The sequence below is a fragment of the Nycticebus coucang genome, chromosome 2 (genome assembly GCF_027406575.1).
Source record: "Nycticebus coucang isolate mNycCou1 chromosome 2, mNycCou1.pri, whole genome shotgun sequence".
NCBI lineage: Eukaryota > Metazoa > Chordata > Mammalia > Primates > Lorisidae > Nycticebus > Nycticebus coucang.
Window position 1 is genome coordinate 24,172,506 of NC_069781.1, and position 243,928 is coordinate 24,416,433.

Genomic DNA, 243,928 nt, shown 5'->3' on the forward strand with positions numbered 1-243,928 from the left:
CTCTGAGAAGTCTTTGGGAAAAGCATGAGGTCTGGAGTCCCAGAGATGGTGAGTGAACCCCAGCTCTACCACCTGTGGCTGTGTGCTCCTGGGTAACCTTTCCACAACTGTGAGTTCAGCAGTAAAATGGGCCTGGTACCTTTCTCTAGAGATTCCAGTGCCACTCAATAAGCACAAATAACAGCTATTGAATTCCCAGTCCAGGTCGAGCACCAGGAGAGTATTTTACATCATCACTGGCTTTTCACACAAATGGAGTGTGTCCCCCACCAGAGAACAGATTTTGGAATTAAGAGCCCAAAGATCCACCAAAACAGAGAGAAGGATGCTGAAAAGAAAGCAAGCCAAAAAAAAGTCCCAAATCTCAAATGTTAATCACCAACTCCACAGTTCTTCTGCCTTAAGGGCTTTGGAAGAACTGTGAGTTCAAGGGTATGGCTTTGTCACAGAGATCCCTTCTCCCCCAGACATCCTCCCTTCAACAATATTGAATGAATGCCAGCCCTTCACCTGACTCAAAAATGGGGAAGCTGAGGCACAGAGAGATTCCTGCTATCACTGAATTTATAGTCTGTATTAATGAAGGTTCACCAGAGTAAAAACCCATAGGAGATACACACACCCACACACACACACACAGTGCCAAAAATGCATACATATTTTTAAAAAGGAAAACACTGTATGAAAATTGTAATACTCGAGTCATATTTGACTTCTGCAATTATAAGAGATACAAGATACAATATACAAGATAACAAAGTTATCAGTATTGAATATCACAGTTTTAATACAGTGTTTTCCTTTCTTGAAATGTGCACACTGTTTTTGGCATCCTCTACATAAAAATGCATAACATTATACATGTGTAAAGGCATTTATTATAAAGAATTGGTTCACGCATTATGGAGGCTGACAAGTCCTAAGATGTGCAGTCAGCAAATTGGAGAGAGAGGAGGGCTAAGGGGCTGATGGTGTAGTTTTTGTTCAAGTCCAAAGGCTGAGAATCAGGACAGCCAAAAATGTACGTTCCTGTTTGAAGGCCAGCAGGCTCAAGAACCAAGAATTAATGTTTAATTTTGAGTCCAAAGGCAGGAAAAGACTGATGCCCTAGCTTAAGGCAATCAGGCAAAAGGAGGCCCCTCTGACAGGCAGGAGGGTCAGCCTCTTTGTTCTGTGCAGGCTTTCAACTGATTGGACAAGGCCCACCACATCAGGGAGGTCCACCTGCTTTACTCTGTCTACTCATTCAAATATTCACCTCATCCAGAAACAGCCTCACAGACACACCCCAAATAAAGTTCGACCAAATATCTGGGCACCCTGTGGCCCAGTCCAGTCAACACATAAAATTAACCACATAACCTAATAGGGAAGGCAGAAATTGAAGAAGTAAATACAAGCGCAGTGAGATTTAAGAGATTAGAAGGATAAATCCATGTACTCACAGCAAGCAGTCCTTGCCTGGGGTGGAAATACTTTGTGCTTTAATGGTAGAAAGATAGATAAATACTGAGAGGGGGTTCCAGCACTATGACTAGGTGAAGGAGGCATTTTTAGAGCTAGAGGATTTTGTGCCCCCTAAATCACGGTGACAATTGCAGCACCAGTAAAGTGACTCCGTGACACATGCTGCTTTAGTCCTGTAACTCCCATCTCCATCTGAGTCTCCCTCCATGACCACTGTGGCAGGGGAGACAGAAACCATAGGAGTGCTCTGGAGTGACACTGCCACAGCCTGAGAGTTCCACAAGATGCTTGGAGGGCAGAGCACTAATCTTATGATTTCCCACCAAATTAAAAATTCTTATAGGAAGGGAAATTTGGCTTATAGTGTCCCTGTCTGTTAAAGATCAATGAAAGTCAATGGGAATAAGTGACTGGGCATGAGTTTTGCTAGCCCCTGGCTTTAGTTTTAAACATATTGCCAGGTATCTTTCTAATCTTTTTTTTTTAAGTTAATTCATTTGATCCTCATAACAATGCTATAAGGGAAATATTATTATTTCTATTCCTCTTTTACAGATAAAACACAAAGGAGTCAAATAACTTCCCCAAGTTCACACAGCTAGTAACTGGCAGAGGCCAGCTCAGAGCCTGACAGCTTCACCCAGGGTCTATGTGTTGACACTAACCTGGTGTCAGACCTGGGTTTGTCCAACCAAAATGTCAGTGTTTGTGTCTAAATGGTCAGCCAGATGACCTGTGTCCTCCAGAACATCCTCTGTGAGGGGACTTCTGTAACAGATTGTGTTAATCATTTGACAGTCCAAATTCACTAGCCATACATTTCCTTATGTGTCAGCCCAGTGCTAAACATATGAATATGTGAGGGAGGTTTCTGCCTTCACGGACTCCACAGATACCTGAATTCCACACCTCCACATTCCTTTCATTGGCTAACCCACTCCTTCCACTTTAAATGCACTGTGTTCATTTGCTTAATGAGCTACAGTAGGATGACCCCATCACAGGCTCAATTGCTCAATTTTGCATTTGAGCACCCACTGCAGTTTCACTGCTAACAAAAATGGGCCCAAGGTCATCTTGGTAAAGGGTAAAACAATATTTGTTCTTGATTTTGAACAAGGGAGGGGATTAAAGCTGCCTGTCCCAGCCGTGCCCAGCAGAGCTTATGAGAAGGTGACTTTTCCATTAAAAGCCCAGCTCATGTTTTATGTATTTCTAAAGAGCCACAATTTGAACTTAATTTCTCTGTTAAGACAAGAACCCCAAAGTTAGTATTTAAAATGTCACAGGCAGCCAGAGGCCTTGATGGGTCTTGGAGGGCTGGACAACTTATACTGAGAAGTAATAAAATTGACAACGAGTGAATTCAAGGCCCAGGAAGTTGCCCCAAGAGTTCAAGAATAGAAAATTGAAACCAAACAATGAATAAATCTTAGGAAAGTTGTTGGCAGAGCTTTAAAGAAAGGAAGTCGGTAAATAGGCTGAGTTTAAACTTTGAGTCCACATGATGAGGGTTAGTTAAAGAAAGTGACCTCAGGTTGGCAGTGAATTGTGGAGGGCGATTATGTGTACAAAGTGGGCACCTCGCCACGGTGGCTCATTTAAAGCAGTATCCTTATTTACCAACTTATTTACCAATTGACACTCAGAACAGGGAGGGAGGGACTTCCCTTGGGACCCAGAGCTAGCAAGTTACAAAGCTAGAATTTGAACTCAAGTCTGTCTGGATTCACATATGTGTAGGGCTCAGAACAGGGCTGGGCCCCACACATAAAGCACTTTAGCTATGCTGGCTACATCATCATCATCTTTATATTTCTTTTTTTTTTTCATTTATTTCAAAGCATAAAGACAAGCCCCGCTTTCTTTACCATGTGTCTCAGAGATGCAATCTCTTCAGAGACTCTTCATGGTGTTACCTGAAATTTAACTCAAGTTGACATGTTGCAAAAGTGGATCATGTTAGAAACTATTAGCCATAATTGACTAATTCCCATACCTACTGCTGGCCCCAAACACCATATGTAGTAGTAGATTTTTTTTTTTTTTTGCAGTTTTTGGCCGGTGCTGGGTTTGAACCTGCCACCTCCAACATATGGGGCTGGCGCCCTACTCTTTTGAGTCACAGGCGCCACCCAGTAGTAGCTGTTAATACCCATCTTATCTTGTGATTTGCTTTCTTCCCTGTCAGTAAACAGATCCCTGCTCACTGTTCATAATAGTTGCTCAGCAATCCATCCAACAGCTATGTAACAGTTTATTTAACCATTCTCTTGTATTGTTGGACCCTGGTTCTTTTTAGTTTTTCACTATGAAAAACGCTGCTGCCCTGAGCATCCTGGTACACCAACCTCATATGCTTATTCTATAGGAATTCTACAGAATAAAATGTCCCACAGAAACTGAATTTCTGCAGGATAGATTCCTAGAAGTGCGATTCATGGTCAAGGGTAGACCTATTTAAAATTTTGATAGTTAATGCCAAGTTGCCCTCCCCAAAAGTCCTATTTACACTTTTGCCAACAATATTACAGATTTACCATTTTCCTTCATCCTCTGTAGTATGAGTAGTATCAATCTTTTTAATGTTTTTACCAGATAGGTAGAAAATAGCTATTATTTAATTTATGCTTATTCCATTATTAATGAAGTTGAACATCTTTTTTATATATTTATTGGCATATAAAATTATATTTTATATGTATTTCTTCTTCTGAGAATTACCTCTTCATATCATGTACAAATTTTATTGAGTTTTTGTCTTTTTCTTATTTATTTGAAAGCATAGTTAATACCTTATGAATACTAACCTTTGGTTTGTTATATAGGTTGCAAATATTTTCTCCTAGTATATTATATGTCTTCTTTGTTTATTGTTTATTTCCCCAAGTAGAGTTTTAAATTTGGGGGACAACCAATCTGTCAGTCTTTCCCTTTGTGGCTTCTGGGATCTAGTACATTTTAAAAGGCCCTCCCTTCCTTATCCTATAATTATGAAAATATTTTTCTATATGGAAATTTTGTTATTTTATCTTTTACATTTATGTCTTTAATCCATCTGGAACTTGTTTGTGGTATGAGAAAAGGTCTAGCTGTATTTATTTCAAAAAGGTATAGCCAGTTGAACCAGCCTCATTACTGAAAATTTGCCCTTTCTGCCCTGATCTTAAAATTTCACTTTTATCATATACTGAATTCCCACATAGACCTGAGTCTGTTCTTAGTTTCCCTCATCCAATGGTTCTCAAACTTGACTACACATTAGCATAGCCTGGGGAGATTTAAAAATTCCTCACACCGAAGTCACACCCCAGACTAATTAAATCAGGATCTCTGGGCGTGCGACCAAGTTGACACTATTTTTTAATTCCCCAACATTGGAGCATTAGTGCCTTAATGCAGTGGTTCTGATCTTGGTATCCATCAAAATCGCCCAGAGAAACGCGGTTGACATTCAGAGGCTCAGGCCCTATTCTCCCCCAGTGAGCCTGGCCTTCTCTGGTGGTGTCTCAGGTGATTGTGACACACCAATGTCTGATAGCCACTGCTCTGATCTGGTAGGCACCCCCAGAGAAGTGCAATTCCACAAGCAACCCCTCTGCTCCACCAGCAACCAAAGGCATCTGAATCCTGAATCTCAGGGCTAAGGGTTAGGGGGTTGAGATCTGTTTGTGATCCCCCAGTGGCTTGACAGTTCAACCTGGCCTGAAGGCTCCAAAAACACCAGGCTGCCTCCTTCCGACCCAGTCTGCCTGGGACCTTCCTTCCCTTAAAACTCGAGGCAAGTCTCTTGAGGTCACCATCTGCTGCACCTGCTTTAGAAGGGAGCCCCTGACACTTGCAGCCACCTTAAGCCATGCAGTGGGCAATTTTGCACCGCATATCATTTCTTCCTCTAACCAGCCTAATCATTGCCACCCCTCCCGTGAATTTCTTCTGTAACCGATCATTTCTCTGACTCCACTCAATGGTGTACACACCAGGGCACAGAAGGCAGGCCCACTCTGCTTTGTCAGCTCTGTTGTTTTCTTTACTTTAAGCCTCTACACCCCCATAGCAATTCTCTTTCATGCTTTTTCACACAAATCATCACTTCCACCCTGCAGCTGCTCATGCTTCTCCTTTCGGCATAGCCCCCTCGCCCACCCTTAGCCTTCCACAGCTAAACAGAGTCCTGGTCTCCCCTGGAACAGCTGGCTCTCAACCTTAGCTGCACATTGGAACCACCTGGGGAGAATTATAAAAATCCTAAAGCCTAAGCCCTGCCCTAGACCAATGAACACAGCACCTCGGGGAGGGACCTGGATTCTGAAGCTCTGCGGGTGACACCAGAGTGTGGCCAGGGGTGGGAACCACTTCATTCTGAGCCAAGCCCAAATGCTGCTGTTCTGTGAAGTGGTCTCCAATTTCATGGGCTCCCACCCTAACATACACACACACCACAATTATTCTCTTGTAAATAAAAATTCTACCTTTATTTGTTCTTTCTAGAAAAGGTAATATATTCAAAATATAAAAGGTAGAAAGAATAGAGAGAAAAGTCCTCCTTCCCCCAATCCTCCCCCAGCTGTCCTGCCCAGAGGGGAAGGTTCAGCAGAACCAGAGCCTCTGCCCTTTGACAACACCAAGACTGAGGGACCTGGCAAGGCCTGGGGTCACACAGGCCTGGGTTTGAATCCGCTTCTGCCATTGGCTTTGCATTTGATGTGGGACTAGTCATTTTACCTCTGATCCTGTTTCCTTATACACGACCAGCTTCTGGGAATTATGCAAGAGTGTTAAAGAGATCGTTTGGTTCCCTATGGCAGCCTAGCAAACTGCCCCAACATTTAGCAGCTTATAAAAATAATTTTATATGTTCATGATTCTGTGGGTTAGGGGGTTAGGCCTGGGTGGTTCTGGTCTGCAAGGTGTCTCCTAGGGTCATTCTCCTGCTTGGTGAATGGGCTAGACTAGAAGGTTCAACCAGTCAGCTTCACTGATGCAACTGACGTATTGGGGATCCTCTCCATGGCCTCTTGCCTCAAGATAGCTTGGGCTTCCTGACAGCATGGTCTCTGGTGGTCAGATGTAGACGGTCCTCCTCGTAGGGTTTATTCATGGCAGCAAAGTGGACATTCGACCGGTCTCTTACGGTCCAGTCTCAAAAGTTACACAGTCAACACAGATTCAAGAGGAGGGGAAATATACACCTACTCTTGAAGGGAAAGTGGTGTGGTCACATTGCAAAAGAGCATGGGGGATGGGATATTGTGGCAGGCACCTTGGAAACATGATCCACCTGAAGAGGAATGAATACAAAGTGCCTAGGACATAGCGGGTGCCCAACAGGTGTTCATTTCTATCTTTCTTCTTAGCACACAGGTTTTTTTTTTCCTTTTACTGTAGTTCCATGTTTGTAATATCTCATAAGTTCCTCCCTAGCACCTGGCCAAGAACATGGCACAGGAGAGATGGCCAGCAAATGTTTATATCGCATCTCAGAGGTGGCCATGAGACCAGCCTTCATCCGGTCTTGTGAGTCCCAGTGGGCTGGACGCCTAAAACACCCAGTCGGGAGATTCTCCCTCCCTGATCCCCATGCTCTTACTCAGCGGTCCCTCTGATCTGCTGCATCTACAACCTGAAATGTCCTCCTCTCTCCTGATACTGTAGTGCCTTCATGTCCAAATCCTTGCCCCCATGAAACAAATGTAGCTGTGCCGCGGAAGCCTTCCTCTATGTCCTAAGCAGGAGAGAAAGCACTTACTGTGTCCTGGGCACTGTGGCAGACACTGGGTATGCTCAGGCCCAGGGACGGCGAGGGGCCAGGAGGAGCGGCCAGGAGGTAGAAGACGGGAGAGAAGCATCAAAGGGCTCCCACCTCGACAGCCACTGAGTGAGGGAGAAGGGATGTGGTGACCAGATTAAGTAAGGTCCCAAATGAGCCAGGCAAAAAGGAGCCATTATAGGCATTTTTAAGAAAAGGGGGCCATAATTAGACCTGCAGGAAGTTGTGTAGGCACCAGATGGACAGAGAGCAAAGAAAAGACGTTTCATCATGCGCCATCTTGGTGCTCAGAGTTCTGAAACCTGGAGAATCAGAGCAAAGCTATCTAGACCACATCCCCCTCTGTGGTGAAGACAGGGAGACAGGCCTGGCAGGGGAAGGGGACTGCCCACGGTGGTGGCCAGCGGCCTTTGGTTGTATAGCTGCATTCCAGAGAATCCGTCTGGGAGGCAGGTGTCTGACATTGAGCAGCGTCTGGGCAGCAGAGGAGTAATGATTGATAGGTCTGAGGCATGCATCCACATTATTATTGAAATTTATACTCGTCCCATTATTATTGAAATTTATACTCATCCCACCGATCAAAGAATCTCAGAGCCATGTGTCTCATTTAGTATTCACAGCTGTTTCAACTGGGCAACCGACAGTCTGGGCCCTGGATTGACAAAGCTAAAATCTGGGGGCACCTTCCAGGAAGCAAATTCTGGACATGAATTCCCCACCTAGAAACTGTCCTCTGCTGCTCATTTGCATGTTACTTGGGCATGCAAGTGTCTACTGTTCCTGAGCCCTGTTCCAGGAGGATGAGCCAGGTTGTGGAGAAGACAATCCAGCTCAGACCCTAACGCGACCTAGAAGGTTCCAGTTCCCTTTGATGATCCGTTGGGTCATTCACTGGTTAGCAGATATTTTTGGATGCCTCCTATTCTCCAGGCACTGTGGTCAGTGCTAAGGATACGCAAAACCACAATACATTGGACTCTCCTCTTTTGCAGCTTATTGAATACAAAGTGCAATGAAAGGAATAGACTTTAAAGCAACAAATTTTTAAAAGCAAAATAAAAATAAATATAGCTTGTAAAGGTGCCACGGAAGGAATAAACACGGTGCTGTGAGAGGCACCAGGTGAGAGGTGGTTTGGGAGTGTCATTTAGGAAAAGCTCTCAAGGCCTAAGGCATGCTAGCCACCAGGCTAGGCCTTTGTGCTCCACTTCATAAAGTTGATCCAAAATCACAAAGGAAGAAAAGTGACATATACAACCAGGAGCCCAGACAGGTATAAACATCAACAATTCTGCAGACCACTGGGTTCTGTCTCCATAAACTCAGGCATTATCTCTACAATGTTCCAACTCCATTACTTTCTAGCTGTAGGGCCTAAGACAAGGTGCCTCAGTTTCCTCATCTGCATGATGACGGTAATAATAAGAGCCTCTTCAGATGGTCCATCTAATCTGTGAGCATTGGTGATTAGAACATATAAGTGCTCAGCATGTGTGTGGCGCTGAGTCCTAGCTATTAGTACACCTCATATCTCAGATGGGGTCCCCACTGACGGGGCTTTGAGGGTCTGCTATGTGGAGTTGGCTGAGGGCAGAGGGTTCCAGAAGGAGGCCCTGTCTTGGTTTGGGTTCCCCTAGAAGCAAGCCTAAGGCAGGGATTTTGCACAAGTTTATTTGGGAGGGTAGAAAGGCACCTTAGGAAGCGAGGAAGTGAGAGAAAGGAGGAAGCCTACTAAGGGCGCCTTATCAAGCCCATCAGTGCTGTTGGTAACTGGTGACTAATCTCCCTGGAAAACTCTGGAGCTGGCCTAGGACACAGCCTTAAATTTACCTCGTCAAAGAGCAAGGGAGCTGCACTGTTTACATCCCTGCTCCCCTCAGTTATTGAGTGAGGGACATGGTGGTGGAACAGGGAACCCTAATTTTCAGCAAGGCTGGCAGCCAGAGTAGGCCCTGTGTCCTCAGAAAACCCTCAGGTAAGCAAAGTTCCTGGAAGTCAGGCATGTCCACTGCAGGGTCAAGGTGAGGTCAAGGTGAGGAGATGCAGAGGGATTCAACAGGGCTAGGAGCAGCAAACAGTCAGGCCAGCAGGGCAGCGGGTCAGCAACCTCCAAGGGCTGATGAAAAGCAGTAGGAGAGGCTGTCATGCTGACCCAAGTCAAGGGGGGCCTTGAATGCTGAGGAATTAGTACTTCATTCTGAGAGCAGGAGGCAGCCCTCGGCGGTGTATGAGGAGGCGGAGACATCACCTCTGGATAGGGCTATGCCACAGGTAGGAAACAACCAAATCATGAAGTGTGGATCTAACCCATCCTCAAGTATCTCTGGAATATTCCAGGCTAGCTCTGCTAAGCCTCACTCCATAGCCCAAACCTGATTAAAAGGTGGGGCCAGCCTGAAAGTTTCCTAAAGACACAAACTCTAATAGCAGCTCAGAAAGAATACTCTAAGTAGTCATCCATGTGGGGAGTATTATCCCCGGGGACCTTCTCAACCAACAGCTGGGTCATTCACTAGACCCCAAGAGTGTCCACAACTATCCAGAGCCAGGGTATGCAAGACCAGGGTGGCGCTAAGTTCTTTGGTGCTGCAGTCCAAGGACTTTCCCTGGAGGGTCTTCTTCTCTGCCCCTCACCAGTGCCTCTTCTGAACAAGTGTCAAATATTAAAGACTGTCATTTGAAAGATTGGCCATTCTGCTGGCATCCCCCCAGTATCCATGTGTCTCACCCTGTCCTGGCACTGCAGATGAGAGACCTATGGGAAGACGAGCTGCAGGCCCCATGCTGGTGTGTTCACTGCCTGTCCAGTGTTCTTGATCACCTGGCAGGATGCAGGTATCATCTCCATTATCCAGAGGTGCAAATTCAGACCAGGAAAGGTTAGACATTTGTCCCAGAAGCAAAGCTGGGATTATAAATGGAGGGCCTTCAATACTCGAGAAAAAGAAGTCAAGTGTCAAGATGACGCCATCAGAGCTGGGAGCCCCTGCAGAAGGAGGCGCTGATATCAGAAGGGTCTTAAGGTTTTAAAGGAAGGGAAGGAAATGTACCCAGAAGTTAAACAACTTTTGAACATTTGTGACACCACAATTTATAGATGAGACACCAAGTTGAGACAAAGGAAGGAAAAGACAAACCACACGGGCTGTAATGCACATGAATCTTCCCACCCAGAAGAAAATGCAGAATGCCCACGCTGTTATTAAAAGCAATGTTTGCTGACATGAGTAAATCAGCTGGGAAAGAGCGATAAAAGGGGCAGCCAGGTGGACGAGGACTGGGCTCGTTTGTCTGGAATGTACAGGTTCCTGGGCACCCCTGCCGAGCTCCAGGAGACAAGAAAAGGGAGCCTGTGGTCAATGCTGGATGTCTGTGTATGCGTGCGGATGTGTGTGCCTGTGTGTGTATATGCATGTGAAAGCACCGTGCTTGTGCATGTATATATGTCTGTGTGTGGGGACGTGTGTATGCATGTGAATGTGAGTGTGCCTGTGTTTGTGCTAACACATGCCCCATGAACGTGTGTACTGTTTATCCACGAGCTTATCTCCGTGTGCATTTGTATGATTGTGTGCATGTCTGTGAGTGCTCATTGTGTTTGTGTGCACACGCATACGTTTGTGAGCTCCTGCTCATATGCATGTATGGACACAAGCATGTGTGTGTCTGGAGAAACTGGCTGCCACATTGGTCTTCCCTGCCCCTGCCAATGTGGGTGACAGATCAGTGTGCAGGGGCGGCACACACAGTTCATTAGCCTGAATTCTGAGCTACTCTGGCTCATGGCCGGGGTGAAGTCAGGCCTACACACTTGGGTTCATGCCCAGGTTACTCGCTGTCTGATTCCCCCAAGAAATGAAGAGTTTAAGACCAGGGATTGAGAGTGGAGCTCCATTTCTTGCTAGCAGAGTTGGAGTTTCTTTCCTTCTCTTGTTGATCTTTTTTTTTTGTGGTTTTTGGCTGGGGCTGGGTTTGAACCCGCCACCTCCGGCATATGGGACCGGCGCCCTACTCACTGAGCCACAGGCGCCGCCCCTCTTGTTGATCTTTTCTGCTCATAACTCCTGGCCCACCTCATTCCCAGCTCTGCTGCCTTATTCCAGCGCCCGCCCTGCCCTCCCTTGAGCTCCAGGAGTCGTTCCCCGCTCCCTGGAGCCTTTGCCCATTCTCCTCCATGGTGAAGCGCTCGTTCACTACATACTTCTTCCTCTGCCCCCTTCCTCCTCTCCAGGAGAAGTAGCAGAAAGTCCCAAACATTACTCCCCCTGCTCACACCACAGGCCTCAGACATCACCTGCCGGATACTTCCCGCTCACCCATAACTTTCATTCAAACAGCTTCACTGAGCTACAATGCAGAAATCCCATGCAATTCACCCATTTATAGTACAATTTGTCTGGTGTGGTGGCTCACATCTGCTATCCTAGCATTCTGGGAGGCTGAGGCAGGTAGATCCCTTGACCTCAGGAGTTAGAAGCCAGCATGAGCAAGAGCAAGAGACCCCATCTCTACTAAAAATAGAAAAAGTAGGTGAGCACTGTGGCAGGTGCCTGTAGTCCCAGCTACTCGGGAAGCTGAGGCAGGAGGATCACTTAAACCCAAGAGTTTGAGGTTGCTATAAGCTAGCTGAGGCCACGGTACTCTACCCCGGGGCAACAGAGCAAAATTATCTCAAAAAAATATGTACAATTTAATGATTTTGGAAAATTCACAGGGCTGTGCTAGCATCACCATAATCTAATTTTAGAACATTTTTACTTCATCCCAAAGAAACTCCATAACCACTAACAGTCACCCCCTATTCTCCTCCCCGCAGCCATGAAACTTTGTTCTGTCTCTATAGATTTGCCTATTGTGGACATGTCATATAAATGGAATCATACAGTGGGTAGTCTTTTGTGATAGCCTTCTTTCATTTAGAATAGCATTTTCAAAGTTCATCCATCTTGTAGCATCTATCAGCACTTTATTTTTTTTTTCATTGCAGAGTAACATTCTATTGAATGAATATGCAACATTTTATTTATTCGTTCATTTGACAAATGGTGTGGCTGTGTTTATTCACATTTTGGCTATTATAAATAGTGCCATTTGTTTACAAGTTTTTGTGTGGACATGTATTTTTATTTATCTTGGGTATATACCTAGGAGTAGAATTTCTGAGTCATAGGGTAACTCTGTTCAGCTCTTTGAGAAACTGCCAAACTGGTGTCCCCAGCTAGCAATGATGAGCAATGATATCATATTTCTATGAGCAATGATATCATATTAAATTAAATTGAAAGGCTCAAGGAAGAATCACCCAAACAAGGCTGCCGAGTTTCCAGGCCTCAATGTCTCTACCGCACTCCTCTGAGGTTGCCGGCCAGGCCAGTTCACTGAAGGAACTCAATGCATTTTCTACACAGTAACAACAGGAAGGAAGTAGCAGAAAAGTGCTCTGATAGCACCTAAGCCTGTGTCTTGCCTTAAGTACCAAAACCCTCTTAGATTAGATAATCCACAAGATGATTTTTATGGGCAATCTGCTCACTGTCCCTGTGAATGGCTCTTCTCTTAGAGGGCCATTTCTGCTATGGGGTTTGATGAGATAACATCTTAGTTAATCCATTTTGTTGTTGGGCTCTGCTGAAACTTCTCCCTTAATCTTCATTATCTCTTCCCATGTGCTTTTGTTGGGAGGGCCTCAGCACAGTTCTAAGAAGAGGAGATAATGTTTAGAGAGCTCAGAGCTTTGTCTGTTTGGGGGCTGGATCGGCTGTTTCATAACTGGACTCTCAGGTTCCTGATCACAGGAAAATCCCTTAGCCTGACAAGTCTTTGCTTTGTGTTGTCTGTGACAAATTTGTGGGATCCTCCTGGCCAAGAAAAGGACAAAAATTCAACTATTTGTCTACCACAGAGCAGAAATACGCATTTCTAAATTTTATTTATTTATTTATTTTTAAATTTTGAGACAGAGTCTCACTATGTCGCCCTTGGTGGAGTGCCATGGTGTCATAGCTCACAGCAACCTCAAACTCTTGGGCTTGAGTGATTCTCTTGCCTCAGCCTCCCAAGTAGCTGGGACTACAGGCACCCACCTGGTTGTTGTAGTTGTTGTTGTTGTTTTTAGCAGGCCCAGGCCGGATTCAAACCCCCCAGCCCCAGTATATGTGGCCTGGTGCCCAAACCACTGAGATATAGGAGCTGAGCCAGCATTTCTAAATTTTAATAGTAATTAGAGTAGCTTGGCCTGAGACTGCAGACAGCGTTCATCCTGCAGACCACCTCTGCCCCTGTGCCCAGGGAGAGGGAGAATCATTTAGCCTACCATGGCTGGGGACAAAGGAGGACCTCTCTGCTGGCAGAGAAAGCACTCCGCCAGGAATCAGGAGACTGCGTCATGCCCCAGTGAGCAGGTCATGCCAAACTCTAAATGGCAGATTTGGCTTGGGTGGCCTTGAGCACTAAGCTGACTTTGGGACTCATGCACACTTGGGCAATAGCAATTACTTGGTGGTGAAGTGATTGAGAAATTTAGTTCCTGCTTCCTCAGGACCAAATGGCAAATGAGTGCATTCTGCTCAACACTTTAACAAAGAAAATGTCACTATTTGGGTAAATAGAAAAAATGTGGCCAGTGAAGCAATGTAATTAGCCTAAAGTTACTAGTAACTGACTCCCCAAGCCCACCCCCTGCAGCTCAGGGGCAGCCAAGCTGTGACAGGCATTTGTCTTCTCCAAAAGGTGGGGACAGAGGCTCCGGGAAGTCACATGGGAAGTCACGTGGTTCCGGCTAGGTCTCCCTGGCTTGCAGTGGCTCAGCAAGGCCTTGGCCATCCAGGCAGCAGGGACCACAGACATAGGGGGTGCCACAGCTTGTCCTGGGCTCCAGGAAGAGTACCTTTTGTCTAGCAAGTGACAAATCAAGAGAAAATTCAGGCTTTGCAGTGATGAAAAGGGAAATGTTCAATTTGCTAGTCAAAAGCATTTCTCTATTTAGAGATAAGAATAAATTTGAGTCTTTGTTATGAGTGATTAATGCATTACAGCGCAGGGCCTCCCTGAGGTCTCTGTCCCTACTCTGTGATCTAGGGAGTGTACCTGGCTCTAGCGACCAGCTGATACCTGAACTCCATCTTGCCTGATCTCATTGCCAGTGCCACTGCTGGGTGATTGTTGGGGTGTTTTTTAAGTTTTAAGGAAAGTGTGGCATAGAGGAAGCATTTGTTTGTGTATGTTACACTTCACAGTGTCTGGGGTTATCTCAGTAGGTCAGAGAAATGGGACAACCTTTGAATGAAGTAGCAGTCTAACCAATGTTGCATGCAAAGCACTGGTGTAGGGGGGTGTCAGAAAACCAGGCCCTGAGCCTAGCTCGTTTGCCTCTTCCTCTGCAAACCTTTCAAGTGAATTTAATAATTTTGGGGGCACAATGTGGTGGCTTACACCTATAATCCTAGCACTTTGGGAGGCCAAGGTGGATGGATTGCCTGAGCTCAGGAGTCCGAGACCAGCCTGAACAACCAGCCCATCTCTTAAAATAGCTGGGCGTTGTAGCCAGCACCTGTAGTCCCAGCTACTCCAGAGGCTCAGGCAAAAGAATTGCTTGAGCCCAAGAGTTTGAGGCTGCTGTAAGCTATGATGCCACAGCACTCTACTAAGATCAACAAAGAGAGACTCTATCAAAAATAAATAAATAGATAAAATAAAATAAAATAAAAAGAATTTTTCACTGTTAGGGAACTTGCTAGCCATGGAAGCTAAGTGAGTCTCAGTTCTTGGGATAATTTCAACTGATGGGCAGTGATTCTCTAGAATGCTGAATGGAGACACATTCTGAGGACAACAAGGGGTAAGCGGGAGCCCCTGATTGACTGTTCATGTCTGCCAGGGGCCCAGCAGCAGGAAGTGGCAGCATCCTAATGTAAAATGGGATATGAAGATATAAATAATAATAACAATCAACAACTCCCAGAGGCTGTCTGGCCTGTGGTAGCCTGGAGGAGGCAGCAGCAATGAGAAGGAGACTCATGGGTGAATGCATATTCATTCATTCATTCCTACACTCAGCATTCCCAGCTTTGTTAGTTCATCTGGGACACATACCGAAGGGTCTTTTAAGATCTAGGTACTAGCACCAAGTCAGTCTTCCCTGACCCCTCCTTTGTCAGAGCTCCCAGAAAAAAGTTGGCCTTTTGGGAAAATTAGATGTGCTACAGCATTTAAAGTTCATTTGGCCAGCCACCTGATTACCAGCATGTGGGGAAATCAGACTTTGGGAAGGTAGGAGTTTGCAGGGGCACCCCTAAATGCCAGTTACTCGGGAGGGACTTTGCACAATCATCTCTAAGCCTTGCCATTACCCCACAAGGTAGATGCTACCTTCAGAACTAGGCTCTGAGCGATGAGGTATTGACATCAGAAATAAACAGGGAGGCAGACTTCAAACCTACTCTGTCTGACTCCAAGACCTGGGAACTCTGCTCTGCTCTGCTCTGCAGAGCCAGCAGGAGCCCAGGGTTCTGCCTACTTTCTTGCACAGTCAAGACAGGGGACCTCAAACTACAGCTCAGAGCTGGTCCGGTCCTAGGCATCTCTGCTTGTCCTGAAGTTACACTTTATCCTCAGGGGGAAAGTCTGGAAAGGAGGTAGGAGCTGAAACCAACAGAAGAGCTACAAGGGGATGCCAGCTTGCTTGTCACCGTCAAGCAGCAGCAGAGGGAGTCTGCAGGCATGGACTTGGCTACTTGTCAGCTGCGCACCTGAGGGAAAGGCACCCAGAGCCCTGGACCTCATTGGCCCCACTTGCAAAATGAGGTGATTGTAACAGCAGTCACTCCTCTGGGGCTGCTCAAGACAGGGGAACTCAGCATGTGGGGAAACCAGACTTTGGGACCTAAGAACTTCACACATTTCAACACATTGAATTCTAAAACCACTCACAGTTGGGCCCACAAACACCATCCCCACTTCACGTAAGGGGAAACTGAGGCACAGGAAAGCTGAGTGATTCTCTCAATGTCATTCGCAGGTGGCTTGACTCCAAAGCCTGTCACTTCAGCACATGTGAAGAGGGCAAAGTGAGCTCCCCCAACACCACACATATCAAAGGCATAACCTTGTTTGCAAAATGGTTTTGACAAACATTCATTCATTCCCTGGGTCAGTACTATTATGAGTCGTTATAGCTTTCTAAAGAGGAAACAGACCAGAGCGACCAGAGAAGTGAGGTTAAGGCCACGCACGAGCTCACCGGCCCGCGCTCCCCCTCCAGGGTCCCCGCGGGTGTGGGCAGGAGGAGAGCGGGCATTTGGGATGAGAGTGAGGCCCGCCCAGCCGGAGTGTGGAGTGTGCGGGCTGCAGTGTGCGCTCCTCCCCCCACCGCTGTCCCCACCACCAATGTCCCCACCACCGCTGCCCCTCCTCCCCCCGCACCCAGGCCGCAGCGGCCGCTCCGCTCACGCGGAAGCGCTGACTCCGCAGATCACCGGCCTCCGTGCCCTGGAGCACTGGGCTCCCGCTGCCTGGAAACGTCCCCACTTACACTCGCCCGCGGCGGCCAGGCTGGGCCCCTCCGGGAGCGTTTACAGGGAGCGGGAGAGATCACGGGCGGAGGGCGGAGAGGGAGGAGGGGGCCGAGGACCCGGCACAGAATTAAGAGAAGCCAAGAAAGTGCCAAGATCCTCGTGTGGGTGGCTCGAACGAAGCAATTAACTCCCGAACCACCAAGGTGTCTACCCCTGCCTACCCGCCCGTTGGACCTCACCAAGCAGCCAGCAACTCCCCAAACTGGGGAACAGAGAGAGGAGGAAGGAGAGAGCCGGGAGAAAGGGCGCCGGGCGGCCTCGGGTCCCATCCCACCCTGCTGGGGAGAAGCCGAGGCCCCAGGAAGAAGGAGAGACCCAGGGATCCTCACTCCCAGAAGAGGGGGTTACCCCTTTCTTCAACAGGTGGTGCCAGGCCAGCACCCACACTCCCTCCTCCCTCCTCCTCCCCCCTTCCCTCTCTCTCCCCCTTCCCTCTCTCTCCCTCCTTCCCTCTCTCTCCCTCCTTCCTCTTCCCTTGTCCCTCCCTAGCAGCATTTACTGAGGACCCAAGAATTATCAGGATAAATCTGGTCTCCGTCTTTGAGAAGTTCCCAGTTTTCCCACTAGAATGGCTCCTGTTTCAGTTCTGGGTAGCCCCAGAGGGGTGTCCTGTGGCTTTACCAGGTGGGGGCTGGAAGGAGCAGGAGAGAATGGGCCTGTGCCTCCCCAGGCCCCCTAAGAGGTCTGGCTTCCAACCTCAGCCCAGCAAAGGCAAGTGGCTCCCCTGAAGTCCTGTTCTTCTCAACTACAATGGCTCCCAAGGTCTGGGAGAGCCGGGCTCCGGAGGGCCTCCAATTCCTGGCTGCACTTTCACTTTTAGTCTTATCTACTCTGCAGTAGGTAACTTCCACGGTCTCTTGACGCCAGGCATTTGCACCTGCTGGACCCCCCAGTGCCCTCCAACATGACCGAGAATTGGAGAGAAGATGTTAAAGGATCCACTCACACCGGGAACAGGAAGGCCTTGTCAGGGTCTGGCCACTTTACCAGGGGCCTTTTAAACCCAGCCTCGGGATCCTGGGTGTCAGGAGAGTTCCAGGGCTGCCTTTTTTCTCCCAAACAACCCGCTTCCCAGGCCCACCTGGCAGGAACTTTGGGCTCCTCTGGAGGAATGGGGAGGGAGAGAGGAGAGAGATTTTGAAAGTAAATAAAAAGGAAACTTGCCACCGTCTCCCTGGCCTTTTCAATTTATTAGGAAGTGTTATTACACAAATTATCCATGTTCAATATAGTGTTATGATGCAAAAAGAACAAAGAGGGGAGAGAAAAGCCACCCACTATCCTCAGCACCCCCAGAGATTAAAAAAACCGAGGTTGAGTGGTGTGGAGCCTTCCAGAGTTTTTTTATGCATGTACACGTGTGTGGTGAGTGTGCCTTTCACTCCAGGAACTCCAGATACAAGATATACCACATCATCTTATCTTCCTAGAATCAAAACTAAATCTTACTCCAGCTTGTCTCACCCCCAGTTAGGTATCTTTGAGATTTGCAGCCGCACGCTGCTGCTGCCTCCTTAGTCGTGGGGAAATCTCTCTCTGCCTTCACTCTGGTTCATTGCTCAGAATGCCTATCAAATTTTGAGTTCTTAATCTTTTCCCCCAAACCCTAAGTCTTCCCTTTCTCAGTAAATGGTTTCTCTAGCTGCCCAGTTGCTCAAGCAAGAAACAGGGGACTCATCCTCTGTTCCTCCCTCTCTTTTCTTCTTCACATCCAAACATCACCACATCCTGTGTCTGAACCCAAAACCAGGCCTGCAGGCTGTCCCTCTCACTCTCCGTCTCTGCAGCTGCAACCAACAGGGTCTCAGACACACTAAATCAGTCCTGATGCTCCTGTGCCAGCCTGTGAGATTCTTCCCATTGCTCCAGGATGGACCCTGATCCTTTCATGCCCATGTGGTGGGGCCTCCTTCCAAGGTGCATCGTACATCACCCTCCCTTCAAATACAGGTGCCTCTGCTGGTCACAACATCCCCACCTGTGCTGCCCCCTCTGCCTGAAACACCCATCTCCTTCCTTCCCTTTCCCCTGTGTGTTGTTTAGCTCCCAAGGGAGCTGCCCTCTGTTCCCCAAACGTCCAGCCTTCCCTCATCTAGTTTGTCACTTCATACCTACCCTGTCTGGCACTTGATTATGTTGTGTCTGAGGGCAGAGACCCCACTGGCCTGTGCTCACTGCTCTATCTGGGTGGCACTGGGCAAATGACTTAACTTATCTGAGCCCCAGCTTTCTCATCTCTAAGATGGGGAGAGTGATACCCTCTTCCCAGGGTATTGTGGATCTTAAAAGAGATGACATGTGCAATCCACGGGGCCTAGCACAGAGCAGGCTGCCAGTGTTTGCTGAATGAATGAATGAGTGAGCAAATGAATGGATTCCCAGAAGTCTGAAACTGAACAGCTATAATTTACTCATACCTTGACCTAATGCCCCTTAATTCCTATTTCTCTCCTCCACCTTCAATCCATCAGGGAATCCTCTGGGCTTCAACACCAAAATATGCCCCAAATTTGTCCTCTTAATTTCTACCACCCAACCCTGGACAATGCCCCGCGTCACTTGTCACAGCAACGGCTCCCAGCTATTCCCCCCACCTCCTCTCTTGCATGCCCATATAAATTATTCTCCACACAGATAAGAAGAACAGTTCCAAACCCCTCTGAAATATGCAAAATCATATTCTGCTGTGAGGCTGCTTAAAGCTCCCCCACAGGCTTCCCACTGTGGTTCAAATAGCAGCTGCTTCCTGGTGGCTTCCAGAGCCCCACAGGTTCTTAAGCCGCCCCTTCTCTGGCTGTCTCACTCCCTGGACTACCATGTGACACTGCTTCAGCCACCCTGGCCTTTCACCTTCTTCACTGTGAGAAACTCACTCCTACCCCAGGGCCTTGGCACTTGCCCTTTCTCCCCCCAAAGACTCCTCCTTCATTGCTCATGGGGGGGTTTTGCTCCCTTGGCTCCCTGCCCGACTGCAGAGCTTCAACAGGCTAGGGCACTGTAGGTGCTCAGGGCAGGTTTGTCAAATAACTGAAAGGACCTCCACATGCCTCTGCATCTTGTACATCTGTTTGGAGCCACAGTATAGACCCAGATGTGTTATTTTCCCTTGTTAATTACTGCAGAGTAATTATACTAAGAAGTGTAAGTACAGCATGCATTAATGGGGGAAAAGAGAACAGATTCCACACGCTAGCTCATGAAACACGTGAACACTTGAACCAGAGAGGGGCCTCCTCACAGCCCGCTGGAATTCTGGAGTGGGTCATTTGCCCTCCTGAGTTACAGCATGAGTCCCAGCTAGCCTAGCTTTTCACGACTTCTCTGAAAATCACCCCCAGGCCTGTCCCTGCCTCAGTCGAGGCAGTGGTGGGACTGAAGGGAGCCTGGAGCCCTTCTTGGGTTAAAATCTGTATTTCCGTGTGTTTCTGAAGAGCAAGATGACATTGGGCAGATGACCCGAACCCTTTTAGGGTTAAAGTATTGATTCTGTGTGTTTTTGAAGAGTTGGGTCGCATTGAACAGATGACAACTTCATTTTATTTTATTTTAAATTTCAGATTAATATGAGGGTACATATGGTTAGGTTACATAATTTGTTTTTGTACCATCAAAGTCCATGATGCAGGTGTTATCTTTTGCCCAGGAAGTGGGCCATATACCTGTGCAATGTGCCCCTTGGGCGGGAACTTCCCCAACCCTTTTCCCCCTCCTCCCTACTTGAAATTAATTTTTTCTCTTATATGAGCATGTAGTTGTTAATCTACTAGTTTCAATTTAGTACTGAGTACATATGATGCTTGTTTTTCCATTCTTGTTATTCTTTGCTTAGGAGAATTCTCCAAATCTGTCCAGGTTGTTTCAAAATATAAAAAAATCTCCATATCTTTTATGACTGAATAGTATTCCATGGTACACATACACCACAATTTATTAATCCATTCATGTGTCGAAGGGCACTTAGATTATTTTCCCATCTTCGCAACTGTGGACTGTGCTGCTATAAATATTCGAGTGCAAATGTTCTTATGGTAAAATGTTTTTGTTTCTTTTTGGTAGATACCTAATGAGGGGATTGCAGGATCAAATGGAAGGACTACTTTTAGTTCTTTGAGGAATCTCCATACTTCTTTCCATAGAGGTTGTACTAGTTTGCAGAGATGACTCAACTTCTCTTAGCCCCGGTTTTCCTATCTGTAAAATGAGGAGAGTGATACCACCTTGCTAGGCTGTTGAGGATCCTAAAAGAGATGACCTATTAATGGTATCAGCCAGGTTGATTCCCTACTTGTTCTTACCAGTGTCATAGAGAAAAGGCATGCTCCTTGCCCGCCCACCACAGGACTCACGTGACTCCTCCCAGGAGGAATGGTGCAAGGCTGTCCATTCATTGCTTTGCTTCCTCTACTTTGACAAAACAGGTTGATCATGACCAGGCTGGTGAAAATGTCTGTACTACGGTTGCTGCAGACCCTGAGTTTCAAAAACGAGGTGCAGTTGGCAGAGCGGGGGTGCTGCATCTTCACTAGGGGGCTGCACAGCTGCAGCAGGCGGTTTGCATCTCTGCCATCTGCAGCCACATCCGCAGCCACACCCGCACAAGGACACAAATGGATGTCAGGTGCACCCCCCTAAGCAAAGACAGAACCATAAATACCCACAGGGGTGGGCACCACAGAAAGAACTGGCCTTGGGAGGCTCAGATGACATGAGGAGGACAAGAGTCTAGTGTAAACTGTGAGATGCTGGACTCCGGCTCGTCGCTGATATTCTAGAATCTGCCCATTGGTCATTTGAAGCCACCAGGAGGTGGATCTACGGCTTAAGTTTTGCCTTCCGGATGACCCTGAATCGCCCTCTTGTGGTCATCAGCGGTAGCGGCAGTTTCCAACTTGCTCAGCCTTTGCCAGATGGAGCTTTGCTTTGCTGCTTTTTTTCTTTCTTCTCAAGTATTCTTTAATTCAATGCCACATTTCTTAAGAACATGATACCCCCAATACCTCTTTTCTGTTTTCCAAAGTGTTGAAAGATAAAGATCCAATCTCATTATGGATCTTACCTTTAAAAAATTAAATATTAATTTTCCCTTTTAAATATCATTATAGGAAATTTTGAACACCAAGGAGCACAAACATGACAGTAAAACTCCAGAGTTAGCTTTCTACTTCAACATCGCAGGCAGCAGGAGTAAGGAATGTGGTCTTCCTGGTTCTGTAGGTGTTGCTCTAGAAAGAATAGGAGAATTTCCACAAAACATTTTGATAATTTGAGCTTAATTATGAATTTGTGAAGGAGGGTGGGCATCTGGGAGCAGGAACTGAATTGGATCAAGCTGAAGATGTTTTTTGAGACCCTCTTTTTCTTCCATCTGAGACCCCTGTACAGTTAGCACAGTGGATAGAATGAGCTCTGCTACATTGGGCTCATTTATAAAAATTCATCTCTTGGGTGGCGCCTGTGGCTCAAAGGAGTAGGGCACTGATCCCATATGCCAGAGGTGGTGGGTTCAAACCCAGCCCCGGCCAAAAACTGGAAAAAAAAAAAATCATCTCTTCATTCATTCAACAATGCTTACTGGCCATCTACTTTGGGCCAGACCTTGTACTGGCACCCACAGATACAGAGAAGACTAAGCCATGATCCCTGCCACTTAGAACTCATGGTCTAGATTGTACACAGACAAACAGGTGTTTACCAAGCATGCTTTGATGGGGGGAAGCAGAGGAGTCTGTGGGAAGCTGGAGGCTATTCCTTGACCCATCACTTCTTAGTTACATGACCTGGGACAAGCCACATCCCATCTCTGAACTTCACTTTCCCCATCTGTAAAGTAGCACTTACCTCATCGAATTATGGTGATGATTGAACCAACAGAAAAGCATGTGCTTTTAAAACATATGGTTTCTCTCCATTCATATGAAATTCTTTCTTTGACTCTGAAGACCAAATTTGACCATGATCCCCTATGAAAGTCTGGATGCCTGCTGGACTTTTGGGAAGATAATGAAATGTTATATGTGATCAATGCCAGAAAGTGTTCTAGAGATCATCCAGCTGAGTCCCCTTATTTTGGAGAAGAGAAATCTGGGGCTTAGAGAATGGAGGGTCATACAGCAGATCCAGAGAGGCTCTAGGCTGGTCATTAATATTGCAGTCCCTGCAGGGAGACCCGCTGCACTTGAATTCAAGACTCTACTACTTGCTGACTTGAATAAGTTAATTCAGCTCTCCATACCTCACTGCCTTCATCTCTAAAATGGACATAATAACAAGCTCCTTTCTAGGATGTGTGTGAGGACTACATCAACTGACTCCCAATCCAGTGCTCAGTCTACTTCACCTAGAATTTATATAGCTTGGAATTTTAGAAAAGCAATTCTTCATTCTGAATCTCCATATTTTTGCCTCCAGAATTCATGGGTCAAGACTTGGCTCAAGTTCTTCCTGAAACCTAAAGGCCTCTTTGTAAAAACCTTGGCCAAGAGGAAATAAAGTTCCTATTCCAAGCATCAAAGAAATAAATTATGATCAAAGAGAGTTAAGACTGGTACATTGCCAACCACCCCTCCCTCAGATGCTCTATATCAATTCAATGGCAAGGGTCATATTTAAGAAAAGAGGGTACTTCTTGGTCACTAATAATCCATTGCCTCTCTTGGCATGACCAAGATGAATTATAATGGTTTAAGGTCAAAACCAAAATACCAACAATTGCATCAAAACATCAGATTAAATAAAAATAAAAATAAGCAAACATCAGAATAAGTTAGCATCGGGGTGAACTCTTGCTAATGGTTGCCTCCCCCCAAGCATTTCTTCTTTTCCTTAAAAAGTAGCTATTTGCTCAGAAGCCTTTCAGGGGTCACCCAAATAAAAAAGAAATCCCTAGAGATTGGTTGCAAACTCCAGTTTATCCATTTCTCTTTCAATATCACAATGGAAAATCACCAAAGCCACATGGAGACCTATAATGATTTTCTGTACACTCATGTAAACAAAAGAACATACAATTTCCCTTTTCTACCCAGTCGAGCGTTTTATTTTTTTATTTTTCCAGTTTAGGGAAAATGTTAAAATCATTTGGGGGTTGTCGAAATGTCTTGAAATCAAAGCTGCACTATTAAAGAAAGAAGCCAGTGGAAAGGGCTGTGTTTATGAAGCTGGTTGTTATTATTCATTATAAGGTTTCTGTGTTTTCAGGAAACAAGAGCAAGAGGAAAGGAGAAGTGGAAAATTCCAGAAAGGGAAGGATGCCAGGCTGTCATAGAGGTCGGGAGCACCCCTTTCAGGCTGATAAGACAGCCTATGCTCTTGAATGATAAATTCATAGATTATTTTCAAGAATCGCTCTCAACTGTATAATCCTGTGCTTGTGACAGGCCATGGCAGGCAGCAGAAAGAATGCAGCTTTTTGTTCCGACAAACTAAGGTCTCAGTCTGACTCTGGCCAGAGTCATTTGCCAGGCAAGTGGCCCTGGGTGAGAGGTTTCACCTCACTGAGCCTCCGTTTCCTTAGCAGCAAAATGTAATGCTTATTATTGCAATAATATTTGAAAGCACCTAAAATAGGGGAGACTTACAGGTGACACTGTCCCTCCTCATTTTACTGCTGTCAACATTCTCTGACAAAGAGTATTCCATTTGATCCTCTAAACCTCCAGAACTGAAATCCATGTCCCTACTTCACAAGTAAAGAGCTTTTAGGCTTATAATGACAATTCACTTCTTAGTTAAGAGTGTGGGTGTTTTGTGGGGAACAGTGAGACCTGAGTTCAAGTTCAGCTCCACCAACTGCCAACATCATATGGATGATTTTGCTTCCTTATACCTCAGGTTCATGCTTTGTGCTTTAACCCCTTGCCCACCGGCCTGGTCCCTGTATTAGCAACACCCCAAGATATTGCAAGCTCTTTGCAGATTCCAGATAGCAAAGATAGTCCCCATACTTCAAGGTCAGACAAGGGGACATCAGAGCAGCCAAGGATGTCCACAGTGTAAATCCCTCGGTAGGTGTAATCAAGAAAGCAGACAACCTCCCCAGGACAGATGCGTTGGCTGTATGTTCTTAAAGTGCCTTTCCCCCTAAAGTGTCACTTTTTTTCCCATGTTCCAATTTTCGTCTTTTCCCAAGGGACTGCACAGCTGGGGAGGCTCAGGCCAGACTTGGGGAGAGGTCATGGGACGTGACCCCTGTGGTCAAGGGTGTGACGTCTCCGCAAGATGCCAGCCTGGGTGACCCGTGGAGAGCATGGGAGCTCCCGGCTCTTTATCTCAAGCATCTCTACTCGTTTCAGCCGCCCAAATCCTAGGGTTCTAAAGCCAGGTCTGGCCTTAAAGAAAGAAGAAAGCAAAAGCAGGTGGGGGAAGGAAAGGAGGGAGAACACGAGTCAAGGAGAAAGCGTGTGAAGAGCTCTGTGCAGTGAGTCAGGAGACCTTGGCTCCAGCACCAGCTCTGCCTGGTAACCTTAAATAGAGTCTCAGTTTCCCCATATACACAAGAAGAGATTGGATGATGTTAGTGTTTCTCCAAGTCTATCTCACAATGTCAGTTCTGTAAGTGCCCCTCAAAACCAGAATTCCCAGGGTCCGATAACACTAGAAAACAAGGCATGCCTTACCCACTTTGGGCGATGCCCATTAGAGTCTTAAAGGTTCTCAGAAGTACTGTCTGGAAGAGAAAACTCTTCAACCTCCTTGCTAACTACAGGGTGTCCCAAAAGTCACTCCTTAAGTTGCCATACATAGGGAAATGGGAAATTATAGTTAAATGTCCCTTTATTTAGAAAATATTCATTACAAAATATTCTCTACATGTTGGCCAGCTCTTTGTAAAAGTCTGTAATGAATATTTTCTACATAAAGGTACATTTAGCCACAATCTCCCATTTTCCCTATGTTTGGAAATTTTATGGGCAATTTTTTTGGACAACCCTGTTTAAATCCCAAGCAGGGATTTTTGTTTATTTTGTTCCCCGATGTGCTTGCAGTGTTTAGAACACTGGTACATAATAAATATTCAATGAATGCATGTTGGATGAGTGAATAAGTGAACTTCCTTTACCCAGCGTTTCTGAGACTTATATCATGGGACCTTCCTCTATTGCTCAGAGCAGCCCTAGACATCCCAGAAATGTGGCCCTCAGAGGCGCATGCTGGCTGGAGTTCTCAGGTCTGTCTGATTCTCTATCCTGAGCCTTCAGCTCCGAAGCCCTTCGGCCGTGCGCACATCAGGCCTGGGGTCTGGACAAGCTCACAGGGCACTCAGATGCCCAATAGTTGAATGGCGTCCCAGCTCTTCTTTCAGGGTTTTTCACTTCGGCCTTGAAATGCTTTTGTGGTTCTGAAGACAAAGGGGTAAGGGTGCCTCAAACAGGGGGAGATTTAGAACATCCAGCCCCTCCCCAGGACACAAGATTTCAACCACAACCCTGCTCACACCAGAGCGCATGGGACAATGTGGGACATCGTGGGACATTGTGGGACACGTCACTCCCACCCACCCGTCTGCTCAGCTACTGCAGTAGACAGAGGGCTCTGGGCTCTGCATGCTCAACATTCTCTCCTCCCACTTGTTTTGGTTCTTGTCTATACAGCCCGGATAGAGTGGCTGTCACCATTGACACCTCTGCCTGCCCCTCCAAGAGCCAGAGGCAATAGCAGAAGGCCCAGGCTGGTCAGTAAGGACACCCCATTGCCCTCAATGCAGAGATGTGTTTAGGGGATGGGCACCTGGTCCAAGCAAAAGCAGCCAGAGGTTTCCCTGGGATCAACCCAGGGAATTTGAGAAAGAAACATTCTCTTCCCACTGGATTTGCTGAACTGGGAAGATACAGATCTTGGGCCGCCCACACTTCCTTACCTGCCACTTTCCCAGCACAGAGCTGAGCAGACCCCTGTGCTAGAGAGAAATATCCAGATGACATCCTGAGCCCTGCCATCAGCCGCTTCCACCCGCATCTCCCAAGTACGTGAATGTGGTGGCCAGCTGCCTCTGCCTGCATTTCTAGTCTCTTTGCTCTGGCCAGTTTCTCTACAAAGGCTGAAACTGCTCAAAGATCGGTTTTCTAAGCCCTGATGAAGGGAAAGGTGGCCCTGTGAGCCAGGCCAGCCAAGGAGACCACAGCAGACCGACTGTTGCAGGACCACCACACACCACTCCCCGTCCATCCACTCCCCGTGAGCCTTGCCTTTGCAGCTCCTCCCCACGAGAGGTGAGGCCTATTTCTCCATTTTTAATCTGAGCTGACCTCATGACTTTGGACCAATGGAAAGTGGAGGAAGTGATATTGTACTAGGCCTGCACCTAGGTCTCAGGAGCCTTTGTGTGTTTTTATTCCGTCTCTTGGAACTCTGTGTAGCTATCACATGAACAAGCTGGTGCTAGCCTGCCGGAGACAAGGAGACAGAAGATGCCCCCACCCAGGCTGACAGCCCCCGATGCCAGACAGATGAGTGGGGCCACTCTAGAAATTAGCCAGTCCCAACAGACCCACCAGCTGACCACAGAAACACGACTGAGCCAGCCAAGATCAGCCATGCCTGGCTCAGATGGGCAGACCTCCCAAGCTGCCCCACAGGCTCATGAGCTACAATACGTGCTGGTTGTTTTCAGTCACTAAGTTTGGGGATGATTTGTCACACAGAAAGATAACTGATAGAGAAATATAATCAGAGCTGTGCCGGTGGTACATCCTTCTATTTTCTCATTTCTGTTTTTTTTTCTCCCTGTGAGTAGGGAATTGTGGGACACATCACTCCCACCCACCCGTCTGCTCAGCAGGGAATTTCCAGCATCGTGCAACCCCCAGGCATCACCTGGGGTTATAGGACAGAAAGAAAGGAGAGATTGTCCCGTTCTCACTCCTGCCCAGGACTGCCCACCTCTGAACATCCTGGGAGACAAATAAAACCTTTACTTATACCAACTTTACTCAGAATTTGTCTTATCTGTGTAGCCAAACACATTTCTGATACAGTTAGTCAATAAATTACCTTGCTTATTTAAGCCAGTTTGAATTGGATTTATAATCTTAACTGAAAACAGCTCCCATTGTGTGTTCCTGTTCATCATCCTTTTTTTAGTAGCTTTATAAAATGTAGTTTTATAAAGCACCATATTTATAAAACGTAATTTTTCATGGTTTTTCTGATTTCCCCTTAGGCCACAGAAAAAGGGACCTCATTGGTTTTGGGTCATAGAGAGAAAAATCAAGAGGCGATGTCGGGGTGTCTGCAGTTTAATGGCTGCACACTTGGGAATATTCCCAGGGAGAAAAGTAGCAGGTGTTATCAAGAGAGACCTGAAAGGTGTCGGACAGCTGCCTGGGTACCCCGTTTCTTAAGGCAGTGGCGGTGCTGCTTACCAAGGGCAATGCCTGGCCGTCCCCTTTGAGGGAATAATAGAGATTTGCACAGAAAGATCTGCTTTGCAAACACAATACTATTTCATTAATCATCTAGTCTTGAATTCATCTCTGGGAAACTTCCCCTATATGGCCCACAGGAGGAGTTCAGAAAACATCTGTCAGGGCTCGGTGCCTGTAGCCCAGTGGTTACAGTGCCAGCCACATACACTGAAGGTGGCAGGTTTGAACCCAGCCCGGGCCAGCTAAAAAACAATGTTGTGGTGGGCCAGCTACATGGGAGGCTGAAGCAAGAGAATTGCTTAGGCCCAAGAGTTGGAGGTTGCTGTGAGCTGTGACTCCATGGCACTCTACTGAGGCCGACATAGTGAGACTCTTCTCAAAAAGAAAACAACAGAAAATGTCTATCAGGTGAAGAAGGACAGGAGAGTTGAGTTGGGATGGATGATATTATTCTTTCTCTCTCCTCCTCCCTCTCTAACCCACCCCCCACCAAGGATTTGTGACACTCCCTCTACATTGTTCCATCTTCTCCTCCTTCTTAGGAGCCCTGAGAAGCAGGATGAGCCCCCTTCCCTGTCACTAGCTAATTCCCCCATGCTCCTGGGAGCCAAAATGACTCACCAAACAAAGATTTATCAGATGCCCACACTGTGCCCAGCTGTGAGCTAAACACAGGAGGATGTGCTGGAACAAGGCACAGACCCTGCCTTAGAGGAGCCCAGATGTGTAGGCAGACGACTGCAAGGCGGTGACGAGCTCCTCAGTAGAGGGACACACAGTGGCTATCTAGGGGAGCAGCACCACACTGCACAGGGACAGTCTCCCAGAGTAAGCAATGCTTGGTAAGTCTTTGAGTTCAGAGGACTGTATGAGAAAGAAGCTCATCTAAAAGGAAGAAATACTGCACACAAAGACCCATGTCCAGAAAGCAGCTCTGTGACCCAGGGGCTCCATGTGATCCTGAATGGCTGGGAAGAGGGTGTGAGGAGAGAGTAGCCTTATAGGGGCTGGATGGGGGGCTGAGTGGGGCAAGCTGACACAAGTCCCACGAGTAGCCATAAAGGGAGGCCAGGCCAGGCACAGTGACTCACACCTATAATCCCAGCACTTGGAAAGGCCCAAGCATGATAATCATTCAAGGCCAGGAGTTTGGGACCAGCCTGGGCAACACAGTGAGACCCTACTTGGGAGACTGAGGCAGGTTTCTGTAAGCCATGATGACGCCTCTGCACTCTAGCCCAGGCAAGGGTTCGGGACTATGTCTCAAAAACACACACACACAAGAAAATAAAGAGAGACCATCTTATGTCTACAGCAAAACCCCAGGGAAGGACTCTGATTGGCCCACTTTGGCTTCTACACCCATCCTGGGGCAGGGGGAGAAGGAATAGTTTTCAAACTTGGCTAAATTTGAGAATCACCTGGGATATTCTTTAAAATCTCAATGTTCAAGCTGCGTCCCAGACCAATTAAATCCAAAATGTTTGGGGATGCCCTGCCTGAACCACATAAAGGAAGGAAGGGGCAGTCCCCAGAAACAAGGATTTAGGGTGGGCGTGGTGGCTCACACCTGGAGGCCGAGGTGGGAGGATTATGTGAGGCTAGGAGTTTCAGACCAGCCTTGGGCAACATAGCCAGATTCCATCTCTTAAAAAATAATAATAATAAGTAAAAATTAGTAAGAGGTAGTGGCAGGTGCCAGTAGTCCCAGCTACTCAGGAGGCTGAAGCAGGAGGATGACTTGAGTCCAGGAGTTGGAGTGAGCTGTGACCTCTCTGCCACACTCCAGCCTAGGTGACAGGGTGAGACTCTGTCTAACTAACTAAAAACTAACTAACTAACTAACTAAATAAATAAATAAATAAATGGAATGAGGGGCTGGGAAGGAAGGCCGGGTGAACACAAAACAACAGGAACAACAACAGACTGGCTTCACCAGGAAATCCCTCTGGGATGGTCCAGCTGAGACAATTGTAGGAACAGAGCCGAGAAGACCGATCCCTGGTGAGGGGTACAGCGATCCTGCCATGAGGGCCTTCGCAAAGCTCGGAGTCTAGATCACTCAAGAGGAGGCCTGGGCACCTCTTCCTGCCCTGGGGTGGCTGGCCTGCAGAGTGGAGCCCAGGAGAAGGTGGCAGCCACTGGGAGCCCACACTCGGCCCTACCCTCCTGTGACACCATGCTGCTCCCTCCTGGCCGCCACCTCCCTGCCCTTGAATAAGGCCTTTTGTGGCAGCAGCCTCTGACCTTCGCTGACCTGGCTGGGCCCACTCTCTATGGGACTGGGTCAGCACAGAGTCCCCTGGAAGGAGGGAGACTCAAGATACCTCACTCCCACTCTCCAAGATAGTGACCCAGCTGGAATCTTAGATGAGCGGAAAAGAACAAATTGGAAAGAGAAAAGAGAAGAAAAACCAAGCGAATGCATTGGGAAAAAATTATAAATTCTGTCATTGGAAGAAGGTAACAGTCATACCATTCACTAGTATGGCAGCACTGGCAGGTCGAGGGCCACAGGTACCCTTACTAGAGGTGAAAAAGGGTGAAACCAGTAAACTGCCAGGCCTCACACTGAGGCCACAGCTGGTGTGGTGGAGCAGCCCTGGTCACACGGAGACCCTGCAGCAGCATCGGAGGGCTCAGTCCTTACTGTGCTGGGGTCCTGGGATCTCCCTGCCTGGGCTTTAACGATCTTGCTGGGCTGAGGGAACAGATCCTTTGGTGATGCGCTCCCGGACATTATTTGTTACTTAAACCAACTGTTTGGTATCTCATTTTATTAATCCTCAGAAATGGGTCTCTTGATGATACAAGTTATAATTAGCCAGAGAGAGCGGGCGTGAGAACCCTGTGTTGTCGGAGCGTTCTGTCTTTTTTCTAGCAGATCTAAAAAGGTCATCATGTGTGGCAATCAAGAGACACAAAAGGCTGCTTTGAGGGGACTTACAGAGAAAACAATTACCTTGGAGATGAATCTGGGCCTCTGAAAACGGGCACACAGCAGCAGTGAGGGATCTTCCTCCCGCCTGTGTCACCAGTGTTCATTGGACTCCCTTGTCCACAACCTTAGGCTTCATTTTTGTGTTCTTAAAAAGTCTCAGCTTCAGATCAAGATCTAGAATTCAGCAGCCCACGCTGGTGCCCAGTATGGGATCTTTCTCTGTGCACAGTGAACCTTGGCTTTGTGGACTCACAGACCTGAGGCCCTAAACCATAGGAACCGAATTCACCGACAATGACCTTTCTGTTCCTTTGAAAGACAAGATACCTTCCAAGAAGTCCATTTGTTCCCCTAGAGTGACACAAGGTATGGCCCTTCACACACACACAACACACACTTGTTTTCTTGTGATTTGCTCACTTATTAATCCATCTGTTCAACAACTCCAGTCATGCACCACATCACAATGTTTTGGTCAACAATGAACCACACACACAACAGTAGCTCCATAATATGTTAATGCCATATTTTCACTGTGCCTTTTCTATATTTATTTTTTAATCTTTTTCTTTTTTTTTTTTTTTTTGAGACAGAATCGCTCTGTTGCCCAGGCTAGAGTGCCATGGCCTCAGCCTAGCTCACAGCAACCTCAAACTCCTGGGCTCAAATGATCCTCCTGCCTCAGCCTTCCAAGTAGCTGGGATTACAGATGCCTACCAAACCCCCCCAATAATTTTTCTGTTTTTAGTAGAGATAGAGGTCTCACTCTTGCTGAGGCTGGTCTTCAACTCCTGAGTTCAAGTGATTCTCCAGCCTTGGCCTCCCAGAGTGGTAGGATTATAGGCACGAACCCCTGTACCTGGTCACCTTTGCTATATTTGGATACACAAATACTTACCATTATATTAGAGTTGCTACAGAATTCAGCACAGTAACATACTATGCTGGCTTGTAGCCTAGAAGCCATAGGCTCGAACATCTAGCCCAGGTGTGTACTAGGCTACACCATCTCGGTTTCTGCAAGTGCACCCTATGTTTCCACGACAGGGAAATTGCCTAAGGATGCATTTTTCAGAACATATCCCCACTGATAAATATCATGTGACTGTTTTATGAGCACTGGCAATGAGCCAGGGGCTGTGCCAGGTACTGGGGATCCAGCAAGGAGCAAGACAGACTTGGGCCTTCCCTCCCTTGGGCCTTGACACTGACAGTTCAGTGGGGAAGACACGGATGAAAGAAGGAGTCGCAGCTGTGATGACCGCTGTGAAAAGTGAGCACAGCAATGGGGAAGAATGTAGACTAGAGGGGACGGTCAGAGTGTCCAGGGCCCCTAAGGAAACGTGAGCTGTAAGCTGAGCCCTCCAAGATGAGAAAGAGAACATGGGAGAGCATGCCAGGCTGAGCAAACAGCACGTGACCCAACTGAGGCTGGCATGTGAGAGGAACAGCTTCTCTCAGCTGAACCACAGACTCAAGGGGGAAGAGCAGACAGAAGAAACCAACAGGGGCCAGATTTTGTGGGGCGTTGTAAGCATGGGCTCTTTGTCTTCATCCTGAAAAAGACAGGGGACCAAGAAAGCATTTATAAATACACACACAAACACAAATACACATACGTATATATACATATTTTGAGACAGAGCCTCACTCTGTCCCCCTAGGTAGAGTGCCAGGACATCATAGCTCACGGCAACCTCAAACTCCTGGGCTCAAGCAATCCTCCTGCCCCGGCCTTCCAACTAGCTGGGACTACAGGCACCCAGAACAATGTCCAGCTAATTTTTCTATTTTTAGTAGAAATGGGGTCTTGCTCTTGCTCAGGCTGGTGTTGAACTTCTAAGCTCAAGCAACCCACCTGCCTTGGCCTCCCAGAGTGCTAGGATTACAGAAGTGAGCCACCGCACCCAACATCTCATGAAAGCATTTTTGAGGAAGAAACACCATGGGTCTTGCTTTTTCCCTTTAGTTCCAAGAGAGCAGATGAAATACAGGGAGTGGATGCAGAGGGACCCCAGCACTGAAACTGATTCTTTGCAGATATTCAGGCTATTTTAGGCTATTCAAATACTTCCGATTAGAATAAAAGAGCTGAGTCACAAAATATCAATCATGAAAAGTGGAGAAGCATTACACAAATTTAAGGAATTCTCTGATAACATTTCACATGGACCAAAAGGAAATGCATTAGTCAGGAGGTCACCTGGTATAACAAACAAAACACCGTGAAACTTTAGTTTGCTTGTGTAACCATCCAACAGGTGTTTCTGGTTACAAAGCTCTCCTGGGTGGCTGTCCTCCAAGTGGTGACACAGGGATCCAGGTTCCTTCTAGGGGGGGCTCTCTAGATCCTCTGCATCGAGCCAGCAGAGGATGTAAGAACAGGGAGAATCACTTGAGCAGGTTTTTACGGATCAGGCCTGGGAGTGAGTAGGTCTCTTATGGCCACATTCTACTGGCCAGAACCCAATGGCATGATGGCGTGGAGAAATACAGGCTAACTGGAGGTCCAGGAGGAAAAGGGAAGTGATTTGGGGGAAACTATCCAGTCTCTGCCGCTGAGGAGCTGGCACTGGAACACAGAGTCCCAAGAGAGGAAAAGTCATTTGCTTGTTGTTACCCATCAGGTTGGTGACAGCAAGGAGACCAGAATCCTAAAATCTTGATTCTCAGGTCTATCTGTCACTCTCCCCTTTCTGTAGTTCACATACTTGACATTCTCATCAATGTATGGAGGCTTCATGCTGCTCTGATATATAAAGAAATAGAAGATCAGTCCAGCGAGCTCTTAGTAGGGCCTGCTGTTGGAACTGGTAGGAGGGTGAGAAACATTTCTGTCTTCACGTGGCGCGCGGTTCCCCAGGCAAAGGGCAGTACGTGCAGGGACATGGAGAGTGGAAAAGAAATGGTCTCGCCCCTTAGCGGAAAGCTGTGAGCCTCAGGGACAGGTGGGATTTCTGCATTTGTTTCAGTTTTGTTGTTTTCCCCTTGTTATCAGACTCAGGTGAGTAGAGCAAAGGTCCCTGTCACCTCTGCTCCCAGCACATTCACTGTTGAACTATGTTAGCCTCTTTTCCTAGGATTGGGGTTTTTTATTTTTTAATTTTTTTTCCTTCTTGATCTCTGATTCCCTCTCCTATTCCCTTCCCCCGTAGGTATCCTGGCTGATGCATTTGATATACGTTCTAAAATATGCATGAATCCTTATAAAACGCATTGTGCTATTCTGTGTATATATGTTTTTAAATAACATGACTAATTCTAGGCTGTAGCTCTCAGTCTGGTTCTTTCTCTCACTCAGCACCAAGGTATGTTCAGGGGCCTGTAACAGTTGCCCATAACTGGGCACCATCTCACATCGTGTGTAGCCACATTTTTCTCACTTTTCTCACCCAGGTGGCCTCAAAGTCCCTGATGTCCAAACTACACTGCTCCATGGTTTCGTGGGGGTTTCTTTTGTCCTCTGTGAGACATCTCTGAGCTAGACATCAGAAGGCATCTTGCTGGATCATGGGTAAATATTTAATTTTCTTTAACCATGCCAGGGCCCTATATTCTAAACGGCACCTGTAAGAAAACTGGGAAAAGTGCCCCTTCCAAGTGCCCTGTAGACCCATCACTTGGCTGGCAAGTGGTGATTTGTGTTGATTAGAAGAGGGTTTAGAATTTGTTTGGAACAATAATAACAATCAACAGAGACAGAAGACCTTTTTTTTTTTCTTTTCTTTTCTCTCTCTCTCTCTTTTTTTTTTTTTAGAGACAAGGTCTTGTTTTAGTGCCTACACTGGAGTGCAATGGCATAATTATAGCTCACTGTAATCTTTAACTCCTGCATTCAAATGATCCTCCCACCTCAGCCTCCTGAGTAGCTGGGACTATAAGCACACACCACTGTGACCAGCTAAGTTTTAAATTTTTGCAGAGATAAGAGTCTTGCTATGTTTTCCAGGCGGGTCTCAAACTCCCTTGCCTTGGCCTCCCAAAGTATAGGGATTACAGGTGTGAGCCACCATGCCCAGCCAACACAAAAGACTTTTGTGACTAAATGTGGAGGATTTCTCTCTACCAACAAACAAGCAATCAATTTTGCAGCAGATACCAGCTAGATATCCTCCAATTCAATTAAATTCTGATCCCATCTTTTGGGAGATAGCGTCAGATCCCAGAGGCTGAGGTCTCAGTCCTCAAGACTGAGACTATCCCTCTTCTGATACCAATCTCAAGTCCAGGCCTCCAGAAATTCTGACCAACTGACTTTAAGTTGGGCTACTCTAACCCCCTATTTGGGTTCAATTAATTTGCTGGAGCAGCTCACAGAACTCAGGGAAACACGTTTACCTGTTCATTATAAAGGATATTACAAAAAATACAAGGGAAGAGAGGCACAGGGTGAGGTAGGGGAAGGGGTGTGGAGCTTCCATGCCCTCCCCAGGCATGCCGCCCTGCAGGGACCTCCCTGTGTTCAGCCATCCTGAACACCATCCTCTTGGGCCTTTTATTGAGACACCATTGACAGGTGTGAGGGAAACCATGTAGAAACATGATTGGACAAAAAGGGCATGATCTAAACCCAGCAAGGCCTGTCTGTTCAGATTTTCCTGGCCCCTCTCTGTAGGATTCTTTCCTCCAGGGCATGGGGCAGGACCCTCTCTGACACGAGGGTCTTGTGACCCACTCACCGTCAGATTAGAGTTCTGCCTTGGGCACATGAACAGAGAGCAGGAGAAGGTCAGAGAGGAAAACTTTGTTTACCATAATAAAGGCTGCAGGAGTTATGAGCCAGGAGCCATTGAGGAAAATCTACAAACATATACACGTAATATGTAGTATCCCATTACCACTTCCTCCAGGCACACCACCTCCTAGGCCAGGGCACAAGGCTTGTCATTGGAGGACTCACTGGCTTTGAGTAGCCCCTTGACCCCTCCATCAGCTACCCTTGTGCACTGTCCTCAGCTCCCACCTGCAGGGCCCAGGCAGGAGTTCCCTTCTCCTGAACCACTTCAGAGGTTTAGAAGGAGGTTTCTAGGTGTTGCTTTAATTTTATGTCCTGGATTTTGAGCACGTCTGTGCCTCTCCTCAGGTACTAGTTAGCCATTTGATCTTCTTTTCCCTCTGTTAACCCCCCAGTCAGATCCTTTGACCATTTGTATTGAGTTTCCTAGGGGGTTGTTTCCTACTGATTTGAAGGTGTTCTTTGTGTATTGTAGCTAGCAATCCCTTTCTGTGTCAGGCACAGTACGTCTTCTCCCAGCTTGACTTCTGTTTGCCTACTTCATGTCTGTGCTCTCTTCCACTGAACAGAACTCCTTAATCTTTTTTTTTTTTGACAGTTAATTCATGTATTCTATTTATTTCTTTTTTCTTTCAAATTAATATAAGGGTACAAATTTTTAGATTACATCGTTCTCACTTCCAAGGTAAAGTTCCAATTGTAAAAGAACCCCTCATGGGGAGGGGGGTATACACCTGAATTGAGCCCAGTAGGTGAGAGCCTGCCTGCCAAATGCCCTCCCTCCTGCTGCCAATCATCCTCCCCACTCCCCCGTCCCCCTCACCTCCCCCAACCCTGTATTAGACTATATTTGTGGTTTATTGTTCATATGAACATGTCATTGTTTATATATTGGTTTTATATTGAGTACATTGGATATTTACTTTTACACTTTTATGATACTTTACTAAGAAAAATGTGTTTCAACTCTATCCAATTACATGGATGGAGCTGAAACATATTCTTCTTAGTAAAGTGTCTCAAGAATGGAAGCAAAAGTACCCAATGTACTCACCCTTATTATGAAACTAATGTAGGACCTTCACATGAAAGCTATAACCCAGTTACAACCTAAGAATAGGGAGAAGGGGGAAAGGGAGGGGAGGGAGGGAGGAGGATTGGTGGGATCACACCTGCGGTGCATCTTACAAGGGTATATGTGAATCCTAGTAAATGTGGAATGTAAAGGTCTTAGCAAAATAACTAAGAAAATGCTACAAAAACTATGCTAACTAGTGTGATGAAAATGTGTCAAATGATCTATGAACCAAGTGTATGGTGCCCCATGATCATACTAATGTACACAGCTATGATTTAATAAAAATAAATAAATAAATAAAAAACTCTATCCAAGGAGACGTAAAAGATGTAAAGTCTCTGTCTTTTTCATGGCCTAATAGTATTCCATGGTATACATATACCACAATTTGTTGATCCATTCATGGGTTGATGGGCCAGAAATCCTTAATCTTGATGTCACCAAATATAACAATTTTTTTCCCCTCATTGTCTGTGCCTTTTCAGTCTTAATCAGGAAGGTTTTTCCTACCCATTATGTGTTATGCCCAGTTTCTCCCATTCCCTTTGGAGTTTTAACTTCATCTCTTTGATCCATCTGGATTGTGAGAGGCCAGGTGAACTCCAGCTGCCTTTTCTCCTAGCAGTGGGCCAGTGTCACTGAGGGATCTGTTCTTTCCCCTTTGCTTTGTAGTACCTTCTCTACCACAAACTACTATCATGTCCCCAAGCACACACAAGCCTCATTTTGAACCACTGTCTGTTTTCTTTTGTATGAAAAGAAGACATACCACGATGGCTCTGTGGTATGTCTCAGCATCTGATACAATAGGTCCATGCTTTAAAAGATTGAAATGGGCTCAGCGCCTGTAGCACAGTGGTTACAGCACCAGCCACATATACCTAAGGTGGCGGTTTCAAACCTGGCCCGAGCCAGCTAAACAACAATGACAACTGCAACAAAAAATAGCCAGGCATTGTGGCAGGTGCCTGTAGTCCCAGCTACTCAGGAGGCTGAGGCAAGAGAATCCCTTAAGCCCAAGAGTTGGAGGTTGCCGTGAGCTGTGATGCTACAGCACTCTACTGGGGGCAGTAAAGTGAGACTCTGTCTCCAAAATAAATAAATAAATAAATAAAAGATTGAAATGGAGAAGGGCACCCCAGGTAGAGAGTATAGGACATGAGGTGCGACCTCAGACCTTCTGCCCCTAACTCCTCACTCAGCTAGCTCCTTCTTACCCTTCAGACCGTCACCTAAACATCCCCTCCTCGGAGAAGCTGGCCCTGCCCGCCCCCACGTCCGGTGTTCACATTATTCCCTATCGTAGCATTACACTCACTTCCATATATAACACACACAATTTGTATTTTAAGATGTGCTTGCTTATTTATGATCTATTTAACTCACCAATCCCTTCCAGCAAACTCTCCAAGGGCCCAGAAAGCCTGTCCATCTTAAATAGCATCCGGCACAACACCAGGCCCACAACGAGAGTTAGCGTAGGCTCTGGGCTAAGCCCTTCAGATGTGCTGGCTTATCTACCTCCCATACCAGTCCTATGAGATAGGTAATATTATTCTTTCCATTTTATAGATGGGGAAACTGGGGCAACAGAGAGGTTAAGCAACTTGCTTAACACCACACAGCTGAAAAGTAGATGAGCTTGGATTTGAACTGGGACGCTCTGGCTCTAGAGTTTATGCTCCTATTCACTTGCTGTGTCACCTCTCCGTACATCGCAGAGTACACAGTGAATGAATGAAAGAATGAATAAATGCAGGGGAAAGGGAGGGTGGTGGGTCAGATAATTACAACAGCATTAACAAGCACATTTGAGCACAGCTTCTTTTTCCAAGTTATTATGCTCCTAATAAGAGTTATTTTTTTCTCTAAGATGATGATTTTCATAAATTATGGAAAATTCGTTGCCTATTGCCTTTTATGTTATAGCCTGGGGTAGAGGATGAGGGGATGAGGAATGACTTTTTAAATTCCTTCACATTGAGTTAAAGAATGCTCTAAGACAAGCCCGCATGCAGAATCTATAATTAATTATTATTCACACTTAATACGGTTAGATAATGTGAACAAATACTTTCCATTAATTTATGTGGCTGATTCCTCATCATTTTCCCATAGGTATAGTTCACTGATTTCTCAAGTTATTAAAAATTAAAATTCATATTAGGGAGTTGGAAGAGCCTGGTGTCCCTCTACCTATTTTTAGTCTAAAGTCACAAACTGAGAGGGGGGAGTTCGATGCAACTGCTTCCTTTGGAAAATTCTGAACTAAAATAGGTAGGCACATCTACTCTTGTATTTGTTAATTCCTCAAAGGTTGATTGAGGACAGTTGATTGGCAACAATCTTGCACCATGTGCATGGGGGCGTACAGAGAAGACCAGAGGGTCTCTGTCCCCAGTGGGCTCAAAAAGTACACCAGGAACCTGCTGGGAAAGTGCTGTGGAGAAAGCTGGGGGGAAGGGTGCAGGAGTGGCTCCATCTGAACTGACCCTTGAAGGACAAGTGTAAGTTGGACATCTGGGGAAGGGAGGGGCATTCCAGGGAGCGGCAACAGCATGTGCAAAGCACAGGAGACAGGAAGGGGCTAGGCAGGTCCTGGAAGGCCAGATACCCACCATGGGCACACGCACAGAAGTGAGGGGGAGGATGCTGGGCAGGAGGCAGAGCGCAGCGTAAGAAAGTATTAATGCAAAAGGGAGAGGACAGTACTTTCCAGAAGCCTGCATATAGGAATCTGAACACTGGAATTATCACAGGAACTTAAAGCTCATTGAGACCAACTCACCCATTATAAAGGTAAGAGAACTGAGGCCCACCTGCTTTAAAAACAAAAGCAAAAACCTTAAATTCAAATAAATTCATCGCTGCTAAGGTCTTGGAGGCTAGTCCCCTCCACATGGCAGGGACACTTATCTTCCAGTTCCTGGACATAACTCTTAGAGAGGACTCTCAAGAGGTGTGACATTGTAGAGATGAGCCCAACACTCATTCCACTGCCCAGGCCACCAGCAGGCTCTGCAGGCAGTGCTTTTCAGATCAGAAAATCACAGGTGCCCTAGTGCTTACAACGCAACTGGAGCCACTCCTGATTTGCATATTCTGCATAACTTTGCATAAAGCATTGACAAGTCTCAGAGCCTGTAAAATAAAATTAATTAGAGCAGTGTCTTGCCCTGGTATCCAGACTTTGCATCTGGGAGGAAGGGAGGGGCATCTTTGTCCTTTTACAGCTCACTGAGTACAGCTGTGGGGGCTGGTGTGGGAGAGAGCAAGAAAGAACAGTAGGGCTTGGAGTCAGGCTGGGTTCAAGCCCAACTGTGCTACTTCTCATCTGTGTCACCTTGAACAAACCAAGTCACTCTCTGAAACTCAGTAAGAGGCCACCTATCCTAAATACACAAACGAGTAAGCAGAGTCATGTCCGTTAGTGTGCCCACCATGCCTCCCACAATGGCCAACACAGATTTAACACTCAGCAAATATTTAGGCATGTGGGTCCGATCTAGCTGCAGCAAAATTTCTGCAGCACCTAATAAATGATGCCAGAAAATTCTGATAATAATAGTTCTAAACAAATTTCTTGCCTATACCTGCCAGAACAGGAAATGACCTTTATCCCTAAAACAGAAGGGAAATCCCAGGTCCCCAGAAAACCTTCCACTGAAGAGTTAGTGGAATCAGAACCTTTTTGCTGAAGATAAAATCCAACCCAGTGAGAAAACGGAAGCCCAAGGGAGGGAAGTTAAAATCAGGGGCTACAGCCTGGGTTTCTCCACTCCCTGCTGGAGTTCTCACAACTGCCCTGTGTAGACACCTGGATATAGGACACCGTTTCCTGTTCCGGCAGTCCTTGGGATACCAGCCCTGTAAGGATAAGTCTAGCTGGAGGTTCCGAAGATCAATGCTGCTTCCAATACTCTCTCCCTGCGGCAAACTCACGACATATTTTTTCACAAGTAATAATTAGCGACAGAAATATCTGACCTACTTACAACTCCACAAATACACACATTTGGCTGCTTGCACATTAGCTCCGAGGCTGTCAGGAGGAGCCTGTTTGGGAATAGCTTTTTTTAACCTGGTTAAATGACACTTCCGCAGTGGGCAGTGTGGGATGTTAATTTCTGCCCACCTCACCTTGCGGAGGCTGGCACTGCCCTCTTCCCCAGTCCTTCCTCCTCCCCTTCCAGGTGGCTTTCAGGCCCTAGAGCTGGTGATTATTTTTACATTCAGTTCTCAGGAGCAGAGGGACACTGGGTTGTCTTTGGAAAGATAGATCATTTCAGATTTCTTAAAGCAACTTATGCAATTGGGTGGATTGGAGGGTTTTTTAAATGCTAATAGAAAAAAGGATAGATGAGTAAAGCGTCCAGTTGTATAATGTCAGTTCCACCTTTGCATTTCCTAGACACACCTTCCAAGTTTCAGCTGGAACCTCCTGCTCATCACCTCTGTTCATCTCTATATCATCCCAGAAGGCCCCTCCCTTCCCTCTGCCCTCACCGGCTTTCCTAGATTCTAAAATGTTTTTAATAAAAGTAAACTATACAGGAAGTGTGGTCCTAGGGCAGGGCAGGGACAGGCAAAGCTGAAAGGACCTCGGTCAGTCAATCAGAACATTTTGGAGCAGCCTGTGGAGGCTGTGGTCCCTTCTCATCTCTTCTCCCAGAACCCCGACACCGATTATGGTGCTGCCTGCTAGTGGCAGCACAGTGCAGGTTGACAGGGGAGCACAGGCCCCTTTGTTTCGTGTCAGGAGCATTTCTGGAGCCCTGGAGGCTGGGTGAGTCAGCCTTGTCCCTGCAGGGCTGTGTAAGGCTCTGTGCTGCCAGGGCCTCAGATGTGCCTGAAAAAAATAGGATTCGGGAAATGTGTAGGGAATGAATTGACAAAAGAATGTGTCGAAGTACGGGAGAGGGGGAAGGAGATCTCATCCAGTGGGTGGGTGGGGGGGCATTGGGAAGGGTTCATGGAAGACATGCACCTGTGTCCCATCTTAGTCTCTTCCAAGCAGGGACAGGGTGGTGGGGGGAGGCCCCTGCAGCCCCAGTGAGCAAACTGTGTAAAAGCCCAGAGGTCTGTGGAGAACACCAAGCACCCCGGAAGCCACGTAGAGTTCAAGTGCAGTATGGAGACTCAGGTCAGAGAGGAGGACATGATGAGATGGAAGGGAGCTTGGGGAACATAAGGGATTCTGGGTCTAACACGAGGGCACACTGGAGTTGATAAATTGCCTTCAGAAGGGAGTCACACAATTCTGTTCCCAATACAAAGCACTATCTGGATGAGAAAAAACTGGACAATATTCACAATTCCCCGACTCCCATTCCCTGGCCCAGGGCCTGTGCCACCCAGGACAGAGGTCCGTCTCTAACCTTCAAAAGGTGCACAAGAGTGGAAGAAAGAGAACACTGGTAATGACACCACACTTCTGAGAGGTCATGTTAGGGCAGGAGAAGGAAATGGCCACAGTAGCTCCCTTAGTGGTGGAGGGTGGGGGGCTCCTGACAGTGCTAAGAATACAAGAAGCAGACATTGGAGGCGGGAGGAAGGTACAGAAGACAAAGTTTTACTATATGGAGACTTGCAGAGAAATCAAAGTTTGGCCACTATCTGCAAACAACAACTTAACCCCTGCTACAGGGTGGGAGGAGTTGATCAGGGAGGAAGAGAAGACAGAGCCATGGTCTGGCCTCACCTGGAGATGAGTAAGAAGGAGCAAACCAGATCGACGCTCTCTGTGAATGAAGAGGAGGCAGCCCCAGAGATGAGCCCCCACAGGTGGCCCAGGCATCCCCAGCAGAGGGCAAGCGGGCAGGGAACCGACAGGAAGCAGGAGATGTGTGGAGAGGCTGAGCCGGGGAAGGGCGGCAAGGACTCCAGCAGCACAGGGCAGGCCCCGAGCCCACACTGGTGGCGGCGGCACTCGACAGAAGGGACACCGCAGAACACTGAACTGGTGATGTGGAGGAAGAGCACAGAGGAAAAAGACACATGTGTAAAAATGATGTTTGATAATAAGATCCATTTGGGGACATGGGGAACAAAGGAGAGACAATGAATGAAAAAATGGTGTTCAAGAATGAGAACGCAGAACGAACGCAACAAGTTGTGATCAAAGAGGCAGCGCGGAAAGTATTCTGAGCTGCAGAAGGAAATGTGTATACGGATCAAAAAGGACAAATTAAAAAGAAAAGGAAAAGTCCTAACACATCATCCAGGCAGAAAAGGCAGCTATATGCCAAGGAAGCAGGGAGGAAGCGGTGGAGAATGAAAGTGGACACGTGTCCGTGCAACCCGAAATATGCACATGAGAATCACACTCACCCCCAGCTTACTATGTCCCAGGCAAGAACTAAGGATGTCATACATCAGCTCACTCAATCCTCCACACAGCTCTGGGAGACAGGCGGTATAACTGTCATCTCTACTAATAATAGATCAAGCTGAGCCCCAGAGAAGTTAAGCAATCTGCCCCATGTCACACAGCTGATGACAGAGCTGTTATTTGGCCATAGGCTGTCTGGGACTAGAATTTATGCTCTTCCAAACTACTTCACTACACAGCCATTATCAGATGACAATGAGACAGCATCTAAAAAGTTGGAAAAATGTTGTAAAGCAGGAATTCTAAACTCAGCCAACTGACCGTTTAGGTCAGAAAGCAGACACAAGTTATTCACAGGTATGTAAGGGCTCAGAAAATATACTACCTCTGTGCCTCTTTAAAAAAAAAATTACTTGAAGTTCTCCAACCTATTGGGGGATGAGACAAAATTAAGGGCACAAACATGGAGAAATCATGATACAAAAAAGGGACTGGCTGCAGGCACAAAGATTAGTCAAAATAGAAGTCTGAGTGATTGCTGTAAACCTGGCCACAATACAGACTAGAAAATAGTCAAAATACAGCATATCATCATAAGGGTAGTTATGTAACAAAAGGCCAAAAATCTTCTAATTATAACCTGGACCCCAAACCCTAGATAATATCAACAGAGTTTAAGAAGAAAAGAAGGAGAAAGCTCAAAATATATAAATGACTAGAGAACACTGTTGGAAGATTTAATGGTCTTCACTGGTCAAATAAACCCAGAATATATATTTTCCAAAATGTAGCATTAGCAAATATAAAATAAAAGTAAACATGATCTTTCTGCATTTCAAAAATGCAAGCAGACAGACAGACAAGCCCACATGCACAGGGGTGAGCAAGTTGTTCCATGCGTTGGAACAAAACTGGGCAGAGTTCTTTGTGAAGGAACTTCAGGGTTTCTGTCTCAAGGACTGTACGCCAGTTGCCCCCAACATCTTAGCAAATTCACTCCTGCATTTAAATAGGCTGCACCCTCTCCAGGTAGCAGAACCCCCCAGAACCTCTGTGACTTCCATTTAAATTGGTAAAAACAAAGAGGCAAAATAGCATGAAAGATGAATACCATCTTTCCTTTAATCCCCTCTGGGGCCAGGTGCAGTGGCTCATTCCTGTCATCCCAGCACTCTGAGAGGTTGAGGCAGGTGGATCAGTTGAGCTCAGGAGTTCAAGACCCACTCGACCAAGAGCAAGACCCTACCGCCTCTACTAAAAAAACAGAAAAACTAGCTGGGCTTGTGGCCAGTGCCTATAGTCCTAGCTACTTGGGAGGCTGAGGCAAAAGGATGACTTGAGCCCAAGAGTTTGAGGTTGCTGTGAGCTATGACACCATAGCACTCTACCCCAAGGTGACAAAGTGAGACTCTTTCTCAAAAAAAAAAAAAAAAAAAAAAGAATCCCCTCTGGGGGTAGGAATTTGCTAACTCCACTTCTCCTGGGCGTGGTGGGCTTGCCATGCCTGTCCACATTGGTATGTGGCCAGCTGCACACATTCTGATTCTTCTTGACATATGACCTTGGCACCCGCATGAGGAAAACCCTCACACCCAGGGGCCTCAGAGCTGATGCCCTTGAAGGAGGTCCTTAAAGGTGGCAAGATCACTGCAATGCCATCTCCCTACGCCCGTCCCTACAGAAGCCATCCTCCATTCATGGTCTTCAAGTCACCTGTGACAAAGATGCTTGGTTTGGCCAAACTTCACTCAGCCTTTTGAAGCTTCTTCCACACCCTACTGTGTACTTCCTTGTAAAATCCAGTTTTCACAAAAGAAACCTGCTAAGTTGGTTTAGCCAGAACCCCACATCCTTGATAACTGATCATCCTCAATATCTGATCATGTTCCTCATCCTTCCCCTTCCTCCAGGTGATGTCCCATCACCCTGGCCCGTAGGTCAGTTTAGCCAGAATTCCCCTCACCTGGGGTTTCCTCTTAGTAAATTTCCATCCACCCTGCTCCTCAGCTGTACAGTCCCACCTGCCCATACAGTCTCTGGGTCGAGCGCAATTTCTCTCCCCCATTGCAGTACTCCTTGTACTATCTCAAGAGTCCTGAATAAAGGCTTACTGAGCTTTAACAGCTGTCATTGAATCATTTCTTCTTCAACCCTCTACATGAGAATCAGCTGGACGCTGACGCCCCAGCCTGAAATACACAGAGTCAGAATCTCAGATGGGTCTGCCTAGAAATCTACATTTTAAACAATCCTCTCCCCCCAATTTTTACGCCTTATCAGGTTTGAGACCTGATGGTGGTAAAAAGAAGGTCTAGAAGCTCTGTTTTTTGGCAAAGCCCATATCCCTTGATGGGAATAGAATACTTCTCCACTCCTCAGTGGAGTGCCGTGGTGGGAGTCTCTGTTTAAGGGGAAGGCAACTGTGGGAGCAAAGCACAGGTAACGGCCCGAGAGTTATTCTGCCCCTACCTCCTCAGGAGGCCTTTCCCCACCCCTCCCTGGCAAGACCATCCACATACCGTGGCCTGTCTGCTGCCCACAACCAACCTCAGGAGCAGACAGTGGTGTCATTCATTCCCATTCCAGGCACCCCATCACCAGAAAATACCCCTCCCCTTCCACTGCCCTATTACTAGGATGACATTAGGGGACACTGTCCAAGCCAGAGGGGTTTCCTGGGACGTGGACTGTCAGAGCTTAAACTGGAAAAATCCAGTGAACGAGCCCTCCCTGCCTCCACTTCCCCCCTTTTCCCTCTCCTCCTGGCTCTCTCTCCCCCATTCTCTTCTTCCAGCTCACATTCACTAAGCACTGTCTGCACCAGGGGCCATGCGAGCTGCCCAAACACGGAGCAGAGTGGTCAGCGTCTGTCCTCACGCTGTGGGGTCCCCACAGAGCAAACAGCTTTGTGAGGCCTGAAGGTGAGTACAGCAGAGCAGGGTAGGAAGGCTTAATGGAGCAATGGGAGGAGGGGAGAGGTGGGCCCCACTCTGCTCCAGACCCCACTAGTCACTCATGGCACCTGGCAAAGCTACTGCCCTATTCCAGGGGGTGACAAAGCTGGGAGATGGCCCCGAGTTTCCAGGAGCCCTAGGGATGCAGCCCTGGGGCCTCAGATGGGACTAGAACCGGAGACTGGCCTCAGCTGCAGACTAATGCCATCTGAGAAACGACCACAAGGTGGCAGCAGAGGACTGGTGGCGTCTCACTCTGCCCTGAGTCCACAGGCACCCACAGAGCGCTGGAGGTGGCTATGGCCACAGCCATAGACAGTGGTCAATCTGTGTGCCACATCTGGAGGCTACATGGTCACCACCCCGATGAAGGGCAGAGGTCAGAGTCAAGGTGTCAGAAGCGCATGTGTGCATACGTGAATGGGCACTGTGTATTTAAGCAAGTGTGTGCACGTGTGTGCGTGCATGTCGTGTGTGAATTGTGGTCATGTGTGTATTTGTACATATATGTACGTGTGTATGTGGACTCTCCAGCCTCCGCCATCCTGCCCTCTGAGCGTCTTTCTCCGGAGCCGAGGAAGCCGGGACAAAGGATACCGGAGCCGCTGATTCGGTCAAGCAGCTGCCCACAGCCAGCAACACCGCGCCTGGAAGGCCCACAGGCACTGAGCTCCTGTGCGCTAAGGCGGGTGCAGGGGACAACCAGAGGGAGAAGGTGGTGAGCATTAGGGAGAAGCCTGAGGCAGGGAGGGCCCAGGATACTGCTTTTTTACTGCAGGGAGTTGGGGAAGACCTCAGTGTCTGGGTGAAGATGAATGTGGAGCAGAGACAGGAAGGAAGGGAAGCTCCAGGCGACAGTCATGGAGAGGGTGGCACAGGCACTCCTGTGATGGAACTGGGCTTGGGGCAGCCAAGCAACAGCAAGGAATGGGTGAAGTGGAGGGAACTGGAGGGACCAAAGTGTTGAGGGGGCACCATGATTCTGAAGCCTACCCTCAATTCTGTTGCCTCTGCCCTCCCCGGGACCTGATTGTCTGCAACAAACCCCCACTTTCTCTGTCAGGTCCCTCCACCCCACCACACCCCAGTCCATCTCCTCCTCTAAAGACAAATGTTCTTCCAAAGCCCAGATCTGACCATGGGCCCCTCTCCCACAAATGGTGCAGCTCCCCTGCCTGGGTGACAAGCCCTGAAACTCACAGTCCTCACAGCCTCACCTGCCCCTCTGCTTCTGCTCCTCCCACCGAATTATACATCTAATCCTGCTCAACCCTCCGGGCCCACCTTACCCCTCACCTCTTCCCAGAAGCCCCCCTGCCCTCTGAGCCTCCTTCAGCACAGCCCTGTGGCTTGGTTCTGTTCCCACTGCCAGCCAGCCCCTCAGGATTCCTTATGGGCAGGGGCCATCCATGCCACACTCTCCTGGGCATTCTTTCCAGCTTGTGGGACAGGAAGCTACTCAGCCACCTCGGGTGGTTTAGGGACAGGAGACTGCCCAGGATGGGCTCTGCTGATCTTTCTTGGCTGAGTGGGAGGAGAGGGGTGCACTGTGTTTGTGGCCACCCTCCCTGAAGCCCTGGATGTCAAAACTTCTAAATTTTGTCTGACAGTATTAAGAAGACAGGCTCTGGAGCCAAACTGGGTTCAAGTCCTGGTTCCCCCTCCCAGTAGCTAAGTGACTTCGGGGGAGTTGCCTCACTTCTTGGTGCTCTGTTTCCCGATCAGCAAACTGGGTAACAATAGGGTTGTTGTGAGGATAAAACAACATATATGTAAAAAGCACTGCATTTAGCAGCAACTGGCACAAATTTGGGGGTTCTGCAGTTATTAGCTGTGATTATTATTACCAGGTTCAAATCCAGCTGCATCTCTGCGATCAGTTAACATCTGAGTCAGGAATGAAGGAGATGAGCCACTCAATTTCCTTCATGGAGGGGAGAAGCGCCCGAGGCTGTTATCTTAGAAGTGGACACCAGGGGGAAGAACAGGGCTGTGTTTCTCAGGCCCCACTTAACCCTAGTGGAGGGTGTCCCACCACCAGCAGGGAGAGGGAGACAGGTTGGACACCTTTAAAAGCCACCCTCCTGCTGGGCGCCAGGGAAGCTGTAGGCTCTCATCCTGCAGACACACCTCACTCATTCCTCCTCCACCCCCGAAAGGAACCAGATTGCCACTTTCGTGATGCACAGACCCAGCAGGGAGACAGTCTCTGAAACAGTAATTAAAGGAGGGTGTTTTGTGCAGAAGGCAGCATGCAAAATTCAGTGAGCCTGAACACTGAGGCTGAGTTAACCAGGTGAAGAGGGAGATGGCGAGAGCTGCCACCCCCAGAAAGAGTCTGTTCAAAGGCCCTGAGGCAGGAAAGCGTAGCACTGCTTAATCTTTAGCCAGAACGCACACAGTGAGACACAACTGCCTTGGCTAGAGCCCAGCTCTCTGATTCCCCACCCAGGCTCTGTCACTCATGGCTCATTTCCCTTCCAACAAGCTTCAGCTCTGATGTAGCAGCAGCTGGGCCAGAGGCAGAGGAATTTTGGCTCTGACACTGCTTGACCCAACTTCCCCAGAGTATGAGCTGATAAGACATTTTAATTTTGATGTCTAGACTAGGACAATGACCAAATGTCCCACAGCAGATGCGGCTGATATTGGGGGAAGTGAGGGGGCTCTCTCTGTTATCCCATTTCAGTGGCCTTCAGCCAGGGGAAGGGGCCTCCTGGGGGCCAGCAGAGCTGAGCACAGAGGCTCCTAACAGGGTGAGGGCATTGGCTGGTAGTCAGAGACGCCTGGAAAGTTCCACTTAAGACTGACCCTCATCTGGATGAGCATTCCAGGGAGCTTTAGCCTGGGACAGGGCCACCCTGCTTTGTCAGTCAGAATAGATGTTATACTGGAAGCAACACAACTCCTAAATCCAGCAGGCTTGGAACTACGAGATTTATTTCTCACTCATGCGGAGTCCACAGCAGATACAGGGAGGACCTCCATGCTGGCTTGGCAGGACCCTTCAAGTCAGAAAGAGAGCAAGGGAGAAAGTGGAGCAGATGCAATTAAATGCTTCTACCTGGCGGCCAGCAGTAACAGACACAGCCATGCAAAGCTCGAGGTGGTGGTTTGGTGCATCCATCACACGTGCCGGAGGTGGCCCAGGAATATGAGTGGTGGAACAAACAGTCAGGGATGCCTGGGAAGCTACAGTCGGGGCCAGCCCTCATTAGCTGGATGTTCCAAAAACATTGCCGGACAACCTGCCCTGGACAGTTGCCTTATTCACTGAGCACTTATTATCTACCTGGCGCTCCATGGGTGTTCTGAAATTTAATCCCCACAACAGTGCTGTGAGGTGGGTACTAATGTTCTCCCTCAGTTTACAGATGAGGAGACTGAAGCATGAAAATGTTTAAGTGATCTGGTTAAATCCACATGACAGGTAAATGCCAGAGTAAGACATCATACCAGCCATCGAACCTGCAAACCTGTGCCCCCAGCCACCAAAAGAATATTGAGAAAGACTGGGCTGCTCAACAAAGGCCCAGAGGCAGGAAGGTGAGCCAGGGTGTGGGCAGAAAGAGGGAGGCAGCTTCCATGATAAAGTGAGGCTCTGAGGGGTGGGTGGGGAAGAAGGTATTTAGGACCTTTTGGGGTCTATTTTTTGAACTGTGATGTAAGTTCAGCCTTTGTGTCACAGACTGGCTTTTCAGGGCCTTTTTCTTTTACAGTTATTTGCACAATTTTTAATCTGGAAGATTTTCTCACACATAGACTAGTTCAAAGGACACCTGTCACTGAGTTCTACCGTCAGGATCTTATGTGCCTGCCCCATCTCTCTCTGACACACATGCACATTCTCTCTGCTCTTTTGCCAAACCATCTAAAAGTAAGCTAGGCCCAGTGCGGTGGCTCACGCCTACAATCCTAGCACTCTGGAAGGCTGAGGCGGGAAGATTTCTTCAGGGCAAGAGTTTGAGACCAGCTTGAGCAATCGTGAGACCCCATTTCTATAAGAAATAGAAAAATGAGCCATGTGTGGTGGTGCACCTGTAGTCTCAGCTACTCAGGAGGCCAAGGCAGGAGGATGGTTGAGCCCAAGAATTTGAGGTTGCAGTGAGGGACGGTGACATCACTGTACTCTAGCCAGGGTGGCAGAATGAGACCCTGTATCAGGATAAATAAATGTGTGTGTGTGTAAGCCAAGGATATCATAATACTTCACCCCCAAATACTTCCACCACATTCTCTCAGGAGAATCCTACACCAGTGCCGCATACAAATGACAACTGACATTGATGAGGCAACATCACCCAACACACAATCCAGGCCCACATCCCCCAGCTGGCCCCAAGCATGCTCTATTGTGGCAGCACCAACCCTTTTTGGCACCAGGGATCAGTTTCACAGAACACAGTTTTTTTCACAGACTGGGACAGGGCAGGGGGATGGTTTCCAGCATGAGTCTGCAAGCAATTGATTTATTAGGGTCTCTGTACAGTCAAATGTCTCTGCTAATGATAATCTGTCTTTGCAGCCGCTCCCAGCGCCAGCATCACCGTCTTGGCTCCACCTCCGATCCTGGTGAGCATGCGCACTTTATGGTAGGGTTCTCTCTCCCGTGAGAGTCTAAGGCTGGGGAGACTCAGAGCTCAGGTGGGGATGTGAACAAGAGGGAGCAGCTGTAAATATAGATGAAGCTTCCGCTGCTCACCTCCTGCTGTAAGGCTGGTTCCTAACAGGCCACAGACTGGTGCTGGTCCATGGCCTGGGGGACGGGTACTGCAGCCCTACGGATCTATATTTTCCCAGCCCGGGACCCCATCCAGCGTCATACATGGCATTTGTCTGTTGTGTCTCCTCCTTTCTATTCCTCATGAGACTAAATCCTTGGAGAATCTGGTCCAGATGTCCTACAGAATGTCGCACGGGGTTCCCAGGTTAGCTTCCAGTAGAGCATTTCCAGCAAGAGCAGCATATCCCACAGCCCAGGACAAGACCCAACCTGACTGCTGTGAGCTCCTCCACCTTCAAAACACATTCCCCAATTTAGGGAACATCCTGTTCCCCCCAACAACTCAACTTGCACCCTCCCATACATTCATGAGTCTCCCCTGAATCACATTACGCTGAGGATATGGAATGTTGATTTTCTCCTTTAGACAGATAAGGAGAGGAACCTGGTTCCCTTGATGCTATGTCCCTCCCTGGGACAGCCCGACGGGGATTTGAGAAGTCTGTGAAGTTGGTGAAGCAGGGATCTTAAGGTCATTGTCACACCTGCCTAAGGACTTGTGGGGCAGAGACAAACTTGTCCACAGCTGCGGAGGTTTAGAAGGGCAGCTAGGAGTTCACAGCTGCAGCTCACATTTGTCCGTTTCACCTGGGTGAGCGGCTTGTGCATCACCCAATCCTCATCTGTGTCCAGGGCTTTCATCTGAAAGGCTTTTCACTTCAACCACCTCCTCCGTGGGGCCTGCTGGTCAGGGAGTATGGCCACCCCCATTACACAGATGAGATGAGGCCCAGAGAAGCAAGGCAACTGATCCGAGATCACCTGGCTCATAAATTGTTGCCAGAAGCATCACTCAGACTCAGGTGTTCTGACTTCTGGACCAATGAGTCTTCCTCCTGGCCTGTCCCATAAGTCTCATCCCTTCCCCCATGAGGAGGGAGGCATCCTTCCAGTAGGATCAGCAGGATGTGGGGTGCTTTCAGGGCCAGGGGTCCCCTCAAGTGTTGCCGGGGCAGAGAAGAATGGTTCTACTTGGCTGCTCTGGGAAAGCCAGAGCTTCAGGAAAGGAGACTTTTCTGTGCCAGGGGCTGGTGAGAGGAAGGGGAGGCTCTTGGGACCAGGCAGCCTCAAAGAGGCCCACTTCCAGGGCTTGTGGGCCACCTGGGCTGGGGGGCAGCCTGTTCATAGCCTAGGGGGTAGGGAGCAGGAGAGCCTTGACATGGAGTCAGGTCTCAGCCCAGGAGAGACTTGCTCACAGTCAGTGCTAACCTGGGGGGAGGCAAGATGCCTGATTAAGCAGTAAGCTTCCCGTCAGGGAGCCATCCAAGCCCAGGCTACTGGGCCTCACTCTCTACTAGGTATGTTGCAGGCATCCAACAGGCCAGGAATAGTGTCAAACCTCAGAAGCCCATTCCAACAGGCAGGCAAAGCAAGTTTCAATGCTTTCACCTTTGCCCTCACTTTTGGCTCCTTCAAGAGGGGTGGTGGAGAACCCCCAGGCTGAAGCTATGTCTGCCGTCCCTGTGGAGTCTGGCAGAGAACCATGGGTCTCCCAGGGAGGAGATGACCACAGAGGTAGAAATCAGGAAACTTCTCTCCATCCCCACAGCATTGATCCATGGATGCTGTGTGTCTTTAAGCAAATCACTTCACTTCTCTGAGCTGTCCATTCCCTTCCAGACAGAATATTGCTCTTCCTACCCCAAAGGGCTTTGGACACCTTCCAGAAATGGACAATCCATGAGACTTTCAAAGTATATTTTCTGCCGTCCTAGACCTGAGGATACTATCATCCCCATATTCCAGACGGAAAAACAGAGGCCTGTAGAGGGGAAGCCACTTGCCCACAGTCACAATGTATATCAGAGGCAGATTCAGGACTTGAATCCATGGCTCCCAATCCCAGTTCGGAGCTGTCTCTCTCTCAAAAGACCCCACAAGCAGGATGACTATAGAAAAGCAGGCTTCTCTCTTCCCTCGGGAAGTCACCTTTACCAGTAAATGGGGAAGGAGCCTCAACAGGTGGACCCTCTCTGTCTTTCCTCTTCCTAGAATGGTGGGGGTTTCTTTTCCAGAAATCCTCATGGCTCTAAGGTCCACATTCAGGCAAGACAAGATGCCTACATGTACCCTGCCAAAGGAAGGATGAGGACCCTACCCAGGTCTGCCCCAGTCGTCATACCCTAACTGGTATAGCGCGTCCTGGTTCACAAAGTGCTAGGTGACCTCAGGCAAGTCTTCCCCTGCCTGGGCCTCAGATTCCCCATCCATAAGTTGTATCAGAGGTTGAGTGTCAATCCTAACTACCATTGGCCTGAGCCTGCTCTAGCATACACAACAAAAATGAAGGCTTGATTTCTTTCTTAAACCAAACAGATTAAAATATTCTGGTTCAAGGCAGTGTCATCTGAGTTCAGCCCCAACACAGCTCTAACAATGGAGCATCCTTCCCAAGCCTGAGGGCTCCAGATGGAGAGGCTCCTCTGGGCACCGGGCCAGAGGCGCCAGGGCACATCAACTTCCACTCAGTGTCCCCGGCCAGCTGCTCTGCCAAGGACTTGGCCCACAGCCTCGCAGGCTCTCAAGGGTCTGGAGAGACTGCTGGGTCCCATTATGGGGGAAACAAAGGCCCCTGGCAGGGCAAACACTTGTAGCTCACACATGTCTCTCCCACCCCTACACTAGTAGTCAGGCCTGCTCTCGGCCTGGAGTGGTTTGTACAGATCCTGCAAGAGCAGGGAGGAGAGGGAAGCTGGCCGGAGGTGTGGCCGGCCAGAGCTGCTGCAATGCTAGGCGGTGCTAGAGGGCAACAGCTTCTGACAGCCCTGAGTTTGAATCCTCACTCCCCTTGGTGGTATGACTTCACACACAGCCCTTGCTCTCTCTGGTTCCTCATCTATGAAATGGGATGAGGATGTCACCAAGTCACACAAGCATTAAGTGCACTATGTCTTGCATGTGGTACGTGCCAAGTAAATAGTAGTTGCTGTTAACATTGTTATTATTACTACTACTATTACAGACATCAGCATGGGGAGAGGGAAAAGTCCCAGTTGGATACCTCGCTACCAACGCATGGAGCCACATGGTGATCTGGGCAGGTCTCTAGACGCCCCTATAGCTACAACAGAGAGGGATGGAGCTGGAATTCCATTGGGACTAGGTGGGTGGAACAGACCTAAGAGGTGTGACTGGGGTCCAGGGCCCTTCTTGTCATGCCCCATTGAGCTGCCTCAGCCCAGCTATACCCCACAGCGGTTCAAGGCCAGAGTTCTGATACTCTAGAAGTCTTCCCTCAGCAGGGTGGTTATAAAATCTATTTAAGAGCAAAGGGCAGTAGAGCAAGACCTTGTGCATCCCCTGGGGCAGAATGGCCCAACCTTCTCTAACCAGGGCAGTGTGACTTCCCAGCAAGGGAATGCCTCTAGGTCAGCAAGCTTTCAGCAAGCCTTGGGAACTTCGCTCCTAATGGGAAGGGCACCCTCAGGGTCATAGAGTGCCTCAGGAGACAGGCCGGCCTGGGAGCTGGTTTCTACAGACCCTATTTCTGAGTGTGGCAATATAGGGAAAGGGTACTGACCACTCAGAGGCACAGAGTCCTTCCTCTGTCTTCAAGAACATGGCCATGAGAATTTGTTGGCTGATACACAAATATTTGCTGAGTACTTACTTTGTTCCCCCAAACAGACAGCATCCAAAGAAGCAGAGCTGTGCTGTTGCCCCTGGAATGGTCATGAAAACAGGGAGGTGGCAGAAAAGGAGAAGGCCCTAAATAGAAAAGGGGGGCAGAGACGAAGATACCCCAAGTTTTCTCCTTCCCCCGTGTCCAGACCTTTTGCCCAGTGACCTTGAAGTTGGTTCTTCTCACTAAGGAGGCAGAGTCTATTTTCCACCCTTGGATCTGGCTTGTCTTGCTTCGGCAGCAGGATGTTAGGAGACTTGATCCAAGAAAAGGTCGAAAACGTGCTTTAGGACTCTACCTGCTCCTTTGGGTTCCTGCCTTCACCTCAGCAAGCCTGCTGGAGAGGGAGGGACATGGAGAATGAGCCAGGTTGTCTAAGCCATCCAAGCTAAGGCCAATCTGGACCAAGCAACAGCCCATCAACCACAACAAGTGAAGAAGCCCAGTCAGGATCAGCAGAACCACCTGGCTGACCCACAGCTGGCTGCAAATACACGAATGGGCCCACCAAGATCAGTTTCACCCAAGAGGAAAGAAATCCACTGCCCAACCCCAATCTCCCACATCCACACACCATGCCTCTGACCCTGCCAGTCACCTCCCGGTTCAATCTCCTTTCTACCCATTTCTAACACTGAATGAAAAATCTGCCTCCCTCCTCTACACCAATTTCCTGATCAGACTTTCACCCCTAGCGCTCAGGGTCGACTCTGGCTTAACTGTGATTGTTTGTCTTAAACGTCTTCCTAAGTAACCACCCACCACCTGTAGCCTCCACCCAGCCACCAGAGGGATCTTCCTGGTCAAGCCACCTCCTGTCTCTGTTCAGAAATATTCTATGGCTCCCCCATTGCCTTCAGAATAAAGCACAAACATACTACTCCGGTATTCAGGGGGCTCCATGATTAGGCCACCTCTCCAGCTTGAAGCTTTGTAGTTGGGCTGTCTGGGATCCAGATTCCAACTCCACTCTAATTGTGTTACAGGAAGCAATTCCCTTGACTCTCAATTCCCACCTCCTCATAGCTAAAATGGGTACAACAATAGGGACCACTTCATCTGGATTTGGTAAGAGATGACTCACCTGCCTGTTCAGTACCAGGCTTGAAAGAAGCTCTCAGCAGATGGCTACCCTGTGGCTGCTGTCTGCCCTGCTGGGGTGAGTTCTGGTGAGACAGCTCTCTGGGGCATCCCTCCCTCCCAACACAGAGATTTTGTTTCTATAGAAGACAGGGATTTTAGATTTCATGAGTCATGGAGTTTGTGAATGTTTTATCCATGCATACACATCGTAACCTACTTGTAAACCAGACTATATCCAGTGAAGATAAGACCTGTTCACTTGCCCAATCAGTGGTCTCAAAACCAGGCCTGCCGCTCACATGCCTAGGCACTCTCCTCCATAAGATCATTTTATTCCATGGGTCTCATGGCCCTTTCCTGCCCTGGGCCCTTGAGTAGAACCACCTTATCCACTCTGCAACTGAAGCAAATCCCTTAGTTAGTTGAGGAATCCTCTGAATGGCCTTCTGAATCAGGGAGAGCACCATTCTATCTCTGACAAGTTTGTTATATAAGTAGTTACTTCTACATTCAATTTGTAAGAGATCTAAACCCCAAAGATTGAAGCCCTCTAGTCCTAACTTCTGATTAAAAGCCTGATTAAAAGGGCCATTCAAAATATTCTCAGTTAACTAAAACATCTGCTTCAAGATGATTTTGTGATCCTGCTTCTCTTGATTAAAAAAACTAATTAAGTTTTGCCTTATCAAATACCTTATTACATCTGAATCATCTGATTTTTCTCATAATATGCATGTTACTTCTCATGTAATAAAAAACAATGAAACTGATTTAAACAATGAGTTAAGGATCTGTAAGTCCTAAGCAATGCTATCAACCAACTGGACTTAGTTGACATTTAAAGAACACTTCACCCAGCAGTAGCAGAATACACATTTTCCAAGTGCACGTGAAGCATTCACTAAGACAGACCATATGTGGGGCCATAAAAAAGTCTCAGCTTGGGCGGCACCTGTGGCTCAGTGGGTAGGGCGCCAGCCCCATATACCAAGGTGGCGGGTTCGAATCCAGCCCCGGCCAAAAACTGCAAAAAAAAGTCTCAGCTAATTTAAAAAGACCCAAATCATGCAGAGTATGATCTCTGACCACAGCAGAATTAAATTTGAAATCAGTAACAGTAACAGATATTTTGAAAATCTCTAAATATTTGGAAATTAAATAAATAATTCTAAGTAACACATGGGTCAAAGAAGATATCACAGGACAAATCAGATAACATTTTGACCTAAATGAAAGTGAAAGAACAATATGTTAAAATGAGTGAGATGCAGGTAAAAGCATGCTTAAAGGGACATTTATACCTTTAAATGTTTATATTAGAAAAAAGGTATATTTAAAATGAATGATCTAAGCTTCCACCGAAAAAATCTTGAAAAAGAGCAAATAAATGCAAAGGAAAGAGAAGGGAAGAAATATTATTGAACAGCAATCAATGAACTAAAAGAGCAAAACTCACCTCCTGGTGCTCGCCACAGGCTTGTTCTCACACTGACTGTAACTAAAGAGGAGGCAGAGTAAGCCTGCCCTACATATACCTGAGCCCAGGCCCCATGCCTGGTCTGTATTGTGAATGGGGGAACATGGGGAAAAAATTAAAAATAAAAGAGCAAAACTCAATGAAGTAAATCAATAAAATTAAAAGATAAGTTTTTGGAAAATAATTAATACATCTCTAACCAAACTGATCAAGAATAAAATAAGGCCGGGTTCCAGCATTCTGGGAGGCCGAGGCGGGTGGATTGCCTGCACTCAGGAGTTCAAGATTAACCCGAGCAAGCGTAAGAACCCCAGGTGTTGTGGCGGGCGTCTGTAGTCCCACCTACTCTGGAGGCTTAGGCAAGAAGATCACTTGAACCCAGGAGTTTGAGGTTGCTGTGAGCTGTGACACCATGACACTCTACCAAGGACAACAAAGTGAGACTTTGTCTCAATAATAAATTAATTAAATAAGACACAATTACCAATATTGTGGCTTCAAAAGAGGCATCTCTACAGATTCTAATGGGATACTAAGATGTCATATTTTTTTAACCCCTTGCTTCCAGTTTTATTAATCAACAGGAATCTAGGCACTGAAAAGTCCCAAACACTTTTTTCCCCAGGATTATGAGCAATTGTAGCAACCAGCCAAATGTGTTAGCCTAAGGAATGCTGAGCATTATCTGTGTGAGTGGGGCTCAGCGTGGGTAGTGCATTACCAGGAGCAGCACAGCGGCTACATAACCTCCAGGCTGGGAGGGCGCCACTGCTGCTCTGTCGGCCTGTTTCAGACAGGATCTGGCCATCCACAGGCCCGAGGGGTTGGAGTATTGCAAACAGATGACGCCGTGTTCCACAGATCATAGTATGAAGTGACTTAATAGATAAGGTGTAAGCACAGCATTTGAAGACAACTCCTCCAGTCCTGTTATTAAATTCTTAAGAACTTAAAGCTTTGAAGGATTGAGAAATGCTCAAGAATGTTTTTGTAAGAAGGGTGGAATGTGTCAAAGACACAAGAGCTCTTTGTAGATTCTGACTGGCTCACTTTGTCCCCAAGTTCATCTTAGACCTCAAGCAGATCCGAGACATGAGACAAAGACACTGGACTTCTGTCAGGGGCAAAAACTTCTGGTAGTAGCTCTTGGTGACGTCAATCGTCAGCTCCTGAGGTACATTCCAGGAGCTCCCCTGAGGAGAGTGCTGGGCACACTGAGAAGACAGTGAACGGTGGGACCACAGTTTCTGGAGGTAATACTGTGTTGTCAAGAATTTTGCAGCTGTCTTTTAACACACACCGGCCCCCCATTTGCTGAATTTCTTGAATGCTGGCCTGATGGTGCTAGGAGTCTTCACAGTACAGTGGTACCCTAAGTTTGCCAGATCCCCTCAGATAATACAGTCATTCATCACAATGGTCTTGACACTAAGAACGATGTTCTGGCTCCCACACAATACTGACTGGCAACTAACTTTGTTCTCAGATGCTGTCTCGATGTACTCAGGACTTGTTGTGCAATAGGTCACCCAACTCCATGGGTGCCACTTCCTTTCGGCACCGAAGGATCCTGTCAGAGTCTATGCAATAGGAGATGTCATAAGCAACTTTGTGCCAATAAGATTGACAATTCAGATCCAATGAAAAAAATTTCTTGAAAGACAGAAATTACCAAAACTAACTTATTGTAGGTGCTTGCCACCTGGAAGAAAGACTCGGACCCCACTTCAGGTATAAATCAGGTGGTGATTTATACCCCACTTCAGGTATAAATCAGGTGGTGATTCTGAAATAAATAAATAAATAAAATGTCTGAAGAAAACAAAGGAGAAAATCTTGGCTGGGTGTGGTGGCTCACGCCTATAATCCTAGTACTCTGGGAAGCTGAGGCAGGAGAATCACTTGAGCTCAGAAGTTTAAGACCAGCCTAGGCAACACCCCTGTTTCTACTTAAAATAGAAAAAAATAGCCTGGCATGATGGTGCACACCTGTAGTCCCAGCTACTTGGAAGCTGAGGAAGGAGAATCACCTGAGCCCAGGAGTTTGAGATTGCAGTGAGCTATGATAATGCCATGTTACTCCAGGCCCAGTGACAGAGCAAGATTCTGTTTCCAAAAAAAACAAGGAAGGAAGGAATTGTTTCACCATGGATTAGGCAAAAATAAAAAATAGATCTGACACAAAATTCACTAACTGTAAAATAAAAACTCTGTAAGCTAACTTCATCAAAACTGAAAATTCTGCTCTTTAAAGACATTGCTAAGAAAATGAAAAGGCAAGCTACTGACTAGGAGAAAACATCCACAGGACAAGAGTCACAAGATTCTAATAGAGGACTTGTCTCCAGAATGTATAAAGAACTCCCTGTACTCAACAATAAGAAGACAATTTGATATGAAATATATTTGAATAGACACTTCATCAAAAAGATGCACAAATAACCAATAAGTACATAAAATGCTTGATATCATTCCTCGTTAGACAGATGCAAATAAAAATGACAATGAGAGGGCAGCGCCTGTGGCTCAGTGAGTAAGGTATGCCGAGGGTGGCGGGTTCAGTATGCCGAGGGTGGCGGGTTCAAACCCGGCCCCGGCCAAACTGCAACAAAACAAACAAAAAAAATAGCCGGGCATTGTGGCGGGCGCCTGTAGTCCCAGCTGCTCGGGAGGCTGAGGCAAGAGAATCACATAAGCCCAAGAGTTAGAGGTTGCTGTGAGCCGTGTGATGCCACGGCACTCTACCCGAGGGTGGTACAATGAGACTCTGTCTCTACAAAAAAAAAAAAAAAAATGACAATGAGATGCCAGCACACACACAGCCCAGAAGGGCTAAAATTGAAACACCTGACAGCATCAAGTGCAGACAGGATGTGGCAACTGGAACTCTTCACAGATTGTTGGTGAGAATGTAAAATGATTCTTTGAAAACAGGTTGGCTGTTGTTTATAAACTTGAGGATATACTTACTTACCACATGATCCAGCAGTGCTGCCGCTAAGTATTTCCCCTACAGCAATGAAAACGTGTCCACAAGAAGACTTGTACATGAATGTTCACAGTAGCTTGGTTCATCATACAGTACCCACAAACTGGAAATAACCTAACTTCAATCAACCAATGACTGTACAAACAAACTGGGATGGTACATCACAATCAAAATTAACAAACTACTGATACACACGTGGGTAAGTCTCAAAAATACTGTCCTGAGTAAAAGAAGCCAGACACAAAATACTATATGCTGTATGATGTCAGTTATCTGAAACTCTAGAAAAGGCAAGTTGAGTCTATTGTGATACAAAGCAGATCAATACTGACAAAGGCCCGGAGCGGGAGGGTCCGGAGGGAATTTTCAGAGGTGATAGTAATGTTCTATATTTTGATCATGGTGGTGATTACACAGATGTGACATTTGAAGGGTGAATATGGGTTGTTGAGGAATGGTGCGTGGGAGAGGGCAAGGGGGCAGCACTCTGTGAAGGTCCTTAAAAGGGTAGGAGACTGGTCATGTTCCTCTTACCAGCAGCTGAAAGATCACATGGCCAAGTCCAGAGAACCAGTGAGGAAGGGCATAAAATAGAAACATGGAGAGCTGGAAGAGGTTATCTGACCCCTAATCCTTTACTGGGTTTTGAAGGGTGGGTAGGAGTTCATCAGGCAAAATTATGAAATCCTTGCATGCTTGGAATTGCACATCTTGCTTACCTATGCCTAGTACATGAGTAGTGCTCAGTAAATACATGCTGATTTCTCCTGGAAAGTGAAAAGCCAGAGAATAGAAGAAGAATGTAAAGGCTATAAAACCGAAGCCACTGGCCTTGACCTCAGAGAAATGAGGGTGCAGCTGGAGGAGAGAGTTTCCTTAGCATCCTGGTTTCTTTCTCATCTGTCAGCAGCTTTAGTGGCCCAGTGAAGTCACCAACAGAGGGAGGAGGCAGCTGGAAAGGTCAGCTCCAAGAGACAAGCCATCTGCTTGTGGTCGCAGCTGACAGTGTTGCCTGGCCACCACCACCATGAGCCTGGCTTGCACCATGTTGGCCACCCCCCCACCCCAAACCCCAGGGTCCCATGAGGGTGACAGCAGCAGGGCCTGGGGATGCTGGAGCCAGATGCAATCAGAGTGGGCAGCCGCGGCTGCAGTGGCTTCGGAATCTGGTTGTTAGTGGGCGACTAAGGGAGCCGCGCTGTCTCCCCTGTGTTTACTTGGCTCCACTGAGGGGCTGGAAATTTGATCTCCGTGGGGACTGGGCCCTGGTTAGCCCCTGCCTAGAATCTGATGGAGCCTTGGCCTCTCAGAGCTGCTCAGAGGCCATCCTGTTATCTGGGGAAACTGAGGCCTGGGAGCATGCAGAGAGGGGCTTGACCAATCATAAACTAAATAATAGGAGCTTCCATTTATGGGTGCTTCTGATGTGCCAAGCATTGGGCCAAATGCTTCACACAGAAATCCCTGCAAGGAAAGTATTATTCTTGTTTAACAGTAGGAGCAACTGAGGCTCAGAGAGGGCTAATAATTTTCCCAAAGGCACACAGAGCTGGAGCCAGTTTGGAGTACAGATCTGCCTGATTTGAAAGCCCAAGTCCCCAGCCACGCTGCCACCATGCCTCTGAGGACAGTGCTCAGTGCATGGCTCAACAACGTCGGTCCCTAGGGAACCACCCTTCCATGGCCAATCCTAGAATAGAGACATCTGTCCTCACCTTCCTTGACCACCTCAGCCCCTGACCACCTTCCCACAGAAAGCCTTAACCACCCGTTCCCTCTTGGAGCCCACTTTCCTCCAGCCCCTGCAGCCTTGCCTGGAGCTCCCACTGCCTTGGGTCTGGGATTTTGAGCTCCCAACTGCAGGAATTCCTTTTCTAAACTGGCTGTAGAGAGTATCTGCCTAGCCTCTGGGTGTGGCCTATTGTCCCTGGAACCTCTACCACGTAGCACCGTTGTCGGCACAGAGAAAGAATGAGAAAAGTATGGGTATCTGTGGCACAGTGGGGAAAACCATGTGGCCCTGGGTAATGGACATGGCCTCTCTGAGCCCACAGCCCCCTCCACAAAAGAGGGGTATTGACTGCTATTTTCTCCTGCATTCCGTGATCTCATGCATGTGAGGGGTTTGGCTCCCAGCATGAGTTCAATATTATGTCTTGGATTTGAACTTTGACTTTTATTTGGGCTTTTGACTCTAGTTTTCAGATTCTTTCTTCCATGTACTACAGATGTCTGAGGAATGGAAACCAGGCACCCACTGCCAAGATGCCCTGCGCAGCCCAGGAAGATGGCCAGCGCCTACTTCATTGTTGATCTGAAACCTCACCTTCTCCTTACTTCTTTCTCCCTTTCTGTTCACAGTGTGCAGAATTCTCTAAGCCTCGTTAAACCTGTTTACAACTTCAGGCCAAATCCCTCTCAGAGTAAAGGGACCCAAGTGACCGCTTTATCTGGTTGAACTAAGTGTTTAACCTTAATGGCTCTTGATATAATTCCAGCCTATTTTCCCACACTCAGTCCGGAGGTATGGGTGGGAGCAGCTCTTCCCTCGGAGAGGTCACGTGCCCTGAGCAGGAAGAAAGCACCACCCTCCCCACCCCCGAAACCCTTCCCCCCCGACCCCCCCACCCCACCCCCGGCAACTGAGGAATGTCCCTGGTACCTTTCCTACAGGAAATTTCTGCACTCAATTGTTTTCCTCGTCTTTGATGCAATTATGCTTCTTTGGACCACTCATTCGCCCACAAGTCCTTTTAGGGAAATGCTCCTGAGTCTTCCCAGCTTGGGGAATTCCTAGGAACTCGAGTCAGACTTCCAAGACCCTCCATACTGGGCAGGAATGAGCCTAGCACAGGCCCTTCTTGGACAGATGGCAGGGAGAGAGGGTCACCCAGTGAGTTGGTAGCACCAGATTCCTGATGCATTGTCTGTGGCTCCCAGGCCACTGGGCCCACCTGTGGGGCCCTTGTTCCCCTGTCTGCCATGGCAGGGTCCCCTCTGGCCAGTCCCAGAGAACAGAAGAGTCAGGCCTTCTGGTAAAGAATGTCGGGGACCCAGTAGTCACCCAGACCTCCCTGTCACCTTCCTTCGGAAGTTTTGTGCCCATGTTCTGTGTCACTGCAAATTTGAGTCTAGATTGTTCCCGTAGTGTGGCTTAACCATCAGGGCAGGGGTCTTAGGGAAGGAAGGAAAGCATTGCTGACTCAGCACACGCTCTCTCTGCTCTGTCCTTCACACACTCTCAAACACACACACACACAGATGAGCACACCTCACCTTGTATGTTGTTGAGGGTCTGCCAGCTTTCTTAGCAATCCCCAGCCTTCAAACCCCATGACCCACACCTAGAAGCTCACCAGTAATCGCCACAACCCTTCCCAAAACCTAAAACTGCATCACAGGGTTGAATCGTAGAGAGCCAGAGACCATCTGTACTCCTGCCCAGAGCAAAAATCCTCTTCCGGTCTGCCTACGGATGGGGAGCTCATTACCTCTCAAGGCAGCCTATTCTCCCATCAGACAGCTCTGCAGGCTTCCTAAAGCAGCAGAAGGTTGGGTGGTAGGAGAGACTCGACTTCAAATCTGGCTCAGCGCTTAGTAGCTGTGTGGCCTCAGGCAAGCCGCTTTCCTTCTCTGATCCTCTGTTTCTCTGGCTGTGCAGTGGGAAGTAGAATATTTGCCTTGTGAGCATTAGGTGAGAGACATTTGTGAAACCCAAATGCCAGCTGCAGTCTCCCTACCCCAGAGAAGGTGGAGCATGTTGACCCTGGCAACCTCTCACGGAAAGGGAGAGTTGGGCTCAGCCTCCTTTAGGCACGATCTGAAGCTTTTACGTTACTCCCATTTCACAGAGGAGGAAGCTGACACTTAGAGGAGTGTGTGTGACTTGCCAAGGCCACACCCACCAGTAAAAGGCAGGGCTGAGATTGGACTCAGAAGCCCAAAACCAAACTGGGAACCTGGTAGGTTGGCCACTGGAACTCATGGCCTCATCAAACCTACCATGGGGGAAATGTTGCATTAACACCAGAACATTGTTATCATTATTAGCAGTAAAGCCACACGCCCCTCACTCAGCCCTGAGATTTCACTGTGGGGCTCTAGCCTCCTTGTGGTCTCTCTGCTCCTCACTGATGCCACCCTGCGGAGTCGCCCAACTGCCACCTGTCCTGCTGTGGGTCATCTTAGTGGCCCCTTCCTCAGTTACTGTTCTCCCAGGACACATACGGGTGTGTGTAGACTGAACTGGTGATGGAAACTGCAAAACACACTTTACCCTGAACGTTTGCATCTCTTGGTTTTCAACCTGCTTTTCTGCCCAACCCCATACTTCCAGAAACTTTCCTCTGTTCACTAGGCCTCATAGGGCCCCCCTTCCAAGGGCCCAGTACTCAGCCATGCCCTCCTCCCCAACTCCACCCCACACTCCCTTTCTTTCCCCCAGCTCCAGGGTCTCTCTGTCTGTCAGGGTGGGAATTCTGCTCCCTCCATCCCTTAATCCCAAACCTTCCCACAGTTACCCACATCCAGGGGCCTTCCAGGGAGCCAGCCCCACCCTCTGACAGGGCAGGGGAGCTTTTAGAGGCTTCTTCATTCTCGGGCACTGTACACGGTCTTTGGTAGACTCAAGTGATTATAGCTACATTAGCAAAAGAAAATTCTTCCTCAGATCAAGTAGCAATAAGCTCTTTTCCAGTACCAATCCTACAATATCAAAAGTCATAGACCTCAGAAATGGTCCCACCCAGAATTTCCCGGTGAGGCACAACTGGCCCTCATTATGTAGGACTATCCTAAGCTTCGCAGGACACTTAGAATCCCTGGCTTCCCAGCATTAAATGCCAATAGCACCCCACTTTTAGCATCATGACAACCTAAAATGACACCTATTTCCAAAGTTCCCCATCTCTCACATACACACACTCCTTCACAGACCACGAATACACACACACACACACACACACACACACACGCGCGCGCACACACAATGGGTGGAGAACCAATCCTCTCTCTGTATACATGGGCTCATGAGGTGAGGCCCAGAGAGGCAAAGGTCTCTGCCTGAGGTCACACAGCAAGTGAGGTTGGAAGGCCTGGCTGGGGACTTGGGGAAAAACTCTCCCAGTGGGAAGCTGAGGCTATCTAGGAACCAGGGGACAAGGGCCTCTCTCAATCCAGACTTCTGCAATTACCTAAGTCTCCTGGCAAGGACCAGCAGGAAGCCAGATACCAGCAGAGCAAACCTCAGCCTCTCATGTTTTGAGGACTCGGCAGATTCTGTGCCTGGTTACCAGTAAACCAGAAACACCAGCATTAAGTGAGGTGTAAAGCAGAGTGCTGCCCGAGAAAAGCTGGGCCAGCAGACTGAGCCCTGACAAATCTCTGGGGAGGAAGCAGCCCTTCCCAGAGCCCAGGACCCCTCCAGCCTGGCTGTGCAGATTCCTGCTGTCAGCTGCTCAGAGATGAAGGATTAGGGGACAGGAGGGGGGATTCCCAGAACCCAAAACCTCAGTGTGCCAGCAAGCCCGTGCCTCTCAGATGTAGGACCCACCAGGCCAAACACCCGGGTCCAGTCCCACCCAGAGACACAGTGCAGGCATATGGAGGGAGGTGGCCCTGGGAAGAGGAGGCTCAAGAAGGAAGGTGTGAACCTTGACTATATCTCCTACTGTGCACAGAGCACTTCTACTCATCTCTGCACATTAATCCTTACAGAGTGCAAACCACAGCATCCCCATTTCACAGATGAGGAAATGGAGGCTCAGAAAGGCAGACTTGTCCCTTACCACTGTGTGACCAAGGACATGCAGCCTAACCTCTCTGGGCTTCAGTTTCTCATTCTGGATCATCTGAAGGATAAGGCCCGACTCTAGGATGTTTTTAAGGCTAAATGAGGGAAATCTTTGTTGTAGTAGCCCAATGCCTGGCTCATAGCAGGCACAGAAATAAAACTATTAGAACAGTGGTTCTCAACCTTCCTAATACTTCCTAATGCCGCAACCCTTTAATACAGTTCCTCATATTGTGGTGACCGCCAACCATAAAATTATTTCTGTTGCTACTTCATAACTGTAATTTTGCTACTGTTATGAATCATAATGTAAATATCTGAAGTGCAGGATGTATTTTCATTGTTACAAAGGGGTTGCGACCCACAGGTTGAGAACCGCTGTATTAGAACCAACAGGTTGAATAGCCAAACAAGTGATGTAATCAAAACAACTTAATTTTGTGCCCACTATCTCTTTAAAATGTAGTCAATGGAGCAACTCCATGCGGGGTGGGGTTCGGGGGAGGCGGGAGGGGTTTTGTTCAGTCTTAGTAATGACAATTCCTTTAAGTTGCAAACACAGTCTGAGGCAATCAGGAGACTACCCAGACCCATGAAGAATTTTCTGGTCCAGAAATAGAGACAACAGTCAGCTCCTTCTATCCCCACCCCTCCCACCCACCGCGTGCCCCAGACCCCCTACTCCAAGGTGCAGTTTCAACCCAGCCAGGATTTGAGCAGCCGAGAAGAGGTGAAGGGAGACACAGGAGAGTTCTTTCTCAGGTCATTTTTAAAATCAAGACAAATGTGGCATTTCTCCCCCACCCTACACACACATACATCCTAATACTGTACTTTTAAAAAATTATGGTATGGAGAACAGATACCATAACTAAGTTATACACCCTGTGTTTTCCCTTTACTAAACCATGAGCACTTTTTTCTATCATTGGTCATGCTTTTATTTGGGGGGGATACGGTTCACATGACACAAAATTTATTGCTTTACATTGCACAATTCAGTGGCTCTTAGTAAATCCTCTGCGTTGCCCAACTATTCCAGAACATTCTCATCAACCCCAAAAGAAACCTCATACTTGTTACTAGTCAGTCCAAATTCTCCTTCCTTCCACCTCCTGGTGACCAATAATCTCCTTTCTATGTATGTGGATTTTCCATCTGGATTGATCATATAAATAGAATCTTATAATATGTGGCTGTTCACTTAGCGTAATGTTTTCAAGGTCAGTAGCATGAATCGGTACTTCATGCCTTTTTCTGGCTGAATAATACTCATTATATGAATAGATCACCTTTTATTTAGTCATCACAGTTGATCAAATTTGAGTTGTTTCTACTTTTTGGAAATCGTGAATAATGAGCAGTGAGTATCCATGCACAAGTTTTCATGGGAACATATTTTTACTTATCTTAGATCTATACTTAGGAGGGGAATTTCTGGGCTGTATAATAATTCAGCTTTTTGAGGAACTGCTAGACTGTTTTCCACAGTGGTTGAACCATTTTACATTCCTACCAGCAATGTCTGAGGATTCCAGTTTCTCCACATCCTCACCAACGCCGGTTATTTTGTCTCTCTTTCTCCCTCTTTTTTAAATTATAGCCATCCTATGAGTGTGAAGAGGTACCTCCTGGTGGATTTGATTTGCATTTCCCTAAGGATTAATGCTGTCGGTCATAAATATGCTTTCACATTGTGAGTTTAATGGCCATACAAATTCCGCTGTCGATCCCTATAAGGTATTTTTAAATAGGCTATTTTTGAAAATTCAAGTTTCCATTTTTTCTAATTCACTCATACATAGAAGCCTCTGTATATTATAATCATCTCTGATTTAACAACATTAATTGACTTAGTCAACAGCTCTCCATCAAGGCAGACTATTGTATAGTGCCAAACAAAACAAAATAGATCCAATCCCTGCCCTCCTAGTTAGTGTATGCAGCCTAGTGATTCATTAAACCATCAGGCAAATAAGTCTGTCGTTAGAAAGGCTGAGGAGCAGTAACATAATGATGAGTAGCAAGAAAATGCAAGAGGGGGGTGTCATTCAGAGTGGATGGCTGCGCAAGGCTGAGAGAGGAGGAGGAGCCAGCCAGGGCTTTGGGTAGGAGATGGGGAAGAACATCCAAACAGAGGGAACAGCATGTGCAAAGCCCTTGAGGAACTAACAGAGGCACATACACCCCCACTTCCATGGGGGAAAGATGGGCCAGTGATTTAATCAGTCACAATGAAACTACTGTAAAGATCCCTAACCAACAGGTTTGGAGAGCTTCTGGGCTGGTGCACACAGGGACTCGCTGGCAGAGCACGGCAACTCTGTGCAAACCCTTCTTACCTTGTCCTTTGCATCTCTTCCCTCTGGTTGCTCTGAGTTGTATCCTTTAAATAAACCAATAATATTAATAGTGAGTAGAGCCCTTCCCTGAGCTGTGTGAGTTGTTTTAGTGAATTATCTCCAGGAGGGGTTGTGGGAACCTCCAAATTCATAGCTAGTTGGTCAGATGGACTTATGACGGCAGCTATAGTGAGGGCAATCTTGTGAGACCGCATGCCAACTGTAGGGTGGCTGTGCTATCTCCCAGAGCTAGTGTGACCAAGTGAATTGACTTCCCCAACTAGTACTGGAGAATCAGAGCTCATTTAATCCATGGCCCTTCCTGGTGGGGGACTTCCAAACCCATCAAGTCCTCCCTTTGGGATATGCAAAGAAAAGCAAGAGAAGCTGGGCCTACAGAAGCCACGAGCTCACGGAGCCTCAGGGCAGGAGGACCAGGGGAGACAGAGGCCCTGGGGCGCAGAAGACACAAGACAGGAGAAGGTGGAGGAGATGACATGGCAGAGGAAGAGGAGGAGGGGAGGGGAGCAGAGGAAGCGACTGGGAAAGCAAAGTAACCTGAGTCTGAAAAACTCTCCACACCTCCAAGAAACTTCCCAGGCTCTGAGCACCTGGCCGGGCCACAGTGGAGATTCTGTTTCCCTCATTTCCTCTTGTGCCTGCTTGCTGGAAGTGACCTAGAGTACCTCCACTCCTTACATGCATCCCACACTCCAGGCACATGGATCTGGGCCGGGCTCACAAGTCCCCAGCCCCATTTTGCAGAGAGGGGACCTCGAAGCAGGAGAAAATCTGTAGAAAGTCTCTGGAAAAGCCCCAGCCAGAGCACTTAGGGCTCTGAGCAAAATCTGCATCCTCTCTGGGTCTCAGCTTCCTCACCTGTAAAAGTAGGTGACTTTTGCTTCTCATCTCAACATGCATATTCGGCAAATCTGTGACACGAGAGGCAAAAATCATGATTGTCATTTGTTTGAAAAACACATCAACCTTTTAAGATAATCAGTGCAATTTTATTTTTAAAATAGGAAAGGAAAAACTTCACAAAACCGGGATATTTGAAATGCTGGCCTCTGAGGGCTAGGGGCGGGGAGAGGTTGAGTCACGCGTCATCTGTCACATATCCACCTCTATGCCAAGAGGACATCTTCCATCTAAAATTACAGAGCCCCAAACTTAGATCTCTCAACATTCCAAAATGTCACAAGAGTCTAAAAGACTCTAGGTTTAAAGAATCCAAAAGTTCTAAAATTTCCAAGATTTCAATAGATCCCCCAAAGCTCTAAAGTTTCCCAGATTCTCAAATTTCCACAGGCCTCAGCTTCCCAAAATCTACAAGCCCCATATGCCAGGCTTGAGAAGCCTAAAGCACAGGGTCACCCATTGTTACCATCTGCTTTTTCTCAGCTGGAGGATTAGACCCTCCCTGGTAGGCACTCTTTCTTCCAGGGTCAAGAAAGAGGGCACTGTCTTCTGAGTTCAGAGTAGTCCCCATGTCCAGGAGCCTGAGAGGTCCTTGAGTGGAATAGCTCAGACTTAACCTTCTCCCTGCCCCTGGGCCCCTAATACTCTCAGAAGGATGCTGCTATCTGGGGCCCTGAACCCCAAGTCCCACCTTGTCATTCTTTCCCAGGGGCTCTAGTGGGGGTGGGGAAGTAGCACCCAAATAGCAGGGTGGCCTGGAAAGGATGTTTTCAGGGCAGCGGTCTGGTCAGGTTCAAGGCACCCATGGGTGGCCTAAGTTCCTGCCCCCCACTGCTTCCGCACCTGGCAGCTACACTCAGGTCACATCCCAGGGATGCCACTCATCAGCTCCGTCCACAGGAGCCACAGGCACCCCCATGACTTCTGCCTGCCTCAGCCTCTCCTGTCCTGGACCTGCTTGTCCAACCACCCACCCCAAGCCACATCCTCCACCGCATGCCCCATCAGTGTGTCTACAGCTCAGCCTCAGCTCAGGTTCTGCTGCCCCCTGAGCTGGGCCTGCAGTTCCTGTCTCTGATCCTCAGGAGATGACCATACCATGAGTCTCGGGAGAGAAGACAGATGGCTGAGGCCAGCCACCCCCTGCCAAGTCAGGGCTCCTCCCCAGGGGGCTGCCATGTGACACCAGGTGGAGGGGAGTAGACTTTGAAGGTGGAACAGACCCAGAGTCAAAATTTAACTTTATATCCCCTGCTGTGAATTCCAGAAAAGTCCATTTCCTACACTGTAAGGAGAGACTTTAGCTCCTACCCTACTCAATAGTAGGGGAATTAGGTGACTTTAGCTCCTACCCTACTCACTCTGCTGGCTCCTTACCTGTTAGAGGACCCATCAAATGTGTACCCCCACTCCCAGCCCCCTTGGCCCTTCCCCACAATCCCCCTAACCTGGGTGCTTCTCCCCTGGGGCAGCAGCACAGAGGGAGTTACCGAAGCACATGGGTGGAGAGTCAGGGACTAGCTTTAGCACAAATGCTAATTGTGGGTCCCAGAATGGCCCTCCCTGGCCCCATTCATGAAAGTGTATTTTTAGCCTGGGCCTGGCTGCCTGCGGTCTCAGTGGGGATGGCCAGGCCATGTGTCATGTCTGAGTGATCATGGACTCACTCTGCCCAGAAAACAAGCCCACAGGGGCCCGCTGCTAGATCCCATGGCTGCCACTGCCTATGGGAAGAGATTGGAGGTGGTCAGATAGGAAGCTTCAATCTTCTCACTCCCAAGGGGCACTGGCATGCCTTGGAAATGATAGTAATAATTAATACACATTGAGCATTTACTTGGTCCCAGGCACTGTTCTGACTTTGCAGGCATTAACTAATTTAATTCTTACTATTATTATCCCATTGCACAGATAAGAAAACTGAGGCTGGAACAGTTAATTAACCTCCAGCACAGGGATTTGAAGTCAGGCAGTCAAGATCCAGAGTCCATGCTCTTCCCGCCTAGTCACTTGGAATCTAAACCATGGGTGGACAGTTCCAACTTCCAGTGGGTCCTCCTACCTCTGGCCTTAGAGCCTGTGCCCACTCTCAGCCCATAGAGTTTTTTGAGATTGCAGAGTACTTCCAGTCCCCTCCTACTCTGGAGGTGAGGAAATTGAGGCCTAGAAAGGGGTAAATAAAGTTATGGAACTATTTAGTTCTAAGTCCCAAGCCATAACTCATCCCACTAAATGACTCCATGGGACAAGTTCGTCTTGTTACCACCCCACCTCCTCAGCTCCCTGCTCAGCTTAGCTTGCTTTAGAGCAAAGAGACCCTGGAAACAGATTGGAGTCTTGCTCCTGACTTGCTCTGTGATCTTGGGCACGTCACCTCACTTCTCTGAGCCTTAGTTTTCTCCTCTGTAAAATGAGTCTGATTGGACTAATCTTCATAAGGCTGTGTGGTGGGTATAAATTGCCCGGGGATTCAACAAAGGTGGGTTTCCCTATCTTGGGCTCCTCAGACTATTAATTAATTCCCCACTGTGGATAAGACCCACAGTGGGGAATTATACACCTGCCCAGGGTTACTCCTGGAAATGGAAGATCTAATGGTGGAGTTGTAGACACGGTGAGCTGCTGGGAAGACATTTGGAGCAAATCATGCTGTGCCTGCCTCTACCTAGTCTTCAGATTCCAAGAACTTGGCAGAAAGAGAGAGAAGGGAGACAGAACCTGTCCATCCTGAGCCAGGTGCTGGAGTAAGAAGTAGAATAGCCATGCCAGGCGGCGCCTGTGGCTCAAGGAGTAGGGCGCCGGTCCCATATGCCACAGGTGGCGGGTTCAAACCCAGCCCCGGCCAAAAACCACAAAAAAAAAAAAAAAAAAAAAGAATAGCCATGGCAGAGCACAAGGCCAGCTTAGTCACCTTGTGGGTGACCTTGGGTCCATCTCTACCCCAACCCCCAATTCCTTAGGCCTCAATCTCCCAAATGCAGGGAGAAGATAAGGCTCCTTCCTGCTCTCCTGCCCTGAATTCTATGACTTGATTAGGTCTCCCCCCTACCCCCACACATACCCTGAAGACTCCCTCCAGGGCCTGGCTTCTAGACTCACTCTGGGCTTGCCCAAGGCCCACGAGGATGGCTCCTTCTGATGGCCTCAGCCCCTGAGTCACCTCGATTTAAGTTCAGCTCCCCACAGGTGAGCTTCTCCAGTTCTGAATGCCAGTTGCAAATTTCCTGGCAGAAAATCTGATTGGCCCAAGTGGCATGAGGTGGCCAGTGGGCTGGATCATTTGTCATGCATCATGAGTCACGTGTCAGGTACCACGTGTCATCCATGGGCGTGGGCTGGAGCAGCTCCTCAAAGAACCAGGTGAGATGAGGAGGAAACGAAAGCATCTCTAATGCAGAAACAAAATGAGTTCACCCACAATGCAAATTAGATACATGGAAAGATATATCTACACTTATTCCCTATTTATCCAGAAAGCTATCAGGAAGCATCTGGTACTAGGCTGAATATTAGAAAGAAAAAAAATGACCCCCTACTCCCAGCTGCTAAAGTAAATCTCAAAAGACCATGCCCTTGACTCTTTAGAGAATCTTCTCGTTCATTGTTAATTCTTACACGTGTGAAGCATACAGTTCTGATACATGTGAGTTATTGGTTTTCCATTACAAGGGAGTTGTGATGACATGCTGAGAAGTTACGACTGACGTCTTGTGAGGAAGAAATCTTTAAAAATGTAAAAATACAAGAGAGCAAAACTTTTAGAAGCAGACACAAGATTAATCAGCCTGGAGGGACATTCAGTGTAGGGGTACAGTGACCACACAGGAGTCCCTAAAAGCATCAATGCTGAAGCTCCCTCTGACAACCCTTGGCACAGATAATGAGTAAAATGTTCACTTTCCCCACCCTCATTTAAGATAGTATAAATAAGTAACACATTGGGAAGGATTTCCATTTTTAAAAAAAGAAAGGTTTTAAGTTTTTAACAGAAAAAAAATAGACCTCATCTGGAAAATGCATTCTTGTGGAATAAGGCACTATAAATGATGTATGACTATACATCGGTTTACAAGCCAGTCCAACAAAAATAATAAATGGCACAATTTTGAAAGCCATCTCTGTAACTAGCAGCTAGAATTTCATCACTGGAGGAATAAAGCGCTTTAACAGTGACTTCAGCTGGATGAAGGACCTCCGGGAACCTGCCAAGAGCTTGAAAGCAGATAATTTTCAGGAGCAATGCCCAGCCCCTGCCCACCATGTGATTTTACCCTCTTGCCTTAAGCGAGACCCTGACACTTGGTTACTGGTGGGTGGAAGGCAGGAGACTCTGCAGAACTATAATGAGTTCAACTTGGGGAAGGGAGAGGGGCAATTCACAGTCCTTGGCCCAAAAGTTACACATATCCAAATCACTTGAAAGTTTATAAAAACCTCAGGAGGTCTGGGAAAGGCATCAGGAATATGCATTTTAACATCTCCTCAAGTGGTTCTGATGCAGGCATTCATGAACCCCATGTTGAGACACATAGTTTCCCCCACTTTGCAGATGGGGAGAGCAAGTCCCAGAGAGGAAAAGAGCAACCGCGCAAAGTCACAGAGCAAGTCAAAAGCCGAGCTGGCCACTGGCCTTTCCAGGGCTTTTTTCCACCAAATTCCTTCTGCCCACGGACTGCCTCCTGGGGCTCACATTCCAAGGAGCCATGTAACAGGAAAGGAAATGTCAGCTGTGCCTGTTCCGATGTTCGAGGGCCCATTGTAACGACGGGTTCCGCCAGACACAGCCCGCAGAGCTCAGTGGCCAAGCTCCATGAGCCTGGTTTTTCCAGATGGGATCAGGGATGGGATTACAAAAGCCAGCATTTATTTTTATTTCCCCAAGAAAATAAATTGGCAGTTTTGCTCCAAGAAAAGTGGTGAGAGGAAGCAGTCAGTATTCCTAGCCAGAAGGAGCTCCTGGGCCTTTTCCAGGCCCTCACGGCCCCCTCCAGGCCTGCCTTAACATCCTGAAGGTGTCTGACATGAAGTCAGATCCTCAGACAAAGCGTCCCCTGGGCTTCAGACTCTGGAACCCTCTCCCGCCTGCGGTGGATAACAGGTCCCATAAGCAAAAGCTTTTGGAGACATCTGAAGACATTTTTGGTGGTTAGAACTTGGGAGGGGTGCTACTGGCATCTAGTGGGTAGAGGAGGCCAGGGATGCCACTTAAACATCCCTCACTGCACGGGGCAGCCCCCACAACAAAACTTCTCAGCCCAAAATGTCAATAGTGTTGAGATTGGAAAACCCTGAACTATGGGCGAGTGGCTGCAGAGATTGGGAGTCTAGGTCAGACTCTAAATGCTGTGTGAGCATGGGCAGGGCCCCCTCTCTCCCTCTCTGGGCCTCAGACTCCCATCTGTACAAGGAGGAGTCAGGAGAGGCTTCCTGGAGTCTCTGCAGCTTTGATCATTTCAGGCTGGGGAGTCCAGGAGGCCTGAGACAATGCCCCACCTTACACCTCAGACACAGCTGTGGGAGGGGAGGGGTCTACCCAGGCCCCCTGCCTGCAGGGTGGACAAGCTCTCTCAAGCCCCTCCTGCAACGCACCATATCTGGAACTCCTGCTCCACCAGGAACGGAAAAACCATTATCCGCCGATGACATCACCTTGCAAAAATGCAGGACAGCGGTGGTTGCCAGGCAGAACTCCAGGGAAGGGGCAGGAAGAAAGGACTGAGAGCATGCCAACCACTGGGGCCAGTACCTTCACGAGGCTCAGCACAATTCTCAGCACAGTTTCTGGACTTCGGAGCTCCCGTCCCTGCTCTAAGAGACCACCCCCGGCTACAGCTCAGCACCCCTCCCATTGGAACAGTCAAGATCTTCAAAGTCAAGCCTCAAAGGGCTTCTGGTCTTCCAGGGGCACAAAAGAGATCTCCTGGTGCGAGGAGCCCAGAATTGGGGTCTGGAGGCACCCTGTTCCACCGATCCACAGAGGCCACCAAGGCCACCAGTATGCTTGGAACGAGGCTCTTCTCCTGAGAAGGCCAGTCGTGCATCCTGCCCACCAACCCAGCTTCTTTCTTGGTCTAGAGTTGGCCAGAGCACCCTGAGCCGGCAGAGTGCTGGCAAAGAGCAGGCCAGTGGGACCTACTGTATTGGATGTATGAGAATGACCCACAGGGGCCACTGTTCCATCTGTGGGCTCCCCAGAGACAAGGGGACCAAAAACGATCAGCTCTGGTGAGCAGAGTGTACTCAGACTGTGCTGGAAGGAGCCCTGGTACGGCAGCCAGGACACCTGGGTTCTAGTCCAAGGCATGAGTCTGGGCCTCAGCTTTTCCTCCTGGACAATGAGCTGTTTGGTCCAGAGAGTCTGTGAGGGCTCTTTCAACTCTAGGATTTGGTGGCTCACATGGGGCCAGAACTTGGAGGAGCTGGCTGTCTTTAGCAGGTAACAATTCCCAGTCCTGTCCCCACTCCCATCAAGAACAGAGTCACCTTTCAGCTCAGTTGCTTTCTAGATGGAAGAAGGAGGCAGATGGACCTTGGCCAAGCTCAGGGGAGGAGCTGGCACTGTGGCTAAAAAAGCATTTCCCCTCTTAGTGCTCCCTCACTGAGCACTGCCTGGCAATGGTGTTGTCTGATGGTTAGAACATTCAGCCTCGCATCACCCAGATCAGAGTTCAGCTCTCCAAGCTGTGCCATACATGATCCTCAGTTTCCATAAGTATAAAATGGAGTCTGCAACAGACACTTCTCTGTGGGTTTTTTCTATTTGACACCCCACTGTTCATTCTTACCCCTCCCTGCCCTGTTCTGTGCCCCAGGAGGCTGGGCTCACCCAGGCAGGAAAGCAGAAGGCAGCAGGAAGAAAGAGAGAGGTCAGGAACCCTTCCCGCTCCCTCTGCTGGGCCACAGTTCTGGCTGTGGCTGTGTCCCTGTCCCAGGGTCCCCAGTCCTGGCCAGACAGCCCCTATTCTGCAGCTTCTGCTCTGAGGTTCTGATACCCAGTGCTTACAACTCTTGCCTCCAGGCCTAAAAGTGCTTACAACTTCCTGCTTTCACTAGTTTCTCGTGCATCATCATCCCTCGGGGGTCCTTTACCCTGCAGCCACGCCTCAGTAAAAAGTCCCTTCAGGCTGGGTGCACTGGCTCCCACCTGTAATCCCAACACTCGAGAAGGATCACTTGAGGCCAAGAGTTCAAGACCAGCCTGGGTAAATAGCAAGACCCTGTCTTTACAAAAATTAGAAGCATTAGGTGGGTGTGATGACATGCAGCTGTGGGCCCAGCTGCTCAGGAGGCTGAGGGGGGAGGATTGTTCAAAGCCGGGAGTATGAAGTTGGAGTGATCTGGCAACAGAGTGATGAGACCCTGTCTTTAAAGAAAAAAAAAGTCCCTTTATTATTTCTCCAAAGATGATTTACAAATGGCCAACAAGCACAAGAAAATTGGTCAGCGTCATTAATCATTAGAGAAATGCACATTGTAACCACGATGAAATAGCACCTCACACCCATGCGGATGGCTACTATCCAGAAAACAGAACATTACAACAATATGGAGAAACTGTTGGAGGGACTGTAAAATAAATGGTGCAGCGGCTATGGAAAACATATTAAATAGAATCACCATACAGTCTGGCAATCCCGCTTCTGGGTATAGATCCAAAACATTTGAAAGCAGGGTCTGGAAGACATGTTTACACCCCTCCCCCCGCCCCAAGTCGTGCAGCATTATTCCAGGTGACCATTACTCCACAAGAGGTGCAAGCAACCCATGTGTCTGTCAACTGATGGAGGGGTAAAGAAAACGGGCCGTCCTGTCACGTGCTACAACACAAATGAATCTTCAGCGCATTGTTTAAGTGAAATAAGTCAGTCACAAAAAGACGAATGCCGGCTGATTCCACCTAGATGAGTTAGCTGGAGTTGCACAGACAGAAACACAGAAAGTACAATGGGAGCTGCCAGGGCCCGGGAGAAGAACGGGGAGCTGTTTACTGGGCACAGAGTCTCAGTTTTGCAAGAAACTGAGAATATATTTACAATGTAAATATATTTAATACTATAGAACTGTACGCTTAAAATGGTTAAAGAACGAACCGAATCGTATCTTTTGAATATGTGCCATCCATGTACGCCACATATACCTTAATAAAGCTGGTTCTTTCCTTCAAGTCCCTTCATTCATTCTCTTTGAGAAAGAGAGGTGATGGTTTCTAAACTTATCTGCACATTAGAATCTTCTGGGATCTTTTTAAAATTTCCCAAACCCAGGCCACACCCCAGAGCAATCAAACCACAGCCCCTGGGGTGGGACCCAGGCACCAAGTCATGTAGATATTCCCCAGGTGATTCCAAGACAAATTTGACACCTACTGAATAAAATCCCGTGACTGGGCCATGCGTTTCTCATAGGAGTCTATATAATGAACTGCTTCTTAGGTGTATCTTGACGATTAAAAGGCATAAGCAATGCAAAGCTTTCCGTACACCTGCAGCACTTAGTCAGCGCTCAGGAAATGGTACTGAAAGCCGCTGTGGTTGTTATCAGTTTTTCTCGGCCCCAGGCTGCTGTGGGGCTCAGAGAGGCTACAGAGGGGACTAGGACCAAGCAGGAGTCAGGCAGATGCAGATGGCAGGCAGGCGGGGAACAGGCTGGGGCAGAGCAAGGGGGTACCCCTCATGACAGAGGGGCCTTATGGGGGCCAATATCACGAGCTGCCGAGGGCGGGGAGGGTGGCAGATCCACCTCCATGCCAGGAGGCTCCTGCTTCCGGGGACTGCAGCTGGCACCACTCAGTGGCACCAGGGCCAGGGGCAGAATCTGTCTGGGAAGCAACGTGGCCAGCAAAATGGCCACACATGTCACATAAGGATGTTTAGCTCATTGGCCATTGCAGGGCTATTTTTCAATTTTCAGGGGTGCCCAAGCCCCCTGTCCCAACCTCTCCTCTGGGCTCCCTGGTCTCAGGCAGCTACTGGATGTCCCCTACACTTACCTCTAAGTGTCTGCCCTGGTACCCACTCACCTTGCTGGGCTGGCTGGGCTGGTGGGGGCGGGGGGCAAGGGCAGGGGGCACAGGCCTTTAGGGAGCTGCCCAAGCAGGGAGACGTTCCCTGCCTCAGTTGCTGCATGGAAGGTGTGGAAAGGCCCTCACTGGGGCTGCCTGAAGAAGGGACGCTCCCCCGGCCAGCAAAGGATTCTGGATGAGGAGATGGGTGCTGGTCCAGCCTGCATTGTCTGCCCAGGCCGCGTGTCCATTCCATACACATTTCCTAGGCACCCACTCTGTGCCTGGCCTGGGGCCCTGGGATCCCACAGTGAATGAGACGCTGTCACATGGCTCCAGTCTGGTTGGAGGGAGCAGGAGTGTGGCAGGAAGGACAGGGTGCCCACGGCAGAGCAGCCAGAGGCTCTAAGGGGGCACATCCCGGCTCTACTTGGTAGTCTAGCTGGTAAGCTGCTGGTCTGGTGGGGGGGGGGCATCAATCCACCTCTCAGGCCCCAGTTTTATCTTCTGCAAAAATGAGTGACAAGCCCACCCCTACCGAGCTGCTGCAAGAGGAAATGAGATGAGATGCCTCGAGGAGCTCCCACCTGGCGCTGCTTACAGCTCCTGCCCCAGGTAGGAAGAGCAGGCTCCCTCTTCCCTGCGGCAAGACCGATGGAAGAGGCAGCTCTCAGGCAGCTCTCGGAACAGAATTGTTGCCAGAGGCTAGCCCCAGGGGGCCCCAAGAACTACAAATCCACACCAGGAAATCTACCTTCAGAGCCTGGAGCCTGGGTATCCTGTCCTGGCCTTGTTGGCTGTTGGAGTGCTGGTGGTAGTGAGCAATCTCTTCCCCTCTCTGGAGTCCAGAGTCCCTGTACAACAGGGCACCTGGACAACGACAAGCCCTGCAGCACTGACATTCCAGGGAAAGGGAAAGATCTCTGCAGGAGGGGAACTAAAGCCATAGAAGGACAGTCTGTTCATGTGCACACATGTCCACAGCAGAGTGACAACTAGAAGCCAGTGCCCTGACTGCACACCCCAGGTCCTCTCCACGCTCTCCTCCAAAGGCTTGTGCTATGGTGGGAGGAACCAGGGCACTGGGAAGCCCAGTTAGAAGGTATGGTTCCTTCTTTAAGGAACTCCCCAACAAAGCTCTCAGTTCCAGCTCTCCAAACATCCTCCAAGCAGCCCAGCTCCAAACTCCCATGCTCAAGCACCTCCCTTGGCTCCCCATCACCCAATGAACATCTCAACCAGTATCCAGGGTCCCAATCTACCTCCTCAGCTGATCTTGCTCTGTTTCCCCACCTTTGCCTTCCAATCTGGTCACCATTTAGCACACAGTGACCACTGTCCCCATCTCCAGGCCTTTGCTGATTTGGATTCCTCCTCCTAGAAGGCCATTCTTCTTTAAGGCCATCCAGATGTCACTTGCTCCAGGAAACCTTCCTGCTCCCCAGATCAGACATGGCCTCTCCCTGCTCTAGGCTACAAGAGGACTCTCAGGCCGACTCTGGGTATCTCACGCAACCATCTGTCTTCCACAAGATGGGGAGGTATCTGGCAGCGGAGTCCAAGTCACACCCACCTCTTGTGAGCTTCTCATCCTCAGCAACAAGAATTAAAACAAGAAGAGCCAAATGACCCTGGTGCACCAAGCTCACACCAGGATGAACAAACAGTGACTGTTTGGTGCCCATTTGAGATGCAATTCCAAGTCGGAGGTGACTAGAGGCTGAGCCCAGCGCCTGGACATGGGCCTGGATCCCGCCTCTAACGGCTGTTTTTGTTTTCCTTCTCCCTGGGCAAAGGCTGCGGGGGCTGTTCTGAGCCACAGCTGGTTTTTATTGCATCAAGGCTCAAAAAAGCCCTGAGCATATTTTTAGCGAGAAGAGGAAAAAAGAATATTTTCTTCCCTGACCCAAGATGAGGGCTTGCTCCAATTTTCCATCTGCTCTCTCATCTGGGTGGAGCTGGGCAGGAGGTCTCTCCACAGGAGGATCCTTCTGGACAGCAGTTTATGAGCTCATAGATAGGCCAAGGTGAGAGGCTGGCAGGTACAGTGCTCACCACTCTCACCCAATACACATAAATGCGCAGACACGTGCTGCACCACACACACATACAGCCTCAGGTGTGTGATGCTGGGAGGAAAGGGCTGGATTAAGGACATAAGAGGGGCAAGAGGGACTTGGCGCCACCATTATTGGCTCAAGCCCAAAGTACTTTTGGAAAAGGATAACTAGATTGTGCCTCCCTAGAACCCTGGGCTGCACAGCATTCCATGAGGTGCCTAAATCCATAAGACCTGAGCACATCTGAAACTAATAAAGAAAGTGATGCATCATTGAATGGGTGGTATTATTTTTTGTTTATTTTTATTTCAGATTAATATGAAGGCACAAATGGTTAGGTTATAATGTTTGCGTTTGTTAGGTGAAGTCCTATTGTGTCCCACACCCAGGAGGTGTGCCATATACACGTACATTGTGCCCACTAGGTGGGACCACACCATCCTCTTCTTCCTCCCTCTTCTGCTCCCCCCCACCTTCCCCTTTCCCCCCAGCTTGAATTGCGTTTTTCTCTTATGGGGGCATGTATTTGTTCATCTACTGACTTATATTAGTATTGAATACATTGGATTCTTTTTTTCCCATTCTTATTATACTTTACTATAAAAGAGGTGTTCCAACTCCATCCAGGTTAATACAAAAAATGTAAAGTCTCTATCTTTTTTATGGCTGAATAGTATTCCCCAAAATACATATACCACAGTTTGTTACTCCATTCCTAGGTTGATGGGCACTTAGGTTGCTTTTACATCTTGGTGATTGTAAATTGAGCTGCAATAAACAATCTAGTGCATGAATGGTTTTCAACTATCTGAACATGCTGTTGGGATGAATGAAATACCAAAACACCAAATCAGTTTAAGCACCACTGACCTCTTAGAGCTTCTGCTGAAATGCCTTTTCTCAATCCAAAGGTGCCAAATGCACCAGTGTTCTGCTGATGTGGGTATGCATGGTGGTGTGTGAATCTGTATGTAATGTGTGTGAATCAGATGTGACCTGAGAGGTGTGTACCTGTTGTGTTTTGCATGTTTGTATATTGTGTCCCTATGTGACTATGTGTATTTGTGGTAGGGTCTGTGTTGTCTGTGTGGTACATGTGTTTGATGTGTGCCTTGTATAAAGTGGGGTGCATGTGTGCGATACGTGTTGTATGTGTTGTGTGTTGTGTGCTGTGTGTATATGTGTCGTGTATGCAATGTGTGCTATATATTGTTTGATACGTGTTGTGGGTACTTGCTGTGTGCTGTGCACGTGTGTGCTGTGTGCATCAAAGTATGCTGTGCATATGGTGTGTGTTCTATGCGTGCCGTGTGTGGTGTGTGTGCTGTGTGTGTGCTGTGTGTGTCTATTGTGTGTGTGTGTTGGAATCAGGGCCAGCAGCACATCTGCAGCGAGGAGAGAGAGGCTGAGTTGGGAAGAGGGTCCCTGCTCCTCACACGCTCCAATCTGGCACCTTTCTGAGATCTTTCCAGGGCAATTGATTGAGTGAAGCGTGACCGTCAAACGGAAAGTGCCCATGCCAGGCACTGGCTCCCCATGAGCCCCCCATGGACTGGTCTTTCCCTCTTGTGACACCCAGTCCTAAAACACCCCCGGCTCAAATAGCCGCAGGCTGCAAAGCTGCAGTGCAGAGTAGTACAGGGCCCCGTGTCACCCACAGGACAGAGTGAAGGCACAGCTCTGTCCTCCCCATGGGGAGCCAGCCTTTGAGGCCCTTCCATGAGGAGGAGCTGGGCAGCAGAGAAGTGCTGACGCTGTGACAGCAACAAAGGCCATAACAAGCCCAGAGACGATAATTACAGCCCAGCAGTAGCACTCGGAGCTGGTTCTCAGGGGCCTGGGCTCTCTACAGACATGGCCTATTTCCTCCTCACCCTCACCCTTCAAGGGGGCATCACTCCCCCTATTATAACAGAGGAGGAAACAGGCTCAGAGTGGAGAAGAGGTGAAGGCAGGATCCTGCCAGCCACTGGGAGAACAGAGGTCTCTAGAGCAGGAAAGCAGCTCTTGCTTTGAGGTTGAGGCAGGGAAGTCAGGGGCAGCATCCAGTGCTGTAGGGGTCTAGCTTTACCCAGGGGCTCTGCCTCCTCTTTCTCGTCTGCAGAGATGTAGGCCCCACCCAGGACCAGAGCCTGGAGGAGGTGGGCACACCAGGGACATGGGCATGTGTCTCTCTCTCCCTTTCCCAGCAGCTCAGCCAGGCCAGGCACCTTCTTTCTCATTTATCCCTTCTTGTCCCCAGGCGGAAAGAGCTGTTAGAGGTTCACCCCCCAATTAGAAACCAAGGCAGCCCAGCTAGGGTGCAATGGAGCTTCTTGGGAGATGAGCTTTGTGGTAAATAAAAAAAAAGACCCAGGTTCAAGGCCTTAGCAGCTCTGTCCTTGGGCAACTCTTCCTCCCTCCCTGAGCCTCAGTTTCCTCCCCTGTAAGTTGAGGATACCTGCTGCTCCCTTTGGGGGTGGCTAGGAGGGCCACATGTGGGCACATGAAGTACTTGGCATGGACATGGCACAAGGGAGGCACTTGGTCGGTGTGTATCATGTTCTTGTCTCCAGCTGCCCTAGTCAGCCACGAGTTATAAGCTGGGTTTGACTAATCCAAAGGTCCCTCCTACTGGCCTCAGCAGAAGCTGCTAGGGAAAAATAGCAGTTCTTGGAAAGTCACAAGCAAGTGCTTTCAGGAACAGTAGGGCCTTCGGTCAAGATGCCCCTGGCATCCATACCAACCACCGGGCCTGCAGTATCCCTCCCTGACCTACTAGCTGCCCACACCCATGCTGTGGTCCTGTTCAGGGCTCTGTGCCTACCCTTGCAATGGGGACCCATCACTGTCTCCAGGCTCCCCACTAAAGTCATAAAGTCCTTACCCTGCAGCTGGGCGTTCCAGGCCCCTGCCGGTCTGGTCAGCACCCCTGTGGTCTCTCCTGCACCTCTTCAGCCTGCACCCCATGCACCGGCCCCAGTCAGCTCACCGTCCTACACAAGCTTTCCCTTCCTGTGGGAATAATTTAGTTCAGGGCCTGGCCCATGGAGACTGCTCAGCAAGATGTATCCTGGGATCTGCAGAAACACCAGGCATCTGTCTTCACAGGGTCCCTTGCCTGAAATGCCATTGCCTTTCTCTGCCAATCTATGGCTCACATGTCAAGACCAACCTTAGGTTTCACCTCCTCCAGAAAGCCTCCCTTGCCACCTACTTCTCCAGGCCAATGTAGGTGCCTTCTTCCCAGGTGGAGAAGCCTGTCTTATCAGGATGAGATAGCTCCAGTCCCCACACACCAGGTGTGTCCTCTCCCCAGTTCCTATAGATGTGGCTGTTCACTCTGCTCTTCCTTGTCCTCAGCACCCACAGCTGTCCTCTGCCCCAGTAGCCTGCTAAGCTCCATTCTAGAGACGCCCCAGCTCCCACTTTAACCCAAAGGCCAGGGAATGCAGAGTTAATTTGGACAACAGGTTTTACTGATACTCTGGAGGTGGTGGGAGCAATTCCAATGCTGGGCACAAACCAACTTGACATTCAGCACAGACATTGCAGTTCTCAGGAATTTGTCAACCATCCCTCCCCACCAGCTGGGGCTTGGGAGATCTGACCGCTGGGAATATTCTGGAAACTCCCTTTTCCCTCCCAGATCCCCACATCTCTTTCATGTTATAATGCCAAAGCTATTCAATGAGAAGTGTACCTGATAGGATTTACTATCTGCCCACATGGAAAAGCGACTGCTGTCAGTTATTTAGATCTCCATTGTTATGGGCTGAACTGTGATCCCCTCCCCAAATTTCATATGTTGAAGACCTAATCCCCAATACTTGAGAATGTCACTATATTTGGAGATAGGGTCTTTAAATAGGTGATTAATTTAAAATGAGGCCATGAGGGTAGGAATGACTATCTTCTAATCCAATATGACTGATATGAAAGGAGGGGGTTAGGACACAGACAGGCACAGAGGGAAGATGGCCAAATACAAGCCAAGGGGAGAGCCCTCAGAAGACAACAACCCTGCCAACACCTTGATCTTGGACTTCCAGCCTCCAGAACCATAAGAAAATAAATTTCTGTTGCTTAGACCTCTTTGTTGTAACAGCCCAAGCAAGCTAACAGAGATGTTTTTGTGCACCTTATTGCTCTATGATCACCTGTTTAGGAGTCTGCCAAATTGTGAATTCCCCAAAGGCACTTGGCAGATGAGACCTGTCCACCCCCAGAGCCCAGAACCCTAGAACCACACCTCTGAGAGGGTTGGAGAATGTTTCCTGGGTGAACATCTTCCAGGAATGAACAGAACTTTGGTCTGGGCCAGGCACAGAGGCTCACACTGGGAGGTGGTTGTGGGGGATTGCTTGAGCTCAAGAGTTCAAGACCAGCCTGAGCAAGAGTAAAATCCCATCTCCATTAAAATAGAAAAACTAGCCCAGCAGGCACCTGTAGTCCCAGCTATCAGAAGGCTGAGGCAAGATGCTTGCTTAAGCCCAGGGGATTGAGGTTGCTGTAAGGTATGATACAATAAGCACTGTACCCCAAGTAGAGACTCTTTCTCAAAAAAAAAGAAAAGAAAAAAAGAACTTTGATCTACATGCTTTATAAATCATCAAATACTAGAAGGGGGGGGGTCTTTACAATGCATGTCCCCCACCTCTGTGACGCACCATCCCACTCAGCCTGTGGTTTAAGCCTCTACTACCAACAACCTGAACAAAAGTGTCCCCGCCCCATTTTACAGATAAATAAACCAAGGCCCAGGGAAGACAAGTGACTTGCCCAGGATCATACATGGAGTCAGAATCATTGGGGAGCAGAGACTACGGCCCACAGGTCCTAGAGAGGGCCTGAGAAGAGGAAGGCAGGCCTTGGGAGCCCCTGCAGTGTCTCAGACCGAGAGGCCCTGGGTTTGAATCCCAACTCCTCCTCTTATTTGCTGTGTGTGAGCAAGTTCCTGGCCTCTCTGAACTAGGCCTCTGTGAGAGAACATGCAGTGCTCAGCATAGGGTCCAGCTGGCCCAGCACCTACACCCACAGGAAGCTTGACAAGGGGTTGGGGCAGAAGCTTTTCCTGCCCCTCAGCCTGAGGCACGGGGGCGGGGCAACCTCTGTTCACTACTTCTGAGCGCTGTCCGCCCCTGCCCTATGGGTCCCTTCCTCTGGGCCTTACAGGGCACAGGGCTCAGATAAGACTCAAAGGCTCATTGTTCCCTCCAGGCCCACACCAGGCTGGGCCTGCCGGGAACCAGCAGCTAAAAATAGCCCCACTGGGTGTTTGTGTCCAGCTGCTTCTCAGTCCGGGGGTCAGGAGGTGTCTGTGCTCTTCCTGGCCACTACTTTGGGTGAAGTCCAACTTGGCCGACTCCCAGATCCCCCTGACTGGAGAGCCCAAACTCACACCCGCAAAATATTTAGTGGAAAATTCAAGACTGGCTATAATTCCCTAAGGGGTGACAGAGCCTTGGTGCACACTTTCAGAGCTGTCAGAGTCAGAGGTCAGAGGTGAAGCGGGGCTCCGCCTGCGCAGATTGGGAGGAAGAAAGGGTCTAAACGGACAGGCTGGAGTTGGCCAGACAAAGAGAAATAAGGAAAGGCAGCCCAGGTGGCAGGGACTGCAGAAGCCTCGGGGTGAGGGGCTGAATGTGACCATGAGAGGCTATGGGAAGTCTGTGTGGCAGAACAAGAGGAGAGTCTTCAAGGGAAAGAAAATTCAGGCTCAGATGAAAAGGGCTCTGAATGCCAGGCCAGCCTTTTCCTGATGGGAAGAATCACGGTACCTATCTTCAAGGCCTACGATATAGTACAATAAGCACGCTTGTGTGGTGTTGGCAGAGAGACAGAAACACAGATCATCACAACAAGAGCGCCACATGGGTATGACTAACTGATTTGTGACAAAGCTGCAAAAGCAATTCACCAACAGGACTTCACGCCCCCTCAGATGGTGGTAATGAAAATGACATGATAGTAAGTGCTGGTGGAAAGCTGGAGAAACTGGATGCCTCCCAAATTGCTGGTGAGAATGTAAAATGGTGTGGTTTAGCCATTCTGCAAAAGGTTAAACGTAGACTGTGTTTATGACCCAGCAATTCCACACTTAGGGATACACCCCAAAGTATTGGAAACATATGTGTGTCCACACAAAAAACTTGTACATGAAATGTTCATAGTAACATTATTCATAATCAACCCCCCAAATGGAAATAACCCACATGTTCATCAACTGATGAATGGATAATTAAAATGTAGTATATTCTGTGGTACATAAAATATAGTTACACAATTGAATATTAGGCAATAAAAAGAAACTAGGCAATGTTACATGTGACTGCATTGATGAACCTTGAAATCTTTATACTAAGTGAAAGAAGCCAGTTGCAAAAGACCATATACAGTTGGTGATTCATTTCATTTAGATGAAATGTCTAGAGTGGGCAAATCTACAGAGACAAAAAGAAGGTTATAGGTTTCCCAGGGCTGGGAGAATGGATATGGAGGGGTGATGAAATGTTTTAAAACTGATTGTGAAAAAAAATGGTTGTACAACTCTGTATATGTTAAAAATCATTGAATTGTATACTTTAAATAGGTGAATTGTACCACATATGGTTATATCTCAATAAAGCTGTTTTGTTTTTTAAGTAGCTCAATGAAAGATAGATAGTCTTTTCAACAGATGGTGCTGGAGCAACTGGCTATCCCTATGCAAAAAAAAAAAAAAAAATGCACTTCTGCCTAAACTTCACATCTTACATAAAAGCTAGCTCAAACTGGATTATAGATGTAAATGTAAAACTATAAAACTTTTAGAAGAAAACATAGGAGAAAGTCTTCAAGACCTAGGGCTTAGTGAAAAGTTCTCAATCATAACCACAAAAGCATGATCCACAAAAGAAAAAAGATAAATTGGATTTCATCAGAAGTCTTTTTCTTTGCAAACAACGCCATTAGAAAAATGAAAGGCAAGCTACAGACAGAAATTATTTGCAAATCACACATCTAACAAAGGATTCATATGTATACTGTGTAAAGTATTTTCAAAACCCAGTGGTAAAAAAGCACTCTGTTTAGAAGATGGGCAAAAGACATGAACAGACATTTCATCAATGAGGATATACAGATGGTCAGTAGGTACATAAAAAGATGTTCATTATCACTAGCCACTAGGGCAAGGCAAATTAAGACCTGGATGAGACAGCACCACATATATCAGAATAGCTAACATAAAATATAGGGACATTTAAATGCTGGCAAGTATGTAGAGACACTAGATCTCTCGCGGTGCAGCTACTATGGAAAATAGTTTGGCAGTTTCGTAAAAACCAAATCTACACTTACCAACAACCCAGCAATTTCACTCCTGGATATTTATTCCGAAGAAATGAAGTTACGTCCACACAAAACTCTCTAGACAATAGTTCATAGCAGCCAAAGACTGGAAACAATGAAAGTGTTCTTCATGAATGTTAGGCTGTTGTACTTCCATACCACAGAATGCTACTAAGCAAGAAATAGGGTTGAGCTATTGATCCCCACAGTGGCTTGAACAGCTCTCAAAGACGTTATGCTGAGTCAAGAAAGGCAATCTCAGAAGATCACATACTGTGTGATTCCATTTATATAACATCCTTGACATGACAAAATGATACAGATTAGTGGTTAGCGATAGTGTGGGGATGGGTGTGGCTGCAAAAGGCTATCAAGGGAAAGCTTTGTGATGATAGGATAGTTCTGCATCTTAATTGCAGTGGTGGTTACAGAAATCTATACATGTGATAAAATGACATAGAACTATACCCACAGATGAACCAAGGTCAATTTCCAGTTTTAATACCATACAATAATTATATAAGATACACTCATTTGGGATGCACTCAGATGAAGGGTACATGGACCTCTCTGTACTATCTTTGCAATTTCCTGTGAATATAGGTATATCATTATTTCAGTGTCATGTTTTCAGTGCAGTGAAAACTTTTCCCAGGTAGATGACAACTCTTCTGCTGGGGGGCGCTGGGCGTGGATCAGATCTAAGCTCAACCTAGCTCTTCCTGACGTGCAGAAGTGTGACAGAGAATAAATGATTGTTATTTCAAGTCATTGCACTTTGGGCTCATTTGTTTCGCAGCATTATTAATCAGTAGCTGACTGATACATACCCACATGCCCCACCTCCTCTCCACAGCACTAAGACAATAGATGTCTGTCACTGGTGACTGTGGCACAGACAGTTGTCCCCAGTGTCTGTTATGCCCTTATGTTAACCAGAATACTAGAGCCTCTGATTTTTATCTGATCATATGGCTATCTAGATGAAGACTGCACTTTTCACCCTTCCTTTTAACTAGGTTAAGGCCATGTGACTAAGTTCTGGACAATGGGATATAAGGGAAGGTGTCATGTAACAGTTTCTGAGCACCTTCTCTAGAAAATAACTGTATTCACCTTTCACCCCTCTTTCTTGGCCCCTTTACCCTTGCATGATGGCTGGAGCTCAAGCAGCCATCTTGGACATGAGGTAGAAGCTATATTTTGAGGATGGCAAGGTGACAAAATAGAAAAAATCTGGCTTCCTGGGTATCATGAAAATACACCAACCCTGGATCCTTAAATCTGAATTTCATTTATGTTGGAGAGATATAAACTTCTATCTTGTGTATTTGTCCCTCACAGCAGAACTTGATCTTTACTTAACACAGTGGCTTCTCATCCAGGCTTTTCGTGAGCTTGTCTGTGTGACCCACCATGCTAAGCAATACATGGCCTTTATCCATTAAATAGGTGTTTATTAAGCATTTACCATGTAAGTGAGGAGTGAGACAGATGTAGTGCCTGCACCCTGGTCCAGAGGAGCAGACAGCAAATTCATGAACACCTATGTTCATACAATTACAGCCTACAATGAGGGCCATGAAAGAAAAACTCAAGGCACTTTGTGAGCAGACAACAGGGGCACTCTTCCAGTCATGAATATTAGGGGCGGCTTCCCTAAGTGACATCTAAATTGAGCTTTGAGGGTAAAGAGGGAAGGAATACAGCCTGATACTCAACAGCACCAGCTGGGGAGCCAGCCAGCCTGAGTGTAAATCCCATCATCTCTCATTGCCTTGTAACCTTGGACAAAGCACAATCGCTCCATTCCTAGGGGCTTTTTTCTCTGAGAAGTAGAGATTTAGGTAACAAAACATTTATATGACATTTACAATGTGCCAGGTACCGGTCTAAGCACTTTAAGGGTATTAACTCTTTTGATTCTTATTATAGCTATTCTATATTATAGTACAGGCTCCATTCCTATCCCCAGATACAGGTGAGTAAACTAAAGCCCACAAAGGGAAGTAACTTGCCCAAGTTCACTCAACTAAGTGGAAGAGCTGGGAGTTCCCATAAGCAATCTGGCTCCAAGACCTGCCCTCAGACCAATACACTGTAGTGGTTAATAGTAAAAGCTCTTATCTCACAGAACGAGAAAGAAGATAATGTCAGTCGAGTACTTAGCACAGTGCCTGGCAAATACTAAATGCTCAATAAACACCAGTGGTTATTATTGCTATCATTATCATTATTAACTAAGAGAAGGGGGAAAGAGTGTTCCAGGCAGAGGGAACTAACTGCGCATGCAAAGGCCCTGGGTAGAAGGGGGTCTGGTACATTCTAGGACCCCAAGGCAGACCCTCGGGGCTGTGTGTAGAGCTCACAGCTGCTTTTATCCTATCACAACAATTTCATTAGGTAAGAACTATTATTACTCCATCTTTATAAACAAAGAAACAATAGCTCAGAGAGGCTAAGTGACTTGCCTGAGGTCACACAGTATAGAATCATCTGAGCCTGGACTCAATCCTAGGTCTGCAGTCTCCACAGCCCATGCTCCTTCCCTGCCTTGGAGTGCCAGAACTCCAGAAACGGAGCTGGTTCTGCTATGAGAACCCTTCAGAGTGAGAAGCAAATGCAGCCTGAGGTGTCAGGGTTTCACAGCCCCTGGAGAGTACCTCGAACACTCCCCACCCATTTCTCAGATGGGGAAAGTGGCCCAGGTAGGACAGGGACATGCCAAAAATTGACATCCCACCCAGATGGATAGGCTGGGTTCCTTCCTCCAGTCCTCCTGCCCTTGTTCAACCACTTCCTCTGTTTTTTCATACCTGCTCCCAGGCATTGCAAACTGAGCTGACTCCCCTGAGGGGAAGCTGTGGCCCCTGGGCTCAGTGGTGGGAGTAAAGTGGGGGGACTTTGCCTCCAGGGCAGGAGCTTGTAAATAACCAGCAGATTGGAGCCCAGCCTGGCTTGAGGACACCAGGGCAGTGTCCCCAAGGGCATGAACCCTGTAGGCCCTGGGGCATGTGGTAAACAGACTACTCCATCTAAGTCAGCCCTCCAGGTCCCTGGGGAAGGGCTTAACAGAGCCCTAGCAACTCCCAAACACACTCTCACACTCCACATACCCAGGGCGCCTAGACCTGGATTCCAGCCCCCACACCACACAGAGCACCATCTGCCCCTTTGGAAGATCCCCCTTCTAGCAGGAGGAAAAGCTGGATTCTGCTTGGATTTCAAGAGAAGAAACTAAGGACCAGGAAGAAGAGGGGCCTCATCCAAGGTCATGGCGGGGGGGTGGTTGGGACAGATCTGAGAGCAGAGCCCAGAACTCCTGCTGCTAGGCCAGTTACCTGACAGCAGGTTCTATTCAATCACCCTTGAAACAGCAGGCAAGTAGGACCTGCATAGCCTATGCCAGGCCTAGACCCAAACCCCACCCTCTTGGGATTCACGATGTCACTGAGCCCACACGAGCCCCAGGATATTAATCCCATTTCATAACTGAGACAGCTGAGGTTCTGAGAGGTAAGGCAACTTGTCACACGACCCTACTGAGAATAGAAAATAAGTTCAGGACCAAATATGTCCACCCTGGTAAGCTCACCCTATTCAGCCTTCCTTAGAAAGCTCTGCCCCCCAGGCCAATGAGATCCTGGGTCAAAAGTTCCCTTCTGCTGCTCCAGCAGAGCCACCACACCTGGCAGACTGGCAGAAAGGTGTGGCTGAGGCCGCCTGGAAGTTAGGGATGGAGATCCCAGTCCCTGCTCGGCGAGGATGTGCTGTCTGCTTTCTGTGAAACTTGATGTTCTCATTTGTAAAATGAAAATAATACTCAGACTTTCCTCCCAGGGCTGTTGTGAGGACTGAAGGGGATAAGGCGTGACATGTGCTTGGTGCATGCCTCTGTGTGGCTGGAGCTATTATTTCCATCTACCGCCTGGCGTGGCCCTGCCCCACCCTGCCACACCCCTACTCCATCTATACCCACAGCACACACAGCTGCCCCTCAATCTCCACTCGAGGAAGGGGTGCCACAGTGCAGGGGGCCCAGGGTACCCCCTTCTCTCCTTCCTGGCCTGGCCAGGGAGAGGACAGGCAAAGCCAGATGTTCCACAGATGTTGCTGATTGTAACCACAACAACATCACACAAGCAGCTTCTCTGAGACCCAGGGTCGGTTGCTTGAAGGCCTGCAAGCTCCACGAGGTGTAGTCAGGAGCCTGAGGCTGAGTGGGGAAGAGTACTGAATCAGAGAGGCCTTCTAAGGTAGGGTGTCAGCAGGAGGGACCAGGGGAGGGGACAAGAGGCAAAGGGACCAGTGGATGCAAAGGCCGTGAGGTGGGGTCAGGAGCTCAGAGGAGTTGGGTGAAGGTGAGAGCAGAAGGGAGGGGTGAGGCTGGAGAATCTAGGGAGTCTCCAGGTGGTCACCTGGGCAAGGAGACCTATGGGGGCTAATACTGACTTCCCCCTCCTTCCCCTCCCACAACCCTGGATCCCAGCTTGACATGGAGAGAACTTTAGAACCCCCAAGAGGCTCACAGGCCCAAGTACTGAGCAGCGGTTTGGACGAGATGGTCTCCAGGCTGGAGAGTCTAGGCCCAAGCCAGGCCAAGAGTACGTGCTATTCACAAGGCAACAGCCACGAGCACACGGGGCTTGACTTGCCCACAAGAAGTCTGGCTGCAGTTGACACAGGTGACACTGAATCCCCTGCCCCACCGCTGGCATCCAATTAAGAGGCACCGCTTTGCCCTCTTCCCTCTCCACCCGTCCACACCCTATTTGCCAGCTGACCCAAACTGCTCCCAGCCAGGCCGAGACTGGGCAGCAATCAGGGGACAGGCTGTTTCTGACTTCCTCCCTGGAACAGGCTGGCCTCGTCCTCCAGCAAAACCATTCCTGGAAGGACAAAAATCTGGGGCCAGAAACTAAAGGCTTCCCCTCTGCACTGGCTGGGGACAGAGTCCTGGCCTGGGCAACTGGAAAATGGCCATTCACCCTGTGACCCTCACATTTAATTAAAGAGTGTATACTCCATGCCAGGTGCAGAACTAAACTTGCCATATGCATGACCTTACTTAGTCATTGTAACTCTGGGTTAGGTGCCAATATGCACAATTTATAGATGAGAAAACTGAGGCAAAGAGAGGTTACATGATTTATTCAAAAACTCAGAGCTAGTAGTAAGTGGTAGAGCCAGGAGCTGAGCCCTAGAGCCTTATTCCAAGGTCCTTCTCCTCTACCTTGTGCTATGTCCCTTCTCTGCACGTCAGTCTTCCCATCTGTGGTAGTGGAGCATAATGACCTCACAGCGCTGATGTTCCACGTTCGCCAGCCTAGAATTGCCATACAGAGGCCAAGGAGCGTGCTCCTTCATTGAATTGAAAGAAAAATGGAGACTGGGCTTGGCACCTGTAGCTCGGGGGTTAGGGTGCCGGCCACATACACCGAGGCTGGCAGGTTCAACCTGGCCCAAGCCAGCTAAAACAACAATGACAACTGCAACAACAACAACAACAAAAATAGCCGGGCATTGTGGCAGGCGCCTGTAGTCCCAGATACTTGGGAGACTGAGGCAAGAGAATCACATAAGCCCAAGAGTTTGAGGTTGCTGTGAGCTGTGATGCCACAGCACTCTACTGAGGGCTCAAAAAGAAAAAAAAAAAAAAAATGGAGACCAGTCCACACAGCACAGTGCACAGGTTGAGGGGATTGAGGCATAAGGGGGCTGGGGACATATCCAAGGTCGTCCAGGAAACCCAGGCACCTTTCCAGTCTGTTCTCCAGCTGTTCCGCACAGCCAAAGCTACTCTGAAGCCAAGGGAACCAGGGTGTGAGTAATGGAAACCAGGCAGTGGGGCCTTCCAAAATGGGAATTTCATCTGCCTGACTTTGTTCTCCTGGACTTTGGTCTCCATGGCAACTAGGATTGGAAGGTATAGGGCCTGGCCCAAGGTTGAGTCCCTAGAACAGTGTTTTTCAACCTTTTTTTAATCTCCTACACACTTGAACCTATAGTTAAACTTCTGTTGCACACTTAAATTATGTTGATGAAAAAAGAGTAAAAAAAAGAATGTACTTACTGTGCTTTTGAACTTCTTTTGAAAATGTCAATTAATGATATTTAAAATTTTTTGCAGCACACCTAGATCCTCTCACAGCACACTGATTGAAAATCACTGTCCTAGAAGCTAAAGAAGGAGGACAGTGAGTCTCTTCATGGACCCAGTGGCTCCTCCAAGCAGAAGATGCCACCGAGAGGCCAGATCAGGCCGGGAAGTCCTGGGCTCTGACCCAGTTCTGATTTTAACCATTTTAGGGGAGACAGGGAGTAATATTATAGTCCTCTCTGGGCTCCAGTTTCCAGCTCTCAGGTCCCCAAATCTCAGGCCTGGAAGAAACCCGGCAGGTGCCCCTGCTCAGAATTAGGAGCAAAACTCTTCTGACTCTTCCAGCCTCAGTGAGGCCCCAGGCCTCTGTAGTGGGAAAGCCCTTCACAGTTTATGAAGCCAAAGAGGGCTGGCTGAATGTGCCCACACTCAGGTGTTTGGGGAAAAAGCTGCCAACGTGTATCGAGCACCTTCCGTATGCCTGGCCCCAGGTTAGGTCCTTGATCCAGTGCTGAGAAGAAATAGTCTCTTCCCATTTTTGTAGGCTCAGAGAGGAATGGTGACTCCCCAACATTGCAGAGCTAGTCAGTAGCAAAGGTGATAACTCAAACTCAGGACCTCTGGATTCCAAAGCTCAAGCAGCCTTTGGAGACAGAAAACCCCGCACCTGACTCTGATGCAGTTTAGTAAGGGCTAGTCCTGGAGGGGTGGGGCTGCCTGGGAACAGAGGGAAGGGGGTTATCTACTGACCCTGGCTACTGTTGGCATACAGGTTTTTCCAAAACAAGCTTCAGGGGTGAGCAGGAGGAGCCAATCCTATTTGCACTTGGGGAGGAAAAGTCAGGTGCAGTCACTAGTGTTGTCAGATGGCTCACCTCTCCCTCCACTCCCTCCCGCCAGGGGCAAGTGGGAGCAAGAACAAGGACCCACTCCACACCCAGGCTCCAGCCTGAGCCCCCTGCAGCCCCGAGGAGGGCTCAGCCCCCAAACTTCCTGATGGCCTCCAGAGACCACCCATTCTGATCCTCTCACTGTGTGGGGGGCGAACAGGTGTGCCCTTGCCCTGGGCCAGCAAGGAGAGGTAGGGAGAAGGGTAACTGCACGGCCCCGTGTCCTCTGTGTCTCCAAGTCTCCACTGAGCAGACCTGACCCCAGGACACCAGTCAAGGAATAAGATTCAGGGAAATAGGGCCCAGCCCCTCCACCAATTGCATCTAGCTTCACCTTAGTCAGCCCAGCTGAGCCAATCACTGCGCTGGCCCATACCCTGGCCCCAGCCCCTGGCCCCTGGAAGGTGTCATCTTGGGCATCAGCTTAGCCTGGGTTCTGGGCCCCTTCTACCCACTTCTTGGCAAGTGGTCCAAGTCCTCCCCTGAAGCATGCCTTTGAACAGGCCTTTCCTAAATTTGCATCTCCTATTAAGCAGGAGGGGAAACTAAGGCACTGGGGAAGGCCACAGAAGGACTTCCTATGAGTCCTATCTCCTGTCACCTCCCTCTAGAAAGCCTCCATGAGCCTACCACCATGGAGCATCTGCCCAAGATCCTGGCCCAGTCCACCTCCACCAATCACCCTTGTACCACCTGAAAGTTCTCTTAGAACCTCAGGGTGTGGTGGGGCAGAGAAGCAAAAGAACTTGCTGAAGGACATGTAGGCAGCTGGTGGCCAAATGGGAACTGCATTTTGTAGCACAGCAATCAGGCTTAGGCTGAACCCTGTCTCTGCCACCTGCAGGCTGTGTGACCTTGGACAAGTCAGCTTACCCATCTGTGCTTCACTCTCCTTATCCATGAAATGGATATAAGCCCTACCTTCCAAGCTTAGGGAGGAGATGCGATGACCACTGGAACAGTTGTGGCCTGGGACCCGGCACTGAGGAAGCAGAGAGCAGCTTCCACTGGCTTATTGGGTATTTGGCTCCAGGATGGGGGCAGGGGATGGCGAGAGAGGAGAAGCAGCTGGGTCAACAGCCCAAGGACCAACCCCCTCCCCCAGCCCTCCAGGAAGACTCAAAACCAGGAACACACAAAAAGCGTCCAGAACAATAACACAGGCCTTTTATTTGCTCCAGAACTTGGCTACTGTGTGGTCTGAGGGTGCCAGGCTTTCCCAGAGCCCCCACAGGACACCCTACCCAGGGGGTACCATATTTCTGTGTGTGGTCAGACTGCAGTGTCCCACCAGGCCTCATCAATCCAGAAGGCACAGCTGCCTGCCACTGGTGCTGGGACCAGCAAATCCCCTGAAACTGAAAAATGGTGTCCACCTCTGCAAGGTGGCTTTTCACAAGGCATTGGTTAAAATATTGCACTTGTAAATTAGGAAAACTGATGAGGCAAGAGTTTCCTATCACAGGATGACGCGCCAAGCATCCAACTACTGTTTAAATAAATAAAACCCAAGGCAAGGGTCTGAGCTGTGAGTCCCAGTGGACCCCCAGGAGGGGCCCAAAGCCCAAGCCTGGGCCTCCTGCACCACCAGCCAGTTCTTTAAGGAACTTGGTCAACATGAAGTCTCCGAAGTCTCTGCAGCAGGGAGCGGCAGCTCTGGATCTGGCTTAGATGGGGCCCCTGACCTGCCGGGACCCTTGGGCCTCCCTCGTACCGGGGCAGCGGGGACCCAACCGGGCCAATCCTTCTGCTCCTCCGGTAGCCTGGGTCTCTCTTGGTCCAGGCATCGCTTCCAAATGTCCATCTCTCTGTCCAGAGACGCAGCCTCTGGGGGCTTGCTTGCCCCCTCCGTCGCAGGGGGTAGGGAGGCAGGTGGGCAGGAGGCCCAGCCTGCCTGGTATGAATGCTGAGCTCTATTCCATTGGCCCCTAAAGCGGGGGACTCATTTTCTTCTGGTTAATAAGGTCCAGGTAGAGGTCAGAGCGGAGAAAACGAGGATATGAGTCCTTTTCCATGAGCCCAAAGATGCGCTTCTGTGCCAAATCAAAGCAGCCCCGCGTCACACTCTGCAGGTTGTCCTTGGTGTGCTCCCGTGTGTATGAGTCCAGGTTTACCTGTGTAGACAGAGGGTCAGGGCTGCCTGTGGGAGTTGGGGGCTGACCTGAGGGGCCAGATACTGGGAATGGGACCTATCCAGCCTCTCTAAAGTTCTCCTGGAGACCCTCAGGCCAGAGGATTCAAATCCTGGGTCAGTCACTATTGTAAGGATGGCAGAGTTTATAGGGCCTGAAAACAATATCCCCTCGGGTCAGGCTGCCTAGGTTCAAAGGCCAGGAGTGCCACACCTGGGAGTACGAATTAAAGCAAATCACTTGATTGCACTGAACCTCAGTTGTCTTAACAGTGGGCTAGCATTCCTCAGAGTCGTGAAAATAAAGCAAGATCACCCACATAAAGTGCCTTGCACACAGTAGGCACTATTGAGTAATTGATGTCAATTACTATGATTAAGCTCCCTGAGAGTGTATCCTCCTTTCTAAAATGAAGATAATAGGGCGGTGCCTGTGGCTCAAAGGAGTAGGACATGGGCCCCATATGCCGGACGTGGTGGGTTCAAACCCAGCTCCGGCCAAAAACTGCAAAAAATAAATAAATAAATAATAAAATGAAGATAATAGCAAAATCTAGTTCACAGGTTGTTGTAAGGATTAAACACAAGAGCACATACATCAAGGGCTTAGCATGTGCCCAGAACACAGCAGTGCTGAAGACAGTGGCCATGTTTTTGTTGTTTTTTTTTTGTTTTTGACACGTAGCCTCACTATGTCACCCTCCGTAGAGAGCCATGGCATCACAGCAACCTCAAACTCTTGGACTTAAGCTATTCTCTTGCCTCAGCCTCCCAGGTAACTGGGACTACAGGCAACTGCCACAATGCTTGGCTATTTTGTTGTTGTAATTGTCATTGTTGTTTGGCAGGCCTAGGCAGGGTTTGAACCCGCCAGCTCACCAGTATGTGGCTGGTGCCCTAGCCACTGAGCTACAGGTGCTGAGCCACCATTTTTATTATTAATCAGGATTCTGTTCTTCCCCTGGTCCTGGCTTGCCTCTTCCCCTCTATGGGCACATGGTAGGTCTCCCCACTTCCTGAGCTGCTGGCTGTTGCCTTACAAGTGAAGGACCACTGGACAATGGGAGCTGGGGACCTGAGGTCCTACCTCTTTGCACGCCTGGATCGCGATGTATTCAGCAAAGATCTTCTTGGCTTTGGCTGCCATCTTGGACTGTGACTTGACCTTCTTGAAGTCCTCACAAGCCAGCCAGAATTCTAAGTTCTCCTCACTAAACTCAGTACGAAGGAAGGCCTGGAACACTGCTAACCCATCTGTGAGGAGAAGCCCAGACCTCGGAGTGAGACGCAGAACCAGCCCCCCCTACCCTTAGGACACCCCAGTTTACCCTCCTGGGGCCTGAGGATGGACATGCTGGGAGCTTAGTAGGAGCACCAGCTGTGGTCCCAGCCCTGCCATTGCCTCTTCATGAGTCTTGGTCAGGTCTCTCCCCTCTCTGTGCCTTACTATCCTCATCTGTAAAGTGGGGACCATCAATCCCATGTCCTGGAGCAGCAGGAGGATCTGATGGGATCCTGCCCAGAAGACGGCAGGCACATTTGGCCCAGTGTAAATCCTTAGTACTGGGAGCTGTTTATCGTTATTCTAGGAATATGGGTTTGAGCATACAGGTCCCAAGAGCCTCTAGCAGGCAGTGCCAGCTCCCACAGGCAGGGAGGGGCTGGCAGAAGCCGGTTCCGAGGCCAGACCAAGGGCCTCAGCTCAGGCCCAGCTCTCCCCAACAGCAAGGATACCTGACTGGGCTCAGGAGAGAGGGATGCAGGCCTCTCCAGGACAGACATACTCTCTGGATCTGGATAAGTGGACAAGAGAGAAGGAAAGAGAGAACACAGGGAGGGGACACAGGCCATCTGGCCCCCACTTACATTTGTGAAGCAGCAGCTTCTCCAAGGACTCACCCCACTTGAGGGCTTCCTCTGAGGTGGGCCTGGGGGTGAGGGAGGGAACACAGAGAGGGGACCATGAGGCTTGGGCAGTGAGAGAGGCTGGGGCTGGGCAGCCTTTGTCAGCCACCTGGGCCCAGGCTGCAACTGAGCCTGAGCCTGGCTGGGGAGCCCAGGAGGGAGGACCACTCCCTCTCTTGGGGCCAATATCACATCCAGCCCCCACCTCCAGCCTGCCTGGCCATCTGCCCCAGGGGCAGCTGCTCCCTCTACTAGAGCCTCCATCTCCCCAGAGCTAGACTGAGCCAACAGACCCCTTCCCCCTGACCCCCACCATTCAGCTCTGCTTCCCCTGGGCCAGTGAGCGCCTGAGGGGTGCTGGGGGACCTACTTGAATGACTTCATCATTTTGTCTGCCTTGCCCACCGGAGGGGCCCCAGGGGACTCGTTGCGCCGTCTGAAGATGCCCAGCTTGTTCTTCATGTCCTTGGCTCTGCGGGCAGAAGCAGAAAAGGGAGTTGGTTCACTGGGCACACTGGGCCCCTTCGAGTCCAGGTGGCGGGGTGTGGGTGGGCCAGGGCACCTACTCCTTCATTGTGTGTCGCCTCTGGAGGTTCCCGTTGCGAGTGAGGTACATGCCTCGGAGCATCTCTGTAGGGCCCCCCACCTTAGGACCCCAGGAGACTCTGCAAACCCCTCAGCCTCCTGCCCTCAACCCCCACACGCCAGGCAGCGGGCAGCAGTGGTGCAGCTGCAGCCACACGCTCGCTGGAATCCCAGCCGGATGACTGGACTCCCAGGCACAAGCCAGGACTGGGACTCAGACAGGAGGAGCCAGGAAATGGGAGGGACCAGGAGAGGGAGCGGAAAAAAATACTCCTCCAGGCCAACCCTGAAAGGGAGCTGTGAAAGGGGCATGTGTCTGCGAGGGACAGCCTCTGGGGGCGGCGCTGGCAGGAAGCCAGACCCAGTTATTTGTGACTAGCCTCCCCCGTTACCATGGCAGCGAGGGTGGGGGAGGGCAGAGGAGCAAATCAGCAAATTGCTGAGAGGGAAGGAGGGAGGAGGGCAGGCTCTGCCTACCAGGGTGGCAGGACTGGCTATTTTTAGCCCAGAACCATTTTTAGCCACACCACTACCACCACCGCTTGCCGCCACCATCCCCCAGGAGGCAGCAGATTTCAGCATCTGCCAAAGATGCCGGGAAGAAAGGGGTTAAAAGCGTCACATTCCTGTCCCCAGACCCCAACACTGGGCACCTCCCAAAGAGGAGCGCCTGGCAGCCAGCCTCTCGCCTCAGGCCCTGGCATTGGATTTATCCACCCAGGGATATACAGCAGGTCGCAGAAGTCTGAGCAGTTTTAAGCTTGAGTAACTTCAGAGTACAAATCCAAAGAATGTACAAGAGCTTTGCATGAAAGTTTAATTACTTAATTTTTGTGTGCGTATATTTAGTTTCGTGATTTTTGAATAATACATTCTTTCATTTTAATGTTCGGTCTCTGTCCTTCTGAAGATGGAAAATGCTGACTGAAACCAAAAAATCAAAAGAAAAGATGTATCATTCAGAAATCACAAAGTGACGTAAATGTAAAAGAAATTTAAATCATTAAACTTTCAAATGTGTTCTGCAAGTTTGCAGCATCTATACGTCTGAAGTTATTGACGCTTAAGACAGCACTAAGACCACTGGGACACCTAGAACAAGGAAGGGACGCGTTAGCAGGTGGAGGTGGAGGCCGGAGCTACACAGCCCAGGGTTTAAGTCCCAGCTCCAGCAGTTACCAGATGTGTGCCTTTTGTCAGGTTTCTCATCACAGCTTTACCAGGGCCTGCCTGATCCCAGCTCTAGCACTTTCTTGCTCTGTGATGTAGAAGAGTAACTTGACCTCTTTGCACTTAGCTTACTCACTTGTAAAATAAGGGTAAGGTAAATAAGAAAAAAGCAAATATAAAACAAAAGTATTGCTAAAGATTAAATTAGATCATACATGTAGTGCACAGAGAACAGTGCCGGGCACAATAAATGTCGGTAATTATTTTTATTATTATCCCAGATACTAAGAGTCTATACCTAAGCTTTGAAGAGCATGAGCTTCAGGAAATTTAAAAGGCAGTGCCTACTCTGAAAGGCTGGTGTCTGCGAGATAGGGCAGTTCCAGCACCCTGGGTGGCTGTCCCCCACTGCCATGCACTGCCCCCAACTCCTAGGAGCATTACCCACAGAAGCTCTGGTGCTGAATGGACCCTTCCCTATCCTACAAATGTTAAGAGAGGTTAGTGATGCAAAGGACCATTTTTCTTTGTGCATTTCACCTTGCCTAGAAGGTACAATTGTTCCTGGCTACAGAATGAGAGATGCCTACAGTTGCTGCAGAAAACTGCAAAGGTCACAGGAGCTGGGGCTAGAAAGGGTTTCTAGGCAAGTGGATCCCAACCAAGGTCAAGGCCAGGAAAGAGGGTCTCAGGAAACACTTGGAAAACACTTCTGTCTTCCTCTTCCAGGCCCAATTCCTGCCCAGGCCTGGATGCCACAGGACCTGGACGGGTGGGGGAGGGCTCCCCTGAAGGTCACTGTGTACCCTTTGCTTCCCCCTGGACCTCCCCCTATTCTACAGAAGAACCATCCACAAATAACTTTTTAATTGGTACCTCCATAAATGTAAGGGGGCCAGAGCATGCTGGAAAGGCTGGGAAGCACTAGATACAGTAGATGGGCCAGCAGCGCCCCCTCCTGGCAATGCTCAGGATGGTTAGCATTCAAGAGCTCAGGAGGAGAAACAAGAACCCATCATTTCAACCCTTTCTCAGGTCATTCATGAGCCGAGACCCAAGGAGTTGTCCACTTGGCCACTGCTTGCCCAGAGGCTGGGCTGGGGCCAAGGCAATCTGGCTGGTTGCCTCTGGCTCACTGTGTCTTCCAGGCGCTAAAGCAGCACTTTGCCTCCTGAATGAATGGTCAGGACCCTGGTGACCCAAGGTGCTATTCCCTGGTGTCTGTCTGGGGCTGTGGGTGGGACTGGACATAGCCTCCTCCCCCCACCTGGACCCTTAAGAGGGTAGATAAGCCTGTGGGCAGAGGAGGAAGAGGAATGCAGGGAGTTTCCCTGACCACAAGGATGGGAGCCGTGGAGCTCTCCAACGTACAGGTTTTTGCTCTTTCTCTTCCGGGAGGTTTCATCATCATCCCCAACTGTGTCGGCCCCGCTCATCTGTGGAGAAAAAATACACATGATGCAATTAGCTCATCCCAGGTCTGCTGCTCAAGTAGAGAGGTTCAGGGATCCAATAGCACCTGCCACCAGCCCTCCCTACCCCTAAACCCCACCTCTCGCACAACAGGTAAGGGAGGGAGACCCCACTACTGGGAACAGCTTGTCCATGGTGTGTAATGAGCCTCCAGCCAAAGAGGTCACCTCCTGGGGCTAACAGGAACCCAACTTGCTGGGAAGAAGCCAGAGAGATGGCGCTTATGACAGAGGCTTTGTGGCAGGCAGGGGGACAGGCCAGAGAGGAAGACTCCAGCTAGCCTTCCACTTTGTAACTCAGCCAATCACTGTCCCTCTCTGAACCTCTGTTCCTTAATTTCTAAAACCAGTATTCATAACAATTAACTGGATTCTGACACTCAAAGGAGGCCTGGAATTGGTCAGCAGAGTGTAAAGTGAATCATTATCCAGGCCTGAGAGCACCTACCTTGCCTAACAGCTTTCCACAGCTCCCTTGTTCCCGCAGGAGTGTCCCAACTCAACAGGTCAGGGTCCACCATCATAGGATGGGGGCAGAAAGGTCCATTTTTAACACCAGTTCCAACTCCTTTAGTTGTCTCCCCAGCCTTGCCCCTGCTCCAGCAACTTCCTCCATTGCCTTTCTACAAAATGGACTGTCTTCACCTGTCTCGTCTCCCTCGCTCCAGGCCTTTCACGTACCATTCCTCCCATGCAGAATGCTTTTGTGACTCTCCTGCCCCTCTTTCCTCCTAAGACCCAGCTTCAGGTGAGACCTAGACTTCAGGTAAGCAACTTAAATGCCTCCTCCCTTGGAAAACCCTTCTAGATCAAGGTTGTACCCTCCTACCTCTTTTGAGGTCCCCACCACACCCCAAATGCCTTATTCCAAATCTGTCTCTTCTGCTCAGCTCTAAGTTCCCAAGAGCAAGGCCTCTGTCTTCCTGGGTCACCTTCACAGGGCCTGGCACATGTTAGGAGTTCAATCCATCAAATTTGTCAACTAAATGAATGGATGAAGGGATTGGGGGAGCAGACAGGGAAGGACGGGTCTGGAGGCCCCGCTCTCCAGATCCCCAGAGCCCTGCTGCAGCCTGCAGACTCTGACCTACCCCACATTTTTGCCTTTGTCTGAAATGCTCCAGTCTCCTCCTCTCCTCCAGACTGCACCAGAGTCCCCCATCTTGATCAGGGCCACCCTCTGTCCACCCCCCTTCTCTGCTTCTGCTTAAGTGTCCTCATTCAAGGGGACCTGGGACCACAACAGTGCTACCCTGGAGCAGAAGTCCATGAAATACTCTGAGAGAGCAGTAAAGCTAGAGATCAGAGTAGGATTGGCATGAACCTATGTCCCCAAACGGGAGGCTACCAGATGTGGGTCTCAGCTCTGACTCCTCGTGAGACCCACATCCTCTGTAAAATAAAGATGATGGGCCAAGCTTTCAATGTTGTGTCCTTATTTCTCGAAAAAGAAGTTGGCTTATTCAAATATGCCAGCAGGGGAAGCTCCTTCATGGAGCACCCACTCAAAGCTGGCTGGCTGGATGAACTGCACTTTCATTTATGGAGCTCATACTATAGGCCAGCCCCTGAAATGGGCAAAACACATGTCCTGCCTCGTCAATCCTCACAATGAATCCATAAAGTAAACAGGATCAGAGAATTTAAGTCACTTGCCCAGGGATACCCAGCCTTTAAGCAACAGAACTAGAATGTGCATCTGAATTCAAGGACTATGTTTCTCCACCAGAGGATGCTATCAAACGCAACAACAGGGCACATGCGAATGTTTTCAGGATGTGTAAAAGACTCAGAGGAAATGCTGCCTCCTTCCTGAGAATGCTGCCCCACCAGAGTTGTAAACACGCGTGTGTGTACGTGCACACAGAGGCATACAACATATGATGTGTGAATTCAGAGCTAGTGTTTGGAGCCAGGCCTGGGTATAAATCCTGCTTCTACCAACTCTGGAGAAGTTCCCTAGCCTTGCAGCTTCCAGTTTCTTTTAGCTATAGCTTAGGCATGATGACAGCCACCTCATGGAAGATTCACTAGAGTGGTCCCTATGGCCCAGTCCCACACCCAGAGAGCCCTCAGTAACCAGTATGCACTGCCTGGTTGCGTGTTACCACTGTCACCCCAGTGTACATACAGGTTGTAGTCACACCGCCCTGGCCAGGCAGTGCCCGAGGCCCCCACCCGTGGGAAAGGGCCCTGGGGCCCTGGGCTTCCTCCCATTCTAACCTTGGCTTCCGCACTTTATCAGTCCCACACAATGGGCCTGGGGACCACTCCCGCCCTGCCGGCCACCCCCAGCCTCTGCACTGCTGGGAAATGGGCTCTTCCTTCCACTGCTGGGAGGAGATCGTCTTCGGCAGGGATCAGCCCTAACCTAACAGACTGATAGAGGGGCGGGGCAGCTCTGACCCTGGGAGTTGGCCCTCCGAAAGCTGGGGACACCCCAGCACCAACGAAGCCCTATGGGACAGGAAGAAACTGAGATGGAAAAACAGGACTCCCCAAGTCTTCAGGGAGGCCAGAGTGGCCCCCAAGACTCCTCTCTCCTGTAGCTACAGCCCAGTGTGCACAGAGACTCTCCACAGGGAGTCTCCTTCTTCCCATCTTCTCCCCACTATCTTGTGACCCTGACCACTGAAAGGCAAATGGAGGCCAGCCCAGAGTCACCCAGCCCTTCCTGCACTGCAGGGAGAAACCCCGGGGGCCTGCCCTGCCTCACCCAGCCACCTCCAGGGACAGGCAGCTCACTGCCTCTTGGAATAATAATTATAATTCTTATTGTAATTATAACTGTAATTATAGTGGTGATTAAAAGTGTAGATTCTAAATTGCCTAGATTTGAAGCCTACTTCAATCACTTATTAGCTAACTGACCTTAGCTCTCTGTGCCTCAGTTTCCTCAGCCCTACCTTGCAGGGCTGTTGTGAGGATCAGTCATGACAGGTGAAGTGCCCAGCACCATGCCCTGCACAGAGCAGTGCTCAGTAACTCAGCGAGTGTCTTTGTTGCTGTTTACCGAGCACCCTCTGCATGCCAGGCACTGTGCCAAAATGCTTTCATCTTGGCACTAATTGAATCTTGGCAATAATTCTAAAAGATAATGTGCTGTCATTTGTCCCAGCTTACAGCTGAGGAAACCGAGGCCCAGAGCAGTCTGGGAACTTGCCTGAGCTCTCTGAGCTGGAAAGTAGTAGATGTTTGGGTCTGGCTCCAGAGCCCACCAGTGACTGAAGGCCCTTCTGTGAGCAGGGCCCTCGTTGGTTTCCCTCCTCGTCCTGCTCTGATTTCTGAGGCCACCTGGCCACACATGGCTGCCCTCTTTGACCTGGTCCAGCCTGGCAGCCTCCATGGAAACATGGAAAAAGGTGGATCTAAACTCTGTACTTATTTGTTCACACACAGGAAATAATTCTTCTATAGGATTTTTTTTTTTTTAAATAGGAGACTTGAAGGGATTATCACATCTTAGAGCTGGAAGGTGTTTTCAGGGTTCTCTGGTCTAACTTCTGGTCTGGGCAGAAGTGCAGGAGGCTGGCACCCACTGTTGACAGCCTCTGCCCAAGCCAGTCTCCTGCAGGGGAGGAAGGAGGCATGGTCAGGGAAGGGCCGCACTGCGCTCTGTCCATTGTCAAAGAATGGCCTGTGAGCCTGTGCTGAGCCAAACCAGCCTGGGAGAGAATTCATTGACAGCATCCAACACAGAATTTACTGTCTGGGGCTTCACTGGCTCCCCAAGGAAAGGACAGTTGTAGGCCTGTGGATCTGCTGCTGGGCCTCTGGGGAGCAGCCAGGAAGGCAAGGGTCTGGCAGCAGGGGGCACCATGAGACAACGCAGTGTGGACAGCCAGCCCCAGGGGATGAATCACTGGATAACCCCGGGGCCTTCAGTCAGCCCATCTGTGAGGTGACCATGGTCAACCAGATCATGTCTAAGATCTGTCTGGTTCTAACATTCCTGCTCCCAGTAGAAATTGCTGGTAGGGGTTAGAGGGCAGCATTGGGACTGAGTGGCAAGTAGCTGGCATGCTGGGAAGCCTCAGCTTATCACACAGTAGCACAAACGACCAGCCCAAGGCCAAGGCACAGAGCTTTCTGTGTACTGCTACTTTGCTGGTATTTGGGGTGGGGTGGGGGTGTTTGTTTGTTTGTTTGTTTGTTTGTTTTGAGGCAGAGTCTTACTTTGTTGCCTTGGGTAGAGTGCCCTGGCATCACAGCTCACAACCTCAAACTCCTAGGCTCAAGTGATCCTCTTGCGTCAGCCTCCCGAGTAGCTGGGACTATAAGCATGTGCCACTATGCCTGGATAATTTTTCTAATTTTAGTAGAGATGGGGTCTTGCTCTTGCTCAGACTGGTCTTAAACTCTTGAGCTCAAGCAATCTACCCACCTCGGCCTCCCAGAGTGCTGGGATTATAGGCGTGAGCCACCGGATCTGGCCTATATTGCTACTTTGAATCCTTGGGACAAATCCAGGAAGATTTAGTGTTCTCATTTTGTAAGGGAAAACTGAAGCTCAGAGAGAGAAGCAACTTGGCTAAGGCCTCAGAGCCAGGAAAGAGGAGGCAAAGCCAAGACTTGAACCTGGGCTGTTTGACTCCACAGCCTGAAGACATCACCCCTCTCCTCTTCACTTCTTGCCTGGCCTTGCTTAGCAATAGCGGCCCATCACCATCAGCTGATTTTCCCCTCCCAGGAGAGCCAGGCCAAAGCCAGGAAGACGAAAGCCATAGGAAACCTGTTGCCTCCCCTCTGCCAGCCCCCACCCCCAGACCCTCCTCAGTATGAGTGTTATAGGATCTGGGAAAAAGTCACAGAGGCCTGGGGAAGGCTCAGCTCCAACCCTCACTGGCAGCAGGCCTTGGGCCAGTGCTTGCCCCTCTGTGCCTCGATTTCTTCATTGGCAAAATGAGCATGGTGATAACACTTCCTCCCTAGGGTCGCTGTCAAATAGGCTATGCAGGTGAAGTATTTAGGGCGGTGCCAGGCACTCAGCACCTGGTGGGCATTCCATAAATAGTAGCCTTGTGCTGAGGAGGAAGAGGAAGGAGTGGAGGATAGGAACAAGCCACTAGTCATGAAGTGCCACCAGGCCTCTTTGCTCACCTGTGGGGGTGGTACTCATCCCACAGTGGGCAGGCTGAGACCAGGGAGAAGCATTTCATGCCAGGTCACAAGTGAGTGGTGATGGAGCTGGATAATGGCCTGGTAAGCGAGAGTCACATGGAAGGGTGGCCACCACCAAGCAGGGGGCAGCCTCTGAGGTCCCTGCCAGCTCAGTCACTCAAGCCTAAGAAAGGAAGTGACAGGCCAAAAGAGGGTGGATGCCAGTGGGAACATGGGGCACCTAAAGGAGGAAGCTGAGACAGAAGAGACTGCTCCAGGCTGGCTGGACTCCCTGGCAGAAGCATCTGTCCCAAAATAGAAGTTGAGGTCAACTGATCTAGGGAACTACATAGCCGTGTACGCCTGAGTGTGTGAATTTTTCTATATATAAATACGTTAATGGAGTAAAGGTGGCTGGGGGCGCAGACCTGGGAAGACTTCAGCAGTGGGCCTTAGAGCCTCAGCCACATTCCAGAGAGGAGTGGCCAGACCTGGTCCAAGTGAGCCTGAGGCCTCACCTTGGTAAGGGAGTCCTGGACTCTGGCCTGTAGCAGCTGCATCAAGAAATGACCTGAGGCAGCACCCATAGCTCAGTGGGTAGGGTTCTGGCCACATACACCCAGGCTGGCGGGTTCGAACCCAGACCCGTTGTTGTTTAGGTCAGCTAAACAACAATGACAACTGCAACAATAGCCGGGTGTTGTGGCAGGCGCCTGTAGTCCCAGCTACTTGGGAGACTGAGGCAAGAGAATCGCTTAAACCCAGGAGTTTGAGGTTGCTGTGAGCTGTGATGCCATAGCACTCTTACCAAGGGTGACATAGTGAGACTCTGTCTCAAAAAAAAAAAAGAAGGAAGCTACTCGGGAGGCTGAGGCAAGAGAATCGCTTAAGCCCAGGAGTTGGAGGTTGCTGTGAGTTGTGTGATGCCATGGCACTCTACCAAGGGCCATAAAGTGAGACTCTGTCTCTACAAAAAAAAAAAAAAAAAAGAAGAAAATAAATGACCTGAGATGGTGATAACTCAAACTTTCATGAGATTATGATCCCCGTGGGAAGGTTGTCTAAAATGTACGGTCTGGGTAACACCCCTGGAAATTCTGATTCCAGAGTTCTGGGGCTGGGAATCATATGTTAATAACCTCCCCCTGGTGATTCTGGAGCAACACTAAGTATGTCTGAGAGCCACACATGCTTACACCTGAGGAAACTGACATTCAGTTCCAATTCCTTTGAGATTTGGTCCCAGTTCCTGGGCCAAAGTTCAAGGCCTTTTGCTGGAGGGCCCCAGTCTACCCTTCTTGACTGACCACCTTTCAGTAGAAGGTGACTCTACTGCCAGGTTTATCATATTGCTAAGGGCTAAGAAGCGAAGCAAGCTTGTCAGGCTATGTTTTAACTTGGTAAGGAAACATGTTGATCCATTAGTGATGTCTGCCACAGGTTTAGAGGAGGAATGGTGGCATGAGTGTCATGCATCTGCTACCCTTAATGAATTCCCTGCTTTAGCCAAAGAAATGCCTGCCTTATCCTCTTTGTTTATTCCAAACTTGCTCAACCTCAGGCTGACTTGAGCAGCATCTTTCTCCAGGTTTCCCTGATGGCCTTAGGCCCTGGGATAACCTCCTCCTAAACTTCCAGATCTCTGAGGGTCTGCTGCAGTCCGCGGGTACTGACCACTTAGCCACCTGGCCTCACAACAGTTGTCATACCAATACCTTGTACTGGCTATTATACTTTAAGAAGAGCAGGAACCAGCATTCTCCAACAGCCTGTGATAATATGGCTAATGTTGTTAGGCACCAGCCTTTTCTTGTTTATTTTCTACTGCCCTGGAACATGAGTACTATTAGCCTTTTTCTTTTTCTTTTTTTTTTCTTTTTCTTTCTTTCCCTCTTTCTTTTCTTTTTTCTTTTTTTTTTTGACTGAGTCTCACTATGTCCTCAGGACTAGAGTGCAGTGGCGTCATCAGCAACCTCAAACTCTTGGGCTTAAGTGACCTTCCAGCCTCAGCCTTCTGAGTAACTGGAACTACAGGCACCTGCCACCACGGCCAGCTAATTTTTTGGTAGAGGCAGGATCTCATTCTTATTCAGTTTGTCTCAAACTTCTTTTATTTATTTATTTATTTATTTATTTATTTATTTATTTTTATTATTAAATCATAGCTGTGTATATTAGTGCAATCAAGGGGTTGTCTCAAACTTCTGAGCTCAAGGAATCCTCCCGCCTGGGCCTCTCAGAGTGCTAAGATTACAGATGTGAGCCACCATGCCTGGCCAAGCCCCTACTTTTCAGAGAAGGAAACCAGGGCTCTTAGGAACTGGGTGATTGTTTTAACCAAGGGTATACAATGAGTAAGAAATAGAGCTGGACTAATGTTGGCTGGTGGGTTTCAAGGCCATGGCACAGTCTATTCACTATTAGGCCACATTCAAAGCCCATACAGATAAATCATTTCTCTCAAGCTGAGATCAGCCTCACACATTTTTCTGTGGCCCCTGCTGTGCCACAGAGCATAGGGCCTGGCACACAGCAGGAAATCAATAAACACTTACTTATCTACTTATAGATATTTGCAAGAGGAAAATAGCATGATGGTTAAGAATGCTAGCTGCCCTGGTATCAGATTCTGATTCTGATTCAGACATTTGTAACCTAGGATAAGTTAGATAACCTCTCTGTGCCTCAGCTTCCTTATCTGCAAAATGGGCACAAAATCCTACCCACTTCATAGGACTACTGCCAGAATTAAGAAGTTAACGTAAATTGCTTAGAATAATGCTAGCACAGAATAAATAAGCGTTGTCATTGTTGTTGTTGGCTGATGGAGTTCTAGTATGGCTAGGCCTGGACCAGATCTAAATTGTAAGTCTACTTCTCCAACTACAATCTCAGGGCTTTAAATCCCAATATGCAATAGCCTGGGCGAGGCCACACCTGCTCTGCTTTCTGGGGGGACCAGCAATTCAATGAACTTGTGAGAACACAGCATCTGGAGTCCTAGAGTCCTGAGTTTAAGTCCAGGCTTTGCCTTCTTGGTCCCTCTGGGCCTTAGTTTTATCTTCTGTCACATGGGTAGAAGGTTCACTGAGAGGCTTACAGAAGAGTAGGGATGGGACATTCCCCGCAGCCCCCATCACAGGTAACCCATCCTCCCTTCCCCCTTAGGCTTCTCACCTTCCTGTGTCCTGTGAAGAAGAGAGAAAGGTGGTGCATGGAGCCACCGTTGCGGCCCAGTTCTTTCTTGAGGGTGCGGGGTGAAGGTATGGCCCAGGAGGATGCAGTGCCCTCGCCGTCAGAGCAGTGCAAGGTGGTGTCCGAGGTGAAGCAGGGCCCACGGGCCTCCTGCAGCAGGCTGCCCTCGCTGTGCGTCCGGCGCCGCAGCGAGTTCTGCACGCGCAGCGAGAGGCCACCCTCAGCGCCCTGGCCCGTCTCAATCATGCTGCTGCGCTTGGCCTCACTGTGCTCTCCGTAGTTGTCGTCACTTGTGTCCTCGTCCTCGTACTCCTCCCCTTCCTCCCCCTCCTCAGCATCCTCTGCGTCCTCCTCATCTCCGGAGCTGCCTCCCTCTGCCCCTGCATCCTGGCTGTAGGCACTATCCAGCCGGACCTCAGGGATCACGAAGGTCGGCCTAGAGGTTTCAGGAGGGTCCCTGGTGGCTGCTGGTGGGTCCCCAGAGCCCACAGTCTCCTCAGTAAGGGCTTTGGCTGGCAGGGTGTCCTGGCTGTGAAGCAGATCTTGACAGGGTGGCAGGTCCTCGGCAGAGGGTTCCTGGACCGCAGAGAGGTCTTTGCTGAGGGGAGGGTCCTGGTGAGGAGGGGGTTCTTTACTGGCAGGAAGGTCCTGGCAGAGTGGGAGGTCTTGGGCTGCAGGGGGTTCCTGGCATGGTGGGGAGTCCTGGCTTGGCAGGGCATCTTGCCCTAGAGGGAGTTCTTTGCTGGTAGGTGCATCTTCACTGGATAGTGATTGTTGGCCAGGAGCAAGTTCCTGCCCAGAAGAGGAGTCCTTGCTAGGTGGAAGTCCTGGAGGGAGCTCCTGGCCAGGAGAGGGGTCCTTGCTGGGTGCGGGGTCCTCAGCACCTGACCCCTTTTCTTCCTCCAAGGGCATCACCCTCTTCTCATCTGCCTCTGTCTCAAACATCTGGAAACAAAAAGAAAACAAGAAAGGCTGATACAAAACCAGGGTATGGCTGAACCCCACACTCTCCCATCTGAAACTCCATCTGGCTTAGCTGCAGAACGGTCTCACCCTTGTCTGCTTGCTTTAAGTTTCTCCTCCATCAAAAACCTGGCCCATTGAGGGGAGAGGAGGAGGAGGTAACGACCATGTATCTGGCTCCTGTCATACATCCAAGACCATGCCAGCGTGAGCTCCCTCTCTCATACGGCCTTCCTAGCAGCCCCATAAGTGAAGTTAAGACTGTCCCCATTTTACAGAAAGGAAAAGAGGCGAGATGGGTGAAGTTCCCTCTATAAGTAAAGAAGCCAGCAGCCTCTGCCTCCATGGACCAGAATCCAGCCAAACCCCTAAGCCAGAGCAGTACTGAACCTAACCAAAGGGTCTCTTCTACCTGACTCAAAGTTTTAAAAAATTCCTAGTGAGTCATTCAAATAAGAATGTGCTTGGAGTATTTACGTATCTTTGAAACTACTAAAATGGAATGAAAGCAGAACTTTAAAACATTGCCCACACCTGGACTAACCAAATGTAACAGACATACAGAACCTCCCTGAGGGATCACCCACCCAGTGACTTTCAAACTGCTTGGAGAAACCGCAGGGATTCCTCAAAAAAATAAATAAAAATAAAGGCAGAAAAGCATTTCCTGCCTCACACATTGACCCTCGGAAGCCGCACGTTTTTTGCTGGGTTATGGCAGTAGATTTCATTTGCAAATGAAAAAATTGTTCCCTTGGTGAAAGTTGGAAAAGCAACTATATCTCACAAGAAGACCAGGGCCCAGAGAACCTCAGGAATGGTGTCACAGCTAAGCAGGTCTCAGGCCTGGGCTGGGCCCCTCTCACTAAAGGACTTGGAATGCTGGAGCTTGAACTATTTAGGGCCCAGATTTTCTCCTTCAAGAAGCCATAGTCATATACAACTAATGAAAGAGAAAAATCCCACACCTACCTGGCACTGGTCAGATGCGTGGAATGTGTGTGCATACATATGTGTACACACACACACGGAACATTTCATGGGTAAATACTCCAGAACATAGGTTAAAATCTCTTGTTATAGAAACCATTAATGTCAATTTGATGTATGAGAAAACTGAGTGCAAAGAGCAGTGACTTATCCGCTATTGCACAGTTGCTCTGCCATCAAAAGAAGTGGGGGGTCCTCAGCCAATGCCCTGGGGAGTCTGCCATGGTGAAGTAAGTGGGAGTAAGTGACCAGCTGTGGCACAGGACAGCTGCAGGGTATTGCACACAAGTGTCAGAGTCACACTGGCATTCGGCAACACTGGAGCAAACGTGAAAGCACATTGTGGGTAAGAGCCCCTGCCTGGGAGCATGAAAGTGAAAGTGGAGCCCGACTGAGTGGAGAGGGTGACTGAGCAAGGGAGGAGAGGCCTCGGAGGACTCCAGGATGATCTGGCCAGGGTCAGGGAGGGCAAACCTCAGGCTCTGGTTTCCAGGCCAAAGACAAGTGCCCACCGACCCTGTGACCCTCTTGCCCTGAAAATTCGGTTGTCAGCTGGGAGGTGACCCCACCCAGGGACCTTTCAGACCTCATAGCCTCATGCTCTGAAATATCAGCAATCCCAAATCCCTACTACATAGACAAGAAGACTGAGGCCCAGGAGAGACAGAGGCCAGCCTAGAATCACACAAGGTGTCAGGTAGAGCCAGTCACTAGTCTTCTGGGCCATAACATCTCCACCTGTGAAATGGGATAACCAATGTGCCCAAGTGACAAGCCAGGAACACATAATACAGAGAGTGTAAAGTTCTCAAAGGAGAGGATGATGGGGATGGCGGTGGCAATGGTGGTGGTGGTGGTGGTGGTGATTTTAAAAAGCAGATCTAAAAGAAATTCTGACATTAAGGACCTCAAACAGTGGCATGTTTTCAATGTAGCCCTAGAAACAAACCCTGCCAAACGCCCAGAGTGGAACTTGGCGATTGTGATGCCAGGCCTCCTGATCCAGAGCCCACCTGGAAACTAAGGGCACTCTAGCCCCATGAGGCTGCTCCCAGGTGGACAGAAAGGGTCTCTATTGAACACACAGGAAGACTGGGGGCCCAGCTGGACAGTCACTTAGTGACCAGGGACTATGCCTGGACTAGAACCCCAGCCTTCTGACTCTATTCTCTCCAAGCCCACTTCCAATCTCATTCCCCAGGAACAGCCCCATCTCCAGCCTGTTGCCCCCACTCCTGGAAGCAGCCTCCATCAGGAAACACACTGCCCACAGCCAGCTCCCTAACTCCCCACATTCGCATGACCCTCCCCAACAGCCAGACAGCCAACCCCTACCCTGGCCACCTGCCTCTGATAGTCCTTGGGAAAGACGGAAGGAAGGAAGCAGCATCCGGGTGGCCTCAGGGCCTGGCACAGAGTGGCACAGAGAGGGGAGCAGACCGCATTTCCCCTTTCCTGGGTGCTGGGGGTGGGGCCCAGCCTGTCCCAGCAGTGACTGTCAGCCCCGAGCCCGCCCAGCCCTAGGGGAAAGTGCAGCAACAAACCCAAAACCAGAAATGCAAGTCAGCCTGCCTCTGCCAACCCTGCTCTAAATCCAGGCCAAACCAAACAGCCAGGAGCGGAAGTGCTGTTCGAGCAGGGGTGCCTGTCCCCAAAGGGCTCCTACCCAGAGGGTTTAGGGGAAACCACCCAAGATTTTAGGTCTCTCAGAGTGCCCAGCAGTTTGTATGGTCAGATGCCGAAGTCAGACCTTGATTTTGATCCCAATGGGGCCACTTTCTGGCTGTGCAACTCTAGCCAAGCCTCTCAACCCCTAGAGCAGTGGTTCTCAACCTGTGGGTCACAACCCCTTTTTAACAATGAAAGTACATTGCAGCATTAGGAAGGTGAGAACCACTGCCCTAGAGCCTGTTTCCTCATCTAAAACCGAACCCAGCCATGTCACACTGCGCTCACGTGACCATCACCAGTCTCCTCAAAGCACCTGGCCCAGGAAAAGCATCCCACACAATAAGAGCCACCAAGAGTCTCATCTTATTTTAGAGATAGGGAAACCAACGCTCCAGAGGGTAAAAGAACTACCTAAGAATTAAGAGGCTGATGCGGAATCAGAGCTTGTGTCCCCTGTCCGAGGTCTCTCTCTCTTTCCTGGGACCCTTACACACACGTGTTTGGGGCCCTCAGTGGAAAGAGGCCAGGAACGCTGCCTGAGGACCTCACCTGGGCCCATCCCCCACCGGACACCCTCACACGCTGGCAAACAGGGCCCAGGACTCATGGGCTCTTTCCTGCACTCCAGGCAGGCCTGTGTGAGCAGTAACCAAGTGCAGGTTTGGTCAGGCCAGTGTTCCTGGGAGAGCTGGAGTGGAGAGTGGCTTGAGGAAGGTTCTGGAGCAAACATAGGAAACTTGAGAACCCGGGGGGTTGGGGGTGGGAAGCATAGGGGAGGATCAGGGTGGATGAGGAGCCACGCCTGAGGGCCAGGTCTCAGAATGAAATGATGGGTGTGGATTGCCCCGGGAGCAATGGAATGACATGGTCAGAACCATGCCACATCTCACCTGCTGTGGGCAGGGCGGGCAGACATGTGGGCGGGGAAGACTGGGCACGTGTGCGTTCATGCATTCATTCATTCCCCAGGCACTGAGCTGGGTACCGAGAGGACAGCCAGGAACAAGTCAGACAGAACCTCTGCCCTCAGTGAATTCGGAAAAGCACAGGGGAGACGACTGTTTTTTAGGAGTGCAGTGAGTTCTCTGACGGAGGAAGTGTGGCAGCTGAGGGCGCTCAGCCAGAGCACCCCAGAGACCAGCCTTCTCAGCCAGGGTCAGAGTCTCTCTCATCCAACACTTCTGTGGGTTAATTCTGCCCATGTCTCACCTGGTAGAAGCACATGGGACATGGACTAGGCCCTCTAAATACAGCCTCTGTTTAGGATCTAAATCAAATCCTCTCCCAAATCCAATCCTGAGCTCAAACAGGCTAGGGGAGGATGGCAGCTATGACACCCAGAGCTCCTGCTTGGGTCCTAGACCCCCACCAGCTATGGGATTTGGTGTGGTGGTAGGCTAGGCTACTGGAAGTGATTTGTCCAACATCACGCAGCTGCTAACTGCAGGGCCAGGTCTGCTGACCCAGAGGCAACCTGTCACCTTCACACCAGTGATTCATCATGTCCACCAGAAACCAGCTCTGCATCTGCCCTCAAAAACCACTTCCTGCTTCAGGGGGGCAGGGGGAGCTTGGGTTTGCCTCTGTCCCAGGGCTGCCCTTATGCAGCCAGGATTTTACAGAAAGAGCACTGGACATGATCCATTCTGCACTTGCTAGCTGTGTGACCCCAGGCTACTGCCTCTCCAAGCCTGGTTTTCTCTGCCATGAAAGGGGGGGAGCATGCCACCTGCCTCTTGTTAACTCCAGAGAGCCTCAGGGACCAAGTCTCAGAAAGGACAGGACAATGCTCTGGGAACTGCAAAGCTGTCGGAGAAAGCAGTTCACAGAATTCCTGCCCGGCTCTGACTTTCGGGGTGGGGTGTTCCTTTGGGTCTGGCACACCCTGGGCTCCCAGCTTCCAGTGCCTGGTCTGACGCTGCTCAGGAACCATGGTTACACAGCCACTGCCGAGCTACCCTGGCCCAGCCTCAGCCCAGCTATGCCAGGTCTGGCTTCTTGACACCCAGAGGCTGGACACTGCCCCCACCCCCCACTGCGTTTGCCCCAGCCCAGAAGCCCTCCAGGCTGTCCCTTCTCCTCCTCTTGGACTTTGCCAAAGTCCAAGAGGATAGAGGTAGTTACAGTGGTGAGAGCTTTGAATATTGGTCACCACTTCACACTTACGCTAGCTGGGCGACCTTGGGTTCAATCTATCTGTGCCTCAGTTTCCTTTGCTATAACTTGGGATTAGTAATGCCTCCTCACAGTGCCATTGGAGGAATGAATGAGCTAATGATGTCCAGAGCTCAGCACCATGCCGACACACATAAGCACTCAAGAAGTCAATCACCCATACAGCTTAGCTCTCACATCTTCCTCCCTGGGTTTCCGCTGGTTCCTTCTCTACTCCCTCGTGGGCCTCTGTGCCTGTCCCTCAGGACCTGTTCCAGGCACCCCCTGATTTCAGTCCTGCATGCTGCCTCATGCCCTGCCCACTCCTCAGTATACAAGCACTGGCTGCCACAGCTGGCGACCCCCAGTCCTCACTGGCAGCGCAGACGCCCTCCAGAGTCTGGACAACACAGGCAAGTATTCACCAAATCCTCTGTTCTGGGTTCTGTGCATGCCACAGGGAATACGGAAGACACGATCCCTGTCCTCATGCAGCTTGCAGGCTAGAGAGGAAGGACAGACATTAACCAAGTCATCACCCACATAAAAATAAGATAAATACAAACCACTATCTGCTTGTGAGACACAATAAAGAGGAGTGTCAGAAAAGACACCGGACTAAAACCTTCTCAAAGGACAGGAAGGGTCTCACTGTGGGAGGAAGCAGCGTATGCAAAGGTCCCAGTCCAGGAAAGGGCATGGCCCAGCCTTGGAACAGAGAAGACACCTGTACACCTGCAGCCCCAGGGCTGGGGGTGGAGACCATCTTCTGGACGCCCCCAGCCTCACCCACCCCACACTGGATGCATGGCCTTCCCCCAAGCCCATCGGTCCTCTCAGGGTCCCAGTATCAATGATGCCACCTCCAGTGGCCCAGTGAGGGAGGTGGATATCGTTCTCTCCTCTTCCTCATACGACTCCCATGGTCAATCCTCAAATCCTCCCAACTGTCACTTATAAAATCTTTCCACTATGGGTGGCACCTGTGGTTCAACAGAGTAAGGCGTTGGCCCCCTATGCTGGAGGTAGAGGGTTCAAACCCAGCCCTGGCCAAAAAGCAAGCAAACAAGCAAACAAATAAAATCTTTCCCCTATGGAGGCTGTGTGTGGGATGACAGAGGGCATATGGGAACTCTCTATACTTCGCACTGAATTCCTATAACTACTCTAAAAAACAACGTTTATCAATTTGTTTTAAAAACAAAAATCTTTCTACTCTCTCCACGTCCACTCCCACCACCTTCCTCCTGACCACCGTCATCCCCATGATGCCCACCTGCCAGCGGTGATCCAGACTCTTCGGTCATTCTCTGTGCCGTGCCAGGAGAGCCTTCTAAATGAACATCTGAACTTACCACTCCTCTCCTTGAAACTTTGGCGTGACTCCCAGTACCTCTCAAATAGAGTCCAAATTCTGTAGCACTGGAGGACCCTGGGCTCTATATCTCTGTCTGTCTCTAGCTTCACATTTGACCACCCCCTGCTTAAGTATTAGTGAAAGAATGAATGAATAAATGAGCAATCCACTGAACTTCACGGGACCACCTGGACTCTTCATACTCAAAGCATGGCCTCTGAACCAGCAGCCTGATATGCAAAATACACTCTAAACTTCAACCCCACCTGCCAGATCGGAATCTGCATTTTAACAAGATCCCAAGTGATTCACTTGCATATTAAAGTTAGAAAAACCCTGATCTAGATTATTGGTTCTCAGCAGAGAGGTACACTTTAGAATCACCTGAGAGGCATTTAAAAAATAACCTGTACCTGAGCCCAATCCTAGACATACTGGCTCAGACTCCCCATGAGTAGATCCCAGGCATTTTTACTTCTAATTCCCCAGACAATTCTTATCAGGTAGCAGATAAGGCAACTGACGCCCACAAAAGGGAAGTGATATGCCAAGGTCATGCAACAGAATCAGGACTAAAATCCAGCCCAGAACCTCACCTGGACCCATCCTAACATACAGCACTCCCTCGGTAAGGGAGCCCACACAGAAGACCTCAGGGCAGACAGGAAGCCACTCCCTGAGGGCAGCTGACCCCTCATGCTCCATAGAACAGAGGCCCAACTGCAGGGAGAGAGGGGGAAAGAAAGAATTTGACCGACTGAAACTTCTTTATCTCTAAAGAATCCCACAACTCCTCACAGGTCTGTCAGAAGCTTAGGAGGGCAACACACCACAGCAGGGATCATACCCATTCCATTGAAAGCAAGACTGAGGCACAGAGAAGTAGCTCACTCCAGTTCAGAAACTCAGGACAAAACTGATACTCAGAGCAGGGGAATCCCTGAGAACTGAGAAGATAGGAGGGCCCTCTTAGCAACCTTCCCTACTCTTGGCGTTGTCACTTGCCCAACCAGAAGGGCATCATGCCCTTTGCAGCCTGCTGGAGATCCCCCACCCACTCACCTGGATGGCCGGCTTCTCACTGGGCTGGGAGGCAATTCTCAAGGGCTGGATTCCCGCACTGCCCTCCCCCATCACAGTCCTGCCTCTCCCCCTCTCCACTCGGGGTCTCAGGACTCATAGTCTCTGCCCCCACCCACAGCCCCCAAGACCCTTTCTAGGGCTCCAGTTCTCTTCTCCAAAAGGCAGGGAAATGAGAGCAGGGGGTTTCCTGAACTCTTCCTGTGCTCATGGGAACTGATGCCTTGTGAGAAGGTGAGCTCCAGGCCCCTTGGGGCTCTCCTGCCCCACCCCTGTGTGCTCTGTGCCCCTGCCCTGCTCTGGAGGCCCTGGGCAGGTCCTGGCTCATCAGAATCATGTCCCAGGCTTACTCACACCTCTTCCCCTCTAGGGTCACTCAGCAAATACCTACAGAGCCTGTGCTGGGCATTGCAGCCACATGATGGCAAGACACAGTCCCCGCCCTGAAGGAGCCAGGGCCTCAGGGACAGCCGGGTCAATCTCCCACCCACCCGTCCCTGCCCAGAGGCAGCAGGAGACACTGGGCCAGCTGTCAGGAGATAATGGGGGACAGGAGATTCTGGGCTGAGTAAAACCAGAGACAGCATGAAACGTTCCAGGAAATGCAGGTGGTTCCAGGGGACAAGAGCATGGATATGTTAAGGAATTCAAATTCAGACTTTACCTGACAGCAGTATTTACTCTTTGCTGTAGAGAGAGGAAAGGTGAATCCAGAGAACAGATAATGATGAAAAAGATAGGGGAGAGAGACATCATTCACTGAGCATCTATTGTGCACCTGGCACTGGGACGGTGACTTCAACAGAAACTCACTTCCAACAACCGTATGAGGTCAGTATTGTGGGCCCTCTTTTGCAAATAAGGAAACTCAGAGAGGTTCAGTAACTTATATAAGACCACAAAGCAAATGAGCAGAGGAGTCAAATCGAAACCATGGTCTTCCTGGCTGCAGGGCCCTGCTTTTTCTACTTTCCCATGATTTCCCTTCCTGCCCTCTTCTCTTCCTTTCTCCCTCCCTCCCTTCCTCCAAAGGATCCTTCCTGAGCACCTACCTGGGCCAGGCACTGTGCTGGGCAGTGGAAGGCAATACAGAGGCCCTGATCTCACTCACAAGGCAGGAGTCCAACTCACCCAGGGGAGGGGTGTGTAGAATTCCATATACCTGGTGACCCTCCTGCTCTGTCTCCCTCTCAGGAACCACTTCCAGGCTGGGGGAGAAGCATGTGGCTTCTCTGTGATATTCTGTGCTAGGGTAAGCAGAGAACCTCTGTCACACCAGGGAAACCCCAGGTAAGGTCACAAATGGCTGTGTGGTCACAAGGCAAGTATATGGAGTCAGGCAGGCCTGGAGTTAAATCTCACTTCCTAACCTGGTGATGCCTCCCTCGGAGGCAGAGTGACACCTCCCTTGCCGGATGCCATGGGGCAAATGGAGGCACACAGCAGTGCCCTCTGTTCCTTGCCTTCCTCTCCATGGTTTGACTCTTCCTCATGAGTGGGCACCAGGCTTTACTCCAAATGACACCTCTGAGAACAGGGAGGACTTTGCAAACCAGGAGAGGTGGGAGGGGAGCCTATTGCCAGTTAAGAACTGGGGGCTGGAGACAGGGCAGATCTGGCCCTTACAACTCCTAGACCCGTGCGCTTGTGCAGGCTGCTTAACCTATCAAGGCCTGATTTCCTTCTCTGTAAAATGGTAATACAAATACTCAGTACCTACACCACACCACTGCTGGGAAAGATCCACATACAGACCTTAGCATGGGTCCTGAAACATAGCAGGTGCCCAGCAATTACCACTCCCATCATCATCACCATCTCCCCTCCCTGCATCCAATCCTGGGAAAGGGCACGTGACACATTCTGGCCTCACCACGGCCTAGGACAGGAGTGTTAGCAGCTGCACATTTCAGGGGAGGAAACTGAGGCTCATACCAAGGCCTCGGAGACTGGGAAGGTAGACAAGTCTGCGCCCAACCTTCTCCCAGGCTGGGTCAGTCTGGCTCACTGTGTGGCCTGGGCCAATCACTCCCCTCCTTGGGTCTCACTCTCCCCAGGGGTGTCTGTCGAGCTCTGAATCTCAGCCAGCCTAGGAGAGTCACATCTCAGGGCCCACAGCATGGCCAGGTCTCCTGTGGGTACATCAAGGACAGGAAAAGCAGAAAGGTCCCCCTTTCCAGAGATACCCCTGCCTTGTCTGTCTGTCCCAGTTCCAAAAATACCTCCTCCTTACAGGCCTGCTGTACTGGGGACACTGGGCGGGGGGCAGGGGAGTAGAAGGAAGGCTCTTCTACCTGAGGACACTTGGGTGGACATCTGGACATGGGACTCAACCATAGCCCTCATGCTCCCAGAACCAAGGACCCCTCCACCTCATCGCTGCCTCCTGGGGAGGCGGGAGTGATGGGAGTGACGTCAGCAGGTTTGGCTGGATTTATAGTCTGCTCCAAATTCACACCCCTGCCTCCCCATCATGGGACTTTCTCTCATCTTCCTCAGACCTAGACAAACTTGCTTATAGTCTTCTTCTGCTCCAAACCCCTCTAGCACGCTGAGATAAAGTCCTCGCCCCAAACCCTGAATATTCTGCCCCTACCGACCTATTCACCACACCATTTCTCTTCTCTGCCTCCAAAGCCACTGTACTCCTGTGCTCACACTGTACTTCCTGCCTGGAACACCCTCCCCAGCCCTATACACCTGGAGAACCTCTATTCACCCTTCAAAACTCAAGCACATCCATACGTGTATTGCCCTTCAATTTTTCACAAAGGTGACATCACCCTATGGTAAGAAAGGAGAGTCTATTCACTTTTTTTTTTGAGACAGGGTCTTAGCCTGTTGCCATGGCTATGAGTGCAGTGGTGGCATCATCATAGCTCACTGCAAACTCAAACTCCTATGCTCAAGAAATCCACCTGCCTCAGCCTCCCAAGTACCTGGAACAATAGATATGCACCTGGCTAAGTTTTTTATTTTTATAGAGATAGGGTCTTGCTATTGCTTAGGCTGGTCTTGAACTCCTGGATTTAAGCAATCTTCCTGCCTTCGCCACCCAGAGTGCTGGATTACAAGGGTGAGGGACCACACCCAGTTGATCTTTTTAATAAACTGAATATCTACCCAGAAAAATGAGTCTGACCTCTCTATCACACCATGCATAAAAATCTATTTCAAATGGATTTTAGGTCTAAATATAAAACATAAACCAATCAAACTTCTATGGGATAACATAGGGATATTTTCATAACCCTGTAATAAGCAAAGAAAAGAACTCAACAAGCAGTATCCATTAAAGGTAAAGATTAACAAATTGGACATTAAAATTAAGACTTTCTGTTCTTCAAATATACCCTTATAAGAACGCCTATGGCTCAGTCGGTAAGGCGCCAGCCCCATATACCGAGGGTGGCAGGTTCAAACCCGGCCCCGGCCAAACTGTAACCAAAAAATAGCCGGGCGTTGTGGCAGGCGCCTGTAGTCCCAGCTACTCGGGGGGCTGAGGCAAGAGAATGGCTTAAGCCCAGGAGTTGGAGGTTGCTGTGAGCTGTGTGAGGCCATGGCACTCTACCGAGGGCCATAAAGTGAGACTCTGTCTCTACAAAAAAAAAGAATAAAAAGGCAAATCCCGGAGTGGGAGTACATATTTGGAATGTATATATCCAACAATGAACCCATATCCAGAATATTTTTTAAGTTCCCACAAATCAATCAGAAAAAAAATCCAACAGAAAAATGGGAGAAAGACTTGAACAGGCACTTTGCAAAAGAGGTTATCCAAATGGCTAATCAACATATGAGAAGATACTCAAATTCATTAGTTATCAGGGAAATGCAGATTAAAACCACAATGGAATAGCACAATATCCATGACCAGTAATCTTGGAAAGAACATGTAACAGGCTTTCTCATTCGGTGTTACACTTTGGAAAATAATATGATGGTATCTAGAAAGCTAATTATATACAACTCTATGACTTAGCAGTGCAAACCTTAGGTATTTATTTGCCTAACAAAAACCATATATAGTGCATCAAAAGACACGTTCAAGAATATTCACAGCAGCAGTATTAATTACAGTCTCAAACTGGAAACAAGACAAATGTTCATCAACAGTAGAATGAATAAACTGTGAAATAGCAACACAATGAAAAGCCACAGAGCAATGAGAATGAACAAAAATAAAAGTTAATAAAATAAAACTGATGAACCTTATCATCAAAATGCTGATGAAAAAGAATCAGCATAAAAAAAAAACACATACTTGGCTCAGCGCCCATGCTCCGTGGTTAGGGCGCCAGCCACATACAATGGGGCCAGCCGGTTCAAACCAAGCCTGGGCCTGCCAAACAACAATGACAACTACAACAATAACAACAACAAAAATAGCTGGGTGTGGTGGTGGGCACCTGTAGTGCCAGCTACTTGGGAGGCTGAGGCAAGAGAATCACTTAAGCCCAAGAGTTTGAGGTTGCTGTGAGCTGTGACACCACAGCACTCTACCAAGGGTGACATAGTGAGACTCTGTCTCAAAAAATAAAACCATACTTGATAATTCCACTTATGCAAAGCTCAAGACCGGCAACACTAATCAGTGACAGAAGTCAGGATAGAGGTCACCTTTGAGGCCATAGTGACTGAAAGTGAGAGCATGGGGCAGGTAGGGTTCCTGGGGTACTGGAATGTCCTATTTCTTGTCCAGGATGGGGTTACATGAGTTATGTTCACTGCGAAAATTTATCCGCTGTATACTTCTAATCTTTCTGGAATTATGCCATACTTCAAAAGTTTATTTTAAAAACTATCAAAAACACTCATCCCTATATCTCCTCCTCTGCTCCCCCGTCTGAGGCAGTGGCTCTTTCCTCTGTGAGCTCCTTGCCCTTTGTATACATCTCTGATTGTACATTCCAACAGTTTTCCCCCTGCAGAAGGTGACTACACGCCTCCTGTTTGCTGAATTCTACTCTGTGTCAGACTCATGCCACGGACCTCCACTACCTCATTGAATTTCGTAACAGCCACCCATGAGAGAAGGGGCACCCCCACTGCTAACACGACCTTGAATTGGCATGCACAAACCACGTCTAAGTGCTTCGTGCGTATCATTTCACTCAATCGGATGAGGCTGAACCACTGCCTGAAGAAATGGAGGCAGGAGAGGCCTCCCAACTCCTGTGTGTCTTGTCCAAGGGTGCACCTCAGTCAGGCAGGAGAAAGCCTGCTCTCAAGTTCAGAGCCCACCTTCCCATAGAGCACACTAGATAGCTTCCCTAGGTAAGGAGGAGAACAGCTACACCTCAGAAGGGTGGACAGATGGGGACAGGGAACTGTCCCTTCAATGTGCAAGCATCTGTGCAAGCAGATTCAACCTCACCTCTTGCAGGAAGCTTTGCTGAGGCTCGCAGGTGGGGTTGGATGCTTCCCCCAGAGTTCCCACAGCCCCCCATGCCTTGCCATGAAAGCTGTGTTGTCACTGTTACCTGCTCATCCCTGGCATTAAATTAGAAAATGGACCTTTTGTATCCATACCTCCAGTAACTAACAAGTATGTGGCACATAGTAGGTGCTTAATACACATGGAAGGGAGGAAGAAAGCGAGGGAGAGAGAAGGGAAGGCAGAGAGGACAGTACAAAGCCACCATTTGGATCAACTGGGAACTCCATTCATTGAAGTCTGAGAGCTGAAGGTGTCAAGCTCTGGCTGGACATCAGTTATGATCCTGGACTTGAAGGGTGCAGAGCCACCTTCCACTCCACAATCTTCCTCCTGGCACCTCCAGCCTTCTCCCAAGGTTCTCACCAGCTATTTGGTCCCCAGAGGTTCTGCCAAGACCTCTCTCTGCCTCTCTCTTCATTCCCTTACCTCTGTCACCCTGACCTGAGTGACCTGAGTTCCTGAGGTTCTGTTATTTGCCCAAGGCTAACCCTAAAAAGAGGTACTGAGGCTACCACAAAGAGCCCTGGATTTGTGGTAAAAAGCATGCCTAGTTCCAAGTAATCTATTGCATGCCCCCTTCTAAGTTGGGAGCTGCTGACAGCTCTCCAGCAGCAGCCTGAGCCACAGTGGCAGGGGCAAGTAGGCTGGCCCATGGAGGGCAGGGAGAGGGTAGAAGTCTTAGGCCATCTGGAGCACAGGGAACACCTGGCAGCTGTCCATACATCTGGAGTGATGGCTTAGGCCCATTGCCAGAAGGAAGAGGTATCCTGGGACCATCTCCCCTCTCCTCTCTGGCTGAAAACTGTGATCTCCCAAGGCCCCAGCCTCCCCCATATTACCCCACCCCCACCCCAATCCTGGAAGCCAGGGTACAGCTGGTTGTGCAGGGGAAGGCAGTGGCTCCCTGGGGCTGAGCCTAGCTGGCCTGCTGTGAGTGGCTCCAGCTTCTCCGGGCTTAAGGGGCTGAGCCATAAGCAGCCTTGTTTATCCCTGGGAGGAATGATGGTTTTCCCTGAGCAATAACATCTTGGAAACCGCCTGGCTCCACAAACAACAACAAACTCCCAGCTTCTGCCTAGGCTGCAGCTTGCATGAGGTTTCTGCCCAGAAGCCTCCAAGTAACAGGTTGGTGGCTGCTTTCCTGCTGAGCTAGACCCTGCCCTTAGCTACTAGCTCTTCGAACCCAGGAAGAGGAGAGTGTCGATAGAAAATCAGAGAATTGGATGTTTGGAAGGGGGTCGGCAATACCTCATCCAGTCCCAACAGGGAAACTGAGCCAGAGAAAGAGACATATTTGTCTGAGATCATCGGTGAGCAGGGACTAGAAGGTTCTTCAGCTTCTAGCCTATTGGCCAAGAGTTTTCTCAGTCATACACATTGCTTTTGCAAAGGATAGCAGGATTCCAGTCTGTAAGCCCAAAAGTCCAAAAAGGGACAAGTTTCTGGTGAGTGCAAGAACAAGGAAGTCCCAAGATGAAACTCACGTACACTGAGACATCCATGTGGTGCAGTTGGGAAAGACCTGGGCTGGGGAACCAGAGACCTGAGTTCTTGTCTCTGCCTTGCTGCTGAGTCTCATGCAACCTCAGGCAAGTGCTTCCTCTCCTGCCTCAGTCCCCTATCAAGAAGGCAAACAAAAGGGGCCATCTCCAGGGTCTTGGGAGAACAAATGGGAAGCAGCTCTCAGGGTTCCCAGGGACTCAGCAGGAGACAAGCACTCCTTCCTCAGCTGTGCTTCTTCTGAGGGAGCCATGGAGACCACTGGCTGAGAATCAACTTCCCCCAGATCCACCCTGGTTGGCACCATTCCAAGAGGGTCCAGGGAACTTAGCTCCAAGCCCCTGTGGTCTGTGCAAAAGAATATGAGCATTTCATCTGAACCAGCCAGGGCTCTTCCCTCCACTCTTCATGGACACCACCCAGCCTAGCATGACCCTCGAGCAGGCTCTTCCTATGGCCTCAGCCAGGATGAAACCAAAATTCTCCCTGCCTCATCTTCCCTCAGACCCACCCCCAACCCTGTGGTTGCAACCCTGACATGCAGAGACTAGGCCCCTCCTGAAGGAACTCTTCACCAGGCCTTCTCTGCAGGCACAGAGCTAGGAGATGGGCAGACAGAGCTGACCTGCACAGCAGTATTTATGCTCAAGGAAACCTGCCCTAGCCAGTACAACTCAACACCCCTCTCCAACCAGGCCCCAGGCCAGCCTTTTTGGACTAAGGGACGAATAAAGCCTAGATTCTGCATAAATAGGACATGAAGCAAGGACTGTGGGTGCTACCACGAATAGACAGACTTATTCTAGCTTTAGTATTTCCCTAGTGGTAGAAGTTTGGGTAAAATAAGACCCAGAGCTAAGAGGGGAGCTTTCCAGGCAGATGGAACAGTATGTGCAAAGACAAGGAAACATGGTGGTTTCTTGATAATCAAGTCCTTATAATCAGAAGCCCCATCAACAATGTCTGGCTGAAAGCCCTGGAGACTTCCCCATTAGGGGTGGTCAGTTGCCTCAAACGTTTCCATCCTTGCCAACTGCTTCCATCCTTGCCTACTGCTAAGATGCCAGGCTAGGCCTGGACCAAGTCCTGCTGTGGAACTTGGCTCCCTGGAGGGCCCGCCCTAGGCCAAGCTGTGCCACGTGCTAGGACTGGGGAAGAGGGAGGTGCCCCTTGGCTGGGCGCAGAGGACTCAAGGGGCCCCAGTGGAAACTGTGACTATTCAGTGCGCTGGCTGGGATCCCGCAGGCATCAGTGGGGCAGGCCTCTGCAGCTCCTTCCTGGATATCCCACTCTGCCATCATGATAGGGGAGCCAGATAGCCCCCCAGCCCTAAGGACTCAGAGCAGCAGGGTGCGGAAAGTCTTCAAGAGTTGCTGAGGGGCCTAGTGTCCCCACACCCAGCTAGGCATCTCAAGCCAGAGTGTCAGATTAAAAGCTGAATTACTGAGCTCAGGTCAGGGTAATGGTTTCTCACATGTCTTGTACTCACTGTTCTAAGAGGCAGAAATCCTCCATTCTGGTTCTGGCTCAGACACAGACCTGCTGTTCAAACTTGGACAAGGCCCCTTTCCTTTCTGGGCCCAGGTTCATCCTCCAGCCCTGAGTCCTAGCTTTTAAGGGTTCTTCCTGGACACCCTGGGATAAGAGTAGAGATATGGCCCCTCCAGGATGACAGAAGAATTGGCCTTGGCTCACTCACAGTGGCTAGCTCAGTGCGGTGAGCGTCTCTAACCACTATCCCCTTCGTTGTGGCTCTTGGCTGGACCCAAGGGAGCAGGTGCAGGCCCCTTCCCAAGGGGTTTGAGCTTGGGAGACAGAGCATCCCAGCTTGCGCTTCCAGCAGACATTCTGCAGAAGCCAAGTGAGAGACCAGCCCCGGAGACCACCTTCTTCCCTGCCGGTGGAACTAGGCAGGAATGGCCATCCCTGGTGCCTGTTGTGCGACATCCTGACACGATAGCCGACACTGCCTCCTCATGCAATGTCCTGACTCTCAGTCACCAAACATTTCTTGTCTCTCCCAGAAAGAAAAACTGGCTGACCAGCCTAGAAGTGGGAGTAGCAAACAGTGAGAGCTTGCACCCTAGCCTTGAGGGAGATAGACACACACACAGAGAGACACACACACACACACACACACAGAGTGCTATCTCAGAACAGAACACAAATGGTTTGGTTGCAACATGTCTATCAATGGCTGCCCTGGGGAAGAAACAACAGAAACGGGGGCACAGAATGGCTTGGACAAGAGCCCCCCGCCCACCACCCCCCCCCCCCCCCCCCCCGTCACCGAGACACCTACCCAGCACACTCCGGCAGGGACCCAGGCGACTCCTGGCTGCCGCTCCTACCCGCCCGCCAGGCTCTCCACCCAGCTCCTCCCGCAGGCGGGCAGGCGGCCGTGGCAGTGGCAGCTCCTGGCGGCCGTGTCAAGCGGCCGCCTTCCCCAGACAGAGCTCCTTTGTGTCAGCAGAGCTATTTATGGACTTACCCAACCAAGTTCCCCAGAGGACAGATACCTGCTAGGAAAAGCAGAACCGAATGACCAGGTTCCACCTCCCACGTCTAGGTAGCGTTTTCAAAACCCTTGCATCACCCATCCCTCCTCCTCTTCTTCCTCCTCCTACTTGTCCTCCTCCTCCTCCTCCTCCTCCTCCAGCGTCCTTCCCAAACACACACCCTGTCCAGCCGGCCACCGCCACTCTGGAGAGAGGCCGGGTTTCTTTCTTCCATCAAACAGAAAACTCTGTGGTTTCCCAAACCACTTTTATCCGAGAAGGAGTAAGGGATGTCTCAAGGAAGAGAGTTCCTCGCCAGCCCGTCCTTCAGCGAGAGGGGCAGAGCTGGCTCCTCGGTCACACGCTCTCGCTCTCGCATTCACTAACGTGGGCCCTAGCTCCCCTGTGGCCTGCCCCCAGGGCCCAAGCTGCCCCGCAAAGTGCTCCTCCGGAGGGAGAGAGGACCATCCCTCAGCGTGGCACCCCCTGGCACCAGGATCCCAAGCCGGCTCCACCCCACACACATCCTGAGGGCTCGGGGGCTGGGGCAGTGCAAAGGCAAAGCCACAGCCGCTGCCGCTCCCTGGAAGGACCGGAGCCAATCGCTGAGCCTTCCCTGTCACACCTCCACCCCCAACTCCTCGCTGCTCTCATTCCAATGAGGGGGCTGCACTTGAACCCAGGGTCCTGCAGCCAGCACAGGCTGACTCTGACTCAGAGAATGTGACCGCCTCCCGGGAGGAGGAGTGGCAGCTTCAGTCACCTCCCAGCAGCACCATCCAGCACAGCTGGACACACATGATTTTTAGAGGGCACTTTTGTCTGCCAAACTCCGGGAAATGCAAGATAGACAGAGAGCTTGAGGCTTTTCTCCCCTTATTGGCTGAGAGGGCACATTACAATAGCTCGAGAGTTGCAGCACAGATGACAGAGACAGCACTAACGGTGGAGCCATGGGGGGCAGTGGAATGAGCTATACTGAGAAGGAAGGGTTCCCAATTCCAGCTCCAGCTCAAGCACTGGCTGACTGGGTATCCCTTCTCCCTCTGGGCCTTAGTTTCTTCATCTGTGAAATGGACTGATAACCCATGACCTGCCCACCTGTGGGATTAACAGAGGATTCGATGAACTGACTCTGGACCACCATCTCTTAAGCAGGCCATTCCCAGAGCTCTGCCTGCCTGAATTAATTTAATCCTTACCTACCAGCACCTTGTGAAGAGAGGACCATTATTATCCTATTTACAGATGAAGACCCAAGCACCAGAATGGCAAAGGAAGCTTCACACAGCTAGCGCTCTGTGAAGCCAGGATTGAAGACCAGTTGTTCCCACCCCAGACACCCTCTCTTAGCCGCTGCACAGCCCTGCCACTGCAGCACCATGCTGTACTCCGATGCCACTACAGCTTGTTGTCTGATATCAACCCATGCATCCTGGGCTGCGCCTGGGGCCCAGGTTGGGAGTGCCTACCCTATAACTGACTCCCACTCAAGTGGCAGGCATCCTGGGACATCACCACAGGAAAAATACGGCCAGAAGGGGCCCCTATCCTTCTGTGCTCACCCCATCCCACCGCTGCCACCCAGGCTGAAGCAATGTCCCTCTGCCACTTCCTTTGCCTATGGTAGTCTTATGTCAGGAATGTCTACTGTCTCTCACACTTACAAGCACACTAATGCATGCCATTGTACGCAAATATCCTTTATTAAGATTGACTAGAACAGTCTCATCTGAGTCGATCACTTACAAACTCCAACCAGTGCTTCATCTTCTTCCTGGGGCAGAACTAAGGCAGTCTGTGCTCGGCCCAAGAACCTTCCAGGTTGGAGGGCTGTCATTCTGCAGGCTCCTGGGAAGCAGGGCCCACCCTTGGCCCAGATAACAAAGTCTCAGGAGCTGGCCAATTCCAAGGGAGCTGGCCAATTCCCAGGGGGCTGGCTGGTTCCCAAGATGGAATTTCTGGGACTTGGGATAAGATTTCTCAGGGTTCCTTGACATGAGAGGTCCTGTCTAACTCCAGGTGGGACTCCACCTTCTTTCAATCAACAAATAGTTCCAGAGCACGGACTGCGTGTGGTCTCCGTGTTGGGCCCTGGGGATGCAGTGAGGGAGACAGACTAATGAGTCCATAATTAGACATGGTGTGGTGACAGGCAGGGCAGCTCTACCAACCCAGAGCACTGGGGCCAGGATAGGCCCAGAATACCAATCAAGTGCCCAAAGGCCCAGGAGCCTGCCGGTCCAGGCTAAAAGAACACCTAGTGGATGGGGCAGCCCTAGAGCAGGCACTGCCCTCTGCCTTCCCTTAGTTCCAGACAAAACACCACGGCAGGTGGCGCCCAGTGCACAGCCTGGAGCAGGATGGGGGTATCACCGTCAGCCAAGCTATCGAAGCCAGAGGGCTGTTGCAGATTTTTCACTACTACTTCCCATGTACAGCCAGAGAAACTTAGGCCCAGAGAGGGAAAGTAACTTTCCCAAGGAAACAGAGCCAGTGAGTGGCAGGGCTGGGGCTGGGGCCACTCGCAGTCTGCTGCTCCTTTAACTGCATCCTAATGTTTCTAAGATGTACGTGAATGATGGCACTGTTTGGTACCGGAGGAATTGGGGTCTAGGAAGCAGTAGATCTAGGTGGCCCACATGCCACAGGAATCAGCAACTGTACTAGGCAACTGGGCCCCATTCATTGGGTCAATTATTTTATATAATATAACAAACACCTGATACTACATGGCAGTACTGTGCTAAGTACTTTCTGATTATTGATTCATCAAATTCTCATAATCCTATCAAATATCATTTCTAATACCCCCTTTTTACAGATGGGTAAACAGAGGCATAGAGATTGTGAAACCTGTTTAAGGTCATGCACTAATAAGTACAAAGTTAACTTGATCTGTAGCTCAGTCCACTTTCCACTGTGTCCTGCACCATTGCACAGGGGAGCCCAGTAAATGGCCTAGCCCACTAAACAGACTGCCCCGCTATACAGGGTAGCCCATAGCACAGGCTAGCCCACCACACAAGGCAGTCCACAGCACAGGCTAGCCCACTTCATAGGCTAGCTCACCACACAAGGCAGTCCACAGTATAGGCTAGCCCCGTGCACAGGCTAGCCCACCACAGAAGGCAGTCCACAGCACAGGCTAGCCCACTTCATAGGCTAACCCACCACACAGGGCAGTACACAGCACAAGCTAGCCCACCACACGGGGCAGTCCACAGCACAGGCTAGCCCACTGCACAGGTTAGCCCACCATACAGGGCAGTCCACAGCACAGGCTAGCCCACTGGTTACACTAAGAAATCAGCTGGCCATATGGCCCAACCACACAAGCAAAATCCCCACTGCTCAGGAAGCAGCTCCCAGGGCTGGGAGCAAGGAGGCTCAGCAGGGCACCACCTCTCATTTTTGGAGAGTAGCACTCCCCAGGCAGAGCCCAAGACTCCACAGAGGCCCCTACAGAAGTACAAGCAGCCTCAGTGAGCAGCCACTCTCCAACAGCCTGCACCACTGTCTTCCTTAATACCACCATTAAGCCCAATACCCCTGGCCTTATGTTCCCCAAGACCCTGTCATGAGCCTTGCACAGACAGAAGCCCACTCACCTTCCCTCAGGTAGACTCCACCTGGGGGAAGTAAAGCCTCGGCAATGCCCCCCTCAGAGAAAGAAGCTATTTAATGAGCTTCCCCATCCTGCCTTCTGATCCAAAGTCCACTGTGATTTTGTTCTAGAATGGGGAGGGGTGAGATGCTGCCATGGCAGAAACCAGACAGAAACCAGAGAGAGGTGTGGTCCCAGGAATTCCAGAGCATTTGACAGAGTAAAACCACCCTCTGGCCCCTGACAGTAGTTGCTTAGGTTTTCACTACACCTAGACACCTGAGCCTGTGCTGGGCGTACACTTGCCTCACCTCCTGCAGTGCCCTGCCCTGTCCCGATGTCCCAACATACTACATAAGAAGTGATGACCCTGGGCTGCCCTTTGAAACTCACCCTGACCCTGTCTGAATCTGCTAGCCACTTAAGCAGTTCTGGGCTGTTACTCACTGGGGCTCACAACTCTGGTTAGGGAGTCTACAAACTCTACATAGAAAGGCCTTCCCCACCACACAGTCAACTGAGAAGCTTTAGTTATTTTAATAACCACTGAACCCCTACTATGTGCTGCAGCCTGCACTAGGAACTAAGGCTACAGAGCTAGCAGGCAGCAGCCTGCTCCTGGGGTGGAACTTAAAGGGTGGGCCTGGCAAATTCTGGCACTGATGCTCCAGGCAGAGACTGTCTTGACATGTTTTGGCCTCTAGACCCTAAGACCAGGTCAGGGAGCTTGCTAAGGACATGAACCTTGCTCTTCCTGGTAGCATGTGCCTTATTTATTGGGACACCTACAACAAGTGATTGGGTGGGGTAAGACAGAGCAGGTATCCTCAGGTTCAAGTTCACAGGGAGCTCTGGACTATAACCTAAAGAACCCCGACTGAGCCTCTTCCCCTTCCTGGCCTCAGTCTTCCTAAAGACTAAAGGAAGTGGGTGTCCAGTGGCCTCAGCCCCACTCCTCCCCTATAATGGGCATTCCCATGCCCCTCCAGGTTTTCTGATTAAAGGAATTGGCTCAGTCAGCGATATTTAGAAAGAGCACAGCATTCGGAGTCCAAAAAAATCTGAGTGTGAATTGTCATGGGCAAGTCCCTTTAATGTCTGAATCCCAGTTTCCTCATTTGTAAAATGGGGCTGTTACCATCTGCCCCCGGGCCCTGAGGTGGACTAAATAAGGTGATTACATGTGGAGTGCCTGCACACAGTAAGTGCTCAATAAATGAGAGCCATCACTGTTGTGTTGTCATCGTTGCTACCATCTACAAAAGGACAGAACTTACCTTTTTTTGTTGTTGTTGTTGTTGCAATTTGGCTGGGGCCGGGTTTGAACCCACCACCCTCTGTATATGGGGCCGGTGCCCTACTCACTGAGCCACAGGAGCCGCCCAGGACAGAACTTACCTTAAAGGGTGAATGTAAATGGTAAAGTTAACTGTGATAATATCAGTGGGGGGGGCTAGTAGATGAGGGCCTAGCTGTATGGAGCATGTGCTAGGAGCTGATGATCATCGACATTCAGGGTGCTGGCTATTCTCATCACACCCACCTTATAGATCAGCAAATGAAGATATAGAAAGGTTACATGGCAAAGCAGTGGCCCAATGGGCAGCATGGCCTCCAGGCCTGTGCTTTTAGCTATTCTGTCCCCACCTTGTGTTCCCTAAATGTCATCTACTTCTTCCTCAGCAACTTCAGGCAGCAAAGGACAATTCCCTGCCTACCAATGGGAATGGTAGCTCCCAACCACAGCAAAGAGAAGCCCACCAGCAGCAAAAGCCAAGAGACCCATTGTCCCCCATACAGAGCTGGCCCTGAGGAATGCCGCTGGCTGGCTTCTGCTTCCAGCCTGGGGCACACTTTGCAGTCACCTCAGCAATATTTAGCGTGACCTTGGGCAGCTGCAATAGCACAAGATGGCCAGGAGCCACGGCCATCTCCCTTGGTGGCTCCAGTCCAACCAGCTGTACATACACTGGCCTGAGATTTTAGGCTTCTGGGAGCAATCCTTGACCCAGTGTACTTGTGCCAGCTTCAGGGCCAGGCTGTATCCTGACAGCCCATGTTCCCGAGAAGTGCACTCAGCCACTGACTCAGCCCTGGGGATGCCAGCACTGTGGCCTTGGCTGCTGGACACAGTTCATCCTTATACTCCCCCAGATCCACCCACTGCTTGGACTGGACCACCAAAACAGAGGATCGGCAGGGAAAGACAAAACTAATACGCTAACTTTGCTGCTGCCTTCTGCAAATCCAGGGGTGAGGCCAGCCCCTTCTCTGAGCCTCAGTTTCCCTAACTCTAAAATGTGCACTGAGGTTGGACTAGATCAGTCCACTCAAAATGTGGTCATAGGATGGTACTGGTTCACGGGCTGCTCATTATCAGGCTGCAGTGAGGTAAGTAGCAAAACTGAGAATGTTTGAGACTTTCATGGCCACTTGACATTGTTGCATCCAAGTATGAGATCAGTGGACTGGTCTCATTGATAGGCCAGTTCAGAGTTGTCAAAACAGCATAACAAACCACCTGTGGTGTAATTCTACAAAAGCATAACATCCTTCCTCACAGGTAGTTTAACAAGAAGCCTTCACTGAAACAGTCTCATCTCTATGAGAACTCACTAAGTTGGATTCTATCATGATCCTTCCACCTCCACCAGGACTCAATGCTGTCACACAAGTAGCTCCAGCTCCACCACTCACAGCTCGGAAAGTGGCACCACCATTTGCCCGCCTGTCTGAGCCAGGCTCTTGCACTTCACCCTCTCCCAAACACTCCCCATCCAGTTAATCAGCAAATCCTACAGATCCCAGCAGGTGGCTCTCCCATCTCTCAGTCCCTGGTGCCTTGAGCCAGTCCAAGCCACCACCTTCTGTCCCTGGAGGAGGGCAGTCACTCCAAACAGCTCCCTGCATCTCACCTTGCCTTCTTCCTCACCATTCCCCTTGGCGAGGCTAGCGTGAGCGTTTTACAGCACTTCTGCTGCCATAGCAGCTCCCACTGCCCTCAGGATGAAGCCAAACTCCCTCCCACAGCTTCTTAGGACCTTCCACTCTCTGGCCCTGAACACACCTCCAGTCCCACCTCATGCCTGTTCCCCTTCGTCATGCTGCCACCTACAATAGCCTACCTAAGAGCCTCACCTAGAACAACCCTTAGATGCCAAACCCCTTCCCCGACCTAGAAGCCGTTCTCATGTCTCCAACCAGGTCCTTCAGATGTGTGCTCTTATAGTGCTCTTTGTGTCACTTTCAGCAGTTAATTACATGTTGTTCATGGTTCATGTCTGTCGTCCTTCCTTTGCACTAGACTGCTAGCTCTGTGGGGATGAGGATCATGTTGACTGCTGAACCACAAAGTAAAGGACATCTGAAATCTGCCTGACCAGTCTCCATTCACCCTTCTTTGCCACCTGAGGAACTAACCTTCCCTCCCCCATTCTCAAGCTAGGCGATTCACACGGAACTGACCCATCTTCTGCTCCAGAGATGGGCATGGCCCCAGGCCTCAGTCAATTAGTTTAACCCATACCACTGTCTTCAATGACTTCATGGATGGGGACGTGATGCAACCCAGGCCAATGAGACTCAGGCCCAGGGACTACTGTTGGAATGACTGAGGGAATCAAGGTATTAGGCTAGAACCCTGGTACAGCTGGCAGCTATACTCTTGCCATTAATGGAGTGAGCCAACACTTAAGTAGGTAGAACCAAGAGATGGAGAGGACAAGGCCATGGTCTTGGTGACATTGCTTAAGCCCCTGAGTCCAATTATGCCTAAAGGCCATCTGGTCTTGGTACAGTTTTCCCCTACTGGTTATAGAGTTTCCACTTGTCAACACTCAGCATTTTCACTAGAGAGCCCTGGGGGTGAAGCAGGGGGAACCCGGGTTAGGGCCTGACAGTCAGGGGTGTAGTGTGGTAGCTAAGAACATAGGCTCTGGAGCCAGATACTTGGGTTTGATCACAGCCTACACCTCCCAGCTGTGAGAATTTGTATCGTCCACTTCACCTCTCTGTTCCTTTGTTTCTTCAACTATAAAATGAAAATAATAACAATAGTGGTGGGAAGATTATATATTATAGTAGAAGGAAGGCAGACTCAATAAAAGTTAGGTGCCATTACGATTATTACATTAGTAATATTTGTAGTAGGAATTCCAGATAAGAGGGGGACTGAACAAATTGAAAATAAACAATTCCAAAAATGAATAGAGAACTCCCCTGATCAAATGGAAAACTTGGTGTTCAGACTGAAAGGGCTTACCTAGTTAGTACCAGGAACAATCACCAGGAGAACAACCAACCAGAAATATCAAGTGAAATATCTAAATTCTAAAGGTTGGAAAGAGGAATGAATCCTGCTTGTTTCCAGAAGAAATTTACAGGATGAAGTGAACATTGCCCTTCTTATAATACATAAATCCTGTAATACTAAATCCTGGGAGACCACAGAGCATTCTCAGGCTTCTGGGACAGAAGGATTGTTAGCCTAGAATGTTCTATTCAAGCAAACTATGACTCAAACATGAGGACAAATATTTTCAGGCTTATAAGGACTAAGAAAGGATGCCACCCACAGACACTTTCTGGAAAAATTACTCAAGAAAGCTCTCCATACAAAAGTGAATGTAAATCAAGAGGTCCAGAATGAGATGATGCAGCGTAAGAGAGACAGGGGCAAGTAATGATTCCGGAAACATGGAGAGCTTTGACTACTGATAATTGAGAGTTAAATGTAATTTTACATAAATGACTCTTCAAATAAAATAGAACTGATGTTTTAGAATAGTAACGATCATAAACTAAAATTCCAGATGATTTCAACAATACCCAGGAGAGGGATATAGGGAAACAAAGAGCAGTGTGACGTGAGCGATGAGCAGCTGACATGATCATTATGGGATGGAGGAGGTAAGGGCCTGCACTGTAGATCTGGTATAATTCCTGATGCTGAAATATGTGTGTAAGATGAGTTAGGGTAAAACCACTAGCAGACTAGAATTAGGGTGTATAACTCCAAAGGGGATTTTTGCAGAAGAATGAGGGTTGCCCTTGGGATGTTTAATACTACTAAGATATATTATGAAGCTACAGCAATTAAGTCTCAACCTGATGTGGGAATAGACAGATTAATGAAGGGGACAAAAGAGTTCAACAACCAACCCACCTATAGGTAGAAACATGGTCAATGACAAGTGAAAAAAGGGACAATTCAAAAAAGAGCATTGGCTTAACTGGTGAACCATTTGGGGGGAAAACAATTTTTTTGTTTGTTTGTTTAAATAATTCTGACTTTAATGTCTTCAGAGAACAGGTGGGGGGAAAACAATTGATGAGAGTTTCATCTGACACCAGACACTAAATCAATTGCAGATGAAGTTAAAATATAAACGTAAAAAATTAAAAGATAAAAGTACCTGAAGAAAAGATAGAGGAACAATCTCAGGGGAGGAAAAGACTTAGAAACATAGTCCTCAACCTCCCCAAAAGACTTGATTACAAAAATATGTGATTGCCAAAAAAAAAAAAAAAATGTTTACTTCTAAATGATAAAAGATAACTATGGGGCGGCACCTGTGACTCAAAGGAGTAGGGCACCGGCCCCATATGCCGGAGGTGGTGGGTGGGTTCAAACCCAGCCCCAGCCAAAAAATGCAAAAAAAAAAAAAAGATAACTATATAACTATGAAGTTAAAATGCAAATAACAAACTAAAAAAACATTTTCAATCTATATAATAAGCAAATACTTAATATATATTCTAATTACATAAAGAGATCTTACAAATAAGATAAAGTCCCAGTAGAAAATTGGGCATATGATATAAACTGATAAGCCAAAGGAGAAGAAACTTGGACAACTAATGAACATAAAAAGAATCCTAACCTCCCAAACAAATAAATGCAAATTAAGATTAACTACAATTCTTCACTTCACTTTGTATACCAAAACAAAGAATTAAAAGAATAGTAACATCCCATGTTAGGTAGAAAATAGGGAAACAGGCAGTCTCATTCACGGTTAATAGGATGCAAATTGTGCTTCTGTGTTCCTTTATTTTTCATCTATAAAATGGGGGATGATTACAATAGTGTTGAACAGATTATATGTATAAACAGAAGGAAAGCATTTTTAGAGCCTTTAGTAGTGTTTGGCACACTGTTCCAAAGAAAAGTGGAACAAAGATGTAATATATTAAGACATTCTTAGGATGTTTACAGCAGCAGCATAGCTCAGACTATCACAACATTAGAAACATCTAATTGTGCATCAGTAAGTTAAATAAAATATCATCCACTGACCACTAAAAATAAAGAGAAAAAAAAGGTGGGGGGCAAAAAAAGAGGAAAAAAGGAAAAAAAAGAAAAAACTGAAGAAAGAAAACTTTACGTCCTATTGATGAAGATTTCTGTAATATACATATTACGTTTCTATAGATGAGTAATAGAAACTGATGTATACCAATATGACATTACGTAGCAAAATAAAACACAGTATATGTCTAGATATGTGCATGAAAAAAGATTTGGAGGAAATACATCAAACACAAATTAATGGCTACTGATGGGGAAAAGCAGAATAGGAAGTTTATTTTATTCAGTTCATTAATGTTTAGGATTTTTGGTACAAGTCTTATACAAATATACTATCAGTTAAAGAACATATAATGCTAAATAAATAAATTTCCTATTAATGATATAAATTAAATTTTTTAATTACCTCAAATAAATTTAACCAAAAAAAATAAGACCCATAAGAAATTTTGTTCCCAAAACTTTGCTTGGGAAATCTCAAAAGAAGATTTGCATAAACTATGAGACAATCCTATTGGGGATAAGAAGACACTATTGTATAGACTTCAATACTTCCATATTTGGTGAATAATCTTTAATAGAATTACAGAAAAACTGTCAATGAGATTGGGGGGGGCATGGAGGAGGTGAGGACTGGATTATAAAATTATAATTAAGAAGTATACTGAATTGGGTGGCGCCCCCGGGGCAATCAGCTGCTTCTAGATGAAGCCAAATGTCTCCTTCTCAGCCAGTGGCTGCCAGAAACTCATTGACATGGACAATGAATGCAAACTTCATACTTTTTATGAGAAGCATCTGGCCACAGAAGTCGCTCTGTGCTCTGGGTGAAGAATGGAAGGGCTGTGTGGTCTGAATCAGTGGTGGGAATAAGAACGGTTTCCCCATGAAGCGGAGTATCTTGACCTGCAGCCATTTCTGCCTGCTACTGAGTAAGAAAGCATTCCTATTTTAGACTGGAGGGAAAAAAGCACAATCTATTTGAGGTTTTCATTGTGCAATCTGAGTATTCTCAGCTTGATTATTGCAAAAAAAAAAAGAGAGAGAGAGAGAAGGATACTCCTGGACTGACTGATACTATGGTGCTTCGTCAGCTGAGGCCCAAAAAAGCAAAATCTGCAAATTTTTCAATCTCTCTAAAGAAGTCTGCAAATATGTTGTAAGAAAGTCCTTAAAGAAGGTAAGAAACCTAGGACCACAGAACATAAGATTCAGCATTTTGTTCCTCCACATGGTCTGCAACATGAACACCAGCATATTACTCCAAAGAAACAGCATTCTAATAAGAAAGACCCGCCCAGTGCTAGTGGCTCACACCTGTAATCCCAGCACTCTGAGAGGTTGTGATGGGTGGATCTCTTGAGTTCAGGAGAAACCAGCCTGAGCAAGAGTGAGATCCATCTCTACTGAAAACAGATGAGCTAGTGGGCTGTTGTGGGGGGTACCTGTAGTCCCAGCTATTTAGGAGGCTGAGGCAAGAGGATCACTTGAGCCCAAGCATTTCAGATTGCTGTGAGCTATGATGCTACGGCACTCTACCCAGGGTGACAGTGAGACTCTGTGTCAAAAATAAATAAATAAATAAGTAAATAACCAGGCTGCAGAATATGCTACACTTTTGGCCAAGAGAATGAAGGAGGCCAAAGAAAAATGCCAGGAACAGATTGCCAAGGGACATAGTCTGTCCTCTCTGACAGCTTCTACTTGTGAGTCCAGTCAAAATGGTCTGTGAAGCTAGTGAATGATGCCCCATGAATATATCAATGTACACAGCTATGATTTAATAAAAAAAAAGGATCTAAAAATGTGTTAATAAAATAAAATAATAAAAACTAAAAAAAAAGAAAAGATTTTTTGAGTAACAAATAAGAGGATACTTATCCTCTGGGAGGCTGAGATGGGAGGATTGCCTGAGGTCAGGAGTTCAAGACCAGCCTGAGCAAAAGACCTTGTCTCTACTAAAAATAGAAAAATTAGCCAGTCGTGCTGAGCACTATAGTCCCAGCTACTTGGGAGGCTGAGGCAGGAGAATCACTTGAGCCCAGGAGTTTAAGGTTGCTGTGAGCTAGTCTGAAGCCATGGCACTTTAGCCCAGTTGACAGAGCAAGACTCTATCTCAAAAAAAATAAATAAATAAAAGAGAGAGAGAGAGAGAGAATACTTACCCTAATATAAAGTAAGAGCAGTGGAGCAAATATTTGGGAAAAATGAAAAATATTCTGCCTCCTACTCTAAACCAAGTAAATTCCATACAGATTAAAATGTTTATAGTTGAAAACTAAAAAAACATAAAATGCAAGGGGGAAAAGCGAGTAGTGTATAATCCTGGGGTGCATATTACAACACCAAAAGCAAACAATGTAGCTTTTAATTTATATGTATATATGAGTCATCAGAAAAATGCAATGCAGGGTGGTGCCTGTGGCTCAGTGAGTAGGGCGCCGGCCCCATATACCGAGGGTGGTGGGTTCAAACCCAGCCCCAGCCAAACTGCAACAAAAAAATAGCCGAGCGTTGTGGCGGGTGCCTGTAGTCCCAGCTGCTCGGGAGGCTGAGGCAAGAGAATCGCGTAAGCCCAAGAGTTAGAGGTTGCTGTGAGCTGTGTGATGCATGGCACTCTACCGAGGGTGGTACAGTGAGACTCTGTCTCTACAAAAAAAAAAAAAAAAAAGAAGAAAAATGCAATGCAAAGACACAATGAGATACCACTGCATAGGTATTAGGATAGTTAAAATTTTAGCAAGCGGAAAAATAATGTGTTAGCAAGGATGTGAAATTAGAGAATTTGAGAAATTAGAATCCTCATACACTGATGATAGGAAAGTAAAATGGTACAGTCACTTTGGAAAACAGTCCAACAGTTCCTCAAAAAGTTAAACACAAAGTTACCATTTGACCCAGCAATTCCACTCCTAGGCAGTTACCCAAGAGAAATAAAAACATATGCTCATACAAAAACTTGCATACAAATATGTATGGCAGCATTATTCATAATAGCCAAAGGTAAAAACAACTCAAATGTCTATCAACGTGATAAATGGTTAAACAAAATATGCTACAGCCAAACGATGGAATATTATTCAGTCATAAAAAGGAATTAGGTACCAACACATGCTACAACACGGATGAACCTGAAAACATTATGCTAAATGAAAGCAGCCAGTCACAGAAGACAAAATGTGACATAATCCCATTTATATGAAATGTCCAACATAGGCAAATCCACAGACACAGAAAGTGGATTAGTTGTTGCTTAGGGCAGGAGAAGATGAGGTAATTGTTGGGTGATAGCTAAATGGTATGATTTCTTTTTGAGATACTGAAAGTGTTCTAAAATTGAATATGGTGATGGTGGTACAAGTCTGTGACTATACTGAAAATTATTGAAATGTATACCTTAAATGGGTGAATTGTGTGGTATTTCAATTATATTTCAGTAAAGCTGTTACCAAAACAAAATGTAGATATGACTATCTATAAATCAGAAACATCTATAGTTTAAAGAAATAATAAAAATAACAGGCTAACACACAAATATCTTTAATATGTAAAGAGCTCTTTCTTTTTTTTAAGTAGTAATTACTGAGCAAGTTTATTTATTTATTTTTTTGTAGTTTTTGCCCGAGGTTGGGTTTGAACCCGCCACCTCCGGCATATGGGGCCAGTGCCCTACCTCCTTGAGCCACAGGTGCTGCCCTGTGAAGAGCTCTTACTAGTGAATTACTAGTTAAACTATAAACTGCCCAATAGAAAAATGGGCAAAAGACTTGAATAATACAAGTGACTAAAAGTTCAATGTCTCTAGTAATCAAAGAAGTTAAACTATTTTTAAAAACGTACAATATACAGTGTTGGTGAGGATGTGGGGGAACAGACATTCTGTCATCAAGACTGTCTCTTTTTTTTTGCAGTTTCTGGCCAGGGCTGGGTTTGAACCCGCCACCTCTGGCATATGGGGCCAGTGCCTTACCCCTTTGAGCCACAGGCAAACACTATCTCATTTTAATCGGTTTGGCTGAGGAGTTTCCCTGGAAACAAGACGTTTTGGTGCTAAAAAGGGTAAAAATTCAGGCAAAGTAGAATGTACTAGTCAATCTAACATAGGATTAGAAATTGGTACAAGCATTTTGAAGAATAATTTAGCAACAGGATCAAGAATCCATTTTACAAATATATACACTTTGACCCAGAAACTGTTCTACCAGAATTCTATACCAACAAAATGCTCATTTATTCAACAAATATTTGGGGGTTTTTTTGTTTTTTTTTTTGTTTTGTTTTTTGTTTGGTTTTTTTTGGCCGGGGCTAGGTTTGAACCTGCCACCTCCGGCATATGGGACCAGTGCCCTACTCCTTGAGCCACAGGTGTTAAGGGTCAAACATAACTAGGGGTTGAACTGAAAGCGGAAGATACAAAAATAAACTTATAAGGATTTTCATCTCAGATTTTTGTAACAAGGAAACATTGGAAACAACCTGAATGTTGAAGTACTGGAGATTATTTAAATAAAGCATGTTTCATCAACATAATAAAATACTCTGAAGGCACTAAAAATGATCTTGCAGAAGAATATTTATTGACATGGAAACATGGATACACAACGCTGTTAAATGGGGGGGGGATCAGGTTAAAAAATTGCACCAGTAACCCCAATTTGAAAATAAGATATATGTGCATATAAACAAATCCCTGACAGGGGCAGACGCAGCGGCTCACTCTATAATCCCAGCACTTTGCAAGGCTGAGACAGAGGATCACTTGAGGCCAGAAATCTATGATCAGCCTAAGCAATCAGAAATCTATGATCAGCCTAAGAGACTCTGTCTCTACAAAAAAATTTAAAACTTAGCCAGATGTGGTGGAACACTCCTGTAGTTCTAGCTACTCAAGAGGCTGAGGCAGGAGGATCTCTTGAGCTTAAGAGTTTGAAGGTACAGTGAGCCACGATCACACTACTACTCCAGGCTGGGCAACAGAGGGAGACCCTGTCTCTTAAAAGAAAAAAACATCTGACAGGATGCAACCCAACATGTTAACAGTGGTTATCTCTGAGTGCTGGAATTAAGGATGGACTTCATTTCCTTCTCTGGGCTTGTGTGTATTAATGTTTTCTTCCTAATAAACATCAGTTATATGAATTGCTTTTGCAACAACACAACAAAAAAAGTCAACTGTGTTAAAAAAAAAAAAAAAAACCCTGCTATGCCCCCATATATAGAAGCCCCAAGGAAGAGAGTTGTGGAGAGGCAAACATGCCAGCCCTTACAACAGACGCTTGGCACACACCATCGTCTTTGACTTTTGAGATTAGTATTCTTTCATTTTACAGAAACTGGGTGACCCACTAGTAATCCCATAACCACTGAGAGGCAGAGCTGGGATTTGACATCTGGTTTTCCTACCTTTAAACCCACAGGCCCTTGCTACTGCCTTAGCCGCCTCTGCTTGTACCCGAGGAAGGACAAAGGTCCTGAGCCACCGAGCCCTCTTTCCTGCAGGCCAGTTCTATGCTGGGCCTTGTCCTCCCTCCCTGTAGACAGCCCAGGAAGCCACAGGAAGACAAGTCAGTAAAGGAAGGCATGGCATTGGAAGGCCAGCTGGCCAAAGTCAGGGCTCAGGGTGGACTAGCCAGGGACTCCTGGCCTGCTGGGCGACTCTCAGAAAGCCTAATCACATCCAGCATCAGGAGTTCCCAGACCCTGTGCACCCAGGGGCAGTGATAAAACTCACAAGACTTGCACCCACCTTGATGAAACAGGGAGAAGATGACAGCCTGCCATCTGGGCCTTTCTCCCTGGACCCGGTGACTGCTGGGCAGTGCTTTCTCCTCTCTGGGCCTTCTCATGTGAGGGGGTGTAAGGACCGATGGCCTCAGGACCCTCCCAGAAAGATCCTGTGAATCTGTGGGACTTCCTCACAGAGAGCGCAGGAAGGGGAAGGGGGAGAGGCAACCCCCAGCTACCAAAGGAGCCCCCTCCTCTTCCCCTCAGCTCCATTCTAGTTGCCGCTTCTATTTTTAGAACAGACTGCAGGGAGCATCTCCACCAATCCTGCCATGCTCATAGCTCCAGGTAAAACACATTCATTCTGCTCCAGCAAGCACACAGCAGGAATTTATAGACAGGACAGCCCACTAGACAACCTCTCCCCCCACACACACCATTAGCTGGGCTGATTTCTCACCATGTCCATTACAGCCAAAGTGGTGACTTATATGTCCTAAGGACAACACAGTGGGCTGCTTAGTGAGAGAACGTCGAAAGCTTCCCTAAGACCATCTGTGCCCTCTCCCCACCCCCAACCCAGTAAAATCTTCAAAAAGTCACCACTGTGTGCCCTTAGCCTCTCCTGGTCTTGGTTTCTATAAATCAGCTTGTTAATTAATTCACTCAGTGGTGGAGAGCAAACGTTTACCAGGGCCATAGTCAAAGATTCCTACTAAAACTCTAATTACTCATAAAATAAATACTTTATTCTCAGCTTTTCTGTAAGTGTTGGGTTATGTTCCCGAAGTCCATCTGAGTGTTGATTATGGGTCTCAGAATGCATTTTTTTTTTTTCATTGAAAACTGTGTTATAAATGGTGATCTTTGGCTAGGCTCCTTAACCCTTCATGTTCTCCCACCAAGGAGAAACAACAGAGAACTATGTTGCAGTAATAGAATTAAACCAAAATGGAAAACCACTAACATTTAAGACAACTTTAAAAAATATACATCTTGACTAGCTTTGTCTGAGCAAAAGAAGATACATGCTAGTCAGTGGCAACTGCTGGGGAAGAGTCTGTAGGAAACTTCTGACCACATTATAAACTAACGGCCATGTGTACTGAGTACCACAAATTCCACTTGCAAATCAGGCTGATACCATAGACTGATAGTTGGAAAGGTTAAAGGACACATGTGTGTACATGTACATGTAAAATTCCAACAAAAGAGTCCGGGGTGATGCCCAAGCACAGGAGCCCAAAGGAAGGAGGGCTGGGGAAGATGTTGGGTTAGAGAGCTCCTTGTGCTGGTCTCACAGAGGAACCTGGTAGAAAGATCTGGGGGGAAAGGAGGCAGCAATGTGCTTATAATTTGAGTGTCTGTGATGAGGACCCCTTCGTGTATAAGTATACATCTGTGCTATGAGTACATGACCAATACTAACCAGGTACATTTACACACACACACACACACACATACACTCTTGGTTCAACATAAAGACTAAAATGTCTGTTTTCTTTCTTCCCTTAGCCTGTGTGAGTCCCAAGGCTTTTTACTCTGCCCATGCTCCCCTCGGAAACCCCTCATAGAACTGTTTCGATGGAACTCATGCCTGTCTTGAGACAGTGACAATGATGAAGAACCTGAACCAATTTCTTGCCCTAGATCAAGGTCTCTGCCTTTTTTGAGGGAAATAGCAAATTGACAATTATTTTTATTGTTATGTCCTGATGTTTTAGAATCAGATGACTCTTGAAGACCATCTAAATTCGATCCTTCCTTTTCCTTGGCAAAGGAACAGATAGATGATCAGAGATATGAAGTAATTTTCTCAAGGTCACACAGAGAGTGTCAGCAAAAATCAAGATTTAAGCCAGGACCTTCAGAATGCTATTCTGGCTTTTGCTGAGGACAAGGGTCTCAGTAAGAGAGAAGTCCCATAAATCTGAGGAAAAGAACCATAGCAGTGGTCCTGATTAGGCTTCCTTCCCCTCTGGGGATTCCCTGATATCAGCATGGGAATATGGTAGTATCCGTGACCCTGGAGTGAACCTGGCCAGATTCCTTCATAAACCAACTTTAGATCCATGCTTTGGTCTCTGCAAAGCTGAGATGCAATGGAAGAAGCTCTGAGTCAAAAGAGTCAGGACACCTAAGATCCAGTTCTGGCTCTGACAACATCTAGTCCCATGACCCTGGCCAGATCACTTCCTTTTCTGAGCCTGTTTCCACTTCTAAACTCTAGAAGGTGGGAGGGTTAGACTGGATGGCCCAATTCAATTCTACAACATCTACTGAGCACCTACTATAGGACAGGCAACAACAGATCAAAGACAAATAAAATACGACCTCCACTTGCTCTCAAAGGAGCTCACAGTCCTGCAGGTGCTAAGGAGGAACGAAGCTAAGAATGAACAAAATATGGAACCATAAAGCGGGAGGGAAGCCATGACTTCAGATGCATGCCTGAGAAAGGTGTCTCCAAGGAGGTGCTAAGCTTTGAAGGTTGAGAACAGAAAACAGCAGAGAAAGGCATGCAACATCAGGCAGATGGAACAGCTTAAACACGGATGTGCCCAGTGAGTTCAAAGAAGGTGAAATAGTGTGGTGTGGTCAGGTTCCAGGTAGAAAGCAGAAGTGCAATGCCCAGGCTTTATTCTGGAGACAATGGCCTCCCAAAATGGGCGTTAGCAGGAGTGTGACTGCCAGCCCTCCTGGCCCTCCTAGGTTGGATGGTCCATAGAGACCATCCAAGAAAGCATCAGTAAAGCAGAATAATCAAAAGCAGGTGCCCAGGAGGAACTGTGCTAAGAATGGGCAAAAGACTATGGAAATGGGAAGGGGGAAGACCATGGGAGCTGGGATCCCAGCAGCTGTGTGACCTTGAGCGAGTTTCTTAACTTCTCTAAAAGTCAGAGTCTTCATCTATAAATGGGCATGATGAGAGTAAATATATAACGGGAATAACAAAGCTCACAAGACTTCAGCCAGGATTAAAGGAGACAATGTAGGTCAAAAGCTTGGCACCATGCCCGGCTCAGAGTATAACTGCTCATCAAATTACCTAGTGTTATCATTCCACCCTTAAACCAAGGATCTGGGAACAATTTGGAAGATGTTGGGTGGCCTTATTCGGGGAAAGTCTTGGGGGAAGAGAAGAAGAAGACGAGAAAGAGGGCAAGGTTGTGCTGTCTTCATTAACAGCTAACAAACCTAGCAAGATGGCCGAGACCAAGAGCAAGACAGTGAAGCAGGCAGTCTATCTATCCACAGCCAGGGCAGCAGCAAGGAAGGCTCGGGGAGGGCTGGAGGCTGCCTGGAAACAGTTAAGCCTTTTAGGGAAGAGTCTGCATCTTTGGGGGAATAGCTGAAATCCAATCCACTGGTTTCCCAGTTACTTAAGGCTGAGGTTCTAAACCAGTCAATCAGCAAAATCTAGGCACAAAAACCTGTGGAGTCGGCAGGGGCCGGCTCCCTCCCCGCCCTCAACTAGGCTCAGGTCAAAGGCCTCCTTCCATTCTCCCGCTCAGCGCTGCCAGGCGGGAGCCTGAGGCCATCCCTCTCTGCCCTTGGCCAACATTCCACCACTGCCAAGTACCCAAGATTGTGTCCGCTGATCATCCTGAATACCAAATTCAAAAGGGGAAGGGGCGTAACCTAACTATTACAGTACCCCCTGAAAGCCTGTCTTGAGGAGTTCAGTCTTGGCTTTCATATCAGACTTCTTTCAAATCTTATGGAAAGGGATTGATCTTTTCAGCCTATGCCATTCCTCAAGGAAAACAAATTCTGGAAGTTGAGAATTCAACTTCAACAAATTCTTCTACTGGGTGAAGAATAAGTCCTCTCATTTTATTTGTCCTAAAAGCATCCCCACTACAGCCTGAAGGGCTGAATTCTGATAGGCTGGAGGAGATGATTGATTTCTCTTTCTTCCATCCCTAGAAGGCAAAACTTTGCACCTGGAAAGAGCGAGGGATTAGGTTGAAAGGCCATGGATTAAGGAAGAGTTTGGTGTCCTACTAGCTATGTGGCCTAGGAGACATCACTTCACTTCTTGGAGCCTTGGTCTCTTTCATCCACGCACTGAAGCTGCTGGGAGGCTTAAGGCAGATGATGCCTGGGGACCCCAGCTGCCATCTCCCAAGGCCATGCCCTCACTGTGGAGCCTCCCCACACTGCAAAAGTGTCTGCCCCTCCACTTTGCAGAGCACTGTTTGTGCCTTGGTGCTGTGTGTGACCAATGAGGGCTTTGGTCAAGTTTATTTTTAAAATTTTAAATAAAGAATAAAAAGACAAGATATACATAAATAAGTGTCATTATTTCCAAAAGGTCCATGTTATCCCACTTCCCAAAGGGCCAAAAGACTCAGATCAGTAGAGACTTAGGCATGACAGCTCACAGGATAAACCAAGAGTTTCAAAAATCAGAGCCTGTTATTAAAAAACAACAAAAAACAAAAATAAAAAAGACATGAAAATGGGATACCAGTATGTGTGGGGAACTAGAAGAATCACTTTTGTATTCAAATCACACAGATGGCCTTTCCAACAATAAATGGTTGTGCTCCCATCCTCCCAGCTTCTAGGCCTAAGACAACAAACCAAGACAATTGGTCCATCAGGAAAGAGGCCATTGTGTGCTTCTTAGTATGATTTATGTGGTGGGGAGGGGCTCAGCAATGTTTCCCGTGATTATGACTCTCCAGTGCAATTTCGATAGCTTGTTCATCATCCTGGACAGCTGGGATGGACTGGGACGCTGTAGAGTTCATATTTCATCTCCTCAAGCCTGTGGAGCCAAAGTGATTGTTCCATCGATTTGAGAGGCAGAGCAGCAATGGTGCTGTGGCTCACCACACTCGTTGGGAAGACCAGCCCAGGGCCCACCAGAAGCTGATGTCCACTTCCCCAGCAGCTCCATCTGGAACCCTGATGTGAGTGTCCACTCGTCAGGATAGGCCAGATGGAAAGTCTCATCAGACCCAGGGCTGGGTGCTGCATTCAGACTGTCCATTTCTTTGTGACCAGAGCTCTTGTCCTCTATACCTGTCTGACAGACAGAGGTAGGTCACCAGGTCCAAGAAAGACAAGCTGGCTGCCTTCCCAGACAGGCGATTCTCCTGTGCCTCACATTCCCCTTAATGTCATTTGGTAAGGGAACCAAATGAAATCAAAGTGCAGCTTGCTGTCTGCGCAGACCCAGCTGATCAGCCTCTCAGAATTCCCCCTCTGGCTGAGCCCTGGCTGACAGAGACACTGTGTATCACTGGTCCCCTGTTCGGTGGGGGCATTAGCCTGACCACAGGTAGATCCATCCCATCCCCCATTAGACTGCTGATTCAGTATATTGATCTTCCCTAACTTGAGAGGAGGATAAGTGAGAGGCAGGAGACTTATTCCCTTCCAGGCCACCATTTGTGGGCTTCCAGTGGCCGATGCAGTTGAGCAAATTCACAAGGGAACAAGAATCCTTCTCTAAAGACACTGAGGTCTTAGTAACACAACACAGGGTGTGTCCAGGGTCAGGAAGTTTCTCTGGCCTGAGCCATCTCTGATCCCCTTTATCCTGACCCTGATCTTACAGATACTTTCCTATGCATGAGCCATGTCCCTCAGATCTGGAGCCTTGAGCTTCCCTCCCTCTAGTTCTGCCAATTAGAAAAGAGTATCAGCACTGCCCAATCTTGAGCTCTAGTTAGGAGTGCAACAGGCAGTGAGCAAGCCGGACTCTAATCACTGTCCCCTTGGTAGGTCTTCCTTTAGCCGTGTGGCAGGACAGTCTCCATCAGAGGTGCTGAGCCCCACCTAGCCCTAGTTCTCCATATGTGGGAGCTCCACAAAAAGCAAACCAAGTCAGTTTCCAGGACACTGTGTTCCAGCCTCTCACCCAACTGCTCAGCACAGGAAGAGAAAGACAGCATAAGCAGCTCCTGCTAAGACCTTCAGGACCATGAACAGTCCCACCTTGGCCGGGCTGGGGGAGATTTCACTGTTCCCACTTCCAGGAACACTCCCAGAACACAGTACTGGTCCCAGCCCAGGCCTGGCCAGAAAAGGGGTCTGTGAAAAAGGCCCCAATCTACACATCCACAGAGAGAGCAAGACATGGGGAGGGTGAGGGCAGACGGTAGGACAGGGCAAGGAGTCATCCCAGAGACTGGCATTCACATACCCACCTCCCCAGTCACCATCTAGGACAGGTTACCATCACCCCTCAACTGGAGGACTATATGCAATCTGATCTGGTAGAAATGTATCTGGAACTCTCTTTCTCAAAAGCCTTCAATGGCTCCCCACTGTATCTAGAATGAAATCAAGAAGGTGTTAACTGCCAGATCCCTACTGTCTGGCCCTCACCCACCTCGTCTTGTCCTTCAAGAAGCCCCAGCCACACAGGGTTGCTCTCCAGTCCTCAAGCTCACTGAGCTCCTCCTCATCTCAGTGTCCTTCACAAGCTGTTCCCCTGACCCGGAACAATCTTTCCCAGTCCCTAACTTCTTTTCAGCCCGCAGGTCTGGGCTTAAAAGTTATGCCCTTCCCCGCCCCACCCCCACACATAGCAATCTAAGTTCAAGTCCCTCTGAAAGGAAGCTGTTCTTTTCCTCCATAGATTATCACAGTTTATAATCCCGTGTGTGCATGTGCATGTGTTAGAGTCATTTATTAATGCGCATTCCCTACTAGGACTGAAACCTTGATGAGAGCAGAGGCCACATCCATCTTGTTCTCCACCGTGTGCCCAGCTCCTAGCACAGGGCCTGGCATAAAGTAGATGTCCCCAAAATATTCATGAATGAATACGTAAGTGTATACTATACAGATGACAAATGAGTGGAAGGGTGGAGGTGTCTTCTGACAGCAGTGGATTGTGGCGTTGTTCTCCATTGGGGTGACCCCTCTCAGCCTTTCCTGCTGCCCCCAAGGCAGGTGCTAGAACCACCATTGGAAGCCCAGATGCCATTTAGCCTCCTTTTCCTTGGAGAGAATAAGCTTCTGCGTCTTCTCCACTCAGGACTTGCTGCTGCCAGCCTGCACATGCCCACGAGGCCTCTCACACCACTGTGGTCCTTCTGTTGCCAGTCCACACACAACCTTGAGAACTCTCCCTTCAGATGACCCTAGGCCCACCATCTTGGTCTTCCAGTTTGGGTCCAGTTGAGGTGAGGTTACTGTGTGGTAGGGAATGCCCAAGAAAGGGTTAAGTTGTCAGAAGCAGAGTCCCGCCCTTGGTTTTGCTCAGCCAATCAGAGTCTGTTCTGATGAGGTAAAGCTTCTATCCTGGGTAGCATTGGTGGAGTTGACAGGCCCCATCTCCTGCTGGAGGGAGCCGTAAGGGTGGAGTTTCTGTGGAACCAGACAGAACTGGAATTAGCTCGCTGTCTACTCAGGCGGGGCTGCCTGACTCCAGGACCTGCCTCTGCTCCTTTCTAAGGCTTTCAGACAGACCCTGGTATCTCAGGGGCCCTGTCTCTAGCGGCCCCAGTGGAGATGACCAGGTGGTGGGCACCTCAGCTTCACATCTAGGAGAAGTCTTATAGCCACAGCTGACCCAGGAGGCCTCGGTTTCCCTGCCTGGGCCCTGGAATATGGCAGGTGGCTACTAGGAAGTGACATGGAGCAGTCGTCACTTGTGCTCAGAGCAGCAGCCGCAGCTTCAGTAAACAAGGCCACCAGATGAATCTTCCTATATAGACATCACTCAGAAATAATGGCGGTGATAAGGATAGCAGCTAGTTCATAGAGTTCTTCTTGTACACCAAGCACATTATGGATTTAATCCTCATAAGAACCCTGCAAATCCATCCACTTTACTGATGAAAAGGTGGCTCACCTAAGGACGTGTGACTTACTAGGTTATTTTGAACTATATGTTGCCATATCTGTCTCTGCCAGTAGATAGACTGTGATCTCCCAAGGAAACAGCAGGACAGATTCTCTGTGCATTTCCCCCATGGAGCCCTGGCTTGCCCAGAGAATGGGGCCAGGACTCGTCACACTTCAGACCCCCTTCTCAGCCTAAGGGCTCAGCCAGAAGCCTACTCTTCCCAGGCTTCCCGGAGCCCAGCCCAGCACCATACACATGAGGGTGCTCAGCTGCAGGCTCACTGCATGGACGATGAAGGGATAGCCAGGACCCACTGGCTATTCTCAGGACCCAAATGTATGGCCTTTAGTGCTTGAATCACCCCACCAGTGCCCTTGTCACCTCTTTCCAATTAGAAGGAAAATTCCATAAAGTCAGGGACTAGGTCTCCTTCATCTCTGTGACTCCAAAGGACCTAAACCAGTGTCCGGTACAGAGAAGCCATTTATTATGTATATTTGCTTGAAAACCAAAACAATATATAACTGCCTCTCCATACTAGCTTAGAACCTCAGTGACCACAGGTGGGACTACTTCTACATTATTCTAGATTAGAAATTTCACAGCAGTCGCCATGCAGGGAGTTTAGTACAAGATATTCCAGGCAGAACAGAAGAAAGGAAGATTCCCCCCAATGACAGGTAATGAAGCAGGAGAGAGGGCAAAGTTCTGAAGAGGTAGGTAGGAGGGGGTCAAACGGGAGTAGGAGACTGGAATAGGAGAGGAATCGGGTCATTTACTTCAACAGGAAGAGGAGAGAACCTTCAAGCCTACTCAGAGCCGCTCTTACCTACCATGGTCAATCGAGAGTGAGCAGGAGAAAGGCACTGCACCCCCAGAGAAGGGATGCCAGATAGCTGCTGCCTGCCTACCTGGGACTCCCCATGCTGCAAGGCCCCCAGAGAGCACAGAAAGCCTGTGCCTGCTTAAAGAGATGGAAAGAGCCTCTAGGTCAATGTGCAGATGGGGCCACCAAAGCCACAGCAGGAAGTAGTTGTCAAAGGTCACATGACAGTGACACACCTGCCTCTCTATTGTTCTTTGAATTCGCCTTCCTCCAATTCCCTGCATTCTTTCCAACTAGCATCTATTTCATTTCAGAGCAAATTGTACTTATTATATTTTGTAGATTTGGGAACAGCTGTACATTCCATGAGATGTTTGAAGAATCTTCCAACCCAAGGTGTCAGCAAACACTGTTGAAAGGAGCAGGGGACAGGGGTTAAGAAGGGGCAGTGGTGGAGTCTGGGGAATTGCCTTACAAATCCCTCTGCCTCCTGAGAGGTATCTGAATGGGGAATGGGATGAGGAGCAGGAGCAGGCAGTGTTTTCCATTGTTCAGCATAGAAGGTAGAGCATTCATGGAAAGAGCACAAAAAAGGCATCCAAAGGCCTGCTACTGAGTCAGGATTCACAACAAATCGGTATGCAGGCCCCTTCATGCCAGCAAAGCAAGAAGCCAGCCTCTGAGCTCTGCTTGGCCTTCACTCTTCCCCCCTGGAGGACAGCAACCTTAGTAGAAAAGCTGTGGCCCAGCTCTCGGGAAGGAGACTCATGTCACTCTGAGGCTTCCAGGACCAAACACAGCTGAGCACAGGGGGATGATGGGGTAAGCCAGATGGACAGCCATCTGGGCCCAGTCACTCACTGAGGTCTCTAAAGCATTCTGGAATAATGCAGGGCTCGAGAGAATCATACTGACCAGAACTCCTCTTAGGAAGTTTTCTGTAAGTAACTAGAAGAAATGAGTTGTTGAGACTCTGAGTGCTACTGTGGAGGTGGAGACATGAGACCCCAGGGGCCTGCCTAACAGAGGACAGTTGCATAACAGCCCTCCCAGGAGGGTGGGCCAAGTGGAGTGTGCAAGTCTGGAGCAGAGCCCAGTTCACAGGCCCAAGAAGCAATTCTGGGACTGTCCTCACACTCAACCCGTGCTTCTCCCTCTTCCTGCCCAGCACCCAGCTTCTCCACTGAACTCTCCTTTGAAGAGCTTTGATTTAAAGAGGTGTCCAAACTGTTACCCATCCAGGATGCCCAGACATCTTGACATGGCCCTGCCACCCCCAGCCATCAATCCCCCTCCAGGGTCAGCCATCCAAGCCCGCAGCCCTACAGGGACCGGAAGCTGCTTCAGAAACAATGCACCTTTAATAGCCCACTGTCCTCCCAGACCTGAGGATGGGGAGATTCTCCAAGGCATAAAAAAGGCTGCTACAAACACACTGTGGATCCAGAAAGCTCTTCCATCCTCAAACAAGAACTAAGCCCAGACAAAAGAAAGCTTGGGGCATGAGTCCAGCCACTGGATGTCACAGGGGCTTCCCCACTGAAGAGTGATTCAATGGGACAGAATCAATGGGACAAGACAGTCTATAGGCACAGTGACAGCCCGTAGGCATGGCGACTGCCAATAGACACGTGACAGGTCTCTGCTCAGTAGAACCTGCCAAAGAATTCCACTCAGTGCTGCAACAAGCCACCTGGGACCAGGGCCAGGGGCAATGCATTCCCCATAGCTGTGGTTGAGTAAGCACCAACTGCATACCAGGCACTGTGCTATGAACTGTATATACACCCCCTCATTTGATTCTCACAACGACCCTTCGGAGGAGGAACTGTTGTCCCAGGTTACTGAGGGGGATAACAAGCACAGAGAAGTAGAGGGCCTTGACCAAGGTCACAACTGCCACTCAGTGGGCGGAGTGTGGTTCAGAAGTCCACAGGACACTGTCTGCCCTTATCAAAGTTATTCCTGACCTTGGCAGACATAAAACAAGGTAACTTTTATATCTCAGATCATGTCAATTCTCAGATCATCACTCTCTTTGGAGATAGCTGGGGAGCTGCCACCACCACTGGCCCTCAGGAGAGACCACCAATCACCTTTTCCCCAGCTCCTGCCCAATGGCCTCTCCAAAGGCCTGCTGCCATGGCACATGGGTCCTGGACACACCGGGAGGAAGTAATAAGGTGGCAAGTTTATAGACTGAAGCTCACTTTCATCCATCTTCCCCCAGATCCAGAACAGCAACCACCTCCATAACTTTTACAGCCAACCAGACCAAATTCCAAAATGGCCAGCACCTTAAGCAAGAGAAGGGATCTGAATGACTCACAAATGGGGGACTATAACTGTGCCTTGTAGCTGGCATCCAGGCGTCAAAGGGTAAGGCTGCGGTCCAACCTCCTATCCTTCCCCCTTCCCCAGGCACTGCAGGGGCTGAGCAGTGCCTGGCCCAGATCAGCCTCCACTGGGAGTCTCTAATCTTCTCTGATGCTCCAGCTGGCCAATCCCCAGGCCCCAGCAGTCCAAATTCGGCTGCATTTGGCTCTGGCCTGCATGCAACTGTAATGTATAACAGCTCCTGCTGCAAACATCCCCTCAATTATGCTGCCTCAGGCCAATGTTAAACACCAGTGTACTGCCCCTGGGCACAGCCTACCCAATGGCAGAGGGGAGTGCGTGCCAGGCAGCAGCAGGGAGCCCAGCTCAAATTAAACCTTGCCATAGGCAAACAGAAGAACAGAGCGGAGGATTGATGGGTCCTGCTCGATTTGGCTCTCTCGCTCTACCCGAGCAATGTCGAACCCACTCAACAGATCCAGTGTAATGCCAACAGGGAGAGACAGTCAGGCATAGGCCCCCTTGCCAAGAGCTCATTGCCCAAATCCAAGTACCAATGCAGAAGCTCGAGGGTCCAGGCTCACTGAGGGAAAGCAAGGCTGCAGGAGCCACCGCCACTGGCAAGGCCTTACCTTGCTCTCCTGGGGCAACGCTGCCAGCTGTTGCTGCTTGGCGATGTTCTCCGACAGGCACCAGCACACTCTCTTCTTCTGCTCCTGCGAGTGTGCTTCCAAAGTGAATAAGCACTCTGCCTTCTGACGTCAGGGAAAACAGAGAAAGGGATGGTCAAGACTGCTCCCTGGTTCAGGGGGCTCCCAGGCCCAAGCCCATCCCTGGGCTCCAGAGGGCGAGGCTGTAGCAGAGAGGGGAGTGTCCACCAAAAACCATAATGCACGCTAATCCCCAGTGACATCGAGGCAGCCGGGAGCAGGGAAGTGGGTTCAGGGGCCAGCTGGCCAGCGCACAGGTTGGGGGCAGGGAAGAAGGCATAGCTCCCAACACAGTGGAGGCCTGTGGGGAGCTACAAGACAGACACAGTGAGGTCACCCTCCGGGGCAGGCAGCACAAGGCAGCAGTGGGGGGTTGGAAGAACCCAGAGGGCCAAGGCTTTGGCTGATGCTCTGTGGAGCCAGGAACTCTCCTCTCAGCTGACAGAACCTGCCTCCCTCACAACACACTTATCTGATCACCAGGCCAAGGTTAGACAGGCAGATGAATGGACAGACCAACAGAACCCAAACAGCAACTCAAGTCCCTTGGGAAAGTCTTTGGCGGGTAGAGTCAGGTAACCCCGTGCAGCCCTGCTGCCTAGCCCATCTCTGGGTCTGATAAGTGACGGCTCAGATGAGGGCAGCAACATCTCCCACGGTGCTAAACTCACATCCGCTTTGCCAAGCGCTACAGACTCCTCTGCCCAACTGGACTTTTTGACGAGGGCCTAGCACACTGCTTGGCAAGTAATGGCCTTGGTAAGCTCTGGCTGCCTGGAGTAACTGCCGGGATGAGGTCAAATGCAGGCCAGCCTTGGCGCAAGCACCAGAGAGCTGTGGGGAGCCCAGGGGTCATCCCCTGAAGCAGCTGGAGTCGGGGTGAGAACAGTGCCGCGTGTCCAGGGTGACCACCCACTCCCTGCCCTGCTCTGATCGGGGATGGCAAGGCCTTTCTGACTCCACTGGGATTTGATTACAACCCCACAGTGCTGAGACTAAATGAACTTTCCAGGAAGCATGAGTTAGATGGCCTGGAACAGAGAAAAGACAGTGTCTCCATCCAGTCCCTCCCTGTTTTGCAGTTGGACAGGCGTGGTGCAAATTCCAGCCTTGCCACTTCCTGGCTGTCTACCTCAGGAATTTATAAGCCATCTGTAAAATGGGGACAACAGTAAAATCACCTCACCCTCAGAGCTACTGCAGAGCAAGCAATGAGGACAACCTCAGGCCTCAATAAATAGTAGCTATAGTTATTATTAATATTTGGTGATCTAGTTCATTTAACAAGTATTTATTGAGCACCTGCTCTGTGTCAGGGCCTGTCCTGGGCACCAGAGATAAAGAGCTACGTGAGACAGATGAAGTCCTTGCCCTCAAGTTCAAGGGCCGAGACAATAAATAATAATAATACACAGCCAGCCTTCCATATCTGTGGGTTCTGCATCCATGGACTCAACCAAGAGTAGATGGAAAATATTTCAAAGCACATATTAGGTATTATTATAAGTAACGTAGAGATGATTTAAAGTACATGGGAGGAGGTGCATAGGTTACATGACATTTTATAGCAAGGACTAGAGCATTTGTGGGTTTTAGAATCCACAGGGGTCCTGAAACTAATCCCCTACTAATCCCCTATGGAAACCAAGGGACAAGTAAAATTAAAAATTGTGTAAATGTCACAGAAGTCATAAAAAGAGAGTTTATAATTCAGCCAGGGGTGAATTATAAACTTGAAGGGGTAACCCTTGAGGTAAGGTTTGAACTATAAGAAGGAGCCAGCCTCTTTGAAGGGGTGCCCCTTGAGCTAGAGTTTGAACTATAAGAAGGAGCCAGGGAGGAAAGTGCTTGGGAAAAATTGTTCCAGAAAGAGCAAATGCCAAGGCCCTAAGCTGGAGATGGTTATTTGCATCTTCTAATAGCGTCTAGGGACTTTGTCTACCCTACCTTCCAACCCAACCTCACAAAGGGTGGGGCTACCTCCCATGCTGAGTGTCCCCAGGGTGCCAGCCATGCCTCTCCTGCCCAAAAGTACTCAGAAGATGATCTTCCTAAAAGCATGGAGGAGAAAGGGAAGAAAGCCCCATCTGCTGGCTTCTGGAAACTGGATGGGTACACTGAGGCGATCCTGGGAGCTTCCACTTAACAACAGAGTCCCTCCACTTCCCAGAACCTTCTAAGAGAAGGACACACCCAGAAAAAGACCTCAAGATTTCCCAGGGAGGAGCCTGGGGAGACAGATGCTGGGGGACAGAGGGCCCTCTGGTCCCGTTCTCATTGTGCTCCCCTGTGAAGGTTAGGGGAGAGGCAGGAACTGTGGTCCAAAAAGCCGGCCCTGACCTGTGCCTGCCAGCCCTGCTTTTATCTAGCCATGTGGGCTTCAGTAAATTCCTTGATCTCCCTGAGCCTCAATGTCCTCTTTCTGTTCTGAAGCAGGGATTCTGCCTTACTAATAATTCCTTTGGTCTAATAAATTAAACAGAACTTTCCCATTGATGATCTCACTCTGATCATAGCAATTCAAAGAAGCAGCAGGAGGGCGTGGAGAGTTATTCTCATTTTATGGAAGGGAATAACCAAGACTCAGAGTGACTGAGGACCTCACTGAGTCTCATAGTCAATGAGCAGCAGAAAGAAAACTCAAAGGCTTGAAGAACTTTCCGCTGGGATTTCATCTCCAAACCCTGGGGAGGCCTCCTCACCACCCGGTGAGGCTGCCAGACCCTTGGCTGGCAAGAATGCTCTCCCTGGCAGACTGGCCCCAGAGGCAACCAGAATGCAAAACCTTCAAAAGGAACTCTGTAGGCCAGGGGGTCTCAGAGAAGCTGCAGAGTTTACTGGCAGCTTTTTGTATAACCACTCTCAGCTCCAGGATGGAGGTCTCCTCTTTACCAAAGTACAAGAAAGCTCCCCACGCTGAGTGTGTCTCCAACAGGGAGAGAGCCATCTACCCCTAACACTGAGCTATCGCCCTCACGCCTCATTACCTGGAGTAAGCACAGAAATGCTTTGATATGTATTCCACAACTACTGTAATTATCCCCATTTTACTGACATCACAAGAACCACCCTCCCCTACCCTACCCTTTGGAAAGCCATGTTTCCCCACCTGGGATGGAAGCCATATTGTCTGTCTCAACTGCAGAGTGTAGGGCTGAGTCCCTGGCTCTGAGGACTTGAAGCTGAAAACCTCCATAATGCTGGAGAGCCCAGATGGCTTACAACGCTCCAAGGACCTAAACTCAGGCCTGGCCCTGGGACAGGAGCTGGCTAGCTGAGATAGGCAAACATTCCTGGGAGGCCCAAGCCTTGGAAACTGGCCTAGCTGAGAGAGCAAGAACACTAAGGCTGCTCCCTCCAAGGAGGGCTAACTCTGGCTAACTCTGTCACCTGGGGACCCTCATTGCCTGCCTGGCTGCTCTCACATGTGAACTATCTCTTTTAATCCAGTATGCAACCCAACTTATCAATGCAGGTTCATTGCTGATATGCACTGTGCTGTCAACACCAGGATCCGGGGTCAAGGCCATAAGTTGCCTTGAGGGCATCCTCACAGAACTCACTCAGGCAGACTATGGGGAGGTCAACCAAGCACAGACCTTTCAGATGCACAGTCCAGACCCAGAAGTACCGGATTTCTTCTCACTTAAACATGGGCATACTCAAATCCACCCAGTCGCCCACCCTTCTCTTGGCTGCTTCCAAGATCCCCATCTTGCCTCACATCCTTGCTCCTGAATTAACTTTATCTTAGTAAAAACCCAAACCTCTTCAGCCATGATTTAAGTTGATTCATTTGCCTTGACAAACATTTTCTCATTTAATTCAATTCTCCTAATGACTCTATGACAGAGGAAGGAAAGAAACAGCTGTTACCATTTTTTAGATGAGAAAACCGAGGCTCAGATAGGTTATATCATCAGCCCCAGGAAATTTCAAAAGAGAAGAGATTCACAGTTTACATTCCGCCTCCTCCAGAGCCTACAATTTTGCCATATTTGTATAACTTTATATGCACATTACCAAGAATGTGAAATATTCCTCTTAGCTTTCTTTTGAAAAGATCAATAAATCATTTCTGATGTCTCTAATGGAGAGTAAATGAATATGAAAAGCTCTTCCCCTTGTTAGGAAGCTGACAATAATAATAGCTACCATTTATTGAGCACTCACTGTGTGCCAGGCTCAGGGCTAAGTGCTTAGATGCACTATCTTATTGAATCTCATTTAATCATCACAACAACCCTGCAAGGTAGGCCTCATCAGCCTCGTTTCAGAGATGAATATGTAACTTCCAGATCACTCCAGAAATGGTAGAGCCAAGATTCAAATTGGTCTTCTTAACTCCAAGGCCCAGACTCTTAAATTAATGGAGCCAGCCTCAGATCTAGATTAGAGAATGGTCCCTGACCAATGTGCCCATTGAGCCAATGCCCCTCGTCCTCTATAGGAATTGCATCTGTCCCATGGATTTGCAGAGACGCCTGTCCAGAGGAATAGAGACACAGAGCCAAGGACTAGGACTACCCCAGAGCTACCACCACTCAGGTGATTGGGGCTTTCTCAGTGCAGTGTGGAAAAACTTCGTCAAGCTCTGACTCTGTTCCCCCCCCCCACCCCATTTCTTCTCTGAGTGCTACTTACATGTCAGGCAATGAAGAGAAACCACTTATCAGAAGTTCCAACTAAGGTGTGAGTTTGGGGCTCTCCGTGGGATCCCAAACCACCCGTGTTGAGAACATCCCCAACTACAGAGATAGTCTTCTGTCTTTTCTGCATTACAGATGTGCCTCTCATAAACAGCAACCCATTAAAAGAAGAGAGAAGCTTCTAGCTGCCTGTGAGATCAATCCCCTAAGCCCTCAGAGTCAGATCACCTGGCACTTTACTGAAATAAAAAGCCCCAAATCAATAACCCTTCATCAATCTTTGAAGGGCTAGGAGGTAGATCCCTGGAAACCCATGGAGTCAAAGTGCTTTTCTCTGGGGAAAAAAACAAACCCAGCCCAGAAGGAAGCTCTCTTGTCATTTAAGAGCTTGGCGCCTCCTTTAAGGGACTGCCTGAGAGAATCGGAACCCAGAGCGTGAGGCTGGAGGAACAGCCCAGCCTGGCTCACAGCTTCTCCTACATGCACTCTGCTCGCTTAGCTCTATGGAACTAAACACCTTCCAGCACAGAAGTGACGCCACCAGCCACTTTCTATGCCCCAGTGGGAACGTAGCTCACACAGAGCAGGACATCGGTGTCTTCAGGTCAGCCATTCCAGGCAGCCTGGGCCCCCAGCTGAGCTCCAGCAATGTCCACTGCCTCTTTAGAACTTTCTGGTCTCCCCTGAAAGCTAACTTAGCATCAACTGTCTTCTCCCTCAGGGATCTGTTCAAAGACTAAACCAAGGCCTTTCACCTCTTACCTTAGCTGGGAACTGAAGGAATGATTTTCAGTCCCAAAGAGGGCCCCAGTTCCTTCTTAAAGGATGCATTCCTCTTGGCCAGCCAGTATAGACTATGCCCCACCTCCAACAAGACAGGTTCCCAGGACTGCTGGATGAGACAAACTTAAGTGGAGGCAGAGGGCAAGAATGAGCCCTTGCTTAGAACAGACACCACCCTGTTTACATTAGCAGAGACCCACAGTTGAGAATAGAAATTTCACTGAAAACTGAAAAGAATTTATGTGTCTCATCTTCTTCATCATCATGGACCTCTTTGGCTAAACCCCTGGATTCATTATATTTTATCTACTGAACCATAACAAGCAATACATTGTTTCATGGATTTTGCTCAGCCAAGGCGTAGCACTGCCCACCCAAGCTCCTGATCAGACTGAGGAATGTCAATCACACTGAGTGAGCATCATTCCAGCCCCAAACACAAACACTTGGTGTAGTCTGTATTATCTGGCCCAGGCAAAGTTACCTCAGGCCTCTGGAAACACAGGAGGAGAGGTCGGGGCTAGTATTTCCTTAAAAAGTGGAAGAAAGAGGCAGGCACAGGAAACAGATGAACAGGGTGACCTGCAGCTGCCAGGCCACATCCTTATGATTCTTGCAGTGCAGGAGGTCAGGGGGTGCTGAATCAGAGATCTAAGTGCTTTCTTGTTCACTTAGAGCCCCTGCCCTTGCCAGAGGTAAGACAGGCAAGGGCAGGGGCTGATATTCCCATGCTACAAAGCAAGAAACCACCAATCTGAACTTGCCCTGCATCACTGCATGAGGATGACACCAGAACCCTGGTCTAGCACCCAGCCCAACATCTCCCCTCAAGTACCACATCACAGATCTTTCTCCGCAAACACACAGGAAAGGACTCACCTCTGCCAGGTATAGCACACAGAATTTCAGATCTTCTGAAGAACCTTGAGGGGAACAAAAGTAAGCCTTGCATTAGAATTGATTAATGGCAGTTTGCAGGAGCACCGTCAGCTGTCTTGCCCAGAAGGCTGTGTGTGTGGTGTGCTTTCTGGAAAAAGAGGGAGAACAAGGCAGACAAGGAGGCCAAGAAGTCTCTGGAGGAAAGGGCTAAATACATAACCAAGTATAAGATCTCTGCTGCCTGGCCTAAGGAATGCTGAAATCTCAGACTCAGGAGCAGAAGTCAGGAGTAGCCTCTGGGCACCAGTCAGGTGCAGGGAGCTGTCATCCATCCCAGAAGGTCTCCTTTCCGTGATCCCTGCAGTGACGGAAATGGAGGAAGTACACATCTGGGTTTTCCCTTGAACACTCCAACTGCCTTTGCCATTGTCAAATTCAACAAGGAGCCATTTAGTTCCTAGGTGGGCCCTGCAATGGGGGAGACCTAGTCATGGCCAGAGTGGAGCCCAGAGATGGTTTCCAGATTGGGGCTTGACCCCAAGCCCTCTGTGTGTTTTTCTAGAGCCTCCCCCACCTTTGGTCCAGGACCCCAACAGCAACCCTCGGCCAAGCCCTGTCTACCTGGGAGGCAGCTGGAAGGGGCTGTGGGCTGCTCCTTCCTCCCTACAAGAGGTCAGGTAGAATCCTGGCCTAAGGGCAGATGGTCTGCTCAGAGTGCCTCAGAAGCAGAAGCACAGAGAGATGACCTCCAGCTGTTGAAGCTGGGCTCAGATGAGAAGAAAAGGCTCTCCAGGAGGTGAAGAAAGGCAGGGAGATGGAGAAGCACAAGTTGTGCTCGACAACAAGCAAGGTGACCGAGAAGCCACCCTGCCTCCTCCTCCTGGATGCCTGTGCTCAGCACTACAGCCATTCCTCGGGACCTGGCAACATTCCCCACCAAGCAATTGGCCTCACAGGCAGGCTGTCACTGTCAAGGGAGGCAACCACATAGCACATGCAACAACAAACACTTCAAGGGCATTAGAGCTTCAGAGTGCCACAGTGCCACACACCAGCTACTGTTCTAAATGCTTTCCATGAATAAGCTCGACCCTCAGGACAAACCCTGTAGACAGAGTTTTTGTCACCCATGACTCGAGTGAGAACACCGAGGCACAGATGGGTTAAACAAGTGGCCCCAGAGCCACACTCTGACCCACCACACACTCTCCTCTCAAATGCCCACCGCGTAGGCCCTACCCAGTCCCCCGTCTTCTCATGGCACCAGGCCCAGTGCTGGGCTCAAAGCAGCCCCCTCAATACATACTTGAAGCAAAGGCACTGTCAAAGGAACCAACATTTTTTACAAAGAGAAGGTGGCAACGTAAAAATAGAGATTGTGAGCCAAGCCAATTCCTAAGAAAAGCAGTGAGAGAGGGCCCTGGTGGGGGCAAAGGCCAGGTCCCCTGGCAGCAAGCATGTGACAGTTACTTAGACAAAATTATCTGAGTGCCAGGGGCTGCCAGCCAGAGCCAGATAAAAAACAGCTTATAAATGGAGGGTTCACTGTGGACTTTGAGAGAATAAATCTTTCTGCTTCTCCCCACCTAGAGATGGGCTAGGAGAAAGGAAGCCCTGCCTAAGAACTCATTGTATTTACAAAAGCTGTAATTTCTTTATTATTATTATTTTAATTATTTTTTATTAAATCATAACTTTGTACGTTGATGCATTTATGGGGTTCAGCGTACTGCTTTGATATACAATGTGAAATGCTTACATTGAACTAAGTAACACATCTATCACAATTATACTCATTTCAAAGTTTCTGCTGGTTCTTGTGTTGCTGAGGGTGGAGATAACAAGAGGTGGTTTCTTCTGTTTAGGAGAACATACTGGGATGTTTCCCTGCCTTTCCAGAAGCAGACCTTAGTGTCAAGGGAGAGCCACAAAGATCTATGTAAGAAAACAACAGAAATCTGGGGTCCAGAAGCTGGCAGTGAGGAAAGAGAAGGGTCTGGAAGGGAGGGGAAAGCCCAGGACATGAGAGCTTCAGGCAGACAGGAGGTGAGGATGGGAGAACACACCGGAAGACACAGTCCCTAGGGCAGGGCATGGCTGCTGAATTGCCTTGACAAATTTTCTTTGCTGGTCACCCCCACCCCGCCACTCTGACCTCCCTGCATTACTATAAACTTTCACCACGATCTGCTCCCCATCCCAGCCTTGTGCTGGCAGCACTTGGAGAAAAGGACAAGATGGGAGCAGCACTCAGCCCGGTTCAGAGCCTCACAAAAGAACAACACACTGAGGGAGCCCAGGATGCCAGGGAGGAGCAGCTGCTTCGGGACAGCAGGCTGCCCAGAGGCTGACCAGGACAGACGCCACAGCCCCTGCAGGAGCATCAGAACTGGGACCTCGTGGGTTGGCCTTCAACATACCCCTATTTCTGCCATTCTGAAATTCAACAAGGAGCCATTTGCTTCCAGAGTGGACCTCACTTCCCATCAAGGAATTCATGAACCACGTAGGGGAGATCACAGTTACGGGCTAAGTAGAGCACAGGTCTGATCCCGGCACCATTTTCCCAGATCCCTCTCCTACCAGGCCTGAGATCCCAAACTCAGTCACTCGCCAAACCCTCTCCACCCTCTGAGGCAAGTCAGGGGGGTGTTGTCTCCACTCTCCAGATAAAAAGACTGAGGCCCAGGGAGGGAAACAACTTGGATTGAGCTTTGGACTCAGACAGACAGTACAAGGCAGGCAGTAAGTGACAGAGCTGAGATTTGAACCCAGGGTGGCCTGTGATCCTGACCAGGGTGTCACACTTAACGAGTTGCAGAGATGGAAAGGTGGCCCTTCCACTGCTGTCACCTCAGTGGCCGGCACTGAGGTAGGCTCACAGGACATGCTCAGAAATGTCGATTCAAAGTTAATTTCAAGTGTCCCAGCAGCTAGGACCTAAACAAATGAGTTTTAGAAACTGGGTACCCAGCTCCCCAAGGGGGGCAGAGAGCCCAAGCATCAGCTGAACATTTCCGGGCCACTTCTGAGAGACCTGAGCAGGCCAGGAGGACATACTGTGGGCGTGATGCTGGCCGCCTAGGAGGCAGAAACACAAAGAAGACCAAAACCAGGGCGGCGGAGGCAGGAAGAGACCACAATGGGCCCGTCTGACCGGAGATGTCGCAATTGTTAGCGCCAGCTCTCCCTGTTCCCATTACCCTGCCATTCAAAGCCCTGCTGGAGCTTGGGGGAAGCTGGGCAGGAGGGCGAGCAGGATTTAAACGGTCACCAGCCAGGAGCCCTGAGGAACGGGTACACCCCCAGCTCTGGAGCTGAGCAGCTATTTCTGGTCTCCTTTTTAGTCATTTATTCATTCACCCAACAAACTTTCATGCACTAGCCACATTGTTCTGTGCCCCATGTTGGGTATTGGAAGTACTTGACCAGTGGTGCTAAAGATTCTTCAGACAAGTCACATGAAGGAGTCCTTGGTCCCTAAGATGGCTGATTCTCCCCTGCCAGTGGGCAGCCGTTGCCAGGCCTTACCAGCCGAGTCAGCCAGAAAGGGTATATTCCTTGTTTACTCTTTTCTCTACCCCCAATTGAACTCTGCATACATGTTTCTTGAAACAAGAAACCAAGGAGGCATGAGTAATGTTAATCAGAGACCATTCTGCCAACAGAGACTCCAGCTAAGGCCCCAAATGCATCTCTTAAAAGCCTCGCTCTGGCCCTTGCTGCAGCAATGGGTCTCTTGGGGCACAGGGGAGGCAGGCAGGAAATCGGACGCCAGGACTCAGAACATTGGGTCCTGTGGCTCCAACTCTGACTGCAGGAGAAGGGGTCACTAAACTTCCGGGAACCTCGCGACCCACAAGCCTGTCTCAGGGGAGTGGGGATAGAAGAGGGAGAGAGGCAAGAGCTCACTGGTGCCTGAAAAAAAATCTAAGCATTGGAATGTGCACCTTGACTGCTCAGTGTCATGGAGCCATTTCCTTCTTCCCTCTCAGCAACTCTCAGGCTCCCAGGAGGTCTGCCCAAGACCATGTCAGGCCTAAGGTCTGTGCCAAACTATCTGCCCAACAAATCCAGGGCACACACACAGACCCTTCTCCACACCAACCCAGTGGGCTCTCATGGCCGTGGTCATCTCTCCTGAGAAGTATTGCCTTGGCCACCCTCAACCCTTGTCTGCTGGGAGAGGAAGCCCTGGGAGCCAGCCTGCACACCCAGCTCTGCATCTAGAGAGTTTCTCTGTAATACCTCCAGGCCCCACACCCCACCTTGGCCATCACACCCCCAATCCTAATCAGGTCCCCTGAGGGGTGGAGGCAAGATGGTGTATGGGCATTGCCTGGCTTCTGAGAGCAACCTTGGGGGTTCTGTGGGGGGGGGGGGTGTCAGAGCTGGCAAGAAACTCAAAAGGGCTGACCCAAGCCTTACTTCCCAGGCAGAGAAACTAAAGCCCAGAAGAGAGAAAGGACCAGCTAAAGTCACATAGCAGCAGCAGCACTAAGCCCAGAACCTCAGACCCAGCTACTGCCCTTTTCCCCCCACCCTAGCCCCAACCTCCAACATGTAGCCAGCATGAGCCCCTGTCTCTTTCCCTCCCTTCTTGTAGCAGGAAGCTGAGCAAACCAGGATCCTGAGCTTGTGGCCCCAGACTGGTTGTAGTGTGCACTCAGAGTGAGGGTTCTGTTCCTGTCACCCACCAGGATGCATTGCTGAGCACTGCCCCTTGCCCAGTACTCCCTCATGTGACTAAGCTGGGGTTGGGAGGGGACGGGGAGAATGGGCATGTGGGGAAAACTGGGCAGTCACAGGTAGGCAGCAGGAAGCCCAGGGCAGAGTCTGCTGGAGCGCTAACCTGCCCCCCTCTGGCAGGCACATGGGCGGTCCTGGGACACCAGTGCCTGAGCTGGAGTGGCTCAGAGGACTGCTCCTTCCCATTGCTCCTTGGTTGGGCTGAGCCCACCGGGAAGGAGGGAGGGGCTGTCCCCAAGTGATGTGACTCGTTTTTCCCCTCCCTGGGCAGGAGAAAGCCAGAGCCAGAGAAGTCGTAAGTGGCTTCCCGTGGGGAAGTGAGAGTGGAGGTTCTCACACTGACCGGGTTTCCAAGGAGGAGGAACAGCCAGGGCACCAAGCACACAGGATGGGTTTGCAACAGTCAGGAAGTTTTCCTGGAGCAAAACCCGACAAAACAGAATTCTTTCGCTGGGTAATATTTTCCTCCCTGCCCCTGTCACCCACCCTCAAACAGGTCTGTTGTTGTTTTCATAATCTGGGAGAGGAAATTGAGCCCCTTTCAGCAGAGACCTCAGGCGCCAAACCAAACCGCCGACAGATACTCCCAGCTGGCTTCCCGTCCCCAGAGCAGAGGAGGGCACGGTGGAAAGTTTGGGTTAGAGATTCCCTCATGTGCCCACAGGCACCTATGCCCAGGTACTTGGGCTCAGGCTGGACAGCTCAGAAACAGTGGTCTCTGTCCACAGATCTGTGGGGTGGTAACGAGCACTAATTGGGCACCTGTTGTGGACCAGGCACTTTGCATTTATGACCCAATTTCATCTTCACAACAACCTTCTGAGATGCTATTATTATCCCCATTTACATGAGGAAAGTAGGGAGGGGCAGGGCCAGGATTTGAACACAAGTCTGTCTGAGTCCAAAGCTCTTCCCACCCTGCTCCATAGCTTCCCCAGAAGGTGTCTAGAAAACAAAAAGCCTCCTTGAAAAGCTCAGGGCATATCAGAAGACTTGCCAGCCTAGAAGACATGCCAGTATCTGAGAGCACCAGCCAAGAAACAGAGCCCAACAGCACATGCTCAAATGCCCCACTGACAGCTGAGTGCCAGGTCCCAGAGGGTTCCTGGAGCAGCGTGCCTCGGGGCACATGGGGAGAAGCCCCGGGTACCTGGGCACCTGCTTACCTTCCTGCAGCTTTACACTCTGGAGGTAGAGAGGGTTCCTCAGGACGTCACAGCGGCCAGGCTCGTCCTCCTTGGTGAAAAGCAGCAGGTCCGAGTAGGCAAACAGGGTCACCTGTATGGAAAGAGAGCAAACTAGCTGCCTTATTGTTCCGGGAGGCTGGGAGCCACAACCTCCCCTGAAGGTTCAGGTCACTCATCCTCATTGTCTCAGGCAGAACCAGGAGTGGGGTGCGATATGGCTACAGCCAAGGGTAGAGACCTGACCTGAAGTGGAGATGGCTCTTTCACCCTCCACTTTTCTACATTTTGAATAGGAAAAAGCAGAAAAAAGAAAAGGTCATCAGCCTCCCTGCAGATGGTCTCGGCAAGCCTCTCTACAGCCCGATGCCCCCAGGCTCACTTCTCTGACCAAATGCCTTGGAGTCTCCAGCCCCACATTCTTAGCTTGGAACTGACCTTGAGCTATAAGATGTTCCATATTTGTTTTAATTCTACTGTAAGTGTCTGACTGAAAGAGCACTGGACTTGGTGTCGGAAGTCATGAGGCTCCTATCCCAGCTCTGTCGCTAACTAATCACACACAAAAAAAATTGGTGAAGTTCCCTGAGCCCCCCTAAGCCTTAGTTTTCTCATCAGTTCAAACAGGGAGAAGAGTCCCTGCCTCATCACTCACTGGCTTTTTCCACAAGCTCTCCCTAGACTGAAGTGAAGTGGCATGCAGCGTACAGTGGTATTACCAAATGTCTTGAAGATAATTGTAACTGCATTAATGAGAAATCAGCTCAAGAAAAAGCCAGTTACTTACGCTCCAATACAGACATGTTCATAACTTTTCTCTCTTTTATGCATTAGCTGCTCCAAAAATAAAAGTAAAAGCTATTTTTAGACATTATAGGTAAACCAACAGGCATGCTCAGCATAGTTTCATGCTAAAAAAAAAATCCACTTGATCCTCTAATGCCACTAAAGAGTACACTGTTCTTTGTTTTGTAAATCCTACCGTGGCCTTTAGTCAAAAAGGCCAATTTTAGGTTCTCCCAAGAAAACAAAGTATTATTAATTTAATTATGCTAACTTCCCTTGAGGTGTCAAAACCCGACACTTCATCTCTTCTGGAGTAAGAAGAATTAGCCAGAAGGGTTTGGCGGGCACTGAGTTGACATTTAGTGATCAAACTTTTAAAGACAACCCCACAGCTCTACTTCTAAGACTCTGTCCTACTGAAATACTTTTTAAGGATATATGAATATGAACATATATGGATATTTTCAACAGCATTTTTGTCGTGTAAAGAAAGAATAACATAAATGCCCATCAAGAGAGGATGGATAAAATAAATTATGCAAATTCATATGGTAGAATTTGATGCAGCTATAAAAAAGGTAGAGCTATGAGTACAGAAATAGAAATCTATCATAAGTCAAAATAGTACAATGTGCAAAACACCTCAAGTATGATCTAATTTTATAAAATACATCTGCACATCTATGTTTACTTTTTTTTATTTTGAGAAAGCGTCTCATTATGTTGCCCTTGGTAGAGTGCCGTGGTATTACAGCTCACAGCAACCTCAAACTATTGGGCTTAAGCAATTCTCTTGCCTCAGCCTCTCAAGTAGCTAGGACTACAGGTGCCCACCACAACACCCAGCTATTTTTGTTGTTGTAGTAGTTGTCATTGTTGTTTAGCAGGCCCCGGGCCAGATTTGAACCCACCAGCCCTGGCATATGTGGCTAGTGCCTTAACCACTGAGCTACAGCCGCTGAGCTGATGTTTACATTTTTTAAAAATACCTAAGATAGGCGGCGCCTGTGGCTCAGTCGGTAAGGCGCCAGCCCCATATACCGAGGGTGGCGGGTTCAAACCCGACCCCGGCTGAACTGCAACCAAAAAATAGCTGGGCGTTGTGGCGGGCACCTGTAGTCCCAGCTACTCGGGAGGCTGAGGCAAGAGAATCGCTTAAGCCCAGGAGGTGGAGGTTGCTGTGAGCTGTGTGAGGCCACGGCACTCTACCGAGGGCCATAAAGTGAGACTCTGTCTCTACAAAAAAAAAAAAAAAATACCTAAGATACTCAACCCACTCCTCACTCTGGGAAATAGCATTTTCCTTTATATTTTTTGGTTTAATTTGCATTATTTTGCAATGAGACTGTTATTTTATAATTTAAATATATATGAAATGCCTCAAAGGATCACTTGGCTTCCTGAGTATAGCACAAATACAGTGGTTGGAGGAAATCTGGGCCATGGAGACAACAGGGGGACATCCTTGAGCAGGAGCTCTCAGAGGCTCCAGCTTCTCCAATGGGGCCCAAACACAAAGGCTGGCAAGGATCTTGGTGGCGGCCCTACCCAATCCCTTCCCACCACAGCCCTGTCTCAATGAAGCACAAGAGAAGCCTCCATTTGTGAAACACTTAGTTTCTGCTTGTGTAAATAACACCATTGCTCTCACTTACAGATGAGGACCCTAAGTTCACAGAGGCAAAGTGACCTGTCCATAGCCACACAACCAGGGACTATTACTCAGGCCTGGCAGACCCTAAAGCCCCCCCCATATAGATAGGCAGCAGTATGCCTATGGAATGTGGAAGAAGCCACATTCGCATCAAAAATAAGAGCAAAGGAGACAAAAAAAAAAAAAGTTCAGGGAGGAGAAGAAAATGATCTCAGAGTTCAGAAAGATTCAAGGGGTTGGCTGTCTGAGGAGAAGACCTCAAAGTCCAAGCAATGCAAAGAAGGCTCTAAATTAGCCGGCATCACAGGTCAAACTCCCCAGCTTCTGCAGAATGCGTCCCCGACTCAAGGAAAATCTACTCATCACCTCCAGACCCAGGGAGAAACGGGCAGGGGAAGAACTGAGAGGAAACAACCTAGAAATTCAAATGATGATCCAGGCCCAGAGAAGACTAGCAGGAGGGTCAGTAGGGAGGAGCCATTGGCAAGGTGAGAAAAGGACCAGGCCACAGCTCCGCACAGACTCCCAGAGCTGAGAATATGGTCTAGACAGGAAGTGATTAAGGCATGAACGAAGAATTTCCCCAAAGGTCGGGTCAGGGAAAGGCCAGAGTTGGCACACAGCTGGAGGCAAGGCAGAAGGGGAAGCCTGCCGGGGGAGGGTATGTGCACCCCTCCTGTCCCACCAGGATCCAGTGGTGGCCACAGCAGCTACAGCGGACTGATGCCCATCCCCATGGCCCAGTTACCTGCTGCCTTCTGCAACAGGCCATGGAGGTCCCCAGGTGTCTTCCCCACACTTGCTCCAAGGACACATCTGTTTTTCCAAAGGGTTGAGGGATCCCTTGGTTAGGAAGTCCTTACAATTTGGAGGATGGCTTCTCCTAAGTGGCCCTAACTAAGCTTCCTCCTGGGAATCTGGACTAAGGGCAGGGTTTGTAGAAAAGACCTTGATGCCTTAGTTAATGTTAAACTCCATGAGTCAGTGTGTAAAGTGAGGGTGTGTCTGTTCTGAGCTTCACGGTATTCCTAGAACCCAATGCTGTGCCTGGCTGTGCTGTAGATGCTCAGTAACTATTGTATTGTAGTGTTGTCCTGTGTTGTACTGTATTATATCAATAAAAATGAGGCAGTTCCAAAATGCTCATTTAACCTCAAGGCACCTAAATCAACTTTGTAACTTCTGGGAAGGGAAATGATGAGAGTAGCTCAGTGTGTAGGACTGGACCGTCTCACAGAAATTAGCAAACTTGTGCATGCCCAGCAAAGAGAAGGGACAAAGAACCAAGGGGGGACATTCCACAAATGAAGACTTCTATTAAGCATAAGGGAGAACGTCCTACGATTTACCCACTCTCCAGTAATAAAACCAGAGCCCAGACTCCGGCCCCTGCAGATTCAAAAACTGACCAAAACCATTAGCTGGAAAGTCACAGGAAATAATTAGAATGGATGACTCCTGAGGGCCCAACCAACACTGAGTTTCTACGAATTTATCCAAATCCTTCTTGAATTGGTTTATATTTTTGGCCTGAGTAATATGATAGGGTACCAGGATCCACATATTTAGTTGCTATAATACTTCAAGAAAAAGGATTGTATCTATTTCACTTGCTTTCAAATAGCTTCCTTCAATCTTCAAGGCAGGGAGGTCAGAGAAAGGAGGGTGAGTCTCTTAGTCTCTAAGACTCCAAAGAGCTATGAGCAAAGATTTTTTTGGACAAATGATAACTATAACCAGGCTATGGTTTCAGCTTGTGGTCCTTAGTTTGTTTTTAAACAAACATGCCAGCAGTAGCATGGGTCATGGAAAGCATTGCTAATCCTGGCTCCGTCCTTTGCCAGCCCTAAGACCCTCAGGCCTCACTTCATCTCCCTGGAACCTCAGCTGTCCCAACTACAGATTGGACACCCATGCCTGTCATGGGGGTGCTATGAGAACTAATTGGGATCAAGTGTATAAAATGCCTGCACAGTGAGGATACACAATAGGTGCTCCATGTTTGCAGATTTAATGGTGAGCAAAGAGAAGAGCAAAATGTAACATATGCGTATGTTACAGGGGGCTGTCATTTCTAGCTGCCTTCTTAGGAGTCTGGTGAACTAATGGCCACACCTTACTTTCTGACCCTTGGACACCTGACTTAGCTCTGTCACAGATTTATTCACAAATACAGCTCCAGGCGATGATTTCTCATTCCTGAAACTTAAATCCCCCTTGGCAGATGATGTTTCACTCCCACTGAGGTAGATCAGAAGATGGGCCGAATCTCAGATAAGTGTGCTGATATTTTTAAGAAATTTCCCAAAGAGGAGGTTCAAAGAAGAGGAAGTCCAGAGATATAGTAGGCAATGCCGAGGGGTAGAAATAAGCACACAGTGTCCCTAGGGAGCTCCCTTGAAAAAGACAAGGTTCATTTGGAACATATAAGTCCTGGTCTGCTTGTTTAAAAAACAAAACCAATTTCCTGCTTCAGCCACAATCACACATAGTATCCCAGAATGGCTGAGGCTGAAAGGGCCATTAGACAACAGTCAACCTCTGACCCTGCCCTGGCTACCTCAAATACACACATACCCACTGTTCAGATGGGAAGACTGAGGAACAAGGGAGCCAGCAGTAGAGCTGGGGCTGGATGGAGGCTTCCTGCCTCCAAGTTTCCTGATCTTTCCATTACCCCAAGCTGCCGCTTGACTCAACCAAGCCAGCTCTGCATCAGGACCGGACCTGCAGCAGCCCTCTGCCCTACCCATGGCCCCCAGGAAGCTAAGCCAGAACCCAGCTCACCAACTTCTGTTTCCATGTGGTTTTAAACTCAGTGACTGAGCTGGAACATGACCAGCTCCAGGGACTAGTAGTCTCCCGATTATCAGAAAGCCTGGGCTTCTCCCAGGAAGAGTGGCATGGCCCCACCTCAGCACCTTATTGGCAAAGCTGTAACCCAGGAAAAATCATAGACTCATGTGTCAGAGTCTATGATTTAACATAGACCTAGAAAACTTGGGTAACAGATACTCCTCTAAAAATTCACTGTGGGCTAACAGCTTTAATCTTCTCACACACACACCCCCCCAAGTAACACCACAGCAAATTCTTCTGTTTCTTGGGGTAAACAATAGGCTGTCTTTAGGGGCTGAGGAAACTTTCTAGCCACAAAGATGGATTAAATAGCTTTGAGAGGAGGTGAGCTCCCGATCACTGGACATGTTTAAGAAAAAGCTGGGCAGCCAATTGGTAAGGAGGGCCAGCAGGGATGGGGGGAATTTTTGGTTCTCCTCTACCCTGAGATTGTACACTTCTAAGACCATTATGAGGAGACAAAAGTGATGGCCTGGAGGAAACCAGTGAAGCCCGCCAAGAAATACCACCTGGGAAAACAGATGAGAGCCTTACCTGGGCAGCCTTGTTCCTCCCCTCATACAGCAGCAGCTCCTCTGACAACAGGAGGGTCCGGGCAGGGTTACAGAGATCTAGAGGCTGAAGCAGAGTGAGGCTGAGCTGAGAGGGCAATTCCAAGAGGCCTGGTGGGGCTGCTGGCGGAGGGGGCCTGTCAAAGCTAGCCACTGAGAGCCCTCTGACAGAGAGAAGACTGCCAGCCCTCCCCCAACCTGAGAACCACACGCCCCCTCATATGCAAGAAGGAAACAAAGACAGACGCTCCTGTCCTGTGCAGAACTGTTGTTGACACCTTCCCCACCAACTCTCACCATGACAGCTATGATCTCTGGCAGGAAGTCCCATCACATGCTTAGGCCACCTGCAGACCTCACCCCCAGCTCCCTGTCCCCTACACAGGGCTCCTCAGGGCCCTTCCAGGTCCCACACATTCTCCCAGCTGTCCTGTCCATGCCCGAGGAGGCATCCTAAGAGCCACATGCCAAGAGATTTGGTCACTTGAGTCCCTTCAAGGGCAAGTCAGTCCCTACTCTGCTTGCATAATACACTTGACCTGATGCCTCCTCAGCCATCATTTCCCCAGGGACCAGTTCTCACTCAAATATCTCACCCCAGCCCATCACCCAACCCAGCCCAGCCCAGAGGAAGCCCCCCAAGCTCTAGATCACCCGGCAGGAATTTTCCCTGTGAAGGTATATTTATAATATGGCCTCTAAGCACATGACATCACACAAAGATAGTGAAATTAAAATCAACTAAACATCACAGGCTGATGGCTCTTATAAACAATGTGAAGCAAAAGAAGTAAGACCCAGAAGAATAGACACAGTACAATCACATAACATCCCAAAGAGGCAAAACAAAACATGCTATTTAGGGAAACATACAGAGATGGTAAAACCAAAGAAAAGCAAGGAAATGATTACCCTAAAGTCAGGCTAGTGGGAACCTCTGATGGGAAGACAGGACATTAGGGTCAAGAAGAATTATTCTTTATACTGGACATTTAAGTGTTATGTCATCTTTAGTTGATATATTTCACAATTTAAACATTCTCATAACTTTTAAAAAAACCATACTTAATTTCTTATGAAAACTTTAAAATAAAAATGAAAATTAGCCCCCATAGACATCAAGAACTTGTGCCACATCCTTAGAAAGAGACCAACAGAAAGGCAAAGGCCACATCCCGCCAACGGTATGTCCAAGCAGAGGTATGTGGCCTGCCAGGGATGCGCTGTGCCCTAACACAGTGAGTTCTAAGGTCTACTGGACACTAATAGGCTCAGACCGGGATGTCAGGGAGAAGAGAAAAGCATGGTCAGAAACAAAGCCCTAAGGGCCATGTCACCTCCCTGCTGCTAATAAGAGGATGAAGCAATAGGATCTTTCTGGAACATTTCTGTCTGTAAGTTAAGGAGCCTTCAAAATGCGTACAGCCCATGACCCCAATCATTTTACTTATAGGAATCACTCCCAAGGAAAATAACCAGAAACACAATTTATGCACAAGGATTTCTATCATAGAGTTATTTGCAATAGCAAAAAAGGAGACATACTATCTGAACAGGGGACTGGTGAAATAAATGTAGTATGTCCACATAATAGAGGGACATGCAACCTCCATAAAACACAGGCTCAGAGAACATTTAATGATGTAGGAAATGACGTCAATGATTTTTATTTAACAGAGGCAATGGGATATAAAATACAGAATAAGATCTGTTGTGTTTTGCGTTTTTAATGTGTACATGCACACAGAGAAGACATCTAAATGTTCACATTGTTACATCTGGGTGATGGAATCAATGGTTATTTTTATTTTTAAAAGGTTATTTTTAAAGACGAGAGAAAAATGGAGAGGAAGAGAGGGAAGAAGAAGAGGAAGAAGAAGAAGGGAGGTATAATGAATCTCAGGCCACTAATAGTGGCCAGATGTGGGCAGCACCTGTGGCTCAAAGGAGTGGGGCAACGGCCCCATGTGCCGGAGGTGCCAGCCCCAGCCAAAAACTGCAAAAAAAAAAAAAAAAAAATAGTGGCCAGACATGTTCATAGAGACCAAGGAGACCAGACATGACACCAGTGCCAGGCCTCAAGGTCCCCCTCGGTCACCACCACTAGGTGAGCCAGGAAGTGGAAGCCTCAGCAAACCGGCCCCATGACATTACAACAAGCAGCTATTGTTCACCTGCCTCGTTTCCAGATAAAGGGGACGTTAGAAGGAGGATGGAGAGGACTCTCTTACTGCTGAGCTCCCCTGGACCCACATTTTCCTAGGCATCCTCCAAGCCCCAAAGGGTTCCCTCAGGCCTCAGATGAGGCAGCATTCTTGAGTTCTGGGGCAAAAGCACTCTTCTCTCTCACTTCCTCCTGAGGGAACCCTAGAGGCTACACACAACCTCACCTGAACAAAGACCGGGAACACCAGGACTTTGGGGGCCAGGGTGACATAGGTGCCATAGCTGGAGTGCGTAGCGTGTGGCCTCATGACTGGGCAGTTCTGGTAGTTCCCATGGCCCTTCATGGTCTGCACCGTCTTCATCAGCCGGGACTTCTTGCCCAGGCCCGTGTAGGATTTCCCCTTACTAGGACTCCCAGATTCTGTGGAATAGAGATGGGGGACTGTGAGGCATTTCTAGCACCACTGCAAATGCCTGTTCATCTGCGCAAATGGGGAACACAGACTCATTCCATCAACAACCATTTACTGGGCTGCGACTTTAGGCTGGACCCTGGGCACGGTTCTGAGACTACAGGGAGGCTTCAGACGAGTCTCGGGCCTCAAAGAATTCCCTCCCACTCTAGTGAGAGACGCTGGTATGCTGACAAGCAACTCCAGGGCCCGGAGCTGAGCTGGAAGCCACCAACTAGGATAGAGGCAGCAGTCCCCTCCTGCTGATCCAGGCCCAAAGCAGACTTACAGCTTGACCTCATGCTTTTAAAAATCAAGAAATATCTCCTATTTGAAAAATCAGAACATCTGGCTTCACTGGGCCCACAGTCCCATGTGGGAAAATCATTTGGGGAGAATGATGACCACTCTGTGTGGCAGGGCATGTGCCCCGCCCCTGTCTTGCCACCATCCCCACTGCTCCCTGCACAGGACCAGCCCAGCTCATCCACTCTGTTACTTCCCAGCCCCCTGGCACAAAGGCACATTCTCTGTAGTGATAGCAGAGACCAAGGGCTCTCCCAGGATATATCAGAGTCGGCCCTCTCCAGCCGAGGGAACTGGAACCACCTGGCTCACTTCAGTCAGTCTAGAGTAGAAGGGGCCCCTGCTGCCCAGGTCTCTGTAAAGAGTACAAGCTCTGAAGCCAAATGGCTACATTCAAATCCTGCTCCCCCACATAGTAGCTGGGGACCCTGAGTGACTTACTTCACCCTCCGGGTCTTGGTTTCCTCAACTCTAACAATAGCACCATGCTCACTGCAGTGAGAATACAAAGAGTCCAAGTTTTTAGACGAGACTGTGACCTATGAAGCCTGTGATAAAAGTTGGCTGCTGACTTACTGTTGCTTTTGTTATTGTGATTCTTTTACTTGAAATCAGGAGTCCCATGAAACTCTGGGAATCTCAGACTTCACCACATCCAGGAGGTACTTCTACTTAGCCACCAAGTCACAAATTATTGTCATCAGAAAAAGGAGAGAAAGAAAAAGAGAAACCACCCTCAGGGAAGAGAGCAGAAGTGCAGCTGCAGGGGGTCCCTTTAAGGGGGACATATACTCTTACCTGAACAAGGGGTGGTGAGCAGGACTTTATCATGTCCCATCAAAAGGGCAGAGGGACAAAACATAGATTAGCTGAAAAGTCAGGGATTCTTGGATACAAACAGATGGAGACAAACTTCAGAGCAATCAGGCTCCACACATGCCTGGCCCCTTCCAGGAGGTCCCTGCTGCCAGGTGGAACTGACAGGTCCTCCCTGACCTGGGTACCCAACCTGGGGCCCAGGGCCCAGGCCTCCTTCCGCTGCCCCCAGCCCTGGCAGCCAGTGGTGAACAGGTGGCCTGCCCCCAGTTACATCTCAGGGAAGCTCCCCACCAACGCAAGGCCCACGGCCTCAAAGGAAACACTCAACTCAGAAGGTTTCACACTTGCTTCCTCCCCCCACTGTGCCCCTTCTCACCAAGCCGGGTGAGAAAAACAAGTTGACTCCCCCCAACAAGTGACCACTGATTATAATCGAATCTGGGAGCCAGTATTCAAACCATGATAAGTCAAACCACTTCCTGCCTCTTCAATGAGTCCCTTGAAGAATAGAAAGATCATGAGCCTGAATGAGGTGGGGGGCGCAGATGAAAGGAAGAAGGTGCACAGCTGAAATAATCATCCTGAGCATCAAGATCTGCACTGGATTGAAGCTGGATAAGACACCGGAGCTGCATCCCTGACTCCCCAAGTCAGGGACTGGCTCTGCAACCCCAGCAGGTTCTTCCCCTCCCCCCGCCCCCTTCCCCCATGTCAGAGTTTTTCCACGGCAAAGTGAACATAATACAGATGGCTGCTGCACTTGCCCCAGGGCCAGTGGGAGGCTCACACAGACACCTGATAGGAAAGGGATCCTACTGGAGTATGAGTGTGTGAGGGATTCTCACAAACCCTAAGCTGTTTAGTAATCCACCCATCAGGGCTGGGAGAAGGACAGGTGCAGCTGCTTGGCCTCAAACCACACTGTGAATAGCCCCCCAGGGTCAGCCTGGATCTAGACAGCCTAATTTAACACGGCCAAGCCCAGACCAGAGAAGGCAAAACCACACAAGCAGGGGACTGACAAGCAGAGGACTGAGGCAAAATAGACAACAATTTAAAAGGTCATGGTCTTCCAATGCTGCCCCTAGTCTCGAGAATTTAAAAAAAAAAAATTTCTTCCCCTCCATAGACTGGTTGCCCAGGGCTATAACAGAATCTTTACCTAAGGCCTCAAGAGTCACAAATAAACTACCTGACACAGAACTCGGCCCTCGGAGAGAAAAGGCCCATTTTATGGACAAGGAAACTGAGGCCTGGAATGGTGGAGTGACTTTGGCCAGTAAGTAATATAAGTCAGAATCAACCCAACCCGGGTGATACTCGTCCTAGTGCCCCAGTCTCCACCCATCTCTGGATAATGTGTGCCAAGGAGTGTATCTCCAAAACAGGTTTTTGAAGTATCTTTTTTTAGAACAGGCCAGGTTGCAACCCAGTTACTGAGCTCTGTGAAGGAAATTCATTTACTTCCCACCTGCTACCTTGTGCAATTTCTGATCCAAACCCCTTTATCACTCCCTGTTTCTCTAATACCTGCTTCCCTAAACAAACATAGTAATTACCCAGCTTTCTTCCTGGATTCTAAGACAGCCACCCTACCCTTGAAGTAGCAAATCTAAGGCCAGGCCACCTTCACAGGGCAGGGGACAATGCCCAGGGCACCAGCAGCCCTGAGGAACATGCCAACCACAGCCAGGCAGGCGCCCCAGGTCCCGGAAGGGCACCAGACCCTATTCAACTCAGAATGGCTCAACGCTCCTCCTGAAAGGCTACCTCCTGACAGCCCAGCCAGAGGAGGAGGACTGAGAAGTTGGCCTTTATCTCTGGACAACTCCAAGTGTGTTTGAGGGACACTTTGTGCCCTGAATTTCACCCCTTCCTCTGATGCTAGGACAGAGAGCTATCAAGAATTGATCCCTGGTAAAAAGCAAAGATGGCCTTGGATACCAAAAGGATTATTATTATGAAGAATAAATGAAGTAAGGTCAAGATCTTAATACAATGCATTCAAAAAGTTACCATTGTTATGAACATCATCATCATTTCCTCACTTGCCCCTTTCCCTACAGCTAAGAAGACCATGCCCTTCTTGATTCACTAAGTATTATACCTTCAGAGGGAGTGAAAACATTGATACCATTTGGGAGCCATTTGGAAGACACAGAGGGATCTCTCAGACTAAGAAGGACCTGGCCGTGCCCATGTGCCCACTACAGCCAACATGTACCTCCAGCTCCCTTCCTCCATGTCCAGCCTCCAAATGCTTAGAGGCAGCCACAGTTATCCTTCAGTCACTCAACAGAAATTTGACTGAGTATTGCCAGGTCCTGGATCCAGCACGGGACAGACCCACAGAAATGAGCCAGGCTCGGGCCTTGCCTTTAACCAAGTCCCCTATTAGAAGTAGCATCCTCACTCTCACCTAATATGGCGACTAAAAGCTTTTTAAATACTCATGGTTGAATCTCTATCAGACTCCTCCCCACAAGGAACATAGATTCATTTCCAATAGACCAGGCCCAATTGCCCAAATGCTCCAGCCTGGAGAGAAAGAAGGTGATGTCCATCAGCAACCCTGAGCCTAATGGGAACCTTCTGCACCCAGCAAGGCACAAGCACTCTCCACGTACCCACTGTAAGCATGGTCGTCACGCTACTGATAGAGGAAAACGACAAGGAAGCAAGTCTGTGAGTGACCGTGAAACAGCCTCCACTATCAAGGAAGGAGTTCAAGGGTGTCCTGAAGGCACCAGAGGAAGGGCTCAAAGCACACCAAAGGTGAGCATCACGAGCCACCTGGCTGGTCTCTACTCTACAGGCGCCAGCTGGACTTTGAGCCAGAGCTCTCCACAGACCCATGGAGGGCCTCACGGGATACCCAGCCAGCTCCAACATCAGGACAAACATCTCAGGCTTTGTGGGAGGAGGAACTGGTTTGAAGCACAGCTTCAGTCCCCAGCCAAGATTTGAAGGCTAAAGGGAAAGACAGCGTGAAACAGCAGATACCTGTGCACTTCAAAGACAACCACCCTCTGTGTACCCTCCCTCCATATATAGGCTGCTACTCACAACCATTTTCTCACATAATCCTTCCCACAACCCTTGGAGGTAAGAATTATTAGCTCTATTTTACAGGTGAAGAAACCGAGGCTTAGTGAGGGGATATGATTTGCTCAAAGTTACACAGCTAAACCTCCAATTTGAGACTTCCCAGCTCCAAACTCCATGACTCCCTTCCATGCAGGCCTACGCATGTTGCCCACAGCTCCTAACAGGTATTGGTTGCTCAATAAAACTGGATGAACCTCAACTGAATGCCTGAGATTGTCCTGGTAAGATCCCCTCTCTTCCTTCTCAGTTCTGGCTTCAAGGAAGAAAGACACTGGTTCAGTGAGGGAGGAAAGAGTCTGTGTCAATGTGCTGGGTGACCTTGACTCCATCAGAAAGGCCTCTCAACTTAGAGGAAGAGGCTAGGCCAGGCCTCTCCTGGTCTCCACCATCTCTCTGGGCTAGGCGGGCCCTACAGCAGAGGCCCACTCACCTTCAGGGATAGTATCCTCCTGGTACACAGGTCGAAGCAGCTGCAAAGGAAAAACAGGAGAACCATCTCAGCCCCAGGAAAAGGCAGGACAGCCCAGCAGTTGCTGGACGCCAGGCCGGGGGGATAGGAAGTGGAGCACCTCAGGGCATGAGGGAAAGGTGGCAGTTCTGCTAACCAGCTGAGGGAGGGGGCCTGGAAAGGACAGAGAATCCCAGAATATTAGAGTTGAAAGAGGCTTTATGTGCCATGAAGTCTAACCCCTTGGTGAGTCCCCACCTTCCTTTATAGCAGCTTGTTCCAAATTATGTCTCACGGAACACTGAAAAGGTAGGATGCTAAATGCCATGCCAAAAAGGGTATGTTTGGGAAATGCTGGGTTGAACACGGGTGAACCACCTGCTTCACTGCAGGTGCCTTCAGAGCTTGGAATAAGCCAAACTGGCATTGGGAATATCTCAGAAGAGGAAGAAAGAACAGGCTATTTCTCAAACTTTTTTGACCTCTTCTCCAGTATATCCCATGGGATTAATGTCTGGAGGCAAGCATTCCATATTCTCACTGTATAATCATGCACTGTCTACTTTCACAACTCCTATGACAGGGGGCTCACTACCTACCAAGGCAGCCCATCCCACTGTGGGATAGCTCAGGCTGGTAGAAAGCTCTTCATTCTTGCATGTTGAAATCTTCCAGCCCTGCTCCTAGATCTGTGTCCTGAGGCCACATAGACCCTTCTGTCCTCTGACCAAGACAGCCTTGCAGATGCCAGAGCTGTCTCCTTGCCTGACTCTCCCTGCCCCTTGTAGGCTCCTCCAACACAACTCTGAGTCCTCAAGTCTTCCTGGCCTCCAGGGACCCAATGCCCTTCATCTTCCCCCACACCAGCTGTTCATACCTGGCTCCCTGGGTTCAGTGGGGCCAGGATGATGTAGTTGGGGTCAGTGGGGGCAGTGGCACGGGACAGGGCAGGCAGGGTGTGCTGGCTCCCACGCTTGGCCACCTCTGTGTAGCGCTCCCAGCCACCAAGCAGCAGCCCATCAGAGCTGTCACACACCAGGTGGCAGCTGTGGCGCTGCTCAGGCCGTGCCTGGACCCCGTGGGTACAGTTCTTCTCCCGCTTGTTGGGGGGTGACTGGAGGTCATGTGTTGATTTGCAGGAGGCCCGCCGCAGGACCCCACCATCTGGCCCCGGCTTGATCTGGGGCACCATGCGCCACACAAGCAGGATGATCTCACCAGGGCAGCTCCTGGAGGGTGGGGATCACACAGACAGGTTAAGCCTGGGGAAGACCAGTATCAGCCAGGGTAGGGGCCTGGGAGGAAGAGAAAGGGAGGAGGAGGCAGGCACAGGGGAGAAGCCCCCAGAGTCTGGATAGGAAGGGATGTGAGAGGCCATTTAAAGCAGAGACAGCAAAGGGGTTTCTTAGGTCAACTCTAATTGCCAGGTAGTGGCTGAGAAGGACCCTGAGGCCAAGGTCCAGCACCACACTCAACTGGGAATGATGTCTGTCATGAGCAAGATATAAGCAGCTAGGAGTAAGCAGGCCACCTGAGTGCAACCCCTCATTTCGTCATTCTAGAAGCAAACCTAAAATGGGCCCATTAGGGTTTTACCCCAGGGGGTCAAAATGTAGGGGACCCAAACATTTTAAAAAATAATTTCCTGATCATGCAATTGATACATTTGCAGCATCTACCCATCCTTAGAAAAGAATGGACTCAGCTCTTTGGTAGCAGAAATAATTAGCTAAAGTGGAAAGCAACCCTCTGGAGCCTTGTCATGAACCACAGGGTCTATTTGAGAGCTTCTTCCCCGCTGTTTGCTCTGGGATCCAAAATTGCTCTGAGCCTGAACCATCCATTTTCAAGCCAAGAAACTGATTCCCTGAGGAGCAAAGCGATTTGCTCACAGCTGGGCAAAGGAGGGACTACCAAGAGCAGGGCAAGGCAGTGAGCCAGGTCTGGGGGCAGAAGGAGAGTGTCGTCAGCCTGAGGCCCCGGCCGCCCACTGCCCCCTGTTACCGGATCTCGTGGGCCAGCTCCACACATTTCCAGTGCTCCACAGGCCTCTCATTCAGTTGCAGCACCGTGTCCAGCTGCTGCAGCCCTGCTCGCTCTGCCGGGCCCCCTGCAGGGACAAAGAAAAGCCATTCAGGGCCCACTCCCCCTGAAGCCCAAGACCCTCTCAAAGGACCCTAGTCCTCTGCTTCCATGGTGACCTTAGACAAGGACCATCCTTTTTCTCTCCATTTCTTCAACTGTGAAATGAGGGGCCAAACTTGGCAGCTCTCAGGGGCCTTGCAGGGAAACGCCCCTTTGCCCTCACCTCCTCCCTGCCTGCTTCCCCTTGGTGCTGGCTCACAGGCCTGCTGTCCTTCTTTCCCCAGGCCCCCTCCGTCCCTAAAGCCTCCAAGCCCCTTGAGAACACGTCCCTGCTGCGGGGCTCATGCGCTCCACTCACTCCAACCCCCTACCCCATTCATTAAGCACCATCCCATGCAGGCACTGGGGACACTCTGATCACTGAGCCCTGGCTTTTGCCCTTACGATGCTCACTCTGTGATTAAGAGCAATGTTTTTATTTGTGAAAAGCCGGGAAGGAATGACTATTTTTAAGTGCTAATTGGGCTTGGTATAGGATAAAATACTGATTCTAAGTAGTCTTAATAAATACCTTTCATTTTTCCGGCCTATATAATGCGGCCACTACCGTAAATATAGGTTTAGTTCCTGTTTAAACTGATAGATAAACAAAATTTAAAAACCTATTTCATTTTTATAAAAACAACCAAAAAAAAAAAAAGTGGGCATATTTTCCCTCAGTTTCACCTATGTTCATTTAAAAATATTATTCTTTTCATTTTTAAAATACCAGTTTGGAAAAAAGATAAAAATAAAAAATAAAATAAAATACCAGTTTGGGGCTCCTCTTTCTGTTCCAGGCTCTTGTTTGCAAAGCCCAGGTACACGGCAGGCAAGCAGGGCTGGCCTCCCCACACCCACTGTTCACTTACCAGAATCCACGGCCTGGACTCGGACGGGAGAGTCACAGCAGATGGTGAAGCCAAAGCCGTCCTTCCCCCTCGGGATGGTGATCTAGGACACAGCCCTGCCCAATCACTCCCAGAAGCTGGAGGCTGCTGCCCCTACCCCAAGGTCGGGAAGCCCACAGGCCCCACCCAAGAGCTACTCTCTTCTCCAAGGGAACTGGAGCCCAGAAGGAGCAGGCCAGCCTCTCATTGTCTCTATCTCAGCCCAAGCATCTTGGGCCCTCGGTTGTGGGCCAACCAGGAAGACTGAGCTCAGGAAATAAACCCAAACCAACTTAGGGAGGACCTGGGATGGAAAAGGTCTTAGAAGGGCAAACCTTGCCCTCCTCAGCCCCAGCCTCCCCAGTCCTTTATCCAAGGGCCCACTGGTGCTGCACACGTCCATCTTGCCTGTGGTTCACTGCCTGCCTTCCTCCCTTCTTTCTTTCCCAGAGGCTTACAGAGCACTGGCCCAAGGCTGGCCCTGTGCTGAGGGCCAAACACAAAGCCAGCCTGGTTGATGCCCTCCCTCCCAGAGCACAGAGAGGGGAGAACTGGGTCACATTCATTTAGCCTCAGGCCAAGGGGTCAGAGAGTTGGGGTTCTTGGGGCAGTCAGTGAGGCTTCCAGGGAAAGGGGGAGAGGAGGCACAGATAGGCCCCTAAACCAGCCACTGACTTCTCTGTGCCTGTGGAGGCCCGTGTGCTTGGTTCCCCAAACCCTACTTTCAGATATCCCATGAAAGTGTCCTGCTGTCTGGATGCACTTTTCAAACCAACACACAATTATTGAGCTTCTATTGCACACCAAGCTCTATTGAGGTACAGAGGCATGAAGCCTTGGTCTCTGGCTCCCTGGGGGACATGGGGTCCTGAAGCCTTTCTAGCACTTTCCCCAGTCTCCAAAGGAAAGCAGGGCACAAAAGCAATAGAGCAAAACACGAGGACTGTGCTTTAGACAGTCCTTTGTACTTTGACTTTGGTGCCACCCTTCACAATGGCAGGGACTCAGCAAACTGGACAGCCTGGCAGCAACCCATCTGCAGAAGGAGGCAGTGATCTGCTGGCTCGCTTGGGCTGCTAAGGCAGCAAAAGCCAGAAAAGGGGTTCAGTGGGGTCCTAAGAGACTTTGTAGAGGAAGTAAGACTTGGAGTGGGCCCTGGTGAGGCTAACTGAGGAAGAAGCCAGCTCAGCAAATCTGGAAAGGGTCAAGGACAACAGCCTGTCAGAAGACTTCTGTCTCCTGCCTTTACGGACTGTCTCTCCAAGGCTGGGCACCTGCATTCACTTGTGAGCCAGGCCAAGGCCAGCATGTGGAAGGGGAGTGGGAGGAGGCCGGGGGTGACAGGGGCCCTTGGAAGCTGTTGGGGCACCTGAGGCTCTGCTTCCCACCAGTCCTCGGGCCTGGATTCAAAGCAGTTTGTAAAACAGGAAATCTGACAGACAAGGGGAAGGGGGAGGGAGCAGGAAAATACCCCGTTCCCATAAGAATTCTGGGAAAACATGCAGCTAAGACAGGAAGAGAAAAAAATGGGAAAGAAAGAAAAACAAACCAGGGGGTGAGTGGGGAAAGCTAGAGAGAAGGAATGACCACTAATTGCCAGGCCCACCTGAGGCCAAGAGAAGATGCCAAGGGACTGACCCAATCCATGGGACCAGGATGAATTTTTAGGGGTCTCACAAGCCACCCTCATCCCAGGCAGAAGCTGGGGTCCTAAAATCTTTTTAGCACTTCCCTAGTCCCACCCCAACACAGTCCACAGCCCCTCCTGCCCGGAAAACAAGCACTAGCACCCTGGGCTCTGGGCAAGCTGTTTTGGGGCAACGGCTCCAGAGTTGAGTCTGGAGAGAAGGCGTGGGCTCCAGGAGGACAGCCTTCCCTCCCAGGCTCTGGTCCCTGTCCAAGCAGGACTGTGAATGATAGCCCCCTCGCCCTGATGGATGCCAGCCTAGGAAGAGCTTGCCCAGACAGCAGTCCACCTCTACTGGGGTGTGGAGGGAAAAGGAAAGGGTGTCAGGAAGCAGCCTCACTCCTAGCTCAGAGTGAGGGGTGGACTACATGAAGGAAGCAGAATTATGCTCTGTCCATCATGATCATCAACCACATTGAGAGGATAGTGTCCCAAAAAGGCCCTCCTTGCAGTTCCGAGGGGAATGCAGGGCTAGTTTTAGTATGTCCATTTTACAGAGAAGGAAATCAAGGCCCAGAGTGATAAGTGGTACCCTCTCCATCCGTTCCACCCCCTCCTGCTCTCAGCCTTCCTCTCTGACCTTGGGCCTCTCAAGGTCAGGGGGTGGAGGAGGTAGCCCTGCCCTGACTCCTCGTTGGCTCCTGGCAGAGGCTGTCTTTCCTGGGGATGGTTCTTGCTCTTTCCTGTCCAGGGCAGGAGCTGCCACTGCTCCCAGGGCTCACCCAAGCCTGTACTTCATTTTTGTACTCCTACCTGGTTTCTGATCCTCTGTCCTGCCTAGGCTTCAATCCCCACCCAACTCCATGTACTGAACACTTCCTAGATACATGCAGCAGACACTCAGCCAGGTACTTCATACATGTCATCTGCTTTACTCTCAGAGCATCGTGCTGCCTTTTATTATCCCTTTTATTAAGAGGAAAAGTGACTTGTTCAAGATCCACAATCAAAGAGGAACAGAGCTAGATTTGAATTCAGGTCTGACAAAAAAATTGGTGCTCTCAACTCTGCACTGATCCAGCCTACAGTCATGCCTGGCCCACTCGGATGGCCAGTATGCCCCAGTCTTCTGGCCCATAGTCCCAAAATGACCGAGGACTTCCAGACGTCTCACCCAGTGCTCTCTCTGCTTCACTGCTCTGCCTCCAGATGCTGGTGTTGCGGGGGCTACTCTGCCTGGCTCCAGGAGGGCAGAGAGCACAGAGTAGGGGCTGTAGGGCAGAACCTGAGAGTGGGGGTGGCTGGAGGGAGAACACTCAGGTCCCCTGGCAGGCAGATGCCTAGGCAGGGGTCCCTCTGGGCATCTCCCTGGATCCTATCAGGAAGGAGAGGAGTGAGGACCCACATTCCAGCGTGATCATTAAAACAGAGGGGCTTCTGCAGTTTGTGGAGAGAAGGGAACACTTTTACACTGCTGGTGGGACTGCAAACTAGTACAACCTTTCTGGAAGGAAGTATGGAGAAACCTCAAAGCACTCAACCTAGACCTCCCATTTGATCCTGCAATCCCATTACTGGGCATCTACCCAGGAGGAAAAAAATCCTTTTATCATAAGGACACTTGTACTACACTGTTTATTGCAGCTCAATTTACAATCGCCAAAATGTGGAAACAGCCTAAATGCCCACCAACCCAGGAATGGATTAATAAGCTGTGGTATATGTATACCATGGAATACTATTCAGCCATTAAAAAAAATGGAGACTTTACATCCTTTGTATTAACCTGGATGGACGTGGAAGACATTATTCTTAGTAAAGCATCACAAGAATGGAGAAGCATGAATCCTATGTACTCAATTTTGATATGAGGACAATTAATGACAATTAAGGTTATGGGGGGGAAGCAGAAAGAGGGACGGAGGGAGGGGGGTGGGCCTTGGTGTGTGTCACACTTTATGGGGGCAAGACATGATTGCAAGAGGGACTTTACCTAACAATTGCAATCAGTGTAACCTGGCTTATTGTACCCTCAATGAATCCCCAACAATAAAAAAAAAAAAACAGAGGGGCTTCTTTATATTTTTTAAATCAAAACAACCTTTGACCTCCCTTCCAGCTTGGATATCCCTTGCCTTCACCCTCCCTGACTCTATTCCTTTTTTATTTTTTTACTCTATTCCTTTTTTATAAGAAAAAACATTCCTTCACAGTTCCAGAAGAGGCTCTGGGGCTAAGAGGATCATTACTCCTTACTCTGTCCCCCTTTACAAAACTGAGGCCAAACCCTCTTGGTGAAGTTAGACTCCAAAGCCAGAGGAAGCCTAAGCCAGCACAAGGCATCAAGGCTACGGGGGAGGACAATCATGCACACGCACATAGACACGAAAACATGCTGGCCCACATTCAAGCACACACCAACACACATGCAGAGGGCAGGACGGCACCGCTGTCCCATCAGAAGTGGAGAAAGTTAGCGAAAACCCAAACTCCTCTCTAGAAACACCCAGCTGTTCATCAACTAAGCCATCTTCAATCTCAGGCTTGAGATGTCTTTTTTTAACCCACACTCTTCCCCAGATAAAAAGCACAGAAAGTCAGCTAGATAATCTCCCCAAGGACACTACATCACCAGCCGGTGGTTAGGTCATGTAGGGCCTCGTCTGACCCTACGGAGGGGTAGTAGGCAACAGGCAGGGCCCTGGGTCCAGCTCCTGCCTCTGTCCTCCCCAGATCAAAATGAGCCTGCAGGGAGCAGGGGAAGGCGAGGAAGCACTTGTGTGGAGACAGGTCCTACACAGATGAGCCCCACCCTCGACCCCCAGCGTGCCATAGGCTCCCCCCGGGCCGAGCACCCACCTGGCGGTAGCGGCGCTCCGAGCACACCTTGCAGAGCCCATTGAAGCGGTTCATGGCTGCGGGTCCTGCCTGGGCTGCCGCCCCATGAAAACGCTGCTCTCCCCCCAGCAGCGGGAGCCCGCACTGCGCCCGTCAGCCTGGCATGAACGCCCTGGGAAGCCCGCCCCGCAGAAGAATGGCAGGAAATCACCTCTCACCTCCCCAAGCCCTGTCTGTGCTGTGTGCCTCTGCACGATAAGCCCCAAGGCTTCCTGAAACCTCAGAATGACAAGGAAGAGGGAGAGTTTTATATTAAAATTCCTGTCAACTAGTTAGTATTCCCCCAGCCTGGCGGGGAGAGGGCGCCTTTGTTCTGGCTGCATTCTCCGCCATGGGCCACTTTGTGATTCCAGTGTTCTCAGAAACACCCCTCACTGGAGGGGAACCCAGGCAGAAAACGCGGCAGAGCAGTGGCAGTGCTGTAACAATGCCGCCTCCCCCTGCAAGTCCCAGGGTCCCCAGCAGTAAATCCGGGGGGCTGCCCCAGCCTAAAGAATCCAAGGACACCGTGTGGGGTTGCACTCACAGGCATCCCATCTCAAGACAGGGAACACAAAACATTGAGAGTCTGACTGCCACTCAGCAGCCACTTAAAAGTCAGTTTCCTCACCCATACCAGTGGGCTGCTGTAAGGATGTGGTACTATGTGGTGCTATAAAGTCCACCATGGAAGTCATTTTCAAAGCATCAGTCCATCCAGCCTCCTCATCTCACCGACAAAGAAGCTAAGGCTGGGAGAGATTATGATCATATAGCAGGAGAGTGGAGGGACTGGACCTGAACCTAAGATTGTGTCCCGCAGAGCAGTACATGGTAAGCCCAGCTCCCTTTGACCATCTCAGAGTCCCTTGGGAAGCCCACATCTGTCCTTGATGACAGAAGGTGACCCCATGTCCCCTGGGTGAGCCCAGCTTTGGTTGCTGTGTGACTGTGGGCAGTTTATCCAGAATTCTGGGCCTCCAGCTTCCCCTTACACAATGCAGGGGTTGAACAGGTGACCTATGGGGCTCTCTGGAGCCCTAACCAAGCCTCTGGCAGTCACAGTCTCTCTTTGAGTCCTAAAGATATCCCTGAGTGTGCAAACACAGGAAATCCAGTGCACCTGAGAACAAGGCCCCCAGGAGCTCACGGGCTGTGTACAGAATTGGTGTCAGTGTAATTCCCATGAATCACCAACAGCCTCCCTGATCACCTTCCTCTCTTTGCTCAGAAAGTACAGAAAGAGGGAAAAGGGTCTTTGCAGTTCCCTGGTGAAGCCAGAGGAAAGTTTTCCAACTCAATGCAGCCACAGAAAACAGACCAAACAGACCCAGCAAGTTACTCTAATTGACAGGTACAAGGCTGTCCAATACAGTAGTGACCAGACACATGTGCAGGGTAAAGTGAAATTCATCAAGCCAACTAGAAGTTCACATCAGTTCTTCAGTCACACTAGCCACACTGCTCAATGGTTACAGGCAGCAGGTGGCTTCCGTACTGGACAGTGCCAGTCTACACTGTGCCCTCAGTGAGGACAGAACCTTGGACTTGTTCTCAGCCATAAGTGAATTGAGTCAATGAAAATAAAAATGTTTTGTAAATAATACACCTATATGTAAGATAGTATTTTGAAACATATCGATGACATATCTTCCCAATGAGGTCACAAGCAGGAGGCAGTGTGGCCCAGTGCACTTAGGAGGCCACCAGACTTACTCAGAGCCTACCTCCATCACTTGCTGACTGTGCGGCCATGAAAAGTGGCATAAATGTCTCTGAACCTTATGTGTCCCCCTCATCTATAAGATGGAAAAGTAACAACCACCTCAGATGGGCTAATCAATTGCTGGGAGTTGGTTTTTCCCTCTCTCAGTTATCAAAGAAAACTATGGGCCACCTGCCATGCCCTATAAAAAGGATGACTTTTGGAGAATTCTCCCCAGACTCTGTGTAAAGAAGGTTCCTCTCCAGACTCAAAGCACTACTGGAGTGAGAACCCACTCGTCTTAGGTTCAGAATCACAGTTGCCCCCATGTCAAGTGGGCCTGAGAAGGTGATTCAGCCTCAGTGTCAGGGGAAGCAAGAGTCTAGAGGGCTATAGGAAGGGGAGGACTTGGCCTCTAAAGGCCAAAAGTCAGTAAGATCCAGACTCTTCCATTTCCAGGGGTGGAGTCATGGATAACTTGGGAAAGGCATTTATTATCTATAATACACCTTAGGAAAGTCAAGAATTAATCCCTTTGGAATGCATGGCTTGCTGAGTTTCAAGCACCAAATGCTGACCTCCTTAGGGTTTTCCAGGGCCAAGGAACTGATAAGGAGCAGATTAGAGTCCCCGGAGCAATGCCCAGGCTTGTCCAAACCTACCTTGAGTTTTTCCCCATTCTCAGTGTCCTCACCTCCTGGCGTTCTCAGCAGTGGGGCTGGAAGGTGACAGAGAAGAGTCAGAAGAAAGCTTCTGCTACCATATAAGGGTCCTTTCCTCAGACCACCCAGAATACAACACCAGACCAGAGGCCCGTGTGGCAGCCTGGGCTACTTCTGACCTCCAGGATATGGGGATGCCTGAGGCTCCAGCCAGGCAAGGGCTCAGGAGCCAGGGCTCCATGTGAGAAGGGCAGAACCAAAGTCTTGAGCCTCAGTGCTCATGGCAGGGCCTCAACAGAGGTTGGCACCCCAAGGTCAGGCAGCCCAGAGGGGATCTCTAAGACATGGAGTGGGAGGAAGCCACTAGGGAAGACCTGACGCCCAACCCTCTGTGAGCAAAGGGTAAGGGGAGCTGAACTACATGAGGTCAGGCCATAACCCTCTCCAAGAAAAGCCCAATCAGACAAAGGTGCCACAGGCAGGAGGCTGCCTGTAGCTAGCATTCCAGCAGGCGCTCACAAGAAGCCCTGCACCCTGATAACAGCCTGAGTGGCAGGGGTCACCAAACACAGGGACTGATGCTACCATGCAGGAAGGGAGGGAGGCGGCAGGTCTTGGGGAGGGGAACAGAAGCGGACATACATGCATCTCTCAGCGGCCGCAGTCGCCGCCTGGCCACCTTCAGGTGCTTGGTCCGGCCCAGGTCCTCCCTCAGAAGATAGTACCAGCCACTGATCTCCTATCATGAGAGAAAGAATGACATGTTCAGGCAGGAGGCAGAGGGCACAGGTCAGGCAGCCACTAACCACCACCAGTAGCAGCTGGACAACCCCCCTCAGGACAGTCTGATACTCAAGTCGTTTGGCCCCAAGGCTGCTACCCTGTGCCTCCAGGAAGCCTCTCCTGAGCTCCAGGCAGATCTGGCTGTCCCTTGTACACCTTCCCACAGCCTCTTACCCCAGCAGGACAGCCATCTATTTGCCTGCCTGCCTCCCCCACCAGGCTGTGCACAGGCCCTCTGACATGCCTAAGGCTGTGCCTGGCATATAGTAGAAGCCCAATAAATGTAAACAGAAGGGAGGGAGTGAAAGAGGGGTGGAGAAACCAAAAAGTTGGTGTCCCAAGGCTCCAGAGCCGTCTCCAGGAGGAATCTCTTTTCCCAAGAGGACTAAAGCCAAAAGCTGTGAACAGGAGATCACTGGACCCATGTGTAGGATAAAGGGTCCTTACCCATCTGCCCCATTCTGAACTTCAAAGACTCAAAGCTGGGTGGCAGAGCCATGAGCAGGCCACTGGGACACTTCCAGGGCCATGAGAAAGGAGTGGCTCCCTGCCCTGCTCACCACCTTCCAGTCTGGGGGGTGCAGTGCAGAGAACGGATGGATAAGGGAGTGATGACCTGGAGTCCTCACCAGCCTGAAGGAAAGCTCCACAGGGGATGCTGATGCATGTTCCCCCCTGCTTGATACAGAAATGTCAGACCTGGTGGACACATCAAGAGCTCCCCGTGGGCCATAGGTAGCACCTGGCCTTCCTCTTCCAGGGCAGACCCAAGACAGCTCTGGACCCCAGGGGACCTACTGATGTCCTTAACAGCAGACCTTGGACTCAGAACTTCCTGGAAGGATCGGGGTACCCTAACAACTGCTCTCTCACAAGACAAACTAATAAAGGGACCCAAATCCTCAACTAGGCAGGTGACACAGTGCTGCCTTCAGGCCACTGGTCCCCCATCTCAGTGGGGCACCCTCTTATAGACAGAACCTTCACCCAAGGGCTTCCAGACAAAGCCTGCCTGTGCCAGCCCTGGCCCAGATGAGATGACCCTGCTGGAAGCTTCCCTAGTACCCACCTTGTTCGGAGTCAGAAGGGACTTCACCCCAAAGCTCATGCAGCCGATAAGTCCACCCTGTCTGGGAGATCAACAAAGGCTTGAGTCAGCACTTTCTGTTGGGCTATATCGGGAGGTGGATTGTCAAGTATAACACAGGTTTGCCTAATGCACTGCGATTTCCAAAGCCTCTTTACACGCATTGTCTCATTTGATCCTTCTGACTTTGTGAGGTATGGTACAGAGGAGTTTCTATCCCCATTTTACAGAGGAAAAGACCAAGGCTCAGAGTTGGTTCCCTCCCCAAGGTCACAGAACTACTTAGAAGTCAGGTCGGGGGGTTGAGGAGGACTCGGGCCTCCCAGACCTCGAAGCAGCACACCTCCACTGCCCTCAGAAGCTCGGAACTACTACGCAAGTTTTAACTGTTCTGGTTAAGAGCTGGTCCCTGCAGGAATTTCAGTCTCACATCAGTTGGTAATGTTTAGTGGAGGAGAAAAGTTATGGGACCTCAAGCTCAAGAAGCTTTGTGTCAGGCTCAGGCAGGATCTGGATAGTTCTTAGATGGCTACAGACCAAGGTCCAAACCAACCTGACCCACCACAGGCACTGAGACCGAGGTGACCCAGCTGCTGGTGGGCAGGCAGGTACGAGCCAGGGTCAGGCCCCAGGGGAATGCAGATGTCGCTCAGGGGCTCAGTTCAAACTGGTTCTTCTTGGATAAGAGGTATCCAGAGGTCCTGGAGAATGTCCACTGTTGAGCCCCAACATCCCACGGTCAGGGACTAACAAATAATTGGCACCTTCAATATTAATGGCATATGTTGTTATTTATAAAATTCAAAAAAAAATCCTGCTATTGTTAAAGAAAAGGAAGTTTACAAAGCTGTAGTTTAACGAGAAGGATGCCCACAAAAGTACAAATAATGCATTTATCTGGTAGGTGGGATTATTAAGGGGTTTTGTTTTTACTATTTTCAAATTTTCACAGGGACCCAGCACTACTTTTGTAAGGCGGTGGGGGGAATCAGTATCAATGAATAATACCTTTAAGTACTTCGTCTATTCCACCACACCCTGCTCTAGCTTAGCACTAAAGTTTTTGGGTTTTATCTTTTTTTCCTGTTTTCCTCTTTCTTACCAACTTAGACTCCTTCAGAGGTTGGTTTGATAAATGTCAATCAAAAAACATCATGGGTATTCAGACTGCAGCAACCCTGGTGGTTGCCTTCAATAACTAAAGGACACACATGGAGGAGAGATTTGGCATGTCTTGTACGAGGGACAATATCAAACCCAAAGATGAAACAGGCTGCTGGATGGGGAGTGAACTCCCTGGAGAAGGGCCTCCCAGGAACCTGGGTTAAGGGGGCCTGGGCCAGGCAGTGGTTCTAACAGGAGTGTCCCACAGAGCCCCCTGAATGGCCTGTCTGAGATCCATGTTCCAGGGGTTGCTCCTGGCAAAACAAATCCAGCTGGTCCAAGGTGCAGTAGGGGCTTAGGAGGCTGGAAAAGGCTCTCCAGGGGATCCTACGGGGTACCCACCCATGCCTACCCCTCAGAGACCAGTGGTCTAGAAGGGCTCTATAAATGCATACTGTCTGGATTCTCTAAAAAGCCTGGCCGCTTACCACCTGACAATCCTAAGCAAAACAAAACTAGCTTCTCACAGGCAACCAAGCTGCATGAGGGGTGAAGATGCAGAATTCTGGGGGCTGGTCCTCAAAACTGGTCCACCTGCCTGCATATCCATGCTCTGACTCACGTGCACAGGGCCAAGGCCTCTACGTGGGGCTGTCCTACTCTTCCTGCCTCCATTTACTCCAACCACAGCTCCATCTTCTCCCCTCTCCCTTGCCCCTCTCATCATACAAGGCCATGTGAAAAATCTATTCAAAAAGAACAGTGCAGTCACCCCAATAAAGCAAGCCTTCCACATACACTTCCCCAGCCCACCACCAAAAATAAATGTCCTTCCTCTTGGGAAGTGGCCAAGTCTGCACCAACAGGAGGCAGTTGCAAGTGACCATCAAAAGGAGCAGACACTAATCTGAGCTGCCCTTCCAGAAAAGCCTCAGCAAGACTTTGCCAGTGTCCTCGTCCTGATTTAATGTTGTTTGTCAACACATTCACCTGGTATCTAGGTGCCCACACCGCCTTGCTGTGCACTTTTCTTTTACACGGGGTAATGGCTGAAACTTCAAGCTGATGCATTAGCATGGCTGCCTCTCCCTGCTCTTCAGTAAGTGGAATTGTCATTCCTTGGCACTTAGAGAATGTTAAATGGTTAATAGTCTCCCTTGAGCTTTGCTTCCTGCTAAGGGGCCTCCAATGATTTCATGATAATTCAGGCAGAGTAAATTGTCACAATTAACGTCCACAAGCAGGAACCTCTCTCTAAGTATACTTCAATTAGCTGTTTCTTCAGCCTGCTTTTGAAAAACAGGGGGAAGAAAATTTTCTTTTAAAAGCAGCATGAGTATATGGCGTCAGTTTAGAAACTTGGGAACTAGCACTCACCCGCTAGGGTGACTGCCTGAAATTTCACCAGGTGCAATGTTTCTGGAAACAAGTCTTGGTGACTTCTGACTGCTAAGACCTGAGCTCTGGACTAGGAGCACTCAGTGAAGACCCGACAAATGGATGAATCCATCATGCCTGTGGTTGGCAGGCACTGGGCAAGGAGCCACAGTGTTAAGGAAATAAGACAAACATGCAGGAATTTAAATAGCAGTTCAAGACAGCAATACAGCGGATGCCACAAAACAGGGTGAGATTGACACATGAACAGTGCAGGCAACAAATTCTGAAGGCTGGGGGAGGTGGGTGCAAGAGGTAATTTGGGGCTGAGATACTTGAAGAAGGCCTAATGAGTTGAGCCAGAAAGGACGATAGGAAGAGCATTTGGGGCAAAGGGGACACCCAGGACAAAGGCTCAGCTGTAACTTCATGCAGCACAAATGGGGACTAGTACTCAGTTTACTCCTGAGCCAGGGTGGCAGACCCACTACAAGATGAAAAAATGCATTAGGTTTGAGGAAATGCACTTCAATTATCTCTCAGGAGCCTTATAGTGTTACACTATTTAATCTTAATTTATTTTTAATTTGGTGACTTAAATTGAACACATATTTTTCCATTCACTTTTTTCTATAAGCTCAGTATCCATCACTGGTCACAAGCTTTCAGCCTTTAGGCTACTGTACGTGGCATTGATATCTTGTTTATTAAATGCATTAAAGGAGAGAGTACACCTCCAGTGCCCAGGACAGAGCACACAATAAGCAGACCTTCTGGAAATGTAGCTACCAAAACCATAAAAGATTATGTTCTTTAATTATACATACATACATATGCACTTTTTAACTTAGTACATATTACCATTTTCTGCAAGACTGTTCTCTGCCCAGAAATTCTGAAAATGCTATGATGGTTTTAGAAGCTTCAGTTTGGTTTTCACCACATCATCAAACAGAACTTTCAAATAGCTTAGTCCTATATTCAATGATATTGAAGAATCACTATTAATTTTTAAGTGTGATAACGTCATCACAGTTATTGTTTTAAGCCACCTTTAAGGAAGATATACCCATGAAATAAGATGATGTCTGAGATTTGCTTTCAGATAATCACTGGAGCAGAGGAGAGGTGAGGCAGAGATGAAATAAGATCGGCCACATACTGATAATTGATGAAATTAGGCTATGGGTATATGAAGGCTTATTAGATGATACTTCTACCTTTGCATTCATTTGAAAATGTCTATACTTTTTAAAAACTCACAGACCCTTGAAGCTGAAAGAAACCTTAGAGAACACCACATTGTATAGACAAGGAAACACAGGGCCCAGAATGAGAAAGGGACTAACCGGGGATCTCCCAGCCAGCCAATGCTAAGCCAAACCCAGCTGCTCTAAAGCCTGGCTCTCCACACCTCCCCACTTGATCACCATGATGAGCTGAAATCATCCAGCACTTCCCCAGAACTTCTTTATTTTTTTATTTTTTTAGAGACAGAGTATCACTTTATCTCCCTGTGGGGTCGTAGCTCACAGCAGCCTCCAACTCCTGGGCTTATGCAATTCTCTTGCCCCAGCCTCCCAAGTAGCTACAGGTGCCCGCCACAACACCTGGCTATTTTTGTTGTTGCAGTTTGGCGGGGGCTGGGCTCAAACCCGCCACCCTCAGTATATGGGGCTGGCGCCCTACCCACTGAGCCACAGGCACTGCCCAGCTCAGAACTTCTTTGTCGATAATCTTGTTTCTCTAATACAAGTTTATAGCTATCATTGGAAGGACGTGAGAATTCGTGAAACAGAAGGGGCCCTTTTATCTCCCCTTTGGTTTCAAATGGGACCACTGGGCTCAGCACCTGTAGCTCAGCGGCTAGGGCAACAGCCACATACACTGGAATGGCGGGTTCAAACACAGCCCAGGCCTGCCAAACAACGACAACTACAACAGCAACAACAACAACAAAAATAAATAGCCGGACGTCATGGTGGGCACCCATAGTGCCAGCTACTTGGGAGGCTGAGGCAAGAAAAGTGCTTAAGCCCAAGAGTTTGAGATTGCTGTGAGCTGTGATGCCACAGCACTCTCCCGAGGGTGATGTAGTAAGACTGTCTCAAAATAAATAAATAAATGTGACCACTGCACTTTTGGCTGAATGATTTATAGAAAACCACACTATACACCCTAAGAAAAGCAGCCCAAGGCCTGAGAAGCAGGCATACTAACACATTGCAAGTATGGCTTTGAGACATTAATAACCCATGTGAAGCGGTCCAGTGCTCTGTGATGTGGTTACGAGTGCCTGGGTGTGGTGCCAGATTGCCTGGATTTCCATCTTGCTTTCACTACATCCTTGCTGTGTTACCTTGGGCAAGTTACATAACCTCTCTGTGCCTGTTTCCTCACCTGTAAAAGAGCAGCAATAATACCTATCTCCTTGGGGATATGAGGATTAAATTAGAAAATGGATGCCATGTGCTTACATTAATGCCCACTCATAGTAAATGCTTAATAAATATGAGCCGTTATATAACCTTAAGGTTTTATCCTTCATAAGCCTCAGTTTCCTCTTCTCTAAAGAGAGAGACAATAATAACTCCTACCTCTCAGGGTTATTATGAGGATAAAACGAGATAATGTATGTAAAGTGCCTGGCACAGAGAAGAGTTCAGTAAATGTTTGTTTCCTTCCTTCCGTAATTGTCTTTCATGTTGATAAGTTGAATGTCGGTCCTTCAGAGAAGCACAATTTGATTTGAGAGTGTTCAGCAGAGCTGAAGTTTCCTGCGATCGCTCTGTCTGCCTCCTGCAGCTCCGAGGCCTTCTAGCTCAGAAATGGATGGATGAAGGCGGGAGTAGGCAGAGAGCACACAGAGGCTGAGCCAGCCTCTGCAGAATGGACAGAGTGGCAGGGCCCTCTGCTCCAAAGGCACGCCTGTCTGAGCCTGTTCTGTCCCTCTTGAGCTTTGGGCTGGGACTGTGACCATGACTTTGGCTATGCTTTGTTTAATAAAGAAACTCACTTTCCCAAAATAGGCAACAAGTGAAGACACTGCCCCCTCATGCTGACTCACTTTCCCCGGCCTCACTTTATTTTCTAAAGGCCATGATCTGCATTACTGGCTCCTTCTCCAGCAACTCTGGGCCTCACTCTGTTCTTACAGGAGGGGAGATCACAGTGGAACAGATGGCTCCTCTCATAGTTTGGGTTCTGCTTCCATTCTGCAGGCTTGCTAGATGGTCCTGTCTTTGCCTCTCTGAAAGTCCACTGCTGTCTCCTTCAAGGCTTTCCCGTCACATGCCTGTCCCTTCAGAGACAGGATTCTGACTCTTGATCCTTGATACTCAAAGCTCTTCATGGGTGGTCTCGCCTGCTCAGAATTTCACCCACTACCATTGTGGTCATAGCTTCCACGTCTCTACCCCTGGCAGAGACCTCTCTCTCCCAGAGCTCCAGGTTAGTAAAAGCAAGCCCTCCTACATACACAACTCCCACCTGGCTGCCCTCTGCATGCCACGCTGATTTATCTACCCCTCCAGTACCTTGTCTTAGCTGGGGACAATGCCAGCCCCCTAGGAGTTGCCCTAGTCTCCTCCCACTGCTCTCACAGCAAATCACCGCTAAGTACTATTGATTTAATCATCTAAATATGGGCTGAGTTTGTTTCCCTCCTCTCTATCCACAAATCCTCTCTCTTACCCCAACTGTCCAAAGACCTACCAAAATGACAGATCTAGAATGCGCATCTGTTATTCCTGACTGGATATCCTTCAGTATCTCCCAATGGTCAAACAGATTCCTGAATACCAAGGTAGCTGCATAGAGTTCATCACCTTGCCTACTTGTTTAAATGCAGATTCCTCGGCCTTGCCCATGAAGATTCAGATGTAATCAACTGATGTGGCACCCAAGGACCTGTGTTTCTCACAAGCATCTGACATGATTCTGGTGCATATTCGGGATTAGAACCACTGGCCCTTAGAAGAAAGCCCTCTCCAAAGAGCACCTACAGGATCATCTTATTTGGGTTATGCCAAACTCTTATCTGATCTCTAGCAGTCCCTACTTTGAACTTCACCCTCCAGCAACACCAGTGAGTTTTCAGATCTCACTCCACCCCTGCTCTGCCCTGCCCTTTCTACTCTCCTGGCTCTTTCTTCCATCCTTTTGCTGGTACACCCTTGAGATAGTACAGTGTTCAGAGTAAGGACTCTGGGGTCCACTGCCTGGGTTCCCATCCTGGCTCTACTGTTCACTGATTATGTGACCTTGGTCGAGTTCCTAATCTTTCTTAGCTTCAGTCCCCTCTTCAGAAAACTTAGGACAAAACCATACTCTTCTTTGAGTTTTTGTAAGAATTAAATAAGATAATTCCCAGTTAACCCCTGTCTCAAGGTCTCAGCACCCAGTAAATGCTCTTGTTCTCAATGTGATATCTCCCTCCTCACTCACACCCCCAAGTCTCTATTGGTGATCCTCTTGAGAGCAGGCCAGTCTCTGATGTCTCTGACACCTAGAGTGTTGTTTCCACCTTGGTACCCAGGAAATGGCAGCTGGCTAGATAGATGAGGTCTATAGGATCATGAGTACCACTCTATGATAAAAAGTAGACACTCCATTAAAAGAAAAGTACTGCATTGTGAAGGGTGAATAAGGCCCAACTTTAAAAAGCATACTAACTGATGAAATTTAGGGTACTAAAAAGCATCAACCCAAAAGTATTTTCTGGGCCTGAGCGGGTAAGTTAAGCTGATTTTATGTCATCATTCAGGTCTGATTGCTCAACAGATGTTACTGACTGGCCATGGGATCTCCCAATTCCTCAGGCTGTACCAGCTAAACAAGCCCACTTCTGCTTATAGTGGGCCATGGTAGTTGCTCATTCTCACTTAGCAGCCAATTCTCAGGCTCATCTACCCAGCATCCACCCTCTACTCTGTACTAACCACTATTGTTAATGCCCACATCTGCCCTCCTGTGCCATGGAATGCCTGCCAGCCTGTTTGCAATCTCCTGTACAGAACTTTTGTGCCTCTTAAACTGGCCTCCTTACAGCAACCTGAGCCCACGATGCATATTCCTGCCTCCTGGTCCTTACTCATACTGTGATCTGCCTGGAATGCCTTTGCCAATCTTCTCTACTTGTCTTATTCTGAATCTCTGCCAAGATCACAATCCCGCTTTTGCCAAGAAGCCCCCCCCTTGATCATCTCAGCCCACACTTACGTCCTTATTACTCATTTCATCCCTAAAGGAACCAATATTTATTAAACATCTATGTGAAGGCATTAGGTACAGTGGTTTTGGTTTTCACGGCTTTTAGAGTCCTATGGAACTAAATGTGTGCACATTGTTACTATAATTTCTCTCCATGTACCTGGTGCCCCTGCCTGAACAGTGGAAACCTTGAGGACAGAAGCCACAGGTAGGCTGGTTGGCACCCCCAGTGGCCCACACAGTGTCTTCTTGCTCCCAAGCACTCAGCAAATGCTCCTTGAACATGGTCCTTGGCATCACCTGAAGTGATGGGGACTTAAGGGTGGCAACCTCTTCCCTTTAGTGTTGCCAACACCACTCATTTATCCAGCAGGCACTGACTGCAGCCCTGGTGTATTCTGGCGGCCACCCACTATCCCAGGACAGGGTCTCCCCACAGCTCAGCAGTTATCCTCACCTGGACTCACTGGCCCTGTTCCACACAGTAACCAGAAGACGCTTCTGGTCATCTTCCTCGTGGACAGGGCTGTGAAGCAAGTCAGACGATCAGAGTGTCATTAGGGCTAAGCCAGACCCATGGAGTCGGCCCTACTTCCAACGATTTAGAAATAACCTAAACAGCTGGGTAAACAGACTATAGTACAAATAGTGTGAGTGATGAGTACTCACAAGCATAAAAGACTTTACATTACATTGTTAAGAACATAAAGGTTACAACAGACTATATAAAACTATATAAAACCATTCCACTTTTGTAAACATATACATACATACACACACACACACACACACACACACAGCACTCATACCCACACAAGTTAAATGATCTGAAAAGAAATACGGCAAGGCAGATCTGTCTGTGAGTAACAGGACTACCAGTGTTTTCTATTTTCTTCTTTTCGCTCCTTCATATTTTCTATAATAAGCAAAATTGCCTTGCATAGTAGGAAAAAGCCAAGATATTATTATCAATTTTCACTAACAGGAAAAAATAAAATGTCCATTACCTTCCCATTGGCCCCAGAGTTCAGAGATGGGGAGAGAAATAGTAATAATAGCCATAACCGCTGCCAGTCTGCTGGGTGCTGGGTTGCGGGGTCCCATTTACATCTCACAGTGCTCTGAGGTTGGTGCTATTATTAGCCCCCGTTTACAAATAAGGAAGCCCAGGCTCAGAGAAGTTAGCAAGTTTAAATAAAAAGGCGGGGGGATGGGGGTAGGCAAAACATCCCTCAGCTTGGAAAATTCCTTCTGCTAAAGGAGAAAGCCTGGCCGAGGCACAGTGGGAAGCTGCCTACTCTTTCCAGGGGCTGCCAGTCCTAAACTGGGCATTCCAGCTGTGAGAAGCAGCCAAGTGATACCTTATCACTGCGGACCTCACTGCTAGGCCTGCTGCCAGGGATGCAAGGACACAAGTGTATGGGAAAACAAAGACATCCTTTAAAAGTCACTGTTTTTCTGCTTCGATCTGGTTCTAGATTTGGCAAATAGAGCTGTTTTAAGATAAGCACTCCTTCCCTCTCTTCTCCAGGGCCCAGCTACACCAGACTCTTACAAGAAAAAGTGCTCATGGAAAGCTGGATCTCTGCAGCCTGGAATGGTCTGCGTCTTCTGACGGTGGATTGGATTACCTTCAGGGATCAATGACATCTGGAATTGGAGAGAAAAGCAATCATTAGCTGATATCAAGGCCATGGAACCACCTAAGCCCAGCAGCTGGCCTTGCATACTGCCAAGTTAAAGGCCTCCTAGTGTCCTTCAAATCAGCCTCTGCAGAGGAAGTAATAGAGCCCCTGTCACATTCTAGAAAGGAACAAGGAGCCCTGGGCCAGAGGCATTGCAGTCAGATGCCAGGACAAGGCCTCAGGATGGGTGGTACCAAAAGGGCAGCCATGGCCCAGCCACAGAAGGGATGAAACTTAATCATCTCTGCTCTCCCTCCAAGCAGAGTGGTGTCTCCAAAAGCAAAAGGCCTCCTCTCTTCCACTTTCCCAGCAGCTGCTGAGTGCTCCCTCCCCAAGAACTCCAGGCTAGCCTCCTACTATGCCCCCAGGTCTCTGATCTGGCCCCATTGCTACTCTTTGCCTGCCTCAGGCTCCTGAGGGGCAGCCCTGCCTGAGGGTTTCAGGAGGAGCCCTGAGTGGTGCATCAAGGCCAGCACCTGGCTCCCCAGCTGCCACTCTCTGGAAGGCCTGGCCTGTGGCTTTTGCTGGAGATAGATCCCTGCCCCTCAGGGCCTCTGGCTTCAAGGGAAGGGCCTAACCCAGAAGGATCTTCAGCCCTCAGAGACACTCCCTCACTCTACTACCCAAACCTGGCCATCCCACCTCTGGTTTGGGGAAGAAGGGGGAGAAAATGATGCTTTACACAAGAAGGCTTAGGATTGTCTGTGTGTTATCAGTCATCCACACGCTCACTGCCCACCTATGTGGATGACCAAGATCACCCTTAAGATTCTGGCTCTTGCAGAAGTCCTGAGGGACAAGCCAGACTAAGGGAAGGGGTCTATCCTCGCATAGGGCCTCATCCCTGTGCCTAATAAATGCCTACTGACCAAATGAATGAGATGGTAGCACCACATGAAAACAGGGACTCTCATGGGGAAAACGGGGAGGGATGTTTTTCCTTCCTGCCCGCCTTTTTGTTTAAACTTGCTAACCTCTCTGAGCCTCAGCTTCCTTATTTGTAAAAGGGGGCTAATAATAGCACCAACCTCAGAGCACTGTGAGATGTAAATGGGACCCCGTAACCCAGCACCTGGCCCACAGCTATGCTGTGACCTTGGATCTCAGCCCAGTGACATGGCCCCTTAACACCCCCACCCCACCTCCAGCCCCATCATGCACCTTCACATAGGGATCACAGATGCCTGGCTCTTTGCTCATCAGGCCTTTGCCTTCGATGACTAAAAGAGAATTAAAATGTTAGTGTGGACGAATGGGAATATATATACAAACACACACACACATAGACATACATACCCACCTACATTAAGAGATATGAAAAGAAAGCCGTATCTGTGAGTAATAGAGCTTTGGCCCCTACTACTAGGCCCTTAATGTGCATAACCACCACTGGGAACCCTTGCATGTTAACCCCTCTCTGGCCTAGGCCATTCTCACCCTCTCCCACACTCTGCAGCACCCTTACCAAGGCATTATAGAATGCATTCAATTCTTGGAATTTTATAGCTGGAAAATTTAAGTCCTTAAAACTTAAAACTTAAAATTTGAGTCCAACCCCTCACTTAATGGGGAAAATGAGGCTGTAAGGGGGACCCAGAGATTGTAAGAAATTTGGCCCAAATCACAGAGCAATGGGAATGACAGTTGGATTTAGAAATCATGTCTCTTGACTCCCAATCCAGTGCTCCTTTTGCAACATAAGACTGTCTTCTGGGAAGGAAGAAGCCAGGCTGGAGGACTTACCCTGTGTAGTGAGCTGTGCTATGGCTGTGGAATAGTAGAGTACAGTAGTGACAAGCTTGGGTTCCAGAAGGGGACAGACCCAAGCATGACTCCCAGCTGTACCACTTACAAACCAGAAGAGCTAGGGAGCGTTGCATTGCCTCTCTGAGACTGAATTTGCCATTGTTGATGGCTTAGTGACAATGATACACACTTCACATGGCAGTTGTGCCAATTAAATGAGACAATATGTAGAAAGCTTAACAAGTAAGCTCAACAAATGTTTGCTAAAGAAAAAAATAAATCAAGGCAAAGGATAGGTGTGGGGTGGGTGGCTGTGACTGCCTGAAGTCTATAGAAATCAAATAACAGACCTGAGAGAACTGGAGCCTCTTTTCTATTTTCTTTTATGTCTGGTTCCCAAGGTGCAGCTCTCTCAGAGCTCCTGGTAGTCTGAGGTGTGAAGTCCGGGGAGCCAAAGGAAGGAGTGGGAACAGACTGCAAGGGTCAAAGGGCCTGAAACTGGGGTGAAGCCAAAGCAAACTGTGCAGGACAAATGGAGTGGCGGAGGCCAAGATGCATTTTGCAAAAACTGTTTGCACAGCTGGAGTCAGGGCCTGGCAGGCAAAGAACACCCCTCTGCTGGTCCTTGGGAACTTCACCTTGGGTCTCCAATGGCCAAGACCTGGGGACACCAGGCGCCTGCTGGTCTACTCTGCCAGTATCCTGGTTACTGTTCCTGTGTGCATCCCTCCCCTCAGGGCCGTGGTTTTTGAGGGCAGGATTCAGGCCTGATAACTCCTGTGTCTCTCTGGCCACCAGTGGCCGTGAGGCAGACCTGGCCCCTGCCCTCACTGCATTCCCACTCTGGTGGAAAGAACAGACACAGGTACAGTATAGCCAGGACTATGATGAAGACGGAAAGGAGGAAGCAATAAACCCAGCCCAGGCAGGTGGGGGGAGGGGCAGGGGAGTGACTCCTAGAGGGGGAAAAAGTACGGCAAAATGGGCCTTCCTTCCTGACTCTCGATGATGATTAAGGCAGGCATATTTTTTGCAGAATCAGAGTGAAGGAGAGTTCTTTTTCAAAAGGAGTTCAATAAAGAAGGAAGATAATTGTAAAACGCATTGAACAGTGCGTGCAAAGGCAGAGGCGCTGCCAAGCATATGTATTCAGGGGATGTGAGTAGTGGGACAGAACAGGGGGTGGAGGTCACTTTGAGCAGCAAGAGCCAGGGAGGTTGGAGAGACAGACAGGGCCCTTTGGGGCTAAACAGAAGAGCCCAGGCAGTGGAAGCCATGACAGACGCTCGGTAACTGTGTACATCCTGGACGGAAGGACAAACAAGTGGATAAATGGACAGATGACATATAAAATCCTCCTGTGCGCTGCCCAGTCACGCTGGGAAGCCCTTCAGATGCATCCTGCTCTCTCTGACCCCAGGCCTTTGTATGTGCTGCTCCCTCTGCATGAAGTCCCCCTTTCAGGATGGAGTGTGGATGTCACCCCCTTTGTCAAGTCTTCCCCTAGAGTCCCATCACCACCACCTAGACATGGGTAGGCGCTTCTGCTTGCTGTCTCCAGCCAATGCACAACCATTATTTGGGGAATTTATGGTTTTATTTAGCAAACAGTTACACAGTGTATACTACATGCTCAGCACTGTTCTAAGCACTTTATTAATATTAATTCATTCAGCCTTTGTAACAACCTCAAGATAGATACCATTACCACTACCACTTGACATATGAGAAAACTGAGCTTGCTCAAGGTCACTCAACAAGTAAACTCTCAGAGCCAGGATTCAGATTCTAGTGGTCTGACTTCAAAAACTGTGATCTGCCCTGTGACACTGCTGCCCGTCAATGAATGAATGAGAAGAGGGAGGTAAGAAAAAAGGATGGAAGAAAGAAGGAAGGGAGGAAAGCAAAGCTCATCTGTGGCCCTATTCTGCTGTAGCCAAGGATGACACTGAGGTGCCCCAGGACAGCTCTAGCCTGCTTAAAGAGCCACCGAATGGACCCTAGACACCAAGTGGACCCCTCACACACCAGGGGCAAACCCAGGTATGCATCTGGAGAAAAAGCCCAAGGTGAATACCCACTTTCTTCAACAGACAAATGGCAGGATGCTATACAAATTTGAGAAAAAAAGCCTTGGCCCATGGAGACAGTACCCCCTGACCCCAGCTCCAGGCAGGAGGCTGAGTGGCCGCCCCTTCCTTGTTGAGCTCACATGTGGCCATACTCACTGTGGAGCAGCAGAACCCGGTCCTGGGTATCAATAGACAGCTTCAGTTGACCTAAAGAAACAGCAGAAACAAGCTCATCTCTGCTCCCTGTTGGGTGAAAACCGGAGTAAAGGTGACGAGGATGGTCTTTGTTCTTGGGAAGCCTCTGGTTGATTGCAAGGACTTCAGAAGCCACCTGGGTCAGCCTTCTTGCCCCCTTGGGAGTCCCTTCTCCAAGCCTCCAGCAGTGGTCCCCTAACCCCACCTATGCCCCTCTGGCAACAGGAGCTCACTACTGTACCAGGCAGCCCAGCCCCAGTGGATGTCCAAGAACCCTCACAGTTGGCCGGTTGTCAAATGTTGGTAAAGAAGTAGGAAAACAGGGACTCTCATATCCTGTGGGAAGAAGTGTAAATGGAGGGTAATTTCTGGTAATAACAGCTGGAATTTAAATATGCACATCCTTCAACCTAGAAATCTCCATTCCAGGTAACTATCTTAGACAAAACTCATGCATATGCACAAAGGCTGACACTACAGCACCATTTAAAACAAGAGAAAGATGGAAACATCTGAAGTGTCCATCAGTATAGAAATAATGAAGTAAACGACAGAATAGTGCAGGCTGTCATAAAGAATGGGGGAGCTCAACATGATCTGGCAGGGGGTACTGTTCAGACAAGGTGTTCAAACAAATAAGCAGACTTCGAAAGAACATGTATGGTACGTACTCCATACGTACGTGTGTGTGTGTGTGTGTGTGTGTTCACTCTATGCTATTGGTGTTCTTTTAACAATATGAATACACCCAGACACTATAGCACTTATATAATTAAAAAGAAAGAAAAAAAGGAAACAAAGAAAGAAGGAAAGAGGAGAGAAAAGGAGGGGAAGAGGAGGAAGAGAGAGGCAGGGAGGGAAGGAGGAGGGGAGGAGGGTGGGGTGAGGGGAACTTGACCTGAGAGGAGGAGTGAACCTGGAAAGCAGGGGAGGGATGGGGGGCTGCCTGAGGATTTTCTCATTTTTATTTAAATAAAAGAAAAGAAAAACAAAAAACAAAACTTCAGGTCATCCTTTCCAGATGCCCAAAGGCCTCCAGTAGGGACAGAGAAGAGAAGGGGCCGTACCCCTGTTCCACACTGATGGGTAGTTTTCTCTCAGTCTGATAGACTCTCCCTGGAAGCTCAAGATGCCGCTGAACTCAATTCACCCCCTGACAGGCGCTGAGGACCCAAGGAGAGCAGGGCAGGATGCGCCAGCCAGAAAGCCTCGCTCCATACACAACAGCCCTGCTTAGTTGGTCACCTCCAGTGACAGGGAGCTTGGTCCCTGCAATGGGATCCCTTTCTCTTTTGAAACAGCTCTGATAGTCCTATGCTCCATCTTTTTTGAGCCTGAAGGGGCCTCCCAGTAACTTTCATTGCCCAGCTCTGTTTCTGCAGTCTCTGGGCTCCCCCATCTAGACCTGAAGCCCTTCCATCTCATCATCCCAACTGTTCACCTCTGGACATGCCCCATGAATCTAGAATGGTGGCTGGGGTGTGTGCTTTGCTGCTGGCAGAGGAAGGCAGACAGGGTTTGGAGAACAAAAGGGAATGGAGATTTTTGTCTCCTAACTCTGCCTAAGTCCACCAACCACTACAACCTGGCCTTCACTTGATCCTCACACTTTGTGTATTTAAGCTTCAGTGCAAAATGATCCAGACTCCAGCAGACTGTGGCCCAGCCCTTCACCCTTCAGAATCCCGGCTTCTCTCCTACACAGGATGCAATCTCAGAAGCCCAGGAATCCTGTTCCAGTTCCAGCCCTAACTGCCCTCCCGGTCGCTCAGGGCCACAGTGTCATGCATGTGAGGTGGAGCTAATCATAGGGGTTAGGGCACTCTCCAGAGCTGTGATCAGATAATGCTGGAGTATCAGGAGGGCCTTGGATGAAAGGCGCATGAGAATCCATGGGATTATTATCTCAAGGTCTGAGCAATTGCCTCATGGGGCTCCCTAGAGCTGAGAAACTTTATGCAAAAACTGTGCCTGATCCACTGTGGGGTGGGAGAGGGAGGATTGGAAGGCCAGTAGTCACAGACTGGATCTCAAAGGCATCTACATTTAACACCAAACATTTTCTCTGAAATGTTTACTGCCCAAGCAAAGCCAGCTCTGGCACAGACATGCCTGTCTTCCCAGAGCCCTGAGAACCCCCATGCTGCATACCATCTATCACCTAACAGTGGCTGTTTGCCCAGAAATCAAGATGGAGAAGTCTCCTGACACAGATGGTCACTAATTCCATTTGACAAATATTAGCTGGGCATCTGCAGGAGGCCCTGAGGACGCAGATCTGAGCATCCAGATGCCTTTCCTCGGGGAGCTCAGAGGCCAGGGGCCAGGATGGAGAGACAGGGAAGCTGAGGATGAGCTTGGAGCAAAGACTGACTCAGAAGCCAGATATGTCTGTACAGCTCCACGCAGCCCCCATTCCAGGCCCTGCCAGGCAGAGAAAGCAAACCCAGCAGACTAGGGTCCAGGCTCCCCAGTTCAGGACACATACAGCCTGTCCCAGCCCCAACAGGGCCCTCTCATGAGAATAAGATGAAGAATGAGACTTCCCTTGAGCATGCCAGTCTCCTGTGCCCTCCCCCATCAGCCCACTCCATCGTAAGTCTGACACTCAAGGCCCTTGAAGTCACCTCACCCAACCTTCTCATTTGGTAGCCGGAACAGTCATGCCTGAGATGGAAGGACTTGCTGTAGGCCCAGAGCATCCAGGACTGGAAACCAGAACCCTTCCCAGCCTCCAGCACATTTCCCTGCATGCCAGTCTTCTAGAACACCCACAGCCCTGTAACACACACCTCTGCTAATGTGCACCACATCTGCCAATGCAAGCCCTGGTCCAGGAGCAGAGAGGACATCCAGGCACAGGGCAAGCTGCCACAGCTCTCCTCAGGAAGTCAGCAGGAAGACAAAGAAAGGGTGGGCTCTAAGAAATGTCTCCAAGTCTAAAGAAATAAACCTCCAGGAAAAAGGGGAAGTCAGGTTGAACCCCTGGAGTATTTAGCTGGTCTAGGCACCAGCTAATCACACCCTTCACAGGCCCCTTACATCTCTGGTTTTCTTAATAGCCCCATTTCCTTCCCACATCCAGGGTACGGCCTATAAGAGTATCCAAAAGGACCAAGACGGTTCAGGCTCAAAGGCCTGAAGTATCAGGTTGTGCAGAATTCCTGGAGAGGGCATGCCCCCACTTCCCACAGGGCTGCTGTTGGACACCAATGCTATCTACAAAGAGCAGTAGTGATAGGTACCCAGACAGGCTCAAGGTATACCAGGGAGCAGGGCCCAGAAGCAAAAGGAGAACAGACAGGGCCCCATATGGCAGGAAAATGCTAACCGAGAGAGGGCTTTGGAAAGCTTGGAGGAAGTGACAAATCCAAATTCTGCCGGGCACAAGACTGGGGGTGGAGGGAGGTTCAGACTCACAGGGCACCATGGAAAAAGATATGGAAGCAAGCTAAAGAAATTCAATCTAGCCGACATTACTCAGTAAAGAGCCTTAGTAATGGCTCAGAGATGAAATCTGACTCTCAGAACACAGGAAGAGACATACTCAGAAAGTCAACCCAGAAGATGAAGGCTACACACCACTGCTGTGGAGCCAGGGGTTGGCAGGAATGTGTCCCAGAGGGAGCTCCATGCCACCTTGGATGCGGGGAGAATACATCTAAGAGGGACTTGCCTGTCTAGCCACTAGCATGGAGCAGCATTCATCCCCAAAACCCAATTCATCCCCAAATCAATTGCCCATTTAAGAATCATTATGTGTTAAAAGCCAAAGGAAAGGTGGTAACATCTGGACAGATGTAAGGAGGTTGGGTCTACACAGAGCCTAGTCAGCTGCTAACAATCACAGATTTTGCCTCCACTGGTGAAGATAAGCCTCGTGTGTGGGAGGGAGGGAGCCCAGTTCACTGCCAAGCACCCCCATCTCTGTGGTTCTCAGCTGCCTCATCCACACAGCAGCCCCATCCATGCAGCAGCCCTCATCAGGGCTCAAAGAGGGTAATGCATGTTTACCAAGTTCATTGTCTGCCCTGGGAGGAAGAAATGGTAGGCGGCAGTGGTGCTGGCAACAGGGAGTCACACAGCTCTAGGGACACAACCCGGGAGAATTTCCAGTGTCTGTTGTATGAAGAGGGAGAATCTTGAGTTCCATTCAGAGAATTGGCCCTGGCTTGTGATGATGGTGCCACTAAAAGAGACCTAAAGAGCCAGAATGAAGGGTACTACTACGGTGGGATAAAAACTGCAGTGGGTTCATTCAACCCATTCCCTTGCCTCTGCTTCCTGTGAAACTTGACCTTACAGTGGTTTCCCAAGTTGTATTTCCTTCCAAAAAGAGATTTCTCTATCTTTCGGCATAAACTAAAAAATTAGCAGTCAGGTCTCCTGATGATTTAGATTCCCGCAGATCATATTCTAGGTCCTCCCTGGGTAAGCCAGTAAAATAAAATTGTTTTGAATTCACTGAAGTCAGCATCTAACCTTGGCTGGACCACACCACCACCAAGCCTGGCAGTCCCTTGGGTTCAGACATCCAGCAGGTCTTACGCACATTTCACCCCAGAGTTCAGGGCCACAGGAACTATGAGGCCATGCATGAGCACGTGGAGAAGAAAGCCAGCACTTACTGGATGTTTGCTTGGGTTCTCAGAACTTTATTACGTGCTTTTTTATTTCTTTGATTTTTCAAGACAACTCCATAAAATAGTTACTATTTGTATCCCAATTTATAGGCAAGAAAACTGAAGATTAAGAGTTAAACAGGTCATGGGCGTCGCCTGTGGCTCAAGGAGTAGGGCACCAGCCCTACATACCAGAGGTGGCTGGTTCAAACCCAGCCCTGGCCAAAAAAGAAAAAAAAGAGTTAAACAGGTCACATACGTCACACAGCCAGTAAGTGGCAGAGGTGAGTTCACATCCAAGCCATCCAGCCCCAGGGACTCCTATGCTTGTAATGGGCTTGAAATTCATCCACAAAGTCTCTGTTATTCTTCCTTTTAAGAGGTGGAGCCTGATTCCTCCATTCAGAGGTAAGTTTAGTGACATGCCTCTAACCATAGAACATGGTGGAAGTGACAATAGGTGACTAACTTCCAAGATTAAGATATAGAAGGCATATGGATTCCTTCCTGGGATTTAACAGCTGTGTTGGGATAAAATTCACACATCGTACAATTCACCAATTTAAAGCCTATGATTCATTGTTCTTTAATATAGTCACAGGATTGTGCAACCAATCATCACCATCTACTTTTAGAACATTTTCACCCTCCCTTAAAAGAAACCCCATACTCATTAGCAGTCACACCCCTTTCCTCCAAACCTCCTGTCAACAAGTGATCTATTTTCACCCTCTAAGGACTTCCTTATTCTGGATATTTTAACGTAAATGGAATCATACAGCATGTGGTCTTTTGTGACCAGCTTCTTTTACTTAGCATAACATTTTCAAGGTTCATCCATATTGTAAGATGAATCAATACTTCATTTCTTTAGATGGTCAAATAATATTCCATTGTATGACTTTGCCACGTTTTGTTTCTCCATTCATCTGGTGATGGATCTCTGGGTCACTTCCAGTCTTTAGCTATTATGAATAAAGCTGCTATGAACACCTGTGTACAAGGTTTTATACGGGCATATGTTTTCATTATTTTTGGATATATACCTGTAAGTAGAATTGCTGGGTCAAATAATAACTCTATATTTAACTGTTTGAGGAACTGCCAAACTCTTTTTTTCCATAGTAACTATACCATTTTATATTCCTGCCATCAATATACAAGGGTTCCAATTCCTCCTCATCCTCTCCAACACTTGTGATTGTCCTTTTTATTATGGCCATTCTAGTATAATAGTATCTCATTGTGGTTTTGATTTGCATGACTAATGATGTTGAGCATCTTTTGATGTACTGTTGTCTAGTAGCATATCTTCTTTGGAAAAAATGTTTACTTAAATCCTTTGCTCATTTTTAATTGGGTATAGGAGTTCTTTCTTGCTTTCGCTTTTGTTACCTCTTGCTCAGAGGGAAGCCAGCTGCCATATCATTAGGAAACTCAAGCAGCCCTATGAAGAAGCCCATGTGACAAGAAACAGAAGCTTCCTGACAACAGGTAGCAAGGAGCTGAGGCCTCCTGCCAAGAGCCATGTGCATCAGCCATCTTGGAAAGGGACCCTCTAGTACCTGGTCAGGCCAATGTAGACCTGCAGGAAGGAAGGAAGGCCGCAACAGAAGGAGGGAGTGGGGAAGGGGGGGCGGTAAAAAGAGAAAGACAAACAAAAAACATCTCAGAAAAATTAGAAAACATATGTAGGAAACTTCATTTCTAGGATGATATATCCACTGAGAAAAACCGGAAAAGCCAGAAAAAAAATGTTTACAAGCATCTTCTTAGAGATGTAACAAGATAGAGAGGAACTATCAGGCAGGATCTTAGGCGATGGAGGGTCTATGTACATAAGCCTAGTGCTTTTCTGGGTGAGTTTTCTCCTGGGGTGTTTTCAAATTCCAGAGGGTTGACTGAGGGTTGAGAGGCAGAGTAGAGTCTCTGCCCACCTCTCAGGCCTAGAGGAACAGGAGTTAGAGACAAGGGCCTTCCAAGAAGTAGGGTTCTTCTGAACCTACAGCTTTTACACTAGGACCCTAAAGGGCTGTTCCTAAAGAATAGGGTGAACTGTCCTCAGACACAGTTCCCCAAAGGAATGCAGCTCAACTTCACTCTCAATTCCTAACATTGAATTAAGATTAGTCCAGATTGCTAGTGACCCCAAGCACCTAACAAGCAAATAAAGATCTTTTTGAAGGAATATATCACCCTAGGTCTGCACGGAAAGAAAAATAACAACTCTGCGCCTGCCCTTTGTAGTAAACATAGCAGAATTAAAATGTAAAGATACAGAAGAGTTGAAAGAAAAAGGATGGGAAAAGATGTACCAGGCAAATATTAACCAAAGAAGCCTGGGAAGCTATCTTAATGTAAGGATAAGTAGACTTTACCTCTACTATAAATAAAGAGAAGATCTCATAGCAATAAAAGAAGATTTCATAATAAAAATTCCAATTCACCACACAGATAATAATTCTAAATTCATGTGTTTTGATATAGCTTCAAAACGTATAAAAGAAAAACTGACAGAACTGCAATGAGTAATGACAAATTTACAATCATAGTAAGAATTTTAATACATGTCTGTTGGTAACTGATAGAACAAACAGGAAGAAATCAATAAGGATATAGAATATTTGATTAGCAAACCTAACCTTATATATTCTTGACATATACAAAGAATATTGTATCCAGCTGCTACAGAATTCTTTTCAAGTACACACAGAACATTTACAAAACTTGACCTTATGCTGGGCCATCAAGCAAATCTCAATGAATTTCAAAAAACTAAAAGAATTGAGAGTATATGTTCTCTGACCAAAATATAAAGTAACTAATAAAAATATAACTAGAAAATTCCCAATGTTTGGAAATCAAAAAATACTCTTCTAAATAACCCGTGGATTAAAGAAGAAATGAAAATGAAAACTAGGGTGGCACCTGTGGCTCGGTGAGTAGGGCGCCAGCCCCATATACTGAAGGTGGCGGGTTCAAACCCCGCCCCAGCCAAACTGCAACAAAAAAATAAGCTGGGCGTTGTGGTGGGCGCCTGTAGTCCCAGCTACTCAGGAGGCTGAGGCAAGAGAATTGCCTAAGCCCAAGAGCTGGAGGTTACTGTGAGTTGTGATGCCACAGCACTCTACCAAGGGTGACAAAGTGAGACTCTGTCCCTTAAAAAAAAAAAAAATGAAAACTAGAAAAAGAAATGTATTTTTTGAGATTGAGTCTTACTTTGTTGCCCTCAGTAGAGTGGTGTGGCCTCAGAGCTCACAACAACCTCAAACTCTTGGGCTCAAGTCATCCTCTTGCCCCAGCCTACCCAGTAGCTGGGACTACAGGTGCCTGCCACAATACTGGTCTATTTCTAGAGACAGGATCTCCCTCTGGCTCAGGCTGGTCCCAAACTCCTGAGCTCAAGCAATCCACCCGCCGTGGCCTCCCAGAGTGCTAGGGTTACAGGTGACTAGAAAATATTTTGAACTGAATGATAAACAAAAAAGCTACATATCAAATGTGAATCTTCTGAATATTAGTAATGGTCAATTTTTGACTCTGGTAAAAGTTATAAAGGTATTTTCTTTGTGATAAGTCACTGAACTATATATCATTTGGGGGTACTGTTTTCTTTCTGTATGTGTGTATATTTTCATAATTTGAAAAAGTTGTAAAAGAACATACCAAGCAGAATTTGAAAAGAGGACAAAGACCTACCACTGGGCCAGAAATTCCCTTTCAGGAATTTCTGAACGCTCCCATGCAGATGGACTCCAAATGACAGAAAGGCCAATAAATGCTGAGGAATCTGAGCAGCAAATGATGACCTCCTGAGAAACAGTTGGATGGGTTTCCCCAGCCAAGCCCAGGGACTCTCCCAGGCTCAGAGCAGCTGGACTGGACACAAGCACCAGCCAGGGCAGCTGGCAGGAACATGTCGAAGGCCTCAGTTCAGGACCTGATCACACACTGCCCAACACACTGAGCAGCTGGCTAGCATCTGTTCCCAACCTTCATTCTCATTGTAGAAGATGAATTATTTATCTCTGTGGCTTCTAAAGAAAGGCAGAGAAAGGAGTGGAACAAGCCCCAGAGAAAACTGTGCTGCCACAACAAACATGGAAGAAAGAAAATGGCCAGCAAATCAATAACATTCCTAAGTCTGCTCTGCCCTCAGAACCTTATCACCCTGACTTCCCTCTGACAAATCAAAGATTCCAAGCACTCTCTAGAATCTGCACTTAGAGCTGCTCCTGACAACTTAATCTCACAGATTCACTGTGGGCTGACATTTCTAAAGAAAGGTGAGTGTGTCAACCAATGTCCACAGATACCTGCAGCCCTCAAAATATATCCAGCCTGCCCATCACTTCCTAGCCCAGACTACCCAGAGTAAAGGCAACCTGTTCCTTCCCCTGACCACTCATCATACTTAAGGCTATATCAGAGGCCCCTTAATAATTTGGTTCAGAGACCCCAGAGAAGGTTAATAATTTGGTCCATGAGGCAGGCTAATAAGTTGGTATCCCTTTGTAAAGATACTATATATATATATATTTTTTTTTTTTTTGAGAGAGAATCTCACTTTGTCACTCTTGGTAGAGTGCTGTGGCATCATAGCTCACAGCAACCTCAACTCTTGGGCTCAGGCAATCTTCTTGCCTCAGCCTCCCAAGTAGCTGGGACTATAGGCATCCATCACAATGCCTAGAAATTTTTTAGGGACAAGGTGTTGCTCTTGCTCAGGCTGTTCTTGAACTCCTGAGCTCAAGCAATCTGCCAGCCTTGGCCTCCCAGAGTGCTGGGATTACAGGCAGCACACACCTGGCCAAGATAATTTATATTTATAAGACTTTTTTTTTCTTTTGCAGTTCTTTTTTTTTTTTTTTTTGGCCGGGGCTAGGTTTGAACCCACCACCTCCAGCATATGGGGCTGACGCCCTACTCCTTTGAGCCACAGGCGCTGCCCTATAAGACAATATTATGAACTTGAACTTTTACTTTCTATATAAAATACTATGCCTAAAATTCATATGGAAACTCAAGGAACCCACGACAGTCAAAACAATCTTAAAGAAGAAGATAAAAAGAGTTGAAGGATTTACACTTGCCAATTTCAAAACTTACTACAAACAACAGTAAATTAAGACAGTGTAGGGCGGCGCCTGTGGCTCAGTCAGTAAGGCGCCGGCCCCATATACCGAGGGTGGCAGGTTCAAACCCGGCCCTGGCCGAACTGCAACCAAAAAATAGCCGGGCGTTGTGGCGGGCGCCTGTAGTCCCAGCTACTCTGGAGGCTGAGGCAAGAGAATCGCTTAAGCCCAGGAGTTGGAGGTTGCTGTGAGCTGTGTGAGGCCACAGCACTCTACCGAGGGACATAAAGTAAGACTCCGTCTCTACAAAAAAAAAAAAAAAAGTGTAGTAATGGCATAATGATAAACAAACAGATCAGTGGGATAGAACTGAGAGCCCGGAAATAACCATTAAACCTATGTGGTTCTTTGGTCAACGGATTTTCAACAAAGATATCAAGATCATCCAATGGGGACAATAGTATTTTCCTTGAGCCACAGGTGCCGCCCCGACAATAGTATTTTCAACAAATGGTGTTGGGACAATTGAAGAGCCACGTACAGAGCAACGAAGTTGGACCCTTACCTCACAGCATATTTTTTAAAAACTCAAAATGGATCAACGACCTAAATGTAAGAGTCAAAAGCATAAAACTCTTAGAAGAAAAAAATTCGCTTGGTAACCGACAGAACCTTATTTGGCAAGGGATTCTGAGATATGACACCAAACTGCAAGCAACACAAGAAAAAATAAAGTGGACTTCATCAAAACGAAAAATGTTTGGGGTTCTAAGAACACTGTTAAGAAAGTGAGGGCGGCGCCTGTGGCTCAAAGGGGTAGGGCGCTGGCCCCATATGCCGGAGGTGGCGGGTTCAAACCCAGCCCCTGCCAAAAACTACAAAAAAAAGAAAGTGAAAAAAACACAGATTGAAATATTTGCAAATCAGAAATATGATAAAGGATTTGTTTCTAGAATATATAAAGTACTCTTACAAGTCAATAATAAAAAGACAAACAGCCCAATTTAAAAATGAGCAAAGGATCGGAATAAACTTTTCTCCAAAGAAGATCTACAAATACAGTAGAACCTCCACAGCTGACCACCTCCCTATATTGACCACCTCCTTAAGTTGACCTAATTTTCATAGATCATTATACATATTAGTACACTAGGCTTAGTTCCTTATGTTGACCAGTTTGTTACAGTGTCTCAGGTGGTCAACTTAAGCACATGAAAAATGTCCATCACTGGCGATCAGGGAAATGCTAATTAAAAATACAAGAGACCACATCACACCCCCAGAATGGCTAGAATTAAAAATTCAGGTCATGGTAAGTGTTGGTGAGGATGTGGAGAAATCAAAACCCTCATATACTGCTGGTGGGAGTGTAAAATGGTACAGCCACTTTGGAAAAGGGTTTGGCAGTTCCTTAAGCAGTTAAACACAGAGTTACCATGTGACTAGCAAGTCTACTCCTAGGTATATACCGTGTGTATGTGAAGAGAAATGAAAGCGCTTGTCCACACAAAAACTTGTACACAAATGTTCGTGGCAGCATTATTCATAATAGTCAGAAGGTAGAAACAATCCAAGTATTCATCCAAATAAACAAAATGTGGTTCAGCCATCAAACGAAATAATGTTCAGCCATAAAAACAAATGAAGTACGATACATGCTACCTGGGTGAACCTTGAAAACATTATGCTAAGTGAAAGAAGTCAGTCACAAAAGATATATATATAGGGTGTCCGTAAAGTCTGTGTACAATTTAAAATGATTCTGTTGACACGGAATGTCCAGAAAAGGAAAATCTGTAGAGACAGAGAGTAGATTAGTGATTGCTAAGGGCTCCGGGTGAGGGAAGCCTAAGAATTGGGGCCTATAAGTTAAAGGGTACAATGTTCCTTCTTGAGTTAATGAAGCTGTTCTAATTTAGTACCATTATTTTGGTAATGGCTACTCAACTCTGTGAATATATTAAAAACATTGGATTGTAGACTTTAAATGAATGAATTGTGTTTATCTGAATTATATTTCTAAAAAAAGGTTAACACCCAAAAATTAAAGCAAATATCATAATCAAAATAAAATAAAAAACATTATGTATACCTATAATGACTTCTTCAGATTGCAGCAGTTAACTTCAGTAAGGAAAATACCCCTCTAGAGTAGTGGGGTCCTAGCCTCAGCTTGCATACTGCCTTCTGGTGAAGACAGACTACCTCCTCAGAAGGAAGTATATGGTCAATGTTACTTCAACATGTCTGTTTTGGACATGCTGATGCACACATATAAATCATATACAAAGTCTGACAATTAAGTTTGGGAACTTGTCACCATCCACTTACGCTAGCAGCACTATATGAGCAATTGGGTAAGGTTTTATAACCTTGGTGTATCAGTGCAGCTATGTTTGCGCCGATGTATGGCGGTGTCTTGCTGAGTGGCCTTCATTATTGTTGCATGTTTTTGTGTGCTGTACAATGACAGCTCTGACGACCATTCCAGAAAGAGTCCCAAAATTGATTTGAAGGGTGGACTAGGCCCTGGCATCAGTGCATAGCTTCCCAAGGGGAGGACTTTGAAGGTGACCATCATGATATTCAGCAATGAAGTATGTAGCACTTTTTCTAGGATGAGTTCACAAACTTAATTGTTAGCCTTCGTATACAGTACTCTCCCGGGCGGCGCCTGTGGCTCAGTCGGTAAGGCGCCGGCCCCATATACCGAGGGTGGCGGGTTCAAACCCGGCCTCGGCCGAACTGCAACCAAAAAATAGCCGGGCGTTGTGGCGGGCGCCTGTAGTCCCAGCTACTCGGGAGGCTGAGGCAAGAGAATCGCTTAAGCCCAGGAGTTGGAGGTTGCTGTGAGCTGTGTGAGGCCACGGCACTCTACCGAGGGCCATAAAGTGAGACTCTGTCTCTACAAAAAAAAATAAAAAATAAAAAAATAAAATAAAAAAATACAGTACTCTCCCTGAAGGGAAGTATGATGAAAACAAGTTTGTCTCTTTATATTTCCAGAGATGCTTACACTGCCTTTCAATGTTTGTGTTCAGGAAATTATCAGCAAGGCAACATTTTCATCTGGTTCTGCCAAGGCAAAGCCCACTGCTGAAGGCCAAGGGGAAAAGGCCTGTGAACTAAGAAAAACGTAACAAAGAACTTCACAGCAAAGGGAGTCCCACTGGCTACGAAAACTGACTCTGAATCCAAACCTGGCTGATGGTCAAAGTATTTCTGTGGCTTCTTAAATTTATGTGCTCTCCAGGTCTACCTTAGACCTATTAATCCAGAATCTCTGGAAGAAGATCCCAGAAATCTGTGTATTTTGACAGGCTCCCCAGATGCTTCTGAAATTTGGCCGGGTTTGGAAACCACTAATAGGAATCTTTGCTCATAAGCTGGTAAACAAAGGTCATTCGCAGCCTGAAAGAGGGGCAACATGACAAATGGCACCCAAGGAAACAGAGATAACGCAGGGAACAGGAGAGATCTTCTCAAACACTCTAATTAGTATACTCGGGGAGATGTGAGAGGAGACTGCTAAATAAGAGCACACAGCTCCTCACCCCACCTAGGCTCCTGCCTGCCTCCTGCACACTCAGGTCACAGCCACTTGTTCAAGCAGCAACCTCCCCAGATACCTATCGGGCCCAGCCCTGAGGCCATGGCCGGGCAGGAAGATCTACTCCCTGCTGGACCTGGGCCCTCCCCTCCCTAAACTTCCCAGATCTGTCAGGGAGATTAAGTCAGTAGAAGAACACACACGGATTTGGAAATATTCACATCCTATCAGTAAGGAAAAGAAATGGGTTATAAAGGTGCACATATAATTCGATCTCAAGTTTGTTAAAATTTGATCCCTCCCCCAAACACACACAGAAAAATATTGGAAGGATATAAATCAAAATGTTAATAGTAGGGTCAGCACCTGTTGCTCAAAGGAGTAAGGCGCTGGACCCACATACCGGAGGTGGTGGATTCAAACCCAGCCCCAGCCAAAAAAAAAAAATGTTAATAGTAGTCTCGGGCGGCGCCTGTGGCTCAAGGAGTAGGGCGCCGGTCCCATATGCCGGAGGTGATGGGTTCAAACCCAGCCCCGGCCAAAAAAAAAATCACACACACAAAAAAAAAATAGTAGTCTCTCTGAGGAGACAGATTACAAGTGATTTTTCACTTTCTTTTCATTAAGTTTTCTATAAGAACACATCTTACCTTGATAATATAGAGGTTAAAAAAAAAAAAGAAAAAAGAAACATATTTTGACTGTTTAAACAAGACACATCTAAGGTAAGAGGGCTTCACAGCTCCCTAACATTCTTTCCTGACCAGCCCTAATCCTACCAGCCTTAATCCTACCAGCCCCAATCAGCTGGGAAACCTCCCATGTCTCATAGCATCCTGAATCCCAATGGGGTTAACAGGAACTGCCTCCTATGGTTGGGTTTAAATGAAATACCACAAGTAAAGCTCTTGGCACATGGTAAGTGCTCAACAAATGGCAGCTTGTTAATTGCTCTTAATTATCATCCACTAACTGGAACAGTGAACTCCAGGATGGCAGACAGCAGGCCATTTATGGGGGCCAAGCTGCTGCTCTTCCATCACTCCCTCTGCCCCTATAGAAAAAAGCAGGCTGGTGTGTTAGACGGAGTAAGCCTGGGAGCAGAGGAGACAGGAACCCCAGGGAGGGACTAATGCCTTGAATGCTCCGTCTTTGAAAGCTGGGCAAAGTCCAGTTAAGTTGTAGTAATGGCACCAACCTTTATAAGGAAATTGCGTGCAAGTTCAAACAAAAATGTGATGGACAGTTCATCTCCAGAAGGCTTAAACTCAGGTGCCAACTTTGCACTGGAGAATCTTCTACTCCCTGGGTCTCAAGTCTTCACAGAGGAAAAATAACCCTCTCTCCACAGAGAGTTGCAGGAGGAAATGAAGGGCTATACTGTAGGGAAGGGTGATTATCTTCACTATGGCTACCTGGAAGGCCAGGTATGCACAAGCCTTTGGGCAGCTGCTACCCAGTTGTTATTTAGGGAACTCACTCAACTACCTAGGGGCTTGAGACTGAGGCCCACTGCACATTTCGTTCTGCCTCAAGCCCTGAGGACAGTCCTGGGACCCTCCTGAGTGACTGGTCTGTCTGAGAAGAGAAAATTCTTCCACCTTCACTGTGGATCAGACACCCAATGAAATCAGATTACAAGCCTCCAAGGTAAGTGGAGTCCCACAGGAGGCAAGGCCACGTACCCTTCCTGAGCCAAAGGTAAGTGGGTAAGATCTCCAGATGCAGTAACAAGACCTTGATTTAACCTGAGCTGCATGCTAATGGGAAGTTGGTGATGACAAACCAGGTTTCTGAAAGATTAACAGGAGTGTGATTACTCCAGCCGACTGAAGCGGAACACTGCAGTTGGCACCAGTGGCCGGGCAGCAGGTGGTATCCAGCAGCTTGCTCGGCCTGAGCCTGTGCCCTGAGCCCCTCCTGGGCAACCACAGGAGCAAGGGGCCAAAGAAGGTGTCCCCAAGAGAAGGAGCGCGTATCCCCAGCCTCACCTGTCACCCTGGGGGACTGCCTCTCTGGGCGGAGAGAGTAGGGCAAAGCAGCTCCAGAGGCCACTTACCGTAGGTGGTGAGGAAAAAGGACAGGTCCCGGGGGGCACGCCGGCTCCCGAGGGAGACCCGGTGCACGGAGTGCTCCATGGCGTCCCTGTAACCCGAAGCGGCTGTGTTGCTCCCCTGTAACCGAGGCAGCAAGTTCACAGCCTCCCGGCCAGTGTCTCAGAGGCGGGAGGAGCGGGAGGCCGGCCGCCGGGCGCGTTGGAACCGGCCGGGCGCGCCAGGCCCTGATTGGCCCGCGCGGGTTTGAATGGGGAGATTCGTCCTGCGGAGCAGACGTGGCGGGGGAGGCACTCCTGCCCCGGGAGCCGGCGGGACGGGCGGCGGCCCTGGGACTCCCAGCTCCAGCACCGAGTTTCAGGCTGGAAGTGCAAGCCCACGAGAGGCCCCGGCCCGGGCTGCCCACTCTGACCGGGCTTGGCCTACTCGTCCAGCTCTCCCGGACCAGCAATTAGCCAGGTATGCAACCTGCTTTGAAGCTCAGACCTGTAATCATCAGAACCAAGCTTGGGCAAAGCATCACTCACCCGGCCCAGTGCGGTGGGGTTTGGAACAGTATTCTCGGCACTTGGACAGGTCGCCCCCACCAGGCTGCAGCCCCTTCCCAAACCCTGCTTCTTGAGCCTCCTCTTGGATGAGCACTGCCCGACACAGGTCCCGATGACAGCGGCTTGCTCCAACCAGCCTCCTGCCACCTCCACCCCTCCCAGCCTGGTGCCATCGGACAGCCCCCCAGCACCCGAGGAAGAGAAACGCACAGGACGCAGAGCGAGTTGGCACTTTGAACCCCCCCCCCCCCCGAACCTCGTGCAGGGAGGCAGAGCCGGAAGGAAGCCCCCTGCACTGTTTTGTAGGCAAACATTCGTGGGACACCTCCAGGGAGTGCCTTCACACCCAGACATCTGCTTTGCAAATATCTGACTGTTGCTGCTGTGAGAAGAAAAGCTGTTTGTCTCGTGTAAATCTAAAAGGGAGAAGTGTCGGTATTTGTCTCTTTCCCTCTGATGTCATTGCCAAGTGGATATTTGTGGTTCAGTGACCCTCTCCTGACAAGATTGGGAGAAGCAAGAGAGAAAATGGAGAGAAGAGTTGCAGGTATTGAGCACCAGGTGCCAGGGACTGAGCTGGGCAGTTGACACTCATCATCTCACTGGATCTTCACTGTAAGCCTAGGGATTATTAGTGGCCCCAATTTATCGGGAAGAAATCTGAACCTCAGGCAGAGAAGTAACTTGGCCAAAGTTTGCAGAGCTAGGAACAGGCAACGCTGAAATCCGAACCCAGGCCTGGCTGCCCCAAAGGCCATTGTCCTTCTATTCTTCCTTGGCCTGTACACTTTGCCCCATGGCCAACAGCAGGTAGGGGTAGCAAACCTGCCTTCTTGAGGCAGGTAAGGAAATTAGATGCCACAGGGGCAGCTGGCCACCAGCAGAGAGCAGAAACTGAAGAAGGAGCCCTGAAATTAGCAAATTAGTGGTCAAGTATAAATGAATTACATAAAAACCAGTGGGTGGTTTCAATCCTGGCACTTTATGAAATCCTGCCCTGCTCTTCCCCCTACCCCTACACAATGACACTGCCTTTAGCAGGGGCAGGCCCACTCTCCTGGCCCCAACCCAATGCCAGATGGACTCACCTGCACCCTGGACTTGTGCACGCCTAATCCTCTTCCTGCCTGGGGAAGTCTGAGTCCAGGCATCCTTTCTGGGCAGGGAGGTATCTTGCCTCACTTCCTCCATCCAGCCAGGAGATATGGGCAATCTCAGCCTCAAGTCACAGATGCAGACAGGACTCTGAGCCCAGAGGTGCTGCAGACCTGCAGGAACAAGATGGGAGCATGAGTTAGGCACGGCCTGAAGATGACCCCATAAGGATGTTCACTTCCCGTATCAACTAGAAAACATGACCTTCAGGAGCCAGGGAAAAGGAAGGTCCACAGGGAAAGAGAGGGTGATGCACCCAAGGGACCACTATAGAGCCTCCTCTCATGGCAGAGACCACCGTAGACTCAGCAAGGCTGTGAGCATCCTGCCGGTACAACTCAGGAGGGTGAGACCCAGCAGGAGAACTGATTAGAGTTGCACTGCCTGAATGAGCAGCTAACCTGTTCAGTTAGAAGACCCCCAAACTAGCCTGATTCTGATCTGACCACTCTGGTGGCACCACCTCCACCATCACCAGTAAGGCTCCTTTTCTTAGTAAACTACTGGAAGCTTCCTTCTCTTAAGGAACAGGTCACCTTTTTCTCAGAAGATGGAGGGGAGAGGTGAGTGGGAGCCTGGGCAGTGGCACTGCCAGAAAGTCAGGCCCTATTAAGCGCACTGCTGTCCACAAGCAACATCCACAAAGGGTCACCATCATAGTCTTGCTTTCCCCAAGAAGACAGGGGAGTTTGAGGATCGAACTGGCTCTCTAATAAGCACTGAGCACTCTAGCACCTCCTGGGGACTCAGTATCTCTCCTCTACTTCATATATACCCACACACGCTCCACACATAATAAACATAGCACATAGACGTATACTCTGCACACATACACATACCTTAACACATCCCACGCACATACACAATCACATCGTATACACATACATAAACACAATACATACACACCTCATATATACAAACACAACCCGCACACTACAGTAACATAAAACAACATAAACATGCACACATACACACACCACACAGACATGTGCACACAAAATATACCCAAATATACCACATTTGGGCACTACATCAACATACACAGATTAATTATAGGCATTTTTTGAAGACTGACTTTGTATGTAGAAAAATAAGGAGTACTTGGATTTGGAAGGAAGGGACTACAAGGATTTGGGGGGAGTGCATTTTCATATTAACCCTTAAAGAACCCTAATGACTTTAAGATATCATCTAGCCCAATAACCAAGAAAATTTTGAGAAAATAATTATAAAGAGGACTTGGACTACCAGATGTTAAAAAGTGTTATAATAATGTAATATCAGAAAGAAAAGATAAATATATCAATGGAATAGAATGAAAAGTTCAAGAAAAACACAATTTCGTTTAAAAACTAAGAAAGTTTTTTTTTTTTGGAGACAGAGTCTCACTCAGTTGCCCTGGTATTGAGTGCTGTAGCGTCGTAGCTCACAGCAACCTCCAACTCTTGGGCTTAAGTGATCCTCTTGCCTCAGTTTTTCTATTTTTAGTAGAGAGAGGGTCTCACTTTTGCTAAGGCTGGTCTTGAACTCATGAGTTCATGCAATCCCCCCACCTCAGTCTCCTAGAGTTCTAGGATTACAGGGGTAATCTGGCAAAGATTTTTAAAATTTATAAAACTAGAGATTCATTTTTAAAAATTAGAAGAAAAATAAGCCAATTCAGAAGAAAATTTTAAAAGGAAATAATAAAGTTAAAGTTGAAATTTATTCCAAAAAAGAAAAGTAGACTTCAACAATAGAACCAAAGCCTAATCTTTAAAAGACTAGTATGGGCTCTGCCTGTGGTTCAAAGGAGTAGGGCACAGGCCCCATATGCTGGAGGTGGTGAGTTCAAAACCCAGCCCCGGCCAAAAACTGCAAAATAAATAAATAAAAACATTTAAAAAAAAAAAAAAGACTAGTAAAATACACCATTGGTAAAACTTATAAAGAAAACTACAAATAAGTTTAGGAAGGAGAAAGAGCCAAGATACAAAGGCAATTTTGTAATTATAAGAGAAAACCATTGCAATCTTATTGCATAAATTTAAAAATCTGGAAGAAAATGAATGAGTTTCCAGAAAATATTAATTCGTAAAATTTATACAAGAGTTTAAATTTTTTATACATCACTACTCATAGACAAAATACAAAAGAAACCAAAGTCTACCTGATAAAAATCATAGAAAACCCAGATAGTTTAAGAGGCTGATCCTATAAGATCTTCAAGAAACAGGTCGGGTGCAATGGCTCACACCTTTAATCCTAGCACTCTGGGAGTCCAAGGTAGATGGATCACATGAACTGAGGAGTTCAAGACCAGCCCCAGCAAAGCAAGATCCCATCTCTGCTAAAAATAGAAAAGCTAGTCAGGTGTGGTGGTGCACTCCTGTAGTCCCAGTTACTCACAAGTCTGAGACAAGAGGATCGCTTAAACCTGAGAGTTTAAAGTTGCTGTGAGCTATGATATGACAGCACTCTAACCAGGGCAACAGAATAAGCACTCTACCCCAGGGCAACAGAGTAAGACTCTGTTTCAAAAAACAAAACAAAACAAAACAAAAAAGACCTTCAAGAAATAGATGATGCCAATGTACTTTAAACTATTTCAGAACCTAGAAGAAAACTGGAAGACTTGTCGGTGCTAGGTAGAAAGCTAGACAAAAACCAAATAAGGTTAGATCAGAACTCTGCAGGCCAAAGGTCAAAGAAAAAATAAGAGTAGACACTAATGAAATAGAAAACTTACAATAAAGCAGATCTATTAAAATATGGCAAAATTTGGTCAACATTCTTCAGTTTTGCCATATTTCTTTAAAAAAAAAAAAAAGCCCAAAATCTCAAATTATTAATGTAGTATTTCCCAACTTTTTAAAATTGACAACTCATTCAAAAATTTTTAAAATATTATATATGCTAGTAATAAACATCTGTGCCCACCACTAGTTTGAAATCTCTACACAGACCAATCTCAGTTATGATTATAGATGCAAAAATTTTAAATAATTTTAAATAGCAAATCAAATCTAGCAGTATATTTATGTTCAAGCAGTATTTATTCCAGAACTGCAAAGATAGTTCAAATTCAGTGAACATATTAGTGCAGGGTTGGCAAACTATGGCCTACAGACCAAATTTATCTGCCTGCCTGTTTTTGTACAGTAGATGAGCTAAAAGTGGATTTTATATTTTTAAATAGTTGGGGGGGAAATCAAAAATATTAAAAACTTTTCTATGACTTTAAAAAAGTAAATCTTGGGAGCCGGTCATGATGGCTCACGCCTGTAATCCCACCACTCTGGGAGACTGAGGTGGGAGGATTGCTTGAGCTCAGAGGTTCGAGACCAGCCTCAGCAAGAGTGAGACCCCCGTCTCTAAGCTGAGCATTGTGGCAGGCTCTGGAGACTGAGGCAAGAGAATCACTTGAGCCCAAGAGTTTGAGGTTGCTGTGAGCTATGACACCACAGTACTCAACACCAAGGCAACTGAGTGAGACTGTGTCTCAAAAAAAAGGTAAATTTTTTAAATTAAAAAATGAGTACACTATTAGTGGGATTTGCAAACTAATACAGACTTTTTGGGGGAAAAAGCATGCAAAATCCTTAAAGAGCTAAAAGTAGACCTTCCATTTGATCCCACAATCCCATTACTAGGTATCTGCCGAGAAGAAAAAAAATCACTTTACCATAAGGACATTTGCACGCGAATGTTTATAGCAGCTCAATTCACAATCACAAAGATGTAGAAACAACCCAGTACCCATCAACCCATGAATGGATGAATAAATTGTGGTATATGTATACCATGTATACTTTTCATATGTATACATATATGTATACTTTTCAGCCATAAAAAGATGGAGACTTTACATCTATTGTATTTACCTAGAGGGAGTCAAAGAACATTTTCCTTAGTAAAGTATCTCAAGGATGGAAAAGCAAGCATTCCATGTTCTCAATACTAATTTGAAACTAGTAGATAAACAGACCCACGCAAGAGAAAAACACAACTAAATTCAAGAAGCAGGGAGAGGGAAGGAGGAAGGGAATTTGATAAGTTCCACCTAATGGGTACAATGTAGGAGCATATGACACATTTCTTGTGTGAAGGACTTAACAACAACTCAGACTTTACCTAATAAACATAATGTAACCGAATCATATATACCCTTATATTAATCTAAAAGTTAAGAAAAGCAAAAAAAATTTACAAAATTCATTTGTAAATGAGTTTAAAATATGTATAAAATGTATAAAGGAAGTACAATGAAGTCTTATAAAGCAATAAGAAAAAGACAAGTGTACCAAAAAGCATGAATTATCTTCGTACAAGAGAGGAAATAAAATTGAGTAATATACGAAACCCGAGTAACCAAAGAAATGAAAATGAAGAAAATCATCCGGTCCCACCGTTTTTCTTGAGGAAGTTCAAACATTTGTATTATATATGAAGCAACTAAGATGCAGAAGTATTAACTGAATCACGTTGCTAAAACAGTAAATAAACAGAGAAGAAACAAAAAAATCCAGCTCCCAGCAAGAAAACCATTATAGAATAAATACCTTTCACACTAACACTCCTCTTAGAGTGGCAAGGCTACAGAGTAGTAGGACTGAGATCCCCCATAGTGATTAACATATTAAAATTCAATCCAACAAATGCTTGCTAGGCACCTTTTCAGCTGAGCCTCACACCATGCAATGGGGGTATAGAAGTGAGCAAGATGATGACCAAATGGGAAATTGGATGAGTATTACAATAGAGTGAAGAGCAACCTATGGTGCACAGAATAACATCTCCGTCTGAGAAGTGGGCAGACCAAGATGACAAAGGAAGTCAGAGAAGACTTCCCAAAACCATCTGAAGGATGATTTAGACAAGCAAACGAGATGAAGGAAGGGTTATAGGCAGAAATAACAAAACACGTAAAGGCCAAAAAGTGAGAGACAAGCATTGTATGTTAGAGGAATTGAACAACAGGAAACTTGGCAAGGGAACTTACAGCGTGAGAGTGAGAGAAGTATGCAACAAATAAAACGGGCCAAATCATACAGGGCCTCATATTTTATTATAAGGAGCTCAGTCTTTATTCTAAGAACATAGGGAAGCACTGAAAACTTTTAAGCAAGATCCCAAGATCCCAATAGACTTTATGTTTTAGAAAAATTGCTCTGGCTAGAATGTAAAAAAAAAAAGAAGAAAAGAAATGGATGGGACAGGTGGAAAGTAAGAACCAAAAAGTACTGTTAGGAGAAGGCTTTTTCAGTCATCCAGGTAAAAGATGATAAAGACAAGCTAGTGTAGTAGTGGTAGAAGCAGAAAGTGGTAGAATCCACCAGCCTTGGGGATTAAGTAAAAGATGGAATGCTGGCTTGAGAAATTAAGTGTTTTGAATTACCTTTACTGAGATGGGGAGGAAGGGCTGAACTAAGGAGAGAACTGATAAGTTCGACTGTGAGCTTGTTAACTTTGAAGTTACCTAGGTGCCATCCAAATGAAGACATCAAGCGAACGGTTGAACAGACTGAACTGAAACTCAGAAAAAATGCTTGGAATAGCAATATAGATTTAGGAATTCCCAGTGAAGCCACAGGCACAGATAAGAGAGCCAAAAAAGGATATTTAATGTGAGAAGTCAGCTTAGGACAGAACCAAGAAGAGTATCAACTGAAAACACAGGCAGAGGAAAAAAGGCCAGAAGGGAAGAAGAAAAGCCAGGGAATATATTAAGGAGATAATAATCAACAGTGTCAAATACTGTTAAGATGTCAAGTAGGTTAATAACTGAGAAGTGTCCATTGGATTTAGTAACAAGACAGTTTTTTTGACCTTTCATCCCAGAATAAAATGCCAAGAGGCAATGGCTCCACATGAATGAAAATGTACCAAATTTACTCTAAAAGGAAAAATACTCTGGGCTCAAAGCCAGAGAATATTCTTGGGTCAGGTTTTTTTCTTATCCTAAATTTAACCAGCTGGAATGCTTTGTTAAGTGGTATTTTATTCACTCCTGAAATGAAGGATTTGCCTTTTAAAAGTATGTCTCCCATTCATCTTCAAGGTAGAACACAGTATCTTTGGGTTAGTGGTTCTCTATGGGAACAGATGCTGGTTGCTGTAAATACCACTGAGAAACTTTAATTTGCCTCAGATGTAGAAACACGTGGTGACCCAGATACGTAAACAGGGTGTAAGTAGGAACCAAGTAAAAAATGTGAGATTTCAAGTATGAGCGGGGAGGTATTGCTTCAAAGTGGAAGAGACCAAAGCATTCGCCACGAAAGGAATGTGAAATAGTAAGTTAAGTCCAAAGATAAAAGCCAAAGACTTGATAAGAGACAGAGAAGAAAAGCAGAGAGCCCCCTCTGCTAGAATGACTCAGTGCCCTTGCAAGTTAGGTGCCCTTTTAGCCTCTTCAAGAAGAACCGCTTTTCCTGGCCTGATAACAAGCAACTTTCCTTGGCATAGTCTTACATTCCAGCGGCCCTCAAAAAGTGTTTCAAAATTAAAAAACAATATAGACTTTTGCTTCAAGCCAAGATGGAATAACAGGAACTGGATTTTCCCTTTCACCTGAAATAACTGAAAGACTGAACAAAATATATAAAACAATGGTTTTCAAAATACTGGCCATCAGGCAATGAAAGACAGTGATCCCTGAGAAACAGAAAACAAACATGGTAAACCCTATGATTAGCCCAGCTTATTGCCAGGAAAGACTTGCGAATAACAAGAAGGAAACACGGCCAACTCTAAATCTCTGAGCTAAGGAATTCAGGAGGCCAAGGCAGCTGGAGTTCACAGGACAGAATACCAGGGAAGAGACAACTGTACAAAGACAGGGCCCCAGAGATCTACCAAGGGTCCCCCCTCAAATCTTCAGCTAAGTGCTGATGAACTCATCAGGGTGAGGAAAGTATCCCAAAGATACTGGGGAAAGAACCACCCAAAGGATTAGAGGAAACAATCTTTGAAGTTTACACAAGGCCAAGAATAATTCTTATGCTCATCAACCAGAGTAGAAAGACCTCCTAATTCAATAGGCATTAGGCAAGATACTCAAAAAGGTCTTGCCTCAGTTGTGGGTAATAATTAGCCCTAGATTAAATGCTGCTCTTGTCTCACCTAAGAAAGCGTAAATGCAAGACCCCAAAGGGTCAAACGGTTTCTAAGTACTTAAACTGTATCCCAGAACAAGCTCAAGAATGTTTATAGGAATACAAAAATATCCAGAATTCAACAAGGTAAAATTCACAATGCCTGATATCCAATAAAAGTTGCCAAGTATATGAAGAAAAAGGAAAATATGACTCTTAATATGGAGAAAAGTCAGTCAAGAGAAACCAACGCAGCGATGATACAGATGAAAGAATTAGTAGACAAATACACCTATACATTAAAGTAGTTCTTATAACTATATTCATATGTTTAAGAAGCATTTTAGCAGTATGTTAAGTAAAGACTTGGAAGATATAAAAAAGACCTCAAGACGTAAAAAATGTGATGTCTGAGATGAAAATACACAGGATAGGGTTAACAGTAGATTAGACATTTCAAGGGGAGGAAAAGATTAGTGAACTTGAACGTATGGCGAGAGAAAGCACACAAAATGAAACAGAAAGAGGACCAGAAAGAAAAATGGTAGGCTGAGTGGGGCACCAGTGAGCTGTGGGCAACTTCAAGCAACCTAATAGATACACAACTGGAATCCCTGAAGAAAGTAAGGACAGAAAATATATTTGAAGAAATAATAGTTGAGCTTTTTCTAAGTTTGATAAAAACCACAAACCCACAAATCCAAACTCAATGAGCTCTAAGCAGAAGAAACAGAAATATATCCCAAAGCATATCATGATCTAATTGCTTAAAACCAGTGAAAAAGGCTGGGTATGGTGGCCCACACCTGTAATCCCAGCACTCTGGGAGGTCTAGGAGGGAGGATCAATTGAGACAAAGAGTTTGAGACCAGCCTGAGCAAGAGTGAGACTCCATCTTTACAGAAAAGAGAGAAATGAGCCAAGTGTGGTGGTGGGCACCTGTAGTTGCAGCTACTCGGGAGGCTGAGGCAGGAAGATTGCTTGAGCAGGGGAGTTGGAGGCTACAGAGAGCTGTGATCACACTGCTGCACTCCAGCTTGGGTGACAAAGCAGGACCCTTTCTCTAAAACAAACAGACAAAAAAAAAAAAAAAAAAAAAACAGTGAAAAAGAGAAAACCTTTAAAACAGCTAGAAAAAAAGAAACATACAGAGGAACAGAGATAAGAATGGTATCAGACTTCTCATCAGAAACTATTTGCCAGAAGACAGTGAAGCGATATCTTTTATATACTGATAAAAAAAAAAACAAAAACTCAGCCAGAATTCTGTTCCTGGCAAAAATATCTTTCAAAAATAACAGCAAAATAAAGATTTTCTCAGGTTTACAGAAGCTGAATTAATTCATCATTTGCAAACTTGTACTACAAGAAATGTTAAAGTCTTTCAAAAGACCAAAGCTTAAATGATACCATAAGGAAACCAGGATCTAGACAAAGGAAAAAGGAAAATGCCAGAAATGCTAACTATGTAGGTATTTATAAGAGTTTTTCCTTATTATTTAAATCTCTCTAAAAGAACAATATAACTAGGATAAGGAACCATTGACTAAAACACACCCAGAGCTCCCTGCATCCTGGAAAAAAAAAATTATTACATGTTGCCTTGTCTAAATTCTGATGAGATAATTGCAAGAAGCAAACTCCAGGGACGCTATTAGCAAGTTAGCAATTGAAGTCATGTGGGAATGTGGATTCTACTTACAGAAGAAAATAACATAGATATGTTAGTATAAAATGCAACAACCACAGCTGAGATCTGTGGCTCAGCTGGATTACACTCAAGCTTGAATATAAGGCTTACGTGGAGCAAAGTCTATTTCTGGATCAATGTACTGTGATGGTGAAGTGCCCTTCCAGTGGACAGCAGCAGATCACACTGTGAAGAAATAAAAGGGCAGAGGTTACAGTATTCAGAGATCCCGAACATTCTCCAGGGACATTTCACTGGGAACCAGAAGACCTATCTAATTTGGTTTTACTGGAGCTGTATTGGAGAGAAGTGGCATATATTTCCTTTTTTTCCAGATTCTTCCCAGTTACTCTTGAACCCCTTTTTCTGTTCCCACCACTCAAGTGAAACTGAGCATTCACTCACCAGTCACCATTGTCTTCTCAATTATGAAATCCATTTGCCTGTTCTCAGTCTTCATCCGCTTTGCCTGAGTTTTCTTCTCACCTCTCTGATAACTCCTCTATTTTATGGACTCCACTCTCTTAGAAGGTATGTTCCCGGCTGTGCCCTTCCCTCCCTGACATTCTCTGCCTCTGAGATTTCATGCACTCTTAACGCAGTTCCTACCTGTTCTGATGAAGACTCCCAGATCTCTCTCTATTCCCAAAACCCAGGCCTGCCTCTGCCTTGACACACCAGCCCCCAGGCTCTTTCTTCTCTTCACCCACCCTTCTCCCTGACTGCTCACCTAGGCTGTAATGCTAATTATCTGCTTCCTCCTCTTTCTACCCAGCTGCCTGTGAGCACCTCCAGTGCAATGACTGAGATGTGTCTTCTTCGCCTCTGCTTACTGCTCAGTCTCGGGTCTAGCATACATTTTCAAAAGCTAAATCTTGCTAGAGAATTCAGGTCTAGAACTGAATTCAAGTCAGTTCTAGCATGTAAGACATAGACGGTAAATAACCACAATTATCTTCAAATAATCCCTTACAACATCCATAAATTACACATGGTTTTCATAAATAAGGAACAGCAAGTTTACCTTTCCCATCTCATGCTCCCTCTAGAACACACCTTCACAGAGTAGGAAGCTGGAATAGCCCCCACTAGTTGCATTACATTTTCTCTGGCACTCTCTCCTACTCGTGCTTTTTAAAATTTTACTCCACATATCGATTGAATTTCCATACGCAGATGTAGCCCTAACGCCATTGTAAAGGTTCAATGAATGAACTCTTTTATCTTTCCTTACACTGGTTCTTCCTCTTGACTTCCCCCTTTCTGACAATAATAGCACTTCACTGAATCAGGCTAAAAACTCTTTGATCCCTTCCTCTCCTTCACCCTTCCTTTCCAGTTTCCAGGTCCTGGTTCATTCTTCCTGTGCACAATATCCCTTGTCTCCATTTTTATTGCCACCTACATGCAGGTCCTAATCGCCTCTCATCATAACTTCTGTGACAGCCTGCTAACTGGTCTTGATGGTCTCTTTCCACTTCATGTTCCACATCGCAACTGGGTTAACATTTTCTAAAGCATTGATTCAGTCCTATCACTCCCCCATTTGAAAGCCATTGATGGCTCCCCGTTGGATATCAAATAGAGTTTAGGCCCTGCACAATCTAGTCACAAGCTGTCTCCAGTCCTACCTGTCACTCTTCTCAGACAGGAACATTGCCCATCCCCGTGACTTTTCCCACCTATGTCCCTTCCCTCCACCTCAAATGCGACATCCACAAATATCTCTACCTGCCAAAACCTAACCCTGCCTGAGTTGTAACACCCAAAGTAACTCTCCTTCTCCTCATCACTATTATTCTTTGTACCATGTATTTTACACTGCTACTTTATAAATATATACATACATAAATATATGTCATTCTTTTTCATTTATTTACTCATTTAGCATATATTATCAAGCACATCCAATGCCCCAGCACTCAGCTATTAACAGTATACAAGGTGTCCATAAACTTCACACTATTTTTTTTATTTATTTATTTTTTTTGGTAGAGACAGAGTCTCACTTTATTGCCCTCAGTAGAGTGCTGTGACGTGTCACACAGCTCACAGCAACATCCAAGTCCTGGGCTTAGGCGATTCTCTTGCCTCAGCCTCCCGAGTAGCTGGGACTACAGACGCCCACCACAACACCCAGCTATTTTTTTGTTGCAGTTTGGCCGGGGCTGGGTTTGAACCTGCCACCCTAAGTATATGGGGCCGGCGCCCTACCCACTGAGCCATAGGCGCCACCCAACTTCACACTATTTTAAATTGCACGCGTACTTTATGGACACCCTATAGAGAGAGAGTGAAGACAGAGAGGGCTCTGCCACACATGGGACTCATAGTCTGGCAGTGGAAAGTGGCAACAGATAAACCGTGAACCCCATTTGAGGCTCTGAGAGGAAAAGTGAAAGAGAGGAACCTCATCTTGACAGTGGTCAGAAAAAGCTTATTTCCAAAATAAGTCATATGTAGGCCGAGGCCTACAGAATAAGTAGAAAGTAGTCAAGCAGAGGAGAGAAGAAAAGAATTTTCCAGGTTGAAGACGAAGGACCAGAAAGAAAAAGGTCTGAAGGTAAAAGAGGTCTTAGCTCACTGGAAGAACCAAAAGGAAAAGATGGTGCCTGGAGCACATAGAACAAGGCAGAGTGGGGAGAACTGGGGCCAGAGAGACACGCCAGGTCAAAGCCCAGCTTATAAATCATGTGAAAGAGGTTGGGATCAATTATGAGGGCAATGGAGAGTTTTAAGGAAAGGTGTATCATGATCATATTTGCATGTTGGAAAGATGGGAGAATGCACAATAGTGATAAAGATCATGAGGTAATGCAATAACCCTGATGAGAGAAGATGGAGACCCAGACGAGGGTAACAGCAAAAGAGACAGAGGGGACTGTGGGTTTGGATGCTACACCTCGTGGGATTTGGTGATTAACTAAACTCAAAGAGACCATGTGAAGAAAAGGTCAGAGGTGACACACAGCCTAAACCAGTGTTTCATACATGATAGGTGCCGAATAAATATTTGTGGGATGAATTTACAACAAATAAATGGATGAATGAGCAAATATACATAATGAATGAGAGGCATAAAAGAGGAGAAAAATTATCTTTGGAGATCAATAATCCTCCCAGAGCCTCTGCCCAACTGATGATCTGTCAGCACCATCAATAGCTCTCAACTATCAATAGCTCCACTTCTGGGAATGTTCCAGAATTGGCCACACTCTTGAAATAGTTCTTTAGATGATAATCTAAATTATTCAGAGACGGATTCATTCATTTGTCAAGTATTTATTGTGTCCTGTATGCCGTGAAAACAGCTAACGGCCCCATCCCTCAAAGAGCTACCAGTCCCCTTGAGGATCTAAATTGGATCATATATGTAAATAGTTAACTGTATTTCTTTCTCTTCAGTTACTCACAAAAAAGTCTCTGGCTGCGTAGACTCTGGCCTCCCAAGTAACCAGAGGCCTCTAGTCTTTAAAAGATGTAGAAGAAAACGTGTCATTTTCATAATGTAATATCACCACCTGGTGGTCAAGGAAAAACTTTTAGATTGAGCCAAGAAAATTATCTTGCAGTTTTATTCTTGGGAATGACCCTCCACTACTTCTCCAGAATTTTGTCTTTCTCATCAAAATAATCTAAGGGTTGATTCTCTAACATGTAATAGGTATTAAATATTTGCTTAAAAATGCATAAATATGATGGCAAATTAATTTCATACACTTGTACCTTACAGCAACTAAAAGAGATAATTTAGAAATTCTTTCCCAGATTCCTCTGAACTCCAAGGGGCCTTCAGACATATCTAAAACCCAGAGAAGTCCAGGCACAGTGGCTCACGCCTTTAATCCTACCACTCTGGAAGGCCAAAGTAGGTGGATTGCCTGAGCCTGAACAAGAGCGAGACTCCATCTCTAAAAATAGCCAGGCATTGCGGCGGACACCTGTAATCACAACTACTCCAGAGGCTGAAGCAAGAGGATCACTTGACCCCAAGAGTCTGAGGTTGCTATGAGCTATGCCATGGTACTGTACCCAGGGCAACAAAGTGAAACTCTGTCTCAAAAAATTATAATAATAATAATTTAAAAACCAGAGGTATTTTTATCTTTAATTTAGCAAGCAATTCATCTAGGTACATCAGAAGAAACAGATTTTTTTTTAAGAGTGTTGTATCACAGCTCTCCCTCTGAACTCTAGGAGTTTTCTTTAATTCATAAACAACGAAGAACAGATCAGGTGTGGTGGTTTACGCATGTAATCCTGACACTTAGGAGACAAAGGCAGGAGAATTGCTTCAGGTCAGGAGTTAGACACTATCTGTACCAAAAATAGGAAAAAAAAAATAGCCAGGTGTGGTGGTGCATGCCTGTAATCCCAACTACTCAGGGGGTTGAAGTAGAAGGATTGCTTAAACCCAGGAGTTTGAGGTTGCAGTGAGCTATGATGATGCCACTGTACTCTGGCTGGGGCAATACAGCAAGATTCTGTTCCAAAAAGAAAAAAAAAATGAAGAACAGAGTATGTCACTCCAGAGGTTGGGACTAATACCAAGATAAAAAACAGTTAATCTGAGAGGAAGAGAGCGTGGGCCTAGAATGTCTGAGGTGTTTTCACTGACTCTTCTATATGCACCTCAAATTGAGCCGGGTATCACCAGGAAATGTGCTTAGAAAATCATGGTGGCCCAAATTAAGTGGCCTGTCTCTAGCAGGGATGACAAAGTAGCAAAGAACAGAATATATAATATATAGTATATAATATATACTTTGTTGCCCTGGGTATTTCTTGGAAATATAAGCCTCCTACGTCAATATTCCAACAGGCTAAAACTTAAGCCCTCCTGTAGGCTTAAATATGTAAATGTGTAAAGCAGATCTCCAAGCGATGGTGGGTATTAAGTCTTACTTCTCCCACTTCTAAGGCCCAGATGGCGGAGAAATGGCAGTTAGCAACAGTTACCTGGCTCCTCCTCTCTCAGAACACGGAAAGCTGGAGCACAGCACTCATGAGGGCTCTTCTTCCTCAGTCAATTCTTTTCTACATGCTCTCATTCTTCATTTCTGAATAAGGGTGTTCTGTCTCAGTTGCACCATAAAGACAGGGAGTCGGAGGGGCATCAGGATATGATGGATGAGAAGAGAGAGTAGACCCAGGTTCTAAGCCCAGCCCCCACTTCACATGCTGGCCTTTAGCTTTTGGCAAATTATAACCTCTCTAACAGGGCTACCAGGTACAAGGTGGAGGTTGTGGACCAACTTAAGGGCACTGCTCATATTGTAGTCATCATGGAGTTGTATATTCATTAACTTTCAACAAATGGTAGTAAGGTGTCTGAAGGAGTACTTTTTTTTTTTTTTTTTTTAAGATAAAGTCTCACTCTTTTGCCCTGGGTAGAGTGCCATGGCATCAGAGCTCACAGCAACCTCAAACTCTTGGGCTTGAGCAATCCTCTTGACACAACCTCCTGAGTAGCTGGGACTATAGGGGCCTGCCACTATGCCCGCCTAGCTCCTTTTTCTATTTTTAGTAGAAATGAGGTCTCTCTCTTGCTCAGGATGGTTTGGAACTCTTGAGCTCAAGCAATCCACCCGTGTTGGCCTTCCAGAGTATAGGATTACAGGCATGCCACCCTGCCTGCCTGGCTGAAGGAGTACCTTTTTGAAAATTTACTCAAAAGCTCCAAATGGGCTACCATCAGCCCTGAATTCTGAACCTAATCTATGAAACGGAGACAATCCAGATCTGTCTAGACAGTTGGCCAGAGGACAAACCAAGATGAGTGTAAATGAGTGTAAAGGACCTTGAAAGCTAACATGGTATATAGATTAAATTTCCCAAAGTCCTGTTTGTGATCCTCCAACTTCGAAGAATTAGTATGGCAAAGATGAGACAAGTTTCAGCCAGCAGTTGTTTTTTCTCCCTTTGAAAATAGAAGCAGGCCGGACGGACATCATGGCTCACACCTGTAATCCACGCACTCTGGGAGGCCAAGGCAGGTGGTTAGCTTCAGCTCAGGAGTTCAAGACCAGCCTGAGCCAGAGTGAGACCCCATCTCTAAAAAATAGCCATTGTGTTTGATGCCTATTTCCCAGTCCCTCAGGAGGCTGAGGCCAGAGGATCACTTGAGCCCAGGAGTTTGAGGTTGCTGTGAGCTATGACACCACACCACTCTACCAAGGGCAACAAAGCGAGACTCTGTCCCCACCTCCAAAAAAAAATAAGAGAAAAGGCCAATGCTCAAATAGCAAATACCTTCTCAGTCTAAATATATCATGATTCAAAAGGTAACTTTGTACTCATCAACAGACCTAAAAATAGGTTCCAGTTTCTAAGAGTTGCTTTGTCAAGAAAATAAAGTAGTTGAATTAGTTATAAAATAGTTAGACTTTCTCTTCTCTGAATCTTCAGATAAAATAAGCAAATGAAAGATAAAGCCTGACTCATCCTCACCCCCATCTACTGACCATTAGATACTGGGTAGGCTCCAGTGAACAGGTCTGAGAGTAGGCTAAGGAAAAGTGGAAAAGTTGTAAATTTTTGAAAGTCAGCCTACAGTAGTCATTCTGCAATGACACATTCAAGAAAGAATTATTTTCAGGAAAACAGCCCACATGACACTTCTTTAATTCCCTTCACCAGGAAGACTCAGCTAAGCATAGTTCAGTCTAGTAACACAAATGATGTCATATCATTTTGATTTAGCTTAGAAAATGGGAGGCACAGCTAAGCAGCAGATTTAGCTTTCTAATTTAGTCTGTTTTGAGACAATGTTTAGATTAAGTCGAACATTTAATCTGCCTTTTCTATATGAATTGTATTTAGGGTAACCAGTAATTGATGAGTGAAAAGTTTTTCTTTAGAAAAAGAGGCTGAGTGTGGTGGCTCATGCCTATAATCCTAGCACTTTGGAAGACCAAGGCAGGAGGATTACTCGAGGCCAGGAGTTCATGATCAGCTTTGGCAATAGTAATACCACTGCTCTACCAAAAAAAAAGAAAAGAAAAAAACCTACAAAAATCTAACCAGGCATGGTGGCACATATCTGTAGTCCCAGCTACTCCTGGCAACTCAGAAGGCTGAAGCAGGAGGATTTCTTTCTTTCTTTCTTTCTTTCTTTCTTTTTTTTTTTTTTTTGAAGAGACAGAGTCTCACTTTGTCACCCTCAGTAGAGTGCTGTGACATCACAGCTCACAGCAACCTCCAACTCCTGGGCTTAGGCGATTCTCTTACCTCAGCCTCCCAAGTAGCTGGCACCACAGGCGTCCGCCACAATGGCCGGCTATTTTTTGTTGCAGTTTGGCTGGGGCTGGATTTTGAACTCGCCACCCTCAGTAGGGCCAGCGCCCTACTCACTGAGCCACAGGCGCCACCCAAGCAGGAGGATTTCTTGAGCCCAGAAGTATGAGGTTGCAGTGAGCTATGATCACACTACTATACTCTAGCCCAGCCAACACAGCCAGACAGAAGAAAGGAATCAGGCTCAGTTTGTAGTTCCACCGTTGGTGTGACAGGGTGAAAATGTAGTCTCTGGAATTAGCCCTAAGGGTGTACAGAAAATGAAGAAACATTTGTTCAAGAAAAATCTACAAAAACTCAGTAAGAACTACAAGAGTTTGTGGTATGTGAACCAAGATACTCCAGACTACAGCAGCCAAGAACACAGGGCTGCCTCTCCCCCAGCTCCAAGTCAAAGGGCTATTTTTACAGGAGAGAAAAGATGTCAGGATTTCTCATCCTTCTTTCAGTTACTGTTCCTAGGCTAAGTTCCAGCAAATGTCACCAATATAAATGGGGGGGTCCCTTCTTTCACTCAGCCCACTTCTGGAAAGAGGCTTTACCTTGGGCCATGGTACCACTGAAAATACTGGGCCCCTGATTGACTTTGTTCATGGGGGGGGGGGGGCGTTCCACACTGAGAGAGGCAAGCCTGGGAGACCTGCGACTGCTGCTCTCCCATTCACAGGGCACTCTTTCCTAACACAGAGTTGTCACTCAGAGAGACGTGCTTCACTGTCCCACCACCGGAGGGCACTCTCTCCTAACACGGAGTTGTCTGTCACTCAGAAGGGCTCCACTGTCCCAACACCAGAGTCTTGGTTTATAGATTTCCCCAGATACAGGAGTAGGTTAAAATAGAGAAAAATTTGAGAAACTCACAATTATGTGGAAATTAAACAACACACTCCTAAATAGCCAATGCGTGAAAGAAATCATGAAAAGAGAAATAAGAAAATACTTTTATATGAATGAAAATGAAGATATAACAAAACTTACAGGATATAGATAAAACAATGCATAGAAGAAAACTTAAAGCTATACATGCCTATATTAAAATAGAAGAAAGACATCAAATCGGCAACCTATCTTCCACACTAAGACGTTGGCAAAGAAGGGCAAGCTACAACCAAAGCAAGCAAAAGGAAGGAAATAAACATCAGAGTGAAAATTAATAAAATGGAGAATTTTTAAAAGCAGAGATATCAATGAAAACAAAAGCTGCTTCTTTGAAAAGATGAACAAAACTGACAAACTTTTACCAAGTTGACCAAGAAAGACAACTTATATTATTACTAAAATCAGATATAAAAAGAAGAGACATTACTATTTACCTTATAGAAACAAAAAGAATTATAAGAAATACTTCAAATAGGCTAATAGATGCCCAGGCAAGGTTGTTCATGCCTGTAATCCTAACACTCTGGGAGGCCAAGGTGGGTGGATTGCTTGAGCTCAGGACTTCAAGATCAGCCTGAGCAAGACTGAGACCCCATCTCTACTAAAAATAGAAAAACTATGGGCAGCGCCTGTGGCTCAAGGAGTAGGGCGCCGGCCCCATATACTGGAAGTGGCAGGTTCAAACCCGGCCCTGGCCAAAAAAACTGGAAAAAAAAAAATAGAAAAACTAGCAGGGTGCTGTGGTAGGTGCCTGTAGTCCCAGCTACTCAAGAGGCTAAAGCAAGAGGATCACTTGAGCCCAAGAGATTGAGATTGCTGTGAGCTATGATGACTCCACTGCATTCTACCCAGGGCAACAAATTGAGATTCTGTCTCAAAAAAAAAAAAAAAAAAAAATTGCTTAATATATGAAACAGACAAATTCCTAGAAAGATACAAACCACAGAAACTGACTCAAGAAGAAATAGGCAATCTGAATAGACTTATAACAATAAAAATACTAAATCAGTAATCAAAAAACTACCCACAGGCTAGGAGCAGTAGCTCATGCCTATAATCCTAGCACACCGAGAGGGTGAAGCAGGAGGATCCCTGGAGCTTAGGAGTTCCAGACCAGCCTGAGCAAGAGCAAGACCCTGTCTCTTCTAAAAGAAAAATTATCTGCATGCTGTGGAGCGGGGCGGGGGGGGGGGGGGCTGTACCCCCAGCTACTCAGAAGGTTGAGGCAGGAGGATCAATTAAACCCAGGAGTTTGAGGTTGCTGTGAGCTAGGCTGATGCCATAGCACTCTAACTTGGGCAATTCTGTCTAAAAAAAAACAAACAGAAAATACTACTCACAAAGAAAAGCCCAGCCCCAGATTACTTTACTGGTAAATGATACCAAACATTTAAAGAATCAACACCCACTCTTCAAAAACTCTTCCAAAAACAGAAGAGAAGGAAACACTTTCCAACTCATTCCATGAGGCCATGAAACCAAAACCAAAAGACATCACAGGAAATCTCTTATAGTATGAATGCAAAAAATCCTAGCAAACCAAATCTAACAACATGTAAAAATAATTATATACCATGATCAAGTAGAATTTATTCCAGGAATGCAGGTTAATTTAACATCCAAAAATTAATTGACACACCATAGCAAAAGAAGAAAAACCAAAGATACATGGTAATCACGATAGAAAACAGAAAAAGCATTTACTGGATCCAGAGTCCAGAGTGTTGACCGTTACACCATGGGCCCCTTAGAAAAAGCATTTACTAAATCCAACAGCCTTTCACATTGCAAAAACAAACAAACAGGCTCAGAGCCTGTGGCTCAAGCGGCTAAGGTGCCAGCCACATACACCTGAGCTGGCAGGTTTGAATCCAGCCCAGGTCCGCCAAACAACAATAATGGCTGCAACCAAAAAATAGCCCAGCATTGTGGCAGGCACCTGTAATCCCAGCTACTTGGGAGGTGGAGGCAGGAGAATTGCTTGAGCCCAGGAGTTGGAGGTTGCTGTGAGTTGTGATGCCATGGCACTCTACTCAGGGTGACAGCTTGAGGCTCTGTCTCAAAAAACAAACAAAACAAAACACAAAAAAAACCTTCAACAAACCAGCGATAAAAGGGAACTCAACCTTATAAAGGGCTTCTATGAAAAACCCACAGCTAACGTCATACTTAATGGTGAAAGACTGAATATTTCCCCCTAAGATCAGGAATAAGACAAGGTTGTCCACTCTCATCACTTCTGTTCAACATTGTACTAGACAGTGAGGCAATAAAAAGAATTTAAAAGCATCAAGATTAAAAAGGAAGAAATGAAAATATCTCAATTTGTAGATGGCATAATCGTGCACATAGAAAATTCTAAGAAATCCACTAAAAAACTACTAGAACTAAGATACAACTTTAGTGTGCTTGCTGGATACAAGACCAATACACAAAAATCAAGCAAGGTTCATCATGGGCCCCTAAGCTCAGAGAAGAGACACCCAGATGTTATGAGTCTCCTAATGGAAGGAAATAATGCCATCTATGACATTTTCTTGTCAAAAAAACTGAACCAGCCCAAGGCTCCAGACATAAATAACAGTTTGCAGAAAATAAAGAGAATGGAGAAATATGTTAAATGGAGATCCAATCAGCAAAATCCAAAATGTTGGAAACTATAGGTTAGACAACTTGGTTTCTTCAACAAATAAATGGTAAGAAAAAAAAAAGGGAAATAAGAGAAAAAGGGACCTATAGATTAAAAGGATTAAATTACATATTGACCAAATGTAAGTTATGGACTTCACTTGGATTTTAATTCAAATTATCAACAGTATAAAAAATTAATAAAACAGGGTGGCACCTGTGGTCCAAAGGACTAGGGCGCCAGCCCATATGCCAGAGGTGGCAGGTTCAAACCCAGCCCTGACCAAAAACTGCAAAAAAATAAAAATAATAATAAGACAGGAAAATTTGAAAATGCCTGAATAATTGATGATAACAGCTATTATTAATTTATGGTATGAAATGATTTTATGGTTACTTTTTAATGCTTTTCTTTTAGAGATGCACTACTCTAATATTTCTGAATAAAATGACCTTTGCTTTAAATAATCTTGTTTGAGGTGGGGGTACAGATGAAATGAGATTTACTATAAATTAATAACTGTTAGGTAATGAACACATGGTAGCTCATTAACTTTTGTATGTTTCCAATTTTCCTCATTTTAAAAAGGGATCCAGCATCCCACTGGGACCCAGACTAATCAGTTACAGAAGGAGTCAGGTAGCACACCAGAAAAGGAAGAAAGTCAATCTCTGGTTAAACATTCTGATGAATAACCTAACATGGTTTCTGGAAAATGAAGTAAAAAAGAAACAGAGTGGAGTAATGAAAACAGCTTTGACCTACTGCTAGGAAACCCAGATTCAAGTTCAGCTCCACCACTTCCCAGCTGACGACTTCATCACCTCTCTGAGAGGCTTACCTTTAAGATGAAGCTACAGACTAATTGTCTCTTAGCTGTGGGGTTAAAATCTTCTTCCTTAAAATTTGTCTAAAATGATGGGTATCTCCTAACTCTCACTTTTGCAGGACTCAGGATAAGAATACAAAAGCTGGTCTACTAACCATGTCTGAACATTTAAAAACTATAAATCAAGATAACAAATTGTAAATAAAACATTTATCCTCCCACCCTGACCAATATACCTGCATGACCTAAAAGGCCAAGTTCATTAAAAATTCACAGGCTCAGTGCCCATAGCACAATGGTTACAGTGCCAACCACATACACCAAGGGTGGCGGGTTCAAACCCAGCCCAGGCCAGCTAAATAACAATGACAACTGCAACAAAAAATTGCCTGGTGTTACGGTGGACACCCATAGTCCCAGCTACTTGGTAGGCTGAGGCAAGAGAATCGCTTAAGCCCAAGAGTTTGAGGTTGCTGTGAGCTGTGACGAAACAGCACTCTACAGAGGGTGACATAGTGAGACTCTGTCCAAAAAAAAAAAAAAATTCACAGATTCCTTGAGATTCCACACATGCTTCCCCTCAACCAGCCCAGGACCATGGTCCATCCTCCTCTTCTCATCCCCAGCTCCCACCTTTATTTGGAAAGGCCACACACGCAGATGCTCCATTACACACACATCTCCAAGCTCTGGGTATGTCCCTCTCTAAATAGCCTCCTCTTAGCCACCTCAAACCCGGCAGTGTACACACTGGTGGGACAGTTCACCCTGGGGAGAATGGATCCAGGAAAGAGGCTTACACAGCCCATGGAAGCAGGCATGAGGTCACTGGGCTGAGAATTTCAGAGTTCCAGGTACCAGGAAC

General features: G+C 48.0%; 1 protein-coding gene, 1 non-coding gene and 1 pseudogene across 12 annotated transcripts; 1 reads left to right on the forward strand and 2 right to left on the reverse strand.

The window, feature by feature from the left end:
• Positions 1-57,155: 57,155 nt before the first annotated feature.
• Positions 57,156-57,286, forward strand: LOC128580310 (small nucleolar RNA SNORA51). Its single transcript, XR_008378609.1, has one exon. It is a non-coding gene; the product is annotated as a small nucleolar RNA SNORA51 (small nucleolar RNA).
• A 949-nt stretch (positions 57,287-58,235) lies between these two features.
• Positions 58,236-58,718, reverse strand: LOC128571669 (dynactin subunit 5-like; annotated as a pseudogene).
• Positions 58,719-95,737: 37,019 nt separating this feature from the next.
• RGS3 (regulator of G protein signaling 3) lies at positions 95,738-221,091 on the reverse strand. Of its 11 annotated transcripts, XM_053565231.1 has the most exons (23): positions 220,967-221,071; positions 205,622-205,672; positions 202,809-202,867; positions 201,518-201,612; positions 200,420-200,488; positions 192,253-192,313; positions 191,043-191,139; positions 190,401-190,456; positions 183,512-183,593; positions 182,520-182,625; positions 181,393-181,744; positions 180,498-180,537; positions 175,607-175,803; positions 173,200-173,283; positions 167,349-167,460; positions 161,434-161,477; positions 155,045-155,167; positions 110,125-111,087; positions 101,747-101,811; positions 98,991-99,092; positions 98,582-98,643; positions 97,803-97,969; positions 95,738-96,698 (listed from the first exon to the last, which is right to left on the reverse strand). In XM_053565231.1, exons 1-23 carry the CDS (start codon positions 221,043-221,045, stop codon positions 96,513-96,515), a joined length of 3,252 nt encoding a protein of 1,083 aa, XP_053421206.1. In that variant the 5' UTR covers positions 221,046-221,071; the 3' UTR covers positions 95,738-96,512. The 11 variants fall into 11 exon arrangements, with proteins under 11 accessions (XP_053421206.1, XP_053421216.1, XP_053421224.1 ...); XM_053565258.1 differs by lacking the exons at positions 95,738-96,698; positions 97,803-97,969; positions 98,582-98,643; ... (1 more) ...; positions 101,747-101,811; positions 110,125-111,087 and adding an exon at positions 150,000-150,768 and having other exon boundaries at positions 220,967-221,091; XM_053565241.1 differs by lacking the exons at positions 190,401-190,456; positions 191,043-191,139; positions 192,253-192,313; ... (3 more) ...; positions 205,622-205,672; positions 220,967-221,071 and adding an exon at positions 188,016-188,294.
• Positions 221,092-243,928: the final 22,837 nt, after the last annotated feature.

Coding starts and splice junctions, on each gene's coding strand:
- RGS3 (XM_053565231.1), bottom strand. CDS start 221,045: ATGGAGCACTCCGTGCACCGGGTCTCCCTCGGGAGCCGGCGTGCCCCC. Junction 200,489..201,517: donor TTCCATGAGCACTTTTTCTT/GTAAGAGTCTGG, acceptor CTTGCTTCACAG/CCCTGTCCACGAGGAAGATG. Junction 192,314..200,419: donor AACAGGGCCAGTGAGTCCAG/GTGAGGATAACT, acceptor TTGATCTCCCAG/ACAGGGTGGACTTATCGGCT.